The 263826-nt window shown below is 40.4% G+C and overlaps 14 protein-coding genes across 28 annotated transcripts; 7 read left to right on the top strand and 7 right to left on the bottom strand.

The window, feature by feature from the left end:
- The first annotated feature begins 10847 nt into the window (after positions 1–10847).
- LOC120794937 lies at positions 10848–14258 on the top strand. The gene is made up of 6 exons (XM_040136336.1): positions 10848–10939; positions 11038–11106; positions 12670–12948; positions 13458–13583; positions 13675–13702; positions 13827–14258. Exons 1-6 carry the CDS (start codon positions 10894–10896, stop codon positions 13951–13953), a joined length of 675 nt encoding a protein of 224 aa, XP_039992270.1. The 5' UTR covers positions 10848–10893; the 3' UTR covers positions 13954–14258.
- A 620-nt stretch (positions 14259–14878) lies between these two features.
- ptafr (platelet-activating factor receptor) lies at positions 14879–19587 on the bottom strand. The gene is made up of 2 exons (XM_040136335.1): positions 19403–19587; positions 14879–16670 (listed from the first exon to the last, which is right to left on the bottom strand). Exon 2 carries the CDS (start codon positions 16668–16670, stop codon positions 15516–15518), a length of 1155 nt encoding a protein of 384 aa, XP_039992269.1. The 5' UTR covers positions 19403–19587; the 3' UTR covers positions 14879–15515.
- Positions 19588–27171: 7584 nt separating this feature from the next.
- On the top strand, positions 27172–81874 carry luzp1 (leucine zipper protein 1). Of its 3 annotated transcripts, none has more exons than XM_040136603.1 (8): positions 27172–27618; positions 46834–46892; positions 62827–63183; positions 63314–65594; positions 66313–66902; positions 67012–67191; positions 74546–74830; positions 75570–81874. In XM_040136603.1, the coding sequence occupies exons 3-7, from the start codon at positions 63052–63054 to the stop codon at positions 74786–74788; spliced, it is 3426 nt and encodes a 1141-aa protein (XP_039992537.1). In that variant the 5' UTR covers positions 27172–27618; positions 46834–46892; positions 62827–63051; the 3' UTR covers positions 74789–74830; positions 75570–81874. The 3 variants fall into 3 exon arrangements, with proteins under 3 accessions (XP_039992537.1, XP_039992538.1, XP_039992539.1); XM_040136604.1 differs by lacking the exon at positions 27172–27618 and adding an exon at positions 27861–27909; XM_040136605.1 differs by lacking the exons at positions 27172–27618; positions 46834–46892 and adding an exon at positions 48827–48898.
- Positions 81875–85006: 3132 nt separating this feature from the next.
- kdm1a (lysine (K)-specific demethylase 1a) lies at positions 85007–98351 on the bottom strand. Of its 4 annotated transcripts, none has more exons than XM_040137751.1 (22): positions 98229–98316; positions 97434–97470; positions 96546–96839; positions 95991–96159; positions 95566–95699; positions 95377–95455; positions 95163–95255; positions 94857–94963; positions 94459–94540; positions 93984–94078; positions 92930–92947; positions 92087–92229; positions 91858–91948; positions 91617–91751; positions 90085–90158; positions 89295–89406; positions 88957–89089; positions 88659–88846; positions 87496–87610; positions 87136–87263; positions 86391–86537; positions 85007–86048 (listed from the first exon to the last, which is right to left on the bottom strand). In XM_040137751.1, the coding sequence occupies exons 2-22, from the start codon at positions 97461–97463 to the stop codon at positions 85848–85850; spliced, it is 2568 nt and encodes an 855-aa protein (XP_039993685.1). In that variant the 5' UTR covers positions 97464–97470; positions 98229–98316; the 3' UTR covers positions 85007–85847. The 4 variants fall into 4 exon arrangements, with proteins under 4 accessions (XP_039993685.1, XP_039993683.1, XP_039993682.1 ...); XM_040137749.1 differs by having other exon boundaries at positions 95991–96156; positions 97419–97470; positions 98229–98305; XM_040137748.1 differs by having other exon boundaries at positions 97419–97470; positions 98229–98305.
- A 299-nt stretch (positions 98352–98650) lies between these two features.
- Positions 98651–103949, top strand: tmem30b (transmembrane protein 30B). 2 transcript variants are annotated; one of them, XM_040136376.1, is made up of 8 exons: positions 98651–98777; positions 99256–99454; positions 99761–99868; positions 99989–100096; positions 100434–100524; positions 100627–100764; positions 101055–101261; positions 102741–103949. In XM_040136376.1, the coding sequence occupies exons 2-8, from the start codon at positions 99266–99268 to the stop codon at positions 102917–102919; spliced, it is 1020 nt and encodes a 339-aa protein (XP_039992310.1). In that variant the 5' UTR covers positions 98651–98777; positions 99256–99265; the 3' UTR covers positions 102920–103949. The 2 variants fall into 2 exon arrangements, with proteins under 2 accessions (XP_039992310.1, XP_039992311.1); XM_040136377.1 differs by having other exon boundaries at positions 98657–98773.
- An 807-nt stretch (positions 103950–104756) lies between these two features.
- On the top strand, positions 104757–134006 carry dync1h1 (dynein, cytoplasmic 1, heavy chain 1). The gene is made up of 78 exons (XM_040136370.1): positions 104757–105145; positions 106643–106730; positions 106945–107118; positions 107266–107521; positions 107663–107849; positions 107936–108207; positions 108340–108567; positions 108769–109422; positions 109586–110008; positions 110143–110322; positions 110482–110631; positions 110759–110905; positions 111176–111316; positions 111508–111684; positions 111827–111937; positions 112096–112215; positions 112324–112563; positions 112786–112941; positions 113078–113191; positions 113295–113405; positions 113496–113705; positions 113860–114006; positions 114114–114280; positions 114466–114639; positions 114831–115185; positions 115279–115473; positions 115560–115842; positions 115966–116066; positions 116237–116396; positions 116673–116913; positions 117014–117197; positions 117347–117559; positions 117729–117967; positions 118100–118256; positions 118343–118567; positions 118671–118901; positions 119032–119172; positions 119294–119527; positions 119757–119963; positions 120101–120222; positions 120380–120545; positions 120732–120895; positions 121024–121153; positions 121283–121416; positions 121508–121622; positions 121736–121897; positions 122046–122260; positions 122379–122583; positions 122715–122888; positions 123061–123180; positions 123351–123471; positions 123827–124022; positions 124810–124927; positions 125018–125233; positions 125315–125527; positions 126012–126139; positions 126265–126418; positions 126545–126691; positions 126885–127035; positions 127190–127443; positions 127565–127699; positions 127789–127883; positions 128018–128192; positions 128337–128412; positions 128550–128710; positions 128817–128928; positions 129037–129097; positions 129181–129304; positions 129462–129575; positions 129693–129863; positions 130057–130274; positions 130394–130497; positions 131550–131758; positions 132062–132215; positions 132398–132540; positions 132680–132848; positions 133141–133265; positions 133405–134006. Exons 1-78 carry the CDS (start codon positions 104896–104898, stop codon positions 133531–133533), a joined length of 13923 nt encoding a protein of 4640 aa, XP_039992304.1. The 5' UTR covers positions 104757–104895; the 3' UTR covers positions 133534–134006.
- Positions 134007–135086: 1080 nt separating this feature from the next.
- Positions 135087–137669, bottom strand: LOC120794964. Of its 2 annotated transcripts, none has more exons than XM_040136379.1 (5): positions 137392–137669; positions 137060–137115; positions 136857–136928; positions 136447–136533; positions 135087–136348 (listed from the first exon to the last, which is right to left on the bottom strand). In XM_040136379.1, the coding sequence occupies exons 1-5, from the start codon at positions 137414–137416 to the stop codon at positions 135704–135706; spliced, it is 885 nt and encodes a 294-aa protein (XP_039992313.1). In that variant the 5' UTR covers positions 137417–137669; the 3' UTR covers positions 135087–135703. The 2 variants fall into 2 exon arrangements, with proteins under 2 accessions (XP_039992313.1, XP_039992312.1); XM_040136378.1 differs by having other exon boundaries at positions 136857–136931.
- Positions 137670–138097: 428 nt separating this feature from the next.
- wdr20a (WD repeat domain 20a) lies at positions 138098–145770 on the top strand. Its single transcript, XM_040136371.1, has 4 exons — positions 138098–138455; positions 140685–140867; positions 141510–142850; positions 144219–145770. Exons 1-4 carry the CDS (start codon positions 138192–138194, stop codon positions 144270–144272), a joined length of 1842 nt encoding a protein of 613 aa, XP_039992305.1. The 5' UTR covers positions 138098–138191; the 3' UTR covers positions 144273–145770.
- A 47-nt stretch (positions 145771–145817) lies between these two features.
- Positions 145818–152467, bottom strand: LOC120794961 (MAPK/MAK/MRK overlapping kinase-like). Of its 4 annotated transcripts, none has more exons than XM_040136372.1 (12): positions 152090–152467; positions 150277–150391; positions 149719–149808; positions 149557–149627; positions 149354–149432; positions 149224–149272; positions 148941–149119; positions 148617–148718; positions 148302–148475; positions 147945–148104; positions 147625–147819; positions 145818–147379 (listed from the first exon to the last, which is right to left on the bottom strand). In XM_040136372.1, the coding sequence occupies exons 1-12, from the start codon at positions 152271–152273 to the stop codon at positions 147302–147304; spliced, it is 1476 nt and encodes a 491-aa protein (XP_039992306.1). In that variant the 5' UTR covers positions 152274–152467; the 3' UTR covers positions 145818–147301. The 4 variants fall into 4 exon arrangements, with proteins under 4 accessions (XP_039992306.1, XP_039992307.1, XP_039992308.1 ...); XM_040136373.1 differs by lacking the exon at positions 152090–152467 and adding an exon at positions 151631–151709; XM_040136374.1 differs by lacking the exon at positions 152090–152467 and adding an exon at positions 151565–151597.
- A 35-nt stretch (positions 152468–152502) lies between these two features.
- LOC120795304 (nuclear export mediator factor Nemf-like) lies at positions 152503–162509 on the top strand. Its single transcript, XM_040137120.1, has 32 exons — positions 152503–152686; positions 152812–152880; positions 153443–153545; positions 153821–153946; positions 154033–154181; positions 154301–154368; positions 154460–154549; positions 154685–154758; positions 154846–154916; positions 155034–155109; positions 155251–155391; positions 155599–155807; positions 155900–156073; positions 156182–156245; positions 156580–156668; positions 156776–156879; positions 156977–157039; positions 157145–157257; positions 158029–158086; positions 158216–158274; positions 158358–158475; positions 158554–158854; positions 158987–159029; positions 159139–159188; positions 159779–159920; positions 160331–160408; positions 160586–160792; positions 161161–161196; positions 161323–161429; positions 161506–161549; positions 161671–161750; positions 162182–162509. The coding sequence occupies exons 1-32, from the start codon at positions 152628–152630 to the stop codon at positions 162257–162259; spliced, it is 3243 nt and encodes a 1080-aa protein (XP_039993054.1). The 5' UTR covers positions 152503–152627; the 3' UTR covers positions 162260–162509.
- klhdc2 (kelch domain containing 2) lies at positions 162503–168633 on the bottom strand. 3 transcript variants are annotated; one of them, XM_040137123.1, is made up of 15 exons: positions 168185–168326; positions 167930–167974; positions 167416–167706; positions 167232–167311; positions 166998–167115; positions 166733–166845; positions 166066–166150; positions 165747–165830; positions 165549–165629; positions 165349–165407; positions 164799–164908; positions 164631–164703; positions 164404–164491; positions 164246–164298; positions 162503–164126 (listed from the first exon to the last, which is right to left on the bottom strand). In XM_040137123.1, exons 3-15 carry the CDS (start codon positions 167686–167688, stop codon positions 164003–164005), a joined length of 1341 nt encoding a protein of 446 aa, XP_039993057.1. In that variant the 5' UTR covers positions 167689–167706; positions 167930–167974; positions 168185–168326; the 3' UTR covers positions 162503–164002. The 3 variants fall into 3 exon arrangements, with proteins under 3 accessions (XP_039993057.1, XP_039993055.1, XP_039993056.1); XM_040137121.1 differs by lacking the exons at positions 167930–167974; positions 168185–168326 and adding an exon at positions 168518–168633; XM_040137122.1 differs by having other exon boundaries at positions 167930–168326.
- Positions 168634–169075: 442 nt separating this feature from the next.
- pole2 (polymerase (DNA directed), epsilon 2) lies at positions 169076–175625 on the bottom strand. The gene is made up of 19 exons (XM_040137549.1): positions 175503–175625; positions 174760–174860; positions 174549–174624; positions 173986–174063; positions 173779–173872; positions 173612–173686; positions 173414–173497; positions 173215–173271; positions 173062–173110; positions 172860–172932; positions 172269–172441; positions 172082–172171; positions 171918–171972; positions 171757–171816; positions 171590–171667; positions 171277–171385; positions 169565–169741; positions 169324–169391; positions 169076–169219 (listed from the first exon to the last, which is right to left on the bottom strand). The coding sequence occupies exons 1-19, from the start codon at positions 175571–175573 to the stop codon at positions 169201–169203; spliced, it is 1587 nt and encodes a 528-aa protein (XP_039993483.1). The 5' UTR covers positions 175574–175625; the 3' UTR covers positions 169076–169200.
- Positions 175626–176216: 591 nt separating this feature from the next.
- LOC120794979 (kelch domain-containing protein 1) lies at positions 176217–182275 on the top strand. 3 transcript variants are annotated; one of them, XM_040136400.1, is made up of 14 exons: positions 176217–176342; positions 176695–176811; positions 178132–178202; positions 178480–178597; positions 179051–179163; positions 179510–179597; positions 179832–179915; positions 180063–180143; positions 180263–180321; positions 180403–180512; positions 180629–180701; positions 180861–180945; positions 181492–181544; positions 181904–182275. In XM_040136400.1, exons 2-14 carry the CDS (start codon positions 176704–176706, stop codon positions 182040–182042), a joined length of 1182 nt encoding a protein of 393 aa, XP_039992334.1. In that variant the 5' UTR covers positions 176217–176342; positions 176695–176703; the 3' UTR covers positions 182043–182275. The 3 variants fall into 3 exon arrangements, with proteins under 3 accessions (XP_039992334.1, XP_039992335.1, XP_039992336.1); XM_040136401.1 differs by having other exon boundaries at positions 181870–182011; XM_040136402.1 differs by lacking the exons at positions 176217–176342; positions 176695–176811 and adding an exon at positions 176837–176935.
- Positions 182276–182414: 139 nt separating this feature from the next.
- On the bottom strand, positions 182415–185081 carry LOC120795043. The gene is made up of 3 exons (XM_040136495.1): positions 184254–185081; positions 183995–184062; positions 182415–183513 (listed from the first exon to the last, which is right to left on the bottom strand). Exons 1-3 carry the CDS (start codon positions 184761–184763, stop codon positions 183411–183413), a joined length of 681 nt encoding a protein of 226 aa, XP_039992429.1. The 5' UTR covers positions 184764–185081; the 3' UTR covers positions 182415–183410.
- Positions 185082–263826: the final 78745 nt, after the last annotated feature.

Here is a 263826-nt window from a genome sequence, read left to right on the forward strand (position 1 = left end):
ATATATCTAATATGCTTCATATTTGTGCAGTCCACATGACTCTTCTATCAGTTTGAGGTTATTACTGTATTAGTAGTATTATGGGTTACTAACCGGGCAAAGAGGGCAACTGTCTGAGGCACCAGATCTCCATTGACAAAAAAGTACGAAAGTACAATATCAACTAAAGTGGTTCCTGTGTTAGTACCTGACTTGGTGGCACTGTCTTGTAGAGGGACAGTGTGTCAAAAAATAATTTCAGTGTCTAGTATGGTGTGCTCACATGATGTGTATTCTTCAGTAAAGTTGTCCAGGTATTGTTTTAACGTATGAAGTGGGTCTCTGGGTCTCTATATGCACTGTACTTGTTGACTTGCAATGACCAGTGAGAATGAAATTAAGGCTGTGAAATAACATTAATGGTATAAAATTACTACTATACAGAGAAATGCAAACACATACTGTATCAACCACTATATCATCTGTTTTTCTGTTGTTTACAAGAGAGTCATGAGCATGAGCAAAACTTACCAAAACTTTAATAGTAGAATTCATTACATTTAAGTTTCTACCTCAGGTTCTTACAGCATCTTCATCCAGACCAACTGCTAGTTTTGGGGGAACTTTGGAAATGGGGGCCTCTGATTCTTTGCCAAAAGCTGTACAGTGAGGAACTGGAACTGGAGCAGATAACAGTGAAGAGAAGGAATCAGATTTTGACATTGGATGTTTCTCAGAATAACTTCAATCTGATGTTTTACTTTTATGCCAGATTTACCAGAAGATGCTCAAAAAATATAAGACCAAGCTGTCATCAATGTTTCACAAGGTATGAAATGTTTGCTCATGAGTAGGACAACATTAAAATGCCAAAAAAAGTTTCAGCGGAGTTACTGTACGTGGTTTCCTTTTACAAGAAAGGGGATTATCAAGGCTACTATTTAATAGAATTTGTTCTAATACTTGACCTAAATAAGATTTTATCCATCTTTTAACCATATTCTGCAAGTAAAATGTAGGATTATCCTCATTTACATCCCAGCTTGACTAGCCGCATGCTAAGCAATTGGCCATCTTGTTAAGCTGTACTTGATTAAGCCAAAAAACAAAAAGCACAATAATGCTAAAGTTAATCAGCCTTATACAGGCCTGATCACAGCACAAGACATCCACAAGCAAAACACATGAAAACAACTACTGCAGATCAGTTCAGCATGGAGTTATTATACAGAGAGACTGGTTTAAAAGTCACAATAGTGCTACTGTACTCCTTTTACATTAAAATATGGTTCAAGTCCTCAATTGAGGCCTTGTTTTGACACCACATTACACTAATGCTGAGAGTGTGATACAGCTGCTATTAGCTCTCCTCTTTTCCTAACTCAGTTCCCTCCCTCTCTCCTCCTAACATCACACCACACATGCATTCTGTTATCGGGATGTGTCAGAAGACTCTGCTTTAACACTTACAGCAAGTGGTGTCTGTACGGTGTGTGTGCCTGTATTCAGCGGGGTGACACTTTGGATCGACCATTCGCTACTACAGGGGCTGATGCCGGTGTGTGAGGGGTTGCATGGGTCAGTAAGTCACTAACTACTGCCGAGGGAAAGCTAGGAGTGGGTTGCTGATGTTTACGGGGGTCCTCACTAACACCTAAACTGAGCTGACAGTGTGCATGTGTCTGCACGCGCCCGTGTGTGTGTGCGTGTGTGTGTGTGTACTAACCTCTTCCTGGACTTTAATTCTTCTGAGGAACATTAGTAACAGACCGGAACACACCCATCTGCCACTACTCTGTCCTTCGACTCCCATCCTTTTTTCTCTCCTTGTTTAATCATCTCTAAGCTTCTTTTTCTCTGCCCCCTTCTGTACGTGTTTCCAATCAGTGGCTCTTACTTTTTTTTTTTTTTGCTTTTTTCTTTCTTTTCGAGAAGGTTCAGCCATTCATTTGTTTCTTTTCCCTTTTTTCCATTTCCTGATCTCCTCATTCTGTCATTCGCACCACCTGTTCTTCTTGACGTCTCTCCCGGTACTGCATCCCTCCCAGCGTGCTGCCATCCGCCTCTACGGCACACACATTTAATACCTTGATTTATGTTCACATTTTAAACTTAGATGTTGAATGACACACAGCCAAAATGCCACCACTGGTGAGATCTCTCTTTTTTCTGTTTCTGTCTTTCTGTCTAAATATTTTCCTGTCTCACTGTTTCTGTCCCCCTCCCACCCCTCTCCGTCGCACACACACACACACACACACACACACACACACACACACACACACACACACAATGTGGGGAATAGTAAAACTGAAAACAATAAACGTTATCACGACAGCCACTGAATTCAGAGAGATAAGAAATTCATTAGGCACCAGCTTGGTAATGACGTGCAAAGAGATGAATTTATGGCAAGGACAAAAGGGTGTAAGAGACGGGGGAAGGGTAGGAATGCGAGGAGGAGGTGAATGAAAAAGGATGTGGGGTGGAAAACGCTTCCCAGGATGGTACACCGTATCATAGCATGCCAGCTCAATTGGCTTGCGACCTCTGCAAGTCAAAGAATTAAACAATGCCTCACTCGTATGACAACACTGTTTCTCTTTTGCTCGCTCTCCCACTTTGTGTTTCTTTCTTTGTTTCCCTCTTCCTCCCTGACTGTCTGATATTACGCACCAAACGCGACCATGGGGAAATCCAGGGTGAAAATGCAAGCACTCACGCTCACATTTTCTTTCTCAGCTTACTGCTCACATCCTACATGAGGTCACTCTAAGTGTAGGCCTCTATTAACTAATAATGGAAGTTCACAACCATTTGCTAGCGTGCATCGTGGGCAAAGAGAAGGGGCAAATGAAGCAGGTGTGTCTCATGTTGAGGGCTGTTATCCACCTGCGCTTTGTGTTGAGAACAAAACACCACAGGTCCATCTTTGGCATATAAAAAACAGACTACCATAATCCCAATGTCAGTGCCTCAGCAAAACGTTCCCTCTAACACATACACATACACATCTGCCATCTGGTGACCATCCTGCCCCACGTTATACCCCCGTCTACCCTGTGCTGGATTACCCCCTCGGTATTTACATCTTGCAAATCCAGCCAGCACTCTCTGATAGGGGCCATCTGTAATCTGAAGGTTATATTTGCGGCATGTGTGTGTGTGTGTCCGCATCTGTCTGCGTGCGTGCTTGTGTGCATATCAGCCTGTAATTTGTTACTGCTAAGAGCAGGGACAGTATCAGTGTCTGCGACATCTGTTCAACACCGGGCAACACAGCAGAACAGAGCACATACGCTACACAGCACAGCGCAGGGATGATGCAGTCTCACACACACACACACACACACACACACACACACTCCTACACACACATTGCATGCAGTCCCACAAAAATATGAGCATGAATACAGTACAAAACATACATATACACATGAAATCAGAATTTTTAATGCCTTTCATGTTTTTTATATATACATATATATATATATTTACTTCTGTCTACATCTACTGCATAGGAGGTTCCTAGTGAGGGATCCCTCCTCTGTTGATCCTGCTGAGTTTGTTCTGTTTGGGGGGGTCCTTATACAACCAGGGACATATAAACACAGATTGATTGTACAGACTGTAAAGCCCTTTGAGGCAAATTTGTGATTTGTGATTTTGAGATATATACAGTAAACAAAATTGACTTGACTTGAAGGTTGGCTCTGTTTTGGTTAATGTAACATATTTACCCTTCCAGTTTCATCAAAAAGGAGACCCTAAAAAAAGGCAGCTTTTAGCATTTAGCCACAGTGACCATAAAGAAATTTTTTAATGACTGTGTTCCAGTGGTTAAGGCGTCCTGAGTTTGATTCCGGTCATTGACCTTTGTTTCATGCCATAGCCCTTTGTCTTGCCCTGATCAATTTCCTGTCTGCATTTCTACTGTGAACAAATCATCTGAAGGATGTAATGATCTAATGAAAATAAAATGCTATAAAAAAAAAAACTCCAGCCATTTATTATTGCAATTCCATGACCTTGGGGGACTCATAAGAGTTTATTAGATAAAGAATCATCAAAATTGAAGAGGCAGAGACATCTGGACAATAAGGGCTTCTCCAGTGATTTAATATTGCACATCCATTAAGTAGGGGGACTTGTGAAAGACAGATTAAAAAAAGAACAGTCAAAATTGTAGCAAGAGATATCCTAACCTTTAGTCCCTAGTATGAATCGAGATTCAAAACCACTGAATCCTACACTTCCCATAATCTAACTAATTACCATTTTCCATTAGACCCTCCACGCCTGTTGCCTGCCCCCATCTTTCAAACTCCATGCCCCAAGTTTACAACTCAAATTTTCAGTCAAATATTTGAAGTTTCAAGCATAAGTCAAGATAATTATTAGTTATTTTTTTAGACTTTAGAAAGCTCCTCCAGAGCCAGAAGAAAATTATACAACTGTTTTCACAGGCTGGGCAGTACTCAGATAAGTAAGCTGATTGTCACGGGTAAAATTGGACCAGTGCAGCAAATCCTTCTTTGGTTAAAAAAATTCAGCTGTGGAAGACATTATATCATAATGTGTAAAGCCACTGGGCCCTTAATAACCATAATGCAGAATACAGTTTATATGTCAGGATGTTTAGAGGGCTTCCATGTTGTATCCATGCATGTTCGCATTTAAGTACATTTAAGTGAGTGTGTTTGTCTGCACCTGAGCACACATATCATGCAGTTGTGCACATGTGCGTTTGGTCAGCCACACACAGATCATCTCCATTCGACTCAGAGAGATGCCACAACAGGGACAGGAAAAGCTCTGAGGCTAAAATGCCCAGTATTTCTAACCAATGATGACAACAACCCAAGTGGGGTCCACGCATAGAAGGAGAACAAAAGCATTTTATAGCTCAGCCATTGGGGGATGGATGTGGCGAAGATGAAGTGATAATCGTCTCTGTTCTCTGCTAAAATGAAATAAGATGGTGCAGGAGTTCAGTGCCATTTCCTGCCTGGCACAGGAAGCACCCATCTGGAGTTGGAGTGCTGTCTGTCCTCTGTGGTTGTGTTGCACAACGTTTTCATAGCTCTTGTCCCTCCTGTTGCTGTTTTTAGTGCTCTTATCATTTCTGAAGCACCAAACAGGTCAGCTGAGGGAGATAGGGGACAGAGAAGTAATATTCAGTAATCATCATAGATTAATATGCTGTGCTGTGGATTGTTGAGGATAGAACTGGTAAAAAGGGACGACAAGTGAGGAGTTTATCTTTTGAACGGGGTCGCAGGCGGGGCGGGGCGGGGCGGGGGTGGGGGGGCAGTGAGACGCATGCTGGCAGATGCCCATACGACTGTCAATTCCTACCGCCTGCCAGAAAAGCAGAAGGAAGCCACTCGTCATCAACGCGACAACCAACGCGTGACAGGAGGAGGAAGGAAACTTATCCATCAAAAAGTGATGCAGGGATGAGTGCACTTCTTTGTCTTTCTGCCGGCACACAGACACACACACACACACACACACAATGCCTTTATATTTCATTTGGTTCATCAAGAACAACTGTCTCCCAGAGGAAATCTCTGACTGAATCTCATGTTTTCTCCACTCAACGACATGATAATGTATTTTTCTTGTAATGAAGTGACTGTAACCTCCCCCATAGGGCTAATGTTCAGAACACACCAACAAACTGAAAGCGCAAGAGGAAGGGGAACAGCAATTCAAGTGTGGACTAAAAAAACAACCCCTGAGCCACTGATTGTCCCACTGACACTGAAAGCAAATGTCTGGTTTTGCCGTATAAAAAAAGCATGAATTCATATGAAGGAAAGTAACCTATAAACCAGGAAATAGTCTTCTAATACACAGAGATTTTATTATACAATCTAAAACTAAAGCCAACTGTGATTAAAATTAGATTAATATCACACTGTCTAAATTAAAAATCCAGCCAAAATGCTTTTTGTGTTATACATACGCATATATAAAAAATATTTCAGCTGTAAACTGGCGATTTCTGATCTTCCAATGTACTGGAAAAACTTGCCTGATGGATTTTTCATTAACTATACAGTTAACAGGAACATGACCTATAGACACCCATATCAAGCAGTTACATCAAGCAGCTAAATTTGCAGATTTATGGTTGGGGATTACGGGAAAAAAGGCCGAAAGGAAGGCTACTGTGCATCCTGAGGCTTTGATGCATGAAAAAATAGCAAGGGCTGGAAACTATGGATACCGAGCACCACCCAGTGGTTGATTATTTATTCAGGTAAAGCTCTCACTGAGATGAAACACTGATTTGGCCCCGTTGGTGTTCAGCAAAATGGAAAATCCACCCACAAATGCAAATGTACATGGGATGGCTTTTCTGTGCTGCTGGACTGTTGAGCCCTCCCCAGTTAATAGCAGGACTCTCCCAATTTATTTTTATTTTCTCTTTGTACGACTGCCTGATGATATTGTAGATCAAGCTCTACCACACATATGTCGAAGTGTGGATTTATGTTTTTGTTTGACATTATTTATCAAAGGAAAACTGCCAGATAATGACTGTTAGAGCCGCTTAGTTCAGAGGAATCCATTTCTCCTTCTCTATCCCTCTCCACATGAGCGTAGTCCGCTCTGTTCAATATTGATCATCTTGTCACAAACCAGCTTCTTCATCTGTTGGGCAGATGCTACCCCCTAGAGATCAATAAAGTCAATATTCATAGAGGGCCTCAATTAGGCATAACATGAAATAATGCATGTTATTTGCAGCTGTCCATGTAGGTGAAGGCAAATATCGACATCTGGGATAATATTAGCCTACACACTGTATGTGTGTATGTCCACACACACACACACACACACACACACAGACACACACACAGACATTACACAAACTTTATCCCGTTATTTCACTGTTATCTACTGGCAGGAGGGCCACAGTAGTGTCTGTGGTGAGAACCACCAGGCATGACTTCAGCCAGGCGAACAGGCAGAATAATGAATGAGTAATGAATAATAGACGAATAATGAAGAATAATGACTTGGGGGAAAAGGCGGATACATGCACACACACTCATATGCCCACATTATGCGCACACACAAGGACAGACAGAGATGATTATACAGTATCACTATTTATCTTTTTCTCAGAGAGAGAGAGAGAGAGAGATTCCTCTGCGCCCCCCCCCCCCTTCCTGTACGCAACTTCATTAAGAGGAAGTCACAGATGGCTGCAGGGCATGTGGAAAAATACTATCTTATACTGTCTCATCTACAGAAAAAGATTACAATTTTTTTTCCAGGAAATAGGGGTGTAGATGATGGCAACAAAAACTTCATGAACTGAAAGGTCAGACTGTATTAGCATGAGTTCACCCTCTAACTAATGAAAATCACTATTACTCAAAACCATCAACATCCACATTTGATGCTGTCCTAAAAATCATTAGGTCTTAATGCTGCTTAGCAATATCATTTATGGAAGTCCTTCACTGGAACTTTAGCGAAATTGTTACTTCCTCCTTTTCACTGTGCATGGCAACTGAACACATAACCGATATTAATGCTGATTTGTGTTGTTTATATATGGGCACAACAAAGAAGAATCATTGTTCGAAACCGCAAACCTTGGGTACTATACAGTAAGTACTAAATATAGCTGACTTAATTATGATTGTAAAGTGGGCTGCTTCTCAAAAAATAAAGATTATTCCTGCTATCAGTGGCTCCCAGTTGGATTCGTGCTGAAGGTAACATTTCTAATAATCACATGCTAAAGTAATGCATTAGTAATGCATGATTCATGATGATCGTTGCAGGGTGTATCATAAAATGTTACAGACTAACTATTGGTAGGCGATGGGGCTGCTGCTGACACTACTAAGGAAAGAAGTAATGTCAGCAGAAAAAGAACTAAGTACATCTAGTGTACTTCAGTGCTGTAGTCAAGTAACTTTTAGAGGAAGTTTACTTTAGTATTTCCAGTTAATGCTACTTTAAACTTCTTCTCTGCCACAGTTAAGACAAAAATGGTGTGCTTATTACCCCATTTTATTTATTTGACAGCTATAGTTAATGGTTGTTGTGCAGGTTAATATTTCACATACAATGATCTTTTAATATAATGTATTTAATAATGTATCTAATAATAATGTAATACTACTATATGAAACTGGTCTTCTATATAAATACAACTTCTACATTTAACACTTTTGTAATTGAGGTGGTATGGTGGTATTGCTCCATTTACTTCAGGGAAATTATTGAAGATACCGTATCTTTCACTAGTGTGTGGTATTGAAGTGTTATATTTCTCGCAGGATGTTTTTTTTTTTTGCAGTAAGATACAGCAGATATTGGTTTTTTTTAGCAACAGTTTCATGATGCAAGAGAAACCCCTTCCCACATTTTAATGACATAACTGTAAGGTTTAACTTTGTCTGTGTGATGTGCTAAAACATGAGCAAACTAATGCCACAGCCTTGCGGGCATGGGTTAGTGTGGCAGAGGTCTGTTCTATAGCACACTAGGACTGTGAAAAAGCCACCTGACACCTGACTTTTGCTACTTCAGTCCCAAACAGAATGAGTGTTGAACAAGGCAGCGAGCGGTAAAGAACCGATGTGACGGATCACAGAGGAGCATTAAATCAAGATACCAAGACATTTTCCAAAGTGCGTTATGGTGACAAAAACCTTTTCACACTTCAAACGTTGTGGGGACCCACCTCCCATCTGGGGAGAGGAATAAAATAAATGTTGAGCTCGAGACATGTTTTTTGGTTATGGTTAGAGGTACACACAAGTTATGGTAATATTATGGTTGGGGTCTGGCATATAATGGTTAGGAATCATGTTTTGGTGAGAAATATAAAATGTCCTCACAAGTGATGAAAGAAAAGCAGCCACATGTAGATATGAGCAGTGGCCTAGCAAAAAAATCTGGGCCCTGCACAAACGCAGTCTTAGCGGGCCCCCGTCCCCTTTTAAATACATCCACTGTCACGCCTGTACAAATAATCGAATCACCAAGTAAACTCATGCATAATGCTTATGCTGCAGTGGTTATTAGGATAATCAGTAATGAAGCGCTTATAATGCATTTAAGAAAGCTCAGCATGTTTCAGTTCCTTTTTTCTCAACATGCTGTAATTACTGCACGAAGCTTCACCCTGAGATTTTACAAACATTACACAACATTATTTTGGTCATAGTTTTTTTGGCAGAAGAAAAAGGTGGAAAGCCATCTTACTTGTGGCCCCCTAGACTGAGAAAGGATTACCTTACTATTGTCTGTTGCAACATAGAAGTAGGATAATAAAACACTGGAAGCTTAAAGGCACAATATACAATAAAGGGAGCCCCAGTATTACAACTGCAACCTCAGGCTTAGACCCTACGTTCACTCTCAAACTGATTGACTGGTCTTAAAACAGGAGTCACTCAGTCTGAATTATTAAACTTTTATGATGCTGCTGAAGGTTTATAAACTTAAACCTATCACATTTCAAATATTACTTTTTGAAAATAAACTGGATAGTAAAAAACATTTTAAAGTTGTATAATATTGTTTAATACCTTTGGACCTCAGTGAAAACTTAATGTTAGTGTTGTAAATCTCCTTTCAGTGTTAACTGCTGCAAATGGCTTGCAATTACTTTTAGCAACACCTTTAAGAGCTCGGTTTGTCTGACTTCCTCAGTAACATGAGAGGCTCTAATATTATCTTAGACACATAATGTCAAACAATTTTTCAGCCAACAGTAGTGGTTCAGTGATAGTGCTAAAAATTGAACATTTCCAAATTGTTTTTTTTAGTCCAGGCTTTTTTATGGTCCATCTCACGTTGGGGGCCTTGGTAAATAGGCTCCACTATTCCCTTCACTACTGCTCCTCTGAATATGAGAGTGTTTTGTGACCATTGTTGTAGTACAGAGGGTGGACCAAGTAATTTCCCTTAATAAACCTGACCACAGAGTGGAATCACACTTCTCTGAATCAATCTTAATAAAAGACTGTACTTCCCAACAGTACTGTTTTTTTATGGACCTATTGTATTACATGATGGGATTAAACACATTTTGTTATTTTTCAGCCCTGTGTGTTGGCTTCATCTGCACATAAAGCTTGATATATTGGTCTTTCATTTCCGTGCTTTTATCACAACCATATGAAATCCTCTTGCTTCTCCTTACCCACTCTGGCAACCGGTGAGTGTTTGCCTCAGGTGAGAGGTCTGGTGTCAAACTGTGCAAAAGCAACAATCTTGGCTGTCATCACAGCCTGAGCCTGAAGGTGACCACTGTCGGAGATATGAAATGTTTGAAACCAAGTGTGTTGAGTGTCTGATAGACTTACCCGCCAGCTCTGAAATCTAAAAAACCATTAAAAGTTCTGTGGAGTCTGGTTAACTGTTTTTCCTGCAGGTCATAAATTGATTGACAGACTTTAAATTTTATAAATTGAGGGCTCTCATGGGTGAGATTAGGTTTAATTGTGATTATCTTCATGCAAATTTGTGCATTTTATATTTGTGTTACTCTTATTAGCCTTTGATTTGGTTTAGCTGGGGTTCTATGTTTTTTGTATTGATAGTTTTTCCTTTTCCTGTTTTGGCAATTTTTTTCTGCCTCCTGTGCACCTTCTGTGTTGTTTTAATGCCACACCAAGATTTCCATTACCAAGGTATAGGAGGTGGACACACTGCATACTGCTGCATGCCATGTATGAAAAATTGGAGAATGTTATTATTTCTGAGCAGCTTTCTAGTTGTTATAGAGGAACTTGAAAGTTCTCTTTCTTTCAATTCCCTGGTTTCATACTTCCTTCATTGTCACCTGTCCTTTGATTATAACTCTTGATTCGTTTTTGTTCCCGTTAGCCGGAGGTGACTGTGGTATATTCTTTTTAGTCATCTCAAAACAACATGCTTTTTGGCTTTTTTCCGCTGTTCTTTTTTTGTGAGACCAGAGGTAAGGATATTTCTATTAGTTAATGAAATAAAGGAATACAGAATATGGGTTTCAAATACACTGTTTCAATTTGTTTGTGCTTCTTGTTGTCTTTGCAGCTAAAGTCCTGGCTGAAAACTGGCCTACATACTATACTTCCCCGGGCATTTCTAGAACTACAATGGAAGGTAATACAGAATTTGATTCCAATCAAATTAAATTCTTAAACACAGGCTGACAGTCTACAGCAACACTGGCAGCTCCGTGAGCCTGAACTCTGCTGTACACTGCACAGCAGTGTTTTGAGCTAAATGCTAATGTTAGCACACTAACGTGCAGAGTTTAGCATGTTTGCAATTTAACATTTGCTAATTAGGACTAAATACGAACTACAAATGAGGCTAATGGGATTTTCATTAATTTTGCAGGTCATTTAGTCATAAAACAAAGAATTCAACACACTGAAATTTTGATCTGATGGTGGTGCTGCATAAAGTCACTAAAGTTATAACCAATCATCCCGTCTGGGGACATGAATATCAGAACCAAATTTCATGGAAATCCATCCACTAGTTTACAAGACGTTGTAAAGCTTCTGGTGTCCCCTGGAGAAAAGTGAGGGGATCACCAAAGGTTTCGTCCTTGTCGGCGTGTTCTTTGATTTGAGAGAGGACAGACTCAAAATACCGTTCAGCCTTTTATTTCAAATTGTATCAGTAAAAAACAGATAACAACCAATCGCCCAGAAAAAGAGGGCAAAAGGGACAGCTGCTTACAATGCCATCACTCCTCAATGTGCGTGGTGTCCGTGTGTTACACAATAATAATATTTTGAATATGAAGGTGATTTGTGGACTCTAGTTGGGGAGGGGCCGTGGTATAGACTTAGCTCTCCCTACTAGGTGCACAGGCTGGTCCTAGCCTCTTGGCACCCGACCACATCCAACCCCGGGGGACGGCGCCCTGTAGGAAAACAAGCCCTGCCTCTTTGTTTACTTCCCGCTTGCGACTCTGAGCTGTTTCTTCGCAATGGGCGGGGGGGTGCTGTTCTGCTGCCCGCTCTGTGCTTGCACGCATATCAGTAAACTCTAAGATTTTTATCTTCTGTGAGGGAGTGTGGGATATGAGTGCAAACTGTGAACAATGTATTCTTTCTGGTACAGGTCAGTACTATCACTGTGTTACCTCTTCATACCATGGAGCTAATGCTTAAAACCTTCCCATTGCATGTAACAGAATACTCTTATAATATGAACTTCACTTTAACGATGTGCAACAAACAGTATAAAAATAGAAAGTGAAACACACTCTATACAAAAATACAGTCAGTGATTCCCACCTTAAAATATTTCAAGCCAACATCCTCTAGGGAATATGAATGTCTGTACAACATTTTATGCCAATCTTCGGAAGATATTGAAATAGTTCACTGTGTAAGGGAAAACCTTGTCCTGCTGTGGCACTATAAGAGAAGTCAGAGGATCGCCAAAGTAATCAGGATTCTTCCTATGGTGGAAATCTGTACGGCATTTCTAGGAAATCCATGCCATAGTTGCTGAGATATTCCAGTCTGGACCAAAGTGGTAGATTCACCAACCAACACACGGACATTGCCATCCCTACAGCCACACCACTAGTGAGGCTAAAATCTGTCCAATACCAAAATCTTGTCTGTAGCTGTTGTATCTCTACCATCATCCTCCATTATGTATATTTGACAGCACTGTCCATCTCCCCCTCTTCCTTCCCAGGAAGGCTATCTCCTCTGCAGGTGGTGGCCACACCAGACTACCCAGTTGCAGCAGGTCAAACAGTCAACCTGCACTGCAGTGCTTTCGACGTGCCCAACTTCGTCAATTGGTCCTGGCAACACTTACAAAATATGACCTGGCAAGAGGTGAGCGGCAGTAGGGACCTGACGCTCACCGAGCCAAAGCAAAGCGGGCTGTACCGCTGCCGCGCTGAGAGCCGGTCATCTCAGAGAGTGAGCCATAACCTCACAGTCTATATCATCGCCATGCAGCCAACAGGTTGGTGGTCTGTTTGGATTTGCCGCATATCTGAATGAAAACAGTGTAAAATTGTTATATGTCTGCACAACACCGCTGCCCAATATTTGTTTATTGCATTTTTCTACTGCTCCTAAGTGGCGGGTTTCAGTTTGTGTGGTATAGAGTTCTGACCAAGATATATATATATATATTCAGTGGAGAATTTAACAGTTGAAAATTAAAATGTCAGTGCCCTCTGGTGGACACACTATGTAATGGTGACTCTGCTTCTGAATAATCTGTAACATACCTTCTGCATATACAGTACTGAAATTTGTATTTACATTTCTGTCAACTAATGTACTGATATTGATACATCTGCAGTATATGTCATCCAATATACTTGATATCAAACTACAAACTAACAAAACATTTGTGTTTTTCATGCACAAAGATAGAATAAAATTCCAAATGTTTATCTATATACTGTGATCCACAACTAAAGCCTTTCATGTGTAATTCTGTGCTTTTTCCCAAACTGAAAATAGTGGGTGAGAATTTAGGAACAGCTGCCTTTGCCCTTTCTCTCCTGGCCTTGATCATCAACCTTACTATTCTTTGTTGGCTGTGCTGGAAAACACTTGTTGACACACTGACTAACACTGCAGCTACAGGTAAAGAACACCGTAGAGCACTTTACTGATGGTTTGGATTTTAAGCACATGTTCTGTGACAATCAATTTAATTTCTTGGTTTTCTTAAAAGGTTTTCCTGAATCCAAAAAGGCACCAAAGTAAGTCATGACAGGAGAATCATACACACTTACATATGTATTATTGTTTGCACATTGTTCACAAGCTGTCTGAGTCAGAAGGCCGCATGTACTAACAGACTGACTGCATTTTTCAAAACAACAGGGGAGGTTTGCCACAGACTGAGAACAATGCAGATGTGTACATGAATTACACAAGCACCAACCGAGCCTACATGGATTTGGACCCCACCAATATAACTGGGGATAATGTTTACTCAAGTCTGTCATGAACACCCATGAGAAAGTGGAGTTGTACAATAAAAAAGAGGAAGAATGACAACAGCATTTTATTCAGCAGCAGGTTAAAGTATATTTAATATCTGTATATAAAGCTCAACATTATGTTTAACCGTGACCGACAAGATTTACCATATGCTGTGATGTTTGTCAGTGTGTGCATTATCCCAAAGTGTGTACTTTGTTGGATTTAATCAAATGTTACAAAAGTTAATTAACACAATCTGAATGTGGTAAAAATAAATAAATAACTAAAAATACACAGATTTGTAGTTCTAGGTATGTGAAAATATTCCAAATAAACAGTAAGAAACCCTTCCTTCTCTGCTAACGAAACCTGTAATTTGCTACAATTCTCTGTGTCTCAACTCACGTTCCATTTTTCTTCTTTGGATGCCCACAGATAAATATATGTCTCCCTGCTTTTTTGCTAAATCAGAAAATGACTTTTTAATTTGCTTTAATCTTCACAAATCAAATCCAAAATAAATCAAATTAGCTATTTAAATCCACAAATATAAATTCAATTACAAGATTGTGTAGTATATATACTATACTAATACCAGCATATTTTCCTTTTGAAAGATCAAAATAACACTGCACACACTTTTGAATACAATTCAAGATAACCAAAGTTGTTTGACTGTACAAAAAAATTCATCATAAATCTGTTTTGCAACAGCAGGTAAGCTCATAGTATAATAAAAATACAGTATAGTATATATATGGCAGCTATGTACAGTTTTCTTTGCCACTGTAAATCATGGGATTTTTATTACCATGAAACATAGATGCAGTGTCACAATATTGGATGCCAGAGGAGAAACATAGCTCAGACATTATTACTTCTGTTTCCTGGTTTCACCAGATATCCAGGCAAATCTAAAAAAAAAAAAAAAAAAAGAAAGAAAGAAAATAAAATAAAAAAAAACTGTTACTTCTCTAATGGGAAACGATAATCTCATTATCATATGTTTCACTTATGCATCGGCAGGCACAGTGGCGAAGCCTACTAATCTCAAGTTTGGGTGTGAGAAGTTACACCCTAAACACCCCAGAAGAGCTTGTTAGGCTCTGAATATATGTTCATTACTGTGACTCCTCTATTGTTTTTCATGCCCTACTTTGTGCAGAACAACACCTCTGTGAGGATTTAAATAATGTGTCTTGTGTCTCATCAGTTAATTTTACAATCTGATAAAATGCATTGATAGAGTCAGTGGACTCCACTGTACATTTTGTTTATGTACTTTTGCTCGCCAGACTTCTGCTTTTGAGCTTGTACTTCACACAGGAAGAGCAGAAGGACTGTTGCAATTCAGACTTCAGCTCTTTAAGTATGCAGAAATTCACTGGCAAGAAAATGTGTCTGAGACCACATTAAAGTTTCTCAGTAGCTAAGCCGAGCGTGTGGAGCCACCAACACATTACATTAGATCAAAATACTGCATGTTATGTAACCTTTAATCAGTGGCAGGAAGAGAGGTGAAGTTTTTCAGGCACAAGTAACTACTACTACTACACACAGTCCACTGAATCAGTCCATTTCAGGTTCTCATTGCTCGCTCTGAAGTCTCTGGCTTTGATTCTTGCTGTCCATAGAGATCTGAGAGGTGACCGTGTGTGAGCACCCTTTTCCCCTTCTTAACTTTTGAATGTGGTCCATTATGAACCTTCTAAACTTCCTCGTGGCAAAAAAATAAACTACGGGATCCAAAATGCAGTTGAGGCCCATGAGTAACAATGTGATCTGATGTGCGTCGTTGAGCATCTGACGAGTCTTCTCGTCCCAGTTCACGCAGCCCCAGCCCTCTGGGATCCTCAACACCGCCAGCGTCCAGAAGCCTTGGATTACATGGTGGGGCAGGAAACACAGAACAAACACTCCGACCACTGTCAACAACATCTGGAGAGCCCTCCGTTTCACCCCTCTGGGCCTTTTAGTTTCAGTGTACCTCTTGGCCTTTCTGGACACAATTGTTGTAGATCTGCATTCTGACTGAGGAGCATTTTGAGAAAGTAACACACGAGCAATAAGGGAATTGCACACCACCACAAGAAAAAAAACAACAAAAAACATTCCAATTATTGCAAAATGAGTGGCAGCCACTGTTCTTTTCCACTGATCGGTGTCATTTTGGTACCCCTCGAAACAGCGAGTGACATTTGTGGTAGTTTGGGTCCCAGGAGACACCAGATATGGAACTGCCATCAGTATGGTCAACACCCAGATGACCATGGACACGGTGATCCCACGACACCTGTGGTCTGAAGAGGCCGCATCCAGAGGCTTGGTGACTGCCCAGTACCGGTTGACACTGATGGCTCCGAGGAAGAGGATGGAGCAGTAGGTGTTGATGAAAAACAACGACCCTGTCAGACGGCACATGAAGTCTGTGTAGACCCAGTCACCACCACGACTATAATAGCCAATCCAGAAGGGAAGGGCACACACAAAAAGGAGATCGGCAATAGTAAGGTTGGTCATGTAGATGCGGATTTCACCCATAGCCCTGGCGCCACGGAGGCAGTGCAGGACAAAGAGCACGTAGAGATTAGCAAAGACACCCAGGATTAAGATGATGCCATAGACAACTGGAAAGAGGACATAGCGAAACTCAGAGTCCAGAAAGGCTGAGCTATTACTGGCTGTAGGGCCCGAACAAGAGGTCAGGACAGCTCGTTCTGTGGTTGATGCCAGCATTTCCATCTGTGGGAGACACAACATATTAGCATCAGTGTAACACAACATACAGCATTCTGGTGGTGCTTTTAGTTCAAAGGAGTATATCTGAGCAGCCGACTGAATCAAAGTTTTAGTCTAAAAGAGTTTCACTTTGGTGCTTAGATTTGGATGTATGTACTGTATGTGTGAGTCTTTTGTAAGTTCTCTCTGAAGGTGTTATGGGTAGGAAGGGGGTCGTTGAAGGGTAACTGTTTGCGGAGTCGCTCTTTAATTTTCTTATTGCTTTTTGCTATTGCTTAAGCACATTTTCTGAAACACTTGTGCAGTTCTCAAAACATTAAGAGCAATCACCACACCATTTCATACTGTGCGCTGAAAGAGCTCATTTGTCTCGCACTCAACATTTAACTTATGTGTCAAGAGTAAATTACTTCATCCACTTGAGTGTCCACACGTCCCTTTATCATTGCCTAAGTCAAGGAAGTCAAATGCCACATGATCACTGTTCACCTAAATGTATGTATGTAATGTATGTCCCCTGTTCACAGTAGAAACACCGTATGAATTAGTAATGTAAAAACTAAAAAATAGAAATGTCTCAGTAAAACATACACATGTAAATTAGGAACTATTTATTTAAAAAAAAACAAAATGTAAATCCTCTATTTATCTGATATTTGGCCTTATAATACACACACACAACAAATGTCATGGTGAAACCCTCCCCTACGTGTCTTTGCTTTGACGTACTCATTGACACCATGTTGACTGTGCCCTGTCTCTCTTACAGTATTTACAGTCTCCGTAGAAGACTATTATTTCAATAAAAGTAACACAGGAACTCCGGGGAAAGGAGCCAAATGCAGATACACAAGACCGGCTGATGCGGTGAAGGTGTTTAAATACACAAAATCGGGCTCACAGGTAGACGGATGAATGAACAGGTAGGTGAGTTGAAAAAATGAACAAGCAGGAGGAAACAACACAAGGGACGATACAAAGGAACAAAAATAGATTCACTGAGAACTCCGGAGCTTACAGAGGAATCTAAACAGATAAAGTGAGTCAGGGGAACACAGAGGCTAAATACACAATGACGGTAAGGGATAACAGAGAACAGGTGACACCAATCAGGGCAGAGCAAACTATCAAATTAGGTGGGAAACACACAGGGCAAAGACTGACTCAAAGGGGAGATCGTGACAAAATGTCTGAAATCACAGTGAGCACTGTCTCAGAATTGAAACAGAAAGTCACATACGTGAGCCAGAGTTCAACTGCCATTGATCAAGAGGCATAAATGAACTGCCGTTTGAAATGCAAACTCAAAACATCTGGAGGCTTTAGAGGAGAGTTCTACCCTGCATTTGTTTCCGCGATTACAATAAATCTGTGTGTCTGCAGCTCCTGACCGGGTAATGTCGGAAGGTTGGTGTCATTCATGCTGTATGTTCATTTACAGTAAAATAGTAATCCTGCTGTTTTCATAACAGGTGACAAAATCAAACATCCCCCATGGAAAATATCATTCCTTACATTGTTTCCGCAAAGAGTTTGGCAGAAATGTTTCCAGTTCATCCTTAACATGCTTGATGAGTCCTTTACACACACTTTAGTCTTTCACAGTTTTTTTCAAAATCGGTGGTGTTTACATCTCAGTTTCTAAATGACATAGTCAGAGAAATTCAGAAAAATGTTATTCCAATATATAAATAGTTGATTTGTCTTAAAATGATCTGTTTCAATAATTTGAATATACTTTAAAAAATGTAAATGTATTTTCTCTGTGAATATGTTGCCGTGTAATCAACCAAATAATCTGATCATTTTCCAAACTCTGCCTCTAATATAAATAACGAATTTTGCTGTGTTTTCTAGCCATGGATATACAGTATGCCCGCCACATAAGTAGACACCCCTGCGATGAAGAAATGCAATTAAAAGTGAAGCAACATCAAAAACGGAAGAAGACCTCCACAAGGATCCTCTTTTCTGCAGAATAGAGGCAGAAAAAGCTCGAGGGGGTGCATTAGCAGTTCCTGTGTATTTATCGTTCTAGAGAAACGGTCTAATAAAAGAAAGACATGCTGGGACTTTAAGGGAATCTGTCAACACTGACAGCGAAGAATAACAAAGCATAACTATGCAGCATGCTGTTAAAGAAATCGAGGGAGTTTGCTTTACTTAAAAGGATGACTCATTTTGAACATCTGACTTTTGATACAAATCACACATTAAAATGTACGTGTCTACATTTTAACACAGCATCTGTGTTACAAATCACACTTTTCTAAGCGTGTGTAAGCTGTATACATCGATTTAGTGCTGTTAATAATAAACTGTTAATAAACACATTTTTTGAGGAGTAAAAGGTTACAAAATTCACAACTGACATCATCTTCCCAAACAAAAACAAAATTAATCTTTGAGGAACTTTTTTTTAATTACATTTGAGTAAACCATGCACTGACTAATCCTTTCAGCACCATAGAAGTCACATTTGAAAAGCCAGAGTACTAGATATTGGGTAAATATTAAATGTCATATTTTTCTCAGTAATGGCTTCTCCTGGTGCTGTATCTTTTAAGTGACTGATTGCTAAAGATCAGGTCGCAGCTCATTGGTTTTTTAAGACGCTCCAGCCTGCTTCGCTTTTTATTCACCTACATCAGCTTCGCAGTTTAACACAGGCTTAATTGATCTGCACGCCTCGATATGTCTTGCTTTTTAAAAAAAAAAAAAAGCTGTCGACTCACCACTGTTCCTTCTCCTCGAATGTCTCCCAGGCGCTTAATCAGTCTGATCCGGTCCACGGTCAGTGGGAGTGTGATTCCTTGAGGTCAAGACGGGGAGGTTGTCGACTTGTTTCGGGCTTCCAGGAGAATAGGCGCATGGTGCAATCCACTCATATTCATAAATTTCCGTGTTCGTTCCGGCCCAGCAGAAGCAGGAAGGGACGCCCACTTATAAAGCAATCCTGGAGTTTCAAAACTTGGCTCAGTTCCCCCCTCGCCCCCCACCCCTGATCATAGGAACGCGCTCCGTCTTCCCCGAGGGAGCGGAGATGCGTCGTCTGAACATGACTTCCCAGGCGTCACGGCAGCGTAAACGAGCCGGGCTGTGTCTCCGGGAAGAAAATCGGTTGACGATTTAACCGCGGGAATACAACGTCAGTCATCCTAGACGTGTAGTTGTCGGGAAAATGTAAGAGGAAAGGCGAATTGCAGTAGGTTAAATGCTGCAGGGATTTTTTTTTTTTTTATTGAATTACCGCACAGCTTCCAGGTGTTGGTGAAAGCTATGATAATAAGTCGTTTTCACTACGGTTGGTATCTGTATGAATGCATTTAACTCACACCTGAGCATTAAAAACACAGTTTATTCCCTCAAATGATCACTGCGCCAACCTCAGTTTGCCCCAAAGCTGAAACCAGAAAAAAAAAGTCAGTCTAACGGTCCGAGCGGCTGCTCAAGTTTTATTTGCTTTTGAACTCCTACATTATACATTTCATTAAAATCTGCAATTAATCGGCCAGACGGCAGATTAAACAGGTTTCTGACTTCTTAGCTAGTCCAGACTAAGGCTAATAGCCTGAGTGATGGCAGTTAATCGCCTTGATTAATACAGATGTGATTGATGATTAATGTCATTACTATGCCTTCCTAGTTCTTTATATAGCCCTTCGGCGACGTGCACTTTGAGGGGTAATGGCTTAATTTGTTTTTTCTTCTCCGCCTTGTGTTGGCACACTACATAAAATAATGTGACAAAACACAGGAATACACATATGCTTGTGTGAACAAGGTACAAACAATGATGTATTGTTTCTTTTCATTATCAGTATAACATTGAAGAAGGAAATACTTGTGTTAAGGTGTGTCTGTGTGTGTGTGTGTGTGTGTGTGTGTGTGTGTGTGTGTGTGTGTGTGTGAATGTTTGTGTGTGTGTGTGTGTGTGTGTGTGTGTGTGTGTCTCTGTCATAGGCTACTTTTCAAGTTTTGGGTAAGTCTCCAGGAAATTAATGCAAGTCTATGTAATGTCTCCTAAAGTGACCAAGGTCAACATCTGTCTGTGTCTGTGTGTGTTTGATGATCTTCCTCAAGGTATACAAGGATAGGTACTTACAAATATATAATATATAATATACCTAGCCAGCTTTAGCCTACCATAGATTTCTTGTGTGGTGCTCTTAATCCATATAAAAACCCCATTTTCATCAACATTATCCAGATAAATCCTTAGGGCATGTAATAGTGACAAGATGTCAAAGTGGTTCCTCTCCAATGTGCAGTAATGCATTTTAACCACATTGGGGAGGAAGAGGCTAATAAAACGGCCTGTTCTTCAAACCGTGGTGGAGGGATTTCATCCAGGTAAAGTTCCACTCATGAACTACATGAACCACCACTCTGTCTCTGTCTGCACAGCATACCAGCATCACCCCCCCCCCCACCACCACCACCACTGGTAAAGGTTTAATTACAGCTCCTATGTACAAGCACACAACGCAACACGTCCTCCTCTCCCTGGTGCCACAGTGTAATTCCTAGATTAAGGTTAACGAGCCTCCCCGACCTTATTGCTGTTATTATGGCTTGGCAGTGGAACAAGACAGCAGAGCTTTTTGGTGGTTGTTCCCTGCATGACTACCAGACATGCTGTGCCATTGCTTGGTATACAGGCTCACACTGTAAAAATCTTTTCACCTACATCCTGTTGTTCGTGGTTTGGGTGTGGATTCAAAAGATTCCACAGCAAGTCACTGAGATTTGTTTTAGTCATGAAATGGAGAGCAGTTTATGTGAGATGTGGTTTGATTCAAAGTATGCTATTAGATACAGTACGTGTAATTGTTTTTACATATATTGCATACGCTGTAAGACATCATACAGCAATTTAGCTGAGACAGTCTATCTTTTATCATTAACTTAATGTAAATACATGAGTTTAATTCAACATTTCGAGTTAATTTGGCTCAAAAATTGTAGTTTTCGTGCAGACGTAAACTTATAAACACGAGTTTATACAAGTTGTGTGACTTAAAATGATGACTTAAATGAATGTACTTCTTAGTGTTTGAATCGGGATAAATATATCAGCATACTTCCCAGCATGCAGTGTTTGAGGGTTAAAACTCTGCAGAGACCATTCTTTCTTGTAATTAAAGAAAACATACATAATAGAAACTTGCTGCATCTTTTAATGCGTAGTACACATATTAAAGGAATAGCCTGACATTTCAGGAAGTATGCTTATTTGTTTTCTTGCCGAGAGTTAGATGGATAGAAGGATAGATACCTGTCTCACGCGTGTGCGGTAAATATAAAGCTACAGCCAGCCGCCCGTTAGCTTAGTTTAGCACAAAGGCTGAAAACAAGGGGAAACAGCTAGCACGACTCTATCAAAAGTAACTAAATCTTCATGTCTAGCTTTTCCCCCCTTTTTCCCCACGCTTTGTGCTAAGCTAAGCTAACCAGCTGCTTGCTTTGGCTTTATATTTACCATGCAGACATGAAAGTAGTATCAGACTTAACCACGATGAAGATTAGTATCTACTTCAGTCCCAAACTTCCCAATTTTCTTGAATTTACTCATTAATTAATGAGTTGTTTAGAGCAGCTGTATGCGTTCACTTCTGCAGGAGCACAGACAGCCATGCCCATGTGACAAAGGTACAACTCTTCAAACTGAGAAAATATAACTGGGAGGCTAGATTGGACTGTAATGATTGTCGATGTGATTAAACAGCTGGTTATTAAACTTAACCTGCAACAATTCATATTTGGCCACAGTGATAATACTGACATATCATCACTGGCATATTATCACCTTTTAAGTATAGTTAACTTGTCAACATGCATGGATATTGTAGCACCATTATCATAACATTAACGGTAACAAACGGACACAATGAGAGCAGTGAAAGTGAACAGCACATTTGAGTAGTCTAGACAGCTGAATGATGAGGTGAAACTTATTATAAAATTATGAGTCAGAGCTGTTTTAAATTTATTGAACCTTTTTTCTCTGCTTCAGTGAAATTAACTCCGATGGTTTTACATTTTCACAACTCAGGATCCGACTTAAAAACAAATGATCCAGGTTTAATTCAGTTATCTCAGCAGGAAAACGTTTGTTCTTGTAAGGACAAGCATAGACTCCCCACGTTGCACTGGCAGTAGTGATGCGCAGCCATAGGCTGTGCACCTGCATCTGGCTACTGCCTGCATGCCACTTGATTCCTTTTCTCAAATCAATTCTTCTGCGTGGCCTCTAAATGGCCCCCCAAAAAATTTAAAAATAATCAGATACAGATTCATGCTGGTGATCCCTGATGTTCTTTGCTGCTGCACGGGGCAGTCCAAGGAATTCTTCCTCTCAAGGAATGGTTGTACTTTCAGTCCAGGTGTGCAGAGACAAAGAGAGGGAATGCTGCCAGGACCTCAACAGCTTTTTTTTTTTTTTTTTTTTTAATGGGATTGCTAGCTATCGCCGTGGAAGAGCTATATAGTCAGAAGTCAGAGTCATGCATTCCTCAGGAAGGCAGGAAGGGAGGGAGGTGCCTGTGTGGAGCTCTTCTTGTCCCATTAACACCTTCTCACAGTTGCTCCTTCACCTGACCTTGATCCACGGCAGCCTTTGGCTGACATGAAATACCTTAGTAGGATATATTACAGTAAGGTAGGATGTGGCTGTATGCTCAGTCCAATTCAGGAGAACACCCCCAAAAAAAAAAAAGAGGTTGAGAAGTGATAAATAGGTAACGTTTAACTGCACGTCTTGCCTGGCAGAGGGTTCTTGGCAGACCAGAGAGTGTGGGTCTCTCTCAGGCAGATTTACTGCATGCCAGAGGCTGATGTTTGAGGAATGTCCCCCTGCAGTGAGAGAGAGAGGGCCATGTGAGGGTGAGCTAGACAGACTGGAGCATCTGTACTTCAGGATGATATAGAACCTGACAGTGAGACAGGAACTTTTTCATACCTATCAAAGGATTTGGAGCTCTCTCCCTCTCATGGGACATTCTGTCTATTTCCTTATTAAGACATAAAAACCTCAAATATCCGAACTCGGTAGGAGACGCTGGAAGTCCTCCATCAGTGATTTATCTCGGAAAGAGTGTCATGATTTTCAGCAATTGAGATTGATATGACAGTATTTTCCGAGTGAGGCTGTTGGTAGAGAACAGCTCTTCAAACGTAGCATGCATATGGTCCGCTACATCGATGTAAGGTTACACAATGATACACAATGCTGTCAGTGCTTGATGACATTGGATAAGTGCATGTTTCCCTATGATGAGCTGCCCCACATTTTGATCCATCAGGGTTACATCTGTTTAAATACTAGCCATAATCCACTCTGAGAGTACAGTGAATTAAGCACACTAATCCTTATCCTTGCAGTAAAAAGGACATAAAGCTCCAGTATAAGCAATATTGTGGCATTAGATCCCTTTGCTTGGGTCTCGTTTTATTTCTTACATGCTCATTTTGTAGTCAAAATAATATTGACAGGTGACTTACTGACCTCATCCTTGCACTCTGTACTATTGGGAGCTTGTAATTTTGGTGATCTACACAGGATTATTAGAGATTAGTCGGCTGTTTCGGTCTCTGCAAGTCTCCTTGGATAAGATAAAAAGACCTAAATTGTGAAACACAAACAGCAAAATCATGTGGGCTTCCTCTTGAAAGACAGTCTGTTGGATAATTTGATTATGATTTGTGCTGTTCGTCCACTAATTCTTATTGGAACAAACAAGTTAATGATTCTGGCTGGTGAAGGATGTTTGTGATTAGGAAGGATGTTGGTCAGAACACAGCTCTTCCTGAATCAGCTTGTCTGTGTGACCTACAGTATGCACTGTAGGCGATTGCATTCGCTGAAAACTTGTCCTCGTGTATTAGATTGCAGTCTGTATTAAGCAATGCCATTTATACCATTTGGTGCATTAAGGCAAATTCCCCAAATGACAGAAACTTGTCTGTGCATGACCCAAACCTCTAGAGACGGGTGAAACGTGACCAAATCAACACATCCTCATAAAAAAAAAGGCATTTTCCATGCCTGTCTTTACATATACTTCATCTCACTGTTGTTATTGCCCTGATCGATTATTTGTGCTTTGTTTCCTCATAGATCAAGGGTTGTTTAAACGTCTGGACTAGACCAGTACCTCTGGAAAATTAGGGATAAGCCCATATTCTACAACTACATTTCTCTCTCACACTGTGCCTTTGTCTCTTCAGACACATTAACATGAGAAAGATACAGACACACGCAAAGTTCATACAGAAATATGTAGGCACTCACATAGATAGTCACATACACCTGTGCTTGGCTTTCCTGCCGCGGCGTTCGGGTGTCTGGGCATGCCTAGTTATGCCTTTAGCTTGCAGTGGCTTCTGAAAGGATTTAATTTCTCTTTGATTGCTTGGTATCTTTTGGCCTTTTCCGTACCATGAGAGAGCAACACTGGGACATTAGTTACACCTCACGTAGACCAATAAGGCAAACGATGTGACTAGAACAGTTTGGCCTTTTGAGAGGTAGCGATGTCTAACAAGGGGGAAACAAAGGCTTTGACTGTGGGAATCCCAACAGAGGACTGTCTTAATTGTGCAATCGTTTAAGTAATCCCAGCACCGTCAAGGTCACTGATAAATGTCAGGCTTTTGACGTTGCGTAACTGTGTCTTTCAGCCTCTCCCTTTCTCAGAGAGAGAGACAATGTCCTGTTGATGTAACTTTTGAAGGATAAACAGGCAGCATACATTTTTAGATTGTGTTTTCGATAACAGAGCAGAGTCCTAAAATGACGGCAGTTTTCATTACCTCCTCTGCTGCCGAATAAAGCAGTGTTTCGCAAGAATCAGACTAAATAGCTCAAGAGATACAAAAACAAACACCTCACTGTGTGAGCGTGTGTGTGCGTGTGTGTCTGCGTGGGCACGACTTTATCTGGTTGGCTGGCTGCCTATCACATTCATAGGCATTCTGTCATCACACCAAAATCTTTTCCACAGTTCTAAAAGATAATGAACATACAATGAGGACTTTACTGCCCCGCCATAATCACGCTGTAATAACAGAGTACACAGTACACCTCGGTTACATTTATTATGCTGTGTTACTGCACTGCACTTGAAGTTGGCACACTGAATGACACCAGTTAAAACAAGGGAATATGTATCCATGTCCAGGTGAAGAGATAGTAGAGAGGCTGCACTGAATGACAGCACTGATTGATCCATGCGTCTGTCTTGAAGGCGCTGAACGACCCAGCGACTGTCCAACATTATACGCCGAGCAGGGGATTGAGAATAGTTACATAGGATGTAGCGACTCTGTCACTATTTAGCCTGATGTGTTTGCCACAACAATCACCTGGTTTTCATAGCCTAAAACAAACTTCCAATGAAATACCATCAGGGTTCCAAAAGAAGGGTTCAAAGAGGCCCAGAGGAGAACTATAATAGCTTATTGAACAAGTTTATTGTTCACAGGAAAGCCTGTCGGGATGTGTCATCTAACTTTTAAAGCCAGTCATTAAATTTTACCAAAAACATAGGAAAAACATTAGTTAACATCAGAACCAGGAGCAACTTGATTACAATTCAGAAAAATGTCTAGTTTGAATAAATCCCGAGGAGGGTATGGATTTATTGTGTGACGATAAACTATTCCAAAACACAGGGTGACTTAAAACAGAATGATTTTTTTTTAACTTGTTTCTGTAGAGACTGGCGAAAGCACGGAGCTGATCGGTGTTTTAATAAATACACTGAGGTATTTTGCTGTGAAAACTTCTTCAAATAAAGTCGTCATTATGGACTAACTAGAGAGAGAACAAAGACTTTCTGCGTTAGTCGCATGCATTTGAGGCGGCTTCTTAATGAAAAACCTGGAGATCCAAAGCCTCAAGTTCCACGGGGAACATTCAACACAGCGATGCCGCTTGAATTTCTCAACCTGACACCACAAAAGTTGCATAACTTTTATTTGTGGCATTTGCACATTTATTATCGTACGCAGAATAGTCAGCATTTTTGTGGTGGTCATTTTTTTTTTATGGACACCACAGTGCACAATAAAACGCTTTATAATAAGTCTGTGCAACTGGAAAGTGAAGTTATAGTAATCTTACTTGTATTGTCGCCCCCACTTACTTCACTCCTCTAACCTTGTTACAGGTGTTGACTTTTTGGTGACTTTTTGGTGACTTTATGATACTTTATCCCCGTATCACTACTTTTCAATATTGGAATAGGGACTTCAGTTATGATACACAATGGCCATCTCAAGGCAAGTTTGTTCTTAATGGTATTTTATATTCCCAATGGTATTGCTAAAGCATTTCTGCGATGTTGCTGTAGAGACTCGAGTCGACCATACGTTGTTCAGGGCTGTCCATCAAACTGGCAATTTCTGTTTAAAATGTGTTGGTTAGCAGAGAGAGAGAGAGCGGGAGATTAACTGTGAGTATACCAGCACACTCGCTCTATCCACACGACCTCAGCTTGGATTCACTCCTCCTCACCGGCCAGACCTTGCCTCTGTTCTGTGGGGGAGAGAGGCGGGACCTCGAAGCCGGGAAGGGCGTTCTCTTTGCGGTCATGCCGGGCAGAGTCATCCCGAGGGGTGGGTCCTCCGGCAGCAGAAAAGGAAAACCCACCTTTTTTCATTGTTAAGGACGCGCTGGAATGTGATGGTTTGATCTCAAAACGGGCCCAGGGAGGGGAATATCCGAGAGGAAAGGACCGACGAAAGCGTAGTAGGGAAAAGGGGGCAAACTAAAAGCGCAGAGCCCGCCGTCGCCTCCAACTCTCCGGTCGTGTCTAAGAGTATGTGGATGAACTTGCCCTCGCCGTGTCGGCAGCAGCAGCGAGTCCCACCGTCCGCATGAACTCAAACCGTGGGAAGTTGTGGATTTACCGTGGCGCTTTTCTGACTCGGCGGTGGAGCCGCTAAGGTAAAGTGAGAGTCTCTTGTAACGTGTTTTTTTTTTTTTTTTGCTGTGTTTTCGGTTGGACGGGGGACACGGGCACTTTTATTTGGCGACTCGGAGAGCTGCTTCCTGAGTTGGACCCAGTGATTCGGGACTGCAGAAGTCTGAACTGCGGCAAGTTTTTCAGCCCTCCTTCTCCACCACCTCCCCCCTCGTTCTTCTCCTCCTCCTCCTCCTCCTCCTCCTCCTCCTCCTCCTCCTCGGCTCGTTTCGTAGCCAAAAGGAAGCATCCAGGACTGCGGCGAAAAACCTCAGGTGGTTCAAATGAAGCTCATTTGAAGCGTTCACGTCTTATTTTGTTAACACGTGGCAGTTTTTTTTTTTTAGTTTTTTTTTACAACGTTTAGCGTATTTGGCGGCAGCAGTATTACATGTTTGCGATTTGCTCGTGTCTGCGCACATTGTACCGTCAAGCTTTGTTTTCTCTCTCTCTCTCTCTTCCACATAGGCTACTGCATCACAAGCTGTAGTTCAGAACATGGCGTTGAAAACATACAAACATCTAAGCGCAGCTCCCTTGTACCTGTCCTAGACGCTGCTGTAGCCCGTGTTTTGGCCAGTGCATGGAAAGGACATTGCACCATGGCTCCACTGTGTATTCTCCTCATTTCTTGGGCTCGTCGGGAATTTTAGGGCATTTTTATGTAATTGTTTTATGAACGGAGTGACAATGTTCCACTTTCTCTTACATAAGAGAGCATATCAAGACTTCGTAGCGCACTACTGAACCCGCTGCTTTGGCCCCAGACCCACCCCCCCCCGTCTCCAAAACCCTCGGACAAAAAAAAAAAAGCAGGAGAACTGCGCTGACCCATTCACACCAACGCGTTTCAACATATGTCCTACACTTTGATAGTAATTTCTGCGTGTTACGTGGGGAAACCGTAGCTACTGGCACACGCAGTATATTGACCGGCCAGAATATTTTGGGTACGCTCAGGTTTGGGTGGAGGTGTGGAGGAACGTCGCAGTTTGGGCCCCCCGGGGGTCACTGTATTACACTTTCCCCGTGTATCAAAGTGGAGACCTTACAGAAACAACCGGATCAATATTAAAGTGTAGGGCTTTTTACATTAGGGAGGAATATTGAACGCCACTTGTACGTAGGTCTTTAATCTTTGGAATGAGTCCACTGTTAATGAAGCCACTTTGACAGCAGACAGTGGCAAGGACAAGTGAGTCATGCACATGTCCATTATGTGTTCCCTGGTCAGTCTTTGGATGGTGGACAACCTTAATGTAACCACAGATGAACTGGGTTAGCCTTGGATCCAGTGCTGAAAGTTGGTTTGAAAGCTAGTACTGAAAATGAATCGACAACACTTTAGTCATTTAATGGTTTCAGTAATTTTTTCGAGGAAAAATGCCGAGTGTTCTCTGATTCCAGCTTTTCAAATGTGAAGATGTGCTGCTTTCCTTATGTAACTGTGATAACAATATTTTGGGGTTTTGGACTGTTAATCGGACAAAACAAGAAATCTGAAGATGCAAATTACAGCCCTGGAAAATTGTGAAACTCTAAAATTGAAACATTAAACAATAACTAAAATAATTGTACGTGGCAGCCCTACTTGGATGATTTATTAAATCAAAAAAAAGTGTGGCAAGACTTGCTTTTTTGTTTGTGTGTGTGTGTGTGTGTGTATGTGTGTGTGTGTGTTTTCTTTCACATGTGGTAGAATGTGTTGTGCTGCATAGGCTCCACATACATGTATAAAAACAAGGTGGTGAAGCCCAAAGTCTGAACAGTATGTGCCCTGTGCTGCCTCACCAGAACAGTAATAGAGGAGTTTGTGTGTGTGTGTGTGTGTGTGTGTGTGTGTGTGTGTGTGTGTGTGTGTGTGTGTCAACAGCATAAAAAGTAGCTTTAGTGGTAGAATACTAATCTGCCAGGTGGGGCTCGTAAAGAGCAGCACAGGGAGGGAAGGAGATGGAGGGGACCTGCCTTGACCTGTTTCAGACATGAAGGAGACAAAAAAAAAAAAAACTGCTGATGACTTTCCAGTAAGGCTCGCCCTCCTAGCCAGCTGTAGATTATACCAGCTGAGCTACCAGCTCGTGCTGCTGCTGTGAATCCACTCTCCTCCTGGACTCAGGCACAGGCACTTGCATGGCAGCTTGTCACGGTGGGAGATGTGTGAAAAGGGTTTCCTTTGGGTTTTTTACACCGCATGTGGAGGGAATGTCAGCAGTTTATGGTGTCAGTATGGAAATGTTGGGAGAAGGGCAAAGGGAAAATCAAATGAGAGTAGCAGCAAAGTGAAGAGTGAGATGTCTAAATTTTCTCTGATTACCACTTGATCCATGCATTTACAGCCTCAGGAAATTATGCTCCAAGTTTGGTTTGGTTGGTCCGGCTCTCAGGAGGGATGGTTTCCAGTGGGCGCCTCCTTTGACCCTCGTCCCTGTAGCTGAACAATAATGCTAAGTGCAGTGGTAGTTGTTAATGGTGACACAGTACCACCACCACCTGTTTTGTGAGCTTTAAAGTGTCCTAGATGCCAAGAAGTGAAAGTTACACAAAGACAGATTGTGCTCCGTGTCCTTTCGAGGAGTTGTCGCCTGCCATGAAAATAATAATCATACCCCTTTCTCCTCTTTTATGACCTGGGCTATACCATGCATGATTGGTTTTCCATTCTGCAGAACTCAACGGGCGCCCTATGAAACTGCCTGCGCTGCTTTGGGTGAAACCAAAAACTAATCATTATGGGTGTCCAATAAAGGTAATTATCAGACTAAGCACTGGACCTGGGGATTACGGAGTGGCTAAATGACTGCTCTGGGGATTAAATTAAAATACTGAGGTTTTCTGCCTGGGAGAATTAAACCGCTGGGAATGTCAAACCCAGCCTGTCTGTGGTGGTATTACTGTCACTCTGCACATCAAGGTTTATGCACAGAGGCCCTGCTGTTAGCGTAGTTCGATCAAATCAGTGTGGAATTACAGTACATTAACATTGGCGTCATGTGCTGCAAGTGCATGCACATAAGAACAGATATTGTTGTTGCTTAGTTGGATGGGAACGCATATTGAGATATTGTCAGATATTATTATTATTATTATTACATCAACTTGTTTTATTATCAAAATCCACATGACAAGAAAACAAAGTGTAAAGACAGTTAGTAAATATTAAAACATTAGCTCACTTAAAGTATGTGAAGGCACTTAAAGTGCCTTCACTGTTAACACCAGTAAAAATCCATGTAATGAAGATTATTTGCATTGCCGGTTTATATGATGATTAATCGATTCATAAATGCCCGTTATAGTTTCCCTGCAGCTAAGGTGACATATTCAGATTGCTTGTTTTATACGACCAACGGTCTAAAACCCAAAGATATTCAATTGACTATCATATATGAAAAAAGAATCCATCAAATCTTCACATTTGAGAAGCTGGAACCAGCAAATGTTTTACATTTTTGGCTTGAAAAATTACAAAAATTATTAATCGATTACCAAAATGGTTGCAGATTAATTTTCTTTCAATCGTCTAATCAATTAATTGTCTTGGCTTTAGTCATCATAATGAAAGACAATTTTAAAATGTCGACGAAGCTTGTTCATTCTCAAAGGAATAAATGAGAAAAAGGAAAGTCAGCAGCCACATAAGCAGATCCGTGTCTTGTGCAGTGTAACCTATACGTCCTAATAAGTTGTAATGGATAGCTTGGATAGAATTTGGACCGGATGGCGGTGGTGTCGTCGTTGCTTATTATTAGTGGTGGACTCTCACTTTTAGCCTCGGCAACCCTCTCACACGGGAATAGAGCAGCGGAGGATGCACACACAAGACGCAGGGTGATGTTGTAGGCGTTACAAAACGGAGGCCTCCTTGAAATAGCACAGCTGAATCACAGTCTCTTAGGGGCTTGTATTATAGCCCACACACAGACTGTGAGTGTATAGCCTTTGTGAGTGTGTATGTGTATGCGTGTGTTTCGTTATAATGCAATAATGAGCTCAGTATCCGGGACAGAGGCTGCTGTTGACAATACACAGGCCAGCTGGAGTTGCCGTCTGTCTGTAAGCAGACTTGCAGGAAGATGGGTTAATGCCATAAAGATGCCTGTGTGAGACTGCACATGCACATACTGTATCTCTAGAGTGTAAATGTGTGCGTGGGAGGTAGGAAAAGCTGGAACAATTAGTCTATTAATCAGTTAGTTCATCAATAGAAAATGAACATGCAACTGTTTTGACAGTCATTTTTCAAGCAAAACATCTTCCTCCAGCTTCTCTTTTGTAAGGATTGTATGCTGGTCTTTGTCTTTTGTGAGCGTAAACTGAACATTTTTGGGTTTTGGACTTTTAATTGTACATGAAAAATAAATCTGAAGATGTCACCTTGGTCTCTGGGAACTCATAATGGGCATTTTCTTCTATTTTCTGACATGTTATGGACCAAATGATGTGATCAGTCAGCGGATTAATCAGTCATGAAAATAAACGTTAGCTGCAGCCCCAGAGATGGGAGCATGCACCTCAGCTTCTTGTGTGCTGTCTACACACACTCCTATCTATATTTTGTTCACATATTTTGGCTCTTTTGTGTTGCCAGTCTCTGGATTGGTGTTGCAGAAACGATTAGTCAATCAACAGAAAATTAATCAACAGCACTTAACCTATAGTCAGTTAAACTTTTAAGTAATTTGTCTTTATCAGGTAAAAATGCCGAACATTTTCTGCTTCCAGCTTGTCAGATTTGAAAAGTTGCTGAGTTTCCTTGTTTTAATAGTATGTCAATTTAAATTAAGAATTTGGGCTTTGGACTGTTGTTTAAACAAAAGAAGTGATCTGAAAACTTCATTTTGAGTTCTTGGAATTTTTAATGAGCATGTTCACTATTTCTGGTCATTTCAGAACTGTTAATGAATAATGAAAATGGTCATTAGTTGTGTTACTATGTTTACGTGTAGATTCAGCTCCTCTGCAGGCCTTTTCTTCGCTTACACTCTTTCTTTTGCTCTTTACCTCCTTCCATTTTTTTCTCTCTCCTCCACTGTACAAAATTGATGCTCCTCCTTTCCTCCCGCTTCTTTTCCCACTCTTCCCTTCTCACCTCTCTTTTCTCCCCTCTTCCTTCCTGCCTGCCCTCCCTACCAGCTTTCTTTATCAGTGATGGGACAGTGACAGAGTAGGGCTCTTTGATTGTAGCTGGGGTTCAAACTACTTGAACTTTGTGTGTATTCGTAGGTTTGTTGCGTGTGTGTGCGCGTGCGTCTCCGCACGTGTGTCTGCATTGCAAAGCACCTTTGCCCGGTGCTGTTCCCAGCCATGTAGATATGTCATCAGATACTAGAGGCCAAGAGTGTCAGTCACTCAGCGAGTAGCGGCCAGAAGCACATCTCGGCTCCAAGTGTTCACACGTCTCGCTAAGGCTCTCATTAACACATGCAAGCGACTAACAGGGCGACAGATTTGTGCTCTCACTCTTTAAGAATTCCATGTCATAGCGGGAATGGATTCTGTTCATACAACCTCTTCTGTGTGTGTGTGTGTGTGTGTGTGTGTGTGTGTGTGTGTGAGAGTGCGAATGAATATCCCTCGTTAGTCCTGCAAAGCGTGCCAAACAGCCTGCTCATTACCAGCTGCTCTGGTGGGCTCTCTGTCCTGTGGTGGCGTGGTCACTCATTGAGGCCTCACTGCTCTGTTGTGCTGCAGGTGACTGTGAACCAACAGTTTCATCATGGAGAAGGCTGTGGGTGCATGTGACTGTAATGTGTCCAATACCCTGCAGCAGATATCCATGTTAACATGGCTTTGACTCGTAAGAATGGAAAAAGATGTCAGTTGGCTGAGATAATCACTTGACCTGTTTCCAATTCTAATTAGGTTGCTTAAATTTTTGTAATTTATCAATGTGCCGGTTTTTGGTACAAGTCAACTACTGTATTAGTGTTAGAAATGTTTTCTTTCTGTCCATATTTTTGATTTGCTGCATGTAATCTCTGACCAAAACCCAAATTAGCTATGAAAATAATCACTCATTCAGAAAACCCATCATGCATTTTCTTTAAATTAAACAAATCGGAAATATTCACATATCAGTTTCTTATCCACCTCACAACCTCTCTGGCTGCATATAGTATCTTGTATTATGTAATTAGTGTTAAAATGTTCAGCAGCATTGCAAGATTGTGTAACTCTGACTCCCATTTAACAATTAAGATGAACTGACAACTCTGGTATTTATTGACCCACAAAACATTTTATTAAGCCACTGGCTGGTTATCAGACATGTTACATGAGCAGGTGGTTGTGAAATGGGATTTTTTTTTTTTTTTGGCAAATTAGGCTGTTGAAAACGAACTTTGTACACTTATTACGAATGTGTGTTCAGAACCAAAATCAGTGGTTAATAATTTGTACTGAATGTATCACAGCTCTGCCACTGAGAGCTGCACAATAATGAGCCATCACGTTTTAGGAAAGATGCGTCTTTGAAACATTTACTGAAACTTTACTGCAACTTCTGCTCCCTCTCTGCTGCAATCTGAATGAAAAATTTCCATTTCCTTGTAGTCTCATGTGTGTGACAAGCCAGATAGCCAGTAAACTTGGTGGCAGATGGACATTGCCTTTCATTTGTAATTGTGAAGAAATCCCAACAACTCAATGGAGAGCTGTCATTGTACTTTCCAAGTTATGATTATAACTCCTCCTGAAAGCCACAGTCTATGAAGCCAAGAGGACGGCATGACAGCATAGTCGCTTAAGAGTGTATTCAGACCCTTTCTCTCTGTGAACACTTTATTTTGTTGTAGATTTAATTTTAAATATATGAAAATTGCAATTTCTGCCCATCACCCTACACTCAATAACCCATAATGACTAAGTGAAAACATGTCTTTTTTTGCAAATTTATTAAAAATGAAAAACTGAACTCTCTCATTTATAAAAGTGTTCAGGCCCTTTTCTGTGGTTAGGTACATCCTGTTTGCTTTAATTATCCTTGAGATGTGTCTAGAACTTGACTGCAGTCCACCTGTGGCAAATTTAGTTGATTGGACATAGTTTAGAAGGGAACACACCACAATTGACACTCCATGTCAGGAGAAGCCACTAAACTATGGTATACTAACTAAGATAAAACTTTTTTTTGCATCATTTATTGAACTGTGCTTTAAAAAATGGGGGCATTAGCAGTATCTTGATAACATATGCAATTCTGGTCATCCTTTATGACAAACAGATGTCTTCAAAGCTCCCCCATCACTGTTCCTCAGGAATTATCCACAGGTTTTAACGCTGATCCGCATCAGACTTCCAAACTTCCTCCTAGTGCCATATTTCAGGAATTTTAATTTATGACCACCCATCGCTCCCCTGCAGTCCCCAAAACCAGGCAGCTGCCCTGCTGTTGACCATGTGAAGGTTCTTAAACTATGGCATGTAACTGAAGAGGGAAAAAAACCTCATCATCTGGTCTTCATTTTGGCTTCCTAGCCATCCACCATTTCCTTATCACATGGGAACAGAGGTGTTGGCGTTGAGTCCGTAGATACATCAGAATAGAATTTATTATTTGTGGTACTTTTGATTGATGATTCATGTATGTTTAACATTATTCAATTTATTTTTTCAATCAATCCGTTAGATCCGTCTTGACAGGAAAAGGTTTCTCATGAGAGTAATGTCTCTTTTTCTTGCTTTTGCAAACAATAACATTATCTGTAATGGCTGCAACCTCATTACAGCTTATCACATGTGCAAATACTGTAGATAAGCTGTATCACAATGATGTTTTATGTATTTTGAGGTTGTTACATGTGAATCATGACTTCTGTCTTTCTGTCAAGCTGTCTTTCTCTCACCCCTTGCCCTCCATGCTGAGTGCCAGTTTACTTAGCAAAAACACTTCTGCCAAGATTGTGTTTGTGGCAGTTTAATATATCCTGATAGCTGCAGGTGATAAGTCCTCTTAATGTTTAATCTATCTGCCGTGTGGCCAGGACAGTTGCCCCACATGGCTGGAGTTTGGACCACATTGACCAATAATGTAGGTCACTCTTCTACTGTGTTTTACATGCTTTCAGGTTGACCTGAAACAGTTTCCACTTTTTGGGATTTTTTTCCAACTGGTTCATGTGTGGAATTTGGGTTTCTGTTAGACATTTCAGCCTCCAACAAGTTGTTTTACAGAAGTTCCCTTGTGTGCCTGTTTTGTTCCTACACTGTACGGGTTCCTCAAGAATGGCTACCTCGTTGATCTTGGAAAAGAAGAAGAAAGAAGTGCAAAGGAAACAGACTTCAAAAGCATGTAGGAGGCACAGCAAGGCAGAGAGAGGGAGGGAGGGGAGAAAGGGACTGAGACATTTTAACAAGGGAGAGCTAAAGTTAAGACATTTCTTGTAAATTCCTCAGCCACACTTATTTTTTTTAGGTGTTCTCCTTCTCAAAGGGCCAATATTTCCTCTCTCTCCTTCCGATTATTATCTTGTCTCGCTCACTCTCCCTCTCTTTTCGCCTTGCTAAAGAAGAGCCCCCCCTTTCCTGTCACTCCTCCTCCTCCTCCTGCCTGGTCCAGGAGTATTTTTGGAAGTTAATGAAAAGAGAAATCTGAGCCGCTTACCCTTAAAAGGCATGTCTGGGTCAGCTGGGTGGAAACTTGTGTTATTAATGTCCTTAACATTTTCTATGCGAGTGGGTCATCTGTGATTATAAGTATGCGTGTGTTCGGTGCTGTGTACAGTGCAGGAATGCTGTGGGTTGGGGGACTAGAAGGGAAGGAGGGTGGGCTAGCAAGCAGGCCTACGTCTTCAGGAAAGGAGGGGGGTCAGGGGCATATTTGGCATATTTCAGGAGCCATTCCAGTCTGGTTCAAGATGCATTCTTCTTCCTAGAGATCTGGCCGAGCAGCCAGACAGACAATGATCAAGGGAGGGGAGGAAAGGTGAACATCACGCTCTACTTCCTATCAGTCTTGTGATGCTGGTGGTGGAGGATGGCGCAGACTACACATACCTTGCTTTGATGGAGCCAAAGCTAAAAAGCCGCTAACACAGGTGGTAAAAAGATACGAAAATGCCACCTCATGCCACCTAAAGATGTCTAACCAACCCCCCCACCAGAGCCAAGTCCTTAACATCAATAATATCCTTAAAAGGCTAAATGTTGAACCAAAGTCCTTTACCCAGCGGAGGGTTTGTATGTTTTGGGTACCATCACTACAATTTAATGAATGTTTATATGCTGGGAGCTGTAATTTCTCTTTTAACCTCTCTTTTGTGGCATTATAGTTACAGCTCACTCCCCTTGAACCTATGATGTTTTAGTTATAGTTGTTTGCAGTTGAATGACTGCTGATTGATATGCCAATTGTTGGCAGGAGCTCAGTGTGGCAGTACCAGTCCAGGGCTCAGCAGAGGTTGGGTTCGTCGTGAGGTCAGTCCCCGCAGTGTTCAGGGGAAATTTGGAGCAGCTAGTAGAAATGTATATTTAATTGACTCTAACTTAAAATCAAGTCTTATATAATCAAGGCTTGGTTGAAAATGGTAAATTCTGATTGCTGCTCAAATCATAATGACACTGACCCAAACTAAACTCAAAAGAGAGTGAAGAACTGAAAAATCAATCCATGCTTTTTGGTGGAAGTTTATTGTCCTGACACTGGTGCTGCTGTTTCTGGGTGAGGCCCAGAGAGACGACATCAAACTTGCAGGGTGCCTTGTCTTGTGCTTTGATGTGTCTGATGTCGCTTGTGTTTTGATCTCAGTAGGAAAATCTGTGGATCAGGGAACCACTTCTAAAGCTGAAAAACTACAGAAGTGTGACAAATTAAAGGAAAAACTTGAATAGATGAGTGCAGAACAAACGCAGATGCTCGTAATATGAATGGTTTAATGAGCGAAAAGTTGATGTGGATCACTAGATGTTGGGGATATTGGACCAGTGTGTCAAACAGGTCTCTCCATCACCATCATCCAAACACCAGATGGGGGAAAAATCTTTTGAAAGAATGATGTTTGTCCCGCCAGCAGAGCTTCAGAGACTTCATGAATCCATGCCAAGACCCACTGAAGCTGGCTTCTTGTGGTAGCCCGACACCCTACTTATGTTGGGTTTTCCTTCAATTTGTCACTTATTGGTACTCATAATGAGTCTTTCAAATGATTATTTATTTATTTTCAGTACTATATGTATTGCAATATCAATATTTACCCTACTACAGCCTCTTAGTGTATACATTGAAAGTTGCTGACAGCTTGAATGAACATAATGTATGTTATGGGTTTAAATACAAGTTATTAACCACCGATTTGAGACATTTTTTGAAGGCAGAGAATATCAACAGTTTGGCATGAAACCCCTGCCTGGAGACCACAGGACGATACTGGTCTAGACAAAAAAGAAAAAAATAGTCTGGCACATAATCCCCAGTAAAACAAAAAAAAAAAAAAAATGAACATTAGCTTCACATTTAGCATATTTAATGTATTTAGCATTATCATATTCACGAATATTGTTGGATCAATTGAGATAAATATTTTGCTCAGTCCCGATTTTGCACCTTATAACTTGTTCCATACTGGCTATGTCCGTGTATCAGATTCCTCAAACAGCAAGACTCTGCTCTGAAGTCATAAGTGAGTGAGTGAGAGAGAGAGAGAGCAATAGAGAGAGGAAGGCTGAGTGAAAAATAGTTGAGTATAAAATACTCAGAGGGAGAGATGGAGCAAGAAGCAGCAGGCTACCCGTAAAACATGACTTTTATATGATCACGAGTTCTGATTTATCTGTTGTGTTCATTGAGAAAGAAGAAGAAGGGAGGGAATAAAACAAGGGCAGTATTAGAGCATCTTTTCACACAAACTGACAGTAAGTAATTGGGTTAGTGCAGGTGTAGAGCAGTTCTTGTGAATGTCAATTTCCGAGTCTCGTCCTTCTTACTGTTCTGTTGCTGCTGCCTTTGTAATGAAACATGCACCAGAGGCAGTTCTCCTTCTCTCTCAGCTCTACGGAGAGGGGAAAGGAAACCGACTAAAACATGAAGGAACAGACCGAGAAGCCGAGGAAGAAAAAAGATGGACTATGAGCGTATGATACCTGTGTCATTATCTTCAAAGCTGTTATTCAGAAACCCAATTTGTTGATGTACAGTGTAGCCATGTGTGTGCTGTGCGTTTGGGTGAGGATGTTTGTTCATTTGGTCATGTGTGACTTGAAGACGGATTTGGATCCTCACGTGCTCTTCCTCAGCAAATGATCTGCCTGGGAGTCTTTGCTCTCATACCTGGACTGTATGAGGGTTACACGCACAGACCGAAAAACTCACCCACACACTCCTGTCTGTCCTGCTCTAAGCCTTGTATCTACAGGGCGGCTCTCAAAATAAAATTCCTCCGGCAGATTATTTTTCTTGTGATCAGAAAATATACATGTTCTCAGAGAGAGGAATGTTCGGACACCATGGCAACCTGGCGTTTGCTCACTTCCCCCTCTTCTGTTTCTCTCATCCTCTTTTATTTTGTCTTATGTGCTCTGTTTCAGCTCATTAACTTATTTGTTTTGTTTCTTTAGAGAGTTTTGCAATAGTTTGGGAAACTTTAACCATCTTGACACAGCTCTTTGTTTATCTTTCCTGTGATTTCATGACAGTACCCATCTTCTCTGTTTGTCATTTGTTTTCACTCACCCTCATATAAACCTAAACTGGTAAGATGTTTTTCCTCTCCCACGGGCATCCATCCCTCCATTCGTCCATCCATCTATGTATTAGCAAGTCTGGTTTTAGGAGCTTTCGTTGCTATCATTGTGGTGCTGTTGCATGCAGACCCCGACTGCTAGGCTATTTCCAGCCTCTGTCCCTCCTCTCTTACCCCCCTTTGGTTTTATTTTGGAGGAGATCTCTACATTGCTACTTTTTGTAAAGGGCAGCTGAGGGCTGGGTTGGCTGGTTTTCCCCTCCATGCCAGCTTTGCTTTTGGAGCTTCTTCTCATGCTAGCTTTCCTGACCAGGGGAAGTGAAGCAGCACAATGTGCACTATAAAAAGAGACTGGCTAAAGTGGAGTTTCTACTTTAAGAGAGATGAAACCTTTTTATGTCCAAGTTTTATGTAGTAGTAGCAGATGAAGAAGAAGAATTTGACCAAGTAGAGCTGGAAGTACTATTCTTGTTTTTTTTTTTTGTTTTTTTTTTGTGTGTGTGTGTGCGTCTGTGTTTCTGTGTGCTTCTTTTGCTTTTAATGGACATCCAATAGTATAAAGACAGACAGGAAACAATAGAGGGGAGTTTGACATGCAACAAAGACCCCGAGCTGTGGTTATTTGATATGCCGGAAACCCATTGGCTACCTGAATGTCCCACTAATGACTATTTTAATTGATTAATTGGCATATTGTCTTTTCGATTAATTGTTTAGTTGCTCAAATGTCCAAAAATACTGGAAAAATGTCAACAATGTGACGTCTTTGTGTTAGAGCTGCAACTATTGGTTATTTTCATTATCTGTTAACCTACCAGTTATTTTTTTAATTAAATATAAATCTAATATAATATAAATATAATTGGAATTGAAACAGTTAAATGTCAAGGGTAAGCTCTTTAAATGTCTTACTTTGTCTTGCCAAGAATCCACAACATTCATGTTACTATTATAAAAGACCGAGAAAAACAGTACATTGCCATGTTCAAAAACTTTCTGGCATTGTTGCTTGAAAAATTATTTGAATAGTAAATAATTGATTCTTAAAATATTTTCTAAATATAATTTATCGGTGTAATTTCTGACTAATCAATTAAGCGACTAATCATTGCAGCTCCACTTAAAATTGCTTTCTTTGTCCTGAAGAACCGTCTAAAACAAAAAGATATTAAATTTACAGTGAAATAAAAGAGAGAAAAGCAGCAAATCTTCATTCAGAAGCTGAATTCAGAGAATGCTTGGCAGTTTGCTTGATAAACGACTTCAACAATTAATTGATTATCAAAATATTCAAGACATTTTCGGTTGGTTGACTAATTGTTTAAGTATCAAGACTGAGTTTAAAATGGTCTGAGTCACTGGAACATCTCTGTATTAACCTTAGGACATTGGCTCACACACAAACTCCCATTTGCTAAGACTGAAGCAGACAAACTCAGCCTCAGACAACGAGCGAGTCATCAGCTTCCCTTTGGTGGTCCCTTCATCTGCCCTTTACTTGTCTTCCCCTCTGCATGCCACTTTCTGGCTAAAAGTTAGCTAGCAATTGGATAACTGTTGGTGCTAACAAAAGACAACTTTTAGTCAAAGTTTGGTTAGTATTTATAGTAAAGAAGGTAATTCTGTATGTATTAATTCTGTTGTGATGATTAGTGTGCACTCATCATTGGATAACAACCTTCTGTCTGGTGTAACGTTGAATGTCTGGCTCGACCACAGTTAGGTTGTGTGTGTGTGTGTGTGTGTGTGTGTGTGTGTGTGTGTGTGTGTGTATGTGGGTTAATGTGGACACATTCAGACACAGAAGTCTCACAAGAATCCCATAACACTCCCAGGTCCCTGAGTGGCTCATTTGTGCACTGTGGAACATTGTGGAATACCAGGCATATTTTATGATCCAAACCTTCAGCCGGCTCCCTCTCTTTCTCCCCGCGTCTGGGTTTATTTGTGAAGCTAAGCCGGTCTGGCCATCCAGGCCCCCCCTCCCTTTTCCTTCCCTCTGGAGCAGAATGCTTAAAACATTGCATTTTAGACATTTAGCTGATGCCTTTATTCAGAGTGTCGTACAGTGAGTGGTTGCAGTATGCTGCTCAGGCAAACTCGGCTGAGGAATCAAACATGAATTTGTGGCCATTGGATGAATTACACAGTATGGGCTGTCACCCTGTGAAAAGTTTAGGCTTTTATGTGGGTAGGCATGTATCTACTGTGTATATACATGTGTGTACCCTCTTCTTGTGTCATTGACAAACAGGCCTACCACATGTGGTGGTGTGTTTTGACTGTCTGCTCAAACAAGGGTACAGCAGAGCTCGATACCCGTGGCAAATGGCAGCTCTTGCCCACCCACTTGGTTTCTCTCCCTGCTTGTCTTAAATACTCTCACCCAGTCTCTCCTTTTCTGCCTCCCTACCACTTTCTCTCTCTAGGTGTGGACTTGCACAGAGGAATGCAGTTAAATTAGTGTTTTATCTCTCCTGCCAGCCAGCTGCATCTGTTCTCCCAGCCATGCCAGGCATTTGAGACACAATTGACCTTAAAAGGAAACAATAGCAGCCTATCAATTCTGCTCTGCCAGTCAAGGAATGGCTCTCTCCTGCATGGGCAGGGTCCAGCTCACACACACAGCACAAGGAAGTGTTTGGAAACTGAACTTTGAAACTGCTGGGAAATGAGAGCGGCACAGTACACCCAGTAGAGTTTTTATCTTGTTACTTTAGAAGTTGTGTACTGTGTGTACAGGGCTGCAGCCAGAGTTTAGAAATACCAAGGTACCATGATTGTGAATCCCCGCAACACAACACATACCCATATCAGACCATTTTGACCAAATATTTAGATTTTTAAAAAAAAAATCTTTTATTTAATTAACACTTTTTCTATATTTTCTTTTAGATTTTATTTCTCTATGTGAAGGTCTCAAAGCTGTTTCAAGGTTCTTTCAACCTTGCTGTTGGAAAATACTGAATTCTTCATTCTTTCTTTCTTTATTGGCCTAGAGCTAGTCAAATTTCAATATAAAGTCTAAAAAACTGGAATTAGCCAGTAAAATGCCCCCCATGTGTGATGAACACAAGCAGGAGTCTACAGTCATGCTAACATGAGGCTGCACCGAAGTGCAGTGTTGATTTGAGCTAAATGCTAAAGCCAGCATGCTAGCATAATGACAATGGCAATGTTAACATGCTGATGTTTAGCAGGTATATTTACCATATTCACCATCTTAATTTTGCCTCGGCCTAATGATGCTGCTTGATGAAAAGTGAAGGACTCACCGAGTGGTCATATTTAAACTCCTGTGCCAGCAAATACTGACTTAGCTGGAGTGTACTTGGGCAAGACACTAAATCCCTACAAGCTATATGGGAGCTACTATGTAGCTGACTCAGCTCTTTGACTTGCAAAGTCAATTCTCAAATTAATTGGATTACCTTTGGGATTATAAAGTGTAATTTTATTATATTTGTTAATATAATATTTGTTCTGCCAGTGCATTTGAACTGCAGATACATAATGAAATCCCATTTGATTGCCACCCTTAAATAGTGGATTTGACCTTTTTAAAGTTCACATGCCAGGAGGTTTCTATATTGTTGAGCAGTGTGATAAAGATACACCAACAAAGGTGATCTGTGACATTGCTAGTTGTCATATTTCTGTTGTTGTATAAATGAATAAAAGTCTGCACGTATCTCCAGAATCTGCGTAGTCAGCAGTAGTGTGTATGAAAGCCTCAGCTGTTATTTTTGGAAGAGGGAGGGCTGTGGGGCTGTAAGTCATTAGTTAATAGGACAGGTTCTGCAGGTTCACGGTGAAGTTAAAGAGGTTGATGGTTTTCCATGTGACCTTCTTACTCCACCTTGGAATTCAGATAGCAGAATGCTGTTCTGAAAAATCAATCTCATACTCTATTCTCTGGTGTTCCCTCTGACTTTCTTTTGTTAGCTCCTTCTGTCTGCTACTTTCTGGATCTCTGCTTCCTGTCTCTCTCCACCCCCCCCCCCTCTCTAGGCATCCTGTTCACTATGTTTGATTTGGGCATTCCTTTCCTCCCCAAGCAGACAAAACAACCCCAGACCTCTCTGAACTGCAGCTCCCAGTGCGCACACAACCACACACATACACACTCCCCCTTCTGCTAATCACTCACAGGAAATGGGCTCCCATGCAAACGAGGCCCGCCTGGCCAGTGGAACCCAGGATGGAGTTTCAGGCCTTGAAATGTTCTCCAGTAGAGGAAATTGAACACGAGCTCTCTCTTCCCCTGTCTTCCGTTCTCCTTCATTTCCCCTCTTGTTTTACTCACCGTGGTTCCTCTGTCCTTGTCTTTTGACACTTTTTTTTTTTTTTTTTTTCCTCCACGCTACATTTAAATGTATCCATTTTGCTGTGAGTCATTGCCATCCAGAGCAGCTAATGGACACATTCAGAATTTCTCCTCTATGGAAGCACTGGTGAATGTGCCCCTTATATTTAAGCAAAGCAATATGTTGCAAGGTTGTTAGTTAGAAATAACTTAATTAGAAGTATGGGGATAAAAAAGACACTGAATTACATTTTTTTGTGCTTTTGGTACAAGTCAATGTCAGGTTAAAGCATCTCCTGCAGGACACTGTCAAATCGGGTGCTCTGAATGCATGTGTGTGTGTGTGTGTGTGTGTGTGTGTGTGTGTGTGTGTGTGTGTGTGTGTGTGTGTGTGTGTGTGCAGCCTCACATACACTGTATGTGTTTGGAAAGTGTAAGTATAAGTGCACAAAAGCATACACTGATAATCTTATCAACAGCTTTCCATTGTATGTGTGATAAAGACGTGCTCAAAGATAGTAAAATGTTTATGTCGAATGAAAAGATAGGCTACTACTTCTACTCTGTTCGACACATCAGTGTTTGTAGCGTCAGGTGAGGAATATTGTGTGGTTTTGTAATAATAAGAAACTGACTGGTCATTGTAGGCCAGGACAATAAGTGCATGATACTTAGACATGATCACATACATATTGGCACGGATTGTACTAGAACAGTGAGGTTCCTCATTTAGTGCAATGCAGAACATATAAATATGTTTGTTGTGAAAATTAAAAAAACACAAGTGACATTACAGTCAAAGTGAAACTTGATGATTCAAGTTCCAGTTAAACATTAAAAAAAAAAAAAAAATACCATCAAGATAAAGTTATTAGGACTGGGCAACATCAGTATTATATATCAATACAAATTATCAATATATTTTTTCAGTGGAATCATATTGTGGTGATGTGATCTTGATAATGATGTTGCCATTGTTTTGTTTTACTTGTGAAGTTTGATCTCATGTGCTGCATAACAGTGGAACACAGAGCATCAGTTTGTTTGTTTTATATGTGATTTCTGCAAACATTTGTCACATCTTGATATAAATCCATACAATAAAAATAGCATATGCTGTTATTATAATGATTTCAAGCTCAGCCCGGCCGTACGAGATTAAAGTTTAGAATTTTTCTTCATTATGCACGAGTGTATATGGAGATGACGCAACGGTCAGCGTGCTAGAAATGACACTTGCTGTGGGGAAAAAAAAAAGTGCTAACTGCTGACGACTGGTTGTTCACAGACAGAGATCGAGGAAGCACCACCAGTGTATTCTGCTGAATAATAATAAGCCTCCCCAACCTGACAATGCTCTGTGCGTGAGGGGAAGCGAGTGGGAGCGAGCAATGAGAAGGAGACAGCTGTTTTCACTTTTGTTTGGTTACGGGGTGGCTAACTGTCTGAATGAAGAGCCCCCCCCCAGTCTTTCTGTCTCTCTCCCTCACACACACACACTGACTCATACACACATACACTCACTCACTCATACAAATACACACCCACACACAAAACCCAATAACACATACAAACACAGACAAACATGTGGTCTCTGGTCACTAGGAGATTTGGATTGCATGCTGATTGCTAGGGATGCGTCAGATCTCATTTGTAAAATCACATTTTAATTAAAAGGAGTATTTACTGATCACACAGCATACAGAAAGCTGTTTTTATACTCAGCTGATTTACACATTTGGTTCTGTGCAGTGTAGAAATGTAGCTCTGTGGCGTGAGAGCGTCAGATGATTCGGCAAAACCTGTGTGTTGATGTTATGCCGCTGCTTTCATGAATTTAACATGAGGCAGCTGAGCGCAGAGCAGCAGGGTTATCTCGTGCCTGTGAAGAAAAGATGTGTGGGAACAAACAGGATGACACAGAGAGGAGCTGAGAGTGGCAGGAGCGACCAAGAGACTGAAGCTCCATGTCCATCACCAGCTACCTACATGATCGAAGTGTTTGAAAGTGTGTGAAATCGACACTTTATTATTGTTTTTTTCTAGAGCTAAAATGATTAGTCAGTTGACAGAAAATTAATCAGCAACAGTTTTAATTATCTATTAGTCATTTTTTAGGCAAAAATACTGACCTATGCGTGGAAATTTGATGTGTTAGCTTCATTTTCCACTTTTTTTATGATAATCTAGTGGCCAAACAATCAATAAATTTGCTAAATAATCAGATTTAATTGAAACTGAAAATAATCAGTAGCTGCAGCCACATATGCTTTTGTGCCAGTTGTTACAATCTTTTTGTTTTCCATTGCCTCCTCCCTCTTGTTACAGTAAAAGTCTTAATGTATAGTTGACAAAACAATCTCAACTCAAGGTCCATGCGCTCACTTGTTCGGGAGCTTTCAAACATATCAAACAGATGGAATTTGCTCAGTTGTCATGGCTGCTCAAACTTTCCAGTATTCTGAGCACCCTGAGGACTTCTCATTAATGTTAGGATAAAAGTCAAGCCGACAGCTCATTCTTGAATGTATTTTGTATGTAATCTTCATCCCTAATGCACAGTTCTATACCGGAGCGTCCTGTTGCTGCTTATAGTTCTCAGGAATGTTGCCCTTCTCCTTAAGCCCCCCTGCTTCTCTTCAGTCCTCTCCCTCCCTCCACTTCCCTGTCTCATCCTTTAAATTCAGTCCAGACTCCAGTCTTAAATCTGGATTCTCTGTGCTTAACCAAACATATGGAATGCTACTGTAGTGGAATGCTCCAAGTCTGGGTTGTTGTGTGTGTGTGTGTGTGTGTGTGTGTGTGTGTTTAACCACGCACATGTTTTGAAGAAGATGAGAGCTTCTAGGACGATGATGATTATGATAATGGTGCGTGTGTGTTTGTGTGTGTGTACCAGTGCCTCCCCAGAGAACTGAATAGGGCTTTCTGTTGTCGTGGCCAACACACTGCTTGTGTGCTCATGCATGAGTCTACTGCGAAGCCTCCGAATGCATCCCATATCTGAGCAGTTAGCTCATTCTTAGCCCGTTAGCTTGACTGTGAACCATCTCCCTTACAGTGACTGCATTGTTAGCCCGGCCGCAGGCTCTGGGCCTTGCCAACTGCCAAACATAATAATGGTGAAAGATGGCATGATTGTGTGTGTCTTGATATTATGATGACCAGTGAGTCCACTTTTACTAACCTCATGCCCTGCTTGTGTGTTTTAACCACAGGATGGAGACTTTGCAGAGAGGAGCCTAACGTGCCACAGACATAAGGTTACATCTAAAATGTAAGTTATGCCTTCCTGTTCTTGGAATAATGTTGATTTATTTGTGCTCCTTTCCCTTTCTGCACATACCCTGGATGTCTGTGGGTCACTGAAAGTCTGCAGAGTCATCTAATTCAATAAAATAAAATCAGAATGTCTTAAATCCAGTAATAAGAGTTTTTTTTTGCTGTGAAAAATGTACATGTTACCCTATTGCAGAGTTTAAACAATATTCAATATATGTGCTTTACTCAACACAACTGTATTTTATCTCGCTCAAAAAGAAGTTCAACATTTTGGGAAGTGTGACAAGATCTCAGGAAGTCACTGTGCTCGGCTGTTTTTCTCTTAAGAAGCAGTTGCAGCACATAACACCCCAACAAATATTTTTGAGGGGTATTTTTTTACTATGAATATAACCAGGTGAGCTGTCTACCTGTGCTTCCAGCAGCAGGGGAAACAGGATAATACAAAGCTAAGCCACTTGTCTCCTAGCTCAAGGTCTGTATTTAACACACAGACGAGACAGTGACACTGATGTCCTCATTTAACTTGTGTAAAGGAAGTAAAGAAGCCAGTGTTCCAAAATATTAAACTGTCCCATTGATTTCTTGGTGTCCCTTTTCTTATAGTGACATTTATCATTTTAGCATTCATCATTATGCATGCATGAAAGGACAAAGGGGACAAAATTCAGAGGGAAACTGGCTTTCTAAAACTACCTTAGCAATAGCTACTTATATGCAAGTTTGTGTACATGTATCAGGTCACCCAGTCAGACGAAATAAATTCACAGCATTGATTATGGTCTGAATTCCGAATGTGTCCTCTAGCTCGCTTCTCTTCTTCTTCTTCCTCCACTCCTCCGCCTCTCTTCTTCTCTTCATCCTCCTCCTTTGCCCACCTTTTCCTCCCTTCCTCTCCCCCTCCTCTTCCTCCTCCTCGCCTCTTCCGCCCCTCCTCTGCTCTTTGTGAGTCTGTTTCCTGTTGGGCACAAACGCCGGCGCCGCACTTCCTTCCCCGTAGCCTGAAGTCACACAGGAGTGGCACACATACGTATACACTCTACTGTGCATACCGTGTACTGTAACATTTGGGTCAGAGCACTCTTACATGTAAACATTCACACAGCTCTGTGTGTGTGTGTGTGTGTGTGTGTGTGTGTGTGTGTGTGTGTGTGTGTGTGTGTGTGTGTGTGTGTGTGTGTGTGTGTGTGTGTGTGTGTGTGTGTGTGTGTGTGTGTGTGTGTGTGTGTGTGTGTGTGTGTGTGTGTGTGTGTGTGTGTGTGTGTTTTACCAGGCCAGGTTAGTCAGCAGAGACAGTGTATGTGTCGCTGCCTTAAGGTGTCTCCCTGTCTGTCTGCTCACACAGCTGTTTAAGGTCAATATGTGGCTAAGGTGTGTTCTGTGCGTCTTCACTGAGCTGCATTTGCATGCGTTTATTATTCCGGATGCTAGTTCACATCCTGCTTGAGCTGAATTCATCTTAAATAGTCTGGAACTAACAAACACCATCAAAACCAACGGTAAACAGGAAAAGGAGCTTCTCATGTCAGTGTCCTGCTACTAAAGGCACGTACATCCTATTTATATTTAAGTTTCTCATAATCAGGAGCTTGACTCTTTTAAAAAGAGACATGGTAATGCAGTTAAGAGTGAGTCATAGTTAAAGGAATAGTTTGACATTTTGGGAAAACATTATTCTTCTTCCTTGCCGAATGTTAGCTGATCGGCAGATTTTAATTTTTTTTTTTACCTTTTTAAAAGTAAGTGTGAAGCCTTGATTTTGTGTGAGCCTTGATTTTTATTTTTTATTTATTTATTTTTATTTATTTGGGTTTCAATTCGTGGGAATTTTCTGTTTGTGAAATGGTCATTTCTGTTACTGGCACACTCCTTGTTGTCTTTCCGGTCATGTTGGCTGTGACTCATCATGTATGCTTCCGAATGCTTATTCTCCTTATTCCAACGAAAACCATGTCACTCACTTCCGGAGCACGAGAGGTCGTTTCAAGGAAAAAACATAAGGTGCTTAAAATGTTAGAAGTGAAACTGATTTATGAACTGTGCAAATATTGACTTGGAGTCTATCATATCAGTTGATTACAGAGCAAAAGGATATTTATTTGTATCAAAAGCCAAGTGAAGTATCCTATTTATATTGCAGTGCATGTGACCACCTTTTGTATGTTTGATGTGAAATGTAATAAGCAGCTCAGTTTATCAGTTTTTTTTTTTTCTTGCCTTAACATACTTTCAAAGTCTAACTACTTTATTTACTTAATAGGACAATCTGTGCTAACTGTATTCAGTGTGCATGTATCTCTCCTCTGATACACAACTTCATCATTGTACCTCCTGCTCCCTCCCCTGCTCTCTTCGTCTCTTCTTCCCTCCCTCCATCCTGCAGCCAGTGCTGCATTCCCACTGCAGTAATCGACTCTTGCAGCTACCTGCTCTGCATTCTGTGGAGTCACTCTCCCTTCCCTGTCTGGTTTCCTCTCTATTTATCTTTGCTTACCTCACATTATTACACACATTTTTCTCTGCACATTTGCTTTGTCTAAGCTTTTCTGCTGCGACGCCTCTTTCTCTCTCTCTCTCTTTCTCTTTCTTCCTCATCAGAGAGCCACTGAGGTCTCCATTCAGCCACAGCGGGCAGTTAATGCCAAGGCTCAGGCTGATGAAGCACTGCCAAGATCTGCCAACAAAGTTGCGTGTGTGTGTGTGTGTGTGTGTGTGTGTGTGTGTGTGTGTGTGTGTGTGTGTGTGTGTGTGTGTGTGCGTGTGCGTGTGCACATACTCAGTGCTAGGATGGGAAACCGGTGAATGAGCAGTATGTCAGGCAGCCAGGCAGAAGGTGGAAGGGCTGTATGTTAAGAGCTACTGATGTGTGTATGAATTGACAGTGGTTCGGGGGGGGGGGGGGAGCTTGATGATCAGCTGTCATCTCCTCGTCCCTAAGGTAAGGGGAGACTCAAATGCAGTGGGGGGATGAGGATGAAGGGCAAGGGCAGGAAACAGAAGGTAAGCAGCAGCACAGGCGGGGGGTTGGGATGATATTTAGAGGTAGAGGTCACACGAAAGGGGGATGACAGTGACAGAGACTGATGGTAAGGAAGAGAGAAATATAAGATGTGAGGAAAGAAAAGAATGAATAGTAATACGGTGCCATTGTTGTCCTTGACCTTTGCTTGAGGAAATGGCAAAATACATAACAGCTGACCTTCCAGTTCAGTTTAACACTCGAGTAGTTTCTTCAAATACACCACCATCAGTACATTCAAATGACAGTATCACTGACTGCTTAGAGTTTACTACATGACTTCTATCCTGTGTTATGCGCCAGTTAGTCACAGGCTTTTGCTTGATTTACAATTGGTTCCTTTACATTCCTTAACCCAGTCCATCTGGGATGACTGTGTAAAAACGGATGTGAGGTAGTGTGTTTTCCACCATAAATCTCACCTCACCATTCTGATAAGCCTGTTAATGTATTTGTGCGCTCTGTGGCACCTGGTGCATAGTTACATTTCTCACACTTTGCTCAGTGTGTCAGCAGACACTCTCTGCCAGTGATACTCTGCGGATGCTGCAGACACTGTCTGTCGCTTTGTTATCTTCTGATTGTAAATGAAGCATTACATTTCGTAAATGTTTGTTTAACAGAGTGTGGGCAAAGTCTAAAGTCAGGTTTTACAATTCCAAGCAAAGCTAGAAAACACTGAGTGTGTGCATTCCTCTACCAAGGCTGGATAAGCCTCAAATTTGTTTGAAATTTATTCAAGGAAAATGTAATTTTTTTTTTATTTAAATCTGTGTTAAATACACCAAGTTATAGACAACCTGTTTTTTGTTTTTTTTTTTAATCCCTTTTAGTTTGTGAGAAAATGTTGAAAATTTAAAAAAAAAAAAAAAAAAACTCAATCTTGAAATGTTAATAACTTTGTAAAAAAAAAAAAAAATTCCTGGAAGCAGATCCTGTCAAAAACTAATACTTGCCACCGGATATCATTGAAATTTGTGAAGTTTTTGAGAAATCCCACTAACTCTCAAACTCACAAAGAGGTAAACAAACAGAGCGGCAAACATAACCTCTTTGGGTGCAGGTAATTGATGAGTAAAAGGCAAAATTATTTGTCATTTTGTTTTTATCACTATTTAACTCTCTCAACTTTTGTCTGTCTGCCTCACTTCATTGTTTCTCAGGCTGACTCACACTTACTCACACAGACTGTTAGTTACCCTGTGTTGACTTTAACAAGTGTCATCATGTTGTGATGCTTTCATGATCTCTTTATCAGTTTGAAACGCTGACACACACACACACACACACACATTCTTTCCAGAGCAGCTCATCATCGCACACAACTTCACACATCTGTGTGAGCTCACTGAGTCGTATAAGGATTTTAGCTGACGTCTACTGATACCTGAGAGTACCTGAACAGCTGTTAAGCATATCTTTAAATAGGTAGCCATTGTTGGTCCTGACAGAGACACCGTGTCAATGGAAGGTCAAATAGTTTCTCTTCAGTTGGATTTAGTGAAATTGAGTTTCTGTGTCTGCTTTGATGTGTTTTTGTTAATAAAGTCGGGGCTCGGTACGTTGACCTCTCCATGGTGATCAGATTATATATATATTACATTATTATTCTATTATCAGTATGTGTTAAAAGGGCGTTCAGAAATAGCCATATAGTAGGTTGATGCTCCAAATGAGTCACTGACAGTAGGTGAGCAGGTTGGCTGTTCCCGTCCCAACAGTTTACCCAGACACACAGCTATTCATGAACTCCCTGGCTGCTGTGGTGATTAAATCTATGACCCAAGATCGGTGGGCCCCAAGCTCTAGAAAATAACTTTGCCGAAAAATGCCTGCAATTCAAGAACAAAACAAAGAGAAATGTTGAAAGAAATCTAAGTGACTTCTTTAGGAAAACAAAAGAGTCTTCTGTTGAAGACTTTTGATCATCTCCAGCTGAATCTGTTACTCGGACCTCAATTACTATAAGAAATAATGTTAAAAAATAACATTAAATATACAGTGTTGATTTCACTTTTTGTTGTCTTTTTCAAAGACTGAACTAATACTGGATTTTTGAGGCCAATGTCTATATTTGAGGGTTGAACAAATCCAATCACGAGCTAGACTGATGAATCAGCCAGGCTGATATTAGCTTATTGCAGTTATATCTATGTTGGTGTATATGTTGGCAGATATGTAACCAAAAAATTGCAGTCTTGAAATTGCAGAAATGCTGGAGTAGGTTTGGGATAATTTGGAAATAATGTCTCCCGTACATAGTTTTCCCAGCAGAGAGAACTGAGAAGTTTATTTTTCAACTGTTAAGCATCCTGCTCAGTATGTATCTTGGTCACAACTCTTTAAAATTGGGATCTAAGTGATCTGTATCAAGATTGTGTTTTGTTACATTTTTAAATTACCAAACATTTACGATTTACTATTGGCTAATGCAGTAAATCATTATCAGAGGTGTTTTTTTTTGTTTGTTTTTTTTTTTCAAAAAAGTATCAATATCAGTATTGGCCTCACAATCCAGTGTTGGTGGTGCTATAAATGATACATCAGCATATATATATTTATGTACATAAACCCATGATTTAAACGAACATTTTTGTTTTGGATCCCTTAAATTTTTACCCAATAAATGTACTGAGATGGATATTTTACATTCATCCAAATTACTTCAAAAACTGTCTTTGGCATTTCACTTTCGTGGTTTTCTCAGTAATACTAATATGTCTATGATAAGCTAATATCAGCCAACATATCAGCCTGGTTGATTTATTTATTGGTTGGCCACTGTTTTGTTATTCATCTTTTCCTGTGTTTCATTGCCTTGCCATTTGTATCAATCACCCGATCAGTGTTTTTAAATAGTCTTACGTTACTTTCTTGGCTCTCTATTTAGGATTTGAAAGCTTGATATTTTTTGGAGCCCTGTCTGGGCATTTTCTTTTCTTCCGTCTCTCTCGCTCTCTTTGCTGGTCACGTTATCTAATCATGGTTCACATTAATGTCATGTCAGTGTGGTTGGACAGTTGATTACTACTGGAGCCTTCCTTCTATCTCTTCACAGCTGGGACTTCCTGTGGTTTCAGTCAGACAACAAATAACACACACGTACACGTAAACCTATTCACAAACCCAAAGGCTGCTGACTCTTAAAGTCTGAATTTATGGCCATGACAAATGTTTTTTGTGCGTGTGTACAAAAATGGTCATTCTATATGGGAAACATGTTTTTTCATTGTTTCTGCTTTAATAACATTTTATGCTTGCACGTGGCTTTTATGGACACATAACCTCTCTTCATTACTTACAGAGCATGACTGATGTACTGCTTTTATTTCACTCATGTAGCTGTCTGATCTTTGTGTAAGATCCCTAAGTAACTAATTTGTTAGAGCAGTTTTTTTTTTTTTTTTTTAACAAAGTACTGATCATTAACACTTTGTTGTCTCCCCCTGATTTGAAGTATCCATGTAGTTTTTGTTATCTGCACAACAACTGCAGTATTTAGCAGCAAAAACCCAAGTTCTAGTCAGACTGATGCAGTTGAGCTCAGCTTCGTTTGGCTTAGCTGCAGTATGAAACAACACAATCTGCTCTCCTACCCAGGGCCTCCCTCCTGTTTTCCCCACCATCTCGTGTGGAGTGTTTTTGCATGTTTACAGTGTCAGCGACCTCTGACCCTGAACATAGAGGGCAGCAGGCTGAGGACATGCCGGAGTAGAGTTAGGAAATATGTCATGGAAGCTTGATGGCAAGTCACACGGGACATAAATTTGTGTGTTTACATCAATAACAAGAGCATTGCCAAACTTGTTTGACAGAAGCACATTTCAAGGGTTTAGAGCATTAGCCCCACAGTAATTCAGATGTATTAGTAATATCTTTAACTGTGCAAGTCTACAGAATATTGAAAAATTGCCATTGATTGCTTTTTCTAAAATTAAATATTTGTTGATACTTTTCCGAATCAATTCAGATAGAAAAACTAAATGTGTTGTATTATGCAGTTCAGTCGCTGTCCATAGCAAAACCTTTTGAAGGCCTCTGATCTGTAGTATCACCTGCCATGCCAATAACTACAAACACGCTGCAAGTGATTCAGCTGGTTTTTGTATCATTGCGGGCGAGTGATGAAACAGAGGGATGCTGGAAAGACATTAGCTTTAACAGGGAAATGTAGAGAGTGTAGCAACCCTCTGTGTTTTGGTGAGCATCCATTTGTCTGAAGTGTTGTTGAGCAAGATACTGAATCCCTCCCTGACAGCATTGTGTGATGTTCTGTGTTTTCATCGAACTGACTAGATTTAAGTTATTTCACATCTCCTTGGCTGCAGTTCTTCCTGAGGACCAGCTATCAAGTGACTGACCAGTATTTTCGGTTGCTGTTGTTTTAAATGGAGCATCTAATATCTCCCCCCTGCTCTGCTTCTTGATCGCAGCAACAGTGACTGCTGCATGTAATCCTGTGTGTAGTGGTGTTTTCTGATGAAGAACATGGTCAAATTTACTTTTTCTGCCACCGAGATCAGGAGCAGGGCTGGAAAGCTTTGAGGGCTTTGAGTAAGGCTTCAAAATCACATCTTCGATCAGGTCGTAAACCGAAAAGCCCAAAAAATTTGTGTCTGAGCAGAACCATCATACCCTTGCTTGAAAGTGGACAAGACAGACACTGTAACTACTCTGGCTTTTCTCTCTACCTCTGCCATGCTTGTCTCACCCTTCCTTCCTCCTGTCTCTGGCATTTCTCATCCCCTTCCCCCATATTTCCCTCTCTCTTCTTATCATGCTCTCTTGTACAAGCAGAGTGCAGTTTTTTTTTTTTTTTTTCAAGCCATGGCAACAAGACTCTTGATGTAAAGAGGCAGTGAGGGGAGGAGAGACCCACAAAAAGCTGTGGGTTACTGGGCTAAGACCAGAGAGATGGTTGTTAATTTCCAGCCGAGCTTTCAAACTAAACTTACCATGATATTCACACAAGTTTTGTCATGAGAACCTTCACCTACCTAAGCATAACCTTTGACCTCACTGGCTGGCCTAACAACTTTTACTTTATCTTTCTTTCTTTTTTATTGGAAACAGAAGAGGAGTAGACTGTAATTGAGACTTCCAGTCATGCTGGTTATTATAACTCCTATGTCCCTGTGCATCTATCTGTGTTTTTGCTTCAGTTGCATCTGTCAAAGTATATTTTGGGAGCTTGCAATTTTTGTGTCTGGACTTTTCCTTCATGTTATGTTTTTCTCCCATCACCTGTACGCAGCTGTTGTGCACAGTATCCACCTGCCTTGCAAATTGCATTTCACAAAACCGTGACGAGGATCTTTACAATTTTTACTGCCATAGATGAGTAAGAAAAGCAGTAAATACTCACCTTTGAGAGGCTAAACCCAGTGAATGTTTGATATTTATGCTTAAAAAACTTCAAATGTTCAAATTAGTTCTCGTAATTGATGCTGGTTAATTTTCTTTCAACCAAGTAGTTGACTAATTGTTTCAGATCCAATTCTGTTGTATATACTCTGATTGACAGCTTACCTGTAATTGTCAGAGTTGTCCCGATGGGGTAAACACTATTGATCGGTATTCCAAAGACTTTGGAATATATATATAACGAATTGTTATTTTCACATACTGTTGATATTTGGATGTGTGGTTGAGCCAGACAACAACTTCCTTACCCAGTAACAGACTTTTTCTTGTAGTGGTGTCTTCTTTTTTCTTTTTTCTTCCCCCCTCTCTCTTATTTTGGTTTTTTGAGTCCCTGCAAATGTTCAAACCCATAAAGATTAACTTGTTCCTCCTAAAATGTAAAAAGGGTTGAGACTGTTTACAAATGATGGGATGTCGAAACTGGAATGAAGCTGAGTGACCATGCTGAGAATTTCCGCTCATGGACAGCCAGGCCTTGGAGGAATGACCCCCAACAGTGATGGAGCAAAACTATTATGTATCAACTCAATTTTTATTTTGCATTTAGCCTATTTTAATGGGACACATAACTGGTGGAAGAGAAGAAAATAGGGAGAGAAAAGAAATAATGTCACAATAGCTTTTTCCCAACTGCTTCGGCACTATTGAACTCAGACATTCCCAGACTGATGTGCTGCCATCATTGGAGCATGTGTCACTATTTAATTAGGTCACATTAATCCACTGATTATGTGCAACATCTCTACAACAAACACAGATGTCATTCAACACCGCGATACACCATTGCTCCATATCTGTCACGCCACACCTTTACTGTATTTTTGCTGCTGAATGCTTTTGCACCCCTCGCTAATTGTATTTTATTCTTAGTTGTATTTTATTTTTATTGTCAATTGTATTTTCCACTTTATATTGCTTCTATTTTGTACTAATATTGCTTATGTTTAATCCTTTTTTTTAAAAATATTGCATATTTTATATTTCTAACTCTTTCTTGTCTTATTCTTTGTAAATAGTTTGCAGTTTCGTTGTGCTTGCACAATGACAATAAAGTTCTTGAAATCTTGAACCTTGAATCTAAAGAATATTTTAACATTAACTGATGTTGCCTTGACAAGGAGACAGCATCTGCTTTTGCGTTAATTGTAGTATTGCGGTTAACTTCCATTAAATCTATTTTTCTACCAGAGACGACGTATTGTTTACCCACTATTTAACCACATTTCGATACTTATACTGTAAGTGGTCATTTCACCCAGGATCTTAAGGAAAAATCCAAGGACAGTAGTTATTCCCATCCTTTTTCAGCTCGTTTTAATTAACTAGATACATGAACTTATTTCCTTATCCATTTTTCTGCTGAAATGCAACACTGCCTTTCATTTCTTTACCATTTTTCCAGAAGCGGTGCAAAACTGAAAGGGTGAAAGAAACAGAAAAAAAATAACATGACAGCACAGGAAACGATAAACCGAACATTATAGGATGCAGATTTTCTTTTTCTTGGAAAAGCGGAAAAATTCAGGCCAAGCATCAGGTCTCCACCATCTTGTGGCTTCCATTGCTGCGCCAGCATCCATCCACTGCAGTCATCCCTCCTCTCTCTTACACACACAGACACACAGAACACACATTCACAAGTTCAAACTACAACAACCCACCTACATGAAGATGTGGTTGAGGCCTTTTGATTGGACCCTCGAGCCCTTTATTAACTACCGTTTATCCGTTTATGAGGCAGAAGAGCTTCAAACCCTAAGTTCCAACCTAACGTCAAGTGCAAAAGAGAGGGGAAATTTTTTCTCTTTCTTTCTTCCCTTCCTTCTCTCTTTCATGGAGAGAACAGAATGTACTGAAGGCAACAGGCAGGCAGGAAGAGAGTGGCTAAAGCCCTAATGATATGGTATATGATTGTAACCTTGGTGTGTGTGTGAGTGTGTGCGTTGGCGGACTTGAGAGAGAGAGTGTGTGTGTGTGTGTGTGTGTGTGTGTGTGTGTGTGTGTGTGTGTGTGTGTGTGTGTGTGTGTGTGTGTGTGTGTGTGTGCGCGCGCTTGAGAGAGAGCAAGAAGGGTGGATGGACCTCTTTAACAACGTTTTACTTACAAGTCCTTTTGTAATGGTCATTAAAGACAAAATGAAGCCCCTCTTGTTTTCCCTCTCTCTGTCCTTCCCCTTGCATGCATCACTATCTGCCCCCCATGCTTATTAATTCACATTTAGCAGGCTTCAGATTCACCACAAGGGGGAGCTGTGACCAGATTTACACATTAATCCTATGCCACCTACAGCAAAGGAAAGCAATAACAGCAGCAGTTTAGAGCTGAAGATGAAGACGCGTTCGTTTCCTCCTAAATGCAAAGAAAGTAATAGCTGTTGCAATTTTAACACTTGGCCACCTGTAGGGAATGAGTGTTAAAGTAACTTTTTTTTTCAAAATTTTTTATAGTTATTTTGTACACTTTCCAGTATCCCAGAAAGTATGCTCCAGTTACCAAAACTGCATGTTTAAAATGTAAAATATAACTTAAACCGCAGTCTTAAACAATTTTATTTCCAGCTAGTGACTCAAGTGTTAACTTTGCAGAAGCTGTTGCATTCCTTGACTTGAGATGGCAGACACTTTTTTTATGTGCACTTTAAATTTGTGAATTAAAAAAACTTGAGTGGAAATGCTGGAAATTTAAAAAAAAAAAAAAAAAAATCTTGAAATACCACAAGAGTTTATATGCTTGGCTGAGGTGGAAAAATTGGTGTATCGACAAAAGCAAAATGCGACAAAGTACAATGGAAACAGACCTAGCGTATCAAACTTAACGTGCCTGAAGCATGGGACTTAAACTTAAAGTAGCAACAGAACATCAGATCTGTGTGGAGTGATAATGAGACTGTTATGTTTTCTATATTATGGCATGGCAAATGCCATATTTCCATGATGTTTTCTAGATAATTTTTCACCGTTTCAGCTTTGTGTAGCGCTCTTTTAACTGCGCCATCTTGTCTCTTCTTCTCCAGTGCTTTTAATAGCACCCGAGTGAAAAATTAGTGCTACCAACTGTTTATCGTGACAAACTACCTCTAATATTCACATAATGGCAATGGACGGAAAGGGGCATTAATTTGCATTTTCTTTTGCGGAGTGTCTTGAAATTCCGTTAAAATTTGCACCCAACTATTGGAAGCCCACCTGCTTTCATCTACATTTCCAGGTCTAAACTGCGGCTTCTCTTACTTTTCTTCCCAGTAGGAGGCGCGGTTTAACTGGAATGCAGTTCTGTAGCAGGACCTGGTTGGACGCTTTCATCAGATTGAAAAATAATCAAATAGGGAGCCCCAAAGTAAATATTTGCTGTGTTGTAACTAAGCCAAAATTTATTTTCACAAAAGCACCATCTAAGCACAATATGAAATACGTGAATTAAAGGCATTAAAACTAGATTTTAATAAATGTGCTTATAATGCAGGCATTGCCTTATGGTCCCTATCATTTCAGTTTAGAATATGCTTTAGTTGTTCATACAGTATTAAGCAATACATTTTCAGTTAATTAAATGACCTCAAACTAATTGCTACACATTGAATTTTTGGGTCCCCTGAGGGTCTAGCGACATCGAGGCAGTTGCTTGCTTTACCAAATTGGTATTCCAGCCTTGCTTTGCATCAATGACAGTGTTCTTGTGCTGATACTTTTGCATGTTCCTGGCTCATTTTTTCTCATTCTGCTACTGGTATTGTTACTGAATCTACCATTTTTTTTCTACTAAGTGGATTCACCCCATGATAACTTACCATCTTGACCGTCTAATTCGCTGACTTATTCAGATAGAGCTCATCTCAAGCTAACTGCACTCTCTGGCAGCCTACGTTTTCCGGCTGATCAACAGTCTCAGTGCCCTGCATCTCGTTGCAATGCCAGCAGGACGGCAAAATGGAGTGAAATGTCAAGTAGTGAACTTCCTGTCCAGATTTGAATTTGAAGGTGCCAGAGTCATACAGTCTTGTACTGAGCAGCCAGTCGGGGTTTTCAGTGTTTTTCTGTAATTTATATGGAACTGAGTTTAAGTAGTCAATTTTGGGTCAGATAATCACAAAATTCACACAGGTTCAGTGCATAGTCAGGAAATTGCAAGGAGACGATAAGGAGAATGTGTTCAGGAACCAATCCCTGGAGATTTTTCTGACTGAAATCATTTCTGGACTCTATTGTCCTGATCTATCTGATGCTCAGAGCAGACTAAAGCAAAATCATAGAAACATTTTTATATATTCTCAGAGTGCTGGCCATTAAATCCACACAATGCCCTCGTTTGGAATGGGCTTCAGCAGAGAGAGGGCCTATGAGAGCCTGTTAGTGGCCTGTTTAAGAGCATTCAAGACAGAGCGAGGGACTGGCAGTGCCCTGGGTAGTCTGTCATTAGGAATGTGTCTGCATAAAAGGGGTCAGTTTCCCCGCCTCACAGTCCCTACCCCCCTCCAGGTTTTCCATAATTGTCAAACAAAGCACAGAACAGGGGAATGAAACTCTGTTCAATTTGAGCCAAGTTCAGAATGCCTCAGCAACTTGCCTCCCACCTTACTTCCTTCTCTCCCTTCTTTATGTTTTCAAACCTGTTCTTGGCTGAAAATTTCCACATTTTTGCTTTTCATGCTGCATCCTTGAAGAGCAAAAACTTGGGAATATCCTCCTGATTCCTGAGTATCTAGGTGTGGAGAATCAAAGGAGTACAGGAATATTACAGTTTATGAGCACTTAACTATGTGGGTCATGGTTCTAAAAGGAATGAATTCATGGTTTAAGACTACATACTGAGGGCCTACATTACTTCTCCATCATTTCTTCAACTCTCATCTCTTGCTTCTCCCTTGTCCTCCTGGTTTCTTGTCTCTTCTTTTCCATCTCACCCACCATCCTTCGAGTTCCCTCATTTTCTTGTCCTGAATGTAGCTAATGAGGCCCCAGCCCTGCGATAAGTGAATCAGGTATGTTGATTGGTTTTGCAGAGGCGGGCACTTGCCAGAGTCGCTTTGCACGCACCGCCGCCCCTTAAAAGCTCCCACTTGGCTGTGCTGGTGTGCGTGTCTGAGTGAGATGTAGAGGAGAGATGAGGGAGGGAGGTAGAGAGCTGGCAAAGAAATAAAGGGAGAATGAGAGGAGAGTTAGGCAGCCAGCCAAGGCACGAGTAGCTGGACGTAACGAAACGCCATTATTAACCAGGACGAGGCTTGACCAGAGCTGCTTTGAACTTTTTGAACTTCAAAAATCATATGTAGCAGTATAAAACCCAGTCTGAAATCTGTTGAAGCCAAAATTATAAAGATTGAGCTTGAAGGATGTTTCATTATTGGTTGGATCATGGCAGTAGGACCACCAGATCAGAAAAATAAAAATTTAGTTTTGTGTCTAGGAATCACTTTTCTCCTTGGGCACATTGTAATTCTCGAGTTTTTCAGTGGTTACATTTTTTCTGAGCAGCATAATGCAGGCTGAAGACCTGTCATAACGAATTGAACTGTAGCTATTGAATTTTTTTTGTTTCCAGTGAGCACTTTCTTTTTTTAATGGATATATGGGTATTTTTTATTGTATTTTTACTCTACTGGAACAGGATCAGTCAGGACAGGCTTGGACCACAGAGAACACCTCAAGACAACAAAGAAAAATTGGTCTACAACTCACCTAACAAGCCACAGCTGGGCAAAGCTAAAGCAACACAAAATGTATTTATTGACTAAGGTGTTTTGGCATCCAACTGGACAGCTAGGCTGGCTTTTTTTCTCTCCAACATTTTTCCCCATTTGTCTTTTCCCCTATTCCCTCTTCAATACACGTTCTTTATTTGCTTAGTCTTGTACTACACTGAGGAGATTACTAAACCACTAGACCTCATGAAAGTAAAGAATAATTTAAATGGTACAGCTAAATGCTTTGAATTCAGATTGTACTTCTTCGTAAAGTAATCGTTGACATGTTGACTTCAAAGCTCATTGCCTTTGTTTATGTTCACAAGACTTTTAATGAATTGTGGGAACAGTGGTTTAGGCTTTTACACCAAATGAAACGATAGAAAATATAAGGAGCTATGTTGGAGTAAACCATAATAGCAAGTTATACCTTGTTGTATACCATGTTTGCACATAGTTCATATAGATAAAAAGATTTAGTAAATTTACTGCTCTCTTTGATGTTTTTACAGCACTAAAAGTTATTTAATGTGGAGGAAACTATAGTAGTTTTTGTGTAGTGGTTTGTAGCTTTACAAGGGCAGTCTTTGAACATGGTACTGTGTGGCAGGAGAAAGAGGAGATGTAGTGGTGGATGGTTGTCATGGAGTCGATAAGTGATGATGTGTGCAGATGTTATGTTCTGCCCATAGGTAAATTTTTTTTTTCCCTTACGATCATTGGGGGAAGCTTGGTAGAATGATGGGGGGGGGGGGGGCCTCACTACCTGAATCATGCATGAGACAAGCATCCGCTGGTCGATTTATGGAGGCCATGCTGACAGGCAGACTGCTGTGTGCTAACAATCTATGTTCTCATCACAGAAAGCCATGCTGAGTCCATGGATGGGAACTAACAAATTGTAATAGCTGTAAATACATAAATATGATCCAACCTGTGACATAATTGTACCGACTACCAAGATTAAGGACAACACAGCTTCAATATCTTTATTTGTAGCGATTCTGGGGTTTCTTAAATGTCTGATCTTGTATCAGAGCTAATTCATTTATGTGTAATATTCTTTGTCGCAAAGTGAAATGGTTTTCTTTTATCATCACATCAATTCCATCCTGCACCATGAATGATGTCGTGTTGTAACAGGCCTGTGATGTGCTTACCACGGTGACAGCTGTGTATGTGTGCAGATGGGGTATGTGAAGGAGGCCAGTGTTATTGAGATATGCTGCTGTCAGCAGAAGCAAGCAGGCAAGCGGAAATCAATGTTGGATACAACAGCAGGGAGACGACAACTCGTGTGTGTGTGTGTGTGTGTTTGTCTGTGTGAGTATGCCTGTGCAGGCATGTTGAAACCCCCACACTCACACGTGAGCTGTGCTACCCCCAGGTCCTTCATAGGACAGACAAGGTGAAGTACATGGTGGTTCAAAGATGAAAAGGAAGAGCAGTGCAGTTCATGGTAATTGAGGAAGTAATTCCCTGACATATTTGTATTGCTATAAAATGTTGCTAGAGCAAGATTTTTATTTGTATGTGCCAAATTGTGTGCTAGTGTGTTTTTATAGTCCATGCGTTGGTGTTTGGCTTCATTTAGTCTGGTCCTATGGTTTGTGTCATAGCAATTAGGTGGAACTGTGAAATTATACAGTGTGCTGACTGTGCTCGTCTGCTACAGTGTGCAGTCAGCTAATCTTTCTCATCTTTCACTCCTTTGCTTCACTTACTGAGCTGCATTTTGAGAATGCAAATGACTGTCATTGACAAATTAGAGTTCACTAAGTGTTGTTTCCTCTGTCCCTCCTACAGATGACAGATTCGCCTGCTAAACACCACTCTGAGGGATCTTCAAAGTTTTAAAGCGACAGTCACGAAAAGAAAACGAGACAGACCGCCAAGAGAAAAGAGTATTTCCTCAAGAGCCTTAAGGACTTGATATCACTACCACACAAATGTGGACCTCCCAAAACGCTATCATCAAGTAATCTGAATAAAAACAAAAATAAAACCGATAAAACATAAAACTTTGTAGCCATGTCTGATCATAAAGACATGACACATCGTCACTTGCGGCACAAGCTACAAAGTCTTGGCCGAAGACTGGATGAACTTGAAGAAGCCACCAACAAGCTGCAGAAGTCCGAGGATGAGCTGCTTGACCTGCAGGTCAGTACTGGTTGATTTGTGAGAGTTTTTTTTTGTGTGTGCATTTCAGAAGCATTGAGTGGAGTGAGGTAGAACAGAAATACAATGCAGGAATAGACTAATGAATGGCTGAACTCTTTCTCCTCCACAGGACAAGATCATCCAGGCAGAGGGCAGCAACTCATCTCTGCTTGGCGACGTGGAGGCCCTGAGGAAACGTCTCCTGAAGATCCAGGGTAAAGATGAAGAGGTACGCAAAGCTGAGGACCTCTGCCGCACAGTCAGAGAGAAACTGGAGGAGGAAGAAAACCTTACAAAGGAGCTAAAGGCTGAGATTGAACGTCTACAACGGAGAATGGCCGAACTGGAGAAACTGGAAGAAGCTTTCGGGAAAAGCAAGTCTGACTGCAGCCAGCTCTGCCTCAGCCTCAACGAGGAGAAGAACTTGACCAAGAAGCTTTCATCTGAATTGGAGAATCTCAAAGCACGTCTGAAGGAGGTGGAGGGGTCTGAGACAAAGCTGGACAGAGCAGAGCAGGCTTTGGCTCTTGAGCTTGAGAAACTCAAGGGATTCACCCAGACATTTGTGACTGAGCGTAAGAGGCTACTAGAGAAACAGAGAGAGGATGAGAATATCATTCTAAAGCTGACAGAAAAACTGGAGCACCAGAAGAATCGCCTTGGCATTACAGCGGACTCTGGCCGGGCAGATTTCATGCGGTCACGAATTGAAGATGAGCTGTCATCCACAGGGATCCTCACCGGTAAACTGACTGGAAACAAGAAGAACCTTGATTACTTCAAGTTGCCTGGTGACAACATCAGTCTTGTGAACAAATCTGAAAATGAGAAGAACAGCGGTCTTGAAGGCTCACAGGAGGAGGACAACAAAGTAAAGGAGTTGACACAGGAAGTAGAGAGGCTGAAGAATCGCCTTAAACAGCTAGAGATAGTGGAGGAGGATTTGAAGAACTCAGAGTCCAAAAATGTCGAACTTCATGAAAAGTTCCAGGTGGAACGAAACCGGGCTCGCCAACTGAGTGAGCAGGTGGAACAGCTCAGGATGCAGCTCTGCGGAAAAGGTGGGATTGGAGGAAATGGAACCAGTAATGTGGATAAACACGGCACTGGAAGCAGTAACATTTGCCCCAACAGGCCTGCTAACGTTCTGGAGAATGGCAAAGCTGAGAATGAAGAGATTATTGTAAAGGGTGGATTCAGACAAGAGAAACCTAAATATAGGAGTGCTGCAACAGTCTCAGAACCAAGCTCCCCCAAACACAGGAACAGGGAGCTCTCTCCTCAGCATAAGAGAGAGACTAAGCTGAGGAGCAAAGAGCTGATCCACTCTGAGGAGAACTCTCCTAAGTCTGTGAGGAGAGCCCTCAGTCCTTCTCACAAGAGCAGGAGAACACCCAAAACCCCAACTACTGCTATTTCATCTGATAACGGAATAAGAGATACAGGACGAGGAACTGAGGAGAAGACGAGAGGAGCCACATGCAGCTCTGTAAATACATCTAGTGATATTAAAAAGGTGTCTGTTCTTAGTCGCTACCCTCCAGCTGCTAATGACCAGAAGCCACTGAGGACACCTCACAAACAGACTGATGGGGAGACAAAAAAGAGCAGAGTAGAAAAGTTTTCAAAATTGTACGTACGTAGTGATAGCGAATCAAACAACTCTGATGTAGTGCCTGACAGCTCCAGTAACATCAACAGTATCTCTGCACTAGAGAAGGACACAGCGTGTGTCTCAGATCAGGAATCAATAGACCAGGTCCAGGAATCTGTCTCTGTTGCCTCCACCCTGTCCAAAGCCAATGGATCATACACAGCCTACAGATCACTCGTCACTCCTCTGCAGCCCAACGACCAGGGGTCAGAGGGTCATTCCTCTGCCTCAGAAACAGAATCTACTGGTTCAAGGCCCTCTGAACCAGAGCCTCTGACTGAGACGACTACTGCAACCATAAGCAGTAAGACTAAAACCTCCAGATATCCTAGATACTCCCATGTCCATGACTCACATCCAGAGGGCTCTTCTTCCAGGAGCTCGTTTGATGAGGAGTTCCACAGCAGAACACAGTTAGCGGAGGGGGGCCACCAGGGGCCTGTGCATACTCCGGCGGGGATTGAGATCCAGCGATTGTGCAGCCCACGTGAGGCGTTGAGGTCAAAAGCTGTCATCAAGCCTGCTATTGTTGAGATTGATAGGAAGGAAGTGATGATTTCAGAACCTTTGTCTACCAATGGCAAACCCAAAATCTCCACCAAACCGATTGTGACCACGACTAGTAAAATGACCAGCAGTATAACCATCTACCCCAACGACCCGAGCTCTTCCAGAACCAGCAGCCGCAGCAGCAGTGTGTGCAGTGAACCCATGCCTATCAAAGAACGCCACACCTCCACCAGTAACATCCTCATAGGTAAGTTTTATCAATTCACAAACCAGTTTCACTTCAATGAACACTTTAGGTTCTTTTACACATATTATTTGTATGAAGCCTCATGTAGTCAGAAATCCTCTCCTTGTATTGTGCGAACCCGTAGTTCAACAGTTTTATTCACACAGTGAGCCATTATGAAACTGGAGTAGTATATTTAGTATGTTTTGAGAAGTAAAATTGCATGTTAATTGGAAGTGCAATGCATTCGATTTTCTAATAACTTTAGCTCTTGTTTCTCATTGTATTAATTAGGAATGATTTTCAGTGATATTTAAATTCATCAAGTTAAAAAAGTTAATTAAGTTAAAGTTGTTGAAAAGTTATTTTGCATTTTCCTGGATCAGTTGAGGAACCACATGATGATATATATAAAAGAATATGGCATTCATGTTTTTTATCAGTGCTATGACAGAATTAAACTTGCAAATACATAAGAACAAAGGGTGCTGTATAAAAACAAGAGTCTGCAGCCACGCCAACAGCTCTGTGAGGCTGTACTTAAGCTAACATGCTCACAATAACAATGCTATCATGCTGATGTTTAGCACCTATCATGTTTACAATGTTCACCATCTCAGCTTAGCGTGTTATGCTAACATTTGATTGATAACTTATAGTATGAAAGATATTTTATTACTGTTGCATCTATAAAATCTTTTGCTTAGAAAATATTTGATATCATTTTACTTATTGCCAGGCCCCAGCAATGACCACCATGGCAGTATTTCCGTCCCGTATGAAATCTCCATCCCCAAGAGTGAGATCACCTTGCGACCGTGCCAGGACCAGGACTGTGGGGCAGACAACCACAGTGATTCCTCATCAAGGTCCAAACTGCACAACACTTCCAGAGTGGAGACCACCACCAGCCATCTGTGCTGCCAACGCAGCAACTTCAGCCTCCAGTCCTCGGACACCACGTCCGCAGACTTCAACGACACAGAGTCAGGCTTCGAGAGCAGCAGCAGCAGTACCACCACGGTCACCAGCTGGAGAAGCCAAAGACAAAGCCAGCACTCCCAAGAAGACAGTTTACCAGACATGAAGAATGTGACTATGAGAAGCACCTGGAGGAACAGAGGCACTGCGTCAGTGGATGAAACAGGTCGGGGAAGAGGGACTACTAGGACGATGACAGATGGTGGTTCTGAAGACGAAGCTGAAGCTGCAACAACATGGAGGGCTTACCGGGCAACCACTTTCGACACAGAAGAAACGGTAAACAGTGGCACAGGAGCTGGTGGCAATGCTGCAGCACAGAAGGGAGCCAAGCCATCCCCTGCAGAGGTGAGAGAATGACAACAGTCCTTACACAAAAGTGAAAATAAATTGGAGGAAAGGAGTGTACTACTTCATGGCTGCATAATGTTTCTCTTTGTGTTGCTCCCTATCCCAGGTGTATATGCGTAGGATCAACAGTGTGGTTACTAACACTAGAGAAGGGGAGGAACCACTGCTTCGCCGAGGCAAGCGCTCTCAGTCTCCAACTATAGAAACAGGAGGCCTAGGAAGGACCATACCCCACGCACCTGTGACCTCTCAGTCCTGGAGCCGATCATACACACAACAACCACTGGTAGGACAACCAGCTTTAGGTTTTTACACTATTTTGCTCTCATAAGAAGAAAAGGGGTGATAGCACTATCTCAACCTAAATGCTCCAAATTTGGAAAGAAAAATATGAGTGTAGAAATATTGATTTGTTTTTGTTACTATCTGACTTAGAAACATAGACGCACAAAGGACAAAACAGTTGTCAAGGTTTGGCAAAGTTTGGCTAGTAATTTTACTTTTTACTTTTGCATTGTCTTTTGACTATAAGGGAAGAAAACTGGTCCCTCAAAGAAAGCACTAACAGAAGCTAGTAGAAAAAAAATTTTTTTTTGCTCTTAGAATAGTCTGTTGTACAAAACATGCGTGATTATCACTAATAAGTGTTCTGTTTGTTACCATTATTTTGACAAATGTTTCCTAGTACTGGATTGAAATGTACTTCTTTAGGTTTTGTACCAACCCTCTTATTCACTGTAAATTTCTCAAACATTTCTGGCAAAACACAAACACGCTCCCAAGCTATTACTGCATATGTGGCTTCTAAAAGTCTCTGACAGATAAAAATTTCCATACAGGTGGTGGTTATGATCTGTAAACCTCAGCAAATAGTTTTGTCTTGAAGATAAAAGTCCAGAAAGTACAGCTGCAGGGCTTAGCTCCTGGTGTGTCCACTTTGCATGAGAGCTCAGCTTGTATTTTTCCCTGACGCCAGGCTCTGCGACTTCAAGCTTAGCACAGCATTTCTGTAGGCCCCACTCCTGCTGCCCCAGTAAGGACAAAGAGAAAAGGGTGGGACAGAAAAAAGAAGAGGGAGGATGGAAATGAAAAAGACCTCAACAGGGGGAAAAGAAGGTTAGGAAAACCTCAAGGCGAAGAAAATAGCTTTCTTGTATTTAAATGCACAACCACATATAGTCTGTGCCCCTGCTAGGCTGCATTTCTATTTTACACAAACATTACTGAGGATCATATATTATACGTATAAGTTTGTGTTTGTGTATTGATCCACATACATGTTTCCGATTTTGCACACACTGTGTGTATTGTCACTGTGCAAGAGCGTATATTTGTGGCCCTAATTTGATGTTTTCATCTGCAGTTTGTAATACTAGATAAGATATTTAGGTTTTTCACATCTAGTATGGTAAAACTGTAGGCACAGCCTGACATGTAACTTCTCTAACACTTAAGACTGACTGTGGAACTGCATTATATTAAACCCGTTTCTGTGCAAAGAGCCAGATTGAGTCTGGTGATTGCATATACATGTGTACATGGATTCACATGTGAGATTGTGTGCATATTGTTGATTTAAATAATGGAGTGTGAAAGTTTATACAGGTCATCAGAAAGATGAGGTGAAAACTACCAGTGGGCTACAGTATTAACTTACTTGTCTACTGGTATATAACATTGTCAAATGACTGTAAAACTGCTTATGGAGTAGGCTCCACTGCTACAATAACATGTCAGTCTGTCACCTTGATAAACTAGGCTGGACTAGAGCCCTTTGGGTAAGATCCCTTTGATTTCCCCTATAAAGAAACTGGATGTTACCAAGGAGACAGACACACTCATGCAAAGTGTCTGCTGTCCCATCCATCATCTTTGGTCTCATTTGCGAACTAGGGCGATAAAGATATCTGAAGTTATTTTTTTTGTTGGTTTTTTTGTTTATACAGCACACAGAGATTCCCTGTAGAGGATAATCCTAGATTGATTTCTCAAGACTCAATTGTTGTTTTTTTTTCACAGTATACTCTGCACAAGTAGATCCTGTGGTCTAGAAAAGTGTTGTTGTTTTTGTAGCTTTTATGCTCAACCCATAAAGTCAAGGTTGTGTCCTGTTCTAAGGCCATGCAATGATGTTCATAGTTCTTCTGTTAATCTGAGAACTTTGATCAAGCTCAGTGCTGACTATCAAACCTCAGTACTTTCTTTGTACCAACCAAAATGTGTCCCAAAGTCTGGCATCAAATTTCTGGTCAGATTTGGAATCTTGATTTAAATCACTGTTTTGGCAATTTTAGACTATTTTATTCAAGCAGTTAATGTACAGCTGCTTGTGTTTTGAGATAACTTACATTTAACTAACATCTTAAATTTAACGTGTAAGATTTTAGGTTTTTTTTTTTTTTTGTCACATAAAAATGTTTTTTTGTAGGAAAACATGTTCATATTTTGCACTGTAAGATTTTGGTATGGGTACCAAAGCTCAGGTCCTCGTATCAGCACTACTATAAAAATAGTTCAACCATTAGCCGACGCTACCTTTTACACCGTAATACTGTCACAGCCCGCAGTTGCCCAAATGAACAGCTGTTCAGTTTAACATACAGACACACCACTGCAGTATACTTTAGTCACAGCAAAGACAATGGACACAGATGTTGAAACCTTCAGCTAGCTGAGCCATTGGAGGAAATCATTACAGCTAACATGGCCTTAGAGCTGTAATTGTCTAACACTGAGCCTTGACCCTTAATGCCCGCCTTCAGCACTGATATAGACTGATATAAAGATTGTCAGGGCACAGCCACCTTTGTTTTGTCTGTGACACCCCCCCCCTTTAATTTGTCAGCCAAGCCCGGACATGAACAAAGTGACTTCAAGTCATGCATTTGAGGAGCTCTGTCAGGGTGAGCACCCACGTCAGTTCCAACACATAGCCTTGACCCCAGCTCTGCTTTTCAGAGCAGCGACCACTTATTTTTTTCTCAGTTGAGTTCTCCTGCTCTCTTCTTTCTAACTTTGCCCCACATCACTCACCCCTGATATCCCTGGTTACCCTGGAAATAGCCTATCGAACCAGTTCCTGCCCTTTCACTGACATGGTATATCAGCAGTGGCCTGATGAACTGCATGTTTTACTGTCACTCCTTCAGTATTTTGTCAGCCATGCACTTTGTAGTTTATTATGGGAATTTCATAAACCCACTCGGTTGACTCTGTGATACAGTAAAACCTTGTTCCTCTTGATGCTTGATGCATGAACTGGCCAATTCATTTGGATAGCAATTATGAGCAAAATTGCTACAGTGCAAAAAAACCCATACTTCAAATCATAATTGGGCTTTGAAGCATGTCTTGGAGCACAGCCGATCATCTTTGGTTTGGATTTTCTGAACATTTCAGTGGTCTGAAATGCGTCCATTCTCAAGAGGTTTGGATAAATACAACTGTAGTTAGGACAGTGGGCTTTTGGGATTAGTTTGTGATTGCAGTGTCAGAGGTTGATAGAAGAGGGTTGTATTATTACAAGCTTGCAGATGGAGACATTTAGTTTGACGGGAGAGGAATGTAGCAAGTCATCGTTAACTAATACCCCATTGATAATTTTTTCACTGGATATCTGTTCTCCTTTATCTTTGGCAAAAGCGTGATCCAATAAAGTTTTGGTCTGCATGTAAATAGCAACTGCTTTTATATGATGTTATGATGTTAATGTTTTAGACATTTATTCCTACTAAATTCTCTTTGAGCATAAAAAACATTGATTTGAAAAAATGTCCTGATTTTTCACATCCAAGACTGAAATCATCTTACTATATAGACCAGAAAGACATTGTTGATCAATAGTCATTGAGGACGAGACAACACTCGCAATTCTTTTAAGTACCCTGGAGCAGCCTGGGCAAACTGATAGTTTATTGATCATCTTTCTTCTTTTCACCTCATGGATAAATTATTTGGATGTCATTTATTCAACGCTTTATGGGACTGAGAATGGCATTTTTTCATCTATCGAAAGGTCACGGTCGTGTCATCATGGCCCGAAACCGTAGCTGCTGTTTAACCTTGACTTTTGCCTCTGTTCTGTCCAAACTGTGTTATTGATGCACATTTTTAGCCACGCTAGCAGCATATATCAACAACTATTAGATGGATTGCCATGACATTTTGTACACATATTCATGTTCCCAGAGGTTGAAGCCTTCATGGAAATGTTTTGACAAATATTGGATTGACTTGCATGAAATTTGGTACAGATATTCATGGTGACTAGAAGATGAATCCTTGACTTTGTCGACCCCTTTGATTTTTCTCTTAGGTCAAAGTTTTCACTTATCCAGTGAAATATCTCAATATCTCAACTTCTGCTACATTTTACACACAAAAAAAATTGTACAGTAATTCGTGGATCCCAGATGATGAATCCTAATGACTTTAATGATGATGATGATCCCCTTACTTTCCCTCTAGCGCCACCATGAGGTTAACATTTGTGGTTTTTGAGCAAAATGTCAAACTACTTGATAGTTTACCATGAAATTTGGTGTACACATTCATGTTTGTTTAGGGCTAACTGTAATATATTTGGTGATCCCATAAGTTTTTATCTAGCACCATTATTAAAATTTTAATTGGTCCAGAATTTTCGATTTATGACCAAATACTTGCAAAACTGATTTCCATTAGGGTCATTCCCATCCCATTCTCAGCTTCACTTGGTGTTTAGAGAACATGGTAAACATTACTTGCTAAATATCAGTATTGTGTATTGTGAGCATAGCACTGTGGCATAATAGCATTAGCATTTAGCTCAAAAAAATGCTGCCCAAGTACAGCATCATAGCTGTAGACTCTTGTCTTGTTAAGGATCTGATAAGGGACATGGTGGGCAGAACAGGTCGCGGGGAAAGACACTTGAAACACGCTTGAAGCACAATTCTGATATGAATAAGCCTAACAGGTCGGTGTTAAAACGGGGATTGCTTGCTTTCTGTGGCAGTCACTCCACACCTCAGAGTACAGAACAGAACAGCATTGTAGTACTTCCTCCCTGCTGTAGCTGTAGGAAACCTCAGCCTGTACATGAATGAGCCGTGAACTTATGTTTGGCTGAGGACAGCAGGGCTGCTATGGCCGATGAGCGAGATACCAAAACATCCTTTGTTGAATCAAAGACCAGGGCCAGCAAGGTAAAGTGTGGGATTAGAGCTGCTCTACTATTCATCATTCGTCCGATGTGACCCACATAGGAAAAAGCCCTCTGGAATAACAGTCTGTGCAGCAGCTGAAGTTGGACCACTTGGTGTTTTCAGTAGTAGGTTAGAACATCTGACAAAAGACACTGCACAAATGACCCATTGTAAGCACTAAATGAAAGGCTTAAATAAATCACAACCAATAAACAGATCGTCATCTGGGCAAATCAAACCATAAATTTCACCTTCTCTGAAACAAATCACCAGGAGTCACAGGGGTACTGTCTTACCTGAGAGCAGATTGGAGTTTGGGTTGGCAAGACAACACAATTCCCGAAAATTGGGTGAGAGACCGAGGGCAGACAGATTTTTAAAGCAAGGATATCATTTTTTCTGCACAAGCTATGACACACTACCGGTGTTATTTCTTAAATCGGCTTACCTTGATTCTGTATTAGAAAGCGGAACCTTCTCGCAGGTTTGTGTTTTTGGTTTTCAAAGTGAACTCTTGGAAACTTTGTCTATGGTTCTTAAATGGAGAAGCTTTTTTTTTTTTTTGGTCTAAAAACTCCAGAGTGCATGAGCTGAATGAAGGATTTGCAGAGATGAAATATCTACACACAAAGAGTAAAACATCCTCAAAGAATTGTTTGACGTTTTGGAAAACAGGCTTATTCGCTTTTTTGCTGAGCCTCAGATGAGAAGACCCATACCACTCGTCTGTGTACAAGAAATATTACTACTGCAGCCAGCAGCCGGTTAGCTTAGCTGAGCTTAGCATAAAGACTAGCAAATAAATAGTCCAGCCCGCAACTTGTTGTTTTTACACAAACTAGATACATTTTAATTATTAAGATTTAGAGTTATATAGAGTTATGAACTATTTTTTTCCCAGTTTCCAGTGTTTATGCTAAGCTATCTGGCTTGTTCATATTCTTACTTCATTTTAATTGTATGAGTGATATTGATCTTCTTATCTAGTTTTTGGGGAGAAAGTTCAACAACTCAATTTCCCAAAATTGCTTTAAATATCACAGAACATGACTATCCTGTTCATTTGATGTATGAGTTACTACAAGTTATGTAACTAACAACACTGCTTTTCTTAGTCCCAACTTTTCTTTTTTTATTTTGTCAAATCGTCGTGCTGTGCTGCCAGAAATGATTTAGTGTTGCTGATTATGACAGCCTATAAATGTGGGTTTTTCCAAGCTGAAGGCATGTGAGCAGGAACAAGGTCAGTGATGACGATAGCACTTGCTGTTCCCAGTAGATTTCTTCTGCTGTGTCACATCAGCTTACTTAACAGCACGTATTACAGGCTGACGTTCCTCTTTCCCAAATATTTTCTAAAATTAACACTCAGCAACCTGGGAAAAAGTTTTCTGTGGTGCACAGCAACTTTCTAATTTCTGTTGCTACTGAAGCCACACATCTTTAAACAGCTGTTTAGTTGTATAGTGAGTTACACCCATTGTCATTTTCAAGCTTTTTCTTTTCAAATCCCATTAGTACATCTTTATTGTCTTGTGTATTTTTACACATTTTTGTTATTGTGTTATTTTACAATATGCTGAACAATGTACAAGCCTCCTGTTGAGTGTAGGAGGAATACTGGAAGTGCATTACATAGCAACCTTCTGAAAGCCTATGGTCTTGCAGCAGTGGCTTACCATAGAAGGAGAATATGCCACTCTGCTGTTTCCTCCCCCAGTGACTGGAGCAGGAAGTGACCACACTGAACACGCCCACTTGGCAGGGTTCTCTGGTGACTGATTTTCTGTCTGTTACCCCGGGAGACTGAGAAAGGCAGTCCAGCAGGGCTCCATTAAAGCCAATTAGTGAGAATGCATTCTAAAACTGCATCAGAAGCCAACTCCAACCCACCAAATGTCACTAATTATGGTGCTTTTTTAAAGCTGAAATTACAGGAGCGGGGTGCTGTTTCTGTGTGCTGTAGGAACTGCATCGTCATCTAACTCTCACTTTCTTAGAGCAGGGTTACTGAGGTTATGAGAGGGGACGTGCCGTTGTAGCCACCACAGACTAGTAACTTGGGGTTTGTTTTCTAGTCAGCCCACCAAATTATAAACCTCTCAGTTTGGGGTATGTTTGGGGTTTTTGGTTGGGGATTTTTCCCTTGGCAAAAGTCCACATGGCAGACTCTCCTTGTCACACACCAGTTAACATAGACAGTATGTGTTCAATGCCCACATAATACAAAAAAGTCCAAACAAGGCCCCAAACCATCCAAACAAAGTGCCCTGAGCTCCTATGGAGAAGTCCAGAATATGGAATTGAATAAAATTACCTCTGTTTGCATTACTGTCCAAACCAATGCCAACCAACTCCACGTATTGAACAAGGACTTTGAGCTGCCATTTCGGCTATGGACAAGAATTTTCTTCATCTCATATCTTTCTTTATCCAATATTCTAACCCCTCCAGGCTGCTGATAGTGTAGATCCCAGTCCAAACCCGAACCAAAGCCCAGCCTCCTGGAGACGACAGCTACCCAGTAGCGAGTCACACTCCCAGGGGGGCTCTCATGACCGGGCATCCAAGGCAGCAGGGGCCTCCTCCAGAGGAGGGGAGCTGTGGTCCAGAGGTCAAGGGTCAGGGGCCAGAGCGGAGGGAAGGAATGGAGCGGGGAGCCGAGCATGGAGCCATCGTCAGAGTGATTATCATTAGACCACTTGGGTCTGAACAGGACTTCTACAGCAAAGAGGACAGGTAGGCTCTGGTTTTTTCTTTTTTCTTTTTTTTTCTTGTCTCTTTTCTTCTGACTCTCGAAACTCACTAAGGAAACTAATGCTAATGTTAATTACCCTTGTTGCAATTATGTCAAGGTCTCACATCAAATTTCCAGTATGAAGCTGACCTGACACTACTTTAACACAACAACAGTGTGGTGTTTTAATAATAAGCCCCAGGTTCACTGCATGTAACAGTCTGCTGAGGTGTCCTTAAAGCTAGACAATACCAGGTGAACTGTACTGTACTAAACCTGCAAGCAAACCTAGAGAGAAATCCTTGGTAACGCTGTATTTAAAGAGTCAGTAATTTCCAAATGTTTTCCTGATGATAAGAGAATTATGTCATTCAGTAAAAATTAGATAGAAGTGGAATTTCCTTGAAAGCAAAAGCTCATCACTTATCATTCATATTCATAAGCTTTATTCTTGTATGTTAACAAAGCTTACATTTTTACATGTTCAGCTGATCTTCTTTGCACTGACTAAAAGACTCCAGGTTTCTCTGGAAATTAACTGTAATAATTTTAATTGGAAGTGTACCAATTGAACACAGTCTCTATTTTCCCCATAATTAGTGCCAAATTACCTTGTTCTTTCTGGCAAACCTTCTACAAAATTGTGGACCAATCATGTTTCTAAAGAAGATGAATAGTTGTGATAAAATATTAAAATATAAAAGATTAAGTACGATCTTTTTCTTCATTTTTCCTTAACAGCACTCCATTAAGCTCTCAACGGCAAAAGCAGAGCCAAACACCAGTCTCCCATCAACTAATGGCTACACCCATTACCAGCATCTCCAACAGACAACATCTGCAGCTTTTATTACAAGCAGAGAAAAGAAAAATAGCAGTTGCAAGCATATAGAACAACAAACCACAGATCTTACACACTGAGCGTACACTGAGATGTGGATGGCTCTTCCAATCCAGAACTTTCTCTGTTCCAAAAAAAAAGGCATAAATGGAAAGAGAGTGCCCTTTACAGCGTTGTGGAGGTCGCCTAACCAGCCCCTGTATCCTCTTCTGCTCCTTGTGCTGGATGTATTATAGTGTAATCCCGAAATTTGACAAGGGAGAGGCTGGCATGCTGGGGACGGCTGGAGATTTTCCTGCGTGCCAGAGCGGGTTTAAAGAGAGTTAGAGGAAGAAGGACTAAAACATGGAGAATGCCTTTCTCAGAGGACCATTACAGCTCGATATGTGGCTTTTGAATCATAATTTCGACCTTTTTTGATTGCTGAAAACCCAACCTGCAGTTAACACCAGTGCAATGTTAAAGATCCATCTTCATCTTACAGGGCTGGATCTTCATGCAGAATACTTCACAAACTAAAGGATTTTTTTCCTTAAATGTGACCAAAAACAGGAAGCGATTTACCCTCTTTGCAGACCTGTATCATAATACTCCCTTTTTCTTACTGAGGTAATGTTTGCTTTGAGAATTCAGTCAGACCATCTACTTTTCTTTATGATTTTCTCACAACATAAATACACAAACCATACAAACAACTGCACAAACAACAAGCAAACACATGCACATTTCTAACTTTGGGTTTATTTTTAACTGGTCACCACTTTCTGGCATGCAGTGACCTCAAACTGGAATTAATTTTGGGTCTTAGATGTTGAGTGAACATTTGCATGTTTCTAAGTAATAAATGAAGAGCACTTGAAAGATTGTGACTCAGCATGCACTCTGCTCAAAGGATTGCTGGTTGGCTGCATTTTAGGAGTGCGCAAACACACACACACACACACACACACTCACACATTATTTCTGACAGCCCGGGCCCTTATTTTTACTTTTTGCCATTTTTTTTTTTGAGTCTTTGTAATTCGTTTCCTGTTCTTCATCATCCTTTCCCTTTCTGCTCAACCATGTCAAGACAAAAAGATCGTAAAATGCAATGCACAAGTAGAAAAAAAAAGAATGATTGGGGTAATGGGGGGGGCATTGTTTATAACCTCAAATCATGCTACAGTTTCCATGGTGCTTTGTTTTACAGCTGTTGCAACTGTCCTCATTCATGTATTTTGTGAGAGCCATAGCAAAATGGAGTTTCTGTTTAATATGAACATTGGACTTCGGATTACCAGCAAACCTGGCCTGGCAGGACGGACATTTTTTCACTGCTGCTGTAAATACTGTGTACACGCCAGCCAGTCATAGCAAAGACACAAGGGGGTTGGACAACAAGGAACTGTCAGTCCAGCTTGTATGTGACTGGGTTCGCCGTGCGAATCGTCCCAGCTTTCTCTGTTTCTTATTTCTATAGAGGTGTATTATTTTGTTACATCATAAATATCAACTTGTGGTTGGTATGTTGGAGCAAACTCTCATTGGTGGGGGTCATAGCAGCAATGGGGGTGCCATAGAAACTGATAAAGTAGTGGCCAGTAAGAAATAAATAGTTTTCATTGAGGTAAATGGTGCATATCTATGACAGAAACCTCACTGACATTGTTAAACTTTTCCGCAAAGTTTAAGTCTTTCAGCAGGCTCCTGCTGGATTTCAGGTTTAACACACAAGAGTAACTGCAGTATGACACATGATGTAAACTTTGATCCCAGAATAAAATGTATGAACGTTGCTAAGGAATGCAGCTGAATGACCAATTGCTTGATGGCTTGATGCACCAATCCAACACGACAGCGTTGTTTGTCTCCTGAATCTCCAAAATGACAGACAAAGTAACATAACCATAACTGTGACAACTCTGAACACAAGGGATCTGCTGAAGAAGCCTGCTTTCCATCTGGTTGTTCTGGTGTTGTGTTTTTAAGTGCTGTTGAGTCAGACCCTTCCGGGGGATGAACTGTTTCAGTCTTAGTACATTTCTCAGTTCTCCTGTGTTCTACCAGCCGCCATCTAGCTGTAATATTTATTAGTCTCTATATATGTACAGGTTCTTTTATTGTGAAGAGGTCTGCCTGGTGGTAGGAGCCCAGTCTGTCGCCGCTTTGTCACTTTACTGTTTATGCAAGCAGGAGATTATATGCAATCAAACTGTTCCCCCATGCGATGTCTGTAACTATAATGTATGATCACCATGCTGATCATACAGATCACAGGTGGTGTAGTGATAAGTCCAAACTTAAATGTTTGTTTACCTTCAGAATGCACATTTTCATTGATATTCATTTTCACTACTTTTACCCTTTGCTAGAAATGTCAACAGTATGTTCATCTGTGCCTTTAGATGCAGTAAGAAAGGTATTTTGTCCCAACAAGTTTAGACTTGCGCCATATTCTTCCACTCACTGAGCAGATAAATGACATGTAGTACTGATTGTAAGATTACTTTTTTTTTTTTTTAACGTTCGCAGTGATTGTTATATATGGAACATTGTAAAAGTATTTTGGTTCAAGCGGAAAAAGACGTTCTCCGTGGGGAACTCTTCCCTGAGGGACGTCAAAACAAGGTTCCCAGAAAAAGCTGTTGTTTTTTTTTCTAACCCAACTTTAAAGTACCCTTTTAAAGAATAAAGACTGCACCACCCAAAAAGCTATGTACTCTAGATTTGTCTGTCGCAGGATGCAGCTCAGCTTCAGAGAGGATTGCCATGTGGCCTCTTTATGGCCACTGCTGGCTTCACGGTAGTGCAAAAACAGACCAGACACACTGTTCAGAGCTCTTCGTGCTCATGCCGAGACTTGATGATCATATAGTCCTTCTGTGCTTTCTGTTTTGTTTTGTTTTTTTCAACTACCACTCTTACCAAGAGGAAATGCCATCTCTTCCCCAGTCTCTCATCAATTTTCCTCTTAGTATTTCAGAGAAGCCTAATGTCCGTTTCCTCTCATCCTCGTTCTTCCTCTGGTTCTCTGCATGTTCCTTGGATTCCCCTTTCCTAAAGGGAAAGCCATGGACCTAAACGGTATTGATATGTGTCATTGGTTCAGAGAGTTGTTTTATTGAAGGCCAGCAGCCTGTCACCAGAGAGTGATGGGCAGCTCCCTGGGTAGCTGAAAGGTCAGAGGTCAGGCCTGCATCTATTCCTGTCTCTTCGTGTTGGCTCAGGGCTTCTAAATGCAGGAGAGAGAAAGACGGACAGCTTGGCAGTGATGTCCACTCTAGGGATAATTAAAACAGACGAGGGTATCAAATGTCCAGTTCTGCCAGCACTCATGCTGCCAGAGACGCACGTGGTCGTCCATCGGTGTGTGTGTGTGTGTGTGTGTGTGTGTGAGGGAGTATCGTTATTAATATGTCAGTGAGGGCTTTTGTTCAAAGCTCGACATGTGAACTGGTGTGTTGTAAGCTCCTGCAGATCCCTGAGTAAGAAGGTGCTGAATGACACGTGCACGTGTGTTTGTCAGAGTTGGCATGCAGAGCCGGGGATTATTTTTTATTTATCTTTGAGGCTGACATCACTGTGGGTCAGGATTACTGTATATAGCAATTTGGTGATGCAAGTGCTAACACCAATGCCCGCCTCAACCCCCATCCTGCCTTACTGCTTCCATAAATTTTCTTGTCACTTCTTTCCCTCCACCTAATAAATGATACTCTACCATGCAGACAATCTAACAGTTTCACCCGTCCTTACTACAAATAAACAAAACAACTACTACTAAACAACTAAACCTCTATCATTTGAGTGTCTCTTTCGCTTTCTGTTATTCTTTCTGGCCTTGCACACTTAAACTTTTTTCCTCGCCCCCTCACCCTGAAGATAGTACTCGAGTTGGGGGTCCCAGGAAGAGCCCAGCTGTCGGAGCCTGTAGGTTTTATGACATGTTGGAAGGTTTTCCTCCTGGAGACCGGCTTCAAAGAAAGCAGGGCTTTTAAAAGGGCAAAGTTGAAACTCCATCCTCCGCTACGCACGCTGCCTGTCTTCCTTACAAGGCCCTAAAGTACACTAACACCACCTCCAACTCGACTGTACATCACTCCATCCATTGAAACCTAGCTGGACTCTTCAGAATAAAGACCAGTTGTGACTTTTGGGCATCATGCCCCTACTCACATGTTCCAGATCTTATTCGTTGCTTCCAGTGGTGAAAGCCTGCAAAGTGTTGACATGGTGGAATGTACTGACTGGTCATCTGGGACTCTAGTGAAGACTTTACAGGTTTCAAGGCTTCAATGGCTTTTGTGGCGCTATAAAGAAACAGCTGGTTGCTGTTTCATAGTTTTGTCGGTTCCTCTGATCCGTGAACGATGGCAGCTTTGCAAACCATTTGTTGAATCAGAGAATCCGTATGATATCTTCTTGATAGTGCACAATATTTCGGCCGGGCTGTGGATGATATGATTGAAAATTTCTACAAGGAGAAGAGGTGGTTAAGCAGTGGAGAGAAAAGAGGCCGCTTCTGCTTTCCTGCTTAAGTACCAGCCAAAGACCTAACAGAAATCCTCTAAAGCTCTGTTGGTGTATGTATAAACATCCGTTATTTACAAGTCATTGTTTTTTCCCTTTTGTAAAGTAGACTAGAATGTACTTAGTGGAGATTGGAGTTGCTCAGCAGAAATGGCTCTCAGGCAGCAAGCAGGCCCTTTCCCTCAAAGGCCTCCATTGTGAGGCCAGGGTCATGGTGTCATTGGGTGGCGTAGGCTTTAATCTGCACTTAACCAGCACTTAACTTTAAGACCTCAAACGACTAATGCCCCCTTTAGTCCCCTTTGTCAGAAAGTTTCCTTTTTTCTGTCCCAGAATTGTACTTTAAGTCTGTTTTACCACAGTCAGGTATGTGTTTTTGCACCAGCCAAATTAGAGTATTTAAGAATCGTCTCATCAGTTTAAAAATAAGGAAATTGGCTTGCACTCAGTGAGTGAATCGTGTCTGAACATATTTCTTGAGGTATGGCACCCTGTTATGCCTGCATCTCAGCCTTCTAACATAGTGCCAAAATCATTCCACAGTATTTCCAGTTTACAGAGAGAGACAGAGCCAGTGTTTCCCCAAGATGGATACCCTGTCTCTAAAATACTGAAATAAAGGGGAAATATTCAATTTGAGGGCTTTCTTTTTTTTTTTTTTTTTCTGCTTATGTATGTTTTTATTTCTTTGTTAAACAAAAGATGTCTTATTTTGGAAGCTATATCGGATAGATTTTATTTAAGGAAAATCTTGTACTTTTGTAAAGTGGGCCTTATTATTGAAATATATTAAGTATTTGTCCATCTTGATTTTAAGAATGATATTTTTTGCAAGGTAATGTATCTTCCTCAATGTTATTACACTCCTGGAGAGTACTTCTTCCTGTATTTTGTGTTTGTTATTTTAATGCGAGACATTTCTCATGACCTGGAGACATGATGACACACCATGGATGAGAGAGAGAGACTGCTTAAAAGAGAGAGAGAGAGAGAGAGAGAGAGAAGCCAGGGTTGTGTCATAGTCATTGAAGAAAGAGAGCTATGTGCATTTTATCAGAGCTGAGCAGGTCTGCAGTGCTGAGTGGTTCACCATGTGTCTTCCCGAATTTTTTTTATCGGGTCCCATTCAGCGCTCCGGCCTCTTTGCTGCTATGTTCTCCCTCGCTCATAAATTCAGGGTTTGTACATCTTCTGTGCTGTATGTTTGTAAGTGCTGCCAAAGAAAGAAGCATGCAGGCCCCAGACACACGTGTATATATAAACACACACAAATAATCTAATAGGAGTAATCGAATAGGAAAAGACAGGTATAACTGGATCTCATCTCTCTTACACACATACATGCACAGACACAATTTGAGGCCTGTACAATCCACTGTTTCTGATGATCTGTGTTTATAAATTTATGTGCAGAAGACTGACAGACAGAGGTGTCAAACACAAAAATGTATGCAATGAAATCGGATCAAAAGGATTTTATGATTTATTATTGCTTCTCGGTGTGTCAGTAATGCCAGGTGGACTTTGTCGGGAGGCTGTTCTTTTTTCTGTTTTAGACTTAATACATTGTGCATGTTTTAACCTTACTGTGGCTGGCGCACTCTGCATGTAGGTCTCTTGAAGCTGCCAACTGTACAGCAGACCATATGTATTCCAATAAAAATAAAAACCAACCTGTTTGTAACACGTCTCCATGTTGGAACCTGTGTCTGTCTTGTGTGTCTTTGTGTGTGTGCGTGTTTGTGTGCGTTTGTGTGTGTGCGCGTGAACCTGATCGTGTGTAAAACTCAGCCATGTATGTTAATCTCTTTTATACATTTTGCTGAACAAGCTCAGCAAGTTTTGATTTCATTGCGGTACGCCCTCTGTGTGTGTGTGTGTGTGTGTGTGTGTGTGTGTGTGTGTGTGTGTGTGTGTGTGTGTGTGTGTGTGTGTGTGTGTGTGTGTGTGTGTGTGTGTGTGTGTATCCAATCCCCTGGTTTCCACAGAGGAAAGAGAGAGAGAGCAGCAGCTGGCGCTATGCAAAATAAGCAGGCAGACAAATGAGGCAAATTGGTCAGGTACAAAGAGGAAAACCACAAGCTGTTGTGGAATGCAAAGTCAGCGCACACAGCTTTCTCTTAAACAGCTACACCTCGCTTTTTGAAAGCCAGCACTTCTATTCCTGCTACTGTAGGTTACTTTAAATAATCCTCTAATCTACACAATCTAGTCTGATAAAACCGACTTTTGGGAGGCTGGTGAAAATAACCAGCCTCTGGTTCTCAGTTATTTTTATTATCTATCAGTAGCACTCGGTGCATCTCAGGAGGGTTTTTCTGGTGAAACTTTTCCATTTTACCCACTTTGTCTCATGCTGCCTGGTGATTTTCCTACATTTCCCAGAACAGTCTTTGCGTAAATCCGGGGAACAAGCCTGAACGTGTTGAATTGAGCTACATGGCTTTCATGTGCAGATGCAGTGGTAGATGAGCGGTAGAGCAAAAGATCAAAATGTCCTGGTCCTCGCCTGCATTGCATTCAGGTTTATTGAGACTACTGTTATTGGACAATACTTCCTATTGTTTTTCCACACCAATTACACTTATCATCCCAACGATATCAAACCGTCTTTATAGGCAATTGTATGTAAAAAGTAGACGTTTAGACAACGCTTACAAATAAGAGTTGAATCGACATGAATTATTCTCAACATTTGTGGGGAGGCACTTCATAGAGATTTCAGGGAGTTGCATTAATGTGTCTAATCTCAGAACATACACACAGTGGTAAAGGAAGTACTAAGGTCTTTCACTTAAGTAAGAGTACCAAGTATTAGCGTTTTATAATACTCATAATTATCAGCAAAAAGGGGAGTATTTATTCTCAATATGATTGTATACTTCATTATGAGCTTGTTAATACTTGTGCATCAGTGTGTAAGTAGCATTTTACTGTTTGTATTTTGCAGATGTGGTGTTAGTTTTAACTTTTCTATACATTTTATTTTTATTTAACTAGAAAATAATTAGCTGTCAAATAAATGTAGTGGAGTAAAAAGTATATCGCTCTGTAGTAGTGGAGTAGAAGTATAAAGTAGCATGAATAAATGATCTCAGTTACTTTCCACCATTTCATATGTTTCTTGAGACGTAGAATTTTATTTATAAGAAACATGCAGGCCTTTTTCACAAAATACATTTTGACATGTCACAGGAGGAAAAGCACAGATGGAAATAATAAAATCAGTGATGGCTGAATTCCAATTAGCCGCTTTAGTTTCAGGTTTGCATGCTTGAATACGACACAGCCATCACTGATGTTATTAACGACGCCTGTGCTTTTCCTGCTATAAATCAAAATGTTGTTGTGAAAAAGGCCTATTGTGATTCATGAGTACTTGCAGTCTCAAGACAGCTTTAAAGCAATTGATTAGTAAAGTAAAAATATCACCTGTTGTCAAAATTCTATATCTGACAAATTTGCTAAATGAAGACTAAAGAGTGGGCCCTGGTTTAATTGTGGGATGTCAAAAGAAAATGTTAGCGAGTCATGGGTTAACACCGTCTCCCACTTGTGTGGTTTAATCTGTCCTAAGTTCAGATGCAGGGAGGTGCTACCCTAACACAGTGGTGCCTGTTTGGACCCTGGTACTACTGAGCCTCAGCGCTGATGCCTGACCTGAATTAGTGCTGTGAAGTCAACCATAGAAATGACTCAGTCGCACTCCAGGGCGGAGGAGGAGGAGGAGGAGGAAGATGGAGGATTTAGAGTGAAAAATTGGTTTCACTGCCTACAACAGGTGTCATAGGGAAGACTGAGGGGGATGCTGAATGTGTGAGTGCATCCAAAGAGTTGTGGAGGTCAAGCGTACGGCTTTAAATCACATTTTAGAAGTGGCACTTGCGTGGTTATTGTACATGCAATAGTGCAATAGTTTAGGGAACCGTTTTTACATTGTCCAACGCCATGTGCTAGCATTGCTAAAATATTGTAAAGTGACTGTATAATTTCTGGGTTTATTTCGTATTTGATTACTACGGATAATTACCAAAATACACGCAACAGCATGTGGGAGGCGTTTGTACCTGTGAAAGTGCACATTCCAGCCCACACCTATGAATCACATGAAATGTGCTCAGGCAGGCTGCGGTCTCTCATCCAGAAGACCTATAACTCTCCCTATCTGACGATTCATGTCTCTAACTCTTTATCAAGTAATCAGTTGATGTGGGCTTGAGGCTATTATGAAAAATAACCTCACCAGTCAACAGTTACACACTGCTATGAGCCTATGGTTTACCAGGGAGGTGAAAATTCCAGAGTGCTGCAGTCCAAAACCCCAGCTCAAATTACTGTTGTTACATCAAACATCTCCTTTGGTCACGATAATAATAACCACAGCTCCGGGGGAAAACGAGGCCTGTGACGCTCAAGAGTGCATGGAAACAGAGGGGCACAGAGCCCTGAAATACAACTCCACAGAAAGGCTCATAGCTCATGGTTGACCATTTTAATCTGCCCCTCTCATTCATCAGATCCCCCCACTATGTGGAGCTGCTGCCAGGGACCCTCATCTATCCCCCTCACACAGTACCACAGACCCTGGGAAGCAGCCAGCACAACTTTACACAGCCAGACCTGTGATGAGGGGAGGGTCACTGGAGGGTCAAAAGCAGAAGCAGCCATGTTACTTTTGTACATGCAAGCATGAGTATACAAAGTACACATCTGCAGGTGTTGCAGTAGCAGGACAGGAAGCAGTTGGTTTTCTGTTAAAAATCTTTCAAAAACAAACACAGCGACTTCATTTTCACTGATGCATTTTCTGTCTTCTTTTAATAACAAAACAATTGACAATATAAAAAAGTATGTGATGACAACCATAATAAAATACTTTAACTGCTATGGCAACAAAAACATTCACACATCTTTCGACATAGCTGTCTTTTTATCTTTTAATACAAACTATTTTCACTACACTCTGCAACCTAAATGAAATGTGATTAAATTTACGAGGCATACAGCTACAGTACATAGCGATGTTTTAAGCCTTAAGACAACCAAGACAAGGCCTCTGGAATGATAACAGAGGGAAATGTCTTTTGCTTATAAAAGCAAAGAAGTTTTAGTGGACTGACACTATGCTACTGAATTGGTCATCTGCCTTGTACAATATCTGGTTTTAGGTCACATGTACATTTAGTAAAGACGTTTCCAGCCGTTCGTTAACGTTCAGACAGGGGCACATAAATAGATGCTGGGTTCTGAAAACAAACTCCACATGGGATCAAATACACTGAATAATCACTCCAAGTACCAAAAGTAATGCAATGGTTATCTTTTAAGACTGGGGAGTGTCACATTTATAAAGTTTAAGATGGATTATTACATTAGTATGTAATAAAATTGAGCTTTATTCCCAGCCCAGTCTTCCTGGCTCTGTTAGTTAAATGTAGGTATACTGTATGTATACGCTAACATCCCAAACTAAAAGTCTTAAACATACAACCAGAAAATAAACTCTAGAAGTGTCATTATTTTAGTCAGAAGGCAAAGAGGCAAAGTTGTTTCTGGGTCTTCCGAGATCTTTCACATACAGAAAAAAACGGTTCATGAGTAAACTTTTAACTTTTCTCATCATCTGTTGTAGTTGGTCTGACAGTTCTGAGTTGGCAGGAACCATGTCAGACGCTAGGGGTGGGCTGAGCCTGCTGAGGGTTGCTGGCGGCTGTAGGAGTGGCCTGTCGGGGAAGCGTGTACATGGCACCGAGGAACTGATCTGCGATGCGACCGGCCTCGCGGAGACCGCTCAGCAGGGCGCCGTGGACTGTGGCCGGGTAATTCCTGATGGTGTGCTCACCAGCGAAGAACAAACGAGGGACAGGCTGGGAGGAAAGGAAAAACCACATTGAGACTGATGTTGGATTGTCCCAACATAATAAAGAGTTAAAAGAAGGGGAAGAAAGTGTGGTAGTAAACTGCCAGAAGTCATCAGTCAAGACATAACTATGACTTGTTCACATCAATCAGCCTGCCAACATTAAAACAGCCAAAAAAACACATCTGTCTTGGGAATAAACTGCTCTGCTTTGGTTTGGTTGAATATTGTGGGCAGGCTGGGATGCCTTCCTCACTTTCTCACACACATATACACTCTCAGTCTCACCCAAACACAAGCTCGTATGTTGGGATCAGCACCAACACTCTTCTCCTATCTCTGTGTTTACCTGTGAGGCTCCTGGTATAGCAGGGCCAGGTGTGATGGGTTGTGCCATGAGGTCATAGTCGTTACCCGAAGAACCTGCTGCGACGTACGAGTAGGAGCCCCGTGCCCAGGGGTCGGCACGCCAACGTGTGACCACAGTTTCCTTTGGCTGCCATGACAATAAACAACAACAAATATTTTTTAGGAGTTTCCATGATGATATCAAAGGGACCTGTAAACAGCTGGATGGCGAAAAGTTCCAACGCTGGCCTCCATGCATGTGATTTTATCCCATCTGAAACCTTAAGCAAATGATTTATAATGACGGGTGGTTTGGATATGACTCCACTTGCGAGTGCCTTTCACATATGCTCGCTGTGTAAAGCTGTGCTTGTTATGGGGGTCAATTCAGGAACGAATTTGACATTCCACTTAATGTTCGGGAAAAACTAGAGAAATCCCTAATGATTGAGCTCAAAAAAAATATAATTTCTTTCTAATTTTCTGTCAACAACAAATATAATAAGAGTTTTCCTTGAACAAAACCAGCTTTTCAACTAATGTGGACACTGAATGTTTGACATGAGTAAACAATTTGGTATGTGGACTTGGGGCTAAGTAAAGGAAGAAGTCAAAGAGAAAGATCAAGCTAAAGGAGGATTAACAAACAATTAACAAACAATTGACATACATAACATGTCTACTGAAATATAATAGCAAAGTGCCTGGGTCTTTGTTTGTCATACATTATGTAAAAAGGTGTGTACCTGCGGTACAGAGCTGCTTCCAAATATTCCTTTGAGAATTGCCAGGCAGCGTCCGACAATAACATCGTCGCTGATGTTCTCCATGATGCCAGCAGCCTCACCAGCCATCAGAGCAAGTAAGATTGGGGCTGAAAAGAGACAAGTCACACTTTGTTGATTTTTTTTTTGCCCCCCAGAGAAACAATGGGCAATACGACCAGGAAAGGTATATCAATGCCATATCAATTTACATCAGGTTATCGTTTAGTCTTAGGGAAAATAGTGCCATTTAAGAAAGCACTGCACAATTAAGAATCATGAATTATCCCAGTGATATCAAAACCAACAGTGTGACTGAAATTACAAGTGATCTCTTGTCACCTTTGTAGAGGTTCCAGAAGAGGAAGAGTTCGCCCCGACTTGCTGTGGTGGAGCCGACATGACCAAACAGGTTGACACTTGGATCCCAGAACACGCGGTCAAAACACAACACCACCTTCAGGCAGGGAGGAACATAAAATAAAAAACAGTCACGCGACAATCAAAGCGCTTATTTTAGTCAAAAGCTTAAATGCCTGTGAAGTACATCTCCTGCTCAGAACATTTACTGCCAACACTAGCACTGTGGGGACTGCAGAGCGCCCTCTGCTGGAGATAAAGTATTAGTAGCAGCAAAGATTGCATAATCATGCAGTACTCTCCTTTGTGCTGCAGCAGAAGTAGGAGATAAACTACTCTGCAGCAGATGATGCTCACCAACAGAGAGAGGGTACAATGGCTGGTGGGTCAGGAGTGACCGGCAAAAAGCATCTCTCTTTCACACGCAACTGCCCATGCCACCCTCTCTGTCCCACCCTCCATCTGAGCAAAGAACCAGGTCGGAGCAACAAAACCTAATCTATTTAGAGGAAAGAGGGGAATCCTCTATCTCTGAGCTGCATACCAACACCTAGACTGATTTATCAAAGAAAGAAAGAACCGGCAGAGAAAGGGAAGGAGGGAATCAGTTGAATATAGAAGGGTTGCTGACTTGGCAAGCCTAAAAGAAAATGATACATGAACTGCTAGGAAAAACACTCAACACATTCTCAACGCTCATTGTGTTTTGGCTGCAGGAGCCTCTCTAGAAGCTGAAGGTCAGGTTTACAGCATAAGGACACTGCAGCAGAAATAGCAGCAGGTCGTCTCCCTGAGGAACCAAATCCTCAGTCCTGTCGGAAACACACTGAACGGACACACTACTGTACATGATTTAATACCTGATTCGGATTTTGACACGATGACTCGTTTCAAGACTATGGATTGAGTAGGAAAAACAGTTGACATATTACGCTGTAGTGGATGGGGGGGTTATGATTCAAATCTCTGTCCTTCCGCTTGAATGTCAGATTGTGATTATACCTCAGACTAAAATCTGGACAAATATGAATGCGATCCAGTAGTTTGAGCTGGCTAAGGAGGGAGGGAGGAAGGAAGGAAAGAAGGAAGGAAGGAAGCTTTTCCTGATAAAGCGTAAGCATTGTTAGCTTATTGAGAAGTCCAACCTTGTTGAGGTTGCCAAAGCCCATCCTCTGTATAGCAGATGTTTTCCACTCAGGCAGCGGGGGAACAAACTGCACAGCAGGAGGCTGCTGCTTCAACACACCGAGGGGCAGGGTGCACAGCACAGCATCACACTTGTATATGAAGGTCTGGGTCGTGGAGCGAGTGTTGACTGCTATCACCTCACAGCCTGGAATTCATACAGATAAAAAGCTGTTTAACACACTTAGTACCTCTATATGAACATCAAGTATGAAATCTATAATAGAACACACACACAACACAGTTGCGAGCACATACCAGACGCTGTATATCGGACCTGCCGCACTGCTGTGTTTAATTTGATGTCCAAGCCTTCAGCCAGGGCCACAGGAACACAAGAGTAACCGTTCCTTACCGTCAGGTGGCTGCCAGTGAACTCAAAGTCATCATCCTGTGGATAAATTAATAACCCGTCATGCCAATAGCACAATGAACTTCCTAATATGATAAAGGAGAACGGCAGGAGAATCTCATTTTCAAACTAGCAAGAACATATGACACAGATGGGACTGTAGGAGGCGTGAGGATCATTGCTATGCAAGACCATTGTCAGCAGTACACAATTATGACATTTCAAAATGGATACTTGTATATACCTGATCCCAGTGCTTAAGAGAAAGGGTGGAGAGGGGCGTAGCGTTGGCAAACTCCAAGTTGGCAAAGTGCCAGTCTAGGATCTGCCGATCCCTGGATGACAGGTAAACATCACTGTGGCGAAAAAAAGGGAAGGGAAGAGATATGGTGGTGTATACTGACAGCTATTCAGATGTCAGCGAGACAGGTTTACTCATGCACAAGCGAGAAAAACTGCTACCAGCGTAGTAACATATTTAAATCACATAACAAAAGCAAACAATAAGCAACAAAGTAGGCAAAGTGGTGACAAGAGATAACAAAGGTAAATGTGCTGCTAACAGCTGCAGAGCTCCAACGACCAAGTATGTTTTAAAACTGTTAAGCAGTGACCGTTTTCCCTCCAGCCAAATCAGCAATATTGCTTGAAAAGAGCCAGCCTAGCATACTTAGCCGGGATAGCTGCTGATTAGAACAATTAATAAAATAGGTTTTCTGGAGCTCTGCATTAACAGTTACATCACAGTCTCATGCCCTGAACCAAACCAAAGCAACAAGCTGCTGCTGCCTCTGTTTCCAGCTGGATTGAAAGAAGGGCTTCATGGTCATATTAGGTCAGAGATATATTGCAGCAATTTCCGAAAATATGCTTAATGTGTCTGTAAAAAGAGTAACAAGTTGGCATTACAAAGTTTTAAATAGTTTTTACAGGGCCAGAATCAGTGAGTTTTCATGGTACACTTTAAGTAATATGATAGCAAATAAAAACAGTAGCAGCTGAGGAGATGCTGAAACTTCCTGGGGATGAGTTACCTGGGTGGATTGGCCTCCAGCTCTTGCAGCTTCTCCTCTAGTTTGACCTGCATCTCCACCAACTCATCATACTCCTACAAAACACACAAGGCAGACAGCAAGGAGATGTAGATTGTATTGTATATGCATCTTAATTTCATCCATATAGTGTCACTGCTGGGAGGGTGCAGTTATTGGTGTTACAATGAGAAATCTCTTGTTTTTCCAGAAATAACATTCAAAAATATTGATTGTGATTACGTATGAATGATTTGGAATCAAAACTGTTACTTTTCATGTATTACATAAACATCTTCACTTTTTCATTTTTAACTACAGCTAACAATTAAAATCTATTGAATTGTCCCAATACTACTAATATGCCAATGTTTTAGCTTTATTTAAATTTCGTACCAAAAATGCTCTCAAAAAAAGGTGAATCAGAGACCTAAGGAACTGATAATATGTTTAACTAGGTGATAGTGTGAGGCATGCACATGCACGTGCACGTACAAGGTACACACCCAGAGGGTTTCAGGTCATGTAGAAAGGACAAGCAGTTTTGACATCAAGGGCTGACTCAACCTGTTCATCAGGTCACCATAACAGAATCAACCAGAGTCTGGCAATACCATCTACTAGGCCAGGCACCAGGACACACCATTTAATCTATATATATCTCTGTCCACTCTGCCTTGCTGAAAGTGTGTGTGTGTTTATGTGTGCGCATCTGCAGACATGAAGACAGTCGCCTGTGATTCAAGTCCTTGAAGTGGCTTCTCTGACAGCAGACGGGTTGCACACCAATCCAGTTCAGACACCAGCTGTGTTAAACCAACTAAAAACTCCTTCTAAAATACACACACAGCAGTAATGGAGGTGATTTGTCTGCACCAAAAATAAAACAGCAGCACTCATTCTAATAATACATCCCACCAAGGCATTAAACCACTTAAACATAGCCTGTCTTGTTTACTTAGATAGCATGGGATTAAAATTCTGCAAGGCACCCTGATCTAGCAGTCCATAAAATATCCATTTTACATGCTAGTACTTTTTTAGTATGATACTTCTACAAATTACTTGATCTTTGTCTAAGACAAATAATATTTTTCAGAGCAAAGACAAAGAGTTTGTACTGCAAATGGTGATGGCTGACCTTCTGACCTTTTAATAAGCCTAATAATCTACCCAGGAAATCTAATACTGCTTCAACGTAGTTCAAACTGCAGTAATTGAAAACACAGACACTGTACATTACTCACACCACCACAAAACACAGTTGGAAATAGATAGCTTTTAAACTGAAGTGCTGTGACTAGATTATTTTAAGTACTGCTGTCTGATCACTGCCTGGTCCAAGACATATGAGGAGGCAGTGAACGTGTCACATAGGAATCTGTTCTGGACAACAGCCAGTCTAGATATCTGCCTGCAGCTTGAAAATATCTGTAGGGAAGTGTAAGGGGATGTGAGAGCTCTGTTGTAACCGCTTCCACTTTTTTGATGATTGCCACATTTCTTTCTTTCTCTGAAATAGTATTTGAGCTCACTTTGCAGAGCGCGGTGAGGTCGCGGTGCTTGCTCTTCACCAGGAACTCAGCTGTTATATCTCTGGGTGGTTTGACTTCACTAGCCTCTTTGTACTGCTGATGGAGCTCCTTAACCCGTTCCTTAGCGGTCACCATCTGAGGGGAGAAGAAAAGGAAAGGGGGGTAAAGGAAGGGAGAGGAAGGTAGTCATGAGATGATGGTGGATGACAGGAAATAAAGCAGAATTTGAACACTGACTCACCTTGTTGAGAAGATCTCTGAGATCTTCCTGAGTCTTTACAATCTTCTTCCAGTGTTCTATTTGCTCATCTTTCACATGCTTTTCCTGCAGCCTGCACAAACACAGAGACACAAAATTAGAATTAGTGTCAGTGTGTATCTGTGTACATCTCTTCTTTGGGTCCACATGTGCAGGATACATCTGTCACCATCTCCTGTGTGTAAGCTTGTGTAGTTTACGCCATACTCACTGTATGACCACCTCCAGGGCCTGTCCCAGTGAAACAGGTTTGTTGTTGAGGAAGTTGAAGTCCAGCTGGTGGCTGAGGTAGGAGGTGGCCTCCAGCAGTCTGTTGAACTCTTGCTCCACCATTTCATCTTTTTCTTTTGGCACCTGGGACACACACACACACACACACACACACACACACCAACAGCAGAATTTTACAAAACATTTCCATGTTTTCTCTTGATGGGATTTATGGCATTTATACTTTACATCAATCCATACTTAAACTTGTAACTCGTTGTGTATACTTGCATTTAAGTCACTGCTTAACTTACTGTATATTAGCAGAAAAAGCATAAATGATCCAATCATTGCCCCTAAAAGACACTAAGTATTCCGTGTCTTGATGAACATGCAGTAACAAACCTAAAACATGCTTCCAAAGTTATCTAATATGGACACCATGCTAGGGTAGCAACAGTTTTGGAGAAAAAGTATTACTGAAACACATATCCACACTTGACATTCTTGCTTGACTTGAATAGAGCAAAACATATGTTTCAATATAAATGCTTATCTCTACAAGCTAAAATTTAGGAACACTCTAGCCAGTGGTTTTATCAGATTATTGTATTGTATTTCTATTAGCACCAGATAGGGTATTATTTATAATGGAAATGTCTTGTTTGTTTCTTGACTTTTTCACAAATCTAAACAGGAACATCCAACACTGGGAAGATTCAAGTTTAACATGTGCTGCTCATTTGTTTCTCTTTTTATCTCCTACATGGAGATGAAATGGTGCCTTTTAAAAGTGATTCAAAATTAGATAAGGAATGTATTATGTAAATAAATGAATACATACACTTGTGCACCGTTCACCCTTTAGTAGTTCACCAAAAAATTGAACATGGAAGTGATTGAGAAGACAAGAGGGGAGGGGGGAGAGAGAGAGAGAGAAAATATTAGGTATCACAGCTTTAACCTCAAACAGGTTGCAACAAAAGTAAAACATGTACATTTAATATGCCATTTCCTGCAGAGGAGGAAACCAGTTACATGTGATGCAAATGCTTGAAAAGCCTTGCTGGTTAGTCTCTGCTTCAATAGAAGTGCCCTGAACGTGAACCTAAACATCCTACTACTGTTGCTGCCACTTGATGGACAAAAAAAAATATTGGAGGGAAGAACACTGGTTATTTCCAATTAAATGACATTAGGCTATATCGGTTTTCTGTTCGGCTCAGCTCTGAAAGGAACGGGAGCTGTTGTTGATGACACGCAAGGGTAGGCACTTAAATGCATCCACCATTCATTGTGCTTTTGTGTGTCATGAAAAGCCAGATCCCTGCCTCAGGACAACAACAGGCTTGGAGAACAGCTACAAACCCAGACACGTAGCACTTTTGTGTCAAGAGGGAACTCTTGCACATATATAAACATCTTCTGTTGAAGGAAGTAAACAACACAAGGTCCTGGTTTAAAAAATGTAGTTGTTATACATATATCTAAAACAGATGTGGCTACACTGCCCTGATGGATGGTTATTATTGAGGTTAGCTGTTTGTAAGACAACTGGACCTAATGCAGAACTTAAAATGTCAGTATGACTGAAGCAGGCATGTATTTTTCAAGCATCAGATGGCTAGATTAAATCACATGCCTCTGCTGCCATTAGCCTCTTGTAAATAAGTAAATAAAGTAAATTATTGGCTTTATGAGAAAACCTGGGATTTTTAAAAATAACAATCGACAGAAAATTCAGCCTTTTTACAACTACGGTAAATAGTTAAATCACCCATAAGGTATCTCAGGATTCTACTTGTTAAACGTGAAAATATCCTGAGGCGTTTGGCTATGGCAGGATAATGGACGAGAGGCAACTCAGTTTACTCATTAGGATATTTCATTATACTCACAGCCTGGCCATTGGCCTCATAGAGTGGACACTTCTGTTTGATCTTCGCCAGCTCCATATTAACCTGCTTACTGATAACTGCCATGGGATTCCCTCCTGAACAAGCAAACACAAAAAACTGACAGAGCCACGGCATGTACACAGGCAATATCACCCTCTACAGGTGAGTCTAAGTAACTGCAGAATCTCTAAGAGGAAAGAGACCTGGCTCTTTTAAAGCAGTGACCTCAAATCATGTGCTACTGAGAACCAGGTGCATGATTTCATTCCAGCCAAACATAACACAGACTAATCACTTGCATCTTGAACTTAAGTTATACTTCTAAGATCAGCTGATGTAGTATTCCTGTGGAGTCAAAAGTAATAACACTTGCACCGCCATACCCTGCAATTGGACCCTTAACATTTATAGGGTGCTCTGACTTAATGCTGTGATTGACTTTAGTATTCACATAAAAAAAGAATCTGATTCATACCCAGGCCTGTCACCACCATGGCTCCCAGATCAGCAACATAGTTGCCCTTCCTAAATGTGGCCACTCTGCCTCCAACACGGTCCTGCATGGAAAAATTAAGTAAAAAAAAAAAAATCATATAATAACATGGTAAACTTGTGGCAGTTTTAAAATAAAAAAAAGTTTCAGTCACTTACTTTGTTATCGACTAAATTCTTAGAAAACTCATTTATACTATATTAAATAGAGTGCATAGATGGTGACACCAATCTCCCAATGCTATCAATTATAAAAAAAATTAAAAAATTAATGTTTTACAATCATAAACCGATTTATGCAAACAGCTGGTTAAAAAGGTGTGACAAAATACCAAATATACATGAAATAATAGGCTAATAAAAACCCTGCTGGTGACCTACCCTGGCCTCTAATACTGTAACATCCATCCCAAAGCTCTGCAGCTGCCTGGCTGCAGCTAGGCCAGACACACCTCCACCAATAACTATAACCTTCCCAGTCTTCTTAGCTGCAACAACAAGCCGGGAGTGCATTAATTAGGCATCATTACACCATTAATCATTCCATGGTCAATGTCTCTAAGTGGTTTTGTCTACATGCCACAGTAGCTAATGAATCCCAATGTTAGACAACAACTTTTGTTGTTGACTATCATTTGGCCAATGGATAGTGTCATTTTACCGTTTCAATAAATGAAGTGAACTCACTGGGTAAAGGCTTGACCCTCTTGTAAATGCCAAAGTTAATGAGGCCATGCCTTTCTAAGTAGCTGTGTATCCTGTGGACCAGCACAGCATCACCTAAAAAGAGAACAAAAGTACATTTAATCTCAACTTATATATGACTACAATATTGTTGAAAAAAAAGAAATGAAATGTAGAAAAATACAAAGGAAAGATTATGTGTAACTCAATATCTCACTGTTGTATGGCGCTTCAAGCTGCTGTGCTGTGGCCTCAAATGTCAGCTGGATCTTAGGATTGTCCAGCCACAGTTGGAGCTGGATGAAGTTAACATGAATTAAGATACAGTAGTAAATATGCTTAAAAACTATTATCCCGTTGTCCTTATTTTTTGAACACAAAGTAATGTGTTTAGATTGGCACTTACTGTACGGTTGCGGATGTAGAGGAAGACCTTCTGAGTCTGCTGGGGACCACTGATGATGTCAGGAAAGCAGGCGGCCTCCTGCGATGTCATACGGTCATGAGGAAGACGACTCTGGAAAGCAGCTCCTTCTACACCTAAAAAAAACATCTCTATTCTGTTAACACTGAGTGTCATATCGGGTCAATTTAAGACCAAAAGAAAGAGCTTTTCTGTGCTATGAGTTCTGAATTAAAATTGAACACAGGTTAAATTTTCAGATACTGCATTCATGTGAGTAGAGAACAAACCCTACATTTTTGTATAAAGATAATTTAGGGAAAAAAGCTGTTAGAGCTTTTAAATAAAGCATTTTAAGTTTATTTCCTCAGCAAAGACATCAGTTTCATTTCACTGCTTTGACATGATGGCTCCATTTTCAGACTAACCAGATGGTTCCTCTGGTTCACTGTCATTCTCTTCTTCTACTGGTGGAGCTGGAGGAGGGATGACCTGCTTCCTCTCTTTCTCTGCCTTGGCATTCCTCTCCTCCTCAGAGTAATATTCGTCTTCCGACAGATTGGCCAGGCTCTCGTCCATCTCGCGGTACTCCACCTGCAACAGTAGGCACAATAAAAGCATCATTAAAACCAGCATTGCCAGCTCTGATTAGTTGGTGTGCTCCCACTTCATTTAAAAGTGCCAAAACCTGTCCGGGAGTAAGAAACAAATATTATGAACATCACATCACGGTGCAAAAACAATGACAAATGACTTCTGTTTATAATTTCTACTAAGACATACATGCAAGTGAGAACCTGTGATTTAAGATACACAGCAATGTTGTACCAAAAGTTTCAAATGATGATACTTGTATTGATCCTTTAATCAAACAAACAAATGGTCATGCAGTATAGTGAATTCTGCCAGTGCCAAATTAGACTAATTTCTAATTTCTTTTTTGGCAAAATCTCCCGTAGCATGCAGAAACCTAAAATGTTTACTTTTGCTCGCTTTCGTCGACTCGTCCTGCGGACTTCAGCTGAGTCCTGGTCCACCCCCCCAGGGCCTGCCTGGTGGGCCAAAGGGGCTCCTCCAGCTTCCCCACTAGGGGATGACCTCTCTTTCTTCTTTGCATCCATAGCTCCTGCAGCTGAGGCTGAGGGACCAGTTTGGGAATCAGATATTGGGGCCCTATCACCTCCAGCTGCGCCAGCAGAGGATGACGAGGAGGAGGAAGAGGAGCCAGCATCTGACTTCTTGCTAGACAGCATTATGGAGGATGTTGGAGGCCTCTCCTGATCAAATTGGAAACAGGAATGAAATAACACCCTTAAAAATGAAACATAAAGCAGCCAAAGTTACAAATATTTTTTAAGTGAAATGGCAGAAATTTCGATGTTCTAAATTATATAACCAATGAAAGAATATTGAAAAGTATTAGATGAGAATGGGTTGTGTGCGCTGGGAAAAACAAACCAAAAACCAAACAAACAAACAAAAAATAGGTAACGTGTCTACCTTTTCTTATTGCACTTTGTGGCTTTCCCAATTAAAAACACAAATTTGTATGAAAATTATAGTCTAAATAAAATCCGGTGCCAAATTGTTATATTACTCTTTTACTAATGCTTTGTTTAACAAATTAACAATGATCAGAAACATAAGATTAAAACCCCTACATCAACTGTTCGCTTTGCTGTCGCGGACAGTGAATGCACCTGCTACAACAGGCTAACAACCACCAAATACTGTCGGGCTTTGGAAGAGATGCATCACCCAAAAATGTCACATCAGTATCACTGGATGGTTGAAATAATGTTAACTGTGCATGAATGTCATGGTTTTATGAAATGAGGGCTCCATGGTACAGTAACCTTGTCTTGTTTTACCCATTTCTCCGTGCACCTGGTAATATCCATTCAAACACTAAGAAATGAAGACAGAACCAGAAATATGGTTACGAACAGGACCAACTGAACAAAAATGTTGGCCTTTTACATTGCAGCGAATGAAATTTCACGTGGATAAACGTCTCGAAAAATCAAGTAACAAATTTCCACTGAATAATACAAGATAATCTGATACGTCGTGTTTCACCGTTACACTGTTGTTTAACAAGACTTTATTAAGTTAGCAAAACCCACTTGAGAAAACCTGAAAGGCCTGAATGCTTGCCCTTAAGGCAAAAACCTTTGTTGTGCACAGCATTTCTTTGATTGCCATCTTGACCGAATGGACTAACGTTGGCTAGCAAGTTAACTGCAAAGCTAGCAGCAGAATGCTACGGCTTTCAACGTTAGCTTGCGTTAGCTAACGGTAGCTTTGTTCTTGATAGCGATGTGCATATAGAGGATCTGAAGACAACAGCGCGGTCCTTTAATGTCATTGCAACACAAGCTGCATTCTACACGTAGATCCGAATCGTTTCTGCGTGTAACTCCTTTCAAATGTATCTCACGAGACCATGCTACGTTAGCTAACACCGCTAACAATAGACCGTGGCTAGCACCAACAGTGGCACAGTGGCAGGTGCGACCTACTGGAAAAAAGGAGGCGCCGGCTTCGCTTGCAAAGGCATCTGTTTTCATAAACTGAAAATGAAGTTCTTGGTAAACTTCACTACATCGGGTACCACTGTCTTAGGAAATAAAATAAGAATAAAATACTGAAAATATGAATATTACCTCTCAATCCTCCGAAGATGTCAACACAAAGACGACACAGTAGCAGGTCCCCCCACTCTCAATGAACTCTTTCGTGATTGGTGGACAGAAAACGTTACCCAACACCACTCCGCAAAAACGATTGGTAATAATAACTGTCAATCCAGAAGAAGGCTGGGGTTTATTATTCATACTACCACTGCAGTGGATCGGGTTTTTTTTTTTAGATATTCTGGTCTAGCCTCGGGCAGTGTTTTTCAAAAGCATATCTGCATTGTTTTCTGAAAAAAAAATTGGATAACAATCTGGGTTGAATTTGCGGCTGACTGGGGTTCAGCGTTTCCACCCCACTTGTCATTCGTTTGCTGTTTGAGAAACGAACAGACTGATCCCAGATCGGGGCCTGTCTACCCCACAGACAAACTGACGTCAGCCTGGGAGAAGAACAGGATGGGAGGGGAAGGTGGGGGTAGACAGGTAAAGGTGCTCTGTTCAGGCGCGTCTACTACTCACGGAAGCATACCGATGTTTTGTTGATTCCTTCGTTTTTCCATTTTTAGACGACGGTGTGTAAGTAACACCTAAACTCCTGATATAAATCGAGTATATATATATATATATATATATATATATATGTGTCTGTGTGTGTGTTTGCCTCAGTTGAACCATTTCTCTCAACCAGCGAGTTTAAAAGTGGGCAAAAAGTCAATCCTCTGATCTGTGTTGTTTTGCTTTTGGCTAATCTGGGTGTTGCTGGTACTAGGGATTCAAGATTTTTGCATGTGATATGAATACTTTTATGGGTGGTAGGATTATGTGGGGTTTTAAATAAGATATATAAATTGTTGCAGCTGTGCGCATCGCCCTACAGTAAATCAAAATGAGAGTAAGGCACCAAAGAAGTTGGGAAGTCTTTATTGTTCTAGGCTATCTTAGGGAGTGTTTCACATGTTTGCCATGGCATTATATATAAGAAACTTGAATTGAGGTACAGTACATACTATAAACAAGTACAAACTGGTGAGCTGATTGACATTCTATCCAACAGAAACAAGAAAATGGTGAAACGAGAGCAGGTGTCAGCCAACCGGCCCGACAACACCGCCTTCACTCAGCAGAGGCTTCCAGCATGGCAGCCCATGCTCTCTGCTGGCATTGTCATCCCAGGGTTTGTCGTCATTGGTCTGGCCTTCATCGGCATTGGCGTTGCTCTCTTTATCACTTCGCGGAGCATCCAAGTGTTGGAGGTATGGCTGACCACTGAAAGCATAAATCAGACTTGTGTCATGCAGAGAATTAATGGTCAAATGTCACCCGCAAAAAGAGAGGAAGAGGTGAACAAACTTTAAGTCAATGTTAAAACAATCTGTTTTCAGTGTTGAGATGACATTTTTGGTATGAGACTGATTCTGCTATCTGCTCACAGACTTGTCACTTGTATGTGATATGTACTCATGAGTTTAAAGAGGTGTGGTGTCAGTAACAAACAAGAGAGATACGTGTTGTAGCCATCAATAATTAATAACAACCTTTCTTATTTTTTCACCACACAGATAGACTACACTGGGGTTGAGAGAAACTCGCCATGCTTCAAGTGCACCGATACAAATCGCAAGAACTGTGTATGCAAAGTGGACTTCTCCATTGACAAACTCTTCAAGGTTGCAATGGAGCTTTGCACAGAGTTACACAAGAACAGTACTTTTATCATTTGTCAAGTTGAACTATACTCCTGCCTCTGACCCTTCGCTGTGTTTTTGTGATTCTGTTTTTGTCCACAGGGGCCCGTGTTCTTTTATTATGGTTTGTCCAACTTCTTCCAGAACTACAGAAAGTATGGTGTGTCTAAAGATGATGACCAGCTGTCTGGAGACCTGGAATACTTTACGGTGAGTTAACAACATGAGATATTGAAAAACAAGCACACCAATTAAAAAGGGGAAAGCAAAATCCATATGTGCTCAATTTAAATAAAAAGATTTTAAGGATTAGCTGTGTTGAGTACAAATATGCCAAGTTGTTCAGCTTGGTCAATTATACAGGTACAGCTCATATTTTTATCAGTGTACTTTTTTTATATATATATATATATATATATATATAAAACTATACAGGACCTAAAGCTGTATTGGTGGTACCTCATGTCATTGCCCATCTTTAATACAAACCAAGATTTAATACTACTTATTTGAGCAATGAAAGCACTGTTTTCTGTCTCTCTTGAAGAGCCCCAGTGATACCTGTGTTCCCTACGAGTATGACAGCAAGAACAAACCAATTGTACCATGCGGATCAATAGCAAACAGCATGTTCAATGGTACGTAAAGGCATTTAAAATGACAGCATTTCATTTGGAATTAAGTGTATTTGCTGTGTAAAGGAACTATTAATTCTTGTTTTGTTTTTTTTTTTTCCAAAGATACCTTCAAGCTGTATCAGATTGTCAATGGGGCAAATAAGCAGGTGTCCTTGGATGGAAAAGGGATTGCTTGGTGGACAGACTACAACATCAAATACAGAAACCCCACTGTCACACCTCTGAAGAACGCCTTCAACGGTAGTAACTGTTGCTCAGTTTACTGTATCTCGCTATCTGTTCTGTTGAAGCTTTGATTCAGGTTGACTGTGTTTAATGAGGGGAGAACTGTGTGTGTACAAAGTAGTAGCAAAGTGGAAAAGGAGTGGAATTGGATTATTGTATACGAAAGTAGTAGCTTAGTTTAGTATAGTAAATATTGGGCTACAGGGCTGTTAAGAGATCCTTTAGGAAAAATCACATTATAACTTACAGGGTAGTTGACATAATATTTAGAATTTATCATAGAGGATTAAAAGTTTGACTTTCAGGTACTGTGAAACCAATATTTTGGCCCAAGCCTGCTTACGAGTTGGACCCCTCAGACCCTGCCAATAACGGCTTCATCAACCAAGATTTCCTGGTGTGGATGAGGAGGGCAGCCCTGCCAGATTTCAGAAAGCTGTATCGACGAATCACTGAGGGTGATTATGCACAGGGACTGCCAGCTGGAAACTACTCCCTTGAAATTGCCTACAGTATCCTTACACATGTTACAGATGTAGTGGTGAGTTAAAGGCTGGTGCTTGGTGGTATGGGCAGTAATGTTTGTGTAGTTTTCCTGTGCTTAAAAAATATGGCGCACACTTTTCACTTGGACCCTATTTCATCTTTCTTTCCATCTCATTAATTAGTTTTGTGTAGTGATCTACATCTTGTTTGTTGTAATGCAGGCTCAATGAAAAAACACCAAAAATCAACATCACAAGCCAAAACATGCAATTTTCAACATATATGACTCTCACTCTGTAATAAGACATGTATGCATGAAATTTTCTGCTCATTAAAGACCTCTCACTGGTTCATGTAGTCGGCAGCAGCTGTCAGTAGTACTAAAATAACGATCAAACTTGAGCACTATACATGTTGTGAAAAAATTAACTGAATTACGTCAGTATCAGCTGATATGATGAAAAAGGGGAACCAGAATCCTCTTTTAAAATGAATCTTATTCTATTAAGAGAGTAAGTATGCTCATGCAAGGGATGATAAATCATCCAAACACATCAAAGTGTGTCTTTTTCAAATAGTTGCATGACACACTTTTGCCGTTAGCTGTGGAGAGTATCTGGAAGAACATGCTTTTTTAAATTCATTTAAATAGCATATAAGACTGGATAATATACCAATCCTTAGCTGATAATTTTACCCCAGTAGAGTGGTTTAATGGTTTTAATGGTTCCACCCACATGGGAAAATTTACAGACCTCCAAATGAGCCTAAAGGGGCCAGGTATTGAAATGGCCACGTTTCATGCCATATTACACCCACAGCACTTTAGTCTAACTTGTTTTACTGGTTGGGTGTGGTTCTGTTTTTAACTGAGCAGAGTGAACACAATGACTCGGGAGTTCTTTGAGGTGAGAAAAAACGGCAAATTTTCTGACATAAGCAAATATGTTAGGCAAAAATTTTTCACATGATTGATTGCCATCTTCCAGGGCAAGGCCTCTGTGAAGTCTTCAAAGGCACTTTCATTTTACTTAAAGGACCGCTGTGTAGGATTTAGTGGCATCTATCAGTGAGGTTGCACATTGCAACCAATTGACTACCCCGCCCCTCGCCCATCCCCTAATGTGTAGGAGAACCCACGGTGTCCTTCAGGTAACATAAAAATGTGAAAGGCTCTGTCTAGTGTTTGGTTTGTCCATTCTTTAGAAACATGGCAGTGCAACATTGCAGGCTCCATGGAAGAGGAACGGCTCTCTCTCTAGATATGAAGGGCTCATTCTAAGCTAACAAAAACACAACGATTCTTAGTTTCAGGTGATTATACACTCGTGAAAACATAATTTGAAATATTATATTCAATTTCTGCCAATAGATCCCCCTAAATCCTACACACTGGTCCTTTAAAGGACCACTGAAAATATAAGCATGAAGCTAATGTTTTTTGTTTTCTATAATTCTCTGTATTTCCTTTCTTGGTGTTGTATCCTTAACATTTTGTCCCCCAGACTATCCTGTTCTGAGCTTTGAAGGCAGAAAGAAGGTGGTGTTCAGCAATGTGTCCTGGATGGGTGGCAAGAATGAGTTCCTGGGTATTGCCTATCTCGTGATTGGTTCAATGTGTGTTTTCATGTCCATAGTCATGCTTATCGTCTATGCTAAATTCAAGTTCCCTGAGGAGGAATGATCACCTGGTCATGGACTGAAGTTGAGTGGGGATTTATCTACCCTATCAACAGTTTTTCTTTTTTTTCCCTTTTTACTCAATGAGATGATGAAAGCACAGTTCAGTGCTCACATGAAGGGGAGTATACAGCTAGAAACCGCCTATGAATTGAAATCACATATATTATTCCAGACATGAAGAAATCTAGCAGAAGAAGCCTGATTTCATTTTAGTTTGTGGACACTGCGGGATTAATTCCATTTCATAAATATACTCATCTGTAAGCACATCTATTAAGTTAGTCTCTCCTGCAAAAACTCTGCAGTGTCAGCTAACATTTATTGCCAGCAGAACAGCTGTGTACGAATTATCTTTTGCTGGTATCTCAGATTCGTTAGGGAACAAGTCCAAAATCGTGTTACCAATGCATGTCAAGTCTAGTGTAATGAGATTTGTAGTTTCTCATTTCTACCGACATAAAGCCTCCACCATGAATCCTAAAAAATGAAGGTAGAAGTAGAGTGAAGGAACAATTGGTATGCACAGAGCACAGGCTGATAATTGGCTGACAAATGGAGACATACATTACATCACTTCGCGGAGCATCCAAGTGTTGGAGGTATGGATGCTACATACTGTAGGCTCTTTTGTAAATTTTCCAGTTAAACTAGTATGGCAGGGTGTTTTCTCAGGCTTAAGGAAGTCTCATACTTTATTTCTTAAACTTGTTCTTTCATCATCACAAAATGAGCTGCCTCCTCATTTTAGGTCAGTAATAATGTAAAGCCATAAATCATTTGATAAGTTATTTGATACTGGACAAGAAGTTACATTACACTGTATGTATGTGGGATTTGTAATGTAACATGTAAATTAATGCTGTAAAAATTCCAAATATATTGCTGGACTATCTCAGGGATATGGTGTATAGGCTATCCAGCTCATGCTGTTGTCTATATCCTTTATCAGTTTTAATTGTTATTATTTGTTGAAACTTTGATTTTATTCTTCATGCCGACTTTTATTTAATAAAACACCACCACAACCATTACGTCCCATTGCTCCTTGTCTCATCAGGAAATGTCTATGGGCAATAGTGCCATGCTTTGTTTTGATCATTTTCAACAGTCGGTGTTGGATTCTATGGTTTTACAACCTCAACCACTTCGTTATGACTTTAGAGGTTATAATTTTTTAACGCGTGATATTCCGCATTGACCTTCCCCAGCAGCTCAATTATATGCAACACATCTAATATTATTTATCAAATGGATCGTATTTTCATGGGGTCCTGGCTGTTTAATAGTGGGCCTCTGAGGTCAAGCTTTACTGTACCTTGTAGGTCTACCTTCAAAGCTGACTCCAGTCAAAGCTCCAAATATACTTTTATTCTCGATGGAGCTGGATGATTAGGTTTATAAAAAATATGTAGAAGTAATAAACCTAACAATTTATAAGATGCATAACGATATTATGCAATTCATGAATTCTTGATAGCATGAGTTTGCAAAAAGTCCATTTGTTATGCTAATATCAAATTGTTAAAAAGGTTATCATAGGCTTATACTGTATAGTAATGTAAAACTATAAACTATATTATAGCTGAATCGGAAAAAATCCATACTTAAAGGTTTATCACCTTGTACTTTTAGGTTAAAGATGTAGTCAAGGAGGATTTATAGCTGTATCATTGGAGACAACTCCCTTTCTCCCTCTATGTCATACACTGTTAAAACGAAGAGAAAGAGTGAAAAAAATCTACTGCATTGTGGAAATTGTAGTTTTCGGCGGATAAAATCCAGTGAAATACTCATCCTATGAACGACAAGTACCACAATCCATTGCGCAAATAAATCAGACGGCCACGGTTGCAGCGTTTTGACGGCTGCAGTCAGAGTCTAACCAGCTCGCTAGACACTGTGGTCAACCTCATAACTTAAGTCTTGTTTCTTTGCTCACTTAGCACCGCTAAAGGTCGCCGTTGACCGCTTCAAAGAATGTCCGACGGCGGAGGAACGGAGGAAAACTCCAGCAACATAGAGGTGTCTGCCGTTCAAACGGTCGCTGATACCTCGGTGCTGCAGAAACACATTCGGAAACTGGTACCGCTGCTCCTGGAAGATGGCGGCGAGGCCCCGGCCTCTTTGGAAACCGCCCTAGAGGAGAAGAGCGCCGTGGAGCAGATGAGGAAATTTCTCGCCGATCCCCAAGTTCACACCGTCCTGGTCGAGAGAAGTGCACTTAAAGGTACGTTTAGCAGGAAGGGATTAGCTACCTTAATGTGATTTGAATACATGGACTTTTTGTTCAGTGTTTCATTAATATCAACGTAACCTGTCTGTAACTAATAAATTCGTCACCAGCAAAATGGCTTTAAACCAAACAGTGTTAGCTAAATTAACGTTTTATGTGGGCTGGTATTATAAGACAGCCGGGTAGATAATACTAACCTATAACCTAACCTAGCTTTCTATCTCCATCCATTACATCGGTACATTTAATGATGACTACGCAACTGTCGGTGGGGAATAGAAAAATGGTTAATAATAACGATACACTCCAAAGAAGGTGCTCAAGGTTAGCTATCTCATGACATTTTTAAGATATACTACTGGTTAACTGAAGCCGCAGCTTAATAAATGTTTTGTTAAGGTAGTGTAGAATTTATTGCAAGTTAGCATTGCCATTATGTTTATGTCCAAGTGCAGTTTATTTATAAAGCACATTCAAAATAAAAGTTGGCATTTGAGATCGGTGCTGTACAAAAGAGCACAAAACAAACACACAGTGCTAACGAAAACACAAGCTCTGATTTATTAAAAAAAAAAAAATCACAGAAATTCATAGAGAACGAATGCTTTGTCATAACTGCAAGTCATGTTGTGTCCACCTTCTTGGGGTTTTATCATGTGAACCAGCTAGTGTCAATGAACACATTATCTTCAGTTTCCTCCAGGAAAGTTAATCCTGAGCGTCAGAGCTTCTTGTCCTTACTAAATGTTTTATGAATGTTGAACCTCGATCCCTTGATATAGCACATGACCAAGTAGCCACTGAGGCTGAGCCTGTAGGCTTTGGATTCCCAGCCAGACAGTCACTGCCCCAGCCTATTCATGTTTTTGCACTAAGAATACTGATGCTGCAGTGCAGAGAGTACAAAGTCGGGGGGGCTGCTATCTTTTCCTACAAGCAGTGACCTCATTTGCAAAGGAGGGTGGGGACATAGATGGGTGGAAGCAGACCTTACAGTCTGATTGCATTGTCATCCTGCTGCAACATGGTCCTCTATATACAGATGAAATCGACCCTTGTCTAGTTTCTAAATAATGTATTTATACCATTGGTAGCAGAGTCATTTTGTTGGCTTCGAACAATTGACTGTTGTTACTTAATAATGAAAGTTTCTAAATAGTGACTAAATACAAGGGGGAACGACTTTAGCATGAAGCTTATCTTGATGCTGTGTGACATGGAGGTAATTAAATGTAGGGAAATTTCTACAAAAACTTATCCACTGTGTTTTGATTGTTAGTGTTTAATGGTGGCGCCACACACTGACAAAGTAGTAATGTGACGGTTTTTACTTGTTAGGCAAAATCTTGATAATCTCTAATAAATGGATATTCGAATTTAGCAATAGCAAACATCCACTGATCATTGCTTAACATGGCTGTGCGCAGAATATGACTTCTTGAATTTTACTTTAATTGTTCAGAAAATGATTTTTGTTTGTTCTTCACACAGAGGATGTTGGTGATGAAGGAGAGGAGGAGAAGGAGTGCATCACTTATAACGTCAGCATTGACATACACTATGGGATCAAGTCCAACAGGTAAATAATACATCTAAAGCACTGAAAAGAGGTCTTCATTTCAACCATGCCATGCATTTAATTCCATTTGTAAAACTAAAAAATGGTTACATGGAAATGGAGGTAGCATTTTCTCCATATAACTATTTAAGATATTTTTTTAATTGACTACTTGGTACTTAGCTTCCACTTCTGTTAATTCTGAATTGTGAATGTGTTCACCTCTTCCCTGCAGCTTGGCTTTGATCAAGAGGACAGGAGTCATCGATGCAGACAAGCCCATATCAACCCAAGTTCGAGTTCTGACCTTGAGTGAGGATTCTCCCTATGAGACACTCCACTCTTTCATCAGCAATGCTGTTGCACCTTTCTTCAAGTCCTATATCCGTGAATCTGGCAAGGCAGACAGGTAATTCTCAGAATGTTTCAGAAATGTTTTTTTATGGCTTCAAAACCCTCTGTGAAATTAACTGAATCACAAACTCAATTTAGTAGTTAAAAAGGCCTGGATGGGAAATTCCTCCAAATGACTTAAATATCTGTCATCACCCTCTAGAGATGGGGATAAGATGGCTCCCTCAGTAGAGAAAAAGATTGCTGAGCTGGAGATGGGACTTCTCCACCTGCAGCAGAACATTGAGATCCCTGAGATAAGCCTGCTCATCCACCCCATCATCACAAACATTGCCAAGCAGTGCTATGAGCGTGGGGAAAAGCCCAAAGTCACTGACTTTGGCGACAAAGTGGAGGATCCAACCTTCCTTAACCAGCTGCAGTCTGGAGTCAACCGCTGGATCAGGGAGATCCAGAAGGTTAGAGGCATTCCCATGTTTCTATCTCAAATGAAAACAAAACAATGCTGTGATAGTTCATTTAACAGGTGTATGGAAAAATATTTTTCTCTTGTACTCACCACTGGGTTTATTTGTCTGTGCCAACCACGCTTTTATCAGGTGACAAAGCTTGATCGTGACCCAGCTTCGGGCACAGCCTTGCAGGAAATCAGTTTCTGGTTGAATCTGGAAAGAGCCCTTAACAGAATCCAAGAGAAGAGAGAGAGCCCTGAGGTTCTGCTCACACTGGATATCCTCAAACATGGCAAACGTTTTCATGCTACTGTCAGCTTTGACACTGACACTGGTGAGTGACAGCCAGTCAAAACTTGTACCCCCTATGCTCACAGTAGTTTGAACAATGAACATTTTTGCTTCTTCTACTTATCACAGGTCTGAAACAGGCTGTGGAAACTGTCAATGACTACAATCCTCTGATGAAGGACTTCCCTCTCAATGACTTGCTCTCTGCCTCAGAGCTTGACAAGATACGCCAAGCTCTTATGGCTATATTCACTCACCTGAAAAAGATTAGGAACACCAAGTACCCTATCCAGAGAGCACTGCGTCTAGTAGAGGCCATCTCCAGGGACCTGAGCTCCCAGCTCCTCAAGGTGTTGGGCACCAGGAAGCTCATGCATGTTGCCTATGAGGAATTTGAAAAGGTTAGTGTGGTTGGATCTCTATTAATAAACTAAACCTGATTGTACTTTTTGTTCCCCCAGAAGTACATGCTCACTTTAGCTGCTCAAAATGTTATACATCTTCCTAAATGTCCTTTAAAATTCTTTGTTTAGGTGATGGTGGCTTGCTTCGAGGTGTTCCAGACCTGGGAGGATGAGTATGAAAAACTCCAGGGGCTTTTGAGGGACATTGTGAAGAGAAAGAGAGAGGAGAACCTGAAGATGGTGTGGCGTTTCAGCCCCGCCCACAGGAAGCTCCAATCCCGCCTGGACCACATGAGACGTTTCAGAAGGCAGCACGAGCAGTTGAGGGCTGTCATTGTCCGTGTGCTGAGGCCTCAGGTAATGTATACAATTTTTGGACCAGAAAAGTTTTTTTGGAATCCACAGTGGCCTCATTTTAACTGACAAGCATGCCTTGCCATTATTTAAATTATGAGCATTTCAATGTTCTCTACTTATAAAGCCTTACATTATAGAGGTTAATTTCTTGTTTTATTTGGACTTGCTTGAAAAATTGTTTGTGTAACTTTTTGTCTCCAGGTTTCTGCTGTGCCGCAGCATGCTCCTGGAGAGACAGTTGAGCCTCAAGATATGAAGGTAGCTGGAGTTCTCTTCGATGCGGCTGATGCCAACGCTATTGAGGAGGTCAACTTGGCATATGAGAATGTCAAAGAAGTTGATGGTCTGGATGTGTCTAAGGAAGGCATGGAAGCCTGGGAAGCTGCCATGAAGCGTTACGATGAGCGCATCGACCGTGTGGAGACCCGTATCACTGCCCGACTGCGTGATCAGCTGGGAACCGCCAAGAATGCGAATGAAATGTTCCGCATCTTCTCCCGCTTCAATGCTCTGTTTGTGCGCCCCCACATCCGTGGTGCTATCCGGGAGTACCAGACACAGCTCATCCAGCGTGTGAAGGACGACATTGAGTCACTGCATGACAAGTTCAAAGTGCAGTACCCTCAGAGCCAGGCCTGCAAGATGAGCCACGTCCGGGACCTGCCACCTGTATCTGGATCCATCATCTGGGCCAAGCAGATTGACCGTCAGCTGACTGCATACATGAAGAGGGTTGAGGATGTTCTCGGAAAAGGCTGGGAGAACCATGTGGAGGGGCTAAAGCTGAAGCAGGATGGAGATAGCTTCAGGGCTAAACTCAACACTCAAGAGATCTTTGATGACTGGGCTCGCAAGGTATTGAGTTGATCACAGGCATACATATACCACAGTATTTGTAAATGCTATTCATTTGCCAGATTCTCAGATTTAAAAAAAAAAGTTCACATTTCTGCCTGTGTGACACTTAATATTTTAATTTCTTTTTTTCTTTTTCTTTTTTTTTTTTTTTGTAACTCAGGTGCAGCAGCGTAACCTTGGTGTCTCTGGCCGTATCTTCACCATTGAGAGTACTCGTGCCCGTGGACGCACAGGAAACATGCTCAAGCTTAAAGTCAACTTCCTCCCAGAGATTATCACCTTGTCCAAAGAGGTCCGCAACCTCAAGTGGCTGAGCTTCCGTGTTCCTTTGGCCATAGTCAACAAAGCCCACCAAGCTAACCAGCTGTATCCATTTGCCATCTCTTTGATCGAGAGCGTTCGCACCTACGAGCGCACTTGTGAGAAGGTGGAGGAGAGGTCTTCTATCTCCCTACTGGTGGCTGGACTTAAAAAAGAGGTTCAGGCTCTCATTACTGAAGGCATCACTCTGGTCTGGGAGTCCTACAAGCTGGATCCTTATGTTCAGAGGCTGGCTGAGACGGTCTTCAACTTCCAGGAGAAGGTCAGTGTGGAGACGTCACCATTCGGTAGCATACATCCCTTATAAATGCAGACTCGCTTCAAGCTTAGAATTAAATGACAAATATGTAATCATCCCAAGGAAATATATGTCTTTCTGTTGTATGTTGTTTCCAGGTGGATGACCTCTTACTGATTGAGGAAAAAATAGATTTGGAGGTTCGCTCTCTGGACACTTGCATGTTTGACCACAAGACCTTCTCTGACATCCTCAACCGAGTCCAGAAGGCAGTGGATGACCTCAATCTGCACTCCTATTCCAACCTACCCATCTGGGTCAACAAGCTTGACATTGAGGTTGGTGCCACAAATTGGCCACAAGACAGGGATTGTTAGATATTGAATGTAGTGAGTCAGAATGGAAATGAGCTGAATATTTTAACCATTGTTTTTCACATTTAGATTAAATGTTTTAAATTTAAAACAGCACTGATTTTTGTTCTTTTTCCTTTTTAGATTGAACGTATCCTGGGAGTGCGTTTGCAGGCTGGCCTTAAGGCCTGGACCCAGGTGCTCCGTGGCCAGGTAGAGGACAAGGCTGATGTGGACATGGACACAGAGGCTCCACAAATGAGCCACAAACCGGGAGGCGAGCCCAAGATCAAGGTAAGCGTTGTGACTAGTGACCTTCTTATTGCATTATGCCATGTTTTTTATTTTAATGTTTATGCATTATTTATAAAAAACCTGGGAGCCATTGACCATTTCAGTATTATTATTTTTTTATCCCCAGAATGTTGTCCATGAGTTGAGGATTACTAACCAGGTCATCTACCTGAACCCACCAATTGAAGACTGTCGCTACAAGCTCTACCAGGAGATGTTTGCCTGGAAGATGGTCATCCTTTCCCTTCCCAGGATCCAGAGCCAGAGATACCAGGTAGAGACCATTTAAGAAGCAGGGGTGTGATTCTCACTGCAGAAAACCATGATAAAAAATGTATATCTGTTTGTGGTATGTATACATGGAGAATCAAGTCACTTTCAACAAAATATGTACCAAAACGTTGGAATTGAGTAAGTATATAATATGCCAATACTGTCTGTCATCTTGTAGCTCAGATATTGATATATTGAGAGACATGGCTGTTGCGTCCTATTGCACTCTTGCTGTCGCTTTTATCTAAGCAAGTCTGTCCTTCCCCACCAGGTTGGTGTACACTATGAACTGTCAGAGGAGGAGAAGTTCTACAGAAATGCCCTGACCAGAATGCCAGATGGCCCTGCAGCCTTAGAGGAGGCCTACAATGCAGTCGAAGACATTGTCAATGAGGTGGAGCAGTACGTCAAGGTAAGAGCCTCATTGGTCTAATAGCACAAATAGTGTGTTATCATACATTAGTTTACTTCTGATTGAACAGCTTGGTGACTGTTCAGTGTATTCTTTTTGTGCCTTTTCCTTAACTACATGTCCTTAGGTTCTATCACACATCTTCATATACATTATCATATATATTGATATCTTTTCTTGGCCCTGTCCAGGTGTGGCTGCAGTACCAGTGCTTGTGGGACATGCAAGCAGAGAACATCTACAACCGTCTGGGTGAAGATCTCACCAAGTGGCAGGCGCTGCTAGTCCAGATCCGGAAAGCACGAGGAACATTTGATAATGCAGAGACACGGAAAGATTTTGGACCTGTTGTCATAGACTATGGCAAGGTAATGATAAATCACAGTTCTAGGTGTTGTATTTAAAAGCTATTTCTTAAAAGACAATCTCTTAAAAATGTAAGAGTTTCTTAAAAAAATATCTTTGTATCAATGGGATTTTTACTAAATGGTTATTTTTCCCTGACAACAGGTCCAATCCAAGGTGAACTTGAAGTATGACTCCTGGCACAAAGAAGTCCTTAGCAAGTTTGGACAGATGCTTGGCCAGAACATGCAGGACTTCCATGCCCAGATCTCTAAGGTAATGCATGATATAATTTAGAAATACTGTGTGTCTTTTTTAACCAGTTTAGTAACATTAATCCCAAAGACACGGATTAGAAGATTAGTGTGTACTATTTTTTTTTTTTTTTTTTCTATCCCTCCTCTCTTAACACCTTTTTTCTGTTCCTTCACCAGTCCCGCCAAGATCTGGAGCAACATTCTGTGGACACAGCTAGCACCTCAGATGCTGTTAACTTCATAACGTATGTCCAGACCTTGAAGCGCAAGATCAAACAGTTTGAGAAAAATGTGGACGTAAGTACTCCTAAAACATTCAGTACCTTTCCCTCATTCCTTTTGTATAACGGCATACTTCAAGGACAGTTGTGGGTTCTAATCAGATTCTCCCTCCTTGACCTCCAGTTGTTCCGTAATGGACAGCGTTTGTTGGAGAAGCAAAGATTCCAATTCCCTCCTTCTTGGCTCTACATTGACAACATTGAAGGTGAATGGGGTGCCTTCAGTGACATAATGAAGCGCAAGGATACTGCTATCCAGCAGCAGGTGGCCAACCTGCAAATGAAAATTGTCCAGGAGGACAAAGCTGTGGAAAACCGCACCACTGATTTGCTCAATGACTGGGAGAAAACCAAACCAGTTGCTGTAAGAGAAATTGAGTCATCTTATATTTGAAATACATTGTAATACAGTCAGTCTGTAATATAAGTGGTTAATAGTTTGTTGTTTTTTTTGAGATACATAACTGGTTACTGCTCATTTGTAAAGTAGAATAGCAGGTAAAGACATATCTTAATGTGACTTTCAATAACCTGAGATCATTTCATCAAATGTATTTAATGTCTTACTGATATGCTTTTCCATCAGGGTAACCTACGTCCAGAGGAGGCTCTTCAGTCTCTGACCATCTATGAAGGCAACTTTGGCCGTCTGAAAGTTGAAAGGGAGAAGTGTGCCCGTGCCAAAGAGGCCCTGGAGCTCACTGATACTGGCCTGCTCAGTGGCAGTGAAGAGAGGGTGCAGGTAATGCATGGGAGGTATAATGCATTAAATTATGCATTTATACCTCCTCCAAGATAAGAGAGATGAGTAAATAAATGTTTTTTTTTTTGTTTTTTGTTTTTTTGGGACTCATTTCTGTCTTTGTGGTGACTTGTAGGTGGCACTGGAGGAGCTACATGACCTGAAGGAGGTGTGGTCTGAGCTGTCAAAGGTTTGGGAGCAAATCGACCAGATGAAAGAGCAGCCATGGGTGTCTGTACAGCCACGCAAGGTCAGAAATAAAAAGCAGCCATTCAGATTATTAAATGTCTTTTGTATATTTGCAAAATTATCTCTCATATAAATGTTTTCATGTTGGTGTTATGTGTTTGTAGCTTCGTCAGAGTCTGGATGCTCTTCTGAACCAGCTGAAGAACTTCCAAGCAAGACTGAGGCAGTATGCATCCTACGAGTATGTCCAGAGGCTGCTAAAGGGATACCTGAAGGTCAGGCAACAAGTTTTTCCCACTGAACCTAAATTTTGCCTCAGAAGAAAATAATGGGTTATTAAATCCTCTACCTTGCATTCCTTTCAGGTCAACATGTTGGTGATTGAGCTGAAATCGGAGGCTCTCAAGGACCGCCACTGGAAGCAGCTGATGAAGCGTTTGCATGTGAACTGGGTCCTGTCAGAGCTGACCCTGGGACAGATCTGGGATGTGGATCTGCAGAAGAATGAGATGGTGGTGAAGGATGTTCTCCTGGTAGCCCAGGGAGAGATGGCTTTGGAGGAGTTCCTCAAACAGGTGAAGAGGGAGGGTCCTCAAGAGATTATGCAGTGTAGTTGTAAAGCTTATAGGGAGCAGTTTACATTTTTTATCTACAGCTTCCAACCCAGATAATTACAAATTACTCACATTTTTGTACAGCTTGATAATAATTGTGTTCGTTGGTTCTCAGATCCGTGAAGTTTGGAACTCATATGAGCTTGACCTGGTGAACTATCAGAACAAGTGTCGTCTGATTAGAGGCTGGGATGACCTCTTCAATAAGGTCAAAGAACACATCAACAGCGTGTCTGCTATGAAGTTGTCTCCATACTACAAGGTAAACAGTTACATGCTCTCTTCATTGAGTCAACAGTTTAAGATTAAACAAATATTTTATTTTTTCAGAATGGCATCAACACCATGCTCTTTTTCCTTTTCTCCCAGGTGTTTGAGGAAGATGCCCTGAGCTGGGAGGACAAGCTGAATCGCATCATGGCATTGTTTGACGTTTGGATTGACGTCCAGCGTCGCTGGGTCTACCTGGAAGGCATCTTCACAGGCAGTGCTGACATTAAACATCTGCTGCCAGTAGAAACCCAAAGATTCCAGAGGTAAATGAATTACCCTTATTTTAAGAAACTAGAATTTATTTACGAATTCCAGCAGTCATGTCAGCATTTAAAGGATTTTCTGATAAGAGTCAAGCTCAAGGAAACATATTGGTACTCCCCTCCATTTACTACTGTAAATTTCTTCTGTAAACTTAATGTAATTTCTTATTGTCCTTATTCCACAGCATCAGCACAGAGTTCTTGGCACTGATGAAGAAGGTGACAAAGTCTCCTTTAGTGATGGATGTGCTGAACATTCAGGGAGTACAGAGGTCCCTGGAGCGTCTGGCTGACCTTCTGGGAAAAATCCAGAAAGCTCTTGGAGAGTACCTGGAAAGAGAGAGATCCTCATTCCCCAGGTATGGAGATGACACTGAGTTAGAGCGAGCAGAAGGAAGGAATATGTATTGTTATAATCTGCATATTGAAAAGAGAATTTAGAAATTGATTTTTGAATGTTTGGAATCACTTTTCTGAATTCAGTTTTGTTGATTCATGCATTAATTTATTAATTTATTAATTTTTTTTTTTTTTTTTTTTTTTTTGACAGGTTCTACTTCGTAGGAGACGAGGACCTGCTCGAAATCATAGGTAACAGCAAGAATGTAGCCAAACTGCAGAAGCACTTCAAAAAAATGTTTGCTGGTGTCTCCAGCATCCTGCTCAATGAGGACAACACTGAAGTGCTGGGAATCTCCTCCCGCGAGGGTGAAGAGATTGTCTACAAGACACCAGTCTCCATCACAGAGCACCCTAAGATCAACGAGTGGCTGACTCTGGTAGAGAAGGAGATGAGGGTGACGCTGGCCAAGCTGCTAGCTGAGTCTGTCACAGAAGTCACGGCCTTCAACAAGGGCACAGCCGTTGACTTGAGCCAGTACATCTACTGGATTGATCGTTATCAGGTCGGCATTGAGAGCATTCAGTATATATTATAAACATGTAAATCTGGGGCCATGTTTGAAAATTTGTCACTTACCTTTGTCCTCTTTCTACAGGCCCAGCTGGTGGTCCTGTCCACCCAGATTGCCTGGTCTGAGAACGTTGAAACAGCCTTGACCACCATCGCTGGTGGTGGGGACATGACGCCTATGCACGGAGTGCTGTCAAATGTGGAGGCCACCCTCAATGTGTTGGCTGACACTGTGCTGATGGAGCAGCCTCCACTCCGCAGGAGGAAACTGGAGCACCTGGTCAGTGGGATTTTTATTTAAAACAGTTTTTTAAGAATGTTTGTATGATCAACAATCTCAAAAGTCCCTCTTCTTCTCCCGCTTAGATCACCGAGCTGGTGCACCAACGTGATGTGACCAGGACGCTTATCAAGAACAAAATCGACAACCCCAAGTCCTTTGATTGGCTCAGCCAGATGCGCTTCTACTTTGACCCCAAGCAGACCGATGTCCTGCAGCAGCTGTCCATTCAGATGGCCAATGCCAAGTTCAATTATGGCTTTGAGTATTTGGGTGTCCAGGACAAGCTTGTCCAGACCCCTCTGACAGATCGCTGCTATCTGACCATGACCCAGGCTCTGGAGGCCCGCCTTGGAGGGTCACCATTTGGTACGAAAATTAAATGTGGCATATTTTCTTACAAACAAGAAACTGAGCATTTACTCCTGAGAGAAAAGGACAGTTTTACATGAAAAAAACACTGAACTTCACTGAGTTTGTTTTCTCATCTAGGTCCTGCTGGCACCGGAAAGACTGAGTCTGTGAAAGCCCTTGGTCACCAGCTTGGCCGCTTTGTCCTGGTCTTCAACTGTGATGAGACATTTGACTTCCAGGTGCATGACTGTTTTCAGATTCTTCGTTCTTTGACTAGTTTCTAGCCAAGACAACAACACCATAAAAGATCAGTAAAGCACTTAGTTATTGTTTTTTAAAACAGGATTTAGTTCTCATATTTTTCATTAAACTTACTTATTTCTTTTGTTGATCTGCTTCTCTGTTTTAGGCCATGGGTCGTATCTTCGTGGGTCTGTGTCAGGTGGGAGCCTGGGGCTGTTTCGATGAGTTCAATCGTCTGGAGGAGAGAATGCTGTCTGCTGTCTCCCAGCAGGTCCAGTACATCCAGGTGGCCTTGAGAGAGCACAGCAACCCAAATAGAGACAGGAGTAAGTTTTATGAGTAGGAACTGGGATGTCATAAGTATGGAGACTGTCCAGATTCAATTTGAACACCAGTTACTGTAAAAGTGGGTTTCATGATGAATCAACGAAATGGCTTCCTTCATACTTTAGGAAAAAAAAAAATCCACAATACAGAGGAAATTTTTAAAGCATACGATTCAGATGAGAGGTGGCAAATCAGTGTCTCAGCTTTATTCGCCAGCAGTTTTAACTCTCTGAGAACTGCAGTGTAAATAAGGTATCATCTGTCCCCCCTCTCAGGCGTGCCCATCACTACAGAGCTCCTGAACAAGCAGGTAAAGGTGAGCCCTGACATGGCCATCTTCATCACCATGAATCCTGGCTACGCCGGCCGTTCCAACCTTCCTGACAATCTGAAGAAGCTGTTCCGCAGCTTGGCCATGACCAAGCCTGACCGCCAGCTCATTGCACAGGTCATGCTCTACTCTCAAGGTTTCCGCACTGCTGAGATCCTTGCAAAGAAGATTGTGCCCTTCTTCAAGTATGTACTATATTTGGCTAAGAAAAGTTAAAATACTGTAGCTTTGAGAGGATTTTTAGGGGTCTTTCTTCTCTGAATTAATCCCTTGCCTCTATTTCAGGCTGTGCGACGAGCAGCTATCATCTCAGAGTCACTACGATTTTGGCCTGCGAGCTCTCAAGAGCGTGCTGATTAGCGCTGGCAATGTCAAGCGTGAACGTATCCAGAAGATCAAAAGGGAGAAGTTTGAGCGTGGAGAGGTCGTTGACGAAAATGAGATCGCTGAGAACCTTCCTGAACAGGAGGTACAAAAAAAGTTATATATTGTAGGACTTGGAAACCAACTGTTTTTTTTTCATTATTGACTTTCATACCTATGACTTTTTTCAATCCAGCTGGAAATTTCATGAGATTGAAAGGTTATTTCACTTAGTCTGTGTCCCATTTACTTTAGATCCTGATCCAGAGTGTGTGCGAGACCATGGTTCCCAAGCTGGTGGCAGAGGACATCCCTCTGCTGTTCAGCCTGCTGTCAGACGTCTTCCCTGGAGTCCAGTACCTTCGAGGAGAGATGACTGCTCTGAGAGAGGAGCTGAAGAAGGTCTGCGGGGAGATGTACCTCACATACGGAGATGGTGACGATGTGGGCAGCATGTGGGTGGAGAAGGTATGTAGCTAAATCTACTTAATATGTCTATTTAGTGCTTCTATAAATAGTTATAGGGCCCTGCTTCAGCCTCTTGAGGCACAGAATGTCCCCTATAGGTCAAGGATCAAATTCCACAGTATTCAAGTGACTTTAATTTTCTGAAACTTGGTCCTTCAACCTCTTCCAGGTGCTCCAGCTGTACCAGATCACACAGATCAACCACGGCCTGATGATGGTGGGACCTTCAGGTAGTGGAAAGACCATGGCGTGGAGGGTCCTGCTCAAAGCCTTGGAGAGGCTGGAAGGTGTTGAGGGTGTGGCCCACATCATCGACCCCAAGGCCATCAGCAAGGATCACCTTTACGGAACCCTGGACCCAAACACACGTGAATGGACCGATGGCTTGTTCACACACGTCCTCAGGAAGTGAGTTTGTTAAGTTTGGTCTTAAGGATATAAATCTACTCAGCTAATCTTGACCCTTGCAAAAAAGGTTTTGTTTTTTTTTGTTTTTTTTTTTAGAAAACTGATCTAAAATTCTTTTTCTTTCAATTCCAGGATCATTGATAATGTTCGAGGTGAACTGCAGAAGCGCCAGTGGATCATCTTTGATGGTGATGTTGACCCTGAGTGGGTTGAAAATCTCAACTCAGTCCTGGATGACAACAAGCTACTCACCCTGCCCAATGGAGAACGTCTAAGCTTACCACCCAATGTAAAAGCACAGCACTTCAAGCACAGAATTATTTGGGTCTGGTGGGAGCATTTTTATTTACCCTTAGTTTCTCTCTCTCCCCACAGGTACGTGTGATGTTTGAAGTACAGGACCTGAAGTATGCCACCTTGGCCACTGTGTCTCGCTGTGGTATGGTGTGGTTCAGTGAGGATGTCCTCAGCACTGACATGATCTTCAACAACTTCCTGGCTCGCATTCGCAGTATCCCATTGGATGAGGGAGAGGATGAAGCTCAACGCAAGAGGAAGGGCACAGAGGACGAGGAGGAGACTGCATCACCAATGCTGCAGGTAAAAGGCAGAAAATAAAGAAAATAAACCATACACCCAAAAACCACAACAAGACCTGTCAAATATTTCTTCTTTACTGATGCTCTGCTGTGTTTTACACTAGATCCAGCGTGATGCCGCAGGTATCTTGCAGCCTTACTTCACCTCCACAGGCCTGGTGATCAAGGCCTTGGAACATGCCTCAAAGATGGAGCACATCATGGACTTCACCCGTCTGCGCTGCTTGGGTTCCCTGTTCTCGATGCTGCATCAGGCTTGTCGTAATGTGGCTCTCTACAATAACAACCACCCTGACTTCCCCATGCCCATTGATCAGCTGGAGAGATACATGCAGGTAATGTTTTGTGTTCTGCTCTTTGTTCTTTATAGAACCACAGATGTCTTATCATTCGTACCTTACATCAACTTAGAGCTATATACATTTTCTTAAAACTGATACATTTTGTGGCATTATCTTTCTACAGAGGTATCTAATCTATGCCGTGCTGTGGTCCTTCTCTGGTGATGGACGGCTGAAGATGAGGGCTGAGCTTGGAGAATACATCCGTCGCATCACCACTGTGCCCCTCCCCGCCGCTCCCAATGTCCCTATCATTGACTATGAGGTACGGCCTCTGTGTGTTAAACAAGTATTGATTGTTCTCTGAGTAAATTTACAAGAAAATGCTTGTTTCTCTGTATCTGAAAGTCACAGAGGCAAACTAAATCTATTTCCTTTACATTCAGGTGCTCATCTCAGGTGAATGGCAGTCCTGGCAGGGCAAGGTACCCCAGATTGAGGTAGAGACCCACAAGGTGGCCTCCCCCGATGTCGTGGTTCCCACCCTGGACACTGTTCGTCATGAGGCTTTGCTTTACACATGGCTGGCAGAGCACAAACCACTGGTGCTGTGTGGACCTCCTGGCTCTGGAAAGACTATGACCCTGTTCAGCGCACTCAGGGCCTTGCCTGATATGGAGGTGAGAGACTCAACCAAAGAGTTCTAAGATTGATTATAAATCCTTAAAATCAGTTAATCTTGATCTTTAACAGTTGTTCTTTTTCATCAGAATTCTCAAAATTTTATATACTGCTCAATGAATACAAATGAAAAAAAAATGTTTTACAAAATTAGTAAAACTAGGGTAAAATGATATTTTGTAATTGTCAACATTTGTAATTTCCAAATTTCATCTTACACTCTACCAGGTTGTGGGTCTGAACTTCTCCAGTGCCACCACCCCAGAGCTGCTGCTGAAGACCTTTGACCACTACTGTGAGTACCGCCGTACCCCCAACGGTGTGGTACTCGCCCCCGTCCAGCTGGGAAAGTGGCTGGTGTTGTTTTGTGATGAGATCAATCTGCCGGACATGGACAAATATGGCACACAGAGAGTTATCTCTTTCCTCAGACAGGTATGATACATTGTATGCAAATAGTCACAACTGTAGCTGCAGGGTAATTGCAAAAATGATTCTCCCAATAACTTTGCCATATATTGTGATGTATTGTCCTTGTATGTTAAAAGCTCCCTTTTTGTGTTTCTTTGCAGATGGTGGAACATGGAGGTTTCTATCGCACCTCAGACCAGACTTGGGTCAAACTGGAGAGGATCCAGTTTGTTGGCGCCTGTAATCCTCCCACTGACCCTGGCAGAAAGCCACTTACACACAGGTACAGTATCACCCTTAATTTCATGAGTAGAAAATAAAGTGGTTAAATTACTTATCAATATATTGATATTATCTTAATTGCAAAACCTTGAAATGACACTTAAATAATATACTGTATATGACAAGTCCTAACACTAGCCATGTTGTGTTGTTTCTAGGTTCCTGCGTCATGTTCCTGTGGTCTATGTGGACTATCCTGGCCCAGCATCTCTTACCCAGATTTATGGAACCTTCAACCGTGCCATGCTGCGCCTCATCCCCTCCCTACGTACCTATGCTGAGCCTCTTACTGCTGCTATGGTCGAGTTCTATACCATGTCTCAGGTAAAGGAGATGACAATATATTGATAATATCAAGTTTACTAAATACTGGCACAGAAACAAGTATAATAACTAGAGGAGTATATTTTTATTGGTAACTTTTCATAGTCTGATTAAATATCCTTTCATTGACAGTATTCATATTTGCTTGCATATATTATGTAATATTATGTAATGCCCTCCCTTTAGGAGCGATTCACCCAGGACACCCAACCGCACTACATCTACTCTCCCAGAGAGATGACCCGCTGGGTGAGGGGTATATTTGAGGCCCTGCGGCCGCTTGAGACTCTACCTGTCGAGGGGCTCATCCGCATCTGGGCCCATGAGGCCCTCCGTCTCTTCCAGGATAGGTGAGTGTTAGTTACTGAGAAGCTGTGCTATATCACTCACAGTGTAGACTATGTGGTGTCATTTTTCGAAAAAAGGCATTGAAGAGTGAGCAAATGTGGACTATGTGGTTGGTTTTGCACTTTTCCAGGCTGGTTGGTGATGAAGAGAGAAGATGGACGGATGAGAACATCGACATGGTCGCTCTCAAACACTTCCCCAACATTGATAAGGAGAAGGGTCTCAACAGGCCCATCCTCTACAGCAACTGGCTCTCCAAGGTAAATTAAAGATACGGTGACTATGCTGTGATTTCTGCCTTGGCGATGTTACTGAAATGAGAAGAAATATACTCAAGTCAGTAGCCTTTCAATTTCAATTTTCACTGAGTTCCTTGTATGTGGATGCAGGACTACATCCCAGTGGAACAGGAGGAGCTGAGGGACTATGTGAAGGCCCGTCTGAAGGTCTTCTATGAAGAGGAGTTGGATGTCCCTCTGGTGCTCTTCAACGAGGTGCTGGACCACGTCCTCAGAATTGACAGGTGCGTAAAAGCCTCTGACATTTTGTAGCTCAGTCCTGCTCATTGACTTCTCGGAATTTCAAAGTTTTTACAAGGGTATATCCTTCTCTAGAATCTTCCGTCAGCCTCAGGGCCATCTCCTGTTGATCGGTGTGAGTGGAGCAGGAAAGACCACTCTGTCTCGCTTCGTAGCCTGGATGAACGGACTTAGTGTCTACCAGATCAAGGTTGGTAAAACGCATGTAAAGGTATTTGAAGTCATACTTGTTCAATTAACTGTGTGTGTTGATTGACTCTTTTTGTGTGTGTTTTTTTTTTTTTTTTTTCCCCTTCCCCCCAGGTACACAGGAAATACACTGGAGAGGACTTCGATGAGGACCTGCGTACCGTGCTGCGTCGGTCAGGCTGCAAGAACGAGAAGATTGCCTTTATAATGGATGAGTCCAACGTACTGGATTCTGGTTTCCTTGAGAGAATGAACACGCTGCTGGCCAACGGAGAGGTAACTTGCTGACATTGTTGCCCGTTGTAGAGTGCCAATTGTTACATCTTTGTGGTCCTCTGCGCTCATGTTTTTTTAAGATAAGATATCTGTTTGGGTTGTGTGCACATACACTTCAGATTCTCAATATGTTAACTGTTGTTTGTAGGTTCCTGGCCTGTTTGAGGGAGATGAGTATGCCACTTTGATGACTCAGTGTAAGGAAGGAGCCCAGAAAGAGGGCCTGATGCTCGACACACACGAAGAGCTGTACAAGTGGTTCACCAGCCAGGTCATCAGAAACCTTCATGTGGTTTTCACCATGAACCCCTCCTCAGAGGGCCTGAAGGACAGGGCTGCCACATCTCCTGCCCTTTTCAACAGGTTACTTAGACATTATAAGCACTGAGAATGAATTAATCTATTACATCAGAGAAGCCAAGGAAATGCAAGGAATTATGGAGCTTCTGTGTTAAATGAAAACTCTCCTCTCCTATTCCAGGTGTGTGCTGAACTGGTTCGGTGACTGGTCCACAGAGGCCCTTTATCAGGTGGGTAAGGAGTTCACCAGCAAGATGGATCTGGAGAAACCAAACTACAAGGTGCCAGACTACATGCCCATCGTCTATGACAAACTGCCCCAGCCACCATCTCATCGTGAGGCTATTGTCAATGGCTGTGTTTTTGTACACCAGACACTTCACCAGGTAAGGATATTTGCAGTGGTGACTGTGATTGAAGATTGTGTGGTGTGCTTTACCAGAAATTGCATATTTGGAAGCATTTAAAAAAAAAAAAAAAAAAAATGCATACTTTATATGTTATCAACTCTTTACAGGCCAACAACCGTCTGGCTAAGCGAGGTGGTCATACGATGGCCATCACTCCTCGCCACTACCTGGACTTTATCAACCAGTATGCCAACCTGTTCAATGAGAAACGCAGTGAGTTAGAGGAGCAACAGATGCACCTCAACGTTGGTCTCCGCAAGATCAAGGAGACTGTTGATCAGGTAAAATTATTTTTCATTTTACTTCATTTTGACTTGTTTGCATACATTTAGTGCCATTTCATTCCACCTATTTCTCAAAACCCGAGAAGAGTTGGTCCCCACAAACCACGAAGGTGTCATTTTTCAGTGCTTGTTCTTGTCCAATGCCCTGTTTGTTCGTCTCCTCATCAAGGTGGAGGAGCTTCGTCGTGACCTGAGAATCAAGAGCCAGGAGTTGGAGACAAAGAATGCTGCTGCCAATGACAAGCTGAAGAAGATGGTCAAAGACCAGCAGGAGGCTGAGAAGAAAAAGGTACACAGGAAGATTTTTTTTTTTTTTTTTTTCTTTCAGTAGAAGACAAACAAAGCTTGCTCGTATTAATCATTTTAACATGTTGTACAGCTATAGATGTGATCCCTTTAGTTCTGTTGTGCACAGATTTTGATTTAGTAACTCATATACTGTTACTATTGTGATTCCAGGTGATGAGCCAGGAGATCCAGGAAGCTGTGTACAAGCAGCAGGAGGTGATCAAGGACAAACAGCTGAGAGTCAAACAGGACCTGGACCAAGTGGAGCCTGCTGTTATTGAGGCTCAGAATGGTACAGTGGTCTGTTACTCACATCTGTCTTTTAATAGTGTTTTTAAATGATTTGTTGTCATGGAAGGATGGTTTGTTGTACACTTTGCTTAACAGTAAAACTATATAAATGTATTACATTGTATGCTACAGTACTATTAAGATAGAAGATTTTTTTTTTTTTTTTTTTGTCCAATAGTCATTTATCCTTCTACATTCCATTCTTCAGTATTTTTCCCGTTTTATTACAATGTTATCTCACAGTCACTTCTGGTCCAAGGGACTCCTGTTAATAACTTGATCTCTGCTTACATCCTTTTTCCATCACTGCCCCTTCTCTATCATAATTGCCAACCTTGTTCACCTGATGTTAATAGCTGTTAAGTCCATTAAGAAGCAGCACCTGGTGGAGGTGAGGTCCATGGCCAATCCACCTGCAGCCGTGAAGCTGGCCCTGGAGTCCATCTGCTTGCTCCTGGGAGAGAGCACGACTGACTGGAAGCAGATCAGATCCATCATCATGAGGGAAAACTTCATCCCGACCATTGTTAACTTTTCTGCTGAGGAGATCAGGTGAAATAAGAGAGAATGCATTCTGCAGTTTTTCACTAAAGAGCTCCCTCTCCCCCTTTGTCTCTTTCTTTCTTTCCCCCTGAGTCTGTTTCAAATTCCTCCCCTCCTCTTGCCCTGAACGCTCCCTTTCTCCCCTTCCTCGTACTACTTTCTTTCAAACACATTCCTCTTTCCACCTAACTAGCGGTGAGTTCTATTAAGCGGCAGCACCTAGTAGAAGTGCGGGCTATGACCAATCCCCCAGCTGCAGTCAAACTGGCTCTGGAGTCTATCTGTCTTATGCTGGGCGAGGAGACCAATGACTGGAAAAAAATCAGACAAGTTATTATCAGGGACAATTTCATCAGCAGCATAGTCAACTTTTCTTCTGAGGAAATGAGGTACTGGTGTCAAAATGTCCGTTTAGTCTTTATCTAATGGAAGCTCAAATTATATTTGATCAGTATATTAATCAAGTGGCACCTGTGATTATTACTTGATTTTAGGATTCTGGATGAAATTCATTGGTTGATTTTTGTTGAATCACAACATGAACTGATGGTAACTTGTGGTTGACTTACTGAAACCTATCCTGGCAAGTGGTCATTTTCATGATTCTTCATTTATCACCATAAAGATAGAAATTGAACCCCTTCCCCAAGCCAAACAAATTTAATCCTGTTCAATACTCTTTTAATTCATATTTAATTTCCAGTGATTTATGATAATTTTCCCATAGTTCATATAAGAGTTTTTGTAAATGGAGCTGCTGTATTCTAACTTCTCGGACTGTTTCTTCTTTATCCAGTGACTCCATCCGTGAGAAGATGAAGAAGAACTATCTCTCCAACCCAAGCTACAACTATGACCAAGTCAATAGGGCCTCTCTGGCCTGTGGGCCTATGGTGAAATGGGCGATTGCTCAGGTAAGAAACCCCAACAATATGAAAATGAAAATAATAACTGGGTAAAAAGAGCACTCCTTTTAACGCATACCATGTTCTTCACTCTTGTAGCTCAATTATGCTGACATGCTGAAGCGTGTGGAGCCTCTGCGTAATGAACTGCAGAAGCTTGAGGATGATGCCAAGGACAACAAGACGAAGGCAGAAGAGGTAGAGCAGATGATCAGAGACCTGGAGGCTAGCATCGCTCGCTACAAGGAAGAGTATGCCGTCCTCATCTCAGAGGCCCAGGCCATTAAGGCCGACCTGGCTGCCGTTGAGGCTAAGGTAACTGGTCATTAACTGTTTTATTTTATTTTTTTTAAGTATCTTGCAGCATTCTCCTGAACTCTTGGTCTCTCCTCTCAGGTGAACCGCAGCACAGCCCTACTGAAGAGTCTGTCAGCTGAAAGGGAACGCTGGGAGAAGACCAGTGAGACCTTCAAGAACCAGATGTCCACCATTGCTGGAGACTGTTTGCTCTCTGCAGCATTCATTACCTATGCTGGCTACTTTGAGCAACAGATGAGACAGAACCTGTTCACTACTTGGTCTCACCACCTACAGCAGGCCAACATTCAGGTACTTAAAGCTCTGATACACATGGCCTACGTCACTTTTGATCATCACATCTACAAATCTCGACCTCATTCACATTACGTGGTTTGGTTGGGTGGGTGGCTGGGTGGATGGTTGGGTGGATAGATACTGTATTACACTTTTTACTGTGGTTGCTAAGCTCATTGACAAAAGATGTTAAAAGGTCACCAAAATTACACCTATTTGTTGATTGCTCAGGATTTACAAAGGATGTTATAATCATAAGAAGCTGTGCTAAAGTAAGTTTCTAGCCATAGAGAGGAACACAGTGAGTTTATATCTTGAAACTGGGACTTCAATATGGAATTTTTGTTTGATTGTTGTTTAACAATGTCTCAAATCAAATTTCAGGTGGCCAACCGCAAATAATGAGCACATACGCGACCATAGCACAGGCGCATAGTTTGCATTTCTTGTAATCTAGTGTCAGGTACCTAACTCCATTTGGCCTAAATTTCTCCCTCAGTTCCGTACGGATATTGCCAGAACTGAGTACTTGTCCAATGCTGATGAGAGGCTCCGCTGGCAAGCCAACTCCCTCCCAGCTGATGACCTCTGCACCGAAAATGCCATCATGCTCAAGAGGTTTAACAGGTCAGTAGCTTTCTTTTCCAGTATTTTCATAACTGTTATGAAAATACTGAGCATTTCTGAGCACTAATTGGTTGAGTTGGACTTTAAATCCATATTAATTTATTTGATACCATTGCCCTTTCTAGGTACCCACTCATCATCGATCCATCAGGCCAAGCCACAGAATTCATAATGAATGAGTACAAAGACCGCAAGATCACTAGAACCAGTTTCCTGGATGATGCCTTCAGGAAGAATCTAGAGAGTGCCTTGCGTTTTGGAAATCCACTGCTGGTCCAGGTAACAGCAGTTAGTTCACATTGCCAGCATTAATTGTGCACTACATGATCAATGTCCACTGACCTTGTATTTATCACGGATTTGTTTATTCATGTTTTTTTGTTTTGTTTTTTTTCTCCTTTTAAGGATGTAGAAAGTTACGACCCTATCCTAAACCCAGTGCTGAACAGAGAGGTCCGCAGGACTGGAGGACGTGTCCTCATCACCCTCGGAGACCAGGACATCGATCTGTCACCTTCATTTGTCATCTTCCTCTCCACACGAGACCCAACGGTGAGTAGATTATCATTCAGGTTTCATCTGTAGATAAAGTAAGATTATTAGACAGTGTTTAACTAATTTTAATAGGTATAAGTCTATCAACCAAGTGTAGTCTAGCCATAGACTGGAATAGAGCATTTCTTTCTTTAAAATTATTGTACAAAGAAGTTAATCTGTTTTTATACGGTGTCTCTTGTGTATGCAGGTCGAGTTCCCACCAGACTTGTGTTCTCGTGTGACATTTGTCAACTTCACTGTGACACGCAGCAGCCTGCAGAGCCAGTGTCTCAACGAGGTCCTAAAGGCTGAGAGGCCTGACGTGGATGAGAAACGCTCTGACCTCCTCAAACTGCAAGGTGAGACAGAGGCACAATGACAGGGCACAGCTGGAGAGGACAATGATGAGCAATGACAGGGATGCAAGATAATTCAGACTTGGGTCTCGGTGGTAGGTGTTCACTGAAATGAGAAATCCCCTCAGTAACTCTCCTCTTTTTTTTTTTTTTTTAGGTGAGTTCCAGCTGCGTCTGCGTCAACTGGAGAAATCCCTGCTGCAGGCCCTCAATGAGGTTAAGGGCCGCATCCTTGATGACGACACCATCATCACCACCCTGGAGAACTTGAAGAAGGAGGCAGCCGAGGTGACTAGAAAGGTGGAGGAGACGGATATCGTCATGGCTGAGGTGGAGGCTGTGTCACAGCAGTATCTATCTCTGTCTTCTGCCTGCAGCAGCATCTACTTTACCATGGAGGCTCTTAACCAGGTCTGGATACATCTTACTTGCACTTTCACTCAATCCCTTTAAGTCTCTCACTCACAAATTGATCTGTAAACTATGAGACACATTTCCATACTAAGTTAATGTTTTATGTATCTTGTTCCAGATGCACTTCCTGTACCAGTACTCTCTTCACTTTTTCCTGGACACCTACCACACGGTGCTGTATGAGAACCCCAACCTCAAGGGCATTAGTGATCATTCACAGAGACTTGCTGTCATCACGAAGGACCTCTTCCAGGTTTGAACCACACATATTGATAATGAGAGGCTCATTTTCTTTGGTATGAATAGAATAGAAATGTTATTTGTCTATTTTCTTGCATATAGGTGGCGTTCAACAGAGTAGCCAGAGGTATGCTGCACCAAGACCACATTACTTTTGCCATGCTGCTGGCTAAGATCAGTCTGAAGGGCATGACCAGGTGAGACACCTATATTATGGAAAGAATATTGCAAAAAATATTACCTAGTTCAAGCTGTAGTATTACATAAAACGGTGTTGCCAGTTAACATCAACCAGCACAAATGTGAACCATTTAAATCCACCTCTTTCCAGTGAGCCCTCATACGATGCAGAGTTCCAGCATTTCCTGCGCGGTAAGGAGATTGTTCTGACTGGCATGTCACTGCCTAAGGTGAAGGGTCTGACATCAGACCAGAGTGAGGCGATGGTCCGTCTCAGCCGCCTGCCAGCATTTAAAGACTTGGTGGCCAAAGTTGAGGCTGATGAGGTGAGTATTGACAGATACTTGTTGGTCTGTTAGCACTTACAGAATCTGAGCACACTAAGAATCTGAGAGTACCTGTTAATAAACTACTTCCTTTGATTTATGAAATGAATCAGTGATTTTTATTGCTTTGTTTTGTTACTTCAGCAATTCTTCATGTGGATTGAGAGCAACACTCCAGAGCTGGCTGTTCCGTATTTGTGGTCAGAGGAGAAGCAGTCCAGTGAGTATATGGACTTGTCACGTTTTTAAAATGATGCAGCATAATTCTTAATGCCAAGCAGGTATGGAATTTCATATTTTTATGAATACATAACCTACTGTACTCTGACCTGTCCATCTTCCTTTTGTCTTCCTCAGCTACCATTGGCCAGGCAGTGCATCAGCTATTGCTAATTCAGGCCTTCCGCCCTGACCGTCTGTTGGCCATGTCGCACATTTTCGTCTCAAAGGTGCTAGGAGAGACTTTCATGAACATCATCGAGCAGCCTCTTGACCTGGCTGTTATTATTGACAGTGAGGTAATGTCAAATATTGCTTCAATAATTTTCATTCCAGAGGGCTTTACCGTTGTCAGGTGTCAGACTGTCGAGGCTGTTGCTGACACCCCTCTTCTTGCGTCTGTAGGTGAAGCCCAGCACCCCAGTGTTGATGTGCTCTGTACCAGGTTATGATGCCAGCGGGCTGGTCAGAGATCTGGCTGCTGAGCAGAACAAACAAATCACTTCCATCTCTATTGGTAAGGAAGGAGTCATCTCCTAACTCTTAATTTTAATTTTTTTAGTTACCTAAGTCACAGGTTTTAGTGAGGATATTCCAAATGTTTCTGTTCTTCCACTGCCCACAGGTTCAGCTGAAGGCTTCAATAAGGCTGACAGAGATATCAACACTGCTGTCAAGTCTGGCAGGTGAGTAATGATGTTCATGTGTATTTGTGAGAATGTAAACTCCGTTTAGTTGTACTTCTATCCTGACTGTTTTCATCCTGCAGGTGGGTGATGTTGGAGAACGTCCACCTGGCCCCCGGGTGGCTGATGCAGCTGGAGAAGAAGCTCCACTCTATGCAGCCTCACGCCAGCTTCAGGCTTTTCCTGACAATGGAGATCAACCCCAAGGTAAACCAGATCATTCATAAAAATGTAAATAACATTTTATAAGCATGGCATTGAAGACTTCAGTCATAGTACAGCTATGAACTCATTCTCACCTGTATTCTTAAAGTTCCTGTTCTTTTACACTTCTCAAATTCTCAGTACTGTGTTTTCCTGCCAGGTGCCAGTGAATCTGCTTCGTGCTGGTCGTATCTTTGTGTTTGAGCCGCCTCCTGGTGTCAAAGCCAACATGCTCAGGACCTTCAGCAGCATCCCCGTGGGTCGCATGTGCAAGGTAACTTGAGATAGGTTAACCAACATACACTATAGTTTAATAATTAACATTCTGCATCTGCTTCCTCAACATTTGCAATCTGAATGACTTATTTTTTTTTCTTCCATGTTTCTACAGGCTCCCAACGAGCGTGCTCGTCTCTACTTCCTGCTGGCTTGGTTCCATGCAGTCATTCAGGAGCGTCTGCGCTATGCACCACTGGGATGGTCCAAGAAATATGAGTTTGGAGAGTCTGACCTCCGCTCTGCCTGTGATACTGTTGACACCTGGCTGGACGACACTGCTAAGGTTGAGAAACTTATATCAACAACCCATAAATTCATATAGTTCTTACTAGCTGTTCTACAAAATTTATCTGGTAAATTACTGAAGTATTAGTTTTGACCATGTGTTTAAAAATACGACAACCTTGTCATGCTTTGCCTCTACATACACACACACACACACACACACACACACACACACACACACACATACACAGGGTCGTCAGAACATCGCACCAGACAAGATTCCGTGGGCAGCTCTGAAAACCCTGATGGCCCAGTCCATCTATGGCGGCCGCATCGACAATGAGTTTGATCAGCGTCTGCTCATCACCTTCCTGGAGCGCATCTTCACCAAGGGCAGCTTTGACAGCGAGTTCAAACTGGCTCTCAAAGTTGACGGACACAAGGACATCAAGATGCCCGATGGCATACGGTCAGTAGTGGCTGGCTTTTAGCTTTTAAAATTGCATCACTCCTACGCTGTTGAATATTGAAAGACTGCTCCTGATGACCTCCGCCAGTAAAGTTTGATTGTAATTTTGTTTGTGACAGGCGCGAGGAGTTCATGCACTGGGTAGAGATGCTTCCCGACACACAAACTCCATCTTGGCTCGGGTTGCCTAGCAATGCTGAGAAGGTCCTGCTCACCACTCAGGGTATGCTGCAACTGGTGATCTTCATCATATGTACCCTGTTGTTTTGTCACAACAACTGGAACACCGAAGCTGTTCAGATGTCCTGTATTCACAAGACAGATCATTAACGATCTCTCTCTCTCTATTCTAGTGTCTTAACTCTTACTTTGACAGGGTGTCCCAGTGCAGTGAAGTGGTCGAGAGCTCATATTTTTGCATCTGCTTTGGGCAGAATACTGTGTGTGGTGGCAAAGAATATGTTAAGGGTGCTCCCTCTGCTAATCTCTCATCTTCTCATCAGTGCACTTCACCAGATAGTTTTCTATGGCTTAACAAGTAGCTCCTAGTTGTAGTCTTGTGTATCGTAGTCATACAGTTAAGCTCTGTAGTTGTAGCCTAGCTGTAGTCTATAGCCATCATACTTTAAGAGGTGCTCTGCCCAAAGGAAGGGTGTGTGTCTCCTCACCCTCCAGCAGCTGTATTTCACAGCCATCATGTCGCTTTGCTAAATTACAATCCCGACCCCACCCTCAGATCAGAACTCAAAACAGCCACACACCTCCCCGTCCTCTTTGCTTCCCATGATATCCTCCCTCCCCGTTTTGTCAGATTGATTCCCAGACCTCCACCAAACTCCCGCAATCCCAGCTGCTGAAGCATCTACCCCTTGGCCCACCCTCAACACTCCCTGTCCCCTTCATCTTCAATCCCATCCCATGTTTTTCTCCCTCAAAACCTGACACCCTACGTTTGTTACGTTCATTTCTTTTACAGGTCCAGTCAGTCAAGAATGCAGTTAATTTATCCATTTGGGATCTAAGTTGAATGGCTGCGTTTGATGGAAATGTTGCCTTAAGCCTTGTGTGTCTTTTGTCCTACCCAGTGTAGTCCTAATTTGTCTGTCTTGCCCAGTTTGTTTTGTTATAACAAAGCCTTTTGTTAAAGCATCCTTGAGGTAAGTTATTTGTTTTTGTTCCACAATTAATTTCTTCTCCTCCCCACCTCCCACCATGGCCTTGTGTTCTCCTCCACTTCCCTTCCCGCTCACTCGCTCCCTCCGCCGGGCTGCGCAGGCACTGACATGATGGGTAAGATGCTGAAAATGCAGATGTTGGAGGATGAGGATGACCTTGCCTATGAGACGGAGAAGAAGGAGCGCGCTTCATCCACATCTGACGCCCAGCCGGCCTGGATGAGGACCCTCCACACCACTGCCAGCAACTGGCTGCAGCTCATGCCCCAAACAGTCAATCCACTCAAACGCACAGTGGAAAACATCAAGGTAAAGGCAGAAATAAGAGGAAAGATGGTTGGCACGCAGACTTCAGGAGATAAACCTAAAATAATGTGTATTCTCCGCAAGAAGCTGCGCAACATCGTTGTGAATAACTTATGTGTATTGTTTTGTTATGTTTAAATTTTTTGTGCTTGACCCATGAGGTAATGAGGAAAAATAAGAAGAGAAAAAAAACGGGGGTTTGAATTTCAGTAGATGAATATGTATTTACTTTTTGTGTTTCACTAATGCATCTGCCAAGCGTCTTCATTTGTTTTAATGCCTCCTTCATCCAAACACAACCACCAGGACCCACTGTTTAGGTTCTTTGAGCGTGAGGTGAAGATGGGCGGCAAGATGCTGCAGGAGGTCCGTCAGGATCTGTCCGATGTGGTGCAAGTGTGTGAGGGCAAGAAGAAGCAGACCAACTACTTGCGCACACTCATCAGTGACCTTGTTAAAGGTAAACTTGTACATTTTCACTCAGATTTGTTTGTTTTTTGTACTTTTTTTTGAAGACAAATGAAATAATACAGGGAAATCAATGCACACTTAAAAGCCCTTACTGTCCGTCTTGACCAGCAGAATGTCATTGATCAGATTATAGTTTGCGTGAACAACTATCGTATACGTCTGTCTCTGCAGGCATTCTCCCTCGCAGCTGGTGTCGGTACACAGTCCCAACCTCCATGACTGTGATCCAGTGGGTGGCAGACTTCAGTGAGAGAATCAAACAGCTTCAGCAGATTTCCCAGGGAGCTGCCAGCGGGGGTGCAAAGGAACTGAAGGTAGATTGCTTAACTGTTTGTGTACATCATCATCAAACAACCTGTGAGTCTTAAATAATATGATAGATTCCTCAAAAACTGACAGAGTCACTCATAGTACTGTTATATTCTTCTTCTCCTTCTGTCCCCACTTCACCAGAACATCCACGTGTGCCTCGGCAGCCTGTTTGTACCAGAGGCTTATATCACTGCAACCCGCCAGTATGTGGCTCAGGCGAACAGCTGGTCTCTGGAAGAGCTGTGTCTAGAGGTCAATGTCACCACTGCCCAAGGCGCCTCACTGGATGCCTGCAGCTTCGGCATCAAAGGTCAGACGAGCAGAGCCCAAAAAATACGATTAAACAGTTACTCTGCATTTAAATAAGTTGTCATTAGAAGACATGAACTGAAGTATGTCCTCTTTTTAAATACCTTTTTAAAACTAAAAAAGGAACGCTCCCACCCATATTATAACCCCCTAATCATCAGTGGCAGGTACTCACAGAACTCTTTAAAAATATACATCAAATTGAACGTTACCAAAAGGTAACTGAGTTCTAATATATTGTAAAATGTAGTTTCAAGGTGTCCAATGTTGAACTTGTTCACTGTGTCTTCCAGGTCTGAAACTGCAGGGAGCTACTTGTGCCAACAACAAGCTGTCTCTGTCCACCTCCATCTCCACGGAGCTGCCCCTCACTCAGCTCCGCTGGATCAAGCAAAGCAATGCTGAGAAGAGACACATGGTATGTATATGGATACACAACGGTACATCTTTCCATGTAACGATCAAGATTTTTTAGAGGATTTAGAAACGCTGAGGCCATTAAAATTAGTTTTTGGTTCTGCTTTTTTCATCTCATTTTCTTTTTCTTCTCACTGCAGGTGACTCTGCCCGTATACCTGAACTTCACCAGGTCCGACCTCATCTTCACTGTTGACTTTGACATCGCCACCAAGGAAGATCCACACAGCTTCTATGAGCGTGGAGTTGCTATCCTGTGCACAGAGTAAATGAAACAAGTCATTCCTTAAGACCAGAGAGTCTTGACTATTAAACCACACTTCATCTCTTACATTCATTACCTAGCAAGCACATATTTTAAAAAGTAGTGTGTAGCCTGTTTCATTCCAGTATAAAACGTAGGTCGCAACATTTGTGGAGCAGTAACAAACGTGTACGTATTCTTAGTGTTTTTGGAAAGTGTCTTAGAAGGTCATGGGAATGTTGTCAGATGGTAAATGGTGAGGAAAAGAAATGTGGAAAAGTAAAGTTGAAAGGAAAACGTGTTTTTTATGAAAGAACCTGTATGTTTTTAGATTGAATAAAGCCTGCTGGAAGGACAAAGAAATGAACTGCATTAATGACTTCAGTGCGGTCTTTGTGTACTAGTAAATGTTTGATTTAAAGTCAGTATCATACACTGCATTTACTTTTTAATGAACAACAGTAAAGTAAAATACAGCAAGGCCTGTAAAGTTGTCCATCCGTGCCAATTTAAGATATTATTTGTGATAGGAGAATAAGGGCTTTAGGTTTTCATAGCTCTGGGAAGTCAACAGCACTCAGACTTGCACATTTTTATTTCACTTCCACTACTGTGTCCATTTACTCTGCCAATCACTCAATGTTACTTGTCCTCAGACTATCAAGGACTTCTTGAGACAAACTTCAAAGTCAATTACAAATTCACTGACAAGATCAAAGAAGTGCAGATAATGTTCATTGTTTTTTATGCTCAATGAAACTGACATGATAGACAAGGAAACAGTTTGTCCTAATTGAAATATGTCTGGAACCATTTTGGTGAGAATAGATTCTTTGTCACTGTTAGACACTTCTCTCAGGGAAATCACACTGTTGTCTTCTATTAATTAGGGTCAGAAAACTCTCTATTGAACAGTTTCGAAGAGAATTAGCCCACTGACCTTCATATAAATTTGCATTTGAGATGGTTTCTTGTTTCAGACTGTTGCAAAGTGACTGTTCTCCAGTCGTAAACACCCGATAATGAAAGAAAAAGATGTTCACATGGTAACAGACATTAATTTATGAATTTAAGTCCCTGTCCTACATCACTGTCTTCATGATGATGATACATTTTATCAGCTTGTTATCCAAACCTTTATTCAAACAGTGTGAAGGTTTCACCAACAGCAACTTACTAGGTGCTGAGAGGAAAAATAAAGTAAAAGTTAAATTTTCAATGTGTTACTGCCACCTGCTGGTTGGAGGGATAAAGTTTAAACACTATTAAAGGAGGAAATGAAACTAGATAACTGCAAGCTTTTTGAGGAAAAGACAAATCTGAGGAAGTTTCCAAACACTTGAACAAATCTGTAAGAAATGGATATAAGGTTTAAGGTCATGTCTGCAAAACATGGAAAAAACATGAAATATATTGACACTCCTGTTGCATGTCCTTCAAGACTGAAAAAAATTGATCTAGTTGTGCATTTTTAATTTGTCCCCATTTTAAAATGTAGATGCTATATTGATTTCCAGGAGGAATTTACACAACCTATGTATAGGCTGTATAAATTAGTAAATCTACAGCACTGCAGTCTGTGAGAGAAATGACGATTTATTTTCCAGTAAGAACCTCAAACATAAAGCCAAAGCTACACAGGAATGGCTTAAAAACAAAGACTGAAACTGGTGAATACTTACGTAATCTGTCTTTCCTCATTTAGATCCATTTGTAGAAAGTAAATTGGAGCAGCTGATGTTTTACCAAAAACTTGATTTTTAAGGGGGACCTGTGACTATAATTCAGGTGAGCTGTAAGTCACTGAATGCCATCTTAAAATCAGGGAGGGCTCAAGCTTCACTATCCAGTGCACTGGTAGGTACTTATTTAGCTTATTTGAACACAAACAAGCTGTATCATGTTAACAAAAAAAAAGGTTCCTCTTTTATTGTGAAAATGTACAGTTTCTTTATTGCCAGTGCATAGGTTGTACTTTGGTCTATCACTGGGTCCAGGTTACTATTGTAATTCCTCCAAGCAAAACAAAAATCAAAATTGCTCAAAATGAGGCAATCAGCACAATATGTGACACCTGTGAGACATTCAAAATTACTGGAGGTAGAAAAATAAACCAAAGTGCATTTTAAAGTAACTATTTACAGTATTTCATTCCACCTTAAATCATATAAGGAATTTAATATGACTGCAGTACTTCATTCTGTTGGTCCATGGTCAGATGCAGAGTCCACTGCCTCTTGTTTGTCTTCCATGTTGACAACACACTGCCTCTTTCTTTGCCCCAGTTCCACCACTTCTGCTCCAGGGAGCCCCAGCTTTCTCTTGTAAAGAGATCTGAGGTTACATGGGCTGGGGGATCTCTCAGAGGAGCTATCCAGCATCCAGGACGAGCTCCCTCCCACTGGGGTGATTGGTCCAGGTGTTTGAGGTGTGGAGGATCTTGTAGCGTGCAAGCCTGAATCATCAACTTGCAATCCGATATCCATGATTTGGGCATGCATTGTTGAATCATTTGGCATTTCCGCAGTTGGATCTCTACAACCGTCCTTGTCACTGTGGGAGGGCAGAGTGTCAAGCTCACAGACCCACAGCTCAGAGTCACTCCCACATTTCATCTGCACATCCAAAAGATGTTGCTGCTCTGTTACAGGATCTCTCATCCCACTTCTCATCATTTCTCTGAGGGCGACAGAAGCAGGATGATGAAGGATAAATCTCCTGCTCCGGCCCGAAAACCGACATCCTCCGCCTTGTCCCTGCTGCCTTGTTCGTCTGGAGACACCGACATCGATGTTTGACTCATCCGAATCCTCAGAGCTCCCATCGTACGGGTCCAAAAACTACAATCATAAGCACATGTGCATTCATTCATAAACCCATAGAAGAGCGGGATGCTTTTGCACCAAACATGGATTGTTAGTGAAAGGAGAACGCTTACCAAAGAATAACAACCATGCCTTGCTGCAGGCTTCAGCGGCAGTGTCCGACGTACTGTCCCACACTCCGGTGCACTGCTCACACATCCCTGATCAACGAGGAAATTCAGTGATTTTGCATCGACAAGACAGTAATTCATTTTTACATTAAGGAGCTCAGTGCATGCTGGAACTCAGGTGATGGGCATATAGTGTCAGTCTCTCTAGGGAAGAAATCAAATTTGATCCTGTTTGAAAACAAGAATTCATGGAGAAATCCAGTGGAGAATGTCCTATATCTAGAACTGGGCTTAACCGCTTATTTAGCCATTTAAAATATACACATACCATATAAATGAACACTGTCACTCGTCCATTTGTGCTCATTGTGTCATTCTGTGTGTAATGTTCACAATCAAAACAAAAGCAATACCATAGTGCTGGTGTCCGACCATCTTGGACTGATTTCTGAGTCACTATCAGTGCTGGACTCCACTTTACACATCTCCTGACGGAAAACACACTCCAGGTCACTCCGGCCCACATTTATATGTCAAAGCAAGTGATATAGAATTTTGCAGCTGATAAAGACACGTGATCATTCTCGGATATGTTGATGTAATGTGCTTATCTCACCAGGTATTTCAAAGCAAGTTGGTCCATGTTGTTTGGTATATGTCTATCACTGTGATCTAAATGGACAAAAGACATATAAATATATATATATATAAATTTGTATTGCAATAATAATGCATGTAAGATCAATCAAACACATACAGCTGAATTTGTGGTTGCAAAATGTTATGTATAAGGTACTAAAATTATAACTTAAAGCCGTGCAGTAGGGAACTGGTCATGCAGTAGCAAAATACCAAGGAAATAAATGATATATCAGCCCTGCTGCCCATGTGACAAAAATTTAGCGTTAGTATGGGAACATTTTTGAACGAAACACGCTCGAAACCCACCTTGTCGTCTTCTCCTACATGCCATGACATCTGGCGCCCGTAACTTTTCTGGACCGAGGAAAAAGTAAAACACTGAAATAGTTTCGTTGTTGTGCAGCCAAGCAAGGTCGCGGATTAATCAACCACCGGAGTCCCACGTGCCTTTGATATGATGCGGCGAAGTGTGACCGCCGGTGAGCAGCGCGAGCGGGACACACAGAGATTACACGAGCTCAAGACGCCACTGAGTTTGCTCATCTCAACGTTTTAACAAAATAACACGTCCGGTGATTTTTTTTTTTCAAAATAAAACTCTTATAGAACTCGTTGCTGCTGAGTACAGCATTGTTTGTCCAAAATGTAATTTTTTTTTTGTCGCTTATTTCTCTTTTTTTGTCGCTTAATTCGATGATGCTTTACCACAATTTAACCTAAGCCAGTATTTTTATATAAATTTTGTTACGCCTGTAATACAGTTTCAAAAGCAGTAAAAGGCGTTTACTGATTTTACTAAAAGCAGATAAAGCTCTAAAGGATTTTGTGGGGTGAAACATTAATATAACCTATACCACCGATGTGTAATATAAGTGAATGTATCCTGTTGTACTGGTTCATGTTCCCAAACGAACAATTTGAAACATATGGTTAAAAATAGATAACACTATAACGCCTTAGTTAAGTATAAAGCTGTGACAACTTATTGTATAGCAGCTACAGTTGTATCCTCTTCCACCAGTTCCCCGTTGAACCGTTGGGGGGAACGGGAGAGTCGTCGCCCGCTCCCCTCCATGCGTAAGATCCGGCCTGGGGGAAAGGGATGAATGTTAATTTCAAAGATGGCGGCGGAGGGAGGAGGGAAGGAGATGAACGAAATTAAAACTCAGTTCACCACTCGGGAAGGCGTCTACAAACTCCTCACTCACTCCGAATACAGCCGTCCTAACAGGGTGCCTTTCAACTCGCAAGGTTCCAACCCCGTCAAGGTCTCCTTCGTGAACGTCAACGACCAGTCGGGCAACGGCGACAGGATCTGTTTCAATGTGGGCCGTGAGCTCTACTTCTACATCTACAAAGGCGTTAGAAAGGTAGCGTGCTAACGCGGCTAATGTCAACGGAAATTCGTGATACGGAGAGTTAAAATAGATCACCGCTAATTGAGTTGTCGCAGAACTCCGGCCATGTGTTGGCTGTATTAAATAACTCTGACAGGTGCTTGACTTTCAAACTAGCGGCAGCTAGTTAGCTTGAAGCTGCGATGGAGCTAGCCTACTAGTTAGCTAGTCAGCGCAACTGGCTAACGTTAGCGAGCCACTAGCTACACCAAGGCCAGGGGCTAAATTCCGCCCCCAGTCCGTCACACTGTTTAGTATTGCTGGATGGTCGGTTTCGCGAGGCTGGATTAGGATCATTGGGGTAAAGTTGACCTTTTGATTTTATTTAAGTTGTCAGGGTTAAAATTGCAGCTGTAACGGTCAACAGTGACAGTTCTACGTTGCCACACACAACACCTGTCGACGCCTTTTGACTGACAGGTGTCGACACATCACAGTGATGCCGATTCCGTGTATGGACAGTCATTTGGCTAGCAGGCTAACTGCTGCCGTCATCCTGTAATGTAATGGCACTCAGCTCTTAGCTTGGGGATGTGTCTGAACAGAATCTGTGACCTGATCAAACTAAGCGGACTTGCTCTGCTTGTAGGGAAATGCACTGTAATTACGAGGTATACGCGACCTTGAGGGCGCTATACTTGCATAGTATATTTATGTGTTCTGTGTAGATGTTCAGTCACTAACAAGAAAGTCATTTAACTCTAAAATAAATAGCTTTTAGTTTCTAGTTGCGTTGTCTAGAATATGCTGGTGTGTTTTAGGAGTATCATGATACAGGCTCTGCTACATTTTATACAGCATCAAGCAAGTCATATATATCTTGTCACTTCATAAAATGGTTTCAGCCAACAGCTTACTGGTCATCACAGATTGACTGGAAGCAGCTAAGTGCTAACTTGAAGCAACTTGTCATAGCCTTTTTAATATTCACACAGAAACATCTGCTTGTGCTTGTGTGATCAATCCAGCATAAAACAGCAGTGGACTGGAATTGCTCCAATTTGTGGTAGTTCAGCATTTTTTTTTTGCCAGAGTTTATAGCACATAATTTGCAGTAAAGGACAAAACTGTAATAGTAATTCTAGTGTTGTCAATTCTCGCAACTTAAATCTGACAGAAAATGGCAGGTTATTATGGTACAAGCAAATTAGTCACATGCCTGAAAGTGTATCAGTGGTTTCAGTTCTTATGTGTCCCATTCCTGAAATACAGCTGAAAAAGATTGGCAATTGTATTTCTCTGAAATGTTTTGCTGGAACAGATACATGGCTACAGATTTAAACCAAAAATAGTTAAGACTGTCCTATACGGTCTGCAGTTAACAAATGTAGCAGCTCAAAATGACCCTTTGATTTGTTGTATGTGTATATCTGTATCTTGCTCCTTAAAAGGAGCCATCACCACTGTCAACATAGACTTACTATGTACCATTTTTGGAGATTATGACAATCATCAAAACAATGCCTAATACCATGCATGCTGTTGCGAGGCACAAGAGCTGTGTTTTTGACTGGACTCTTGATTTAAACTACTTCTAAGACTTGGTTTGACATTTTGTCTCTCTGAAGCTAGGCATAAACAACTGTGTCACGTCTACCAGACGTGGAGGAACCACTGAATCATCATCTTACACTCAAAGAATTTTCCGTTCTCCCAGTAGTGTACACTGTAAATCATTAACAAATGGAACTGTTGTTATAGCGGTTCTCTACAGTATATGCTCGGGGTGTCTTGTTCACAGCTGTAAAATACTGTTTCCCAGACATTAAAAACAATATGCACATCATACAGTATGATGGCTAGCATCTACCCATCAACAGAGTAAAGGCATACCTCTATACTTAAGTTCTTCCTCATTTTTGCTCAGTGACTTACAGCTACTTGGTAAGCTGCTAAAAATCACACAGTATTATTTTGAGTTCAGATGTCATTTTGGTTACAAGACACTTGATTTAAGAAGCTCTTCTTCCTATTCAGTGGATTTAATTAACATTATCCCCTCAGCTCTTCCAATTATTCAGTTTCAGTGTGTTTTAGATTAAGCACAGAAAAACAACAATATGAGTGCACAGTCGGCTCCAATGGTTTATTACTGACAGTTTGACCAACGATAGCCCCTAACATGCCTCAAAGTGCATAAACTTATTTTAGATTTCAAAGATTACTGCACTCACCTCAAGTGTGTTCATGCTTTCTCATCAGGCAGCTGACCTGAGCAAGCCCATAGACAAGCGCATCTACAAGGGAACGCAGCCCACCTGTCATGACTTCAACCACCTCACAGCTACAGCAGAGAGTGTGTCCTTGCTGGTGGGTTTCTCAGCAGGACAGGTACAGCTCATTGACCCCATCAAGAAGGAGACAAGCAAGCTCTTCAATGAGGAGGTAGGTGATGGTAGATTAGAAGAGTTTTGTGTACAGCGTTTTCCACAAGTAGCAGGTGCTGGTCAGTAGAGGAAAAATTGGGAGACGCAAGGAATTTTCAAATTTAATTTTTCACCAAATTGAGTATTGTAGTACTGTTTAAGTTGAGCCCTATTGTAAGACAGACATCTGCATATTTGTTTTCCACACTTGTTAGTGAAAGGGTATTTAGTTTTGTTCCATCTCACCCAAATCCACAAAGAGATTTTACTGTATAAAATAATACCTCATATAAGGTCTCAAATACTTTTTTAGTATTTCGCCTAAACTATAATGAGATTTTATTTATTTTTTTAACATATACTTGTGATAAACTCTTCCAATTTCTTATGTAGAGGATGTAAAGCATCTGAATGAAGTTCAATGTGTTCATCAAAGGATTTCCCATACCCTTTCTTGTGCTTTATGCTACTTGTTGTGTTTTCCCTGCCCAGCACCTTCTAAAAAAAATATTACCAAGCGGCCTAAGACTTTAATAGAGCATTCTTGGTGAAATTGTAAGCATTTGATGATACTGTATTGACATTGTGTCCCCTCTTTTCTCCCTCCGCTGTCTCCTTCCCTGTCTGCCTCCCAAACCTCCACCTTCCCTTCTCCTGACAGAGACTAATAGACAAGTCCAGAGTAACGTGTGTGAAATGGGTGCCAGGCTCTGAGAGCCTGTTTCTGGTCTCTCATGCCAGTGGGAATATGTACCTGTACAACGTGGAGCATACTTGTGGCACCACAGCACCACACTACCAGCTGCTCAAACAGGGAGAGAACTACTCTGTACACACTTGTAAGAGTAAATCCACTCGGAACCCTCTCCTTAAATGGACAGTCGGTGAGGGGGCACTGAATGAGTTTGCCTTCTCTCCAGATGGGAAATTCTTAGCCTGTGTAAGCCAAGACGGCTTCTTACGGGTGTTCAACTTTGACGCGGTTGAGCTTCATGGCACCATGAAGAGTTACTTTGGTGGCTTGTTGTGTGTTTGCTGGAGCCCTGATGGAAAGTACATAGTTGCAGGTGGAGAGGACGATCTCGTGACTGTGTGGTCGTTCTTGGACTGCAGAGTCATCGCCCGAGGCCATGGGCACAAGTCATGGGTGAGTGTGGTGGCATTTGATCATTACACCACCAGTGTGGAAGAGAGTGACCCAATGGAGTTCAGTGGCAGCGATGAGGACTTCCAGGATCAGATGATCCACTTTGGACGAGACCGGGCCAACAGTACACAGTCTCGACTCTCAAAGCGCAACTCCACAGACAGCCGGCCCGTTAGTGTGACATACCGGTTTGGCTCAGTGGGCCAGGACACTCAACTGTGCCTATGGGACCTCACTGAGGATATCCTTTTCCCGCATCTTCCGCTCTCACGGACACGGACGCACACTAACGTGATGAACGCTACCAGCCCCCCTGCGGGTGCTACTATAATCACTAACACCTCTAGCAATGCTACTAACGGAAACAACAGTGGTGCCAATACTCCTGGCATTAACTCCCTCTCTACTACATTACCACGTTCCAACAGCCTACCCCATTCAGCTGGCACCACAACAACGGCAAACAGTACCAACAAGGCTGGCAGCGGTGGTGGAATCAGCAGTGGAATTATGGACAGTGCCATCGCTACAGGTGTGAGTAAGTTTGCCACACTGTCACTCCATGATAGGAAGGAGCGCCACCACGAAAAGGACCACAAACGCAACCACAGCATGGGTCACATCAGCAGTAAGAGCAGCGACAAGCTCAACTTGCTGACAAAAACCAAAACAGACCCCGCTAAGACACTGGGCACTCTGCTGTGCCCACGCATGGAGGATGTGCCCCTCCTCGAGCCCCTCATCTGTAAAAAGATAGCACACGAGAGACTGACTGTACTCATATTTTTAGAGGACTGTTTAGTGACTGCTTGTCAGGAGGGATTTATTTGCACATGGGCGAGGCCAGGCAAAGTGGTAAGTTCTTTTTAATGTAGGAAATGTGAGGGAATTACAAATTATAATTTGTTTGTAAATCTTAAGCTGTCCTAAAATTAGTTGGTGGGCTGTAACTAAAAATCAAGATGTGTTCTGAAAGCTTAAAATAAACAATGGACATTTGAAATAGCATTTTTAGCTTTTATAGTCAGAATGTCAGTCTCTGCAGGCAGGCAAATAACATATCAGACTTTGTTTAATGTACATCTTCTTTCCAATGAAAGACTTATTATGCCTAAGTTTCAAATATAACCAGTGCTCTGACAAAATTACAGTCTGGTTATATAATGCATTCTGATAAGGAGGGTTTCCTGTTTAGACCTGTGAGGAGAAAGAGGATGTTAATCCATATGAAGTGTGTTCATTGGTTCATCATAATCATTCCACAATGCATAGCAGCATAGCCAAGAAGTCATCTGCATACACTCTCACGTTTCAGCTTTTATGCAAATGGCCACTTTGCCCAAAGAATCTCTGCAGTCTCTCACATGCTTACAGCTTATTATGCGTATACACCCTTGTATATTTTGCTTTTGTCTGTGTTTTGAGTGCTTTTGCCAGAACGAGACACATAATGGTCTGCGTTTTGAACACAACCAGCAGTATGAAGGCTAGTTAGTTCAGTGAGACCTTTTAACCAGAATCAGACATTAACAGACGCTTGGGGCATTCAGCAAATGTCTGAAATAAAAATGAGAACACAAACAATACCATGATGTTGAGGTTCACAGTACAGTCTTTGCAGTTCAGTCATTTTACTGTGTTTACTTTTTGCCAAATAATATGTGGGACTACTGTCCTCTATGGGTCACTGTCATGATTTATACAAACCACTTAATACAAAAAAGTTGTGGTGGTCATTCTTGGAAGGCGTGATGAGATTTGAATAATAGGAAAGAGTTCAAACAAACCTTATTTCATAGGGTTAAGAATTAAGTGCGTAATAGGAAAAGGGCAATGAAAATGTAATAATTGAGTTAAGTTAGTTTGCCCTTGACAATGCCTTTAACGGTCAGACTAAGAGGTTTTTAAAAAAAGCCCTCTGGAAAAACAAGTCAGTGGTCCGGTCATTCACATTAGAAGTGCCTTGATCAAGCAAACCTTCCAAAGACAGCATTAGTCTCTCACTGTACACTCGGCATCCACTTTGACTGCTGTGCAAGGCCTCTTAATTAAGTGCAGGGGACTGGTATATGGAAAGAGGAGGCAAGAGGCCAATTTTTAATGAGCTATTTGTTGCTTGATTTTTTTTTTTTTTTAAATTTTATTTAATTTAATTTAATTTTTTTTTTTTGCTACAGTATGTGAACTTTCCCAATGCAAATCTCCTTGTTTTCCTTTTTCCAGGGTTTATTGTCATCCCAAAACCAAGCCAGCTCTCCCAGTGGAACAGTAGTATAGCCACAATATTTCTGCTGCTAAACAACCCTGCAACCCAGAGTCTGATGCTGCTCTTCACCCTGCAAGCATTGCAAGTTTTCCTTTTTCTTTTATACCCTTCCTCCCTCCCGATTTTGTTTATGGCTTTTCCGTTGTTTTCGTTTATCACTCACTTGACCTAGAGGAGGAATGAAGCAAGAAAAGGTGTGGTGCATTTGTGGACTACTGCACTAATGTACCATTGTTCTCTGGAGTTTTATTACATTTTAGATTTTTTTTAAAGATCTTTCTTTCATGTCAAATCTCATCAGACTGTTGTCCCCTCCTCAATTAAGGCTTGGCTTTGTTAGATGCAACCCAGACAATTGTTGCTTGTGATTAAAGGGATAGTTCATTTAATTTTCATAATCTGTGTGTACCCCTTTTTTACCTTGTAATGTAGCCTAGTCATGGCTCAGGGTTACTGACTAAAACATGAATTTTGAGTGAACTATCCCTTTATGACCAAGTGCGTGAGCATCTTAAAATTTTGCTTCCATCCACATTCACCTTCCACTTCTGTCTTTTCTTGAGTAGAATCTCCCCATCGATGACTTTGCACTGATTTTGTTAGTTATTTTGTTGTTTGTTTTTATAACTACTCTAATGGAACAAAAAAAGAGGGTTGAGGACTGCCTTGTTGCACTCGTCTTTAACATCCTCAGTCTTGAAATCTGAAACTATAAAGCTTGATGCTGCAATCATAGTCTTTTTAAGAGAAAAAATTGTTTGCACTTAAATTAGTTTATTAGAAGAAAATGGCTTTACATTTTTGGGTGTGCTCAGAACTCACAGATGGCTAATACAGTAGGTGAGAAAATGATAAAAACTATTAAAACCTTTATCTATTGAGCATTTATTTTAATATTATTTCAGATTCAAATCTGCTCTGTATCATAATGTGTATATTGTAATTAATTGATCTGATGGGGGCCTAAGCAAACTACCATTACTCCAGTGGAAGTTTTGTCATTGATAGTTATATTTCTAAAGCCTAAAGTATACATATTAATAATATTAAAATAATCTTGAATACACCGTTTACTGTTCTTTTTTTTTTTGTTCACCAACATGTACTGTATTTACATAACAAAGCTGTAATGCCTCTGGTGTGAAATTTGCTTACATTGTCATAAAAATGCGGTAGTTGCACGAAATGAGCTGTCAAGTATGGAAGTCTCTGAAGCTCAGGAAGTCGCACAGACAACAGTTGAATCTAAAAAGACTCTCCTCAACTTGCTACAGGCTCTCTTAATGCCTCAGGCACAAAAAGTACTTTGAGAAGAAAACATGGAACTTGATATCCTCCGACTGTCTCCAAAGCATTTTAACTAAAGTCACATGAAAGATTTCAGATACGGAGTTTTTCCCATTTGACACTACTGCAATATTAATGTACTTTATTTTTGTGTGATAGCCAGTCATTGTTGATGTCATGAATAGTTCAGTGACCCCTACACTAGGCAGAAAGCTGGAGAAGCAAGTATATTTTCAAAGTGGATAACATTTCACATTTCCCACTTTATAATTTATTAAAAAAAAAAAATCATGATTCTCATCAATTAGTTCTCTTAACATTTTTGTGTCAGGAGTTTGTGCAGACAAGAAATTGAAGTCATTGTAATGCAGGTTAATGACAACAATATACAAAGGATACTTGACAACATTTTTTTACTCTGATTATGCATCACAATAACCAGCACAGTAAAGTGCGGAATGAGTCACAGTCTGTTTTAATGAGCTCACAGCTCTAAATGAAATAGAAATTTTTTTTAAGCCACAATGCTTTAAGTGAGGGCGTATGAGGGTACTTGCCAAGCTACATTCTTAATACAGCAATAATTAAAAAAAAAAAAAAAATTGATTCGGGACTTTTAAAGGCCCGATGTGCAATCTTGGACGATATAAATACAGTTGTTTTAACATAGAGAATTAATCTTAAAGGTAAGCCATTTTTTGTTATTATCTGTTCCAATTGTGTGTTTTGTACTTATTTTATTCACAGTTGGATCACGAAATGTGCCTTTAAATTACTATTCCAGTGGCAATTTTTTGGCTTAGAATAATTGCGAAGCACTTAATGTGAATGTTTTCGTTGGTTACTTTTATACAGGAAGACTGCTGCCACTCAGATCTGTTTGTCCCAAGGGACTGATTCACAGCTACTGGAAAGAGACTATCTCAATATAAATTTCCTACGACAAGTATTCAACAAGTTATTCAGCCTTAATTGCTTTACAACTTTGAATCACGGCTGATTAATTAAAGGTGCTGTTTGCAGTATTTTAAAATTTCTAACTTCCTCCAACTTCTGAGAATATTGCTGATATTTTAAGCCTGTCTCAGCAAAAGGTGCTGAATACTTACACACATTTTGTGTTTTACATTTACACTTAATTTGGTGCAGTTTGTGGTGACTTGTCTTCATTATGACATTGAAGCATTTTTGTTGATTAGTGTCAAAAAAAGCTTACCTAATCATTTGTGATTCAAAGTTGTAAAGTAACACAGCTTGAACACGTCTAAAGGGTGTGACGATTTACGGGTTTTCAGTAAGCTGATCTATGTTCCTCGTCAAAGAAGTTACACCATTTAATTCACCTATGGTAAACAGCTGTTAACTTGACAAATATCGTATTGCTTTGCTTGTGTAATAGACTCAGGATTGAGTAATTTTATCAACAGTTGTAAACATGTGACACCTGACTAGGTCAGGTGAAACCGAGGTCATATCTAAACTACACATTTGCAATCCAGCATAATATGACAGAATCTAGCATTGTTTGTGTAGAGATTAGAATGGAATTTCATCATTACTAACAAATGTTTGGTTTAGCAGTAATAACTGGGAAGTTGACAGACACTGCGATCTTCATTGCATTTTTTTCTCAAATATCTCTCCATTGCTTCACAAATTTCAGCATCAGTCCTGTCCAAACATTGTCCTCTCGACAATCTGTTCAGCAGTACAGTAAAAGGCAATTTCAAAGCAAATGAAGTGTTTTCGGCTCTCAGTAGCCTCCTTGTTTCCTATCCAGAGGTGGCATGCAGTAGGTCTTGAAAGCTGTGCGGTGTGACTCATCCCGGGGCTGTAGGGAGAGGAAATGCAGGCTGAATGCCAAAACAAGACAATTGTTTGGCTACATTAACTCAACTTTCCTCCTTTTTCCTTAATGCAACATAGTGATATATCCTCTGATGTTTACAACAAACCTGTCGCCTGTGTTTTACTTATTTTCCGCAGTGCCTTTGGTAGATGTGACTCCCAGGAAGCCAAAATGACTGAACGATTCAGAAATTAAAAAGCCTGTCTGTGTCGCGCTCCTGTGTTTACCTTGGTCAGCTGTGACTGGCACTTTTTTGACGTGATGGCTGGCAATGTGCCCCGGTGAGTGACAGTGAATGCAGGCATAGCGGAGACTGGGAAGGAGATCTGTGGTGCCGGTACAACCATGTTGAGCTTGGGCAGTTCTGGGGGATAATGAGGGACGTTCCGTCTGAGGAAGGGCTCTGCTACATGCTTCATGTGCTGGGATAGGGAGAAAGTACGGGATGGCGGTGCTGTGTTCATATTTCTTTGGACCTTGGACATTTCACTTAATGTGACTTTAACATACAGTAAGACTAAATCTGGCCGGTAGAGTTCAAACTTACGCCCATTAAAGGTGTTTGCCTTGTGTGTCTTCCCCTCAGCTGTTTGCCAAGTCTGGTTGGGCGCCACATGTGCCCTAAGGAGCTGTTCGTCCCACTGATCTCTACTCCATCCGTAGTTCCAGAAACTCTGTGAAGAGAGTCTGCTTTTTTCTCTCCCAGCCTGGGAGAAAAAAGCAAGGGCAAGCAAGATTTCTAATAAAAACGATTGAATAATGTATAAATTGAAGTCCTTCCACAGCTTGTTATAATGAAGTTGCAGGGCTTTGAAGTGCTTCCTATTTGTGTGGACACTGCCAACTGTCAATGAAATGTAAAATGCTTCTGCTTCTTATGCACATATATATTTAAGAACTTTACCTGATTTCCCTGAAGTATGTGTGCCGCAGGGCTGTTTCTGCCGTGATGCGTTCATCGGGGTCATATGCGAGCATCTGATAGAGCAGTGACAGAGCCGGGGCTGGGCACTTAGGGATTAACCTGGAAATGCCGGTGCCTTTTTTCGGCGGGAAGTTGAAATGCATTGCTCTAGACCTACCAGACACAAGGACACCTTGAGATTTCTTGTTTTTTTTCAAGTACATAAATGTGAAATATCCACATTCTGTGTGCACTGCTGCAGTAACAAGAAGACAAACTCTGCAAACAACGACATATTTGAGGAGAAACACCCACTGCTTGAACTTTTGGAGAAGACTTAGATCTGGGGTCCCCAACACATCATGGATCTTGGTAACCTGGTCCAACTCGTTTGTTCCAGGGAAAAGGGGATTCAAGCTGAAACGAACAAGTATACGGTACAATAATCTGATTGCCACAACAAAGCTGTTTACATAGCTTTTCTCTGACAATTTTTTCTGCCTGTGGTGGTGGATAAGATTGGTCATATGACAAAGAAACATATTGTACATGTACTGTAATCAAGAATAACTCTGTAAAATGACATATGTATAACCTCAAAGTGTTCACAGTCCTGTCCCACCCTACGTGTAGAGATACCTCATGATTTCAAAGAAGACACAACCAGCGCTCCAGATGTCCATCTTTAAGCTGTAGTACCCATCAGTGAGGAGGCACTCTGGGGCTCTGTACCAGCGTGTGGAGATGTACTCTGTGTGCGGGGGCTTGGAGTACACACTCCGACATGAGCCAAAGTCCCCAAGCTTCAGAACGTTTTGCTGAAAAGTTGACACAAAATCATTTTAAAAATGTGTATGACCCAAAAACAATTTACCACTGTGAGGTTTTTGTGAAGCAAATTTCTGATGATGATGCATCTCACTTTGATGAGAATGTTCTCTGGCTTCACATCTCTGTGAAAGATCCCACAACTGTAAAAAAAAAAAAGAAAAGAGAGCGTTATTTTATTTTACCATTTTATGTGAGCATATATGTTAGAGTTTCATAACTACCTGTGCATATGTTCAAGTGACTTGCACAGCTGGCACATGTAATGCTTCACTGTATGGTCAGGCAGTGGAGTTTGTCTTCCTGCAAGGAATGAAGAACCGATTTCAGCCCATAATTCAGCCAAAAACTTCACAGAAAAACTACATCTACGTCTTCAAGTTCCAGTCCACCCTCACAATGACTTATTATATGCTTGTACGCTTACCTTGTATGAACTCATAGATGTTCATCTCCATCAGCTCACAAATCAAAGACACGGTTCCAGTTTCTTTGTCACTGAAACGTTGAATTAGAGTAAAGTGAGATGACACCACACTAGCTTAAGGCAAGACAGCAAGTTCACAACAGCCAACACTCCAGTACTCACAAAATCAGTTCATGTAGCTGGATGATATTTGCATGTGGGCTCAGCCTCTTCATTGCTTGGACTTCCCGCAGGTTGTTGGCCTGCTCCAGACTTAACCACAGAGAATAGATAGCATTTGCACATTTCATGTGACGAGTGTATAAATAACCTATTGTTTATTGTACAGTCAGAAGGCATATATGCTTCTTAATGTTAGATTTTGTGTGATGACTTTGAGGGAACTGGTCTGAATCACAGCTTCATGCGACAGTAGCATAAGGTCAGTCCAGTGTGTGGACACACGTCAAGATGAACGGCTGCGCCGATTTAAAGTGACTGCGCACTTTAAATCAGTACTAGTAAAAACCGCGGCACTGACAACTCACATTTCAAGCACTGACGTCCATTGTTTCCTCAACACTACAAGGTCAAAGGCTGAGTAGGCTGACATCGAATAGGATACTTAAAGCAAAAGGGGTGTCAAGCTGCTTAGTCAAGTTACGGGGGTCTATACATTATAGGAAAACTGCGCCACTGATTGCTCGTGCACAGGACAACCCTGTGTTGCTGAATACCTACCTGTTAATTGTCTGCTTCATGGTTTTACATGCGTAGAACTTCCCGTCTTTCAGGCTCTGAGTTTTCACCACCTCTGAAAATGTGCCCTCCCCGATTTTCTTAATGATTTTGTGGCCTGCACAACAATTACAAACAAAGCCAAGAACTGATAAAAGGGAAAATGATTTATGAGTAAATTTCTATATTATCACTACCGAATATCAGTGGGAATTCGTGAGTAGATGAACAGCAGCAAAGCAAGTCGGCATAATCTAGAGAGAAATCCTGTGCTCCGTAGACATTAAAAACTGGAGCATATCCACTGGACATTAAAGCCCATGATAATTTTAGCCCTACATTTATAAAGGGCTTGCAACTGAAGATTATTTTTTTAAGTGCTTCGCAAAATAAGAAAATAATGAAAATACCCATCATAATTTCCCAGAATTAAAGCTGACATCTTTAAACGCCTTATTTTGTCCCAGAAACAGTCCAAAACCCAAAAGAAATTCAGTTTGCTTTCACAGAAGACTAAGGAAAGCAGAAAATATTAACATTTTACAGACAGGAACCGGTTTATTTATGGCATTTTTGGTTAAAAAACGATTGGTCGGATATCAAGACGATTGCAGATTAATTTTCTAATTGACTAATCCTTTCAGCTCTACCTTCATATAAAACTCATCCTGACAAAATACTTCACAGTAAGTTCTTGGTAGGGATGCCTGCAACCTACAATAATTTTCAGTATGTTTTCTGAGTAAATGAAAGAAAGGAGCCCATCTTTGGATTTAAGAGCTGTAACCAGTGAATTTCTGTAATTATTTGCTTGAAAATATACTTAAAAGATAACTCAGTTATCAAAATAATTAGGACTGCATCTAACAATTATTTTCAAGATCGATTAATTTGCTGATTATTTTTTCGAATTTCCCTGATAAGTTTGCTGAGCCAAAGGTGTCTGTTTTTGTCCAACCAACCGCAAAGATATTCAGTTTAGTGTTACATATGAAAAACAAAAGCAGCAAATCCTCTTATTTCAAAATCTGGAATCCAAAAATGTTTGGTTAGTTTGTTTTTACTAGAAAAAAAAATGACTGAAATGATTAATCGAGTGGTTTAACTGTCCAAGATCATTTAATTAAAAAAAAAGAAAAAAAAGATGAACAAACAGTCTGGTGTTGACCCAAACGTCAAAAACACGTATTATTTGGTTACGAGACACGATGAAGCCCTCCTAAAGGTTAGAAAAACAACAACAACAATAAAAAAAACACCCAACAGAGATAAGAAATCTTTGGAGAGAAACCTCGACGACGCGCGACCTCCTGTCAAAAGTCTCGTCACTCTGCTGAGCCGCTAGCTCGCAACTTACAATGCATTCCTTTGAGTCTTAGCCGCCGCGTGTGAGTCGATTATCCATAACATCTGGTCAGTACATTTCAATGTAAAGTTGGAGAATATACGTGTTTTTTTTTTGTTTGTTTGTTTTTTTTCCCCTGCATCGAGCTGTCCAACGGACACTCAACCTGGTTTTCCCGGGCGCTAGCTTAGCCTCGCCAGCGAGCCCTGTTAGCTGACCGTCGCCTTGGTAACGGAGCACGCCTTCGCCCTCCGCTCTGACCCGAGGAAGAAACTGGAAACTCTGGCTGAATGTCTCCTCCCTTTCGCCCCAGCCCGGCCGCTAAACTCAGAACACTCGGAACAACAACGCAGCTAAATTTGCCCCGTCACGTATGATAAAAAAAAACTGTCCGTCAAGCAGAATTCTTTGCCGCAGGCCCCGATATTTGACGCGATTGCCTTTTTACAGCTGTATAATTCAGCCCCTTACCTTTTTTCCAGAGGTGGGTGGCGACCGTTAGCTCGGATGTCTTTTCATGAGGCTGCGGATTGTTGTTCTTCATGTCCACAACCTTCCCCCTGTTGTTCCAGTCGGTGTTAGGTGGTGTTTTGCACGCATTTCGGAGGCTTGCCCTGTTTTTCACGCCAATAAGCCAGTTTGAGTAGTGCATCATTAGTGCACATTGACTGCTTCAGGGCCTACCATGAGCCTAATAAGATCTAGAAACAGTCCCCGTAACAGCAAAGCTGCTGGTCCACTACATTCGTGTCACAGCATAACGTTACCAGGCACCAATGCATCTAATACACAATCAATGCATTCTATTCCCACACAGCCAGTGTGTGTGTGTAAAAGGCGTGGACCTGCCATTTTCGCTCCACTTCGGCTTCCGTAAAGGACCGGTCATTTGTGCGCATGTGCAGCCGTTGACTGCATGTTTTCGCTGCTGATGTTGCACAAGAAGTGTGAATGTTGGCATTCAGGGTTCACCCTTCTTTATGTTTTTGTAACCAGCGTCTAAGTCGCCATGAAGACAAGGTTCACCACTGTGGATATCAGGGCAGTTATTGCCGAGATCAACGCCAAGTAGGTGCCTCCAGCAGGGTTGCTAACTTAGCTTAGCCTCCCGTGGCTGTGCTAGCCATCGTTAATGTGGATTTGTTTACAGATGTTTAGCAGAGGTTCATTCATTGTGCCTTCTTCTTTCACAGCTACATTGGCATGAGAGTAAACAACGTGTACGACATCGACACTAAGACGTATCTCATCCGGCTGCAAAAGTGAGGACAGTTTGAAAAGTTGCCTCCAAAAGTTTCACTGTAGTGATGCTTTATAGGACATGAAGTAGTAATAGCAGCGTGCAAAAACACTCCATTAAAAGAAAGAACACACATCGATTCAAAAATTTAATTATAATTAAGGAAATATAAGTATTCATTATGCAGCAGATTGGCTCTTGTCAGTGTTAAAATTATTGTTTGATATGATGGTTACTGATGCATTGGCATCTGAGCTGCATTTGAACTAATTTTAACAGACTAACATACATATGGGTAGTTTAATCTGTACCAATGCTTCATATTTTTTAGACTTGTTATGTGTTTTGCATGTAAAATCTGAGTCAGCAAAGTAACTAGGTACTATAGCTGTCAAAAAAATGTAGTTGAGTAAAAAGTACAATATTTCGCTGTACAATGTAGTTAGGTAGAAGTATAAAGGAGAATGACGTGGAAGTACTCAAGTAAAGTACAAGTACCTCAAAACTGTACCTGAGTACAGCACTTAAATAACTATGCTTTCCACAGTCAGTGTGTTTGAGTCTGTGTCATATTATCGTCACAGGCCCGACAGCAAGGCGGTTCTCCTGATTGAGTCTGGGACTCGTATTCACTCTACAGACTTTGAATGGCCCAAGAACATGATGCCTTCGGGCTTTGCAATGAAAGTAAGAACATCTCATCGATGTCATCGTAAAATAGCATGTTTTTGTTTATTGATTAGGAATGGTAGATGTTGTTATTTGTCATTTATTTTTTTCCCTGTAATGACATTGTGCTTTTTAAATGTGATGTAATTTATTTGTTTACCCAAAGTATCACTATAAACAAATAATAAGTCTGTAATTACCCTTCTTATCTTGTAGGTAACATGATTTTAACGTGATTTTTTTTTTCCATCACTAAACAAATAGATTTATACGGTTTATTTTTTTCTTATTAGTGTCGAAAACACCTAAAGACACGACGACTTACCCAGGTCAAGCAGCTTGGGATTGACAGGATTGTCGACATCCAGTTTGGTTCAGATGAGGCGGCCTACCACTTGATTGTTGAACTATATGACAGGGTGAGAGTACTGCACTTAATGTCGTTTCGTTTCAGATGCTGTTTTGTGTACAAGCTGAAAGTAGGTCTGCCTATATCCCCTTTCAGGGTAACATCATACTTGCAGACCATGAGTACACCATCCTGAATCTGCTGCGGTTTCGCACAGCAGAGGCAGAAGACGTTAAGATCGCAGTGAGAGAGCGGTACCCTGTGGAGAGTGCCAGGCCCCCCGAACCTCTCATCAGTCTAGAGCGGTAACCACATCTTTACATGCGAACACATGTTGAGTTTGTGGATAAGATGGACACCCGTTCAGTATTCAGTGAACAGATATCACAACTGTATCAGTGAAAACTTTCTCTCTTATTTATAGACTCACTGAAATTCTCAGCAAAGCACCAAGTGGAGAGCAAGTGAAAAGGGTCCTGAATCCTCACCTTCGTAAGTAGCCAGGCAACAGATACTCATTGTAAGTGTATTAATCATGTAAAGACTGAACAAAGTTTTCTGTCTTTTACAATCACCTCTCCAGCCTATGGAGCCACGCTGATAGAACACAGTTTGATAGAAGCGGGACTGCCGGGCTCTGTCAAAGTTGACTGTCAAGTTGATGCTGCCCAAGGTATAGAGGAGCAACTGGAGACAAGGCTGCTGGCATGTGGTGTAGCGATGGTTTTAGATTTTGCATGATGATTAATGTAATTTTGTTTTTATAAATCTGCAGTATTCATAACATTTGATCTGTCGGCTTTTTCAGTTGCACCTAAAATCTTGGAAGCCATGCAAATTGCAGAAAAATACATGGAAAAAACGGAGAAATTCAGCGGCAAAGTAAGACATCTATAATTTGAGGGACACTGCTTTGAGATCCTGTTATGCGTTTGTTACATTCACAGACTCCACTTTGTTTAATTCAAGGGTTACATCATTCAAAAGAGTGAAAAGAAACCCAGCTTAACTCCCGGCAAACCCAGCGAAGAACTGCTCACGTATGTCCTCTTTTGTTCGATGCAAAATTTGTTACATAGAAGAATACTATACATACTTTTTTACCTGGTTATCTATAATATGGTTAATAAACTTATGATGATGGTATCTGCCCACAGATATGATGAATTCCATTCATTTCTCTTTGCCCAGCATGCACAGAGCCCCTATTTGGAGTTTGATACTTTTGACAAGGTGAATATTGGCATGACCGCTTCTTTGGTTTATCCCTTGATCCCTTGTTTGAGAAAGGAAATCAATCCTTTCTCTGTTGCAATGTAAATTAACGCTTTTTGCAAGAATGTGATATAAATTCAATGTGATCCACTCCCTCAGGCAGTGGATGAGTTCTTTTCTAAGATGGAAAGCCAGAAGATTGACATGAAGGCCTTGCATCAGGAGAAACAGGCTCTGAAGAAGTTAGAAAATGTTAAGAGGGACCACAAGCAGAGGCTGGAGGCCTTGCACCAAGCACAGGTTAGCATCATAGCAGCTTTTACCTTCCTCTGCCATAAACAGATGTTGCACATAATGATTCCTGCTCCCCCTTATCTTTGTATCTGTTAATCATAAGTTTTTGCGTTGTTGAGAAGAATGAACAGAAATTTGCATACACAGCTCAGCCAATTCAGGGTTGACTCTCTTAAAACGCATACATAAGTAACCTTATCTCATGTTTCTTAGGAGGTGGACAGAATAAAAGGTGAACTGGTGGAGATGAACCTGCCTGTGGTGGAGAGGGCGCTGCAGGTGGTGCGCAGTGCGCTGGCCAATCAGGTGGACTGGACTGAGATCGGCATTATCGTCAAGGACGCACAGGCTGCCGGAGACCCTGTCGCTTGCGCCATCAAGGAGCTGAAGCTGCAGACTAACCATATCACCATGCTTTTAAAGTGAGACCATCACTGATACAGGAACATTAGAACAACAGACCATTCACCTCACTGTTGCACCACTTGGCTCGTGTGTTTCTTTTTCCCTCTAGGAATCCATATATTTCTGAGGAGGACCAGGAAGAGGAAGAGAAAAAAGATGTGGAAGAGGAGAAAGGGAAGAAGAAAAAAAATAAAGACAAAGGACAGAACAAGAAGCTGCAAAGGAACAAGCCCATGATGGTGGATGTGGATCTTGGCCTGTCGGCTTATGCCAATGCCAAAAAGTAGGTTTACATGTAAGCCTTTAGACATAGTGTTGAGCAATACGTGGGGAGAGTCGCAAGTGTTGTTTTTACACTTGATGGATCTTGTCATTGTGCTTTTTTTTAAAGGTACTATGACTACAAGCGAAGTGCTGAAAAGAAGGAACAGAAAACTATTGAAGCAGCGGATAAGGTGACAAAGCTGTGTTATTGTAAAGTCAGTTTTAAGGCAAGGGAAAGAGAGCTGGCGCCTTTTCCCTTGTAGATATGCAAACTCCGGATTTATTGCAGTTTAATGGGTTATCGTGACAAAATCATTGTATGATCAGTGGGAAACATCTGAGAGTTGCCGTTCAGGTCAAGGTGAGGCTTGTATTGGTGTGTCTAAGTACATGGTTTCTGCACTTTGTAACCACTGGCAATTTATCGACACAAGACAGCTTTGAAGATGACAAGTTGTGATACTTTTGTAATTTTTTATTGAGAATCTACCGTGTAAAGGCTCTTCCAATTTTACACCATTCAAGGCTATGAAATCAGCGGAGAAAAAAACACAGCAAACACTGAAGGAAGTCCAGACAGTGACCACCATTCAGAAGGCCAGGAAAGTCTACTGGTGAGACACACTGTACCATGTGTTATGCACATATCCAGACTTTGTTTTGATTCAGTGTACTCTGTATGTACTTGACAAGCAGTGTACCCCTCATCCCCTTGTGGCAGGTTTGAGAAGTTCCTCTGGTTCATCAGCTCAGAGAATTACCTCATCATTGCAGGAAGGGACCAGCAGCAGAACGAGATGATCGTCAAACGCTACCTCCGGGCTGGTAATGGATAAACTCAAGCACGCACTCTCACCTTAGAAAATAAATACCTTCAAAACTGAGCTGGTTTACCTCATCACGTGTGCCTTCACTTTGTCAGGTGATGTCTATGTTCATGCTGACCTTCACGGAGCGACCAGTTGCGTCATCAAAAACCCCTCAGGTACATCTGCACGTGTGGTTTCGTGCTGCTTGACTCGTTCAGTTTATGGTGATAGTTCCTGTTCATTTTAAATAATTTGTACGTGTCTCTGCCCCCCGGCTCCAGGTGATCCCATCCCTCCTCGTACATTGACGGAGGCCGGCACTATGGCTGTGTGCTACAGTGCTGCTTGGGATGCCAAGATCATCACCAGCGCTTGGTGGGTCCATCATCATCAGGTGAGTTATGAATATCGGGCTATTAAATTGGCTAGCTTGTCATCTTCTTTTTTGTGTGTGTGTGTTTGTGTTTACGGAAAACAATACTTATTGTTCATTTTACATTTTTGATTTCATAGGACAAATCTGACTTTGTCTCCTCTCATGTCTTTAAATTTTTTTCTGTGATGTGTTTTCTATGATGTGTTCCATACTTTTAAATTCAGTGGACTAGCATAGGCAAGGTAGCATAATTGCTTTTAACAGGACGAGAGACGAACTGTATTATCACTGAAGAGGATGTTATGTTTGCTGTTATCATTATATTGTGCACAGGTTACCAATAGGTATAAGTGCGGTGTATAGTTATTTTGTAACATATTTTATAACTGCACAACATAACTTGCAGGAACTTTCAAAACTTAGAGAAGCCCCAGGGAGTTTTATCGCAGACACAACTATATTTACATTCACCGTTTCTGACCAAAATGCATTGCATGTATTCCTAATTTTTTTTTTTTTAATCGTCTATTGTTTATATTAACTGAACATTTGGTGGCGCATTGTAACATTTCTGGAGATGTCATAACAAACAATATGGGGATCCACTTGTAAAAACGTTACTGACTAATGCTACTAGTGGCCAAAACTCTGCGGGGAACCTTTCACCTAATGGTACAAAGTGTGTTTTCATCCATTGGGCAATAAAAATAGACAATAAGCAGCAAAAGAATTAAAATCTGATATTATTCATTAATAATTAGTTATATTATATCTGTTATTTTTGTTCAGGTGTCTAAGACAGCTCCCACCGGAGAGTACTTGACCACTGGAAGCTTCATGATCAGAGGTATCAAACACCAGAATTTAAAGCATATGAGTTTTGATAGGCACCAGAGGAAAATATAAGAAGTGCAACTGGTAACAGAGCTATGAGGATGCCAAACAGAGGACTGAACTTTGTTATATATCTCTCCAGGAAAGAAAAATTTTCTGCCGCCTTCTTACTTGATTATGGGCTTTGGATTCCTCTTCAAGGTAAATGCCATCACGAGCTGTGAATAACATTTTATCTCTTTGTCATCCTCTAACAGTAAAGTCTCACGCTTGCCTGTGTGCAGGTAGATGAACAGAGCGTATCTCGGCACAGAGGGGAGCGGAAAGTGAAGACCGTAGAAGACATGGAGGAGGTTACATCCAGAACTGCTGAGCTGTTAGAGGAGGGAGACGAGCTGATAGGTTGGAGGACGCAATAAGATTGACTAAATCTGTAACCGCTATGTTCAAGTGTTGTAACTGATTCCTTTGCCTTTGCAGGTGAGGACAGCAGTAATGAAGATCAGGGTGAGGAAAGAGCAGAAGGAGATGGAGAGAACAACGAGATGAAAAAGGAAAGCAAAGAAGGGGACGATGGTTCGAGTGGAGAAGTGGACGCGGTTCCTGAGGAGCCTGCAGCAGACGAAGCAGGGGTGCTGTCGGAGCGGCGCAACAGTGAGGCCGAGGCAGAGGAAGGTGGAGCGGAGGACGGCGGGAAGGAAAAGGAGACGGAGAATGGAGAGAGTGAAGAATTCAGCTTTCCAGATACGACCATCTCACTCACTCATTTAAAGCCCAGCAGGTAACATTACCACTGCTACACACTTCAACACTTCAAGAATTGAAGGTCCTTTCACAGCCTTCTACTAAACAGCTCTGTAACTGCACGTGACAATGAATGGTACATTATTGAAATGTCTCTCCCTATTTCTAGAAGTATTCAGAACCCTGGCTTCAAAAAGGAAACAACCACTCAGGTAATTAGTTAGTGTCTTTGGTGATGTACATTTAAGTAATTCCAACAAAGGCAAATGATGCATCTATAACACCGCATATACTGATGTTAGTTCATTCATTTCTATTCAGGCTGAGGTAGACTCACTGGGGAGGAAACACATGACTGCCAAGCAGAGAAGGTGAGTGAATGGAAAATTAAACAAACATGGAGAATTACATAAAAAATGTACTGATTTAAACCTGTAACATAACTCTAGAATGGAAATATTAATTGCACAAACCAATTACAAGACATATGGTGCTAGATGGGGAAAAAATTGGGCTTGGCAGAGGAGTGGTGACAGAAGCAACGGAAATAGTTGACGTACTTGAATGTACTTTGGTGGAAGCTTGCTCTTCTTTTCTTAAAAATTACTCAAGTATTACATTTTTTTTAGGATTTGAGTGGTTAGTAAGACTTGGTAAGATATGTGTTCCCTAATGAGGGATGGTAGATGTGAGTAAAAAACAAAAAACAGCCCTTATCATGAACATCATAGTCCACTGCTATTTAACGCCTCTTCTACCAGCCACTAAATGGGCTTTTAGCTACAGGTTGAGACATTTTGTTGGTTTAAGATTAACAAAAGGTGGGACTTTTTTTCTTCATGTTCCAAGCAGATGAGGATGACTATTGAAATCGTTTTTTTTAATAAAAGCTCTGATTGACCCAAGTGCGAAGAAACATGGCCAGATTTAATTGTCAGGTGTTCCTGTCTGCACCTTTTAGAGAAGAGAAGAAGAAGAAGCAGAAACAGGAGGGTTGTGACACTGAAGAGAAGACCGACATTTCAGCCAGTGGATCAGCAGCCGATCAGGGGTCGAAAAGCGGAGGAGGAGCCTCCCAGCAGCCACTGAAGAGAGGTCAAAGGGTGGGAGAGAAGTCTGAAGATAAAACATCCTATTTTCTGTGTTGTGCTAAGACGAGAAAAATACATTTCAAGAGTAAAACATGCAGGAATAAGAGATAAGACCAAGAACTAAAACTATACTAAATTTACAAGTCATTAGGACACAAATAACACTAGTGTTATTATCAATAACTGAAAGAGGCCTGTGATACTTTTTTGTTAATCACAAAGATCAGTGTGTATGAAACGCTGTGACAAAATCCGAATTATCCGTAAAATAGTATTTAGGATGAGGTCAAGAGTTGTTTTTTTTTAATTTAACAGTATCGCTTATGTTACGTGTCATCATTTTCTAATTTAAAGGATACATCTTGAACCTTAACTGATACTTCTGTCTGTGCTGTTCGTGTGTGTGTGTGTCTCTCCTTCAGAACAAACTGAAGAAGATTAAAGAGAAGTACAAAGACCAGGATGAAGAAGACAGGGAGCTGATGATGCAGCTGTTAGGGGTGAGGATGAATAAAAATAACTGTGCAACCCTCAAAACATAGTTGGTACTACTGTACTTACTATGACTATGACAGTGCCATGGCCCCATCTGCTGTGTTTGCGTTGTTGTTGCAGTTTGAGTGTACGCAACCCTTGATACTCTAACAATAAATAACATAACTGTGTTTCTCCCTTAGTCAGCTGGCCCCACTAAGGATGAGAAGGATAAGGGGAAGAAAGGAAAGAAGGGGAAAGGTAAAGACGAACCGGTCAGGAAACCACCCTCTCAGAAACCTCGTGTTACGGAAACTGCAGCAAAGAAACCGGAGCAGGCAGGAGGGAGGGAGGGTGAGGAGGACAGGCAGCCTGGAGAGGAGGGAGGTCCTGCTGAACAGGAGGACAAGGTAGATGACAACACTCCCTGCTGAACTCCATAAGGTTCCAACACCAGTGTCCGAAGCGCTTGTCTGGTGATTGTAACAGATACCTGCCAAGAAAAACTTTGAAATGTCCCTCCTCGGTCTCTTCTCGGTTCAGTTTCTGTATACGATAGGATGTAGATTTGAATGACTCCTGGTTAGAGAGATTCTGGCAGCTGGCAGGGATCCATTTTTTTAATAAACCAGTGCTACTGCTGAGTCGGACCTTTCCTGATTTATTTGCCAGTTTTCCTGGTGTTTGGTGCTTTGTATTTTATATTTTATTCAACAACCTTGTATTTTTGGAGTACTGTAATTCCTTTCAAGCCGTCTATGCCGTCCTCTCTTTTCAGGAGGAAGATGCGGACCAGGACAACCCTGGAGCAGAGGTGAGTTCCTAATGTAAACATTTAACTGTGGCTATATGGAGTCTGTATTAGAAATTAATAGTTATTCCCTCTGTAAGACTCTTTTCAAAAAGCGAATTTTGAATCATTTATTTTTGTGTTGCCCAGGAAGCAGAGAACCTGCTCACCTCTCTGACAGGCCAGCCTCATCCTGAGGACGTTCTGTTGTTTGCTGTGCCAGTCTGTGCCCCATACACTGCCCTTTCCAACTACAAGTATGTGCAACTAACCTGTTTGTTAGACAGACAAATTGAAGCGTGCAGGGGTTAATGAGTCATTTGTCTTCCATAGACACAAGGTGAAACTGACACCAGGTTCTCAGAAGAAAGGAAAAGGTAAGAATGGTGATCCATTCTGACATTCAGAAACCCTTTCTTTAATGTGTTTACAGTGAAAAAAAGATTGATTTTTAGAATTAACAGTAATGTTTTTTTTGTTTTGTTTTGTTCCTACCAGCTGCACGCACTGCTGTTTTCAGCTTTATGAAAGCCAAAGAGGCCTCAACCAGAGAAAAAGACCTGTTCCGCAGTGTCAAGGTAAAGAAGTTAACTGCATTTTAGTTATGTTAAACTTACCTATAATTTCTATTCAAGTGTTTACAATCATTTGTAAGGTTGAAGTAAATCGACAAAGTTGATTTACAGCAATTAGAAGAACAATCTGCACTCTTGATAAACAAATAATTCAAGTAATTTATCAAGGAAGAGTGTCACACATTCACTTTCAAGCTTTTTTTAAATGGAAGGATTTGCTGCTTTTATTTTATGATTGGGATTTAGACTGATGATCAGACAAAATAAGAACTTTTAAGTGGTCACCTCCCCCCCCACCATTTTGTAGACTAAATGTGTTATCATTTAATCTGTATTCAATGATCATTCGTTTCAGCACTAATCATATAGTAGCTTTGTTTTTCTTGGTGTTACTATATGAACTATGTCCACTCTCTCGTCATACTGTGTTGCAGGATACTGACCTATCCAGAAACATGCCAGGGAAAGTTAAAGTGTCTGCTCCAAACCTGCTGGCTGCTAAGAAGAAATAAGAGATGGGTGAACAAAGACCTAGCAAGACTTGTGAAATTAACAGTATTTCATCGACACCGAACTGCCCACTTTGATTTATTTCAGTGGAACTCTGCCAACTTCATCTACGTTTCAAACATGAGGATAACGGTTTAAGAGATGTTTGAATAATGATAACTTTATTTTAAGATTGATTGTATTTGGTGACCGACATTATGTTTGAAATGAAACCATGTAAATTAAAAAAATTCAGAACAGCTGAACACATCTTATGGTATGTGTTTATTCTTTGAGTACAAAGTAACACTAAGCATTGACTCCTACAATAAAAAACACAAAGGGAACATTGTGCAAACCAGGCAAATTACAAAGCCCTACTGACATGAGGCATTTCAGTGCAACGTGGCTCAACATCCACTATACTTGCAGTATTTTAAGTTATTGATTTAATAAAATTCCAATGCTACAGGAGACACTCGTGACAATTTAAACACTTTCAGAACACAGAACCCACACGTTTCCTCACCAATATATAAACAACTGTATATACAAATAAAAACTAAAAGTTTACATTTCAGTGGCTCCAGAGTAGATCGTCTTGTGTAGCATAAAACACTAGTTTTAGGTCTGTGAGAACTTAAGCAAACTACCCAAGATAAAGCAAACATCTGTTTTCATTACTGTGCCAAACATAAGTTATAGGAATTATAAGAGAAACAGGCTGCCTTAAAAAAAAAAAAAAAGTTCCTTTAAAGAACAACTGTTTCAGGCTTGCACCACCGTACTTAGTGTTAAGACAATGAAGACTTTTTAAGTTGGTTTCTGAGAAAAACCAGTGAAAAGTCACTATTTTAACAACTGACTGGCGTTCAGTGTCGTTAATTTAAAGAATTAGAACTATCCCCTTGACTCTTGGGTATACCTACAGTATGCACAGTAATCCTCAGGAGTAAATGGAGTTGCTAAAACACAAAACTGAAGTCCCGCCACCTTTCCAAACTGTATTTTTTCCTCATAAGCCTCCCTCACACAATGCATTTTCTCAGAGGGCTTCTTACAGCAGTCTTCCTGAAAACGTGAAACATGAGGGTAACGTTGTCTCTCCATATTGTAAGATAAATGGGCATCTACTACTACGCTGCTAGTACAAAACACCTTGTATTTTAACAAAGATAAAAATGATTTTTCTTAGTGTTATATACTAACACCTCCCTAGATGCACGGCCATTGTTGCTGTAGTTAGCTGTAATTGCTAACGAAAATAAGTTACCTTTGTAAAATTTTATTATCCAGTACAGTAGTAGATATACACTTATGTAATAAGGAGAGAAAACTGTGCTATCGTATTTAGCCTTTTAGAAGAAGTGATGAAAGAAATCCTCTGGAAAAATTACATTGAGGAAAGAAAACCAAATGAAAACTAACCTGAAAGTAGTGTGGGACTTCTGCTTGCTCGTATATGCTGTGCTAACAACAGGCCGAACATCGCCAGCACTGCTACTCCACTGAAGGGTCTACTGGCTTCTCAAGAGTTAGAGGGTAATAAACAGAAGAAGTGGATAAACAGCTTTGAGGGGCGCCTGTGAACCTTAGCGTGCCAGTCCGGAACCCATTTCCAATACATCCACAGCTGTTCACTATTGCTTAAGGATTTTGTTTAATGTATGCAAGTGTCCACACGCACTAAACTGATACTCCGCTCTCTTCCATACATACACATTCTCCTGTAACACTCTGGACTAAATTGTTGGCCTCCTCTTTGCCTAGGAGCCCAGTGTGTTGACACGCGCCATTCTCTGTTTGAGGCTGTGCAGGACAGGTTTAGGCAGACAGTCCCAGTGACTAGACAAACGCTCCCTGTGCTGCAGAACGGCCTCCATACAGAACCTGCAGAGCGGGGACAGGTACATGTGAGCAAAAAAACAACGAAAAGATGAACATTCCAGTTACAGGTATAAAACAAGTCGACATTGTAGAGGATTGTTTTCACTTTTGCACACACTCACCCAACTAGTGATTTGGGCTGAACATTGAAAACCAATAACTCGTTGCTGTGAGCCTGTGAGGTAAAAAAAAAACAAAAACAAAACAGAAGAAGTCAGATTCAGTAGAAGAACATGTTAAAAAAAAAAAAAAGTATATAAAGACATAATGTACAGCTTACAGCTCTGTGATGAGACAACAGGTTGTTGGCACAACCTCCAAACACAAACACCTCCCCATCAGGACCAGAGCATGCTGTGTGCCACAGCCTAAAATACACAAGCACAATGTCAAGAATTATCTTCATTCAGTATGTTCACTTAGCATTCCACAAACACACAAGTCATTTAGCTGAAGATCAATCTACGAGCACACAACAAAAGGTTCACAGTAAGAGGAGATAATCACCTGGGGCTCTGCGTGTGATTGTGTTTGAAAGGCTTCCATTCGTTTTTGCTCACACAGTACAGCCAAGCATCGCCTGAAAAGCAGATTTGAGATGTGCTCTGTGAGATCAGGCATCATTTTGAGGTGGCTATGATTATCTCGCAACTCAAGGTCAAGTGTCAGACTCACTCAGTGTCTCTCTATCTGTGGTGAACCCGCCGAATAGGAAGATGTGGTCTGATGACACAGGAGTGAAGGAGTGCCAAGACCGGCCCACAGGACACTGCTGGGGAATGCTCCTACAGGAAGACAGGGAGAGTCAGATGGGAATATTTTAGCGAGAAAAAGGCAACTGAGAGAAGGCTGGAAGGTAGGGAAGCGTGTTCATATAGAAAAATGGAATGACGATGGATTACTTTTGGCCAACATAGGGCCTGGTGCCCCTGCAGACATGTTCTGATTTTAGGTTGGTTTTTAACAATAGTCTTCTCAGATTTTTAGCCAGATTAGTGAAGAGTATTACATCAGGACAAACCCCTTGAATGTATCGTGGTTTTCCAGGAGGTCCCACTATTCTGTGATAAAATCTGTGTTGAAATTCAATCAAATTACTTACGTGTTTACATTAAGTCTCAGACTCAAAAAATGAGAACTGAGTGGACTAGAAGAATCAATAACAACACCATGACTCAGGTGCCAGACACAAATCACAACACATGAAAAGAGGAACAACACTTACATTTCATGCCATTCCCATGTGTCCAGATCAACGTAGTACAGGTCATTTAGGCGGTAGCTCTGTGGACCAAAGGAAATTTGTTAGGATTGGAGGTAAAGAGGCAATATTTATATATACATTGTGTTTGGCATAACTGTGACACCTGAAAAGTTACGCGATATCGTGTTCATGACAAAAATTCACAAGAAAGAGACTATTACCTTGTATCGTCCCCCAAACACATAGCCTCTGTTACCAACTGTGGCACAGGCATGTGCTGCTCTGGGTGATGGAGTGTTCCCCTATATCGGGCCATACCAACAGAGAGAAAAAGGAGCATGTTTAAAAGGTGTGTGTGTGTGTGTGTGTGTGTCTGTCTGTGTGTGCGTGGTGAAGTTGGCATGTGCGCATTTGTTTACCGTAGTGAGGGGTTGGCTCCATGTAGATGTCTCTAGGTCCAGGATATGAATGTGATTATTCCACCCTCGCCCAGGGCTATCCCACTGAAGCAGACACACACGAGGGGACACATTTACATTTTAAGTCATAATCCTGCAACAACTTTCACTAATGAAACAAATGTGCCTAGGGTCAAAAATCTGTTTTACAGGAAGCCGACACCAAAGGTTCTTTGTAAACCTGGCTGTAATTCTTTTTTCTCCTTTTTTTGTTTGAATCATTTTATGTATACACTTATATTAAATGTTTGTCATGTGGAGAGGATCTTTGTCTACGAACCACAAAAGAAGACAATTCATCATATTCAAACGTCCCTTGATGAGGTCCCTGGGCAGCGTAGCCGTAGCCCCCAAAGAATATAAGTCTGTAAAAACAATACCAGATAAAACCTGCGTAAAATATCCCTCCCAAGAAAACAAAATGTGCTCGCTTTCATGTATTTATTCTTCTGTATTAATCACCCAAACTATGGGAGGCATGATCACATGGCTGCAGCATTATCCTGGATGGACGCAATAACATGTTTTTAAGCGTGTCAGAACATTTAATGTCACTGAACATCCAGGAGACTCCATTTTGTTTATTTCCGACACTTTGTGGAAAAAAGACATGTCACTGTTGTGTCTGCTGGCTTGCCTGCTGTTCTATGTTTTTAGTGGAGGTTTGTAAATTGCTAATTTTTTTTTTAGACGAAACACATTTAAAACAATATTTTGTGTCAAGATTCCGGTCCTCACCAATGCCATAATTAGCCATATAATTAAAGTGGAAAAGCGGAAGAGATCTAATTTATCAATGAAGAGCAACTTGCTGAAATTTATCCCTCAGTGGCAGGCTGTCCCTTTCCCAAACACACCTGGGACCTTTAAAATTACAATCTGAATAGCTGTTTATTGCATTAATGTTTCACATCAAAATCCAGGAAGAAAATGCAGTCATCCCTCACCTGTTCTTCTGAACCCAGCACCCTAACTTGTCCTTGGATGATGGAGGGAGTCCTTTAAGATCGCTCATTTCCTCCCATACAAGGCTGGGAGCTCTCAGAGGCAGGCGGTAGATCTATAAATCACAGCGCAGAATACAGGAGTTCTGAAAGATGATCAGCAGAAACAGCATGCTGACATGCCTCATGGTCTGATGTGCAAACATGATGCAATCTTTGAAAATAACAGAAGATGTTATGACGTTTGCTTCATGTAGCATATATGTACCCTGTTTGTGTTTCCCCTGGCATGATGTCCTCCAAAAAGGTAGAGGACTCCATCAACACACACCCCACAGCTGCCTGACATGGATGTGTGCAGGTTACCTCCCGCTACATGCTTTGTCCTGCGAAAATTAGGGTTTTTTTTAAATAAAAAATGTGTCCACTTTATGCATAAAGATGATAAATTTGTTGCTGATGACAATGATATCAATATGCAATTAGGAAGTAACAATCTCACCATACACCCGACTCCATGTTGTATGTCCAGATTTCATTTCTCGGCAGGTACAAGTCAAAGAATCTGTGGTTTTGAGCATTCTTGTACGAGGGTGGGGGGGGGCATCAAATATAATTAGATAGATCTGGAAACTGTGGGGTACATAAATGTAACCAAAATGCAGTTTTAGGACTTAAATACTTACTTTGTATCCACCCCACACATACATGACATTTCTGTCAACGACTGCTATATGACCACTGCGCTCAGCTGGGGTGTCCAACTCAAATGATTCAGATGCTTCAGTGTCTAAGGGCTGTTCATCCTCCACCTCATCTTCCTCCTCGTCCTCATCCATGTCGTCATTTACCATCCAAGCAAACAGTCTGTCATCTTCATCTCTGTCTGAGTCATTGTCATCCTCTCTGGCTGGCAGATCCCCAATGTCTTCCTCCATGTCTGCCATTCTCTCTGCCATGCCAGTCTCTCCTGTCTCCTATCAGGGCAAGAAGAGAGAGAGAAATCATATAGGTTAGTGCTGGTAGGAATATTTTATTAACATATCTGTTTTCCCAATGATCTAAAAAAAAGGCTAACAGAAAACGACCCACAATCAAAACACATGAAATGAGTTTTCCAGCTAATTATAAGAGAACAGGACGCAGCAACATCGTCATATTCTCTGTGTGTAAGGTGCAGAGTTTTTCCTGGATCCATACCTTTAACTTTGTAGTCCACTTCACTTTTCTTTTGCGATAATTCAGCTAATTCAGGATAACGGACAAGACAATTTTAACCTAGCTCGCGGCGAGGCACGACTACTGCTGACCTACTTTGCTAGCTTAACTATTTAGGCTGGTAGATCTACGTCAGCTGTTAGCTTAGCGTTTGTGTCAAAGAGAAGACGAACTAAAGACTAAAATTAACAAATATATCTGGTTAAAATGACTTATATCACTGGGCTGGTCACTGACCTAGCGAGCGCCTGACAGATGTTCGTGAGTTAATGTCAATGTGCCCGTTAGCTACAGAGCGTTTGTAAACTTAAAAAATGTAGAACAGTCCGACGATTCGGAGGCAGAAACGTTGTGAAATCAAAGTGTTGACATACTGGTGTCGAAGCTAACCTACATGTAAATGGAGCCCTCAGTTTAAAAAAAATACATATATACATATATATATATATACATATATATATAGAGAGAGATTTATATATACCTATATATATATATATATATATACATATATACACACACACACACACACACACACACACACACACAAAAACACACTTGTCTTTACTTTACCTTGTTCAGATGTTTGTTTCCCTGTGAATTTTAAAAGCAGTTCGCCATTTGTGCGGTCACTACAGGCATTCTGGGGGCACGACCGGAAGTTGCCGACTTTTGGAAATCGCCATCTTGAAAAGGTCATCATAATATACAGTAGACCATCGCTACGTCAATACACACTTTTTTTTTTTTTATTTTCTGCCTGATTTGTTCTCTCATATCTATTAAGCTCTAATATAAAACAAGCCTACGTCACCCATAAAGAGGGCCAAAAATGTTCAAAATAAAAGTCTTCACCTGTTTAACCCCTTCCATTAACAGTTTGTACACAGCAGTAGTCCATTACTTACAATTATGAAGAATAAAGAATAAAAATCTTAATAACCAAAACTATATGATGACTGCAGTTTCTTTCGAAAACTAAATAGTCTACTTTGCCTTCAAGGCAGACTACTCAGTGCTGTATAATATCATGCATTTTCAAACTAGGGCTGACCATTGCAAATGCACAAAGATGTCAGAATGTTGAGTATAAAGAATAAAAACTTTATTATTCACAACAGACATACAGACACAAAATTAAAAAAAAAAAACACTACAATGGATTGATCACTAGTCCACTTTAAACATTGAGTATAATACAAAGGCAATATACATGACAGAAGAAAACAGCTGCACTTGTAAATCCATGATTTTCTTTAGAGCCCTTGGAGTTTGCTGTAAGAACACAACAGATTAGTCTGACCATTAGTGATTTTTGAAACCACAGATATCTGTAGTGAATGACATGAAAATAAAAACATAAAGAGAGCACATCCTACCTGTCCTCAACAGTTTTGTTGGATGGGTAGTACACCTTAAATGTGAAGCCACTTCTTGGGAATGAGCCCTGTCATAATAAATCAACGACAAAATACATTATTGATTAATAACATATGAGGTCGCACTGAGGCTATAACAACGCAAATAATTAAATCAAACAACTAGCAGTTGGAGAAACACATTTTATCAGGTTCTGTCCAAAGATAAGATAAATACATGCTTCAATTAAGCGTTTCATACCGGGTTGACACAGAGGCAGTCTGTGTTGGTGATGCTGAAGGGGTCGTATTTGTCTGCAAAGACAATGACATCAGGGACTGGGTAGACATGCAGGGAGTAGTCGTACGCCCAGAATACAGGACTGACATAAAGAGGCAGTGGAGTCAGGTGACCCTGAGATAAGATGGTTTTAACAAACTGGGGAGAGAGAAAAAAGAATGACAAGATCATGAATTCATAAAAATTACAGGACTTTACATGTTGTGTTAAGTCATAAATGAGACCAGTCTGGGTAAAGCTTTCAGCAGAGGCTTAATCAGTTCACCAGCGTTTTTGTAGAAGCGTCTCATTGCGTTGAGAACACTAAGAGAGAATGACTAACATTTAAACACTGTGCACAAAAGCAAATAAAACCTTCAACAACACAACTAATGATACTGTATTGGCTATATAAAATCATTAATCTTGAAAACTTGATTCACCATTTATTTACATCTGTCAATGTAATTTGTTCCTTAAATTTATGTTTCATGTTTTTTTTTTAGTTTATTTATTAATTTATTTCCATTTCCATTTTACATCGTTGTCCAAAGTTGTATTTTATTTTTCAGGAGTAGACTTCAAAATAAAAGTGGTTAAAACAGAAAACTAATATCCAACTTCACATCTCTCAAATTCCGAAAATGTTGCTATATCATTTGACATAATGAATATGAATTTCCTTTGACATGAAGGGAGTAGTTCTACAGACTGAAATGGGCATTTCCCAGTTGAAATGGAGATAATAACTTTAAACAAATTAATTGGACCAATTATTATTCTAAAGAAGGTAGCTTGGAAGTGTTGTGTACAGCAGTGTTACCAGCGGCCGCATGGTGACACTCAAAGGTACCACAACATGTTTTACATTTAGAAAAATGACTGTAGTGTGGTTTCACATTTCCCTTTTATGTTTGCCATTTTATTCTTCAGCAAAGAGAAATGATAGACCCATTATTAGTGAGTTTAATTTAACTTACTAAATATAATGTAATATATCTTTAATTAATTTAATTGAGTAAATTTCAATTAATAAATTAAATTTGAGTATATTTACTTAATTGATCACATATAATTTAATTAATTTAACTCAATTTGATTTAATTGAGTAAATTTAATGTAATTTAGTTGAGTAAATTCATTTTTTTTATGGTTTGATTTGATAGGGACAGTGAAAACAGACAGGAAATGTTGGGAAAGAGTGATATTCAGCAAATGGTCCAGCCGGTCGGGAGTTGAACTGGGAACTAACTGCACAAGGAATTTACTCCCATGTGGTATGCACCCAAATCACTTGGCTATCGGATCAACCCAATTTCATTCAACTTAAGGAATTTGACTCTGTTTAAGTTCTTTGAATAAATTTACTTTAATTAACTTAATTTTACTGAGTAAATTCATTGCAATTTAATTGAGTGAATTTAATTTAATTTAACGCTGGAAATGCTGATGAACCCATTCAAAAGAGTGCCAATGACCGAACCGAACCTTTGTGACGTTTGCCTCATTAGGAAATAGGTTCCTTCAAAATTTTTTGCCCCTAGCTGCTTCCTTGATGGAGCAGTTACACGGACAGAAACACTGACAGACACACACACACAAGCCGCTCTCCCATTGTAGTAGTAAGATGTGCATTCAACGAGAGAAATATCACGGAAGTATGAACAGGTTTGGTCAGAAAAGATGAAACTCACATGGTTTGGAATGTCAAGATTGTTATTTGGCAACCGCACGCAGTTCCTGCACATCTTATTGACCAGGTCTTCCCTGATAATGACAATCTCCTGGCTGCAGTACTGGATCCTGACAGGAAAAACATGCCATGACAATTAAGGTCGGTTTTACAGTGATTTATGTCACAAGTCTGACCACATTTTTCTCAAAGCCTTGAAAATCAAACTGGTGTCTGTCACGTGCAAAATCACTTACTGTATATTACAATAAAACGCCTGTCAGCCCACATATCAAATATGTCCACATGTAATAAAAGCCACATATTTGTTTCACCTGCACGGGTTAGTCGTGAACACGGAAAATGGCACTCTCTGTCTGAACTCCTCGGTTATGTGGTCTGCCAAGGGAGGCCTGAGGGAAACATATTTTTACACATTTGTCCAAACTACTTAACACAACTCACATAATTACGTCAAAAACCAGATTCTCTGAATGTTTACCTTGGCAGGATGGTGCCTGGACCAGGGTCTCCAGGACCAGGAACAAACACAAAGCGACTACTGCAGGTTTAGGATGAACAAATTTAAGTCAAACATATGGAAACTTGAATAGTTCAGAATAGACCAGAGTAGACCAGAGTAACAACTTGGTCAGATCCTACCTGCTGTGAATGCTGGGGTATGCACATATGGCATCAGCAAGAGCCTTCAGTGACTCTAAAAAGAGAAAAAATGAATCACATTCTGAAATGCATGTACCCCTTTATTGCACAGAGATCTTAAGAACTACAGTAGGTTATGAGTGACGAGGACCCAAAAGTTTCACCTTTGAGTGATTTGATCTGTGTTTTTCCATATGGGGTAGAAGAAAAGTTTCCACACAAAATGAAACAGGTGGGAGGCATCGCAGCATAGCCTGTAAGAAAAAACAAAGTGAAGCTAAATGTGATCTGTGTCTCACAGAGTGCTTATTCCTCTCCTGTAAAGTTTAAGACTATGATGCAATACCAGACCTGAGAACATGATGTTGAGCTTTTCCATCACTTCAACGTTGTCCAGCCACACATCAGAAACAATGACAAACATGGCGTCCTCATTCTCTTCCTCCAGCTGCTTAAGCTTGGCAGAAGCCTTCACCGAGGTGGTGGATGGACCACCAAAGAAGTTCGTGTTGCCATAGTATGCCCTGGAAATGAAGCGAGGGTCATGTTGTGAGGGAGCGGGAACACTTTTGTTACAACAATGCAGGATTCGACTAAACTAAACTTTAACCTGAAATATGATGTTGCTTTACTAAATATATCATACTGTAATTGGAGACAGGCTCCATATACTCAGCTATAGAGAAATGTTTGCCGGGTTGTGTCTTTCTGGTTCACACTGTCAATGATTTCTGACTTCAAAACTTAAATAAAGAATATTCGGTATTTCCCTCCACGTTACTTCAGTGACATTTTCACTGCATACCAACAGCAGCAAAGTAAAACAACAACAAAAAACTCACCCCAGTATCTAATGTGAGACTGCATATATCGCTACACAGACAGCTTACTACTTTAGCTTGCAATGAGTTTGTCTAAGCACTTTTCTTCAAACCCACTGACATTGTGGCTGCTGAAGGCTCTGTTGGTGGAAATCCAAACCCATTGACATGGAAGACCGAGTCCTCATACCAACCTACAGGAAAAAAGGCAAAACTTTACCTCTAATAATATAAGTAATAACATTTTACTGTTTCAAACTTAATTCATATTTGTCTTTTTTTCATTTTTTTTTTAACCGCAGGTGTAGCAGTAGTTATCTTACCCTCTGCCAGTACAAAGCAGGATTCTGTGTACAGGCCATTATGAAACTGGTGAGAACGTAGTTAAGGAATACATCCATTTTAAAAGCCAATAATTATAGAAAAATATGAAGCACTTTTTGTTGACAGGCTCCCACAAACAGATTAAAGGATATTGCTTTGGACATGTCCAGTTCTACTGTTCCACTTGGGTCTTCCAAATAGAATTTACCCTAAAGAATTGTTTAGAAATATTTTAAAAACTAAATTAGACAGGAAAGACAGGAAGGCACCAAATTTCATAATTTTCAAGGAACTAGAAAAACTTCTCCATCTAAACTGAAATATACAAACTTATCTGCATCACTAACATACCTCTTTCAGTTGTGTGATCATCCCAAGTAAAATCACCTCTCCCAGTTTAGCTGTGCTACCAAGCAATGCTTCAATTGTCTTCAGCTAAAAAAAAGACAAATCACAACAAAACTATCTGTTGGTGAGATGCAAAACACCAAAATGCGTTTCATTTTCAGCTCAGAATTGATGATGATGATGATGGTTAGGATTTTATACCTGAAATTTGTTTTGACCCTCTTCAACAGCAGCTCCTATTGCAGGTGGGGTGAAGAGCTCATGCCGATGTGTACGCTACAAAAAAAATATGTCTGTATAAATACAACATGCACTACTACACCAACTGTAAACAGCAGTGAGTGGCCGATGGAGAACTTCATACTGACCTGTTGTAAAATTGTGTAGCGCTCCCTGAAGAGTTCAGCTTTGTCTTTGGCCAAACCACACAGACTGGGGGCTGGATGTCTGGTCATACTAATGCTGAATGAAAAAGCCAAATAAAAACTGTTAAAACTTTGTCCAACACCAGCAGCATGAAGAGATCTTTTTGAAATGTTTTAGGTTAATTTTGGCACAAAGGAGAAATTACTCACGGTACAAATTTCTTACGCTCCACACTGTAAATGTATCTGGGCACATCAAAGGCTCCAATGATGTTGAAAACATTATCTCTGGAAGAGAGTTAAAGAGCTCATAAGTAAGATTTTTTCTCTAGCACAATAAAGCTTGTTATACAACTATAACTTATTATGAGTCGACTGGCTAAAATGCTGTACGTTATGTGATGACTGCATTATTACAGTATATCATGTATGTGGGTATGGTACCTGAATAGCTCACAAATAACACTAATGTTAATCACTTCTAGTCCACTAATCCTCTTATCCACAGCTGCTATCATGTCCATGAATCATGTAAAGTGCCATATTAGTACAGATATTTTAAGATTAGTTTTTTGTTATTTTTAAACCCAGTGGATATTAGTGCATACCACTATTTCGTATTTTACAACATAACTTGCATCAGGATAAAGTCATCACAAATATGAAAATATCTTTTAAAATTGACAAAACACCTTAAGAAAGAAAAAAAGATAATACAAAATGATGATACATTAATTAATAATGAAAAAACTGATGGTTGCAGCCTCACTTACATGGTTTCATCACAAGACTGAGTGCAGTCCTGCACAGCACTTTCCACCACAGAAAGCTCTATCATACTACAGGACACTGTTGGTGGAAAACACACACTATGATCACAACACCAACACTACAGCCCAACACAGGAACACATTAAGTGCTGCAATTAGCAGACTGTGCATTAACCACACAGCAATCTGTGGAGACTCACTGTACTGTACGTACATGGCTGCTTCTCCACCGCATCCAGGACCCTTTCAATAACATCATCCAGCTCAGTGGGACTGACTGACTCCAGCACCTCTACAAGGTATCTGCTGGCTTCACTGTAGCACAGAGCAGCAAGAAAACATAGAAATGTTGTTATTCTTTCCTCCGTTTGACAAAATTTTTAATTTTTTTTTGTAAACTTTTGAAACAATATGCACTTATTAAACTGTTACATTTATTTGTCAGATAGGGTTACAAGAGATACAGTTGAAGCTCAAGTCGTGAGGGAGCTTAAGTGTCAACATTAAAGGGACGTACACATTACTGCATCACTAATTACAATGCAGTAATAGAATATTTATTATTCTGAAATTAGCCATTCTGCATTAGTACTTTTACTTTTGGTACCACAAACATATTTTGATGCGCAAACTTTTACTCAAAATTATGAATACAGCAGTTCAAATATCAGTTGAATTGTAAACGCTAGGCGCATTTAAACTATCAGTTAAAGTGTAAGAAGTCCTTGTTATGTTGTCCTCACCGGAGAACAAACAACACGAGGGCATGAAAACCTGCTTAGGTTATTGTTGTTTATTTTCTGTTGACACTAGAATAGAAATTAAGCAGAACATATCGACCATCTATCTATGCCCTGGATTTGACAGATATAATGTGTTAGCACAGCAACAACAAAAGTAGCTTTAACTTTAGCAAAGAAATTTTTAACAATGTTAAACCATAACTATAATACATACGGTCGAAGTATAAGTCCCCGCATCTTGAAGCCAGTGGACACTTTTGTCTTTATTTTGCGAGCGACATCCATGTCTGTCTCTTGTCTTTCTGTCCAACTCGAGCTTTGGCGCTAAATGCCAACTTCCGCATGTATTTGATCACTTCCGCTGAAGTACCGCGCAAAAGCAGAAACGTCGCAAACTATTTTATTAGATTAGTTTTTTAGTGCTAATTACGTGAATGTAAAACTTTAGTATTGTGATTTTCCTTTATCATATTGTATAAGAATAAATAGTAGCAAAAAAAAACTTTCAGCAGGCACCAGCGGGCATCAAAAGGGGCTTTTATTTTGTTTTTGACACAGGTGTGAGGACAGAAAAGGTGTATTCTGTCTGTGTTTATGTCACATGTACAAGATGTAATGAATTAAACAACGTGAATTAGACACAGTGAGTGTACATAGGGTAGCCTACAGACCAAAACACAACTAAAGTAGCATTACTATGGCCGATACATCCCACAGGAGGGATGGTGTATTTTAAAATGTTAAAAACGTATTGGATTTTTCAAGGTTGTATAAAATATTTTTATTTTATCTGCTTCTTTTATTTAATAATATTTTAAATATTTGTTTGACATTAAACACTTCGGTCTCCTTCTACAGCAGTGGTCAACGGGTATTTTATTTTGGAAAAAGAAGACTACCGGAAGTCTCTTTTTATTTTCCTGCTATTTTGACACAGCTACATCGGCAGGGTCGCAACGTTTTCTGGCTGTTTTTACGTTGCTTGGACGAGATGTTTGGGTTTTCCCAACATGCGAAAAAACTATAAGATCGACTAAAAGTGTCCCGTTTGCTTGTGAGTGTGTTTAAAAGTGTGTTTGTGTAAACATCCGCGCCAAATGTAGTCTGTCGCTATTTGTTTTACCTGCCACTAATGTAGCCTAAACCCTCCCAATAAGCTACTGTGACGTTACATGCACAGGCTGCAAATTTTGCACAAACGCAGCCGTATAATTTGCCGTCTTTTACCTTAAACCGATGACAAACAACGGGCTGGTTTGGTGCGAGCCCTCTGCTCGCAGTCACGTGTTACTTCCCTTACTAGAATAGTGTCACCGCGGCCGTGAACGTGGGTGACATTTTTTTTTTTTAGACGGATTCTTATCATTTGGGGCTCAAAAGGCATGTCCTCCCTTTTCTATTAATAGCGGCCAGTCATGGATTCGGCGTTTGAGAGGCACCGCTCGGAGCTGGTGGCCCGGGAGAGGAGCGGACACACGGCTGTGGTGGAGGACAACCGGCTGTATGTGTGGGGAGGCTACATGGTGAGAAGAGAAAAAAAACCCAAAACGGACAAATAAACAGACAAAGGCCAAACAAAAGCCTGTTTAACAGCCTGTTTGACAGTCCGCTTAAGGACAGTTTTCTGCGTCACTCGCAGTGGGGGAAGTAAGTGCATTTCCTCAACTGGTGTAATAAAGTAATCTCGAGGTATTTCTACTTGAGTAGATTTGCATTTAATGCAACTTTATACTAATACTTAACTACACTTCAGAGAGGAATATTAATAATACAGTTATTATTTACTTTTCAGATCAAAACGTTCCTCCAAAACGTACGATAAGCTTGTGAAATATGATCCATGGTTACAGAATAAAACTACCAGAAAGTATGTGAAGTCACTAACATTATCTGTACTTGACCACATATAATATTTTTTTTAAAAAGCGGCAACTAGCAATTATTTAAATTTTTGATTATTCTGTCCCCCTTTTTTTTGATTAATTGATGAAGCGTTTGGTCTACAAAACAATTTAAAATTTTAATTAAACAAATAAACAAAACAGTCCATTATTTTCTTGTTTTGAAAAGGAGCAGATCATCACATCCTAGAACCTGGAACCACTGAATACTTTTGCAATTTTGCTTGAAAAATGATTTAATTTATTAAAATAATTATATATTAATTTTCTGTCAATTGGCTAATAAATCAGCCAGTTGTTGCAGCTCTGTATAAAATGCTGTTAACACGTTAACGCATCAGTAATAGTGCATCTACAATAATACAGTAATAGAATATATATATATTATATATATATAATAACATCACAAGACAACAAGATTTTGAAAGGAACCATTCTGCATAACAATTACCTTAAATAACAAGTACTTCTCTTACTTTTACTAGTCATGAAGTATTTTTACAATTTGGTATTTCTACTTCTGCTTAAGTAAAGAATCTGAATACTTTTAAAAGCACTGCTCATACAGTAAATACCACACATAGCCACACTGCAAAAACGTAATAAAAAGTACATACTCTTAAATAAATAAACAAAACGGAACAAACCATCAGTTAGTTGGTTAATATGCTTTAGACTACTTTTAGGCATATGTTTCACAATATACAAAAAAAATGTGTTTGAACATAACTGAAAGGTCAATGTAGACCTTTGGAAACCTGCCTTAAAGGTTTAGATTATCAAAATGAGCACATTTGGAAAATCTTACTTGCATGGTTTTGTTTTCAGCATAGTTATTTCATTTTATATCAGAGATATAATTACATTGCAATTATAGACTTTAGACATATTGCTGCTGCAAATATTTATTTCACTGTAATAGACACATTTTATTCTCTGCAGTCAATTGCTGATGATGAAATTCTCCTACCCAATGATGAAATCTGGGTATACGACTTACATCAAGGTGTATGGTAAGAATATTGAATAAATTCCAAATATGCTTGTGGTCAAAACAGAGAACAAGCAAGGAATAGTAATGCATGTTTACTTGTGACATTAACTCTCTCCTCTCGTCCTGGTGATTGTCACACAGTTAGACATTCACACTCTGTTTGGATTGACAAGCACTTACCCGGAGCGTTCTGCTGTCACCTCTTTTGTCGTAAAATGTGTCAAAACTTAAATGAATCTGAGCAGTGTATCCACATTTTTTCTTTCTTTCTTTCTTTTTTTTTTTTTTTTTTGAAGGGAAGTGTTTCACATGACAGGGGAAGTCCCTCCCTCCATGTCTGGGACCTGTGGCTGCTCCCTGAATGGACACATGTACATTTTTGGAGGTTGTGATGACAATGGACAGACCAATCAGGTGAGGCTGATAACTGGCGCTTAAAAACAGTTCATGACACTTTAATTAGAATTTACTTCATATAAACTACATGTTTTTTTCATTTATGTGTGGTTAAATGAATGAATATCGGAGTTTTTAACACCAAAGTATATGTAAGTATGTAAGGGTTTTGGCACACTGATCATTTACTGAATCACCTGAAATTTGACGAGGAGTTTTTGCTCTTTTTCTGAGTTTGTTTCTAAAATTTAAAGTATATTTAATGTTCAACCTTTCTAAATTTTTTTGACCGTCAAAATGGCTTCATTACTAACAGATGCAGATGCACCAGAAGCCCCATACAAAAAAAATGGACATTCCTCGTTGAAAAACAGTGAACAAATTGGGATGAACAAACACAGCGCATCAGTGTGTACACTCCCAAAGGTCAAAGTTGACCTGAAGAAGTGATCAGTGTTTGCCTTCAAACAGATCTATTGTGTCAACCTGACAGACGGTAAATACACGTGGAAGAAGATCATACACGAGACTGGTTCTGCTCCCTCGCCTCGAGACAAACTGTCCTGCTGGGCTTATAAAGGACGGTAAGGAGTGTGAGGACATCAATTTCAACAGACTGCTGTTTCCGGTATTTTGGGAAAGTGGCAGTGTAAAGTAGAGCTACTACTCCATAATTACTGCGTCTTAACGCCACACAGAATTGACACTTGATTTAGAGTTTGACACTTTTTGAGAGCTCAGTTACCTTGTGCCACAGTATGAATTCAGGTCTGTTCTTTTTCAATATTTTGTCCCCATAATTTTCCATTGAATATGTTTCCATGTTTTGGTTTATTCTCAAATCATATATTCTACATTGTTCTTTATTTGTCTTATGTATAATTGTAAACATGATAGTAATTTTGGGTGTCTTTCTTTAATATAATCCAGGATAATCTATTTTGGAGGATACGGTCACAAACTACTGACTGATGTTGATAGCAGGAACAGAAGCTTCATTGTAGATGAAGCAGCATGGGTAAGTTTTTTTTTTTTTTATTGGCCTCATTTTTATATGAGATTTTGTTCCAAAAAGCGTCAGGCCTGAAAGAGAGATATCTCAGCATCTGGTGTTAAATCACTGGTACTGACCAAGACTACTCCTAAAAATATCAAGGGAACTCTCCAGATGTATGAGCGTCATTTTGTGTTAAAAACAGTAGAAATCTTTTTTTTTTTCCCTTGTACGCTGTAACTGTCTCGTTGTTTTAAGGTGGAGGATGTCTTCTGGGGATGGAACAACGAGGTTCATGTATTAGACCCCACGCAAGCCAGTTGGAGTGAACCGCAAATCCATGTAAGTCAGTTAAACACTTGTGTACGTTGATTTAGATTAGTGACATTTATTTGTGATACAGAGGAGTAAGCAGTATTGGAAAACTGTAATGAAAGCTAAAATGTTAAAATACTCTCAAGATTTCACAGCGACAGCGTTTGTGTGCAGGGCCGTGCTCCTGCGCCCAGGGCTGCGCACGCCAGCGCCACACTTGGGTGCAGGGGATACATTTGTGGAGGCAGAGTCATGGTGAGAGCTCTAGATGTTTTTCGGTTCCTCACACATATCTGCATGAAGTCAGTAATACACATGTAACATAAGTCAAAGTCTGCCATCTGTAACTTGTCCTCCTGTCTTTTAAAATGCAGGAAACCAGGACAAGTGACATTCACTGCCTGGACCTTGAATCATGGACATGGTCAGAAATGTGCGTATGTCATTGTTATTATTGATATTATAATTTTGCAAAGTTTGCCTTTGACTGCATTGTGCAAAATATGTTTTCCAGAATCCCGGTGTCCACTACTCCAGTGGGCAGATCGTGGCATACACTCACAGCAGTATCAGACGGCACCTTGTTCCTGTTCGGAGGTCTCAGTTTAGACTGCAAACCAATGAGTAAGAAAATGCGCCCACATTGTTTTACATTTATTTCCTCTGTTCCCTTGATTTTTTTTTTTCAAATTTCCCTTAACTGTTTTCTTTTCATTAAAAAACATATTTTGGTCCGTCAGGTGATGGGTGGTTGCTTGATGTTGAAACAAAGAAATGGAGAGAAGTCAAGCATCCCTATAAGAATAAGCCAAGGTAGCAAAGTATCAGTACCTGGTCGCTGTTGTGCATTCATTAATGAGCCTAAAGTTTCTGGTAGATTTATTCACTAACTGACAGACGGTGAGATTGTCTTTTTAAAATAATATGAGCAGATTTTACATTGTGGGTCTTTTCACTTTTCTCCTACTCAAGGTTGTGGCACACAGCGTGTCCAGGGAAAGACTCTGATGTGATTGTGTTCGGTGGAAGCTGTGACTACATCCTCCTTGTTGACACTGTAAGCATCACAGAGAGAAAACAGAGGCTGAAAAATAGATGTGAAAAAAATTCGAATTTTACAGACCTTTGGAAATTATCACGACAAACAAAATCGCTCTTTTCTTAAAAAAAAATCTTAAGCCTGCCTGAATTCACATGAACACAGACACAACTCCAAAACTATGTGAACAGACAAATACATGTTTTGCATGTGTAGTCTGATAAAAGGGTGAACCTCATAATCAACAGTTAAATGAAATAAATCGTATTTTATTTTAAGCAGCTGTGTTTACTGTCACTTCAGTCAGATTGCACATCAAAGAAAACCTGCATTATATTCAGTAACGTCGAATTTTCCCCCATTAATGACTTTTGTTATACAGTGAAACATATATTGTGTATGAAAGGCTACAGTCTGTTAATTTGTACCACAATTAATACGTTGATCAAGTCATTTCATAAAATGCATGTTTGTAAAAGAAAGTACTGTGTGTTGAATGTATGGTCTGGGGAAAAATTATATCGCTGAAATGGACCTTTGCAAACCTCGCATATTCCTCCTCAGGGTCACTGCAATGATGCGCTCGTTTTCCAGATGCAACCATATCCTCTATTCAGGTAAAGAAAAACAACTTTCTTCATTTTATCTTTCACTACAAAGAGATTTTTACACACCAGGCATCCTGACTTGTCAAACACAAGTCAAATTATAAACATTAATATACAATGACTGCATGACACGTATGTGTGTCAGTTCCAGCGTCCTGGCAACGTGCGTGCTGGCTCGTCTGTAAGAGCCATTGTTAATGATGTTAGTTTCACCTGTGCTTCTCCTGCTGTGTCAAGTAAAAATATCTTATGTGGAAAAGGTCTGTTTATTTTGTAGATCATGTTATATTTACTATACTTATGTTGTCTTTTTTTTTTTTTTTACCCGAAATAGAAATGAGAAATGAGAGACTCTTCTCTTCTGACAGGATTTGTGAGGATTACGTTGCAGAGAATGTGAGGAACCATGAGATGCTGAGAAATCAGCTTCCCCTCCTGCCTCCCAAATTACTCACAGCAGTACAGAGGAGGACGTCTTTCTACAGACCTTCAAAGAAGCAACAGTAATAATTAAAAGAATGTTCTAAATGCCAAGAACAATGCAATATCATACTTTTTTTTTAATTTAAGCACTCCCTTCAGTGTGAACATCTCACTCACACCGTGGGGAAGAATTTTTATTTTTAATATATATACTGTGCAGAACGTTTTATGGTGTCATATTTTATTGTTTATTGTGAAACACTCGGACAAACCTTTCCTGTGAGGACTGCGATGATTAAATGACACATTGAAACATTTTTGCCCTATGTGGATTATTAGACAGCTGTTTTAATTATTAAGTCCACGAAGCAATGAACTACAACACACACACACACACACATTTTCTCCCAGAATATTCACACGATCAGAAAGACAGCATAGTCAGTTTTTATTTGCAATATGAAACAAAATTACAAAATTATTCTTGTGGTTGATATGGCCCTTTCTTTAAACAGTGGCAAATGCAGTTTGTTGACACATGCAGTATTTACACGAATGCTCAAGTATGTGCTCAAGCACAAAAGTACCCTGTTCCACCACTAAGTGGCAGCAGACCTTTATGTTTGAAGGTGGCTGAGTCATCAGCAGAAATGCAGCTGGGTCAAAGTGAGCCTGACTGAAAGTCCCTCTGTGTCCACACATTCCTTCTTCATAAGGGTGGAGAAGTCCAGGAACTGTGGTCAGGAAGGAAACCTTACATAATCCCAGCTCGCACCTTTGCAGGGTTGCCCCATATGAAAAACTAAAGCCTCACACTGTGCGCAACAAGTGCTGGTGAAAAATGTTATCTTCGCATATAGTTTAGTCACAAGGCCTTAAAAATGTTCCTTTACTGCTCAAATTCGGGAAGCTGCTGAGTTTCAGCAATCGGAGAAGTGCCTGCGTCCTCCCCTTCACCCATTAACAGACGAGTTAACGCAAAGTATGTAATAGGTAACAAATAAGTAGGTGCATGGTCTGTGGGAGCCCAGCGGCATCGAGAGGGTGACGGTGACTCCTTACCACTGCAGATAACAAACCAAGGGGGCCTCTGTCAGTTAACAGCTTCGGTCTCTGAGAGGAGAACCTCCTGGCATCTGTTCGAGCCGGTGTTATAACTCTACAGTTACACTGCTTCTTGTTGTTAAGTAAGACTTGGGTAAGTGCAAAGGTCTGCGATGCAGCTTTTTAAGTTCAACACAAACAGTGTTGAATTTATCCAGGACACCCTGCATAAATACAGTGGAGTAGCCTTCCCATGTAGCAGGGAATTTGTCAACAGAAACCCTGCTCCCCTTTCTCTCTCTCTTTTTTTTTTTTTTTTTTTTTTTAAATTTCCCCTGCAAGCAGCTGTGTCCCACAAAGGTTAGCTCAAAAGGACGGTGGCTTTGCTGCAGAATCCCCAGCTGGAGGTCAACTAAACTCTCTCTCAATAGTGTCCATCAGCTCCTCTTCTGATCCGTCGTACAGGATGACTGGCATGGGGAGAGAGGAGCCATGGCAGCTGCCACAGGTCCTGGTGAGAGTTTAGAAAAATGTCAACGAGATGCTGATTCAGATCAGGAAATCTAGGTGTACTTTGTTTTGTTATCTCTCACATCAGATGTATCATTTGGGAGCAAATCAGTCCGCAACGACATGGAAACAATCACCTGGTGAATTTCCACGGGATGTGTTGCAGGAAACGGCCATCATGATGAAAAGGCCAGCGGTATGAGGCATACAGGGTTCGGTTGTGCTTAAGGCATGCCTTTGGAAATACACGTTTTCTAAGCTGCAGTGCTTCCGGTTTTCACACTCACCGCGAAAACAAAGCAGCAACAACAGACACTTGTTTGTTCCTGTCCAGCTTGCAGACGTCTGAGTAAACCGATCTGCACCGAGAACAACGGGCTGGTGTTTCGATCCCTGTAAGGTGAATTTGATCTGGCCCTGCTCGGCTTTTACTACTCCACTAAGCTCGGAAATCAATTATTTATTAGGCGCTGTCTACTTACGATTGCTTCTCTGATGTGGGACCAGCTTCCAGCAAAGCCCCTCTTGTCAAAAAGCCCTGTGAGGAGGACTGACATAAAGCAGAGAGGAAAGAAAGGATACCACGGGGTTTTATTTCACCCTGATCAATGTTTTATTTAAAATCATCCTGCTGTTGATGAGCTTTATTCAACTGGGTTAAAAACAAAAACCAAACAAACAAGGAAACGATGCCTTATCGAATAATACTGACGATAAAAACATTAAAATAAAAGTCCTTACGTTGTGCTGACTGGGGCAGGCGGGTGTGTGGTTTTTGAAGTGTGTGAACGCATCATTGCTCCTCTTGTTTACATCTCTGGATCCACCGTGAGAGCCACGTGGCTCCTCGGCTCTCGCCGCGGCCCTCAGCCGCGGAGCTGGGCTGAAGTCCTCCTCGGCGTCTTCCCGGCTGAAGTGACACAGGCCGTAAGTTTTGGATTTCATGGAAGTCTTCTTGGGAGGGGTTTTCTTCACAGAAACTCTCTCCCGCTCCTCATAGTCTGCAATGACTGTGTCCAGTTCTGCGTTAGTATCATCGTCCTCCCCAGAGAACTCAGAGTCGTGCCCCTCGCTGTGGCTGTCCGGCGGCGCACGGTTGCGCGCGTTGCGCAGAATTGCGTGGATTTTGAGAGGCTTGAATGGACGGCGGTCCGGCTTGGGGGAAGTGACACCGGCAGCTGTTTTGGTCGCGCTCACCTCGCTGACACACGCAGGTGCAACTTTCTTCCCTCGGCTCGGACCGCTGCCCATATCCGGCTGTCTGGCTGCTTTCAAAATCTAAACGCAAAGTCCCATTTCCAAATTCCCCTTCAGGCACAGCAGGAAGCTCCAGGAGTTGAATATTAACTAACAAAGACCTGGTCCTTGGCAGTGTTTAAGGTCAGTTTTCAATTAGGTTTATTGTTGTAAGACAGTTCTTTGGCTGAAAATCAGCTCCGAAGGCCAATTTCCTCAAAAAAAATCTTCCGCTCCACATCTGCAGACGGACCTCTGGAAACGATCGCTTACTCCATGTTCGCAGACCGGACTTGAGTCAGAACCGCTGCCTGTAAACTCTCGAGTAGCCTAACTCCACATTAGGACGGGGAGCAGTGTATCTGTTACATAACACCGGTCTGGCTCAGAACCCCAGGGAGACAACTCCGCCCTCTTACAGTGGGAAACATACACACCTTTATGTTTCCATTATGTCTACCGAACAAAAGTAACTCCCGCCTGCAGTTTCTCATGTGCCACAGAAGTTAAGTTATCTCTGAATACAGAAAAATAAAACTGAAAGGGACAGTGCATTTAAATATTTAGTCATTCCGTGGCTTGACAAAGAGATTATATAAGGATTTAGACAGTAGGAGAATGAAAAGGCTAATAGGGGCAATTAGTTTGATTTATCTGTATCACATCAGCAACAATGACCAGCCCATTGCCAGTCTGCATTCAGCTAATAGATTTTATGGGGCCAAGTGAGGTCAAGAGTGAGTGAGTTTCTGTCCGCTCGCCGGGTCCGGGAGGCCCCCAGCTCACCAGCCCCTCCAGTGACTGATTAAGACTGAAGCGCTGAGCCACAAGAGACAAGGGGCATTCCTTTCCAACAGCTTGGGCTTCCCAGAGATTCCTCAATAAGCTTTTGTTTGGTCCACTTGCACATACAAAAGACACAGCGGGAGCATCTCCCTGCCAGAGCTATCCAACAAGACCCAGAGTCCGCCCGAGTAAAGAAGTTGTTTGCCATCTTTCATTAAGTGCCTCTTTCGCCCTCTTTCCTTGCTTGTGTGTGTGCGCCAGACAGCTGTGCAACCTGTTCTCTCTGGAGGATGACCAAGTCAAAGACACCTGCTGTTTAGGCAACTGGCATTTTTTTCCAACTGTGAGTGTGAGAGGAAAAAAAAAAAAAATCAGCCTGCAAGTCCCAGATGTCTCATCAAGGAAATTCCTGCTTTACTGTCTGATTTTTAGAGAACACGTGTAAGATGTTGGATGTTTTCATCAAGGGTGGAAAGACTACTTCTCCTTGCTTGACATTTGATCGAAAACGAAGGCTAAAGCTGAAAAATATTCACCTGAAAGTACAAAAGTAGCTGTTTTGCAGACTACTCTCAGTTGCAGTTACAGCTGCTACATTTGCATTAGTTACATTCGATCTTCATGAAAGGCCCAGTGTGGCATCCCGATCATAACCATTTCAGTATGACTACAACCTAATAACAAGTCTCTCTTCAATTCAGTGATACTCTCCAAAGATGTGATCATCATTTCTTTATAGAAAAAAAAACCTTCTTCGAGAATTTCTTACAGGGAATGGAGCTTCAGAGCAAGACTGAAACATCCTGCTGACTGTTCAATAACTGCATAATTGTATACTGTAGTTCTTGCCTCTCCAAAAGTCCAATAAGTCATTAAAACCTACTTAAGTGAAAGTACAATTACTCATTTTAGGTTGTACAAAAACTACAAGTACATGGACAAGCTTCCTTGTCACCCCTGTTTCTCATGGAGTCTTGTTTGTGTTGTTTTCGGCCCCCATGTCTATTATTCCCAGCCTGCACCAGTGTATCATTAAAAAGATCAGGCAGCCACATCTGGAGAAGAACTCAACAGCTTCCAGACGAGGGGGAGGATCTCGGAGGCCACAGCCCAGCTCACTACATAACTGTGGTTTCTCTGACTTCTCCCTGCTTCAAGAATATTCCTCCACCATGGACGGAGACTTGAAAGACATTGGCAAAGTTCTGTCTTTGTGTAACTGCGCTTCTGGATTCTGCATGTTTTTATACGTTGCATCATATCCTAAAAAATGACGTGATTCAAATCGTTTTTTTGTACAATGGTTATGGTTTGTACATTGTTATGGATACTTTTGTTTCTTCCTAACAGCAGGAGAGCATGTGTGAGAAATTTTAATTATCATGACTCAAGTGCTCCATTTGAAGGGCAACAAAAAAACTATTGTTGTCATTTTTTCAGTCAAAAAACATCTCTCCCATATGTCTGGCGAAACCAAATCTCTAGAGAGTGTTTAACAAGCCAGCTGCCCACTGATAGGCATTCCAGTAAAACCGTCTGGGCCCCTTACCCCGCCAGGTACACAAACATGAACATGACAGGGTCAAGAAGAAACACACAGACAACCCAGTATTTTAGCAGGGTTTTATTTTATCATTTCTAAACTGATAAACCAGTTTACCAATAGCATATAAAATATGCAAAATATATAATCTTGGTTAATTACAATCAGAATTTCAATTTCTATAATCATAGTGTATGAAAAATGACCAAATGAATGCGTTTGCACTACTCTGTCTCCCCACCTGCATGTAGTTTACATAGATACCGTCTGGCTTATCTTAAATATCATAAAGTATGAACTATTCGAAGAAATACATCAACCAGTACATGTATACATGCAGTGTACCAGCTAATATAACTTTTAACGATTTGTTATAGAGTTTTGTGTGTGTGTGTGTGTGTGTGTGTGTGTGTGTGTGTGTGTGTGTGTGTGTGTGTGTTTATTTCCTCCCTTTTTCCTAAGTTTATACCAGCTTAAAAAAAAAAAAAAATTACGTTTACATTCTGCACTGTAAATCTGAGATTTTCTACTAAGTATAACACCAAACACCAAAATCTTCTTCTCTGGAGTCAGACAGAAGATCCATCGAGACACTGCACAGACGTAATCCACTGACCAGATGAACAGAGCTCTGACAGAGGGATACTGTAACTCTGACACAGTGACATAATGTTGTCAGGGCAACATTCAGTGCAGCCAAGAGGAGCTGAGCTGTAGTAAAAGAACCGGGGGCAGCCCTATTTATCTTTGAGCTATCCCTCTTAATCTGCTCGATTACCAAATGTAAATTAAGGCTTTTGCTATTGTGATGACGTTCAAAGTACGTCACAGAGATGAACTTATGACCTCTGGAAGAAGCTTGCAGGAACTTCTCTTCCCAGTCAACACATTAGTAATGACATACTTTGTATATTTTTCATCGACAGCTTGCTGTAACAGATGAGGCTCTGACCTGCCACATGGTTTGGTTCATGGTGCCCACGGAGCACAAGGTGAGAGGAGCGTCAAGGTTATAACCAGCAGATGGCACCAGCATTCAAGAAAAGTAAATTACACAGTATCTTCCCTATTGATTTCTGCCAATAAAGAGGAAGAAGGGTCCTCCTACAGGACAATAGGAAAAATCACGTCATCTTCAAAATAAACTTCCCTTTGCATGATGAATATGTGAGGACAGTTCTGCTAAACTCACTGGAGACCTTGTAATTTTAATCATTAGTGCTTGTATGGGGGTTTTTTTATGCCACAATATTCTTTACTGATGTTTTTATTTTGAATTTTTATTTCGAATAGTAATGTAAGAGAAATATTGAACAGCATGTTTAACAATTTGTAATACATCTTGACTTGACCTGGTAAAAGCATGGGTCCAAGGAACCACACTGTAACTATAAGGATCCGCTGAGGACTGGCTATCAAGACAAGGAAGAAAATGTGGAAATACAGAGAAGAAAAAAAAAAAACATATTCTATACATTAAACTGAGACTATGGAACATTTGCTGAATGGCAGCTTTTGCAGCTAAAAGTGATAAATACAGGAAGAAGTTTTTTAACAGTAGCAGTAGAGAAGAGTCATGAGGTCTGTGAACTGACTCAGTTATGTCTGTTATAAAACAGTGTCTTTCTAAATCAATTGCTTAGCTAACATTAACCATCATAAGTTACTGGTAATACCAGACCAAGTAAGGCTGTAGTAGCAAAACTGCAGACTGTATTAATTGAAGAAATGTGTGTTTTATTAATAATTAATCAAATTTTTAATTTGTAAGAGAAAGAATGGTATATTTTTTGTTTCATAAGTTACATAATGTCACTTTATACCTACAGAAACTGTTTCCAATAACTAACTAACATGTCATCATGATCATCATTCGATAAGGTGAATGTGTTAGCTAACAGTTGCTTTTATTTACAAAGAGCAAAAGGCTTTCATTTGTAGTCGTGTTTCTGGCCACTTGATGAATGTTAGTCAAATGTTGACTCTCTTTTGGCTCTGTTTTTGGTCTCTACCAGCTCCTGAGGGAGATACTTGGTCTGTTACCTGCTAAATGCACCACTCTGTTCACCAGCTAGTTGCTAACTTTGTCTGTCTGCCGTTTGGTACTGAGCAGATAGTGTACAGTGGATTTTTAGACCTTTTTCACTGAAAAGAGCTCCCTGCTGTAGCTGAGAGCAGTGAGAGTGAACCAAAACAGTACAGTTACGAACCTTACAGGTAAGCAATGAGCTGAAATTTGTTGTGAAGCTCTGTGAACCTGAGGGGAGCTGCAGATTCTGGGGATAATTCACTGTAGGTTCATCATTACGAGCGACTTCTCATTGTCATTATGTAAAATTTCAAATTCAATTTCCAAATACTGTGTTTAACTTAAAGGTTATAACTGCTGTATTTAGCACAAAGACAACCCCTTGTTTGAAGATGAATTCGCAGGATATACATTGTAAATAGTCTCAGCTTTTTGGTCGGATTTCCACTCACTTTCCCATGCTTCTCTATTCGTTGTAACATTTTGTACTTGAAGTCCTTCTCAGCTCAGTCTGTGGTCACTACTGCAGTGACCCATTTTTCTGTCAAAAGGCCATGTAATCAACAGAAAACAATTACTGCCTCTCTCAGGCACTCAGAGCGCTCAATACCAGCATCTGCTCACTTCCTAATTACCTACCAGGTAAGAGGCTTCATTTGGAGAGAAACTCACAGCAATCAATCCTTGCATTTTACTTGGCTTGTTTATCAGCATCCTAATGTGTCAGATTGGAAGTGTCAGGTCTGTTCAATTAAATTTTCATGAATGAACCTTTCTTTTACCTATATGACTTTTTTTTATACTTATATTTATATTATCATTTTTCTGAATTTGTTGTACCATTTCCTCTGATTTAATAAAATGTAAAGTTGTTACCTGAAAGTATATCAGGGTTCAATCCTTAGGCTCATTTCACCAGTTTTCTCCCAGGTTAATGCTAACCTGGTTCTACTTCCACAGCACACTGTTTTAAATCTCTCTCCTTTGTTTAGTTCATTTTTCTTCCCTCTAGCTATTCCAGATACCTCCTCTGGTAGACAGTGTGTCATGTCGATTAGAGCAAGTTATAGTGAAGCATTGCCTCAGTCAAGTCCTGGCTGCAATGTTGATGTGGAAATACACCAAAGTACACCGTTTCTAAGAAATCCTTCACATTTTCATTGAATGCACTGTGTGTTTTTGTGCATTTGTAACAGTGTGTTAGAAACATTTTGGAAAATCAAGCCTTTAACAGTGGATATGATGGGTTAAAGTCTTTAAAAGTCTATACTAAGAGTTAAAACATATTTGTTCACTATTTCCGCTTGTTTTCAGCCATGCTAGCAGTGTGATGCTAATGATGGCAATATTGGTCTGTTGGTCCAGATTGAAATATCTCAACCCATACTGGGTTAGATGGCCATGAAATTTTGTAGAGACATTCATGTTCCCCAGAGGATGAATCCTGCTCAATTTAGTGATCTCCTGACTTTTCTTGTAGCACCACCAGCAGGGTGACTATTGTGGTTTTGAGTAAAATATTTCAACAACTACTGGGAAGATTGCCATGATGTGGTACACTCATTCATCATCCACTCGGGATGATTTGTCATAATTTTGGTGATCCTTCACTTTTCCTCTAGCACCACCGTCAAGTCAGAATTTTAAATAGTCTAATACTTAATTGGTTTATAATCAAAAACCTTCAAACCAAACTCAGCTGTACTTTGTGTTTACTGCTAATTAGTAAATGTTAACATGCTAACAGGTTAAACTAAAGTGATTAACAATGTACTTGCTAAATATCAACATGTTAGCACTGTAGCTATGGGCATGATGCCAGGCTAGCATTAGCATTTTGCTCAAAGCGCCACCGTGCCTAAGTACAGCCTCACAAAGCTGCAAGCATGATGAAGAATCTTAGTCCAGCAGCAATACTTTTAATTAGGCTGATGTCTGTATCCACTGGTACTAAAAGCATTTCTGATTTCACTAAACTCTCTAAATCACAAAGAACAACAGATTTTGAATAATACAATTTCCTAAACACATCAGTTTTGTATTATCTTCTATAGTAGCTTTTCCCCCGTGGGTAGCATGTAACATTGCATCCAAAGCAACCTTTTAATAACTTTAAGCGATCTTGATTATCTAGACTATAAATTAAACACTTTAAATTAGTAATAATATATAGAGCAAGGAATTCCACATCAAATGGCAGAATAAGAAGATATACTGCCAAGGCAATGTTCCCACAATGACAAAAACAGCTGCGGACAGCACTTCAAACAGTTTTTGTCAGTGATTTTCTGTCTTTTCACTTTTACTCTCTGTCAGAACAACACACAGAATATAAAACTTGATCTGATTCCTTCCCTCGGTATCTCTCTTCCGAAACATTTTGAAGGTAGAGAAAAAGTACGCTCCCGTTTGATGCTGTCCATGGTGCTGATAAGCCACAAATGCACTGAAAACCTCACTATTTAATTGATAAAGTGTGATTACAATAACATTATATATTTGGCAAATTTGGGAACCTTCTACAGCAGCTTTTCAAAGGCTGTATGAAACAAAATCTTTCTTCTTAACTGATATGTAATAAGAAAACACTAATAGGTGAATGAACAATAAAGTAACATCCGTGTTTTGTTGTGTTGCTGAGGTGCCAGACAACAGAGCATGTGGTGAGTTGCAGAAAGAACACTTTCCACAGTGTATGTTTCCCTACTAACACAAGTATGGATGTACTGCATGACATAAAGTAACAAAGCTCAGTGCTTACAGTGTATGTGGATTCATGTACTTGGCCTCAAGCAAGCCTGCCAGGTATGGGAAAAAGAGTTGTTGAAGTGCCAAGCATGTGCCCCCCCCCTTGTTATGTAATGCGACAGTTGATGCTGGCATCATTATCAGCCCTGTCTATGCCAGTCTAAATTTACGGTTCAGGACTCCAACAATATGTGGCATTTATGTAACTGAAGAGAACAGGATAAGGGGTTGGATCACAAGCTGTTTCTATGACAGTCCATAGTCAATGTGACAGAGAGGGTGGGCAAGAAGGAGATCCATACTTGGGTAAAAAGAGAGTGGGAGGGATGTGTGTGTGTGTGTGTGTGTGGGTGGGGGGTGGGGGGGGGGGTGTTGAGAGAAAGACAGAGAGAGTAGTGGCAGAGGTGTGGAGGAGGTAGCGGTGTCTCAGCTCCATTTTCCTTTAGATGACAGTTTAGATGTCCCTGCAAGGGCCACCTACAAAAAAACTCACTCATATGCAACATATTTCTTCAAACTGTGGCTCATCTTCTGCTACTGCGATATTATGTTACATAAACAACCTTCTACACGTTATTTTATAACTCTTAAAAGGTACTATGTCAATAAATTATATTGCCAACTAACAGTTCTCTCAACTGCACTGAAAGCAGAAACAAATTCAATTTCATCATGTAGATAAAAGTTCAACAAATCACAGAAACAGTGCTGAATAGGCGACGTCAAATACTTCAGTGCACCAATCAGAATTAAGTGACATTTCAAATCTGACAGTTGTGGGCTTGTTTGTTCACGTCCCAAGTCCACCGTACAAACTGTACTGAACAAAAAAATTAGCTGAGTTTTGAAAGTGAAACTCTTAACTTACCGTTTGCTAAAAATCCCTACGCTGAACAATGATTGCCAGATCATAGCATAGTCTAACCTGGCATGGCAGTCTAGTCAGGCTTTGATTCCTCCACATGCTGAATGATATTCATGGGGCTCTAGGAAAGACAATTCTTTGTGTCTCAAGACTTCAGAGAGTTGTGGCGTATTTGTTAGCTTTTTCGAAAGCTAAAACACAAGAGCAAAATCATAAGGAATGTTGTCTATGTCTGCTCCAATGTAAGCTGCAATTATTAGCCCTTCCAAAGAGCATATCATTTGCTTACTCCATTATTTTGTGGGATTACAGGTTATGTTCAGGAAAAAAAAAAAAAACAGGGGATAAATCTAACCTCAATGTTGCTGTCCAAGTTTGTTTCCCTATGGCAAGCAATTCATGAACATTTGAACATTGTTAGTGCATTTTTATTCCTAATAGTGTTCTCTAACACTTAAGTAAAATGGCTTTACCCTGCGATACAATGAAGCTCCTACATGGATCATCAGCCGATGAGGATGCTAACTTTTTGCATGGAACGTCATTAAGCCTTAGCTTCAGTCTGTTAGCATTATATTACAGATGTAGCACGCGTATATCAAGTAGCAGCATCTGGATGTGCTGAGGTAATTCCTTGTTTATTATAGTGACGTTTCCCCCCCTCACTCTGCTGCGTCCTGAGCTTACAGATCAGACTCCGGGGAGGGAATCTACTCAAGTGTGATTAGAGCAGCATTATTGGCTAAACGTTTCTCCTGATTAACCTTCTGTCAAAGTCAATGGTAAGACCTTATTGTCATTTGTATCCATAAGCCCTGATGATTTCTTCCCCCTACATTTCCAACATCCACATGACAAGCTGACTTACACACTGTCCCGTGCAGTCAAATACATTTTACAGACATCTCCCAGGTCAATAGGCTTGTGTACAAGGTATAAAAGGACGAAGCTGTTTTAGACAATGAGCTCTTCATTTACCTCCTAATTGACCTTTTGATTGACTCCTAATGCACACAGTTACATAAATCAACAGCCTTTTTGTTGTTTTGAACTCAAAGTGTCTTGGTCTTAAGCTTGTCACTGTTTTCCTTATTGATTTGATTTGATTTATTTATTTGTAAGGGAGCTCATGTAATATTGTCATTAAACTGTGTAATTTATTGGACCAGATTTACCTCAGAGTTAATTTTCATCTGCAGTCCTTTGGCAGTATTCAGATCCATTGCTTAAGTAAAAGTAGCAATGTAAAAATATTTTAAATACATTAGAAGTAATAGTCCTGCATTCAAAATGCTCCTTAGGTAAAAGTACAAATGTATTATCATCAAATTGTACTTAGAGTATTAAAGTACTCATTAGCCATGCACCTGTCAATGTTATATTATATACATTAATGCCAAGTAACTGTCAAGTAACTATAGTGGAGTAAAAGTACAATATTTCCTTCTGAAACATGGTGATGTAGAAACAATTATGTGTGAGTACTTCAAAATTGTAAATACAGTAAAGTAATTGATTAAATGTACTTAGTTCCACTTAGTGGTTACAGTTTAAAGCATATACATCTTGGGATTGACAGATTTGGAGATTTGGATTTGTTTGTAAAACTGGAAAACATTAAATTATCCTAAGCATCATAATATCATAACACAAAATATTGGCTTGATGTGTTGTTGTGATATTGGTTCTGAGACATCTTCCGCTGCCTTTTCTTAGTCTCGATCACAACTCTGCCACGGCCCAATGTAGTGATGCCCCACTGAACACCAAACCCTGTAATGCCTGTAGAGAGCTACTGAAGCAGAAGGGTGCGCTCTGTGTAGAATAGAGTTACCCATTCTTGACAAATTACACCTGGTAAGCAAGTCTGAAACACGTTACCTTAGTGTTTGTAAGATTTATGAGCACAACCGCATCCACATCTAATTCACTTGGATCTAGCAGACATGGCAGAAAGTCCTTGATGGGAAGAAAAAAAAGAGATTTTCTCAACAGTTTTTTGTGAAGACGTATGCAACTTCCCCCGTCATTTAAAAGAGGTCGTAAAAGTTAACAACCTCCGCATATAATAGGAATGCAGTAAACATTCTCTGACATATAGCAGGTTATGCTGATCAAAGCCTTATGATGGGGTTTAGATGAGGGGCAAGCAGAGGGGGTTTGAGATTTCAGTTTTTTTTCACTTAAGACATTTTCTTGTCTAAAAAAAGCTGGAGGGAAGCTTGTAATGTCACTAATTATACTGCATGTATTAAGAAATTTGATGACATGTTTATGGGAATATGATATTTGTATGATTTTATGTGAAAGTGTCCTACTAAAACATTTGACTTTATGTCCACGTAGGAGGGCTTCTTGAGCCTGTTTACCCTATAAAAATGCTCAGCTATTCATTGCATTTCTTCTTTTCATATTTCTCTGAAAAGCGAGTGAAGCTAACTATGACTCCAAGCAGGGTGCGAGGTATTGCCCATATGAACTGATTTGTTTCTCCGGCTGTCTTGCACGGAGCTCATATGCTGCTGTTGTTCTACTTGGGTTATCAGAGCTCAGCGGACTGGGCTGAATAATTCAATCTTACCGGCAGCACCTCTCTCTCACTCTCTCCCTTCGCACCAACCTAGTTTACATCAGGAGTTTACAGGTTGGGCAGGAGACTGGAGATTTGCAGCCTTGTAGCCTTGGCTATCAACCCTGGTCAGGAAAAAAAAAAAAACTGGTCAGGCCTTTGGCAGCATTGGAAATTTAAGTTAGAATGTATTATTAGATCTTGAATTTGTCATGTCTGTGTCAAACTAAACCTCCCTAAATGTACATTTCTAGTTTGTCCTCTTCTATCAGAGTTAATCTAGAAGCAACAGTCACAGCGGCACAAGTCAAGAAGCCAAACAGGTTTCAGGACTTAACTTTGAGCTCCATCCGGAGACATAGTGTTAGTTCAACCACCTGCCAGGCTGACAGAGGGGAAATGTTACGCCTATTAAACAGACCTCCAACATCTAAAGGCTCAGCTCAGTGACAAGTGTGATGGTGCTCATAGCGCTGCTTTGACCTGCCAAGACTGTTGAGCCCAAATGAGCTTAAAACGCAGCATGAAACACAGGCTGTCGACGCTCATCTGTGAGCGGGAGTCTGTTCGCCTCAAGCTCTGGATTCAAGAGTTGTTGAGAGGTGACAGTACAGAACCGTCACACAAAATTCATGTCTTGGAACACAAAGTTTTTGGAATTGTAAATTTACGTATTATATCTTTCCCACCGAGCATTGACTGAGGGCGGTGCCCTTAAATTTGTAAAAATAGATTAACTTTTTACCATGTTCTTTTTTCCCCAACTACACTATGGGCGGACCAACAGATGGCAAGCACCGGTGTAAAGAGTTAATGAAATTTCCCCTTGAGAGAGAGAGAGAGCGAGAGAGAGAGAGAAAGATGAAAAATCCAACAAAGAAAAATTGAATTGGGCAGCCTCAGGTTCAGGGAAGCCAAGGTTAAGGAAATGCAACAAAGCAGTGTAGTGTTTTCATAGAAAATCAATATCGTGCTTCTCATTAATGTCCTCATACTGCTGTGTAGAGGACAGGTCAGATTTTTCAACATGCAGGGAACACTGAGGGAAAGAGAGATCAAACAGAGTGCAGTCTGTCTCAGTATTAGAGCTCAGTGCAGACACTTGATGATCAGGAGAGAGAAAAAAAATGTTTTGACTGTAAATACTCGGATAACACAAAATTTTGCCGCAAAAACATAGCAGATGAGGAGATTGTTTATCAGTTCTCCCAGTCAAAGAACTCTTTTAACTGAAAAGTTTCCACACAGATCAAACTGAACTCAGTTTTCAGAGATAATCTAGGCAATCTCATTACTCTCACCTCCCATGTCCGTGGCACATCTCCCACTTTCTTTTGACCTCTTGTTGACCTCTCATTAGCAGCAGGTATCACAGTCTGACATGGATATCACTGCTCCAGGTCAATATTCAAATCACACCTCAAATGTGGAGTGGCTGTTCCTGCCAAGTCTCCCTTAATCCATTCTGGGCAAAAACGAAAGAATTATATCCCCATTTGCCAAAAAAACTCTTCCCTAAAACACTTGCAAGAGATTTTCTCAGAATACTAATTAGAAGTGAGAAATTAGTTATTGTGGCTCAGTATAACTAAAAACCTTTCTTATCAGACTTTAAAGACATTTGATTTCTGGAATACTGTCCGTTATTATACATATAACACATATGTTTGCTAAGAAACACTGCAATTTTCTTTGATTATTAAAATTTAATTTTTTAAAATGCCATTAGCAACTGATCGCTTGTTACTGTTTCTATGCCTGTCAAGCTACTTACAAAGATAGATATCAGATTTACCACTTGACCGATGCAGGCCTCTTATTTGTAGTCGGTAGTTGTGATTTTTACAGCTGAAATGAAGCCTGATGCAACTGTAGCAGATTTTATCAGGTGTAGCTAGCTGACTAATTAAGCTTACATTAGCTCCATGACTTGGTTAAAAAAAAGGAATCTCAAGCTGACTTTTAAATGTTTCAAACTGGCTAATTTTAACATGGGAACCCTCTAGAAAGGTCTTACTTATGCACTTCATGCGTACGTTTATGATAGCAAAAGCTGAATATGTCCCAGGCAAAAATTCAGCCAATCAAGATCACCAGTTGATGATCCATGTAAAGCAAAAACAATGTTCTTCTTCGGCTTTTTTTTTCACAGCAGACGTTTTGGCATGTCATCGCAGCAAAAGTACAGGTGTAAATGATAACATTGCATAGAGTTACAGTGTCCTGGTATTGTGCTGGCTCCCTGGCATAGCTTACTGGGACACTGGGACTCTTGATGGAACTGAGCCATCATTAACAAAATTTGTTTCCCGTGTGCTGAAGTAAAATGTCTGCTGTGAAGAAGGTCCGGTACAGCGTAGAGCTATTCAGTCCTACACTAGTGTAAAATGTAATAAGGAAAAAAAGACCAGACTGGTATTTAATTCTAACTTAACCCTGCTTGGCTGATTAGCTTACATACTTACAAGACAGACAGGCTAGATTATTACTTGTATTTTAAAACAGTATGTTTCATTTAAACGTTAAATGAGAAAAGGCTTTTAGGATGAAGATTAACTGATGTTTTTGATGAACATAACACTATCTCCGGTGATGGGTTTGGCTGAGTTCTCTTGCTTACCCAAAATCCCTAGAGAGGGACAGAGCTGCCAACGTTAGCATAAACTCTGGTATAGCAAACAGTAGTGGCTTTCAAATACTACACAGTGGATGTAATAATTGTGAACAGGGCTTTTTTTTTAACGTAACTTGTAACCCCACAAAATATACGTATGTACAGTATATATGCAGTATGACTTGCTCTGCAGCCTTGGTAGTAAGCTAGTTAGCTGTACATGCTAACGTTCACAATTTATGTTAGCGCAGACAAATACACTGTTTAGTCAATTTTCACTGTTGCTCTTGCATTTTTTGGTTTTGAAAAGGTTAAATAAAAAGACACCACACTTCAAACTCCATAGCATATAGAGAGAATTGCTTGTACAACGCTGCAATATGTTGAAAAATATTTATCTTATTTTTATTTTTATTGTCAACTTTTAGCATTCGTCTTTTGAGGTTTACTCATCTATTGCTTTTAGCAACGCAGGTTTGCAACATAGTGAACAACATCCCCGCTGCTAATAAACACAGCTGAAGGTCAAGCTACCCCCTTGTGCAAGTATCTCGAAACAAAAGACATATATACCTCTATAAGTGCTCCCAACAATACGTCACAGTAAATTAATTTTCCCCCTACACAGGCTTTAGTTGCTGCTTGATCCCCTCAGACACTGACCTCTCTTTGCCAGGCGGTGCAGTCAGGCAAGAGAACGAAGTGAACGAGTCCTAGCCACAAAAGGCCATCCCTGCTTAGCTCGCAATCTATGCTGCCAGAGCTGACACCAGAGGTGTTATTACCATATAAATGAGATAAGGTCTTTGATAATTGCTGGCTGAAATTAAAGCCAAATAGCCAATCTGTTCGAGACAGTTTTTCTGCATGTGGAAAGAAATTGTGATATCTTTGACTGGGTTTTCCTGAATTAGTGTATTTGTAAATTACTCTTAGATTATACTCTTTTATTCCACAGCCATTTGTTTTTACTGAAACAAAGTGTGATACACCGGCAGAAATCTACTCTAAAAGCCATCATGGTAGTGTATTTACTTAAACTTCTGTCTTATGCAGGATATTGCTGAACAAAAAGAGTGATTTGATAGTCCTGGCACCTTAAAACAATGAACCATGTTTATAAGACCAAATGAAAACATTAACACTAGTAAACTGCCTTATTTAGAATCCTGTTAATCCCCTTAATGCTATCTGATTACAAAGAGCACTAAAACACCAGTCACATCCAAATTAGTCCCCATATTAGCAGCGAGCAAATTAGATCTTGATAAGGGCCGCTAATTATGTCTGCGGTGAGGTGTGTGTCATCCGTTGATTTTTACGAGTGTTGTGTCATATTATCTTATGGTGCTTTGGTGCTTAGAGAGGGGCAATGGCATTTATTAGTTGATGGAATAGCCCACCTGGGATAAGAGCAGCCGTGACATTTCAGCAGTGGAGCAGGGCAATTACCCTGGGTGTCAGCAGCATTAGAGTAAGCTGGCCCTCTGTTGTAGTTCAAATCATCTAGGCTTTGATTTGTACATAGATTTTTCTGGTTGGACATTTACAGATAAAAAAAAAAAAAAAACTTCTTTCTTTGTTCTTTAGGCTAAATCTAATGTAGTGTCTTAAAACCAGTGGTTACAACCCAAAGACTGATTATAGGAGTGTTGTAGCAATGTAGTATTCATCTAGATATTAGCCATGTCAAGAAAAAGCAGAACCAAAGCTATAAGCTAATATTATAGGTATTTTGCCTGCACTATTGACCACCAGTATAATTCCATGCGCTGGCATTATTGGAGTTATAAACCTTAGACAGTTTGTGACAGTCCACTTCCATTACAAAGACATTAAAACATGATTTATTCTACATTTTCCTTATGGAGACCAAAGCAACAGCCAGTCACATAACTGGATCTGCCTTATTTGACTTTATTGACAGATAAACACTTTTTGAAATGGTCTTTAGGAAAAATGGGTTTTATTTGGGCTTGCGTCGGAAGGCTTAGCATATGTTCCACTAATATTTGTATATGGTCCAGTGTCGGACTTGCCATCAGGCATCCTGCTGGGACGCTGCATTGGTGGGCTGGTGGGCCGTCAAAAAATATAAAGTTTTTACCGGCCCTGTCAGTCTCTTTACCATCCCTCTCTGTGTGCCTGTCATTCGCGGTGCGCATTAGAGCGTGTTCCGAGTCTGGGCTCACTGGCCAATCACAACAAGTCTCGACCCTCACCGATCTGACCTGAGCACCGGTCTCCTTACATGTAAACCTCCACAACACCACAAGGACCATGTTGTCTCACATTATGGATCTGGTGTGAAATACAGCATATTTCTAAATGCCAATCCACATATTAATTTGAGCTTTTTAAGGGCTAACTCCAACAAATGATCACAATTTGAAATTGAAAAATTACTCCTTAAGAAAAATAAAAAAGGTTCTGCTTGAATCTGCAAAGTTGCTAATCCATCTTAAAAACATTACTTTTACTGTAGTGTAAGCATACTTAACCTTACTTTAGTGTATGCCTCTGGGTTAGTGAATGCATTTAAAAACATGAGGAGTATGTAGGCAGGCTATATTTGATTATCTCACGATAAGGAGGAAGCTGTGAACTATTGATCCTCTAAACTGTGATATTATGAAGGGTCAAAACCATCTCCCACTATAATTCAAGGGATCATGGATGACTTCCTGTAACTACATTGGCTCTTTTCCATAAGAAACATTTTTAAAATCAGATTCCCTGACTAGAACATTTTACTTAGATAATTCTTTTGCAGTCTTTACCAACTGTGATATATACAGTACGTGCTACTGCACCAGATCAAAATGAACGACCCCGTCTTTGACGCGACCTTTCACTGCCATGAAGTCACGAATAAAAATCTCCACTAATCACGGCACTGTGTTTCAATTACCCCCACATCATAACGGCACTCTTCCCAGAATACCACTGCCTGAAGGTCATGGCAGCCTTTAAGTATTACATGCTGTCTAGGACTTTTTGTGGTTGACCTTTCACTGTCTGTCGCTTCGCAGGATAACACCAATCACTATTGAAGTATATGATTGCATGCAAGGTTAAATCGTGAAGTCCCGGACATGTTTTGTACAGTATATTAGTCATGCAGTCCGTGTTCATTATTGAGTCTGTCATCTTGCCTGTCATCTTGATGCCTGCCATTCTCTGTCTGTTGAAAAAAGACAAACAGAGAATGGCAGACTGAGAGAAAGAAGGAGGTGGTAGTATGTTTAAAAAAAAAAGAAGCAAGATAGGAATAAGGCAAGAGACCAATTCAGCCTGTGATGACTGAGCTTTAACTTGACTGAGTTGGTCCTGACAGAGTCCTCTCATTAATCTTTAACATCTTGCCTCTAGTTATCATTACTAAGAAAACCGTCAAACTCTCTTCCCTTATTTTGACACAGACACTTACTTTCATCTTCACTACAAGGACAAGGGGAGATTCTTGTTGTTTACCAGCTTCCCACCCACCTCTGAATTTCTGCAGTGTTTAGCAAGTCATCTACTGAGAGACACGTCTGGACTGACGAGCACCTCTCTTCTATTTCTCTTTTGAGAAAATGTGAACTGTGTTGCGTAGCCTTGCAGAGATCTTTCCAATATTTACATCTTTGCATGTGATTTAATTATTAGTCATAAAATATAATTTTCTTAATACATTGTAAGTGAAAAAAAAACCCTGCTATTTCAGTGAGATTTTTTTACCCATGTCCAAAAAACAAAAACAAATCATCATTCTCTTAATTTTAGTGCAGACTGACTTTTTTCTATTGTCTTGTATGATGGTGACACACATTTCAACTTTAGAACTCTAATTTGAGATCAAATTACTAAAACAGATTTCTTTCATTCTTTTTGCACTGATGTAAATACAGTTCAGTTTCACCTAAGTTATGCCTACATAAATTTTGTAAGCCTTATAGGTGGTCTGACATTTTGGGAAAAATGCTAATTGCCTTCCCTTCCAAGAGTTACCTGAGAAGATTGATACCACTCTTATGTCTGTGCAGTAAATAATGTGATGCAGACTACTGACCAGGCCATCAATCGACTGAAACACCAGGAGATTGTGGTATTGCTGCAGCCAGTCTGGGTCAGTTTTGAATGGGAAAAAGCACTTAAGTGGTAGTCCAAGGACACAAAGAAGGAAAGGAAAGACCTTGTGAGGCGAGCTATTGAAATTAGAGCTTTGAGAACAGCGGCAAGGGAGCTGGACAACCTGGGCAGCTATGATCAACTGGTATGGATGGCACCACGACCCGGTCCTGTGTAAGCCAGCTGAAATCCTGAAGGCATGCAGGCTGGAAGCAAACAGGCCCTGCCCAGTAACATCACAACAGCTGATGCAGTTTGTCAGGCAAGGGCGTGAGGCTCAGAGCAGCAGCACAAGGGTGTGGTCCCTCCTGTCACTTGGAGGTGGCTGGAACATGAGCGCTGACCTCGACTGCCAACAGATCACCCCAACCTCCCTGTGGCCAGATATGGTGCTCTGGTCCACCTCTACCAGGACAGTCATTATGGCTGAATTGACTTTTCCATGGGAAGAGGGAATGGAGGCTGCCTTCGAGAGAAAGAAGGAAAGTACACAGAGCTGTCAGCTGTGTTCTCACAAGCAAGGTGGAGGGCATTCACCTATTCAGTGGAAGTGTGTTGCAGAAGTTACACTGGACCATCCACCCAGCTGTTCCTGAAGTCTCTTGGGATCCCAGGCACCAAGCTGAGGAAGGCCTCGAAGACTTGGCAGAAGGGGCAGAACATGGGACCTTCTGGCTCTGGCTCACAACAAGGCGTGGGGAAAGCAAGGATCCTAGGGCTGGCTGCAGAGGGTGGTAGGGAGATGTCCCTGACAGTGCTCCACCACCTTGAGATATTCCGGGATTAAAGGAGCAAAACAACACTGAAGGTTGGCTCCGGGCTGACAACCCTGCAGCTGGCACAATGGCACCGTCAGAGTTGCATCAGGCAGAAATGTCCAGCAGGTGGACACACCTTTGGTCACATTCGTAAAGTAAATAAGAAGCTAGAGCCAGCAGTTAGTCTGCTTAGTTTAAACTAAGCTAACTGGCTGCTAGCGGTAGCTTCATATTTGCTTTATAGACATGAGAGTGATATAAATCTTCTCATCTCACTTTCAGCAAGACAACAAATGAGCATATTTCTCAAAATGTTGAACTATTACTTAAAAGATTTTTCACAAGATTTAAAGATATCCAAAAATTCATAATACAACTTTAAAGCTTTGTAAAAGTCCTTTGTTTTATGGCTGCAACTGAGTATACCTGTACACCTGCCCCTCTATATACTACTGATTCCCAAACAAACAAACAAAAAGGTCAAGAAAACTTACTATGTGATTGAACTGCTCACCAAATGTAAACATGTGCAACTAGTCTTAAGGGTCACAACTATCTTTGTTTTAAAGGGTCACAAGCCAAAACATTTGGGAGCCAGTGCCATACACGTCTTTTTAAAACAGAAACATACCATGCTACTACAATGTGATTCATCCATTCAAATTCCATTCAGAGCACAATCACAATTGATATCTGTACATTAAGCGTCTCATACGTGGTGATCATTCACAGTGCACTGTGGGCATTATGAATATTCAGAGTGGTAGCCAAATGTCACTGAGCTATCCCATAACAATAATGGAGCTTGAAGTCTGCAGACAAGTGGGCACGAACTGAGGCAAGCTAATGAATGTAGCTGCCTCTCCTTGATTAGTTTGGATGACAAATCTTTTGATAGACACAGCCGTGGCTTCAATCTACATAACACCATTTTCTTCTTTAAGCTGTGCGACACCACTGGGTTCAGCCAGAGGCAGCATGAACCAGGGATGTAAATGCTTTTCTTTTTAAGAAAGCGGTAAAGATTAAACATTGTGTATGTGTTACGTTTGCTGATAACAGTAATTTTATATATATCTTTTAAAGCTAAAATATTTCTATTAGTCCAATAAGCCTTAGTTTTGCTAAAGCAAATGCTGCACCCTTACAAACATAAACAACACAAATACATACAAGAAGACAGTGCAAGAGTAAAAGACAAGAATAGAAGTCTCTGTATAATATATAAAACTTAATGAAGTCAGTGACTCAACATCTTCAGCTAGTATTAGTGGATAAATGTCCATGACCTCAAGTCAGGATGTGTGAGCCAAAAACCACCAAATAAAACATCAGTTTCGTAGCTAATGCTGCACAGTGCATGTTGCAGTGTGGGACAGGACAGACTAAATAATGTCATTTGAAGGGCTGGCGTGCTTTAGGAACACGGTCCACTGGCTGAGTTTATTGTAAATATCATTTATACCTGACAGTCTTTGCAACTCTGTCTCAGGGAATCTCACAGCTGGGACATTACTGGGAACTGACGTCAGTCTAATTACTGACGAACAATATGTGTCAGGAATTTAGGCCAGGACCTGTAGGATGGCGCAGACATTAACATAAAGAATGTTAAAAGAGATTTAGTAGGATTTTCAGCTTTTTAGGTGGCTAAAATGATAGGAAAACAGTCATCTATGCAAGAAAATGCAGATGTACCGTAGTTACTCTACAACAAATCAGCTCTCTTTTATAGGCCACTTTAAAGCCTAAGACATGCTAATTTACTGTTACGAATATACACCAACCTAAAGATTTACACACATATACACAGCATTTACATATGACAAGATTTGCATATATACTCACACCTATTTCCCTGCATCTTTTGCTATTGTCTGGCCGCAGAAAGTAGTCATGTTGAGTTTAATTGCTGTATATATCAATACTTAATTTTCACAAATGCCACTTTTTTGTAAGAAGACACCTGGGGATGGCTGTTAGCCTCCACAGTGAGCTTTAGTTTAATGGCAGCAATCATTTTAAAAGGGTAAATGATGCTTTATATAATGGTGAATACCTACTTTTGGAACGCAACTCTTTATGTAACTAATGAATGTATTTGGCTCTCCTGTGATTGCATGCTTATGGTAAGCCCAGATCCAGCTGAGGTCCTCCATGTGTTCACATTGAAGACCAGATGAGATCCCAGTGATTCCTTGTTTTTCTGCTCAGCTCAACTGGCCCTGATCTGGGTCATCTGGGCCTTTCACTGGCCGGTTGTAGGCCAAGAAATGAAAAAGCAAACAAACAAACAGACAAAAAATCCAACAAACAAACAAAAAACATGAAGACAAACAGACACACTATTGGTAATATAAATGAGAAACAGCTGTTAACCTAACCAGAACTACTTCATGTCGCCTTCGCATATGTGACAGAGACAGAGTTTTAAAAGAGTCCAGTTTCAAACAACATTACATAAATAAATATAATCGGGGCTTCTTCAAAGTTGTAGTTTGCCAAGGTTTGCTCCTGGAGTCAGAGAAGATCATTAAATATTAAACCACCACAGCCAAGCTGTGCCACCATGCTCTGTTCTTGCAATAACAAGAAGCCTGTTTACTTATCCCTCATATTGCAGCTGAGAGCTTAATTTTTTCATTATTTTTGCTATTACAGGTCTAAAAAAGTGGGACACTGTGCCAGCTCACGTGCTGAGTGTCCGTCACTCTGCACTTTGTTGTATTTTATTTTTATCCACAAGTGGCGGAAAATAATTGATTACATTTACTCTAGTACAGTACTTTGCCTGAGTATTTCTATTTTATGCTACTTTATACTTCATCTTCACATCATTTCAAAGGAAAATATTGTACTTTTCCCCACTCTTTTTATACGATAGTTACAGTCCCTCGGTACTTTTCAGTTTAGGACTTTAGGCTTATAAAGTACGATGCACTGTTAAAGTTTAAGCAGTGGTTTAAACCTTTTTGGCTGACTGCTTCAGATGTCTGTAAGTTGCCATAACAGTGCCACAAAAGTTCCAACATTTCCCCTTAAAACTTCTCAGATGGTTTCATTTAAATAACTGTACAAAACCCAAAGAGGTAAAATTATCCAAATCTTTTACCAAAAAAGAGAGAAGAAGAGAAACGTCCAGAAAATTAATACAGATTTGTGTAGCGCAACTTTGTTTTTTCTTTTCTTTTCTTTCCAGCCCTCATTGATCATCTCACTACCCCTCAGTTTTTTCTTGTGACCCTTGAAAATTTGTTGACTGTCTTAATGTACTGTTTTTGAGCAGCTTTAAATAGCATCAAGTATATAACCTATGTGTACGCAACATCAGTTTCCAGTTCATTTTTGATCAGATGTTAGAAGCTGTGTTTTGCTGAAATTCCTCTTCCTGCACCTATTAAAACCTTTTTACATGATTATAACCTTCCCATTTATCTTTTTTTTTTGTAGATTTACAATTATTCTGTTAGCTTTAATTTTAATGGTTAATTAAATGGTTTACAGCAAAACATGGCACAATATTCAGCGCCTTTATTTCTTCAACATGCGAGACAAATATCAACTGGTACAAGCTGCAGTAAATGCATGAAAGACTGGGTACAAAAACGTTAAAATAAACCTCAAAAAATATAATAAACTTGAAATTATAAAGTATAATTAGCTACAGGGGCTGCAGCAAAAGGAATTCCTTTTGGGATATAAAATAGAGGCTCAGCTGTTGTGTTGGGCATCAATAGTTCTGGATACCAATGAAATAGCTTTCTACATCAAAGCGGATTTTACATTGCACCTAAATGGATTCTTCTACAGGGACAGCCAGGAGATGCTAAATTGCACTTTCCTTATTTTGAGTGTAGCATTAATTAGACATAGTGAATAATGAGCCAGCGTATGAAATATTTCCTCTGTGCCAATGTGATACTGACCAAAGGAAAAAATAAAGTTTAGACTGGAAATAAATGGAGTTTAAGAAGGAAAGGTACTGCCCATAGAGCCTTCACCATGTTTGTGATATTTACAAGGAAGCAGTGTAGCAGGTCAACTGTTCACATTTTGTGCTACTGAATTTGAGCGTATTGTGCGCTATAAAGTTAGCTTAGTTCTATAACCAGGAACACCATCTGCCAGTGTGTCAAAACAAATGCATGGGCACATTGAACTGCATCCTGCTTTGGATTTAATGAAATTTTAATAAAATTGGAGAAGGAGATGGAAAGGTAGGAACACGACACTTGGGAGCTGCAGAACTGGTGAGACCAACAGAAATAGAAACACACCTTCATCAATTATGAATTAATTCACCAGTGACTTTTTACTCGATCTAGTAACATGGGTATGGTGGTCTCTTGGTCAGTCAGTCGGTCGGTCCACCACTTTGGTCCAGACAAAAATATATACAACTATTTGATCGATTGACATGAATTTTAGTACAGACAGTCCCCAGAAGACAAATTCTAATGACTTAGGCATTCCGTGGATTTTTCCACCGGTACCACCATGTTCACATTTTTGGTTTTGAGTAAAATGGCTCAACTATTGGATGGATGGCCATGAAATTCGGTACAGATATCCATGTCCTGCTCAGAATGAATTCTGATCACTTTGGGGATCCCTTAACTTTACTTTTAGTGAAAGGTCAAAATTTTAATTTGTCCAGTACTTTGGTTTATGACCAAATACTGTACCTGTAAAACTAATGACATTCCCATCAGCCTCAGTTGTACCTCGTGTTTAGTGCATTTTACCAAAGGTTAGTATGCTAGTACATGTAAACTAAGATGGTGAACATGGTAAACATTATACCTGCTAAGCATTAGCATGTTAGCATTGTCACTGTGAGCATGTTGGCATATTGATGTGATCACTGAGCTCAAAGCACCATTGTGCCTAAGCACAGTGGCTAGTCTGGCTGTAGACTCTTAGTCTTTGTTGAAGAAAAAATGCCAAATAGCATTCGAAGGGAAACTCATGACATACATTTAAACTGAGAAATCTGCCTCCATCTTTTCAAGTATTTCTCCATATTGGGCACTGGATTAGGAGGGCACAAAAGACGTCAGGGTTCAAAGATGAATTGGTCTATCTGAAAACCTCATATTTATGGTTCCTTAAAAGCATCACTGCTGTTTTCGGGCGTAAATAGTTACAGCTTTGCCCTGTGAGATCCTTGAAGCCCTCTTAACTAAATGTGTTTGTATTTTTTATGTCACAGTGCCAACCTCTATTAGTATCATGTCGCTAAGTGCCCTTGACTCCAGTTAAGCAGCGCTCTGCCCGTTGTTGAGGTCCGGGTTGCATTTACAGTCTACACAGTCCCCCAAACACAACTCTACACAGTGCAGGACAGATGAAGGATACTAACTCCTCCATAACTGACTGAAATTTATTTATTCAAGCTGTGTTGACCCGAGGGAGAAACTGAAGCATTCACCAACTTTGAAAACATCTTCTCATAGGAAAAAACATTTTCTGTCTTTTATTACTACCATCTATACAATAAGACAGTCAACAGAATTTGAATGGAAATTAGTCTCCTGCCTACTTTAATGATACATTATCATATACAGTATAATACACCATGGTAGATTGCACTAATATTAGTAAGACAACATAAAATATTGTTATCATGTCTTGTGTGCTGACAACTCTACTTTACTTTAGAGCGTTGCCTGTAATTCATTACACCGTTACATTTGCTGCTATGTGAAAGTGTCGTGTATGTGGTTGAATCACTATGGGATTATATGTGCAGGTACATTAAACTATTCAACCATACTATTATGTCATTAAATTTCACGACTTCACTTGAGAGTGAAAGTTACCCCCAACTATTTTTCACAGCAGTAGCGCGGTCTGCTCTTTCCTTTCCAGTTGGTTTATTGGTAATTTTCCAACCAAATATCAGCATTATGTGGATTCTTTGACAGAAAATATTAGTGTTTTAATGCGTTTAATTATGTTTTATTATATTTGGTGAAAACTGTAGGTTTAAGAGTGCTAATATTACAATCAAAAGCTAAAAGTCAAAAGTAAAAGTCCTACATGGAAGCAAAAGTAAAAGTATGTAAGTATTATTAGCAGAATGTTCTTCAATCATCAAAAAAAAAAAAATTAAAATTAAAGGTGGCACTTTGATTGTTATATTATTATATAATATTTTATAGGGTTTTTTATTATTGATGTATTTATGTGTAAGTAGCATTTTACTAGCGTAGTTGGACGTGGTGAAAAGATTTTCACATCTTTGGGTAATTTAATGCACAGTATAACGATGCATTATATTTCATAAACTCATCATATGGTTTGTATGTACAATCTTAATTTGTAAAGTACTGTCAGTTGTAACTAAAGCGTTCATATAAATGTAGAGGATTTAAGGTATAAAGTACTATGGCTTTGAAACACTCAAGTAAAGAATTAGTACCTCAAATTTCTACTTATAAGTACAGCACTTGAGTGAAACAACATGTTTTTATGTTATTATCAGAACGATAGAGTGCATTATAACACTTGCTGCATCTTAGGTACATTGGTTTAATGTACTGTAACATTTAATACATGCCTTTACAATCCATAATCATTACCTACATGCAATACATGCGTAGTTAACTTAAAGAGCAGTAAGTTCATGTCTGTCAGCTGTTGCTTTATGGTTTGTGTCTCCACTTCTTAGAGTCAACTCTGACTGCTCTCAGCTTGGAGCTGGACAAAACAGATGAGAAGTGCTGTGGCGTCCAAACAGAGAAAACCTTGCTTGTTGGACCCAGAAAGACGTGCTGTACTTGGGTCAGCAATCCTTCTACCCCCTAAAAAGTGCAGCCAGAGCCTCTCTAGAAAGATTAATGACCATTGATCCCCGGCACAAGCCACCAGGGCAGCAGACCACTGTTTTCCTCCATTCCCCATGAGCAGTAAAACCCTCATTACACACTTTCCGAGTCTTTAGGTTAGCCCTCTGCCCGGCCCAAACCATGCCCAAGGACGGTTGCTGGTTTTTGCCTTTTTTTGTTTTGTTCAGCAAAGTGTTTTGATGTGGGTGATGCTTGCTTATTGGTGCATTTTAGTAGCGTGCATTATTATGAATTCTATAATGTCTGAATTTTATGTTTACAAAATATTTGTGGAAGTAAACGATGTAAAAATGCCAGCTGAGAAAGAACAACTCACTGATGACCAATGTGATTCAGAGAAAATTGCTCAGTTTGAATTAAAATTTTTAAAGAGACATGTACTCAAAAAATCACACTAACTTTTTCTATGTCACACTCTGCTGCAGACCCCCTCATTTGCAGATGAAACTGGAAGTTTGTGTAATCAGCTGTGTGTATGGAGAACTTCTTCCCCGTCTCTGCTTCCTTCTGCATGACCTTCCTAATGAGATGAGCATTTCAAAAGCACAAGGGGCCCAGGGTCACTCCTAATATGAGGCTGAAGCAGCAAATTACCATTCGACAGGAATATTCCTCCTGTAAATCAGCTCCCACTCTTTCTGATTCTGTAACTAACTGTCTGACTTCTGCTCCAAACACCGTCTTTGATGTTGGGTGTAGGTTTGTAGTCGGCGTGATTAAAATGTTACAGAAATGGGCTTTGTATACAATGGAAGCAAGGTTGTCTTTTAAACCAGTTAGTTTGATGTTAAGTGACTGCTTTCCCTGGAAATCAGTATCTGACTAACAAACAGCTTAACATGGGTTGATAGTGCTGATACTGTTTCCTCACTCTGTGAGACAAATTTCACAATTTTGATGATATCCCGCCCAGCACGAAATCTGTACAATTATCTTGATAGAAGGTTGTCAGTGTTGTTGTAGTCTTTCTCACTTTATCTAATTGCACCATCCCTCTCTATCTTCCCTGCGAGAAATGAACAAGTTGAGGATACATGGAAGCTGTATTCTTTTTACATCAATTAAATGGCTTAATGAGCAAATCCTACACCATACAATAAATTAAAATATCTGTGTCTTTTACAGTTTCACCTTATTAAATACTGTCTGTGTTTAGTTTATATTTGTAGTCTTCTGTTGGAGATTTGAGCTCTTTCCAAAAGAGCTCGCAACACTGTCAACTTCATTCTTTGGGTGTCATGTGATCATCAGTAAAGTACTTTGCACATTTTTTATGGAAGCACTCCTTTTCGGCACGATAAAGTAAAACCAAAATGAAAAAAGACAAAACCAGATCAAGTCTTTATGTCTAGTATGATGCTTGTACCGTTTTCAAGTCTGTGGAAGTAGTTATCCAAAGATAAATCACCTCTTCTCAAAGAGGGGTTACAAATGCTGATGTCTACAGCAGTGCTGACTGAGCACATGCTCCAGCAAAGAGGCATAAATAACTCAAACAAAAGTATTATCTTTTAAATTGCGTCTTGTCACTAAAGACAGACTGGTCAGACCATTCTGTGTCACCCACAAGTGACACAGAATTTGTGAATATGCGCAAATGTGTGAATATTTGCAGGTAATTTCTTTCCAAAGATCCAAAGCACTTGCTGATACACATATGTAATGCTATTACTGAAGTGAGAATATGTTTGCAATCACAAATTGGACTACACTGAAACACTGTAATAACCCATGTGTCACACAGACCTATGGCAAGACAAGAACATTGATTTTGGACGTTTCTGCAAAACCATGAATACATTGAGTGAGGTTTTTAAAAATTCTTGCTTACTACAATATCCACACATGGCAGCTATGGCGTGGCAACTAAAAGACTTTTGGCTTGTGACCCGTTACTAACGGGTAGTGTCTGGCTGGAGATCTTGTCATGTTTCTTGAGACATTTCTCTGCTAAACTTCTCACATGGTTTTATTCAAATAACTGTACAAAGCCCAAAGGAGGCAAATTATCAAATATTTTACAATAAAGAAAAGATTACAGTAAAGTCGCAAAAACGAATCCAATTTTTTGTTGCAGAGGATTTTTTTTTCTTTCCTATCCCATTAACCGCTTCATGACCCTCAGATTTATCTTGTGACCCTTTGGAGGGGCCAATTCCTTGGTTTGGAACCACCGGACTAAACTATCTGTAAAATACTTAAAAGTTCCACCTTGAACAGCTACACCAGTAAAATGCCATGTATATATTGATGTATTAGAATTAACTATCTAATAATGCCATGCAATCATAGAGAGTATCAGTCACATGCACATTTTTCTGCACAAGCAGTACACTGATGCTTTAAGTTAAGTTTAAATTGTTGTATTGGCACTTTTACTTAAGTAAAAGATCTGAGAACTTCTTCCACCACTGTTCTCTGCACACCCATCCACCAGTCCAGCCTCCACATCCGTACTTTCTGCCTCACTACATAAAGGGCACACTAAAAATTAGAGCCAAAGCTGGTTGGGGTATTTATTCGATAGAATGCACATTTGACTAAACTAAATTTCAAGTTCCACTGCTAATGTATAAGCTATCTATAAAAAGGGTTGGGTAATGGTTTGGGGAGACACTTCTGTAACAGAGTACCGTAGCCCTCCGTTAAAGCTATTGACCCAGCATCTACCATGGCCCTGGGAATTCAGCCATAGCTGACCTTTGATTTCCTCTGTGGATGTAAGAGTAGGTCAAAGGAAAGTGAGAGCAACACAATGCTCACTTTCCTTAAACCTGGTTAAAAATATATATACTGTACAATATACAGTATCTGCCTTGCTTCTTTTTATTTTGACTGAGTGATGTACATCTGTTTATTGACAAGTAAAAGAGAAGTAGTAAATATTCTGATTTTGCTGAATTAACGATGTTGTTCGCTGTGCATCCAGATAAGTTGATAATACTCATAAATTGACCTACACTGCTGACATCAGTGATCTGGAACTGGTAATGGTGTGTGGATAAGTTGCCCATAAAACCAGCATGAGGAAACACGCTGTCACAGCAGCCTGATCATTAGGACACCAAACAAAAAAAATGCTCCGATGGACACTAATCATTCAAGATCAAATGCATTTCAATTAACCAATAGCAGCTGCTTACTCAGCCATTCTGGTGATTCACCATATGTTTCCCAATCTCAAAGTGGCGATGACAAGAGATGGATGTGTGACTATCTGTTGCCAAAATGGAGAAAACTAACAGAAAAGATCAAACTCCATGAATCCTGATGATGTTGTTTAACTTACATGCTTGAAACCATGTGACTGGCAGAATGAAGATCGTTGAAAGTGACTTTGAAAGGTCCAAACTTAACTAGGAATTAGTATGAAATTGCATCTTTAACATTTTTAAACATGCAGTATGGTTTAACATGAACTAATGGTCATGGCTGCCCAGTTATGGAGATACTTGATTTCAATATAACTCACAATCTGCTTCACCATACAGATACCTGATGTTTAATGAAGGGTTTACCTCGTGCAGATGGGCTAAAAATAACAGGTAAACAAACACAGATTTTCCAGACTGTGAATCAAAGCTGTCATTTAGATATCCGCACACGCATCTTATCATATAATAACACAGGAATCAGATTCATTCATTTAAATAATTGCATTTGCTCCTGTTTTTGTCCCAAGTTAATTAGCAAACATTTTAGCTCAGGGAAAAAAATATCTGCTCTTATTAAGTGGGATAAACAGGGGCTGTCAGCACATCTTTACAAGTCTTATGTGTAATACAAATAAGCCTGGCTGCTCGTAGGTGCTGTAGCTCTGAGAGGGTTTTCATCCATAGCTGAACAATTTTCTGCTCCTCTGGGATCCTTTGCATCAATTCAATTTATTTCAGTAAATGGACCAATTCATCAGGGAAATTTGGTATGTCATTTGTGTTTTTCATCAAGCGATACCTCCCTCTGCTTTTTTCACAAACACAAATGGATTTAACATTTATGCAGCCATTTTGAACCTACAGTACATCTACATGAGAGCTTATTGTTTGCTGACAGCATAAAGGAGAAGAGCTCAGCACATGTTAAGAGGCATTGTACTATATTCAGGTGGTTACTGCTTGCTTGCTGTAAGCAAACATTGATTGTTCAGTTAGGTGACAAAACACATTTTCTGGCACTATCTGATAAATTGGTGTGAATTTAATTGGGTTTATATTTCTTTTAATCAGTGAGGAGATGAGTAAAGAGATCAGGTAGATTGATCCTGGCTTTCCACAGTGAAGCTTGAAATCCAGGCAGCACACTTTGCCTGTGTAAGGACATAATATTGCCAGAAATGAAGTTACCTAAAATCCAACAGAAACCAGCTGAGGTAATAATAAGTTCTTTCCTTGAAAAGGCGGTGATCGGCTGGTGCTCCGTATCCTTCCAGATGCCTGTGTGTGGTACGCTCCACCCTGCTGGCCCACACTGTCAAGCCCATGTCATCCCTGTGACATTTCTAGAGCCTTCACATTTCATCAGGACGGTAATTAATCATCGCCGAAACAATGTGGTGGCCTGGAACACCGGGCTGCCACGGCGCTGAGGATGAGAGAAAGTGCTGCCAGAGGCCTTCTTGGCGCACACCAGGGTGCGACAGGCAAAGTGTTGCCATGGTGATGCCTCGGCAGCATTGAGGAACATCATCCCACTGTGACATCGGCTGGCAGCACGGGCTGCAACTCTAACCTACAAAGCAGAATTCAGATACTCAGGCTGCTCCGTGTTGTTACAAAATGATAGAAATGACCAGATTTAGATGAGATAAGACTCATAAGACTTTTCAAAACAAACCCATTAACAAATGACTAAACATACATGTTTTTTTCGACAGACAAATATTGACTTCATTCATATTGGTTCCCCTATGTTTTATATTTTATATTTATATATTTATTTTATTTTATTATCTACTGTATGATGCTAATGTGTGGACTGCCATCTCAGTTATCCACATCTCAACTGCACACACACACACACACACACACACACACACACACACACACACACACACACACACACACACACACACACACACACACACACACACACAAAGCTGGAAACAACAACAACAAAAGGCTTTTAGTTTTATTTTAACAGTATCATTTCTAACCTTGACACTTTTGCCCATTTTATTGTTTTAACCTTTTAAATTCAACAACTCTTGTTCCCATGATAACAGTAAATGTGGTCTAAAATGGATGATGGTCACACTTAAAGTGAAAGTGAAAGTAATTTTCCTAAATTCTTAAAAGCAAACATTTGTCAAATGTCAATGTATTTTTGTTTTTTTCAAAAAGAAGGGACTGTGGCAGAGAGAAATTTTCAGTCTGCAGTAAAACCCATAGTTTTGCTTAATTTGTCTTAATGAGATTTTGGTGTTGCATATATAGTCAGGTGTCCGTTTGCAACCGAAAAGTAAGGGTGAACATTGTTTCCTAAATAGCAGCCAGCAAGTAAAAACTGAACTTATAAGATAATAAATGTTTTTACTGGTCATGTTACTCTGACATTTCTGTGTAAAGATTTGTTCCTTTGCATTTTGCATTTTTTGAAATGAAAATTTAGTTTCAGTTTAACAAAACCAGATACCACCAATGTTAAGGTATAAAAACCTTTCTAGCACTCCTGCAGTCTAGATTGTTCCCTTTACATCATTGTGGGAGCATTGAATCCACAACTTTGTCCAAATGAAAAGTCCTAGATTGTTATTATTACGTTGAACTTAGGTGAAAGAAAGTATGAATTAAAAGTAAAATGTAGTCAAGTTTGAAAAGTAAAAGTAGTCATAGTAAGAAGAATAGAGTTTATTTTCTTCTGAAATCTAATGAGAGAATAGAAAAAAGTGTCATAAAATCGAAATACTCAAGTACAGTACTTGAATAATTTACTTGCTACCTCTGGTGCCTTGTCAGGGCTGTAAAACACAGTGTACAAGGCATGATAAGGAAACACAGCCTGCAGGCAGGAATAAAGGCTGAAAGAGAGCCAGATGTGCCCTGGACTTTCAGGGCGTATTAAGTGTAGAAGTACAGATAACCTACTTCAGGTCTGTCAGCTGTACACACATTCTCTAAAATGTCACTATAAATAAATCAAAAACATAACAGCAACCTTCCTTTTCAGTGTATCATTATTTTATGAAAGTTACAAGTAATAATGTATAGAGGCTGTGGGTGCAGCTCTTTCAGCCATACTTTATATAAACTGATCGCTAAATCCAGTTTATTTGGCTTTTGTTTTTGCCAGAGTTCACAGTTTGATACCTTGCCACGGTGACCTGTTATTCCTTTGTGTTTGTGTGGGTGCTCTTTATCGGGGGGCGATAATGAAAATGGAGGTGCCGTCTCTTGCCAGCTTTTAATGTTAATTGGCAGTGATTTGTAGAAAAAGAAATAGCCTGAGTCCAGGACAAAGCTGCTTCAGACGAAACTGCATTAGGAGAGGTTTGTTTTCATAAAATAATGACTTTGTAAAATAAAGGAGGGTTACGGCGGCAGATGAATACTCACTCCCACTTTGTGGTGTTCACACAGCACACAGATGAAAATCGTACCTACCCACGTCAACCAAACAGGTGAGGTCAGATTATTATCAAAGCTGCTGAACCAGAAAGTTGATACAGTGTGATGTTTGTGCTCGAGGGGGAAGACACTGACAGTTCAAGGCCTTTGAGTCTGCAAGAAAGCAGAGAGCTCGGTAGAAATGCATCTGCAAGCACTGGAATTATTAACATTTAGGTATGCTTACAAGACAGTATTAAATCAAAGTAAGCAAAAAAAAAAAAAAAAAAAGGCTGAAGCAGGGTTGTGTAGATGGACGCTCACATCCACACTTTTATTCACTCATTTACAATTCATGTCAAGTCACTACTACCAACCCCCATGCTGCTGCTGGACCCACTCTGCCTTTGGGAGAGAGAGAGAGTTGGAATCAGAAGAACGAAAAGAAGAAAGAACAGCGAACAACTTCTATCTGACCTTCACATGGAGTTGATCCATCAAGCAGATTGTTTTTGACAGATTTTTGACACCACTTGAAGAACATGTTTTGAGCTTGTCTCAACAGAGCTGATGTTTGGGGTAAAACAAAGACCGGACACTGATACAGTTAACCTTTGGGGTTTTATCATTCTTTATCAAGGCTGTCCTACCAAGAAACAACACCATCTGTTGGGGATGATTGGTTGAAAGCTCTGAAAAATATTGAGTGGGCCTTGAGATCCCTTGGTTACAGACAGCATCGACTGTTCAAAAGCCTAAATGACCCGAAGACAGAAGGTGGAAATAAAGTTAAGACATTGTTATAGAGAAACAAAACCTGATACAAAAGCTTGTTATTTACTGTTTGCATCTTGTTTCAAAACCAAATTGGCAGTTGGGTTCTTTTAATCAAGACCACCATCTTCCACTAACCTTAAGCAAGTAGTTTTAGTTGTGCAGATGAGAAAACGCTCATATGAATCATTTTTGTCATGTAATTTCTACTGATTTTTGAAGGAACTGACAAACAGTTTTGTCCCGCTGATAAAGGCATCAGATCAGGTTTTGTTTAATTTGTACAAGTTGTGCTTTGCTCAAAGGACTACAGCCAAGATATGACTGGATTTTCTTGGTACCAGAAACGCTTACTCTCAGTCAGAGACACTTCCAATGAGACACTGACCACTTATAGGAAATCGTTGAGGGAGCTCTTTAAAGAATCCGAGCAGCATCAAGCAGAACTAGTATGCCTTAATCAACACGTGCTGCACATGAACATTCAAGATGAAAGAAATCAACAACACCCAAAATGCAGCTAATAAGGCAGAAATTTGGGGTGGTGTTTGCTGTTTGCTGCTGTGGCAGCAAACGGCCTATCAGTGACGGGTGTCAAACTGTGCTGTACACCTGCATGAATCTGATTAGATGTGACTAGTCAGCTGATAGCCACACACCCATTGATCGAGCCAATGATAGTGAAGCCTGAATGAAACAGCTGATGCCATTCAACTTATGCAATGTGTCCTGTCTGAACTAATGTGTTTCTCTGGTTTCTGTTTGACTTATATTTCTAAATTAAACATGGGATTAGTTGACATTTACCATTAATGTACTCATACATATGCTGTAACTCACTACTTTGTTTTTCACTGCTGTCAGGTGATAACTTACCAATGTCCTGAATTTTCTCCCTATACTGTACTGATCCTACATCAATTTATAAAAACACTTTAAAGCCAATATTATGAACTTGAAACTTAAAACCTTCATTAGCTCCTGAAAAGTTTATCAATAAGACGTTTACACCCTACAAGGTCATAATATATGTTCATGACCAGTTTTTATTGATCCATGTGTGTTCTGTGTTTGCCTTGGTATGCAGACGACATTTCAGTTGCCCCCTCGCTGTAGCTTTGCAACACAATAAATTCCTCAAGCTTTGGGTTGTGAAGGCTCAGGGTTTTATTTAGTCTCCAATGCAGCTTGTGCAACCAGCCACCTTAATTTTGTGAAAAACTTGTTTCAGTGTCAGCTGATAAACTGAGTCAGTCAGACAGTCTATCCCCGCAACCCTTCAAGGCAGTCTGCTGGTTTGATGGATAAGAATTGAAAGGCAAATCAATAGAGATCACAGCTTAAATGAAGAGTGATTTTAATTGGCTTACTGTTATTGACGTGTGCTTCCCTCAGCTCCTTGGACTTGCTCCGGGGCCGCATGAGGGCCTGCGCTGTGGCTCCAGCAAATGAAGATTTGCTGACACTCAGCTGTTTGCTGAATGAAATGACATCTAACAAGGGGTGACAATAGCAATTCAGATAAACATTTATTAGGGGCATTTTCATACGCCCACGTCTGCCTGTGGTATGTCAGTTTTCAGGGGCTGTGAAGAGATTGATAAACACATTTGGGATGACAAAGTGTCAGATTCTCACAAATCAAAATGTGCACTCCTGAGTTTTAAGTATGCTTCCCTTGTCTGCTTGCAGTTCGCCGTTCGTAACAGCTGCAAACAGGAAAAACTACAACAACACAACATAGAAATATGTTGTTCCTATTGAAATTAAGTGTAATATAAATCAAGGTAGAAGCTGAAAACAGATAAATATTCCTCTATTGATTTTCAGAAATTATGGGAGAAGACTTTGACAGTCTAAAGTTCCCCACGGATCCTAATAAATTCTCAAAATGCGCTGATGAAAACTCTTTTGCATAAAGACGTGGGAGTGTTGAGACTCTCAAAAACTTAACACAAAAGGGAGAGAAGATGTAGAGAGCAATTTCAGCTTTATATTTACTGTCTGACACTGCCATAGATATTTTAAAACTCATGGGTAGTTTATAGATTTGTCAATGCTAATTCTTACGAACCTGGATCTCAATTATTATAATCTGTTGGAGAAACACAATTTATTTACTGTTGTTAGTGAGATGAGAAATGAGCATATTCTGGCAAAAGTATGTGGACCTTCATCCAACCACATATTAGTCCAAATGACTGTTGCAACATTGGACGTTATAGGCATCTGTTTTTTTGAATTTTTCTTCAAACATTACAGTTCATTTGCCTCAATTTGTGCCAATCAGCACACCCACTCGACGTTTACAAACATGAAAAGGTAAATTTGTTACCTGAGCCATAGCTTCAAACATTTGGTATGCGCACAGTCAGCAGCAGGAAACGCCTGTAAGAGTAACATAGAGGACCCCCTCTCCTTATTGTGTTAGGGATGCCTGAACGGGCCGTTTTAATAATGCATACTCACTCATGCATATTCCCAGTGCTGTGTCAAGTACAGTGGAATTAAACAAGTTTATCATCTAAAAAACGACACGTCCATATTAGCCTTCTTCACTGAGGCGAATGGCGATTCTGCTTTTCACCAATCATGAAGATACTGAATATTATCAGCACTCAGTGAGAATTTATAATTTGCCACCGGGGCCAGTATCCTATCCTATCCAGTAGCCTAGTAACCAAGGAGCAGCTTTGATACTGGGGGAGTTTTTACTGGGTGAAAACTGGTCTTCTGAGGCTAAAGGGATAATAATCAATGTACAATTGTCCTCATTATTAAATAGACATGATTTTAAAAAAAAGACCCCAAAATGAGTTATGGGATCAGTTTTTGCATATGTGACCTCATATCAATTAAATGTGAAACATCCCTTTCAGTATTGACACAACTCAACTCTTAAAGCCCCTGAACCCCTGTGGTCCACAAATGCAAGTGTTTTCACTTATTTTGTCTGACTGAAGCTCTTCTCCGGACTCTGGGGTCATGTACAAAGTGACTGGCATCTCCCTCCCTCTCTATAAATCTACTAAACTTGAAATTCAGAAAACTGTATTTATTGTCAACATGTCTGACCCAATATCAGCATGTCAAATGGAACATTTAACCTAAAATACTAAAAAATATAGTCTTTGAGACATTATTTAAAATACTTTTTAGATTTACTAAGGTGAATTGCACACTGGGCAGCAGGTTTCCTGGGACACGTCGACTAGTTCCTGTATGTTCACAACAGAGAAAATTAAATGTTTTATGAATTAGTTGGATAAATGCATTGATAAATGAATGTAACTGAAAAACTGAAAAGTTACCAACATGTAATTTTAAAAAAGAAAGTAAACCATAAGTCTAACACTCAAGACTCCCCACACACCCACTGGCCAAAAACAGAGACTAAGGTGGTATCAATAAAAATAAGATCTCAGCATGAAATCGGTCCAAAGGTGCGACTAATAATCTCTCATACCTGAGTGCGAACTGGTGTTTCATTGTGTGCCTGAGTGGGAAAAAGAGAGAAATGAGAGGGAGTGATGGTCAGAGAGAGGAAGACTTATCTTCCCGCAGGATCAGTACTGTTGTTAACCCTCTTAAATCACCTGCAGTAAGCGGAGCAGAACAGAGCAGCTCGATGCTTTTCATTTTTAATACCTCGAGATCGGATCCATCCAGGACTGTGTTGCTGTAATCCCTTGGCTCGATATCCACCAGGTTCAATATGTTAATGTTTGTCACGTAATGGATCATTTGTCAGACAGACGAGACAGATGGGCTTGCAACAGTTTCAGAAGACAGATGTACCTTTTTAAAATCTCTGTGTGCTTTTCAACAGTCGAATCACCATCAAAACAACAATAAATGCATGGATTTATTCATCGAAACAAAAAAGAGGATGCATTGAAGCAGGACCAGTGAGTTACCCCAGATCATTTCTTCCAGGCGTATATGAGATGGTGCACAGAGGAGGATGAACATTACATTGTCACCACCCAGAAGACCAAACATAAAAGAGACTTTTGTATGTTTGAATTGCAAGAATAATTTCTCAACACGTTATTTTTCAGCCAGATAATGATCTATTTCTCAGTTCCACTGTGTCCTACTTAGGCTACTTATCCAAGTTGGAGAGAAAAATAATCATTTGATGCAGAGGATCCTTCTTAGTCTTGCTAATGCTGCTCTGTTGTTGATTATTATCCTTATTATTTAATAGCTTAAGGCCAATTTTCTTAAGGGGGAAATTTATGATTGCGTTTTCTATATGTGAGGCGCTTTATTGAGCCAAGACAACACTGTGCATTTGTTGACTTGAATGAAGTGTAATGATGATGGTGAAGAAAGAGTTGAGGGAGAAATCCACCTGAATATGAAATTGATGTTTTGCGAACATCGATTTCAAAGAGAAGCAGACAAACACTGTTCTCTACGTTCTGTTTCAGGCCACAGAATCTCAATATTGAATAACCCCTGAGCTATTATGATGCTTTTGTATGCAACGCATGATTTATTACAGCACCTTCTGTTGCACCATCAGAGCCTCAGAAGGCAGCGTGCTTTTTGAGAAACTCTCCACAGCAAACTCAAAACTGCTTTTGTTCCATTTTTTTCTATTAATCAACTGTTTCAGAAATGATTGAACTGATTAATTTGCAGGCTATTTCCTACCTGGAGCTGCTGGCAGTTTGACATTTTATCATCTTGATACAGTCACCCATTCATTCGCTCATTTATATTCAAAAACAAACACATGCCACAGGATTCAGGAAGCTGTTTATACACGCATTCTACGTCAATTTGTATTGTGTCAGTGTATGCCCAATATTTCATACATGCATAAATGTCATGAAAAAATTCCCACAAAAGCCAGATGTTGTTTACTGTAGCTATTGAAGTCGGGGTGTCGAAGCGTCATATGCCTACTGACAAACAAAGATGGCCTCCATCACTGACTTTGAAAGTTGACGGTAATATTGAACGAGCTGAACATCAAAGCTGATTGCCTCATGCCTTTTTATTCCAAGTATCAGCCTGTCTGATGATGAGGTTTTGTTTTGGTGCAGAAGTTCAGACTTTATATTTTATGCTGCTTATAGTCAAAGGGATACATATAAAGGGGGGGTTCATTTAACTGTATTTCCTTAAGAAGTAAACACTTCTAAAAGGTGTATATATGCTGACCCATGGACATCTCAGGATGGGCTTCCACATCTGCTCCTATGCCGAATGTTTGGAGGATAAAAATAAAAGCTGCGTTGAGTGTTCCAGTCAGACGACGAGCAGCTCTCAGAAAACAGGCTTTCATGTGCTCGGGCTGACAGGCTTTTGATGTAAGTAGTAGAGTCTGGGATTAGGCTCAGAGGATATCAGGCTGGCCTTTAGAGAAAGGGAGAAGAGGAGAGTCAATCACTTTGCTCCTAAGAAATGTTATTAAAAAAATAAATTTTGAACATTACCATTGTTGTGTCTGGTTATCTGAGAAACAAGGTGTTTATAATCCCGAATTACATGTTAAACAATTACCTGTCGTGCCTCTTCCGATACCACATCTATCACAACAACACATAATTTGAATATGTAATGAAATGTAATGAACTGAATGAACAACTACATACATTAAATCTATGGTAGCCTTCCAGGTACACCATAAATCTTTCATTCATTTTGAAGTATTACAAACCTAATCACAGTATGTGCACTAATTTATACACCATCCATCAGTTTAAATGAAAAACATAATTCTCTATCAAATTCGAAGCCATATGTAGAAGACTGCTAAAATCTTGAACCAGGGGTCAAATTAGACTCCCAATGAACATGTACTATCTTATTTGATTATGAAATTCCACAATGAAATAATTGAATGAAAATAGGAAGCCAAGTCTTGGGTTGGCCCGCAGCTTTGACCAATCAAGCCTAAAAGCATTACTACAACTATTTCTGAGTGATTTAGCTTTTTTTCTGTAGGTCAAACAGAAATGTAATTAATAATAATTTTTTCATTCTATCAGACTTTAAGCTACTTGATCACCAAAACAGAAAAAAAAACAAAAAACAAATCACGCAACTTTCGAATCGATATTTAATGGCTTTTCTTGTTATTTTACATTCTTCAGTCCACGCACAGCACCAATTTGAGGTTACCAGGATCCCATTACTATGGGATCAACAGGAATGCTTTTACGTTGTCCGGCCTCTGCTTATGACCCATCCATCTTTCCCAGAGAAAATGAAGGAATAAAACATCTTTCAAAGTTTGAATTCTTATTTCCCTTGTCTTGGCATCTCTATTAGTGTCAGGAACAGGATTGGGGAGAGCAGCTGTCTGGCTCGCTGACTGGAGGACACCCATATGCTGCTGTCATGTTCTCCGCTAATTAGGATTAATGGCAGTCATGACACTGCCTTACTCCTTAGCCCCATTCAGCCACTCTTAGGATCCTACTTAACTTTCAACCATGTCTCTCTACCCTGCACAAAAGAAAAAAGCTTGTGCGTAGACTGAAGTGTTGTAGAGATTTCTGGACAGCTTTCTTTCAAGACCGGCCAACACTTTTGTGGTTTCTCAGACCTGCCAGTGTTTTGTTGTTTCTTCAAGGTTTCCTGACACCAACATAAACGATTTACTGGATGAAACCTTTTCATACATTTCCTCTGACATGATCTGAAGTTCAGGGCCGTGGTGCCGGCTGACATGCGGTGTGCAGGGTCCGGTGATTGTGTTAAACTTTGTTCATGTAGGCCACAGCTTTCTGGCCTCTCAATAATTAATGAGGTGGCAGTACTGAGCTGCGTTCTCCGAAGGACAAATTAGAAAGCACAGGTTGAACGAGCAAATATGAACTCACTAAAAAGAGCAGATGTGAAGAAGAAAACCAGAGGCATTCATTTGCTGATTACGTCTCCACTAATGTGGATCATTAAGACACTCAGATTCCATTAGCTTTACCCTTGAATCTAAAACACTAATACCTGGAGTTTGTGTGGGTGAGATATTCTCTCACACCAACTTGCAACAAGGCCTTGGTGTCCTTAGATCTACCTCATGAAATGTAAGCTAGAGCAGCTTACCCTGTAAAATTAATTAAAGTAGACTCAAGGCTTTCAGAGTTTGAAATTTGACACTCTCTCAGCACTCCTTTTAACTTACTTTACATGAAAGGTATTTCTGTACTACCCTCTGCCAATTTCACTTCTAGGTGTCTTTTTTCAGCTAAACCACTGAAACCAATTAATGTTTATGAGGTTTAACCTGAATTAATAGATTTTTTGGCCACTTGGGGGAACAAAACAAGCTTTAAACATAACAGTGACATTTCCCTATGAAGCTGTTTTGGCTAAGGTGTTAACATATGGTTGCTTAATTACATATCCAGCAGACACGTACCGACATTAACATTCATTTGGGGTTGTGTTTGTGTCCACCCAGTGAATGTAAGTGCAATACTCAGCCCTCTTACTGGCTCCGTCTTGGTCCCCACCAACTCCTGAGCAAAATATCTGGCCCAGTAGCTGCTAAATGCTCCACCAGCTTCACTAGTTGCTACCTTTGTCTGTTTACAGTCTCGGTTAGCCAGTTGGCATACAATCCGTTTTTCAGAGCTTTTTTTGTGTGTTGAAAACAAAGTTGTTGAGGGACATGAGACTAAAATAAAACAGTGAAGTTGCAGGCTGTAGAACCAAAACAGTGTTCTGAAAAATGCTAAAATGCATCATAGAGTTATGGAAGACAGCTCTACAATGACACTGCAAGTGAACCTTTTCACATTACACACAGTCATTTGATCCATTGTTAATACAAAAATATTGATTAGTGCACCTTTAAAAATGGGACATTCAGGTGAGTATAGGATAAAACACTGTCAGCACACTCTTGTGTCTATAATAGTATAATGAAATAAGACACACATTGCCTGAAAAGAATTCAGATGAGCATAAAAGTGTCTGACCTTGTGCTGAGACCGATGTTGGCTTTTTTGAATGGAAATTGTTATGAGGGAAAGCATGATCACAATGCAATTGGAGAATCACTCTGTGATTTGGTTATGTGATGACAAGACCGAATTTGACGGACATCTTGATTAATTGTTATAAATGCCCATGCAGACAGCAACAGTCTAAGTTAGTTTATCTTGAGGCAGAGAGGGATGGGAAGTTGGCAATAAAATTATGCAAACCAGTGGTTTCAGTTTGGAAGGACTGTTTCCTTTACATTTCCATTTTTATTGCTGTCCATTCCGGGTCATTTCATGCGCAAAGCAACATCAAGCCTAAACTAATTTGGTGGCGGCTGTTTCACATTCTAAACATTTCCATTAGCTTCCGAACCCATCCACATAATGAAATATTGTTCAAAGGAAAATCTGTTTCTAAACTATCATTTATTTTAACAACCCCGGATTCAGAATTTTCACCAGAATTGCTGCAATATAAACCTTATCGCTCTGCATCTCAAAGATTACATCAAAATATTTCAATATTTACATTTGCTGTTTCTTTCTTCAAGAATCAATTAAAGAAATGGGAAAGAGGACAGTTGGAAAATGCTTAAGAAACAAAGGTCTTCTTTGATGAAAACACAAGCAAGCCGGGACCCAAAAAGTCATAACGAAACATATTAAGATACAACATTTTTTCTGTCCTCTTTAATGGAAAGAAATATCCCTTGCAGAATGCCAAAGGCCCGAATGTGAACTGATGAAAAACTATAAATATTCAAGTAGTGAAACTGCCTATTTCTTTAAATGAGGAATGTGTCGCCTGACCTCGGTGAGTCACTTCTTCTAAAAGACAGAGAGATAAGTCTCTCAGCTAGCAGTTAAAACACTGAGAGCTCGTGTCCTTCCCTCTGGCTGAGGTGAAGTGAGAAAATGGAATAGGAAGGAGGAGACTGGATAGGACGGCTGACTCTTGGAGGATTCGTCGTCCTGGTGTCGGATTGCACATTAAATGTCCTGGAGGTTATTCATGTTTGATCAGTGTATCCATTACGTGCTCCAGTTGCTGACACTGATGTGTTGCATGTCCGAGGGCGACATGAGGAAGTTCTGTTCTGTGAATGTACATGATGAGGAAAAGCAGTGTGTGCTTTTGAAAGGAATGTTAAAGGTGACACAGGTACACATGCACGCAAACACACACGTTTTCACCTCATGCATGAAAACACTTGACTTGTGAACACAACCCAAGTACCCCTCTTTTTCACACACATACAGTAATGTTGACTGATGGCTGTTGAACTCTGAACCACACACACTCTTAAACTGGGCTGACACTGCACATTTTTATGAAATTTTAATACATGTTAGCTCACACTACACTTTTTAACATGTCTTTCAAAACGACCACCTCCTCAACAGTGTTGACGAAAAGAGAACGTCAGCATTAGTTAGTGCAGTCAAAGTGAATGGAAGAAGGAAATAGAAAAAGTTGCAGACGGCTGTGAGGAGTTAGACAATAACCCATAGTCTGTCTGTTCTGCAGCAAACTTAAGTTTTCTATCACTGCATAGTCTCAGTAAAGACAGTTTTACCCACAACATGAAAAATACTTCTCAAATAATATCAAAACAAGCTCATTACAGTTTTTAATGGATCTTTTGACAGAGGTCATGTGGAAAATCAGACTGGAACTGCTTGAACTGCAGTAGCTGGCGAGCTAACCGCCAGCACTAGTCAGTCACAACAGTGCCCTAAGCTTCTCTCTGTTTACTTCTACTACTATTATGACTATTTACTCTATTTACTCCCTTCATGCATTTCTGTTCACCATTCTACACCATTTCATTCAATACAGCGTTATTGAAGCAGGAAGATAAAGCTCTCTGAGCTAACAAGTTTTTCTAACAGTGAATCAGCAAACCTGTTAGCTCACTGAGCTAATAGGACAATAACTTCATACAGTTTATTCAAAAGAAGTATTTGTACCATTTAATGTCTTTAATGACTTCCTCCCTTTTCGACCTTCCGGATATCTGTGCCCTCAAAGGGCAGTACTGTCAAGAAGCCTTGCCATTGGTCAACTTTGCAAACGTGTGATGGGTCAAAGTTCACAGAAGTTTTCTTTTTTTCTGCAAATTTCTGCATTTTAAATGCCGGTGTGACTAGGCCTTTAATGTGTACAGTGTCTACCCGTTGTTATGCATTAAAACACACACACTTGCGTGAATACACTGTTCGAGCATACACCTACTCACTCTCTAACACTTCCACCAACTGATGGTTGTGCAACTTTGACAAGAGCATGCAGATTTGGCAAAAACATAAAAACAGAGGCACACCCAAACACACACACACACACACACACACACCCGCGCTCTCACACTCACAGGCTCACATGGACACACTGACCGATGGCTGGTCAGCCTGGCATATTTTCCATGAACACACGCACAAACACATTTACACATAGACACACACAAAAATCCTGACAAAAACATACCGGAGGAGACCCTCGCCCCTCATCCTGGCCTCTGTCACAAATGCTTCTTGTCGTTAGGCTCTATGTGACTCCCCTGAGTCGGTTGCCAGGCAACCTCGGCTGCATTAATATGCGCAGGAGAGAGGGAGCAGGGGATACCTCTTGCCTGTGGAGCGAAAGCAACCACAACGGCGTCAGTGTGAGGCGACGGGTTCCTTCACAGCACCCCATTCTCTCTCTCTCTCTCTGCCTCTCTCTTATAGCTGTCCAGCATTCACGCTCTGCTCAGTTAGTTAAGGACACACGCTCAACCACTGGAGCGCAAGAAAAGGTATGTTAGGTTACACATCATCTAGAGCAAGCAGGGGCTTCCACTACTTCAGCAGGGGTGCCTTTTTTCCTTTCTTATTTCAGTATAAAACATTTAAAAGCCAAGACATCGGAGAAAACAGTTTTACATTGCTGAGCAGTGTAAAAGTTTGATAGAGGAGGTGAGCCTTTAATAAGGGTTGATAGGTTGTCTTGGCAGGAGGGATAAGACTGAAAATCTCTCTTTTTTTAATCAGCTTTGTGGAATATAGACAAAGGACGATGCAAATATTCACATGAAACAGCTTTGTTACCCTCCCAGCCCCATCTGCTCGTCAACTGCCTCCATTCTTCAACTTGACATCATCCTTCCGCACAGACAAGAAGAAGAAGAAGAAGAGGAGGAGAAGAGGAGAGAAGCAGAGGTGGGGAGGCAAACAAAACAGACAGAGAAAGGGGAGGAAGAGCCAAGAGTAGGTGGGCAGCACAGTTTCAGCTCTCACAAGGCTGAGGAGGAGAAAGTGATGGCAGCTAGAACTTGGCCACTAGTGAGATGAAATTCGAGGAGGAGACGCTGGAGCACTGCACGGTACGACATCCAACGAGAGCCCTAAAATTGGACCGCCTGGAAGACGAGCCAGCCCTCTCTGGATTCTGTGCCCCTCCACAGCCGAAGGATGAGAGGGGTCGACTTTCACCTTAGTTGCCAGGGATGCCTGTGCACTACAGAAAGGCGTCCCCCTCCAGCATGTCCAATGCTATGTTATTCCTGATGCTTTGCAAGGTAGGTCCACAGTCATGCCACATCCAGAGCTTTTCATTAAACTCATTATCATGTGCAGAGCATCTGTAAACTGTCAACAAATACTTAATGAATTTTTCATTTGGAAATGTCATTACAAGGTGTAGCTATGAATTTATTATGCGTCGTGCTATATTCTTTATGAATGTCGGATATTTCCCTGCTCAGTTGTCTTTGTATGAATTATTAATTGAGGTAGCAGAGACACCTCCTCTGCTTTACCTTGAGAGATAATATCAGCTGTGGTGGTTATTTGTCCAGAAAATGTGTCCACATGCTCCTCTGGGAGTTGCTCCTTGTGCATGTTGTTAACAAGTTTAAATGCTTCCTGCGTAACAATATCTCTTCAGCTTTTTGTACATGGAACATTTAATTTGATAACCGATAAGGTTCTGCACTCCACAAGGTTTTTCACAGGAGTGATGAAGTTTAAATTGATATAAAACAAAGCTTTCGCGAACTTGTTTTGGACAGATCTGCTACACCATCCTCCTATGGAAATCACAAACACACACATACACACACACACACACACACACACACAAAAAGCGAAACCCTTAATTTCTGTGAAATTTGAATTCCTTCCTGCGTGTCTGAACTTTGTTTGTGGGATTTTTTTGGTCAATAAAAAGCATTCTCTGCAAACGCAATTGTTTCAGTCCAAAATAGATCTGTCACTTTCATCACCCTCACAGAACAACGAGCACAGGTTATAGAAAATGGGTCACACTCACTGTTGGTAGCATTTCGTCCGATTTCACCAAAAACTGCGGAATCTCGTCATATCAGAGCTCTTCCTTCTTCTCTTCCTATTCGTCGTTTTTTGATTTCTTTACATATACTTGTATGCATTGTTTGACAGTGTGGTTCTGTGTGTGGTACTCTGAATGTTTGTGTTTGTGTCTGTGTGTGATGGGCGTCAACCTTTGTATGCGTGTGGCTCCCGAACCACACTCGGGAAGGTTTGGGAGCTGTTTGTTTTTATTCCATTCTAAAACAATGCCAAAAGCGCCTCTGCCTGTCAGACACTGTTAGCATCTGGAGTTGTTTGACATGCTCAGGATTATTCACGTTACGAAAGGTTTTACTCTCCACTGGTCTGAACTGGGGATGTTAGCTTCTGTTAGGTGTAGCATGAGTGTCCGGATTTCTTGTCCCAGTTATGGCATTGCCCCTTTCCTCTGTCCCTGTCTCTCTTCCTTTGTCTGTCTGCTCTTTTTACACAAATAAGCTCCTGGCTGTTGCTGTACGAGTGAAGAGCCAGGTGCGAGCTCGCCTTTTAAGAGGAAGCCTCTCAAGGAGAAGCTGTTCATTTTGGATAAGAAATTGTTGATCCATAGATGTTACATGGATTAAATTTGAATCCCGAGTTCCTTTGACAGCGATAGGCCTGCTCAGGCCACTGAAGGAGAAGTTAAGACTGTTAGACTTGTTGGAAATGAGCTCTTGAGTGACAACAGGAATCAATACTGAGATAACTAAATCCTCCTTACCTTAGAATAAGTCAAATGACTAATCAATAAGAGGTGGAGAGGAGGAAACTGTGTACTATATCTTGGCTGGATTAATAATCGCTTCATTTGTTTTGTTAAATACACTGCATGTCACTAAACTATATGTGATTTTCCTTTCTGCCTTGTGCTGGATTATGACAGCTCTGATCCTATCCTATCAGACACTCTCCAGCCCGAGTGTTAAACAGACAGAGGAAGTCATTATGGGTGGTTAATGATTATGGTACATCGCAGGATGCCAGCACTGGCTGCCACTTGAAACAGAACGCTCTCTGTTGATCACTGTAGAGACTGGAGATGTTGGATGTGGAGGCACTGGAAGGCGTCCAGAAGGTTTTTCTGTGTGATCTACAGCTGTACTCAGAGGTAAAGCTGTTTCCTCAGCACCGCACTCAGGTTTTGGCAGAGCCTGGACTCCTCCACTACCACCACCAACATCCCTCCTCCTCCTCCTCCATCTATCCCAACATCCCCCAGGCACAATATTTCCTGTTTTTTTTTTTTTTTTTTTTTTGCTGAGCACTTTTTTATATCAGCAGCAAGCAGGCGTCTTCATGCATGAGGACACATCCAGCGCGCAACACAAACATCACTATTCAGGTTGAGGGAAGCCCTGTTTATAGTGAACCCCGGGAGAGGCAATCAAATCCAATTGTTACAGATCAGAGGAGGAGGATGCACTTTAACACAGAAACAGAGCCCGATGGGGTTTTATGTATGTGAAGAGCACAATCCATGTCGATGATTGGACATTGCTATCATTCATGGTCACTGTGTGGGCTGTTAGCCATTAGAAAGAACAGTCATTTTGATGCTCTTACCCTTATAAACAGGCCTGAACAAAAGGCCTTTGACTTTTACAGTATAAGGCCTTTAATATGAAGTTATAGGTAATTTATAAACACAAAAAGAATTGCTTGATCATGGTCCTTTTATACCTGACATAAACTTTGACTCATTAAATCTAACATTTCTACAGCAGCACTGGCCTCATGTGGAATTTTTCAAAATGACTGACTTAATCTTGTTGTGATCAACTCAGTCAGTTTCATCTCTTTCTTTTCTGTAATCCATCTACACAAGACAACACCTAGACTTTGATGTACTGTAGCTGATTCCTGAAATGTGACGTTTTCTGCCAAGACTTTTTTCCTCTGCCAGTCTGTCTGAGAACACAATCAGTAAGTCAAAGAAAATGGGTAAAGTGCTGCACCGGTGACATAAAAATCTACACTTTGGCAGAGCTGTTCCAAAAGGTTACATAAATTTCAATTAAAGCAAAGGACGCCTGCAAATGAGCCTTAATAATGTGGGCTTTGCAAAGGTTAATTACAGTAAAAAACTCTGTGAAGTTAGATTCATCATTAGGAAAAAGAACTGTTTAGCAATGTACATTTTATACTTGAATCTGTGATCGTGTGAATGGACAATATCGCACTTTATGAAGCAGTTTTCTAAGGGCTGATTCCTCTTCAGATGAATTCAGCACAGAGAGCACAGTGTAAACATAAAGCAATCCAGATATCATAGCAAATGATTGTTAAACCTCATATGATCATCATCATTGTTTGTATTATTGCAAGTCAGTTCCTCTCCCATACATTACATCAGCCAAAAAGGCACATTGTGTACCCTTCTCTTTGTAAACTTTTGCAGGTGGCACAAAAAAAAAGAGTAGTTTATCTTGCACCTAAGCTTTTAACTAAGAGAAACAGCTCCCTTTTAGAAGGTCTATTTTTAGTCTGCATTAGCTTACATGCTATACTGTTGCAAGTCGGCGTATAAAACCCACTGACCCGCAAAAGGAACGTTTTTCTCCTGAGACGTGTTTGGAGGCCAACTTGCACAAGCTGCTGCACCTGCGGGCTAAAAACATACAGCTAGTTTCTAATACTGCACTCCGGGCTACTCAAATCAATACACACACACACACACACACACACACACACACACACACACACACACACACATACACACAGTCCTGAAAACTCAAACCCACAGAACTTGTATCAGCTCACACCAGTACCACAGCTGAAGAAATAAAGCAGCTGAATAGAGTATAGTGCAAGATTCTCTGCTGTCTTTTTTTTTCACTCACCGTGCCTCAGAGAGCTGCCATGGCCATTCCTCTGATGTCCAGCATGTCATTCAGGAGGAGAGCTGGAGTCTGTTTTCAGAAGTACAGTGTTATCAGGTTTACAAAACATTACAATATTTTGTATAAAGTGAAAAATACATGAAGCATGGCATGGTAGTGTTCATATAAGTTTTAAACCTGTGTGTCAAAGGAACTGATTCATTGTCTCACCAGAAATTTCAAAACAAATGTCAACAATGCAAGAACAATATCTAAGAGAAAAATGTATTCCTGATTGTTATTGGAGCCAACAGCTTTTCCTAATTTAGCCTCCCAGTTGTAGTATAAAACAAATAAAAGTACCAAAAGAAAAAAAGAAAAAGAAAAAGAACAAAGCTGTAGTAATAACAGATCAAGTGGTCCTGATTAATCCAAGCCATGACTCTGGTTTATATAGTGAAACTCCCAAAATTTCTCCCTTGTCTTCTTTTTGCCTTGCTGACAAAAGCATGAATGTAGACTGCTGTATATATGTTTTGAGGCCGGAATTCAGGAACATTGAATGTATATATAAAGTGTTGCATCTGTTTAACTCTGTGAATGCAAAACAATTGAAATCATCCAGTAGTTTGGTTATGCATTTCACACTAATGAAAAAGTTTAAGCTGTCGTACGCCAGATTCTAAATCTCGTGTGTTCACTGAGTTCCTGTTTTTGGCATTTAAACTCAGGAGATGACTATATTTTATTGAAGGAACAGAGCAAAGTAATTTATTTTTGATGGAAAATCTTTCCCATAGCCTTGAATAAAACATAGCTTTACAGAGGCTTATAGGCAACACTGCAGCATGCAGAAAGCAGCAGTACAGTATACCCTACACATTTACAAATACAGTTGTGTTTGTGGTCTGTGTGTTGGGGCGGTAATGGGACAACTCTCGTCGATCCTCTGTCCAAGGGTCAAACACATTAATACTATTAGAATTTTTTCAGGCTTTCACATACAAAAGGTGAAACAGTGAAAGCTTTCTCTGAACTAAAGAGCAACAAGCATCACACATCCCTGCTGTTGTTTTTTTCATCCAAGCCACTGACTCTTAAATCTGTAAATTATTTCCCTGGGCCAGAAAAAATTTCCACATATTTTATTTCCTTTAGGGATAGAAAATTTCCTAAAACAGATTTGGCGTCAGTCCTGATAATAATGCATTTGTGTCACTAAAAGTGGCATTGCTAGGCAGCTTTCCATCCGCTTAATGTAATCCATTTAGCTTTCACCATATTTTCTTAAAACGCATATTAGCATGGTGATCAAAGAAGAAAAAATACTGCTTTCCTAATTACTTTTTAATTATTTCATTGCCAGGCTAACCATCTCACCAACAGATAACTTCGGTTGCTGTTTTACTGCCATTATCGCTGGCCACCATACACTGTGCAAAGACCATCCTCAAAGAAAAAAAAATATAACCAGTTGAAGTAACTAACACATGGGTTTTGTTTGTCTTCTCTCTTATCTACTCACTCCAGATTGGTCTGAGACGAAAACTGCAGACTTTCCCAGGGAAAATGGTAAACACTGTCTACAGTGATGAGGAAAAGGGAATCCAAGACAAGGAAAGCAAGGAGGAGACCATCCTGGCCATGTTGGGCATCATTGGGACCATCCTCAACTTGGTAGTCATCATCTTTGTCTATATCTACACCACCTTGTAGGTCTCAAAACTCTTATTGTACATCATCAGCAGGCAGATCAGAGCTTGTCTGTGCTGTTGCAGCCCGAGTATGTTAACTGATATGGAGATAAAGATGGGAGGAGGAAGGATGAGGCCCTTCTTCCCAAGTGGTGAACTGGATCTAAGACTGTGTGACTGCCATATGGCGTCCATCCTGCATCACTTCAAACAACTGAGACTATGGGACACTGGCTTGTTCCTCTCCCTTTTACGGGTAGAATTATCCAGAATTTCTGGACACTTTTGACTTTAAGGTACAGTAAGTGCATGAAGCTAATGAGAGAGGCTCTAAAGATGCAGATTTTACCTTCATGGAGGGACATGAAAGACTGCAAAGAGAGCATGGACACTTATGAAAAATATTTTTCGGATGTTCTTATTAACTGAATGATGGAAATGATTTGTTGACTGGGATGAAAGATGAAGATGTACAGAGAAAGTAAACACAGGTATCTTAATTGGTGTTTCTTTTCAAAGATTCTCTCAGTAGAACACAACATTTACATAAGTTACACAGTTACATAAGATTTAAATAGACATATTGCAGAAAATTGTTATTCAGCTTGATTTATTGCTTGTTTTTGACTTTGGATGGTATTTTTCAATTTCACTGAAGACTACATCTCCTGAAAAGGAGTAACATTCACACAATTTCAAGTTGTTTAATGTAAATTTACTGAAACAAGAGAGGGCATTATGTCAGTTTAAAATGCTGAAATGCATCCATTAATGGATGCACTTGACTTTGTTCTTGACGTCAAATGGAGGAAGATCAGACAGATTAGTACAAAATGGCTTGATTATCACTTACTATTCATTTTTCAATGCATCACTTCAGCCTTTGAGGGTCATCAACACTGATATAAGCTGCATCCATGTGTAAGAAAATGATTTTAACATTTTGACTGAGGAGCATCTTCTCAAAAGGTCTGAAAAAAAAAGTCTTTCACTCATTGGCTTCAGCCAGCTGCAGCTATTTAACAGTGACTTCTAGTTCTATATATTTCAGGCTGGACGAGAATATCAACACGCACATTTACAAACACTTACATGGGACATAACTTGAGCATACTCAACTGTCCACCCATAAATGTACATAGAGTTTACTGAGCTTGAGTGCTTAAGATAGTCTGCATTTTATTCAGCCATTGATCTCAGTTTGTGCACCACTGATTCTTAGACTTGTGCATATTGACTGTTTGCCTTAAAACATGAGGAAATGGCTATTTCCATGATGTATAAAATTATCAGGTTATTACTACTTTGTGAAAGGTTTCACTTAATGTATATACGTATAATTCAATACCAATGTCATATGGTTTTTATTGATGAAAGGTCATTTATTGGGTAATTTTATAACTGTACCCTGCTCTTGTCTTAAACAACATGTACAACATTTGAGTTTTTAAACTGAGTAAATTAAATGAGTTATTTCCAGACCTGGGCCAATTTTTCATTTTTAATTCATTGTTGTTCTTTTCTGTGGTGTACAATGGGTGTGGGTTTTGCGACACTGGACAATACTGTGAATGTTGTGAAATTTACATAGTCACATGGAATTTTTTTACAATGACTTTTGGTATTTTTCTCTTTGATTGACTGGACTAACACTGTGTCTCTTGTCCTCAATGTCATTTTAAACTCCATCCATCTCGGAGTTGAAGCAGGTTTGAACAAAAGCTAAATTTCTTTGACCCAGGACTGGAAATAAGAAATAATAAGAAATAAGAAATAATAAGAAATAATCATTTTTGCATTTGAGGATAACTCAAGACAGCATAAGAAAAAAATGCGTCAAAAATGATTCCTGCATTCATGGGTTGATCAGAGTCTGGCCCAGTATATAGTACTGCAGCCCTTACAAATTAAATCAGGTCAGGTCATTTGACAGTTTGGACTTGCTGAACTTTCTGTTTTTATAACTTCATGTTTAGGAGACATGATGCACAATGATTTACCTGCAACACCATTCTGAGTTAGTTGTCAGTTAAAGATTTGAATTTAAGTTCAACGTTTTGGCAAAACACTGAGTTAGTGGTGGGGAGAGAGTGATGAAGCATATTTCCCAAAATGTCGAATTAGTCCTTGAAAGAAAGAAGCTGTTCAGGACGAAATGAGAAGAGGCCTATCAATAAGGATGTACAGTATGTAGAGAATGTAAGGCTATAGACAATAGGCTACATTATCTTTGCTGAATATTACATTTGTGTTTGTCAGTCAACAACCTCATGATTTCAGAAAGTGCCTGAGATCACAGTGTCTCAACCTCACCAGTCGAGAAGTCAAGGAAAGGAAAACACAAACCAATGAAACCAGGGAAAGTATGTTTGCGAGGCCACCCGTCACGTGACCAGGCGACTGGAAGAGGTTTGCAGGAAAACATGCATCCTGATCAACTCCACTGCATTCATAACGGGACTGGATTTTCACATGGCTTAGTCAATATAAAGTCAGCCTTTTTTTTTTTTGAGTTGGGTGTTCCTATTCTGTTTTACAGAATAAGGAAAATGAAAGCTTAGTAAGCACATGGACAAGTCTTACGAATGTATTCATATTTGATGTAAAAGTTGATTATTCCTGTTATCCTTATTGTTTACTTATCTCTCCTGAAGCTATGTAATCCTAACTCTTCTTATGTTTAATTCACGTGTATGCTAAATCTATTTAAACTCACTGGATAGTCTCTTGTGGTTGAAGTGGAAGGGTTAAAATTTTTTCAGCTTGCAGTTTTGTTACAAAACATTAAATAAATACATCTTGAAACTGTTTTCACTGGGATGTGCTGTCTTGGTGCGGACAGATGGAAGTCCATGGTATAATATTCAGTTTTATGCAACACATCTCGAGCATCGGTGCGCATTAGCTACGTTCGTTAAATACAATATTCATTAATTATGAAAGACTCTCTCAGCCCCATGAATTCTGAGATAAAAAGCGTTTAGCACAAGTGGAGACTGTTTATTCCATATCAATGAGAAAAAAACATCTCTGAAAATCTGTCTTCTCCAGCATCTGACAGCTGTGTGAGATTACAACAGAGCCTTGAAGAAGAGGATGGAGGGAGAAGCCAAACCTTAAAGAGTCTACAGTGTTACATCCTGCGAGACATATTTCGCTGTCTCGCTGCAAATCAATCTGAAAGATGTAGAGAAACGGGCGGAGTGCAAAGCTTGCAGGACAAAGACGCTGAAACCAAATCGATCTAAACAAATTAATTTTTTCCCATCTCCTTTTTCTGGTTTGTATCTTTTACGTCATATATGTGCCAGAATAATTTCCCACTCCATTAAGAGTGCTCTGAGACTGGCAACATACTGGAATAATCCTTTTGGAGGAGAAAGAAATGGGACTGAAAGCGGCTTAACTCCAATTTTTCCTTTAAATATAATAGATTAGGCAATGAACCGAGAAAAAGCAGTGTTGTTTGCTTAAACTCACACATGCCCAGAAGCCCTCTTTAAGCTGTTGTTTCACCTGGCTCCAGGAACCAGCCAACACAGCCTTCGAAATCACTCCCTCTTTTGAAGCTGAGAGATGCTTGGTTGAACAATGTGCAGGAGATTGTGGTGCATCGCAGATGGATGATCCAACCGAGCAGATTGTCGGTGCAGACGTTCCATATCTATCTGGCTGAGCTGACATGGTTTTGATGGTTTCAGAGAAAAGCTGTGCAGACGATTAATCCATCCACCACACAAGCCACACCAAATCAACAAGACACGCTCAGGGTTGGCAAAATCTGGCTGCTTCTGTTGTTATTCAAAGGCATTAGAACCTGTGGCAGCAGAACACATTACAAAATAATGCCACATTGCAAAGCGTACTTTTCAGTGGGACACAAACTCACTGGCTTTTTTTCCATAACGATATCAACAGAATAAAGATTATTCAATCACAAAACAGAACCCTTCAAGCATGGTCACACGCATTGGGAAAATAACTCAACTGGAGCGGGAAAAGGGTCAAATGTGTAATCTGTTTTTGTAAATAATAGTTTCTCCGTAATTAAATCTGAGCAGTGTGTTCGGAGTAACTAAACCAGAATTTGATAGCATTTCTATTCAGTTAAATATAACCTACAGATAATGTAACACTCTTAAAATGCTAAACCCTAAACATGGATCCAGTGACAGATGGAAAAAATGCAATGTGCTTTCACGGTTGCAGCTTGACACTATATGGGAGAAAAAGCGGACAGGGAGCTGGTCCAGAATCAATTTACCATGACATTTACATCCGACAGGTTCTCTTGCTTTTGAGGCTTTTCAACTGTATCGATCTCCCACAATAAAAATCAGCACCAAAACAGTAAAACATTAAAATGTGTGTGACATAATCCTTATGTTTTGGTTGCGTCATACTAAGTGTTATTGATACCAACAAGAAGCAAATGCTGCACATTTCATCCCTTTGGGCTTGTTTTACCATTTTGTATGTGTGGTCTCTTTATACATTTAGTTGATCATTTTATGAGTAATTGCTGAAAGGATTACGTTGAAATGATGGGAAATATGCTTATTTGCTTTCTTTCCATGGGTCAATTGAGTTTGCTAAAGATGAAACTACCGCCAGCAGTCATTTAACTAGGCTTAGCATAAAAGACTGGAAACAGGGGGGAACAGCTAGCCTGGCTCCATCTAAAGGTAACAAAATCCAACTTCCAGCATCTCTAAAGTTCAGTAATTAACATTTTATACCTTGTTTGTTTAAACCACACAAAAACCACCATGTAAAACTACAAGGGTTTAAGTGCGGGACTGTTTTTTGGTCAGGCACTATAAAGCACAAGCATGAGCGTGGTATTGATCTTCTTATCTGTCTCTAGGCAAGAAAACAATTAAGCATATTTCTCGAAACGTCAAACTGTTCCTTTATAATAAGATTCCACCCGCACTAGTTAGTGTATTTCAATTGATTTCCGGTTGTGGGTAACAGTTAAAGCCTGGGGACAGGTTCCTTGGACCAACTTGGTGCAGGTTAATGATTGCCACAAAAGCCGGACATCTTTTTCTTCAGTACAACAGGATGTATTTGTTTTTCTCGACTGCAAAAACTCACTGCCTTGCCTTACAAAATCACTGTCACTATTGCTCTCTTTTCCTTGGCACACATAGGGCCAACAGCTGGACGCACACACACACACACACACACACACACACACACAACACACACACACACACACACACACACACACACACACACACACACACACACACACACACACACACACACACACATACACGCACAGACACACACGCAAGTAACGCACTCTTTCTGGGGGTTGTCAAAAAGCATTCTGGGGAATGTAGGAAATCACTACCCGAGGCTGAAGCAGGTTGATGGATGAAGCAGCATGAAGGTAAAATACAAATCATCAAACACCTCTTGGAACATACTGAGCACAGCAGAGATAAAAAGTGTATGTGAGTAGGGTATCTGGGGTTGAAATCTCAGGTGGGGGTGAAATATCATGACAGAACACATCATGGTTTACACTGACAGTTCCTCTGTGACACACTCAAATAGCCCACAAACTGAGAAAAGAGACGAGTAGTTTAGACCTGGGTCACACTGATTTCATGTAAACTTCTGTGCTTGAAGAAATTAAGACAACAATGCAGCATTTTTCTACCTAACCGGGTCAGAGTTCACTCTGGAGTATCGACATTGTGACTTGCCTGAATCCAAAGTCATCCTTAAATTGGAGATCTGAGAGGATTTCCCCAACAGACGTGTCCTATATAGATTTCCTGTCGCAAAGGGTGCACATATCCAGCTGCCTTTCTCCACATTTATTCATGCAGAAAAATAAATCCTGTGATCAAAATCGGGGAACGGGCTTGAAAGCCTTGACAAATCCTGATATAAATGTAAAACGTAAGAGAAGAAAGTGTCAAAGTGTCAGGTTCAGCTTGACTGTTAGAGATTACAAATCTTTTTTCTTTTTTCTATCCTTTTTCTTTTTTTGCATGCGAAATTTTTTCAGGCATGTTATGCTGGAGATCACCCTGTCGGCTAAGATGGTTGCTTAAGATCACTAATGTTTGGGATCCTTGGGGGAGATCTTATTGTACCGGCGAGGTGAAGTGGATTAGCAAGGTACAGGAGGTACAGCGAAGATACTTTTCAAAGGATCAGAGCAGGATTGCTTCCATTTCTTTAGTCAAACTGAAAAATTTATTACAAAATTATTACAAGGAAATATTAGTATATATGTTATTGTGTCAAAGTTGCCCCAGAGGCTTTCACTGTCTCTTAATAAGCTTTTAATGAGAAGCCGCTCAGTCAGTGACATCGGTGATTCAGCACGCCAAGTTCAGTTTGAAGATTCAGCATTAACATTCATTCATGTACTGAACACGACTAGCTTGTTAGCCCCAACCTTCCAAGTGGAAAACAAACAGCACGATGGGTCCTCCCAAATGTTCAGTGTTATAAAGGGACAGACAGCTTAAATTGCTAAGGCCATGTGGCCTTGGTGAGAAGGGAGAAATAACATCTTGTAGCAACATTATCAGGGTTGCGATGTCCTGCACCATAAGTTGACAGAGCGTCCTGTAGCAACACCGGCTTTCGAAACTACTGTAGCAAACAGCCACCAAGAAGGCTTGAAACTTAGACACAGTTATGACCAAAAACAGTTGTATATACTTTGGAAAAATAGAAGTATCATTATAGTTTATATTTCATTACACAATAAGTGAGAATATACATTTCAGTAAAACCTTGATGTGAATAGATTACCTCTCTGCCATTTTTTCACGATTTGGAAAAACTAGAGCCTAAAACCTGACCAGCAGAGAGTAATGAGAAAAAATTAGTCATTGGTTCCTCCCTCACCACATGAGACCCAAACTGATCTCTTAACACTATGCTTGTATTAAGATCATGAAAAACACACACACACACACACACACACACACACACACACACACACACACACACACACACACACACACACACACACACACACACACACACACACACACACACAATCAAACACAGCGGCACACACTCTCACACTGCTTTATAAGTACCAGACGAGAAAGAGAAAGTCATTAGAAGGAGAAGAAACTTCAAAGCACTTTGTCCTGCATTTAGGACATGAGCCAAGGATGCTCACTTTACAGAGCAAACATGCTTTGTAGTCATCTTTGCCTTAGAAAGTGGGTCATCGTTATCAACACAGCGAATGGAATATAAAACTTTATGAGCCTCAGTTTGTAACTTAAGACACTAAACTGTATTTTCCAGTTATTTACAAGTATTCAGAAAATGCAGATGTGCTTGATTTAGAAATATTCAAATGCTCATTCCAGCCTCAAATCATGAAAATACAGAGTAGCCAGACCATTGCAGGATTAAATAAATAATCACTAATGAGTAAACAAAACATTTTGTCTTTACAAGGAGGTTAGAGATCTGTGTTCAGGGAAGACTGACCTCAACTTTAATACATTCCACTCCATTAATCTGAATGAGTTAGGTTGTTGCCATCACACTGAGTTAATATTTATTTAGGGTTGGGTGTTAAAGAGCGACGTGATTAAGCAGCTCTCTTGTCAAGTGTCAGCCAACTTTTGCTTTTTTAATCCAGGCTGATCTTCCTAAGTATTGTGTTAGCCAACTGGAAAGTCTTAGAGTAAGATTTTGACTTGTGGTTTGGAGATCACACTGCGTCTCAGCCTACTGTGCTGTTCTTTTTTTAGGGTTTACACGTACAGAATATACGATATATGTCCTTGTTACAAGCTAAGAACCAGTCACAACCAATAAAATATCTAAAATCAGTGAGTCATACCAGTGAATGACTTTAAAGTAAAATAGCGCACTGTAGAGGACACAAGGATTCTAATGATGGTGTCAAAAAATAAAGAAATGGTGCCTGCATTGGAAAGGACAGATCAGAGCAAGCAGTTTTTTTAATGGGCAGAGGAGAGGGGGGGGGGGGACTGGCTGTGTTGTCTCAAGCTGAGACTGGACGACTCAGCTCCCAGTATCTGTCACTGTTGTCTAAACAAAGACTGCTGAGCTGATCGATAGAGTGCAGACCATCGGGCTTCTAGAAAAAATGAGTATAATGGTCAAATGTCTGTTTATGAGCACAGTGTGTATGAAAACTTACTGATTCAAACTAAAACCTTCACTGCTTTTTTTTTTTTTTTTTTTTAATCATTGGAACTTCAGCATTAAACTGCAAAGACTGCCAGTCAGAAAGTACAAGATAGATTTGATCTGGTGTGAAATCAATGCTTGCTAACTACTTACACTGTAGTGGACAAGCTCAGCAGAATGGGTTTTGCTCTTACTGTACTTCTCACTTTGAGTCTGATTTGTACCCAGAGGAGAGGAATGGATGACTCCCTGGCCGAATGATTAAGGCCGGGTAGAGGCGAGGTTTAAGCAGAAAAAAAGCCACCGACCAGACACAGCCGTATTCAAGGGCTGAAACACCCCAGTGCACTTCAATCAGTCCAGTTGTTGAGGTAGCACACACGCCGTGCAGTTTCACAATGTACATTCACTCATTCCTGCTGTTTTAGGCAAACCTATGGTGTATGGAGCACATGTTATGTTATGTTTGTTTGCATGATTTTTGCTCAGGTGGTTATAACTTCACATGGAAATGGTGGACTACATATGCGTACACTTAGGAGCATGAAGCCTGCTTTGGGGAAACAGAGTGGTTGCTTTTCAAGACCTCACATAACAACATTATTCATTTCAATATAAATAAATGATCAATATTAGTGAGTATTAGTATCATTTAACCATGTCCATTAGTCACAACGTATAACCCCTTTATAAAGGGTGCCTTATTAGACAGTGGTACCAATAAGTGATGTGTGAATACCTGAAAATCTCTAGGCTGTGAGCTGGAACATCCGGTGGGTTTTGAAAAGGTTTTATAAACCTCAGAGATCAAGGGAAATTCTCCGGCATTATTTATGCAGCATAATGTTTTAATAAAAGAGAAAGCTTGAAAATCAACTGAATTTGAGTAACAAGGTTTTTACAAAACCGGGACATATTCCTTTGAAGAAATACCAAAATCCAAATAGTCCAGCTGAAAATGACTTGTAAGACTCTACCCGCAGAAGGATGAATTACATAATAAAGTGTACAATGTTTTGACTTGTAAATGAGGTAAAAACTGGTACTGTACATACAACTTGTCTCATGCTATCTGCACAGGGTTTTTCAGCCCCTGTCTTTCAGCAAGGAGGATTAAAAAAAAAGGCTAATATCGTCACCGCAGAAAGCTCCTTTCATCAGCTCAAGTTCCTTATGTTTTAGGTCAGCTAAGTTGCAAGTAATTATCAAACACAACTTGTAACTTTTCTGGCAGTTGTACGTGACTTGAAAAGCTAAAACTGTGCAGCTAAATTTACACTTAAGCAATAGATGCTATGGTAAAAATACTGACCTCAGAAGATAAACGGATTGCAGGCATTTTGCATGCTTTCACATCACATTCAGCACACTTAGTTTGGCTCCTGATGACTGCCAAAGGAGAAAAAGACAAACTAACAGAAATCTATGCTCACTATCAGTGAGTGACAACATGATTAATTATCATCATGACTTGTGCAGCTGGAGTAGCGCTTGCAAAATGACTGGACACCTCATCTGGTGTTTGAGCAGCAGCAGCAGTCCAGTCCAGTTTGGCACAGAGTCACATTTTAATGGGGTCACAATCATCACAGTGGCTGTCTGCTTGTTGGACTTGAGCACCTCCAGCTGTCAGGCTGAAAAAACACAGAGCTACCATTGATTTGTTCTACATTAAACAGTGCTGTAAGGACAAGCGTAGGATACAGAAGCAGAGAGGGGATGTCTTCATCTGAGCTGCCAGAGTAATTTCACAGCTCCAAAGATGGGTCTGTTTCAAAGAGGAGAGGAGAGAGATGGAGAGTAGACACACACTGTCCTCTGCTGATGGTTACTAGAAGGTCAATACAGTCAGGAATTGGTGGTATTCTGCACCTGCATGAGATGCATGTGAAAAGATGTTCCTATGCAAAATGGTCACTGTAATTTATAGATTACAGTTTAATCGATGCAATACTTGTTAATCTACAACAAAATACAGCACAATGACCACTTTGTAATCAAATAGAAACGCACCAACACAAATATAAGTCTCTAAAATTAAACATATAATCTAAACTAAAGATAGAAAACCCGCCATTGATTGCATTGCCATAGGACAGGGTTGAATTAGATTGAAAATGGCTTGTGTTCATAAAATTCTGTCCACCCCCAGCGTTCTGTATTATATGCAGTATATGGTATGAGGTCATCCCAACATTTTACTGTGATCTCCACAAATATGCGACCCCACCAAAATTTGTCAGCTGCTGACCTCTAGCTGGGACAGAAGGTAACAGCAAAGAGTATTAAAAAAAATGTCAATGTGTTTTTCATCACATAGACATGGACAGACAAGACACCCATAATGTCTCGGTAAAATATTATTTTGCATGAGACTTGTTTCACTGATTATATTCTGCTCAGAGGTTTAAAAGTGTGACTTTGCAGCCTGATATGTATTGAGCCTGTGTCAAACTGTGTCCACTCCACTTGACGTTGCATGGACAGAGTCCATTTATATTCAACAGGGGGAGCGTCTGATTTAAACAGGAAGTGCTCTAGTCGGAACAAAATCTCATTTCTGACTCTGTGTTCTCAGTGATATTAAAGTTCCAGCAGGAGTTTGAAAAATGACACAAACGCACAAAATCTACAATGACAGCTGAGTGTGTCTGTGTTCTAGGATGATCTTGCTGGGGGGAAAGAAACAGGAAACTGTGATTTCACTGAGGTTAAGTCTCTACACAGCGTTTTTTTTTTTTTTTTTTCGGAACTGAGCAGAGTGCAGTTGTCCATCTTTGCAGCCGATCATGTCAAGACTCTCGCTTACTCAGCCGCCCCCCCCCCCACTGAAATCATCCTGCAGGTACTCACAATGAACCCAAAGACTCAATAACTAACACAGAAACAAGAGAATAATACAATGAGTGAGCTTGAACAGAGCCTTCACTGCAGAAGCTGATTGATTGTTTCACTGATGGCTAGTGTGTTACTTAAAGAACCAACCAAAGTACCACCTGCCCACCAGCTGCAGCTTTGTGTTGTGAAATAAACATGTTTCATCTGAAGGCTGTCACAAAATGAAGGGCTATAAGACGTGTAGCGTTTGGGTAAAGCGAAGATTCGCTGTTAAACAGACAGTAGACTAACTCTCACATGTCACAACATCATTAAACAAGGCAGTTCCCGAGTTAATACCACTTAATGCTACGCAGGGTACAAATGAAAATCAAGACATCAAACATTCATGAGCTTCACCATTATAGAGATTCACACATTAGTACAGACAATAAATATGTCATCAATACCGGCTGTGTAGTGCATGACCATTTTCTTAATGAGTCTACAAACGGACATGACCTTGTAATCGTCCACTCTTTCTTAAAATGTCTGATAAAATATGAGTCCAACATGATATACGACTTCTAGACTGAATAATTTTCGAGTGTCTGTTCATTTGACTCTACTGACAAAATTAGAGGAGACAATTATTCCATTAGCTTGGGCCTAGAATGTGTCACCTTCTGGGAATGAATGGGTAATGTATCGCATCTTCGTGTATACATGAATAATTCATAATCACTAATTGCACCCATTGCACGACCTTATTCAACCCTTGAAAAGAAACTACATTATTATCCATTTCATCTTGGACAGCCTACTCATGTATGGATTTTGGAACAGAAGTTGAACTACTGAAAGGACAGAAAACTTGCATAAAAGAAGTCGGAAGTGTAAGACATCACAGGAATATCATATTGTGACATTTGACATGTGATGCAGTATTTTGTGACATTCTCCCCTCTCTCCACATTATTTATTTATTTGTTCATTTATTTTTTGTTTAAATTTTGGATACATCTTTGGTGCCAAGTGGTCCACTCTAATGTTTCTGGACTTTAAACTCCCTTCAGCTTTTTTTTCTCAGTTAACCATTTTGGTGTCATTTAATGCATTCTTCTAAAAGTTTCTGTAGGTGGTGTCTGTGCCCAGGAAAGACCTACCATACACCGGATGCTAGGAAGAACAAATGTTAAAATAAAACCAAAGTTTTCATCAGCTGGATGAAGTATAATAGTATAAGGTCAATCATCCTTGGTTTTTCTGATTTACCAACCAACCAACCAACCAACCAACCAACCAACCAAAGAAACCCCCTAAAAAAAAAAAACAACTGGTTTTTAAGGGAATAAATCAGTTTAAAGATTAACTGATTTTCACCTTGATTTTATGTTTCCATTCACCAAAAAACTTGCAGTGTTTTCTGTTGCAAAATGACACCATTCAATACTGTTGAAACTAGAGGGGAATTCAGAGAGTGCAGACCTCTGCCAAGTCCAATGTCAAACAACATGCACCAGACTTGCAGAGGGAAAAAAATTCAAATTCATGGTAAATGATCCGGATCTGCCCCAGGATTTAATGGGTCCCTCCCTGGCCAATGCCCCATCCCTACACCAAGGTCAGTGCAAATCAGTTCGGTACTTTCTGTATAATCCTGACAAATAAACAAACAAACACACAAAAACAAAACTACGGTAAACGGGGTCCTCCGGTGGTGAGGACAGGTCAGACTGTGCTTCACTAAAATAAAGGTGAGACTTTGAAGCCAGACTTTGAGTCTTTCAAAGTAATAAAATGAATAAGTAAATTTAAAAAAAAACCAATAAATAAAAATTTGAGCTGCAATGAATAGTTGATTCATTGATTCTAAAATTAATCAGCAACCAGTGTGATAATCAATTAATCTTTTGAGTCATTCTTCAAGCAAAAATATCAAATACCAGATACATTTTATGGTTCAAATTCTCAAATGTGAGGATTTGCATGTCTTGCAGTATAGTAAATGAATATGTCTTTTTTGGTGATGATTTTAAGACGAAACAATTAATCAATTCATCAAGAAATAAAATAATCAGCAGATTAATTGATAATGAAAATAATTGTTGGTTGCAGCCCTAAACACAATTTTGCACAAATGTTTGCATAAAACTATATTTTTCACATTCTGATTTTAATCATTTTTTATAAAATTATTGTTTTTTAAAAATCTGGTTAAAAAATCCGACTAAATGCAAGAATATCCTTTAAAATTATTTATGAAAAACCAAAAATAATGAGCCCTTACACTAAATAACTACAAGAAATTACTGAAAACTAAAACTAAAAATAATGCAGGTTGTGACTTAAAATGGGACAACCCAATATTTTTCTTCATCTGATTTTTGCGAGCTCAAGCGTGTATATGACAGCTACTAACACATACTGTTTAATAGTATCTGATCAAATTAGAAAACTCATCAGCAATATTTTGGTAGCATTGAAATACTGACTTTAGGATGCTTTTGAACAATGAACCAGTAACATGGTTGTTACACTCTGTCGTTTGCTGAAATCCTTAAATCTAAGCCCGAACTGGCATCTGTTTCCTCTGTTATTGTCTGCTTTATCTCGATTCGTCTAGTATTAAACAGCACAGGCCATCCTTCATTGTCTATCAACCCAGCTAAATAAAGCTAACATATTTGAACTGATATACCATGATTTCTGAGCACAGCTACTTGAGCCAGTGATATTGGCCTCCATGTTTATCCCTCAATGTTGTGGCTCACACTGCACATCTTCCTTGCTTGAGGGAATGGCAGGAGAGGAATGACGGTTATGATTGTGTGTGTATGTGTATGTGTGTGCGAACAGACAGGGTTGGTGACCTTTTCAGAGAGCTATCATTTAATAAACACTGACAGCCTTTTAGAGACCACTTACCATTCATCTGGTCTACAAGATTAGGCCCTCTAGTGAAACTACACAATGATCGAATCGTTGTCCCCAGACGGCATAGTGACAGCAAGAAAACACAAAATCAATATTTCAGAGCTGAGGGTTCATATTTTAGGAACTGTGGCAGAAACATGCAAAGGTCTTCTATTCATCCATTTTCTATACCTGGTTAACTATGCAGGGTCATATGCAGAATCCTCCCCAAGAGAGGTCTACTCTCACATGACTAAAACACATGTTGCATTCAGACAGCCCTCAACATGCAAGTCAAACAGGACCACCGGAAAATCTGGGCCAAGTTTCATACTCTACCTAAGTTTATTATATGTTTTTAGATTTTACCAGTCTGCCTTCTCCCCATTCAGACTTGACCATCTGTTGCCAACATCTTTTCTGATCATTGCCTAATTGAACATCACATTTATCTCACCTGTTCTGCCTAAGTCTTTTGCTTTCAAGTACCTACTACACCTACCAGAACTGTGGCAGTCTACATTTGGATGAACCTCTGAAATAGAAGATGTTGGTCTGGAGATGAAGACTTTGGAGGGTCCAGCCCTTGAATCAACACCCACACTCACCCCTAAGTATAATTTAGAGTCTAGGTTTTAGGACCTTCCGGCTCTGAAGGTACAGTGCTACTAACAAAGGGGCAACAACAGTTCTCAAACAGACTTCCAGAGTGAAGGGAAAGAACAAGAAACTGAGATTCAGAAAAAAAAACAGTTCAACGTTTAATATGTGTCCAAAAATAGTCAAGGTACATTTCACTAGTGCAACAAGACGATACAGATTTTACATGACTAACCCACTACCACACGCACAAATACATGTCCACACACACACACTAGTGAAGCAGGTTTACCATGAGTGCTTGGCCACACTCATCCGGTGACACGTTTCATGCACCGCTGCAGCAAACACGAGAAGTGCATACCGGAAACAGGCCCTACAAGGATAAAAGCAAGAGTGCCAGCGCGGGGCACGCAACCGCTCTTTTCATCTGAGACAGCCTCTCACCCACCCGGCTGCATGTTTTTCATATTAAATATGAAGTAATTACACAGCCTTACACAAGCCACACTGCTTCTTAATCTCACATTTGAGGTAAAAAAAAAAAAACTCCTCTTCTCTTTCTCTGTGTTTCCCTGCTGGGAGGGAGAACTTCAACAACATCTCATAGTGGAATCAGAAGTCCCCTTCCCCCACTTCTCTTCAAACAGCCTTATGTGTTGATAATGAGATGAAGGATAAAATTGATGAAGTTACATTTGGATGAATTAATTAGTGAGCCAACTTGTACCAGAATACATTTACAGATTAGATTACAGTCCTGACATACAAGCTCATTACTGGCCGCTGCAGCTTCCTCCAGACGTCATCACCCAGTCGCATCCTAACTCATTCAGCTGGGTCGCTGCTGTGACTGTGAGAACAATACGTACCGTAACTGGCTGACTGATGCGATAAATCACAGGGAGGGAACACAGAAGAGCTACCCGCCCCGCATTGTGAAAGGTGAGTTTTAGTTACTGCACCAAAGAGACCCCAAGGTTGAAGGATTCTTAATTAGGAGCTAAATGGCACAGCTTCAGCCCATCAACATCATCAGAAAAAAATCCTCCTCTGGAGATGACACTGATCCCACAAACTCTTTCTTCTCTCCTTGCCTTCTAGTGTGAAGCAGCAGTCCTGTGAGAGTCTTTTATGTCCACAAATAAAACACACTGTTTATATGCTATCATGAAGAAATATGAAATAGGAATCCTATCTTTATTCGGCTCCCTTATGAGACACAAGGAGGCTGTCTTAAAGAAGCAGCAACCTAAAGGGTTGTTTAACTTCTAGCATAGTCTGAACATTACAGTGCGTTGATAGTTGTATATACACAAACAGTATCTGTATTTATGTACATTTATATTTTTCCTGAGACTATTCAATTTTAGAACTTTCTAAACCACCTATGACTCAAAAAAGTGTTTGTTTGTATTTAAAGCTGCTATAATGTATATTTTTATATAAACAATGAATCAAATGATGATGTGGGGCACTCGCAGTGATGTGAGCCACATATAATTATCTCCCAACGCCGCAGAGCTTTTTAGCATCTTTTAGCTCATTGTTTTGAATTTGTGGGCTGCAACTCCATCGATTCAATCCCACCACCCTCATAGCGTTGTTTTCAGCTGCAGCTGGCAGCTATTTTTGGTAAAAAAAGCTCTAAAAACTCACTGCACACTACCTGTTCAGCACCAAACAGCAGACAGAAAAAGTCAGCAACTAACCTTTGAAGACAGGGAAAGATTTAGCAGCTAAAGAGCCAGATAGTTCCCTCAGGAGTTGGTGGAGATCAAAGCAGAGCTAAAAGGAGAGTGGATACTGGAGTTATATCCATGCGTTGGTCAGAAACATGACTCTAACTTAACAATACTGTTGCTCCACATCTGCTGGATGTGTAAATAAGCAACTGTTTGCTAAAAAGTTCACCATATCAGATTAAAAGATGATAATATGTCAATGTTATGTTTAGAGCTGTTCCCCTGTTCCTCCCAACTGGAAAAAATTCAGTTAATTCAGGTTCAAAAATGCATTGATATGATAACAGTAATTACAAATATTGAGGTAGTAGTCATTTTCAATTCACTTTAATGACCACAAAGCCAAGCTGTTGATTGTTACTGGTTCAGCACATAATGGCACATTTCCAACAATAACAATATTAACACATCACAAAGTCACAATACATATAACACATCACCTTTTTACACTGTTACAGAGTCCTTAAAGCATGACACAACAACACACCAACACACTGATATACTGTATCTGAGGCAATGCAGTAATTAGAGCCAATAAAGCATGATGTAAACAAAATCAATAGTGCAGCAACAGCGTTTCAGTGGAGTAATCATAGTGTAATTACATGTGCGAATGTGTCTTAGAAAAGTGCTGATCTAATTAATATTCCTTCTTACGAGTTTCCTCCCCATACAAAATGCCATTAAAGTCAAAGTGCATGCTTGCAGATTAAAATGATCAAATTAAATTAGTATGTTCAGTTCATTTGTACTTTCCTACTGCCACTGTCCAGTGCCACGAAGAAACACAGTGGGCTTGCAGTTGCTCAGGATCAAAGAGAAAGAGCTGAAATGGCCTGCAGCTTAAAGTGAAAGTGAAAAGCCCGGACACAAATGGAAGCAGAAAACGACACAGTGTGTGAAGAGGTAGAGGTGGCTCTACAGGGAAATCTGCTGAAAGGGATGCTCAAGGGGAGGATAACACCCCTGTCATCAGGATCCCGAGCGCTCACACTATAACGCGGATGAGCACCAACACAAACTCAGACTGAAGCCTGAATGAAAGCTTGATATCATCTGGGTTCAAGAAACGGAAAGCAAACATATCTCCCCAATAATGTAATTAGAATTCTTCAGAGCAGCTTGCCATCCGGTGTTTAAACATGGTGCAGTTTATTTTCTGAAAAAAATAAACATTCTATTTACATACCAAAATGGGAATTATAAACTGGCTGACGATGCTTTCTCCCCAGATGTTTTTTTAAAACAATAGAGTTGACCCTTGTACACCATTTGAAGGGCACTGCCTTGAGAGTGGGCACATCAGCACCTGTCACTTCTTGCTTCCAAATGTTCAGTAGATGCTTTGTGACACTCTGCATGGCCCATCTATCACTCAGCACAAGGCCATAACCTTCTGCTTCCCCATGCACCATCACATATTCAGGCAGCAATCTGAATGTAAGATGCAGAAAGGAAGACGACGACTGTGGAGAATGAGAAGTGAAAGGTTAAGTCGTGGGCTGCCGGTGACAGCACAAAAGGGGATTGAGTATGTGTGTTGGCGAGTACATGGTAAAGCTCCGAGAAAAGGCTGCTGTTTATGGTTTATAGCAGACAATAAGGACAGAGCAGTCGAGGACCTGGTGGGTGCTGGCTGATGGACAGGTCATGTTATTTGTATTAAATCACAGAGGATAACTGTGACTCTGTGGAATAAACTGTCTGTGAAAGCTGCAGTGTTGTGAGAAAAAGAAAAAAGGTGTCTGTTTGGATCAGTGCTCTCTGTTTCATTTTTTTTTTTTAGAAAGATACCAGGAAATTCCACTTCAGTTTTCTTAGAAGGCAACAGGACTGTGATTGTCATTGGTGCGTTAAATTTTATGGTGCCAATATATTATCCCCAGAAGTTTTCCGCAGCACGTATATTTTTGTGAAATGTTTATGTGGTTATCTCCTTTAAATCAGGTTTATTTTGCTGATATGAATCTAAGGATGATTCAGACACACACACACACACACACACACACACACACACACACACACACACACACACACACACACACACACACACACACACACACACACACACACAGTCTATAATGTTAAGAATCAAAGGTTTTATTTTAATTTGAAAAATATATACAGGTTTCAAATTCAAAAAGGTAAAAAGATAGAAGTATATGTAAAGTGCACAGGTTTTAGTATCAATTGTAGTTTTCTGTTGTAAGTATTTTGCTAGAATTGATGAAATATGCCTCTAATTCATCAGCCACATGGCTGACGCTACATCCCACACACCTTAAAAGAAATGCAAGTACCTGTGAGTAAATTGAGATTTGAAATGGAACTAAAATCAGTCACTTAACAACTTTCAGATGACAGTGCAACAGAAATTTAGAGCTTTACTTTCCATGAGATATTCAACGCAAAAGGCAGCAGGGCAGATAGCAGGAGCTCACAGCAGCTTATTTATTGTATAAAACTTGTGATAAAATGAAAAGTCCGGTTAGGATTTTCTTGCATAGAAAGTGCTTATGTCATCGTATTCACTTTGTGGTTTACAGCATCTTCAGTCCTACTGTCACAGTGATTTAGAAAGTGTAGCTCATCTCCCAGATTAAAAGAACATGAGAATTTTCTCTTTGCCAGAGGAAAAAGTGTCGAGGTGTGAATTCAAGATGATGTGAGGCGTTTACTTAATGACAGTCTACAGGGAAATTGTGTGTCATACAATTACTTGTTGTTGTTGAAACTTTGATGGGGTTTTTCTGTAGCCTCAACTTCACTATATCCCTAATAAGAGTTTTAAGTTAATTTATAACCAGTGTGGCAAAATAAATGAATTTATGATGAAACAAAAAACAACACAACACTCTAAGTACATAGGCCGACTCTACTTATGTATATTCCGGTCTTATTTCTCTTAACCTGAGGGAGTCTGATTAATGCAAAAGTGTTAATTTACAAATATTATACAGGAACAACTTGATAATTAATTTTAAAGGTTCAACTGTTAAGCAAAACAGTTTTGCATTATTTTTCTATGACAGGAGCCATTTTTCTAGTTTCTTGTTTCCTTTAGGACCTGGTCACTCTAGCATGACAGTGACATTTTGCGTCTAGTTCAACTTGGTAAATAGATGTTGTATTGCAGTCGCACAGTAGAGTCAAAAATTAAAGAAGCTTCCCTTTATCCGTTCAGTAGTATACAATTTCTCTCTTGCAAGGATAAAATTGCAACGAAAATCATATGCGCCATGGTTGTGTAGATAGTGTGACTTTTTGCTCTTAATTGTTTTTTCTTTTTATTAGAATAGCTTAGTGGCTTGGTATTTAATTTCAAGAAATGCCTATCACCTCAACAAAGTAGGTACCGATGACTCTCGTAGTTTTGTGACTGGGCCCGTCTTCTGCTGTCCTGGTAGATTTTAAAATTTCTAAATTAAGCAAATAATTTCACTCCATTAGTTGGATATCTTAGCTGTTAATGTAACAAAGGTTTTATGGCTAAATATGTGATTAAATGACTTTTTAAAAATGACCATTAGAATGTGTGTGTGTGTGTGTTTAACAGGGGTTCATATTAAATGAAATCATTTAAATCTGAGCACTGTGTTTTGACATTTATCTGTAGCTTCTAAATAGAATCTGGCTCTTATAAAATCTAACCTTGAGCGGGTTACATCAAGTTTATTCCTGGCTGCACAGAGTAGTAAAAGGAATTGATACTACAATGGACTTCTAATCAAAAAACAGCAGATGACATTTACTGTATTAGATTTGATCAGAGAGATGAATCACCCATTGTCCGTGAATGCAATTCATGATTCAGTGCGACCTTTGACCTGGGCGTGTTGCGAGAATATGTTTTCATAGGTCACAAGGGAGGCCTATAACCATGTTGTTGGTAATGATGGCACACAAATACACACGCATACGGAAGCAAGACACATGACAACAAACTCAACGGAGTGTAAAATCGGAATAATACATTGGCAGCAGCACAGACCAGAATGTGGGGGAGCTGCTGCCTGTCAGTCAGTTACATTCAGAGCAGGAGTGTTTGCTTTGATTCACAGGCAGCAACACAACACTGCGAGTATGTCCTGAAAACAATTTCCCAAGGATGTATTTTGATGGCTTGGTCGCAGGACAAATTACTGACAAATCTGACACCCCGGAGTGGTTCGCTGTAAACATTTCAATCAACCTCAACCCATTTCTGGTTTTGTGTTTTTGAACATATGTAACGCAGTGGCCCTGCAATCCCTTCTACCTCACTGAGTTTATTACAGTCATTTGTTGTTGACACAGGTGTCGGAAAAGTGTTGAATTAGCCCTTGTATGGTGTTTTAAACCCATGTCCTTGGCTTATACATTACTTTTTCTTTTTCTATACATGCTATACCAAATATTGTTATCTATGTTAAAACGATCACTTATGCTATCTAGAATGTTTGCTACAAATGCAAAGAAAAAAGTATGATAAGTATTTACATGTTATTTTAAATTTCAAAGACATTGAAGAGTTACAAAGACATTTTACTGGGAACATTCGGTGAAGAGGAACCTCAACATTGTTATCAAACCACAAATTACAAGCCATCTTTTCCTCTTTTCTTTTCAGAATCAGCCCAGGGGGGTAGGGTGGCTAACTTTTTAGGCTTAAAATAACCCAGTCTTTATTTTTGTGAAACTGTCTAACTGGCACTGGTCTAACCTAAGAGCAAAATTAAGACTGGCCTAACTTTACAGACCAGTCTAAAATATCCTTGTGAACTGATACGTTAATGGATAATTAATGAAAACCAAACAAGGGTTAACTCTGTAGTCATTTAAGGGTGTAGTTTCTTGTATTTTTTTACTTAAAGTGTAAGGTGTTATTTATGCTTACAACTCCTTTACTTCACCAGATCATTCATAGTAGAAATAAAAAAAAGAAAAAAATAGAGTGAGAGACGGAGAGGATGACATGCAACAATGATCTCATGCTGGAATCACACGCAAGACCTTCCCGCTATATGACATGCACCTGAGCCAACTGAGCCTCCAAGGTGTCTCTGTTGTCTGATGTTCATCGCCTTTCACTCTAAAAGACATGTTTTACTCACACTGACGTGCTACATCCACAGAGGGAGAGAATACCATAAAAGGTCAGGACATTTTTCTCTGCATTTGCTGATAAAATTCAATAAAATTCATATTCCCACATGCTGGCCAATGGCCCAGCAGAGTGGCAGTGTGCCTTGGCATTCAGGAATCAGAGTCAGACTAAGCAGAGTGTGTGAGTGCTTGCGTGTCTGTTCATGAGACTAAACCTGTTGCAAAAGCCTGTTTTGTCTTTAAACAATTTGATTTGGTTCACTTTTGCTTGAATACATTACCAGAATGCACAAAGCAATCAGTGCCAGGAAGAGAACAAAAAAGACGAGAGAACATTTGAAAGTCAATTTTATTTATAGTGGACGAGTTGAGCCTCAGGCTCAGAAGAGTATCCCAGACTTACATGCCCCAAATTAATTAGGTGATCATTGAAGGAGATTTTGGAGGAGCAGCCCATTTCTATTCAGTTAGGATGGGTGAGAGCATACGGAGGATGTGGGAATGCCAAAAAATGTTGCTGTGTCACATGGTTTGCCCAGGGTGAAGGTGTCATGAGCCTCACATTAAATGGAAACAGATACATTTGAGACCCTATTAAATATTAGGGGGAATTCAGGGGGAAAAGGAGCAGATATTACTAGAATGGCACTAAAAAGACTAAAGGGTGTGTTGACAGCTGTGCTGTGCGTGTTATGTGATATCGTTTTGACAATAAATATTGATTATTACCCAACATTCATGGTAAGGTACATAATATTGATCTCATGGAGGAAATTCGTTCTTTGCATTTGACCCATTTAAATATTTTTTAAAAGTTTAGGAGAAATAGGCAGCCACAGCACAACATCTGGGAGACCACAGCTAATTCTTTAGTTTTTCAGTTCAACAAACACTAACAAAGATCATGCCATTTAAGTGAACGAAGTAGTTGATAAATAAGTGGGAAGTCAGTCTAAGCTTTAAAAAGTGCGAATGATACAGCTGCCAGCGGTTGTTTATCATATACTGTACACTATTTGTTTATATTTAGCCCATAATATTAGTAGTTGTGACAACAAATAAAGGGATAAATTTTGCTACTCCAAATCATCCACCGACCTTCATGATGATGCTGCGTGACAGGTCAGCTTGTGGTAGCATTTTTATGTGCGCTGATTGGTCTGCAACCTGTCACCCCAGGGCCTTACAAGCCATGAGACCTACAGTATAGGCTGTATAGACTGTCAAATCCCTTTCTGGGTCCTTTTTAACCACTCCACTCACCTATTGTAGGGTGAATAAAGGCTGAATCTGGGATAACAGATTTGATAATTGTGTTAGTAACACAAAATATTATGACTTTTTTCATACATGTTGAAATTTATGAAAAAATAATATGAGATTTTGATAATCAGGTTGAAATTTTTGAAGAAAAAGTCGTAATGTTTTGACTTTATTCTCAATATCTCAGATTTGGTTCCCCTCCAAGCCATAGCCCTACTCAAAAAATATCAAAAAATACAATATTTTCAGGATAAAAATTCTATTCATCTTCAAAGTGCTAATCGTTCTGAAAAGATGCTTCTTTTGCTGCTATATCAGTATTTCAGTAAAAAAAGGAGAAGGCTTATAATAATATACCTCTTCTGTAGAACATTTCATTTGAACCACCTAATTTTCCTTTTAAGTACTCTTTCAAGAGGTGATGACTTCAAAAACATCACTGTAACATGCATATATCTGTTAAGAATGTGACAGAATAAGAACAGATGTGTGTGTGTGTGTGTGTGTGTGTGTGTGTGTGTGTGTGTGTGTGTGTGTGTGTGTGTGTGTGTGTGTGTGTGTGTGTGCGCTGTCAAAGGCCATGGTTATACACATCGGACCTTGATATTGTTACCGCAGCAAAAAAGGAGTGTTTCTGTCAGAAGTGATGCAATGAAAGTTGAAGGATAAACAGTCAGGGGTCAGATCGTTGGTCTGATTTCTCCTCCATCTAAACTGAAGGCACACACACACACATGGACACACTTGTCCTCTCCACAACCACTGATTTAAGTAGTATATACACATTATAGTTGGATGTGTATTGGCCCTTGGCATAAACACAACTCTTAAGAAGCATAAGAGGGGCTCTGGCAACTGGAATACATATTTTAAAAGAAAATATGACGATAAAATAAAAACAAACCACTAAAAAGAAATGCATTGGGTTGTGTTACATCAGAAAGGGAACATATTCTGATCACACATACATGTGTCTACTGTTCTCATCAGGCTGAAATTGGCAGTTGGGACTTTGATGTGACTGGTAATCACCCCCATGCCTGAGAAGTTGCCTGCCCGGTGGCATTAAAGCACAACAAAGCAGCTGTGGCACACAAGGCACTTGGCTCATGGTGTTATGCAGATTAATTTTCTTTCAAAGTGGAAAAAGAGCACAAAGTGTGTCTGCTTTATTAGGATTCTACGAACAACGGGTAAGTACTTGCAGGTAAATTTAATCAGGATAAGTGCAGTAAGCATATTCAATAAAAGGCTAGCAGGATAGTTGTTAAATGGACTCTTTGTGGCACAGTATTAACATATACGTATAGCTATATTCTGTTGTACATTTTTCTTATTGGTCCACAAATAGCATGACTCAGTATCTTGAGTAGCCTGAGTAGCCAAAGCGTGATGTAGCTATTCCTCTGTGCCATCAAAATCGATTACTGTCCAAAAAACTATTCAAAAAAACATCAGCGAGCCACACACGTTTGCACTTGGTGACATGGTCATTCATTATAATGATCATGGCCACTGTACTTTATTCCAAAGCCACAGCTGAAAACAGTCCACAACAAATGCTCAATTGTGTGTCACAGATGAGGGAGTCAGAAAATACTGAGAAAAAAACTAACACATACTGTAGTTCCTTTTGGTCTTTTAATGTGATTTGACAATGACAAAAATACATATAAATAAATATAAATACAAATATAATACAAATAGAAATATGTATATTTAACATACTGTTAAATTACACACCGTCTTTGTTACAATAGCTAGTTAGATGCACTTTGACAGTTTACAGTCCAAAGACAGACAGGAAACAAGGGGTGAAAGAGGGGTATGACATACAACACATGTCCTCGGGCTGGGAATTGAACTCTGGATGTTGTGGTAATGTTGTAGGCACCTTGATCAGTAGTCAAACTGGATGTCCCCAACTCTAAGCAATCTCTGGATTAAATTACAAAGAAGGAACTCTTTGCAGAAGTAACTAATAAAACACATAGTTCAAAATTTCTGAAAATTTCTGACTTTGGCCAGCATCAAAATCATGCACTGTGTCTTTTTATACAGAACAACGGCACATACTGTACATCTGGTGCCAATGTGCTTCATCACATATCTGACTGGCCAATAAAAGCCTCTGTCACAGAAACAAAGCCAGAGAGGCCATTGCAATTTTGGACTGTGATAGAGTTGAAATGCATTAAATTAGCCGGGGCAGATGTGGAGCCCAGATGCACAGACAGGCCTATCAAGACAGCTTCTTCGTCCGTATTGGTTGGTTGATGAAAAGTAAACTGACTTGGCCAAGTGGAAACTAAAAAAAAAAAAAAAACCTTAGATGACTGTGGTCATGTAAGGTAAAGTAAGTAAAGAAAACAACCTATAAGCCATCAGGTTCAAAAGGGATACTGACACTTGACTGAATGTCTGGAATATGAACTTGCAGGTGGCTCATGTGAGAAATGTGGAGAGAAACATGGTGTGTAAAGCAATGTTAGGACTGCATCCCTGTGGGTTACCCATGGTCAAGCATCCACATGATGAATTTCAGTATATTCAGCCGAGCATTAATTATGAATCACCTGCCTTGTTGGCTATGCATCAGTTGAGAAGAGGCAGACTAAGACATACTGTATGTAGTGAGTGCACAAAGCCGAGAAAAGAGCTTATACAGCACATGAAAAGTGTGAGTATGTGAGGGTATGCATGTGGCATAATGTGTTTGTGTGCCAAAGCGTGGGAGGAGGAGCATGAATTTACTCACATCTCCTTTGAGAAGATATAAACTGGTGTGTCTGTGCGTGTGCAGAGTGTGTGTGTGTGGGGCGGTGGCATTCTCATTATATATTGTTTCGCTGGTGGTTTTGGTTCAAAATCCCCCTATTTGATGCTTGATACATTGCGTTTTGATTGATTACACATAGATCTGAGACAGCAGTAATGTTATTCATAGGTTCTGACATGCAGCTGTCACGGCCAAAACTACAACCAAAGTCGCTCAAGATTAAGGATATTAAGGGTTAATCAAAGAGCACGACCGATCGTCACCCACAGATCGCCACACACAGAGTATACATAAAACCATACAATCACACAAATACAAACACGTGGATTTTAGGGGATGTAGGCCCGGTTGACAGACCACATCAGTCACACCACAGGCACTCATAAATGTTGAACCGGCCAGCCTAGTAGGTGGCATGACGTTATTCCAACTCATTACCATCAACCTGGAATATTGTAATATGACAAGACCCAGTTTGATGCTTGTTAATAATCCATTTTTAACGAGATTATACTGCTGTGAATCAGGGCCAGTGAATGCCCAGTGGCATGACTGTTGCAAAATGAAAGAGGCTGCAGAACAGACAAGGTTTGTTTCAGCGTTGAGAGAACCACAGAGACACGCATCAGACCAAATGTAGTAATGTAACTGTAGATGATGTTTAAGCTGCTATTTTATCACAGTCAACACACAGTGAAGGCATCTATTGTGGTGTTTGTGAAGCTGTTGTTGAAGCCTTGTGTTTTTTTTATCACATGATAAGGTTGGCAATGCAAACAGGTGAGACAAACCTGATCCAATTTCTTCTTCTACAGTCATAAAAATGTGCTGTTTTTAGTCCTTTAGCATGTTACACAATTCTGTACACTAGCATTCGGTTAAACAGATTTCAGACAGTGGTTCAACATAAAGTATATCAGGTATTAGGTGTATTAGGGCCACAGTTAAGACATAAAATCAGTCTTAGATTTTGAGAAAAAATCATAGTATTTTGAGAATAAAGACTTAGTGTGACAAGAAAAGCTGCAATATTTTGAGATTAAAGTTATAACATGAGAAAAAGTCATGATATTATGAGAATAAAGTTACTGTATTTCAAGAAAAATGTTGAGAAATGTTGCTGCCTAACAACACGTCTTGTTATTTGATCAATCAAGTAACTGGTTTCATTTCATTTATATATGATGATATCTATGATATCTATGATCTAGGTGCTTATTGGTGAAATCTACAGTATAACCTCAGGTCATTCACGTCCATCATTTGATGCATAAAAGCTGACCGACTGCTATCACCTATGACTTTATTTTTGAAATAAATTAGTTATAATTGAAATTCTGTGACTTTTGTTGTAAATTTCTACTTTATTCTCTTAAATTTTACATTTGTCTCAAAATATTATGACTTTTCTCATACATGTTCAACTTTATGAAAAAATAATATGAGATTTTTGAGAATCAGGTTGAAATTTTTTAAGAAAAAGTCGTAATGTTTTGACTTTATTCTCAAAATCTGAGATTTCGTTCCCCTCCAAGTCATAGCCCTACTACAGCATCAAAAAATATAATATATTTTCATGATCAAAATTCTATTCATCTTCAAAGTGCTAATCGGTCTGAAAAAAATGCTTCTTTTGCAGCTATATCAGTATTTCAGTAAAAAGGGAGAAGGCTTATAATAATATACTACTTCTGTAGAACATTTCATTTGAACCACCTAATTTTCCTTTTAAGTACTCTTTCAAGAGGTAATGACTTCAAAAACATCACCGTAACACCACCATGCATTACACCAACACTGCATCCTTAATCAGTGTAATTTCTATAAATATTTTTGTCAGTAAACTCTCAAGATATACTGCCAGTAATAAATCATAGCATCAGTGGGGAAATGGATATGTGCTGCTTTGCTCACTGGATCACTGAGTCACTCGAGGCAAAGTGTTCCACCGTCTGGTTTTAAGAAATATGACTGTAATCAAAGTGACACAATATTACTGAAGAATTCAACATTTGACTGTGGAAACCTAGACGTCACATTAAAGTATTAGTTTTTGTTTTCAACCCAGGCTTCATTCAAGTGTTATTTCCCATCATTTATGACTGTCTATAGCACGGCAATATCTTTAGAAATTTAGCTCTCTGCTGCAGCTTCTTAAACACAGTCCAAAGGGGAAATTGTTTACGCCTTCAACAGCTATAATAAATCTTGTCGACGAACCTGAGAGGTTTAGTCAGAGAGGCCGATTTGTTCTTCCAGTAAAAAGGATCAGAAACTTTGCTTTTTGTGAGGTTCAATTGAATTGAACTGAATTTTGCACAACTTGCTGCCTTTTGGCGCAGATGTAGATACAGTCAATAAAACCTGACATGAAACGCGCCAGCCTCCTCTCAGTGGGAGAGCATATAGACACGTGTGATGATCCTGTGAGCTCGCCGTTTGTGAAAAGGAGATTTATCCTTGTTTTTGAAGACCTCAGTGATTTCCCCATTGGACTGTGTTTAATCTCCGTGAGAAGCTGCAGCAGATTATTGAGGCTGTGCCATGCGTGACTTTAAATGGTAGGAAACAACATATTAATAAGTTCTTGGCTGAAAAACAGTGAGCCCATTTTATGAGCTAATTTACGCTAATTGAGTGCTTAAAAGCAAAAGCTAAGCATGTTTACTGTGGAAGCGTCAGCGCCAGGCAATAATAACCCAGGAATTAAGTCATTTACCTATTGTGTTTTCTTTTTGAAAAATAGTGAAAGAAACCTAAAATATCACACTTAATGTAAGATCAGTATAAATACTGATGCATGACAAAGTAGTGCAGCAATTCCGTACATGTGCAGTGTCTTTAATATCAAGATTAGTGTACAGGAGTAATAGTATTATTATATATTCTCATATTAGTTTATCTCATATTAGTAGTTCAAAGTGTTCTTTTATGTCCCGAATGACACAAAGATAATCAGGAGGATAATGAGGAGACTGTAACATTTGTTCTCAAAAACTGGCGGTGGAGCTGTGAAGTGAAATCCCCCACAGTGGAGGATTGGACTGGATGTTACGTATGCCTGCTCAGCAAAAATACAGACAGGAGGAAGGATCGGCTGATCTGCCAATCTAGGAGATCTGCTATGAAAAATACAAGGTGGCATTCGGTGAAGAATGTTAACATGAGTAAGGACCCATCAGCATTTTCCGCCAAACTCCAAGGACAAATCACCTAAATGGCTGCTAATATTGTTTATCCTACCAATCACATGTCCATTTCTCATCAATTTCTTTCTGCGAGGACAAAGAACTTTGTTTTTGAGAGAAAGGATTAATTTTAAGATAACCTAAAACAGAAATGAAGAAATGGTCTGAAATATGCCTGTGGTACTTGAGCCAGCCAGTGCAAGCTGTTTTACCATTAGCCCACCATGGAGCTCTCTGAAACTGCTTTGTGTTTAGACTCTGGTGTTACTAAACCAAGGGACAAAGTTTAGCATTCAGACTGAAGGCTGGGTCACTATTAAATGAATCACTCTTCATACTGTAAGTAGAGCTTGTTAATTGGCTTTTTGAAGAGACTCTCTAATGAATAAAAGCTGCATCCTTTATTCAGCAGACCTAGTTAATTCAGGAGTGTGTCATTAGTTTTAGGTCACAAGTTTTCAATGAAGCCTTGGATGGGCTCTGGAGAATGTGTGAAGTGCACACGCTGACAACTTTGATATTGTTCATCCACAGCTTGAATTTACCTGTGAACATCACATTCACAGTAGGTTACGTCCTCCAAACTGAACGACCATAAAGGCCATTTGTCCCGTCCCCATGATACGATGCATAGGAGCGTCTCCTGAATTAGTGGCTCTACGGCGGCAGGATATATTATGGTTGAAAAATAAATAACTAACCGTTTTTATGATGTGACATTGCTATGGTAAAGGTTTGGTCAGGTTTAGGGAAAGATCATGGTTTTGGTTAAAATAAGTGGGTCACTAAGGTTAGAGGATGCTTGTTCTCATGGTTACAATAACAGACATGTGGTTGATGTTCCAGAACCACCATGGTCACGGTTAAAAGAAACAACACTGACTCTCAGTTTGAAATGACCCATCCATCCAGCATCTGCTATCAATTGATGTTGAAAAAGATATAAATTAAAAATTGAAAAAAGAAAATAGAAAGTAACATCAATAATAAAATGGTTCATGTCACACAAACTGAGCAATTTCCAGCTACCATCTTCATTTGGACAAGGAAATTGAGTTGTAACATGGGAAACGAGTTCTTTTTTTTGTTTTTTTCCTGCAGCAGACAGAATATGTTTCCATCCAGATGGTTAGAAGAGTCTTTCAGGATTAGGAAAATGTCTTCAGAAACCTCCTGGGTCTTTCAAAGGTTGCTGGGTATCTATTTTCCAGGAAAACAGATGTTAGCTCTGTGACACGAATTACAATGTTAATACATGAGGCAGAAACTGGGAGTAGCCCCAGATCAAAAGTCCATAAAAGTGCGTGTCCACGTACTTTTGGCCACGGAGTTTACGTTACACCACTAAGAGGAGAGTAAAAAAAAAGAGAAAGAAATCCGAGAAAAAAAAATAAAAAAAATGGCTGATGGCCAAATAAGGGGAAAGGAGACATAGAAAGAGAGGGAGAGAAAGAGAGGCACGAAATAGGGAAAAATAAAAGAAAGAGAGAGAGCCTGGCAGAGGAAACAGACACGGTGGATGAGTGA

Source organism: Xiphias gladius, chromosome 10, assembly GCF_016859285.1.
Source record: "Xiphias gladius isolate SHS-SW01 ecotype Sanya breed wild chromosome 10, ASM1685928v1, whole genome shotgun sequence".
Classification (NCBI taxonomy): Eukaryota; Metazoa; Chordata; class Actinopteri; order Istiophoriformes; family Xiphiidae; genus Xiphias; species Xiphias gladius.

Excerpts from the sequence above, each read along its gene's own strand:
- luzp1 (XM_040136603.1), top strand. The coding sequence starts at position 63,052 with ATGTCTGATCATAAAGACATGACACATCGTCACTTGCGGCACAAGCTA. Across the intron at positions 63,184-63,313 it reads ATGAGCTGCTTGACCTGCAG|GACAAGATCATCCAGGCAGA; the intron begins GTCAGTACTGGT and ends TCTCCTCCACAG. Across the intron at positions 66,903-67,011 it reads CCAAGCCATCCCCTGCAGAG|GTGTATATGCGTAGGATCAA; the intron begins GTGAGAGAATGA and ends TCCCTATCCCAG.
- dync1h1 (XM_040136370.1), top strand. The coding sequence starts at position 104,896 with ATGTCCGACGGCGGAGGAACGGAGGAAAACTCCAGCAACATAGAGGTG. Across the intron at positions 115,474-115,559 it reads GGAGGAAACTGGAGCACCTG|ATCACCGAGCTGGTGCACCA; the intron begins GTCAGTGGGATT and ends TCTCCCGCTTAG. Across the intron at positions 123,181-123,350 it reads AGGAGGCTGAGAAGAAAAAG|GTGATGAGCCAGGAGATCCA; the intron begins GTACACAGGAAG and ends TTGTGATTCCAG.
- tmem30b (XM_040136376.1), top strand. The coding sequence starts at position 99,266 with ATGGTGAAACGAGAGCAGGTGTCAGCCAACCGGCCCGACAACACCGCC. Across the intron at positions 100,097-100,433 it reads GAGACCTGGAATACTTTACG|AGCCCCAGTGATACCTGTGT; the intron begins GTGAGTTAACAA and ends TCTCTCTTGAAG. Across the intron at positions 101,262-102,740 it reads CTCCCTTGAAATTGCCTACA|ACTATCCTGTTCTGAGCTTT; the intron begins GTATCCTTACAC and ends TTTGTCCCCCAG.
- LOC120795304 (XM_040137120.1), top strand. The coding sequence starts at position 152,628 with ATGAAGACAAGGTTCACCACTGTGGATATCAGGGCAGTTATTGCCGAG. Across the intron at positions 152,881-153,442 it reads TATCTCATCCGGCTGCAAAA|GCCCGACAGCAAGGCGGTTC; the intron begins GTGAGGACAGTT and ends TTATCGTCACAG. Across the intron at positions 161,197-161,322 it reads AGGACAACCCTGGAGCAGAG|GAAGCAGAGAACCTGCTCAC; the intron begins GTGAGTTCCTAA and ends TGTGTTGCCCAG.
- LOC120794979 (XM_040136400.1), top strand. The coding sequence starts at position 176,704 with ATGGATTCGGCGTTTGAGAGGCACCGCTCGGAGCTGGTGGCCCGGGAG. Across the intron at positions 178,598-179,050 it reads ACAATGGACAGACCAATCAG|ATCTATTGTGTCAACCTGAC; the intron begins GTGAGGCTGATA and ends GCCTTCAAACAG. Across the intron at positions 180,946-181,491 it reads ACATCCTCCTTGTTGACACT|GGTCACTGCAATGATGCGCT; the intron begins GTAAGCATCACA and ends ATTCCTCCTCAG.
- LOC120794961 (XM_040136372.1), bottom strand. The coding sequence starts at position 152,273 with ATGATGCACTACTCAAACTGGCTTATTGGCGTGAAAAACAGGGCAAGC. Across the intron at positions 149,628-149,718 it reads CAGCTACATGAACTGATTTT|TGACAAAGAAACTGGAACCG; the intron begins GTGAGTACTGGA and ends TCAACGTTTCAG. Across the intron at positions 149,433-149,556 it reads CATCTATGAGTTCATACAAG|GAAGACAAACTCCACTGCCT; the intron begins GTAAGCGTACAA and ends CATTCCTTGCAG.
- LOC120794937 (XM_040136336.1), top strand. The coding sequence starts at position 10,894 with ATGCTTTTTGGCTTTTTTCCGCTGTTCTTTTTTTGTGAGACCAGAG. Across the intron at positions 13,584-13,674 it reads GACTAACACTGCAGCTACAG|GTTTTCCTGAATCCAAAAAG; the intron begins GTAAAGAACACC and ends TTTTCTTAAAAG. Across the intron at positions 13,703-13,826 it reads GAATCCAAAAAGGCACCAAA|GGGAGGTTTGCCACAGACTG; the intron begins GTAAGTCATGAC and ends TCAAAACAACAG.
- LOC120795043 (XM_040136495.1), bottom strand. The coding sequence starts at position 184,763 with ATGGGCAGCGGTCCGAGCCGAGGGAAGAAAGTTGCACCTGCGTGTGTC. Across the intron at positions 184,063-184,253 it reads CCTGCCCCAGTCAGCACAAC|TCCTCCTCACAGGGCTTTTT; the intron begins GTAAGGACTTTT and ends GCTTTATGTCAG. Across the intron at positions 183,514-183,994 it reads CCCACATCAGAGAAGCAATC|GACCTGTGGCAGCTGCCATG; the intron begins GTAAGTAGACAG and ends AACTCTCACCAG.
- klhdc2 (XM_040137121.1), bottom strand. The coding sequence starts at position 167,688 with ATGGCAGAGAGAATGGCAGACATGGAGGAAGACATTGGGGATCTGCCA. Across the intron at positions 167,116-167,231 it reads AACATGGAGTCGGGTGTATG|GACAAAGCATGTAGCGGGAG; the intron begins GTGAGATTGTTA and ends TAATTTTCGCAG. Across the intron at positions 166,846-166,997 it reads CCAGGGGAAACACAAACAGG|ATCTACCGCCTGCCTCTGAG; the intron begins GTACATATATGC and ends TGTGATTTATAG.
- LOC120794964 (XM_040136378.1), bottom strand. The coding sequence starts at position 137,416 with ATGGCATGTAGGAGAAGACGACAAG. Across the intron at positions 137,116-137,391 it reads ATGTAGGAGAAGACGACAAG|ATCACAGTGATAGACATATA; the intron begins GTGGGTTTCGAG and ends TTGTCCATTTAG. Across the intron at positions 136,534-136,856 it reads GGTCGGACACCAGCACTATG|GGATGTGTGAGCAGTGCACC; the intron begins GTATTGCTTTTG and ends CTCGTTGATCAG.
- kdm1a (XM_040137748.1), bottom strand. The coding sequence starts at position 97,463 with ATGGATATTACCAGGTGCACGGAGAAATGGGTAAAACAAGACAAG. Across the intron at positions 94,964-95,162 it reads GAGGGTCAAGCCTTTACCCA|CTAAGAAGACTGGGAAGGTT; the intron begins GTGAGTTCACTT and ends TTGTTGTTGCAG. Across the intron at positions 89,407-90,084 it reads CTGGAGGCCAATCCACCCAG|TGATGTTTACCTGTCATCCA; the intron begins GTAACTCATCCC and ends TTTTCGCCACAG.
- pole2 (XM_040137549.1), bottom strand. The coding sequence starts at position 175,573 with ATGGATGTCGCTCGCAAAATAAAGACAAAAGTGTCCACTGGCTTCAAG. Across the intron at positions 171,386-171,589 it reads TTCACGACTAACCCGTGCAG|GATCCAGTACTGCAGCCAGG; the intron begins GTGAAACAAATA and ends TTTTCCTGTCAG. Across the intron at positions 169,742-171,276 it reads ATCTTGACATTCCAAACCAT|TTTGTTAAAACCATCTTATC; the intron begins GTGAGTTTCATC and ends CTCTCTCCCCAG.
- ptafr (XM_040136335.1), bottom strand. The coding sequence starts at position 16,670 with ATGGAAATGCTGGCATCAACCACAGAACGAGCTGTCCTGACCTCTTGT.
- wdr20a (XM_040136371.1), top strand. The coding sequence starts at position 138,192 with ATGTTAATTTCAAAGATGGCGGCGGAGGGAGGAGGGAAGGAGATGAAC. Across the intron at positions 140,868-141,509 it reads GCAAGCTCTTCAATGAGGAG|AGACTAATAGACAAGTCCAG; the intron begins GTAGGTGATGGT and ends TTCTCCTGACAG. Across the intron at positions 142,851-144,218 it reads GGGCGAGGCCAGGCAAAGTG|GGTTTATTGTCATCCCAAAA; the intron begins GTAAGTTCTTTT and ends TCCTTTTTCCAG.